At 44.6% G+C, this 288,358-nt stretch overlaps 1 protein-coding gene and 1 pseudogene across 1 annotated transcript; one reads left to right on the forward strand and one right to left on the reverse strand.

Annotated features, from left to right (window-relative positions):
* Positions 1 to 23,303: 23,303 nt before the first annotated feature.
* Positions 23,304 to 204,872, reverse strand: CCBE1 (collagen and calcium binding EGF domains 1). The gene is made up of 11 exons (XM_087819137.1): positions 204,742 to 204,872; positions 204,242 to 204,322; positions 53,943 to 53,995; positions 49,472 to 49,606; positions 46,851 to 47,003; positions 38,664 to 38,767; positions 31,825 to 31,945; positions 28,799 to 28,938; positions 28,666 to 28,701; positions 27,750 to 27,785; positions 23,304 to 26,355 (listed from the first exon to the last, which is right to left on the reverse strand). The coding sequence occupies exons 1-11, from the start codon at positions 204,870 to 204,872 to the stop codon at positions 26,122 to 26,124; spliced, it is 1,224 nt and encodes a 407-aa protein (XP_087675263.1). The 3' UTR covers positions 23,304 to 26,121.
* On the forward strand, positions 181,998 to 187,033 carry LOC148092792 (microtubule-associated protein RP/EB family member 1 pseudogene; annotated as a pseudogene).
* Positions 204,873 to 288,358: the final 83,486 nt, after the last annotated feature.

Consider the following 288,358-nt stretch of genomic DNA (forward strand, 5'->3'; position numbering starts at 1 on the left):
GCCCAACTTTATTTAATAAGAGAATTAGGCTGGAGCCTCTTTGTGGCTTTTATATTGTACCAGTTGGCCACTGGATCACAACAGGGTCAGCTTTACTGACCAGAAAACCCTGCAGAGCACTGGGGAGGCCCTGGTAGCCTCCTTGGCTCCACTCACCCGTGACACTCAGCACACTCAGACGCCTGTGGCCCAAAGTCAATGTTTGCGACATTCACAGCCCATTTATAATGGCCTGAGTTATGCATGGTTTAATTCTCAAACATCCACTCTGCGTATGGACACACACGTGCCCCAGGGCCACACGCAGTCACATCCCTTTCCTCCTAAAAGGGTCGGAATTCCCAGTCCCCTGCTTCCCCAGAATACTTCGCTTTCTTAGCAGCCCCCGACCCTGCTCTGCACCGGGAAACTCTACAGGCCCGCCCCAGCTCTTTGACACCCGCCAGACAGAAGCGAGTGGAAGGAGCCCCAGTCCCAATCTTCCCCGGCCTGCTCCCCGCCCTTGGAACTGTAGCGGCCTGTGGTTTGGGGAAAGGGGGTGTTCAGGGGAGACACGGCAGCAGCCTGTGCTGCCAGCACCCAGAGCCTGGCTGAACTTGGGGGCTGGACACAACCATTCGGCAGCCAGGGCTCACCCCTTGGAAACGAAGGCTCTGCCTCCAGCCTGCACCCCTGACGATGGTGACGATGGTGACGATGGTGACAATGGTGACGTGCTCCAGAGAAGAAGGGATATTCAGAGCTTGTTCAGCTGCATGGGGAACAGGTGAGGGGAAGTGACCTCAGGCCTCACGTTACTTTTGGAGGAGATATAAAGCTTGAAACCAAAGAAAGGCACACTGAATATACAATTAATCTCTCACAAATTTCTCCCCAAGCCCAGAATCGAAATGTTGGCTATTTGACATTCTACTAATCAGGCCTTTTTATTAACCCTGGATTCTTAACCCTATTGGATGAAGACTATTGGTATTAAGGAAAAGGAGCTGTAACACCCTCCCTGTTAAATTGTACTCAGAATAAAGTATTCTGTCAAATCAAATTCTTTGATTTTTCCCTTTTCTGTTTATGGTGTGTATGATATTTATCTAATGATCAGAATATTTATCTAAGTAGACTGCCTCGCACTTGGTCATGCCAGATAACTTGTCCTTGATTTATATTAAATGATTATTGAAATGCTAATGTAATATCTTACCCCAAACCACAGGCCAATCAGTGGAGAGGGTCTGAGGGTTCCCAGAGAGCATACCCATGGATCTCTCATTCAGAAGATTCTTGCTCCCTCCTGGCCACCACATGTTTATCTTGGGCTGTTAGAAGCCTGGACAAGAGGGTGGGGGAGAGCCAGTAAAATTCATGATCATACCTTGAGAAAGAGGTTGGAGGAGTAGACTAATGGGCGGGGCTATGCCTGCAGCAGTCATGGCTTAGCAAGACTGTTATAATTGTAAGAGGCAGAGCCCCATCATCGAAGAAAGTAAAAAAGGTAGGGTGAGCTATTACAAGGACAAAAGGTGTCTCAGAGAAGGAGGAGCAGCTGGGCCTTGCAAGGAAGGGAAATCATGAAAGGCAAAGCCATCAGGAAGGAAGGCAGAGGGCCCTGGTCCACCCCACTCTTCCTGGGCAGCAGGGTTTATAGCTCCGCCTCTTATGTGACCTGTGGGTATCAGTGCGATTTCAGAACACTCACATCATGCTAACTACATTTCTTTAAGAATGGGGAAGTACCATGCTTTATCAATTCCAAGACTCCTTAGATTATTAGACTTAAATCTCACTAAAAAGGAAAGACCACCTCCCACTGAACACTGATACCATCTTAACAACAGTCCTTTGCAATGCACAAATGGAGGTCACTGGCCTCTGATTGCTTTGACATTTCTTTCATCAACTCGGAGGAATTTGGCCCTTTCTTCTGCCTTCCATCGCATTTCTTGGAGCCTGGTAAGCAATCTTTTAGCATGTTTCTTAGTAGACAAAAGCTGATGGAGTTTCACTTGTTTGTGGGTATCTACGTTTCTTAAATCTTCTAAGGTGATTTGCAAGAAAATATAGAATTGTGATTATACTGCTGTTGAAGAATATTTGCTTTACGAATGGCAAATACATGCCCAGCCGTTTTAGTTCTGTGCCTTTTTGTGGACACAATAATTTTTTGTTTCAGTGTTGAATCAGAGTGGAATTTTTCTGAAGCCATCTTGAAGGGCATGTGAATCAAGAATGCATGTAACTCAGTGGAAGTGAGGATGTGAGCCACTACGGGTAAGCCAGCAGGTGATGACAAGACTGTCACCTGGTTGACAACAATTATGAAATGTCTTTGATTTGTAAGATGCATATGATTTTGTAGATGTTAAGTGGGAAACAATGTGCATGTCATTGAAGAGGTGATTAAATATGATGGATGTTGGGAATAGAGGTCTACAAAAGGGACAAAGACCAAGGTTCTTCCAGAAGATAACTTCTCAGTCCTGCGACGAGAATGCTAGCTAGGACGGAGTGCACACTCCTGGTGTCCAGTGTAACCCAGGAGCTTTAAGGACCTGTCTCCTGTGAGCCTTATGATAAGACCTCAAAGTAGCCATTAGGACCTTTATTTAGATTTGAGGAACTGGAGCAGCAGGGAGGCAAAGGGCCTGCCCTGATCACACCACCCATCCATTGATGGCAGGGACAGGTTGTGGAGCTTAGATCTCTGTGGCTCCAGAGTGTGTGCTCTCCCCATGCCACCTGGGGGTGGAGAGTTGGACACAGTGAAGAGTTTGCAGGCAATTCTGCATGAATGAATGAGCCACAAGAAATAGCTTGGGGTTGAAGGTGTGTCTTTGATAAATCAAATTTTATTTTATCATTTAAAAAAATATATTGATTTCAGAGACAGGAAGGGAGAGGGAGAGAGAGAGAGAGAAACATCAGTGATGAGAGAGTCATTGATCGGCTGCCTCCTGCACGCCCCCTGCTGGGGATCAAGCCTGCAACCTGGGCATGTGCCCTGACCGAAATCCAACCGAAATCTCCTTGATCTTAGGCCAACGCTCGACCTCTGAGCCACATCAGCCAGGCAATAAATCAAATTTTAAAATCAATGCTTCCTTCAGCAGAGAGTAACAAAATATTCCCTAGAACATTTTGGTTAGAGAGTATATGGGACAGTAGAGAAACCGTTATGCTGATCTCTACGTTTTGAGTTCTTGAAATTTATGCATATATATATCTTTGCAAAATATAGATGTGAAATCAAAGAAGGCCATCTATGATTTTGGCAAGGCTCTAAAACCATTATTAACAAATATTTATGGAACAAAAGGACCTAACCATGACCCTAAATTGACCTTCATGTACTCTCTCCATCCCGGGAACATCTTGTTTTTCTCTGCTATTATCTTACAAGTTAAAAAAAAAAGTAGATAAACACAGTAGTACTCTGTTTAACACATATAGAAGCCTCCCATGGTCAGGAGTAGTAGGTTGGTTAACTAAGAAAGCCCATCAAATCACAGACTTCTAAAAAAAGTGAACATTTTCATTTAGCTTAAAACCTAGACATGTATACTCACGCTAATCTTGTGACGTAGGCCTATTGTCTTTTCTTTGTGTAGGATTCATTGATTAGAGCCCTTTATCATTTGTTTTGCACAAATCACATCCTTAACATATTGGCAATAATGTCCAGTTTGGTTCCTTTAAACTGCAGACACTGCAACACAATTATGGTGTAGAAGTCTCCTAAATACTAATACATTTCCCCTAAACTTTAATAGCGATCTTACCCATGTCTGACAAACAATGTCTTAATGACCACGTATTTGTTTTTACCAAGTGTCTTCAAAGTGTTCAATTTTGTTTTGTTTTTTTGCATATTCATGTGTTCATAGATTTAGTCAATATTTAATTAGCTACATAATTATGCCAATAACTACTTGGGCTTACACTTGTATCATAGCCTGACCACACTCAGCCAGTCCTGGCTCCTTCCCCAGTTTCTCTAACAGGCCTTTCCTCCAACAGCACCCATGTACACTGAATTCCATCTTTGCATCTGAGTCTTAGGAGACCTCCAACTGACACAGCATACACTATTTATTGTAGAAAATAATTAGTGTGGCAGAAAAACATAACAACTGAAACAAAAACTCGGTTAAGCTTTCGGGAGATTTTCTGATATCAAAATCTACTCTAAACAATCTCTGATGTCTCCATAGGCATCTTTAGTGGTAAGAACTGCTCAGAAAGATGAGCCTGAATTTCAGTATTCTTAAACTTAAAAAGCTCCGTGCTCTGGTATGGACTATTCCTTAAGCCAGGAAACAGAGCTTGTGTGTTTACTAAATGCATGTCTACTGATACAGAAATATCATAACCCCATCATGAGACGCTGGAAGAGAGGAAAGAAAAAGGAATCTTGCCTACTAACTAAACTATCGTTGTTTTGGTGAAGGGTAAATTCATGAGTTTTAGAAAGTTTTACAAGGATTGAAGCAAACAGGATTGTGAATTAACTGTCAAGTAACTAGAACATCCAGTTAACTAGACTCCAAACCAGGAGCCTCTCGATACCCCAGGTTCCCAAATAATTACAGAGGCTGCTGCAGACCTGAGCCAGCCCTGTTCCACGGGAATCTGCTACGGGCCCAGCTTCTAGGCCTTTCCCGGGTGGCCTGGCAGGTTGGAGTGGGGTGGAAGGTGGTTCAGGGGATAAACCAGGTGTCCCCTTTTCACCTTCAGTTCCCAGGCAACTGGTGGGCTGTGGTGGTGCTCCATCTGAGGTCTGAGATTACAGCTGCATCCTCACACAGGAATGGAGGGCACTGGCACCAGGTGTGCAAAAGTCTTGGATTTTGCAGTTGAGAGAGGTGCCAGGTTACCTGGAATATCCGGTGCTTTCTAGGAGTTCTGGAAGCAGCTAAAGGCGCTCCCCATGCTTTGGGGCACTCCTTGGCCTTCCACAGCAATGGCTCTCAACAGTGGCAATACTGCCTCCTAGGGGTTGTTTAGGAAATTATAAAGTGTGTGTGTGTGTGTGTGTGTGTGTGTGTGTGTGTGTATGTAGGAGGTGAAGGAGGAATTGTTGTCTTAGGTAATGAAAAACTAACTCTGTTTTACACAGAAACACAACTTATCTTTTATGCCTTTAATCTACAGTAACTCTGTGCAAATTAAGGAAAGATTATACTTACATTTGGTGGGAACTTTACTGAGAGTCCTTCACCGATACATGCAGCTCACGGTAGCTGAGAGTCATCACCACTCATTCTGTGTTTGTGGCTGTCATATCTGTGAGTCTGTGAGCAGGTACAAACATTGGACCACTTCCTTATGTCTTCTACTCATAACCGCGTCTCAGCACCTACATATTGAAACACATGTTAATTTATTATAATGACTTTGTTTTTATCAGTTCTTCTTAAAAATTTACTTTACTTTTGTGAGAGAGAGAGAGAGATTTACTGATTTATTGTTCCACTTGATAAATCGATTTACTGCTCCACTTATTTATGGTCGATACTTGTATGTGCCCTGTCCAGGGATTGAACCCACAACCTTGGTGCATCAGGACAATGCTCTAACCAACTGTGCTACCCGGCCAGGGCCTTATCTGTTCTTTATGTTACTGTTAGGACAATACAGTGAGAAAAATATTACCTGTGTAGATAAGTTGGGTCTGTGCATTTCATTTTAGGATACTATAGGGGAAACCTATACCATATTTGGGGCATTGGGTCTGATAGGGTTGAGAAGAGCTATTCCAATTGAACTCCAGCCGCCAGCAATGCTACTGTGCAGGAATAATCCAGAAATCCTTGTGCTCTGGGATGCGACTGCTAGGGGCTCTGCCCTGGCTCGCTGTAGTGCCTGCTCATGTGCTGGACATTCTGCAGCTGTAACACAGGTGCCCCGACCTCAACCCCCCACTCCTTATGTGGGTCTAGTGTTTACCCAGCTTCTCAGAGCCGGGCAGACCAGGAGATGTGTTTCGGATCCTGAAAAGTTAGGTGCCACATTCAAGCTCATAAACTTCTGAGAACTGGCATAGGAAAGATGGCCCTATGAGGAGCTGCCTCTGAATATTCTATTCTAATCTGTACCTGACCTAGAACGTCAACTTCCCTTCACCCAAGCAGACCAAAAAACGGGTAACCAACATATTCTTGATTCTAAAAGCTAAAACAATCTTCAGGAAGCCCAGGTAATTAGCAGTCTTTCTAACAGACAGAACATTAACTGATAAGAAGTTGGCGCCCAAAGAAGTGCCCCTGAAGCTTGCCCAGGAGCCTGCAGAAGAGCAGTAGAGATTTGGCTTAACTGCCGCAGGCATGAAACACGACTGACTTTGCATCTGTGGGAGCCTCCACGTGGCTCAGTGTTTACGGGAAACCTCAGGCACTATTTCAACACTGCTGTTGACGCCTCCTAGGGACAGTTGCCTCATCTGATGAGCATTCAAGAAAGAGTGTAAACGAACAAACAAAACAGAAACAGACCCATAGATAGAGAGATTAGGCTGATGGTTGCCAGAGGGGAGGGCAGTGGGGGGACTGGGTAGAAAAGGTGAAGGGATTGAGAAGTCCAGATTGGTAGTTACAGAACAGTCATGGGGTATAAAGTATAGCACAGGGAATATAGTCAATAACATTGTAATAACTATGTACAGTGCCAGGTGGGTACTGGAAATATCAGGGAACAAAGTGGTTAGACAATCTATCATGCTGTACACTTGAACACAAATAATATTGAGCGTAAACTGTAATTTAAAAAAATAGAAAAAAATAAATGTATTAAAATTTATGAGTGAATCTGACATCCCCACCCCCACCCCCAAAAAAAAGAGGGAATGTAGGTTTGTCCCCAATGAGAGCACTTCAGGCCAGCTGCGTGTGGTGACGTGGCTCAGGCCAGCTGGCTGAGGCTCACCGTGCAATTCAGTTGCTCCATCTGCTGGGTCAGCTCGGAAACGCAGAAGCTGCTTGAGAAAGGAAGACAGGAAGGGAGGGAAAGAGACTGACATAACTGTTCTAGTTCCATATTGAGTCATTTGTTACATTTATGATACAGAGAAACCCATATGCATAAGGAAAATATTATGTCCATTTCACAGATGGGGAAAGGGAGACTCAGAGAGACTGGATTACTTTGCTCAGGTCCACACACCTGTTACATGGCGTGCTGGACTTTTCAAGACCTTCCACTCACTATAGTACAATTGGGCACTTGGTAAAATAATCTCACTTTTAATGTCTTATTTGGTGCAGCAAGCCTTTGAAGCAGGTGTTTTCCTGATTTTTAGAAGGTGGAGCCTGAAACTTAGAGACATTAGGTAACTTATCCAGGTCCCCAAGTCACTGAACAGCACAGTTCCGCCTGATTCCAAAGCTTGGCCCTCATCCAAGGAGAGTAGAAGGTGAGCAGACAGACAGAATAACATCGCGCCTGTGAATAAGGACCCGCCGGGTATTAATTCTGGACTTCCCGCCATGCTCACCATTTCCAACGAGCAGGCCTACTTTGCTTTGCACAGCACACAGGCGAGAGATCTGTGCGAAGAGAATCTTGGTTAACTGACTGCTTTGGAAGAAAGCCCAGGACTGAAACAGATTCCACTGCAAACGGTTCTGTTGCAGAGAGTAACAATACTGTAATTTAGCTTTTTGTGAAAAACGGGTTTTCAGCCCTAGCTAGTTTGGCTCAGTGGTTAGAGCGTTGGCCCACGGACTGAAGGGTCCCAGGTTCGATCCCGGCCCAGGGTATGTACCTCAGTTGCAGGCTTGGCCCCAGTCAGAGTGAGAGCGGGAGGCAACCAATCGATGTGTCTCTCTCACTTCGATGTTTCTCTCTCTCTCCCCCCACTTCCGTTCTCTCTGAAAAAGCAATGGAAAAAATATCCTCGGGCGGTGATTAAAAAAAAAAAAGGGTTTTCATACTTTGCATTTCCTTTCATTAAAAAGATACATTTCACATGAATTCATGTGTATGTTTTCCTTATACAAGTGAAAAAACTAGATAGTCACTCGCCTCACTTTTCCAACATCCCCTCCACACTATGCAAGTACACTCCCCGGAAGAAAGTGGTATGTATCTGAGACCTTTCTCCGTGTATTTGCTTTCCTAAATGGAACGTGTGTAATTGTATCATGTGTTCCTTTACATAAACAACGCGATGTCTTCACGTTGCTTTCCCCCCTCTGCCCCGACTGCATGTGAGTCAGAGCCTCTCCGTGTCAGAGCACAGAGGTCAGCCTCCTTAGTCTTCCAAAGTATTCTGTAGAATGGATCCATCCCCGTTTACACAGCTGCTTCCCTACGAACGGGAGCTCAGTTTGTGTCCAGGCCATTTTTCCTGTTATAAACGTGGCTGCGCTGAGAATCGCTGGGCACACCTCTCGGTGCCCACGTGCAGGGCTCTTGAGGATGAGCGCTGGGCTATGCAGCGGCCAGGGATTAGCACCGGCATGTGCCTTAAGAATACTGACAGAACGAGACTGTCTTCCTAAAATGCGTATACTTGCCAGCAATATCTGCCTTTCCCATTAACTTTGCCAGCTCTTGTTATTATCACTTTAAAACTTTGGCATTATTTTGGGTGAAGTTATCTCAATTTTTATAAACAACTTGCATTTCTCTCATTCTTAGTGAGTATGAGCATCCCATGTTTATCACTCAATCCTGTCCTGAATTGCCCATTATAGCTTTCTTTCCATAAAATTGTCTTATTGTTATAAATCTTTTTCATTTAAATAAAAGTATTACATTTGAATATAGTCAAATTAAACTTTTTCCTTTATGACTCTAATTTTTTATGGGTTGATTAAAAAGACTTCTCATATAGTAAGCTGTTATCTATAGGTTCCTATATAACATTTTCTTTTAATACTTTTGAGTTACGTTTATATTTAATCTAATTGAACTTAACTTGTGTTAGTGGTGTGACGTTAAGGACCAAACAGTTTTTCCAAATGGAAAGCCTTTATTCTTTTTTTTTTTTTTTTTAATATATTTTTATTGATTTCAGAGAGAGGAAGGGAAAGGGAGAGAGACAGAAACATCAATGATGAGAGTCATTGATCGGCTGCCTCCTGCACGCCCCCGACTGGGGATCGAGCCCGCAACCCGGGCATGTGCCCTGACTGGGGATCGAACCCCAATCACCTGGATCCTAGGTCAACGGTCAACCGCTGAGCCACGCCCAGCCGGGCAGAAAGCCTTCATTCTAACAACATTTATTAATGATCTATCCAAAGATTTAAAGTGCAAATTTCATTAGGGACTAAATTTTAATACATACATTAAGTCTATTTCTGATACCTACTGTATCCTTAATTTTTCTGTTCACCTATTGGTATATAAATACTATGCCCTTTTAATCATGGTGGTATATATTTTAATATTTGATTGGGAAAATCTCGTTTTGTTTTCAAAATTGGCATGACCAATTTTTGTGCATACTTTCCTTTACAAATTTTAGGATGAGCTTGTTAGAAGAAAATCATGTCGAAATGTTGTCTGAAGTTGTATTGAACTTATATAGTAATATTGGGAAAATAGAAAAACCTTACAATACTGAATCTTCCTATCCAAGAACATGGCATTTATCACCATTTGCCCCGTTTGTTTGAAAATGTTAGGAAAGTTTGTAATTTCTACATGAAGGCCACATACCTTTCTTGTTAGGTTTATTCCTGTATCCTTTATAGTGTTTGCTGCTATGGTGGACAGGATCTTTTCAAAACGATCTTCCTATTGCTCATGGCTGGCACATGGCACATGATGGTAGTTTGGGCTAGTCTTTCCCATGTTTGTGGGTTTTTTTATTTCCTGGAGTTCTTCAATTTTACTATTTATAGGTGGGTTTTCCACTTAATTGCATTTTGTTTGGCTTCCTGAGTCTGAGAAATGCTGTTTTTTCTTTTTCAACAATTTAGAAAAATTTCTCAGCCCCATATGTCTCTTCCTTCGTATTGTCCATATGTTTGTCTTTGTCTGCATTCCGCACAACTTCACATCCCTCTTCCAGGCCATCAATCCTGCTATCACCTACCTGTGGTTTAAACCATCCATTTTATTTTTCAAATAATGATTACACTATTTATTTATAGAAGTTTTTTTGTTGGTTTCTTTTCCAGGTCCCCCTGCTCAAATTTAATGTCCCATGTTCCTCCTCCTATTGTCAATGCCTTTCTTCTTGAATAATGTTAAACGTATTTATTTTATATTTTGCATCTAAAGTTTCCATATCTGTGTTCTTTCCAGTTCCCATTGTTTCCATCAACCCTCACTCGTTTCCTTGTGTTTAATGACTTTTGACTAGGGGTTCATGTTTCTTGGAAAGTTATCTGTGGGAATTTTCTTTGAGGTCTGGAGGGATTTGTGATTGTTCCTGCCAGGTGCCTGGGAACATTATCAACCTGGGATCATTTCAAACAAAATTTTCATCTCCGGGTATTTCCCTTCCCAGTAGTTTGAAGCCTGGCTTGTGATGGGCACACCTTGTGGTTCCTCTGTGGGTGCTTCCTCGCCCCCTTCCCCTTGAGCTCCTTGTACTGCGTGTCCCAGGCTTTGGGTGGGGTGCGAACATCCAATCCCATCGCCCCCTCCCCTCCTCCCTGTTAGTTTCCTAGGGCTGCCATGACAATGAAGACAGACTGAGTGGCTTAAACAGCAGAAAGTTGTTCCTTTCAGTTCTGGAGGCTGGAAGTCCAAAACCAAGGTATCACAGGGCTGGCTCCTTCCAGGGCTGCGAAGGGGATCTGTTCCATGCTGCTCCTAGCTTCTGGTGGCTTGCTGGCCAGCTCTGGCATTCCTTGGCCTGTAGAAGCATCACCCTGATCTCTGCCTTCATCTTACATAGCATTTTCCCTTTCGTGCTTGTGTGTCCAAATTTCTCCTTTTTATAAGGACACCAGTCATATTGGAGCAGGGCCCACCCTAATGATCTTAACACGTAACTAATTATATCTGCAACAACCCTATTTTCAAACAAGGTTACATTCTGGTGTACTAGGGGCTAGGACTGCAGCATATTTTAGGAGGGATGCACAATTAAACCTGTAACTCCCGGTTTTGTCCTAGACTTTGTTTCCAGTCCACATGTACATGGTCCATTAAAATGGAATTTCAAGGTGACCAGGGACCAGCAGATACCCAAGGGTAAATGCCAACTCAAATTCCTACTTGTCGGGTTGCATTTGTCCCTTTTGACCTCCAAATAATTTCTTTAGTTTTCCATCATGTCAACCAGGCATTTATAAAAAAATGTTTACAAAATTGTACCCATCACAAAAAGAGTGGTTTTCCTGAATATCTACTCTAAAATATTCCTGAAAATGGGAGCTCCTTGTGATGTAAGATGAATGCAAAAGTCCTATGTGACTTTGTGGAAAGAAATAAGAATTTCAAAAGATTTGTTCAATGTGACCAACATTTTTGAACTAATCTCCCAAATATTCATCTTAAAATAGCACAAGATAGGAAAGAAATAAAAAACTAAACAAAACATAATCCGGGCAGGGATTCTATGTTTAGAAAAAGAAAATATTTAGAAATCCTAAGCATCCTGCCCGAACTGGTGAGATGCTAATATAAATTTGCAACTATTCAAATTAGTTTTCTTTGCTCTGATACGTTAAAAATTTTTGAAGCAATCCTCAAATAACTCTCTATCCTATCAGCACACTGCAGGACTCCAGACTGAAGACATCTGTCCACACATCAGATCTGACTATAATAGTACACTTTGCCCAAGAAGTTTGATGCTCACGAAGTCCTGATGTACTTGCTAGTTTCCTGAGTGGTGTACACTGCAGACAGGGTTTGTGTTTGTGTCTGCCAACATAGTTTCACAATAACTCTGTTCTTTAAAAAAATTGATTTGTTTCCCACTCACCTCTTTCACAATATCGTAGTCAATTCTTAGCTTCTTCTCCCAGATTCCTCCTTCCCCTCCCCACCCCGTTGCCTCCATCACCAAGACTGCCTTTGTCCCTTGGGTCCTGCCCCCACAGAGCCTCCTGGAAAAAACCATTTCCTCCCACTCTCAGTGCTTTAAAAAAGTGCTTTAAAAATTGACCTCTCTCATCTTCAGTTCTGCTTTTGAGTAGAGTACCTTGACATCTGTTAATTATTTCCACTGGTCAATGAGAAAACCAAAACTGAAAGGAGCCACCTACATGTTATTTCTAATTATAGTGGAAGGCAGGGGTTCTGGAAGGGTGGCGCGTAGAACTTGGAAACACGAATGTTCTGGCCCTACCCCAGATCCACTGGATGGCAAGCTCTGGGCGTGGGGTCCAGCTATTTGTTTTTAAGAAGCTCCTGGGGTGATTATGATGCTCACTCAAGTCTGAGAACCACAGGGCTAATGTCTCTCTTTCCCACGTTCCTTCTCTTGCTAGGTGTGTGCAGCCCCTCGAGGTGCTGACGAACACTGGAGGCTCTTCTTACAAATGCTGTGTCTGGGGAAAGCGAATTCCCAAAGAACAGCAGGCAGACATGTAAGGTGTAGCACTCAACTGCCCCAGCCCCGGCTAAGATTAGTCTTCAGATGGGAAGGAAAGCAAGTCTGAGAGCAAGCAGCCACTCAAAGCCACTCAGTGCCACAGCCAAAGAAAATAAGATAGCTCTGGTCCCCATCTTTTCAGAATCTATCTCACCAACCCTGGGGCAAAAGGCAAGGGGCTGAATGACTGTCCCCTCACCACTGAAACATGCCAGGAAATGCTGTCCATCCCAGACCTGAGGCAGAGTTTTGGAGGGTCTCCCAACTGGATCTGAGGATTTGCTAACTTTCACTTGCCAAGAATTTGTCTACTGAGGGTTTTAGCAGATCAGATTAAGTTTGACTGCACATTACAGAAAACAAAAAAACACCAGTGATTAAAGAGATGGAAGTTCATTTTCCTCTCACGTACAAGGCCAGAGGTAGGTGGTCAAGGATTAGTGGAATGGCTCCATGATATCAGAGATCCTGGCTCCATTTTCTTTTGCTTTATCATTTTAAAGGCCCAATTCGTGTATGGAATAGCTGCTTAAGTTCTCAGCATTATATTTAAATTCCAGCCAGCAGGAAGGAGGAAAAGAGCATGTCTCTTCCCCTAAGGACAAGTCTGGAAGTCAAACATAAAATTTTGCTTACTGGTACCTATTCGTATGACATCTCTAGTTGCAAGGAGTCTGGGAAACGTAGTCTTTATTTAGAATGGACACAAGCCCAGCTACAGACCTGGGGTTTCATACTAAGGAAGGTTAAGGGCAATGAGCAGTCTCTGCAGAGGTCCAGTGGTAAGGGCTGCTGGTCACACCTACATACTTTCTGGCTCTCAGGTCCACCCAGAGTCTCTTGTGTGAGTATTTTTGGGCCAGTTCTGCTGATATACTTACCTCTCTGTTCTTCTCACTTCTAATTAGATTCACCAACTGCAAAAGCTCACGTAGGTCTGTTGGGTAGTGAGGAAGTTCAAAATTGCTAATTAATTCTTCATATTATTCCATGCAACTCACTTTGGAGACTTCTGAGGCTGCAAGAACTATTTTGTGATTCTCCGGAAAAAAATACATTGCCATAGATTGTTCTGTCAGAACATGAAAGCAAAATGGTCTTTGACGGGTCATAGATATGATCATGAATTCGGCATAGATTCCACCCACCGTCAAGTATGTTCTAGGGAGTTGAGACAGTTCAGCTCAAAAGCTTACACCTTTGTCCCTTAAGTCCAAAAGCAACTCTTAATGTTGAGGCCTTGTGAACTTCCACGTAGCTTAGCATCACTGCTCTGTCCCTGAGCCTGTCCATTCTTAACACCTTGCTAACTGGTCACAAATATACATGTTTCTGTGTCCAAACATTGCTGACCCGTCATGAAATAACTCGTGTCTGCACTTACATTAATTTAAGTAATTTTAAACACCTTGCTGATCGGTCATGATGGAAAAGTAGCCGGCTGCATGGGTGAGTTCTGACTCGAAATAGCTGGTCAACAAGGTGTTTAAAATCCCTCTGGTGCCTGGCCGGGCGTGGCTCAGCGGTTGAGTGTCGACCTAGGATCCAGGCGATCGGGGTTCGATTCCCAGTCAGGGCACATGCCCGGGTTGTGGGCTCAATCAATGACTCTCTCATCACTGATGTTTCTATCTCTCTCCCTCTCCTTTCCTCTCTCTGAAATCAATAAAGATATATTTAAAATAAAATAAAATGCCTCTGGAGTATATTCTAACCACTACTCAAAGCTTTTATTCTGGATCATTATGTCTCACAAATATTACATCTCACAAATTTCTCAAACTTCTGATGGCAGTTAGCCATCAGAAGTTATTAGAGGTCCTAGTGAAACCAGACAACAATGGGTCCAGGCTGCCTGTCACCACTTGAGCCAATTAAGCAGAGACAGAGTTGAATCCTATATGATTGTTTATTCCAATATTGCCAGCAATATGGGAGAGCAGTAAGGGTCATCCATGAAAATCTCCTCTGCTGAGCCCCCTATAAGCCAGCTGCATCTATTGGGTAGAAGAACAAAGATCACATGGGAAAGTAGGAATTACAGGCATGGGGAAGAAGGCAAGGTGGGCTGGGGGGTCACAAAGGGCAGGTGCCTCCAGGATTCCATTGTTTCAGGAACAAGGTTGTTAACCTTTCCATGATGACTGGCAGTTCTTGGAAAAGAATGGACCGCATTCCAAGGGTAATTCCCATGTCCACAACTGCCAGCCAGGTAAGAGAGTACTTTTTCTAATTCAAACAGAACAATCACAGTTAACAGAATATGATTAATATTTCTTATAAGGATAGCTAACCATCATGGTCAAAGAGCATAATCAACATATCTGCCCCTAACACTAGGGACCTCTTTTCTATAAGTTCTACGGCCATATGGATGCATTCATAATGATCACACAGACCCATGAGAATGAGCTCAGGAAGGAGTCATGACTATACAGCCTAAGTTATTCTGTAGAAACCAACAACTCCAACAGAAACCCAACTGTTTTAGGCAGCAAGGGGAATGATTGGCTCACATGGCTGAAGAACGCTGGGGTTGGTCTCACTTTGGGTCTATTCCAGGTGTTCATCACATTGTTCGGGTTCTTATTTTCTATCTCTTGGCTCTGCTTTCCTCTATGTTGACTTCATTCTTAAGCAGTCTTTCTGTGTGTGGCAGAAAAGATGATTTGCTGCCATAAATGGTCACTCTTTGGGGTCCTCAATAGTAGTTAGAAGTATGACAGGGTGTTCAGATGAAAGTCTGAGAACTGCTGTGATACACACTTACTAATGAATCAATGGAGCCAAGATTTCTTTCACTAATAAGCAAAATTCTCATCCATTTATTCATTTAATTATAACTATTTATCTGTGTGTTCTAGGCACTCCTTGGCAGCAGGGATACCATGCAGATAGGCCTGGGTTAAATATGTGTCCCACTCTGTGGCAGAAGAGGGGTCAGCCATACTCCAACCATATCAAATGGGTTCTCCAAAGGGAAGCAGATTCTGTTACCAGAAAGAGAGAGAATTTCTGGGTAATCAACAACAGAGATACCTTCTCACCACTGCAGATGCTGTGTTTGTTTATAGAAAACCAGAGTTTCTAATTCAATTAGAATTAGAATTTACTGAATTGACCAAAGGCTTACACACACACACACACACACACACACACACACACAAATTGAAAATCTTTGGAACCTTTTCCCATGAGATCCAGAGTCTAACTCTACCATATTCCCTCTGTCCAAGGTCAACGGGAGTGGAGAGAAGATGGTACTACTCTGTGGAGACTATAGTGTGGAAAAAGGCCCAAAGCAAACTCCATGTAAAGATTTTTTACTTGTTGGGACTTGAGAATTTCTTTTCACTAGGAACTGAACCTAATTTTAGTGCTTTTGCCTGTGGCCATGGGGATGGTCAGGAAGTGACCATGACAAATCCCCAAGTAAATAGATTAGCCCACTGGAAATGTTTAGAGAACAAACCCTGCCCAGAATGGCAGTGAAGGGTGTACAACTCAGCTTCTTCCACAAATACTGGGTCCATTATGTAAGGAAGGAAAACACAAAGGGATGGGATTTCATTTCATCCAAAGTGGTGGTTCTGATTTCTCTGGGACAGAGCCAGCTCTGTGAAATGGGGACTGCTCTAGAGAGGGCCAGGTCCCTGCAGCCTAGGCGGATACTAAACTGTGAGCTCTACCTTAGGATAAATAATGCTTCCATTTCTTAACCAGCAAGTGATTTTCTAAAGCTACTAAGTTTTCATGCAATTTCAAAAGGTCTTTAATTAGAGACATTTTAATTTTCAAACATATATAATAGTAAAGGGAATATTATAATGAACACCCACATACCTACCAACCAACTTTCATGATTATCAACACATGGGCAATTGGATTTTATCTATATCCCCACCATTCTCTCTACTCCATGGGGTTACTTTAAAGATATCATGTAACAGACATAACATTTTCAATAATTATTTTTGAAAGAGTTTTAAAATCATAATATTCATATATGTTTTAATGGTGTCATAGATTGACCTCCATAAACTCCCAAACCAGAATTAAATAAATCTGGCCAAAGAAATAAATCTGCTTTTATCTTCCCATCTCTCCATGTGCCTTCCCCCAAAGTGAGTCACCTCAATCAAGAATAATTATGGAGATATTTGGACATCCCCTATGTCAACAGTATCATCCCAATTATGGGCCAGAGTTCCAAGAATTGTGGATCTTTGCAGGCAAATCTGCCCAAGCATGTGTCTCTCTTTCCCATTTTGAAACCAAATGACCTCAACATTTGGTTTACTATCCATGTCCTTCATTTTTCACTGCCCCTGGCACTGGAAGGAACTCTTTGCCTAGATCTGGATTTCCTCCCATGTATCCCCCTAGGCAACATGAGTTGCGCCAGAATGGTTACAGCAGAGATGTCTCTCTTCCTCTGAAAACAATGCAGAGTTCTGCTGGATGGTGCTCATAGCAAAAGGATGCTGTATCTCACAGAGACGAAGGAACATGTCTAAAGTTTCAGATCCACCGCTCGTTGGGCCCTTTGTGTTAGACTGTGATTGGACCCTTGCAGACTTCAAAGGTAAAACCAGATGACCTCCATGCATAAATGAAAATAGCTGGGCAGGCTTTGCAGCTTGCTAAACCCACCTCTCATACATTAGTATGGGAAGAGGAAGCAGGAGCAGATGCCTCATCTCACAGGCCAGTGTGCAGAGGTGGCTCCTTTTCCTTAAAGGGGAAGAGTCAGAACAGGTGGTTATCTAGGACGAAGAATCCAGTTTTGAGTGTTAAAATAAAGATTCTTGAGGAAATTCTGTACAGAGACAAATTAAAAAGGTGTTGCGGCTTCAGTATGTACTGACACAGCTCTGTGACTCCATTCACAAGACCATCACCCCCCACACACAGGGACTGGGGCTGCTCTTCACATCTACTCTCTATCACCAGTGCTCAGCACAGTGTATGTCACATTAGGGCAGTCAGTACATACTCAAATAACTGAATAGAAGTAATTGGGTGCCATTAGTGGCTGTGTTGTTAGCAATCGGTTGCTTCCTGAAAACATTTTGTGACCTCTTATTGTGCACCAAGTATTGTCCTAGGTCCCCCAGAAGCTACGAAGGTGGTTAACATTCCTGTCCTCAAGAAGTTTTTGAGCGAGGGTAGGAGACAGACTGGCACAACTGCCTACCAACACAGCACCCAGATTCCATTTGGGAGAAAGCAAGGACCCCGTCTTTGAAGCCAGCAAGGAGTGGGAGATGGAGAAGCCCCTGGCACAGCTCCTACCTGGACACAGAGTAACCCAAATTGTTTCAAGGAAGGCTGAATCCTTCCTTCATGTTCCCCTAGTATGACATGGGGGTCATCCAGCTAGTAATGGAAGTGATCCAGAAACCCCCAAATTTAAAAAAATGGTCAGTGGAGAGAGCATTCATTGAATTGGAAGATAAAGTGCATTTGAGATAACAAAGTTCATGGGTTTTCTTGGCTTCTTTGGTAACTCACCCTCCTTCCTGGGAACTAGCAATGCCTGGGTGTAGCTCTCAGGTTAGATCTGTTCCTTTCTCCTCACTTTATCTCACTAATTCTCTCAAAATTGCTTCCTGCTGGGTCTTAGCATGGAGTCAGGTGACTGGCTTCTCCACGCGCCTGCTGTTTAATGGATAAACCAGTATTCATAATCAAAAGCTGTAGCCGAGCGAATGGTCCCTAAGCAGGGAGGTTAGTGGTGAGAACTGCAGGCTGGTATTTTTGGTTGTCAGTGGCAGATTCCCCATTTTCTCAGAGGGTGGCCTTTCACTTCTCTGAGGTCCCTTCTGTGCAGATGGGATGGGACCCCCCCCAATAGACCTGAGTGATTTGGGGGGCAACTCTCCCCTGAGAACAGTCGCCAGATTCCTTGGTCTCACTGGGGACTTTGGAATAAGAAAAAGGTAAAAAGGAAACTGATTTGCCCAAGGAAGTCATGCCTGTGAGCTGCCCACGTACCTCTCTGCACAATGGGTTTAGGGGGACAGTGTGGCCGCAGCCCTCTAGTCCCATCTGACCACGGACAGGCCACCAAGTGGAACTTCAAGTCTGGTAGTTAGGGAACCGGCCAGAGGAAGACCAAGTGCAACATAGCGGGTGCTGATGACTCAACAAAGACTCGCTAAGAGAAAGTACCCCTCTACGGCCTGGTGGGAACCTTGGCAGAAGGATGCGTGTGTGGCTGGGGAAGTCTGTCCCCCGCCCCTTGTATGGAACACCCAACCCAAATCATATGAACCCAGAGGCTTTCACTCCACCTCGTGTGAATATTTATACATCCAGCGTGCCAAACTGGCGAGTGGCACTGGACCTCAGCTGCCAGCAGTGCCAAAGAATAAGCCTGGAAACAAAACTGCTTGGCTGCTGTCCCGGGAAGCCTGTTTTGAAGGGATGTCTTTTTGAAATGTTTTCCAGCTAGTATTTCCTTTCTAAATGATCTGAACCTAAATCAGTCTGTGGTACCTCTCTTTTCCAGACTTTTTCAGAAGGCCAGTGACTGGCTTACGGCTCTCTGCAGTCATCTCTATGTTCCCCTGGTTTTGGCTGAGACTTTAACTAAATCGTAAATCAGTCACCCTGTGGGTCCAGGGGGAAAGTATTGCACATCACATGGTCTTTCAGTTACAGGGCAGGATGGCAGCCCAGCGAGATGCTGTGTATTATCTGCGGGATGCTGGGGTGACGAGGCTGCCAGCAGTCCCCGAGCTGACTCAGGGCAGATCCAGCACATGACTGGGTTTCTGCGAGGGAGACGGGCACGGCGCAGAGGGCCAAGGACACCCATGGACCACAGTGAGGAAAACCAAGAACAACAGAGCCTGACCTTGGAAACTCTTCCGTCCTCATATACCATCAAAACGACTTATAAAGCAAAACATGACTTCATAGATAGGACTTTCCTTCTGGATTAGTCATTTCCCCACAGCTCCCAGGCCCGGTGTGGCCGCCAATGATGTTAGAGGCGGAAGAGTATACAGAGCCACAGAAAATGGACCGGAGAAGTGAGAATTCAAAACATAAGTTGTCACCTGGCCAGAAATGGGTGATAATTGAGTCCCTCAATCGCCTGGGGATGCTGGGGAAGACACCACGCTCTGCGGGAGCAGGAGGCGAATCAAGTTCAACTGAGTCGATGAGTTGTGTGGGCTTCACTTCTGCCCTCCCATCTCTGGAAGCAGCCTCTACAGTCACGTGAACCAAGTCCTTAAAATAAACCTCTCTGTATAAATAAATACGCATCTGTATCTATCTGTCCACCCACATACACTATATACATACATATATATGCTTACAGTTGTGAGTACACGAAACAGTTTACTCTTGTATTATTCGTTAATTATTGTATTATTTTCCATATGGACAACGGTAAACCTACTTTGCCCCACCCTGTAGGTAGACGCCCATCCTACCGGTTCAGGTTCTCTGGAGAAACGCGACTAGCACATACACTTGTCTTCCTGGGCCGGAATGTGTATTCCAGGCCAGCAGGGGCTTTGTGCTGACACTACTTTACACCCTTGGCCCTCAATACGTTTTTATTGAATGAAGTGGGCAAGTAAAAATTTCAGATTGGAAAAAGTCTATGAAAGGAAATAAGCAGGATTATAAGAGCCAACGGATAGAGAGAAAATTTCCTTCTTGAACTGGGTTGCAGTGTCCCCACTCTCCCCAATTCAAGGCTACCTGGAACCTGAGGTGTGACCTCATTTGGAAATAGGACCTCTGCAGATAGACTGGGTTAAATTGAGATGAGGTCATACTGGGTTAGGGTGAGGCCTCATCCGGTATTTTTTTTTTTAAATATGTTTTGATGGATTTCAGAGTAAGGAAAGGAGAGGGGGAGGGAGAGAGAGGGAGAGATAGAAACGTCAATGATGAGAGAGAGTCATTGATCGGCTGCCTCCCGCACCGCCTCCCCACCAGGGATCGAGCCCACAGCCTGGGCATGTGCCCTGACTGGAAACAGAACCGTTTCCTCTTGGATCCTAGGTCGATGCTCAACCACTGAGCCAAGTTGGCCAGGCCAGTAGGAAAACAGAGGCATGGAACCCGCAGCAAGAACACCAGTGAAGACATAGAGACAAAGTGACACGAAGGAGGAGCAACATGTGACACAAGAGGCAAGTAACACCGGGACAGCTGGCAACCACCAGGAACTGGAGAGGGGCGCAGGGTGGCTTCCCCCTCGGCGCCTCCAGGAGGTACAGACACTGCCGCTCCCTCTTGGACTTGGAGCATGCAGGACTGAAAGAAAATACGTTTCTGTTGTGGTGCTTTGTAAGGCAGCCCGGGGAAACAAACACCCCCTCTTCCTCAGGTCTCTGCCAGTCCCCAGAAGCTTGCGATTCAAATGCAGTTGCCCCCACGTAACCCTTAAGGATCCCTTGTGCCCCCCTCTCCCCTCCCCCAGGGCTGAATGCAGGTTTCCACTTGGCCACCCTGGGACCTGATATCTGGACTGGAGCTGGGGGTGAAAATCTCCAAGGGCAGATTTTCTGCAGGAGCTGGGGGTGTTTCTAAAGCACAGCAGCTTTTTCAAACTGTGGTTTCCCAAGTGGGAAGAAATTGGGCTCTGATTCTGTTGGGGACCCACCGCAGAGCAGGAGGTTACCAGGCAACAGCATAAATGGGGTGTCCAGACGCAGGGAGGTGGTCGCACCCAGCTTTGGGCTCATTAAGCTGCCTTTTCAATGAACTGGAAACATTACATATGAGGGGGTCTCCCAGATTTCCACCGACTGCTCTTTCACCCCGAGGACTCAAGGAAGCTCTTGTCTGCGAGGGCCGAGGTCCCCGTGTGTCTATGGTGTGACGCTGTTGGGTGCCTCCTGTGGGGCTGGGGAGCAAAGGGCGGGTCCTACTGGCAGGAGCTGCTATTGGCTCTTGCAGCACTTACAGCTCTTCATAGCACTTACCAGTTTGTAATTGCATGTTTATGTGATTAATTTATTTTGTCTGGAAGGATCCTTGTCTATTTTGCCAAAAATCCCCAGGAGGATGGGGATTATGGCTTTTCGCTCCCCACTGTGTCTGTGGTGCACAGCGCAGCGCGCAGCTTTCAACGAGCATTTAATACGCTAAAGGAAAGGGAGATATATAAAGAGGTGAACTTCAGGAAGCTAAAGGCACCTGCTAGAGCAAAAAATCCCCTACAGGTCACCTCCCTTTTTATTATAAAACTGCCTCCTGTATGGCCCAGCTGATGAAAAGTCCCTTCCCCTTATCCTCATATAGGGGACTTCAGCTACCAACTCATGGCGCTTCCTCCCCAAAACTATTTATTTTAGCCATTTTTTTAGGTAATCAGTTTCCCCCACCTCCAAAGGAAACCTTATGAGGAATCCTAATCTAAAACCAACTAAAAATTGAGTTGCCGGGGTACAGTGGGTGTAGGGAGAGGTGGAACCCTCACAGGCCCTCCACATACGAGCGCCTTAGACACCTCCAATGACCCCCTGAAGGTTCCTGCTTTGAAGACCCCACCCTGAGGGTCCCAGAGGATCCCCAAGGGTCTCCCCCGCCCCCAGCTCAGGTATGTGGGCCTCTGAGACTCAGAATTCAGTGGAACCCAGGCCTTCAGACCCAGGCTCAGACTCAAATGTTGGGATGCACCGACACCCCAGGAGGTGGCCTACCCAGACGCAGGTTCCGGCTCTGAAGAGGACTCTCTCTCTCCCCCCACCCCCTTGTATTCATCTTGTAAAAAAGACAACGCATTGCACAGGACTGGGTATCAGGACAAAACAGTACCACCACATAAGAAAAATAACTTTGTTATTAAGCATATACAATCTTATCAGAAGCACTTCATAGTATCACATCCATAACTATTTGAACACTAGCTCAACTGTTATATGGACCTGCTATAAATAATGAATAGCCACTGAAGGATATGACTAGTCACTGGGCAGTGGAGTCATGACACGTGTGACACCCCCAGGGCAGTCGCTTTGGGGATATAATAAAGAACACCGAGGTCCCTGGGGGGTGTGGAAAAGGTTTTCCTATGGTTTCCCTAAAGCACTAGTATTTGTTGAAGGAGCACATGGAGTCCAAGATTTTTAACAATTATGAAACGGCCTTTTTCTTCTCTCAAATGGAAAATCGTTTTTTGATTTGTTGTGAAACATACATGCTGACAGTGCCAGGAAAAAATCCATCTATTTCCCTGAATTCATCATTAATAATTTGGATGGCTCTATTCTACTAGTTGTTTGGCCCGGATTCCTGCAAATACATGTCTTTTTCAGGAACGTTATCTGACAGATGTTAAGTTTGCACAAGGAGGCTGCTCTCTCTCTCTGAGACAGGCTGGAGTGGGGGAAGAGGGGGAGGGGAGGGACAGTGACACCCAAAGTAGGATGGGGGATTTGCTGTCACCTCAAGAGATGTCTGGCACAGAGATCATCTTCCCCTGCATGTCTGGAAACAGGGCTCACAGGCCAAAGTAGTTATAAACCCTGGAAAGGGAGCATAACCAGAACCAGGGTGCCCTTCGCCGAGTGTGTGGTGGGGTGATACTCCTCCCCCGTGCAGTGTGCATTAATTATTTACCTGTTTAACTGTGGACACACCTGTCTGAGCTTATACTGCAGAAATGACTTCAGTTGGTCAGTTCATTTTGTGGCAGGTGTTGGAATTGACAAAGAGAGAAGACAGCATTACCTCTGTGACTCCACATCCTTTGGCACAGTATAGCTAAGAATTTCCTCTTCTGGAACTTGTAAGGCAGGGGGACATTCCCAAACTAAAATGCATGCCTTCCCTGCACTACTTTCAATAGCAGGTTTTTATTCCCATTGCTTTCTGGAAACAGAAGCAATCGATTAAGTCCTATTCACAAGTGTAGTTATCAGGGTGCAAACAACTGAACATTTTTGCTAGAGCGTTGAAGAGGTACACAAAGGCCTTTCCCCCCTTGAACCATGAAGTGGCTTAGCAAAACTGTAGCAAGTTTTACCCCCCAAATGGCTTTTCCATTTGGTTTCGAGCAGATGGCCTGTTTACACAGCAAAGCTTTGGTTTTCTATCCATAACTGAAAGATACATTAGAAGTAACAGTGCCTTATTGTGTCTTATCTTTGAAAAACACAATCTGGGCATCCGGAATACATATTGAGTCCTGTGGTCCTAGTCCAACTTTTGAAGATTTTAGGATGAAACATTATTTTATAAATTGATTCAATCCAGCAGACTGAGATGATAAAGCAAAGGTTATTGTGTGTTTTGCTGGAGAATGTTATCTAGAATAGTTTCATGAATCCCAGATATTACTACATCAGTTCATTCTTTAATACATTTATCATGGCTTCTGCATTTCCAACATGCAGTTTGCTTGCATTTTATAAGCACTTAACAATAAAGATTACAGTTCTAAACACAGTTCACTGTTAAGAAAAAGGTAATGAAATTCCCTTATTAAAAAAAAAAAATCAAAGACAGACCTAATCATTTCTCATAGAGCCTGTGCATAATCTTCTTTAGCATTCATCCATCCACACCCTTTAAATACTGTGCTCCACAAGCAGGCGAATGTTCAATATATTCCCGATGGGAAGCAGCAGCTGCTCAGTTCGTTGCTTCGTGACCCCGTGCCTTGGGAGGCTGCACAGGGACGGGAAGGTGCTAGGAGAGGAGCGCTGGGAACGTGCTTGCTTTCAGCTGTAACATTTTGATGAGCAGTCCCTGGGATTTTGCACAAGGAAGGAGGGACGTGTTTGTGAAAAACTCGGCAACTGGCTGACTGGAGTCCCTGCGTTGCTCATGTGATGGGAAGGAAGGCTGTTGTCACTTGAGATTCGCAGACAGAAGCCCTTCCGATCATTCTGAAGAAAGATGGAAAAGTGGCAAGCAAACACCAACAGCGGTTCTCTTGAAACAAGTTTCCCAGGAGGAGTGTTAGATAGGAAGAGAAAACGAAGCACGAATCTCCCAGAAATTCAGGGGGAACCCACAGGATGGGAAGTAGAAACCCCAACATGAGCAAACATGAGTTGCGGCAGGATAACTGGTGAGGTTCAATGTCACGGTGAAGGGCTCCTGAACAGGTGGATGAAAAGCCATCTCCGTGAATCAAATGAGAATGTGAACTTCAAGGAACCTGCAAGCTGCCCATCAAAGCCAAGAGGTTCCCCAACGATACTACCAAGGAGGAGACGCTCCTGCCAGAGAGAGCCTTTTCCAGAATCTGCTTCCCTCTAGGACCCAGAGATGGATAAGCAAACAGGGACTGAACGAGAGGTTTGGGAAAATACCCCTTTCCCAACCTCACATTTGCTGGGAATGGGAAATCAACAAGAAGGCCTGCAAGAACTGGAACTTGAACTAAATTATGGACAATTAAGGAAAAATGGGACTAGTGGGAAGGAAATTCTTGCCAAACAAGGAAAACTATTGTTTTATTTCCCCTCCACATCTAAGAGAACTTTCAATAGCGTATAATTCTCTTTGTTGACAAGCTTGGCTGGCCCCAGACGAGGACTTCTAATTCCCAAGGGGAGCAAATTGACTTGCCTCTGATGATTAGTGGGGTCCCTGCATGAGATTCCCCTTCCCGTGGCTGACAACCCGAGCCAGCCACCTCCTTCTAACCCTGAGCCCCACTGGGCATGGATCCAACCTGAATCATAGCCTCATGGCAGCTCTGGCCGCCCCCTCAGAGCCTGGGAATTTCTGTACCTCTCTCTAAGGGTCTGCCACCCTTGTTCAACAAATATTCTGATTTACTGAGCAGGCCCACTCATTCGATCAAACAGCCTTAAAATGTCCTGGCAAGCCAGGAGCCCATTTTCCTAGTGTGAATCAGGACCTTTATTCACTTCTCTTTTTGGAAAAGAGGAGTTAGTCCCACACCTACAGTAACTTCCTTTCCTGAAGGTGCTATAGACAAGCATGGCATGAACACTGGATAGTCCTATTTGAATTTAGAACGTGGCCACCTACATGACGGTAAATATTATGACTAATTTTCTCCATCTTCCCTAATCTCCCCTCTTCCTTAACTCTCTCCGATCTGTAATTACAACTGGGAAATGAGGTTGGGCAAGAGGCTGGAATACTGAAAATCTGTTAGATCAACAAGGACAAAGAATTATCCACCAAAGTAAATATACACTGTTGTCTCCTCCTTTTCATTGAAGAGCCTTATTTTGACACTGAGGTGTCATAGTCTCTTTTGGACACATGTCTAATTTTTTAAATAAGTAGCCTTACATTTCTTCAAGCTCACCTTGCCACCTTTCTCTTTTATTCTGTCAAATTTATGGTACTACGAGTACTTAAATCAGAAACCAGAAGTTCCTAAAAAATAAATAAAAGTGCAGTTCCAATGTCAATTGCTCTCAGAGGGTCCTGTAAATCAATCGTCTGTCTCCTTCGTATCTCTAGCATGTCTAGCAGGGGCCTCACAAAATAGTATTTGGAAGAAAAGAAGTAGGTAGAAGGCAGGAAAAGAATAAAGAAAACAGAAATGTGTCTTGTCTAGGTCTCCAGTGGTGGGTTTCGATTTCTTGTCCTCTCTTTAGATGACTTAACTGCAGGTATGAGAATTCTTCTTTTCTCTTCCTTCAGCATGAAGACATTGGTGCGTGCTAAGGATAAAAGTCCCTGGGGGTCTCCAAGTCTCCTGTCTCGGTTCCCTTCGGGTAGTCGTCTCCAGAGCCCAAGTCCATGGCTTCTGGGTAGCTGGGAAATTCCTGAGGCAAAGGGAGGCCTTCTGCTGAAGTGTGAGGCTGGTGCCGGAACACCTTTTCCTGCAGCTCAGCGATGTCATTGCGGATGTCAGCCAGGATCAGCAGCAGGAAATCAAAAGAACCAGGCGGTCCCTGTGCAAGAGAGGAATCAGAGCCAGAACCACACACTCAGCCCCTCGCAGAGTGAGGATGTCCATGGCTCCCTAATTTGCTATTTCCTGCATGCTGACAACTACTTAGTCAATGATTTCCATGTCCCAAATGGAGAAAACATAGGGACTATTATCACAGCCTGAGGGATTCTTCAGATTGCCTTCTGATTCCCTCACCTTCTGTATGACATATTCACCTCTCTTTCCTCCCAATTCTAGGTTTTATCAAATCTGGCAGAATGTAAGGAGAGTAGCCTTCCCTGGTGACTTTCCAAAGAAATCTCGATGATACCATGGAGGCGGAGAATAGGGGTTAAGAAGATGGGGCTCTGTTGGGTTTGAATCTCAGCTCTTCCATTTATCAGCTTGTCTTGGGAAAGTTACTTAATTTCTTTGGGTTTCCATCTCCCTGTCCAGAAAAAGGGGATAATGGTCTCCATTTCATTGGGTTTCATAGGTTTCCAAGTGCGTATATAAATGAGTTAATACATGTAAAGGGCTGAGAGCATAGTAAATGCTCAAAAATGTTATCTTTTATAACAAAATTATTGGAGTGTTTATAAGGATGCTTGACTGTAACTGCAACCTAAACAAAGTTGAGAGAACCTCTCCTGCTGTGCTAGAAACAGCAGCTCACACCTGCAAATACTTAGTGATGCATCGCATTTTGACATCATTGGACGCTCACTGAAGCATAACAGGTCAGATTCCACTTGGCATTGCACAGGTGAGGGAATGGATGCCCAGGGATGCTAAGTGACATGACCATGATCAGAGAGCTACTCAGTGGAAAAGCTCTAATGCTAAAGCTCTTTGCCTTTCTTCAAAAAATGAAACTGGCCTCTTCAAAAGCAACAGAGTTGCTTAAATTTTCTGTGCTTTTGGATACTACTGATTTCCATTTTTAATCTCCCAGACACCATGCATATATCCAGCTAATTTCTTCTCAGTGGTCCCAACTGCCCTGCATGCCTCTGCTTTCTAGAGGGGATGGTCATCTGACCTGGTAGGGCTGTAGCGGTGCCTAAATTGTTAAGTATTCAGCGTTACGACTTAGCCCCATAGATTTCTTTCCTAGTTTCTTCAGATGTTTTATGAACATACCTGAAAATAGACTCATGGCATACTGAAGTTTTGAATCTTAAGACATTCCAAATAAAGATTAAGCAATAGAAAACAAACTTTCAAAACAAATTCCAAGCAGTTGCTGAAGGCCTCTGTGATTTTCCTCCTAAATACCTCGTTCTGTTCGGGTAGCCTGAGTGACAGCTGGAAGAAGCTGGCTTTTGCTAATAAAACCAACTCACAGGCTTCTCACGGCTGCATCCTGGAGAACATTCCCACTGGGGAAGCGAGGCAGATGGTGCTACTTACCGGAGACCCTCTGGGTCCAGGTGCTCCTCTCTCCCCCTAAAAGCAGAAAGGTCTGGGTTAGCTTCCTGGACCACGTGGATGCCACCATTACAATCTTTATTTAGAAATGCACTGTGAGCATCTCCCTGCCCCAAACAATAAATATTTTCCATCAGAAACAAATGTAAGCTGAAGCTGGGCTCATGGGACCACTTATTAGAACAGAACTGCTTGGGGCAAGTGTCTCTCACTCAGCTTTCCCCAGAGGTCATATATTTTCAAACCAGATCTGACAAGAGGAATGCTCGTATTTCCAGGCAGTGTGTGGAATAATTTAGGAGCTTCTAAAGTAACTCCTGCTGACTTTATGAGGCAAGTAGCAGGCAGCTCTCAAAGTGAAACCACCCCCACTTGCACAGAATGGAACCCCTCCTGCTCTTGGCTTAAACACATCACACACAGAATGGCCCTGCAGAGGAACCCGGGCTGAAGAGAAAAACATGTGCTACTCTGACAACACAGGGGATGCGTGGGTGGGAAGAGATTAACCAAAGAACTCACATGCATATATGCATAACCCATGGACACAGACAATAGTGTGGTGAAGGCCTGGGGGAGGGGTAGGTGCGGGTGCTGGGCAGAAGGGGTCAATGGGGAAAAAGCGGGACATCTATAATACTTTCAACATAAAGATAAAATTAAAAAAATAAAAGATCCATAGGAGGAATCTGTCCTAGACTGGTTTTGGTGGTTGTTTTGTTATTATGGTTGTTTCATATTTTAAGGAAATTGCTTTTTAGATTTTCATCCCAGCTTTGGGGGGAAGAAGTATATCTGTGTCTCAGTTTTACCATGCAAAATGGGAACAGTCAGCAGTGTGTGAGTTTCACTGAACTTGAGAAACCTTAGGCTTTTAAGGGCCACTTATTAGACTTACCTTAGAGCCATCTCTTCCTGGTGCGCCTGGCGGGCCCTACAAGACAGAGAGATCTAGTTTAACAGAAGGACAAAGCTGGGAACAAGAACACGGTTTCCTCAACAACAGTAAGTGGATCTCAGAAAATACTGACCACAGGGCCCCTCCGGCCTTGCTTAATGTGGGACAAATCAGGAGATGGTCCCATGGGTCCCATTGAGCCCCGTGGGCCGGGCTGCCCGGGAGGGCCCGGCATACCGGGGAAGCCTGGGCTGCCCTTTGGTCCTGGTGAGCCTGTAATCAAAGAACAGCTCGTTAGCTCCACATCCTGCAAGGAAGACCAGGGCGCTGGCTTGCAAGTCTGCCAGTCCTCGTAGCCATTTCTCTGTGCACTCTGCCCTTTGTCTTCTGACACCTCCACTGGCATGTCGGTCCCACTGGCATTTTAAATTAACCCAGTCTAAATTGACTTCCCTCTCTTCCTCTCTTTTCATGAACCACGAGTCACCTCAAGCCAGAATCTGGAGAATCTTCCTATAGATTTCCCTGTTTCCACAACCCCCTTATCCCATCGGTGGCCAGTTCCTCTACATTTTACCTCTTTCACATTTCTTACAACTGTCAGTTCCTCTGTGTCCCGTCAGTCATAGCAGGGTGGCGGTTACCACACCTGGAGAGTGGTCAGGGGTACAGGGGTCAGCATCGGGGAGACCTAGGTCTGGATCTTGAATAAGCTGTGTGACCTCTTTCACCCTTAGATTCTCATCTGTAAAGCTGGCTAATGAAAACCTACCTTACAGAGTGGCCATGACTATTAAATGAGATTTAATAGACATTCACACATCACTCAGCACAGTACCTCACACATAAAAGCACTACAAAAACAGGCTTTTCTTGAATAATTAAGTCAAAGTTAAAGGCAGTCGATCCATTCAGACCTGTTTCACAGCCCTACTCTCAATGATGGTCCCAGAGGTATCCTGAAAGGACTTACCCAGGAAGAGGGACAGATCCCTCCTATAACTAAATACTTTACCTCTGATAGCACAAGGCCAGGCCAGAGACAATATCTTACCTTCACTTACATAATCAATGAACTTCAGAGATCACTATATGTCAAATGCCTTTAGAAGGTGTGCAGATGGCCAGAGAGCAGCAGCCACCCCCTCGCCCCCAAAGCCAAAGGATCCAAACTTGATGTAATTTCCTGTGTTGGTACCCCAATCAATCATAGGCCTGGGGACTGGACCTTTAGTTAAGGGTAAGAGAAACCTTATTATTTCTCTAGCTGCTCTAACACTTCTCAGTGAAGGACATCACAAACGGATGCTGCAAGCGAGGAGTGGGAAAGAAACAGGATGAGAGGGGGAAGCAAGGGCAAGGCCATTGCTAAAGCTAGTCCTCAATCACCTTCTGCTCCCTCAAGGACACTGGGCAGCTCAAACCATGTTAGAGACCAGATGGCAGACTGGAAAGGAAAGCCAGCAAGTCATTTATTAAAGACAGCCGATGGCTCCCCTCTTCCTAGTTTGTCCTTGTTGGAGTGATAGGTGGGCTGGCCTGGAGGTGAGCTCTCTGCAGGGAAGCAGAGTAAGTGCATCCTGTTGGAGAAGCGTGGAGAGCACTGTGCCAGGAATCAATTCATAGGAAGAGGTCCAGGTCTACCCAGAGCAGTGAGAAGCTTCCTTTCTGAGGCATCTGAGGGAGAAAACCCCACCATGACCCAGAGGACTTCAGGCCAAGGGAACAATCAAGAGGATAAACCAAAGTCCTGGAACCGGTCCTTGTCCTCTGATAGACTGAGACCCAGGCCACCTGTGTTTGACGGAAACCAGATTAAATCGAGAAGAAAACCAATAAATAGCTTGGGAAGAATTTTGAGTCCCTGTTTTTGCCGACCTTCCAACCTAACACCTGCTTGGGCAGATCCTACCAGTCTTTCATGTCCAGCTCCAACCCCAAGTGCCCAGACCTGGCTACAGTGATCTCTCCCCTCTGTAAGCCCCCAGCAGGAAGCTCCGTGCACTGACACAGGCGTGTGCACACACAGTTTCACCCCATTTGCTTTCACACTGTGGGCCTTGTCCTCCCAGTGAGAATGTCAGGACGTCATTCACAACACCTAGCACACTGCTGAGCAATGACAAGCAGGGATAAAACGCTTCATGTTTTAGAATCATTTGCTAACATTCATACCATTTCCTTTTCTGGTGTGAAAAAAATCTATTGATCTATCTATGGAGGGAATCACAATAAATTATAAAATATAACGTCTTGTAACTATTTTTTAAAGTTCTCATTGCATTTATCCTGATGAAATGATAGGACATTTGGGATTTTCTGCAAAGCAATAAGGGTGAATCTCCAAAACAGTGGCAAATGAGAAAAGCCAGACAAAGGAATGCACACTATGAAATTCATTGCTATTAGTTTCTAGAGCAGAGCAAAGTGTCACAACAGATAGCAAGTCAGTGGTTGCCTAGAGCTGGGGATGGGGGAGTAGACTGCAAATGGGCACAAGGGAGTGTTTTTGGATGATAGAAGTGTTCTATATCTTGATATAGATATAGATGATATAGATATAGAGATATATAGATACAGGGTGGTGGTTAGTGAGTGCTTGATATAGCATAAATGCATGTATCAAAAGTTGTCATTTAAATTGACAATTTTATTGTATAAAATTGTATCTCAATAGGGTTGACTTGTAAAGGAAAAATATGTATGTAAATAAAAATCAATGCAAATGTGTTCACAAACAACAGGGAAAGGAGGAAATGTGAGTGGGAAATAGTGAAAACCAGGCTAGCCCGGGTGTTGTTAGAGCTGGGTGATGAGCCCGCAGGAATTCACTACACCATTCTATTTTTGTATATATTAATGTTAAAAAATAGTTTTCATTTTGTTTCTCTGTAGCTTAAAGTGATCTCCAAGAATGTTATCCAAGCCCAGGACAATGACCTTTTTCTCCCAAATTACTGTTGGTTATGAGGGTTTCTCAGGCATGAGGACCCAATTTCCCAAGGCCCTCATGTCGCGTAGGTGTGGGTGCTCCCTGGATTCCTGCTTCTGCTCTCGTCCATGGAAGCCGGAGAATGCTGTCCAGCCCCCACTACACGTGAGCTCTTGGAAGGCCTTGGCTGGGGACCACCACCCTTCCATGCCCTTGCTCACACTCACCAGGAGGGCCCTGGCCCCCAGGCAGGCCAGGAGGTCCTGGAAGGTAGGCGTTTGAGGCCAGCACCTTGTCACCAGTGTTGTACTTGCCCAGGTCGGCGGCACTGTTGGGGAGCAGGGCGATCTGCAGAAAAAAGAGGCACCTCGGTCAGGAAGTGATGGCTCCACTGCCAGGGAGATTCTTTGTGTAGCATTGTTTGTAGAGGCTGCAAAGCCTTTTCATGATGATTTCCCTTTATCCGAGCCAGTTACAGCTCAGAGGGGTGATAGAGATCCTCCTTCTAAACCCAGAGCTCTTCTATTAAAAAAGACTTGAATGAGCTCACCCAGTTAGTTGGCAGACAAACCTGGATAGGCTCCGGGTTGCCTAGACACCACCATTAGACTCATGATTACATAGTTAATACAATCTACCTGTGTCAGGCTTTCAATCTGTTAATTACTTTATGTCTCAAACATTTATTGAGGGAGGACCTACTATGTGCCAGGTCCTGTGCTCGGTTCTAAGGTGAAAATAGTGACCAAGACACTGTCCCTGTTCTTAAAGACCTCTCAGCCTTGGGAGCCAGGACCAAGCATGTGGCTGACAGTTTACCTGCATGCTCAGGTGCTTGGGAACTAGTGGGAAGAAGTGACTATGATGGTTTTAAACTATGTCCACAGCCCTGGCTGGTTTGGCTCAATGGCTAGAATATCGGTCGGTAGACTGAAGGGTCCCCCAGTTTGATTCCGGCCAGGGGCATGTACCTCAATTATAGGTTCAATCCCCAGCCCTGGTTGGGGAATGTGCGGGAGGCAACCAATCGATGTCTCTCTTCTCTCTCTCTCTCTTGACCTTCCACTCCCTCTGAAAAGCAATGGGGGAAAAATATCCTCAGGTGAAGATTAAAAATAAAAAAAAATAAAGTATGTCCACAAATTTGACACTCCTACCTTCAAACAAATGGAGGCTCATTTCCCACCCTCTGAGTGTGGGCTGGTCTTAGAGACTTGCTTCTAAATGAATAGAAAATCACAATGTGTATCTTCCGAGACGAGGTCATAAAAGGCACCATGGCTTCCTCTTTGCTCTCTCTCAGGTTTTAGGGGCTTGTTCTAGAAGAAGCCAGAGGGATCCCACCAATGAATGGCCTTTGCGTTCCTGAGGTCAAGTAGGCTGTGAATGTGTGAGACCTTAGGGAAGAACAGAATGCTACACCTCCGTTTCAATGACAGCCACCTTTACGGCTGTGAGGATTAAATGAGGAAATGTGCTCTGGATGCCCAGCACCGACCTGGAACTTACTGAGTGCTTGATAAATGGTATTCTAGTCTCTTCCTTCCAAGGAACTAATTTAGGTACAAAATCCAGTAGAAAAGAACACATTTCTGAAGGTCAGAGCAAACCCTAGAGGACTTACTCTGGAACCTGGAGTCCATAGAAACCAGGTATCCCAGCAGTTTTCTGAAAAAACTGCATTGTCCCCATGTCCTCCTGGGGCTCTACCCAGAGGTCAACTCAAGCTAGGAGAAGGCATCTGGCAATCTCATCCTTGCCATTGGAGTGCCCCTAGGCCCTACACCTATCTTTGGATCTGAGCTTTTAAAGGAGGCACCTATGACCTGTGCATGACCAGAGGTGGCCAACGGACACTGTGACAAAGCTGTGTCCTGTGGAGTTCGATGCTAGCATGGAGCACTAAACTAACAATTGTGCAACATTCTTCCTTTGAGACGTATGTCAACCTGGAATTACAACTTCTGGGAGCAAGAAACAGAGTTGAGTGTTGATGTGAATGACCATGGGTTGTTTTCATTTATTTCCACTTTCATGGAAAAGTCAGCATTTCTCACCTGTGGTTTCCTTCCTCAGGGATTTCCTGCTGTCCCAAGAGACTGGAGACCCCAGGGAAGCTCCAATGCAGCAGAGTGAAGCACACTCTACCAACGATGCCACAAAACAGAGTCTGGGATTTCAGGGCCAGCACATGACTTTAACAAGGAACTCCCTACCAGGGATTATTAGGGCACCTGGCTTGATAGTAACAGCAGGAAAATGAAGATGATCATGAGCTCTCAAAGCCCCAACTCTAGGCCTGCGGGGACTAAAGGGTGAACTACAAAAAATATGTCTGCTGAACTGCAGCGAAGACACCAGGCTTGGATGGTGACAGGTAGGCCTGGGGAGGTTCTGCTGTCCAAGATGACCTTACCTGGCTTTGGAAGGTCCTTGGTCTCCTGCACTAGTGTCTATTTCTGGGCATGGGGGTTTCGCACACCTGCTACGAAACGAGATTCGATGGAGACCCCTGGCTAAGATAGCCATCTCCTGCTGGGTGGCCGCTGGGTTTGGGGCTGGCTTGATCCAGCTTTAGAAACTAATGATTCTTCTTAGTCATAGAGACAGATATTCTTGCCAGTGGAAGAAATCCAATATTAATGAAAACAAACATCGTGATACTATGTGGTTTGCGCTTTGGCCAATAACTTTGACCAGACCCGTCTGAGAGAACAAATTCTTCCGTCTCCTCTTCGAGGTGCCTGCCCTGGTTCTGTATCCAATTAGCCCCTTAGCAGAAGCACCTGGGATTCTTCTCAAAGGTGAAATCATGGGACACCACAGAGGGTTTCAGCAGGACCCCTGCAGGTGGGCATGAGATCCATAGAACCACGGGGCCAGGGGGTTGTTCCTGCCCCTCCCGTTCAGTCTGTTCACAGGCCCACAAGGCCCGAGTCAGGCTCCTTGGGGTCAAGGTCCTATTCCCGCTTCAGCTGCCCTCAGTGACTTAAGCCTGGGATGTTCCCCAACCTGGAACTTCAAAGCAGCATCAACACTGTCTTCTAAAGGGTCCCTCAGTATCCTTCACATTTGTGCGCACACACTCCTAGGAAGCTGGGGGCCCTTTAGCTAGAATTAAAACCCTTGGGTAAGGACAGTCTTGAGGGTTCCTGAGCTAGGAGGTTCCTGACCACCCACTGCCTTCCTTCATGCTTTGAGAAGATCTAGTGTTTCCCTGGGACATGCAAGGTAATCAGTTTCCTGGAGACCACTACTCAGAATCCAGTAGAGGTGACCATCAGAATCAAAATCTTGTGCAACCTGAAAGTCAGCTTTGCACAATTTCAGGTTGGGATTCATGTTTCAAAGTCACCACCAGGATCCAGCTGTGTTCCAGGAGTTTATTTACAATGGTGCTGATGTCTGATGTCACTGTGTAAGAGCAAGTGACTGCTCCAACCTGCAGATGTGAGCCTGAGGTCCTGGGTGAACTGGGAGTGTGCCAGTGAAGGACAGAAATTTACAAGCAGAACAGAGGGTCGACACTGGCAGCTGAAGGCTGGTCCAACAGAAAAACTGCACAGTGGGCCCCATCGTGGGCTCTGGCATTAGGCAGGCTTCTGGTTACATCTCAGCTTGGCCACTTTCAATCTGTGGGATCTTGGGTAAGCTACATAACCTGGATTTCCTCCCTTATAAAATGAGGGTGGTAATATCCACCTAAAAAGGCTGCCGGGAAGGTGAAAGTGATGTTTTCTATACTGCGCCTGGCCCAGTGCTCAGCCTTGTAACCATCAGCAGTCAGTACTATGGATGCAGTGGAAATGCTCTGCCCAGGGGACTGCTCTTGGCTATTTCTAAGTAGCTGTGTGGCTCTGGGTAAGTCCCTTTACCCTCCCAGGTTCTCAGCTTCATGTCTACAAAATGAGAGGTTTGGACCCGACTTAAATCCTGCCTTTGGATTTAACATTTTTAAGTAAGTCTGGAGGACTAAATCTGCCTGTGGACGGACTTTAGAGATGCTCCCGGTGCCCTTTCCAGCTCTCTCTGCTCTGCATGCTCCCCTGTAAAGGCCATCGAGCGACCCAGTGAATGTGGGCTCGTGTCCCAGCTGACACCTGCTGGGTAATTTGGCTCCGGCTCCTTCAGCTCCTCTCTGCATCAGCTGGACTGGAAAGCAAAGGCGTGGCACTTGGAGGCAGTTGGCCAGAATCCCTGGCCTGACTTGCTGTCCAAGCACAAGAGAAAGAGCTTGTGGAATGCAAGTGTTTGGGAAGGTCATAGGAATGAATGCAGAAGAGTCTACCTTTTCCTTGGGTTCCATTCAATGGAATTATGAATATCATCATCTCATATAAGCCTTGGTAATAAAGCATCTGCCTCACAGACCTGTTGGTATAGATCAGTGAGATGCTGCCTGTGAAGCGCTTTATAAGGGCATATAATTAATGTTATTTAATTGTAAACATTTACAGGGATCTTTCTAGGTGGAGGTAGAGGCACTGGGGCCTGGGTACCATTTTAAAAAGCTTTTTATTGGAAAATAAAAGCATAAAATCCGGAAATCCCATAAAACAAATCTTTATCTAGCAGATTATTCTAAGGCAAGCACCCTTTTAATGAACACCTAAGTAAAGACAACTTTGCCAGTTGCCAGAGGCCTCTGCATGTGTCTTGACCCGATTGGTCTCCTTCTCCCCAAAGCAGCCACTATCCTGATTTTTATCACTTCCCATGTTTTAAAAAATGAATTTGTCACCCAATTGTGCATGCCTGGACACTATGGTTTAGCCTTGGCCATTTAAAAAATATGCCTTTTAAGTTCCTGTTAATCTGCAGGTAGGTCTACTTCTTTCTTTTCCTTACAATTTACCCATTGAAGAGTCCAGGCCATTTACTCCATAGAGTTTCCTGCAGCTGGGGTCTGGCTGACTCTACCCTCGTGGTGCAGCTCAACACATTAGCATATCAATTTATACTGTGGGGTTGGCCACTGTCCAGGACACCAGTACCCACTTCTTGGCCAGTATTAATTTGGGCAGATGTCCTATGTTCTTTTTTTGAACAAAACAGGTGGCATCAGCAGTAGAGAGATGAAGTTAAAAGCTGACAATCCCAGCACTAGCACAGGAGCAAGAGTGGGGAGCAGGGTGTAGGTCCTCAGGGGCAGTGACTGTACCTCTCTGAGAACATCAGCATCTCTCTAGCAGGGTTATGGTGAGAATTCAATGAGATCCTGGCTATAAAATGACTTTATAAACTGCAGAACACAACCATTCTAATAGGCACCTTTAGAAATGAGTTGCTCCTCAAAATGCTCCTCAAACGTCAGCATGAGCTCAGACTTGCCACATGCATTTGTAGAATTCGGTATAAGGTGGGCCACCTCCAGCCCAACCCACCTGCACCAGGGTTACTTCAGTCCTAAGAAGTGCCTGTAATTGGATTTGTATGGAGCTCTACACAGGGTCTTTTGGGATGACAGGTATTACGATACAATTTTCGACTTCTTTTAATGTTTCTTCTCTCATGGAATGTGAAGCATTGCAAGGAGGTTAAGAGAAAACCAGGTGTTAACTTAGCAATGGAATTTCTGAACAACTTATGAGACTTAGCAGCACTGATCCTAAAGCTCCTCCAGGCTGGAAACAGCTTCCCTGTAGCTCTTGAACTATTAACTACTCAGGAGAGGAAGCCCCTGGTTTTAGGTCTTGAGACACTGATCAACTTCCTCCCCCAAGCCCTAATCGTCTGAACTATGAAACGCAAACCTACTTCTTCTATGAAACTTTGTTTTTAATTCATTCAATAAATACTGACATCAATCCATGCTCAACCTGAGGGTGTCCGTGTGGGATGCATGTCTGTCTCTGTGTTTGTATGATACACTTACGAGGCTTTCTGCTTGGCCTCTCTATTGGATCACAAACTATTTAGAATCATGATTATGTATTATATGTGCCTCTGCTAAGTCAGTAGATTTTCACCAAAACTGTATGAAAAGTCTGCATGTTTGTCTTATGCTTACTCCTTTGCCCTTTCGGATAACCAGATGCCAAAGTCAAACAGATTATACACACCCCATTGATGTACTAAGAGCCGAATGGAAGCGATTAAATAAACAAACCAGTATGTTCATGTTTTCTCAGCATAGGAACAATTTCTGAGTGCTGACAAACGGGTGAACTGACTGACCGTAGGTACAAAAAGTACCATTGATCTGGGGGAGGACAGTTGTTGAAGAAATCAGGTCTCCAGATCCATCACGGGGCATTACCCACAGCATACCACCGTCACCAGAAACCTGATATTCTGCCAGCACGCGTGGGGGACTTGTAGAGAGTCAGCCCTCGATCTGGTGACATGGGTACCCAAATGCTGTTTTCTGAGGTGCATGGGGCCCAACAAAGCACAGGCTATAATTTATTTTTATCCTTACCTGGGGATATGTTTATTGATTTGAGAGAGAGGGAGGGAAGGGGGAGAGAAAGAAAGATCGAAGTGAGACAGAAACATCGATCGGCTGCCTCTCATACAAGCCCCAGCTGGGGATTGAACCCACAACCTGGGTATGTGCCCCAGCTGGGAATCGGACCCACAACCTTTTCATGTATGGGATGGTGCTCCAACCAACTGAGCCACCTGGCCAGCCCTATAACTTTTAAATATGAAAAATAAAGCCGCTACAGAAATCCATCACCAGCTTATGGAAGTTTATAGAGAGGATGTTCTCTATCAACAAAATAGACAAAACATCAGATAAAAAATGGAATCGCCTACGTGAGCCCCAGGGCCATGCATCTGGATGGTCGTTTTACAGAAAGTCACAACAGTCATACTCATCCTCACAGCTCCGCCGCGCCCCCAATCTCCCCAATCTAGGGGTGTATTTTAATAGCCACCTACCCCACCCTGCCTTCAGCGGTCTGTTGCCCCCTAGACGGCAGCTCTGAGGGTGGCGGGCAAAGCATTCCAGCCTGAGCTTAGCGGGCACCAACCTCGGTAAACGCTCAGCGAGGTCTGGGATTTTGTTTCTAAACCTTCCTCCTGTTTCATGGTCGTTTCCAAGGCGCCGGGCACATACCTTTTGCTTCAGCTGCAGCACCGTCTGCTTCATCTGGTGGAACTCCTTGCACGAAGCGCAGCACGTCCCGGCTCTCACGGCGGTCTCGGCCTTCCCGTCCTGCCCTGAGGGGACACGGCTGTGAGGCGCCTGGCCAGGCGGCCGGCGGCAGTCAGTGTGCCAGGGCTTTGTGGCACCCTTGGCACTCCCCAGGTCAGGGAGAGGGAGAGGGACAGAGACAGGAGCCTCTCTCTGTTTGGGGCTCAGCTGTGCCCTTGCAGGCATCCCAGCCTCATTCTCATGTGGGAAAATGTGACCCCTGGCCCTTCTATCAGGACTTCCCGGGAGGCAGGCTGTAGCAACGTGACATGATTTATAGCCCCATCCAAGGCCAATGCTCACACACTGTAAATTATCCCCAAGCTCAGGCAGTGCGCTCACAAAGCTGGTTATCACCTATGATCATCCAGTCGATCAAAGGCATCATGGCCAGGCCAAGCGGGGTCACGCATCAGGGCCAGGCTCTGACCTCCTTGGAGATGTGAAGCTGGTGGAAAACGTGCCAAACACTGGACTTGCCCACCTGGGGGCGAGTGAAACAGGTCCCTGGAAGGCACTCTGGCTGCCCACCGGGAAGGGTCCCACTGCCATCCCGTACACCACTGGGAACTCCAAGGCTTTCTGTAAAATCATATTTTGCTAAAGAAAGAGTGGGGGAGTCAAATGGTGGCATGGCCAAGAATTCACACAGCTCTCATCCTACTGGCACTGAAATGGCTACAGGCACCTGTGTCCTGGGGACTAGCCACCGGAGGTCACCTTGCCACTGATGAGTAGGTGAAGGCGACAGCAGTGGTGGTGGGGTAAGAGTGGGGAGACAGGGTGTGTGAGCATCTTGTTGGGGTGGCTGGGACATTGTGACACCAGGTAAGTGGAAACCCTCCCAGCCTAGGAAGCCTTTGGTGTTGGGCCAGGTGTGCCGCTTGTGTGAGAGATGACACTGCTATCTGGAATGTAGCTTGGGGACAGTAGAGTAACGTCTCCCCCAAGTCGTTTCCCATGCCTCTTGGCCCACAGGCTTTTCTTCCTACTATTCTCTTTCCGGGAAAACCTTCGCTGCCTCCACCGGTAGAATTCTGCCAACTAGCAAGACCCAGCTCAAGTGTTCAATGAAGCTCAAGTGCTCTCTGTCTACAGATACTGTAAGCCTCTGACATCAGGTGGCCTTTAGTTTACCACGTGTCCCACTCAAATGGCAGATGTTCCAGGCTTCCCTGCAGAGGGGTTACTGGTGCCAGAGTGTGAGCCACCTAAGAACCTGAGGGTCACTTCTTGGATATTCAAAAATGTCTGTAAAATAGGGTATTAGATATTGAATTGTCCCCATCGCCAAAATTCGTATGTTGAAACCCTAACCCCCAGGATATCACAACAAGGGTTAAAAGCCCATCTTTTCATTTCTACTTTTATATGCTCAGTTGAACTTTGCAAGTGTTGGTATAATTAAGGCAATCTGATATTTTCATAAGAATAAACCTCTTTACCAGGTTCTAGACCATTTCATTTATATCACGGGTGTTAGAACTAATGTACCGTTAGTTCAATCCTCTTTACAGATAAGGAAAGGAACTTGCTTTAGGTCTCTTGGAGCGCTGTGTGCAGAGGCTAGGCACTGTGGGGCGCAGTGAGCCTGCTACTGGGAGTACTGCTCAGAACCTGAGAGCTGTCTGCCTGGCCAGCTCCAGGCAGTGGTTCCCATGTGTGATCACCAGACCAGCACCAGCACCAGCACAACTGCATGAAATCCTGGGAGTGGGCCTAGTGCAGGGTTCTAGCAAAGCCGTCCAAGTGAGTGGGAAGCACATTCACAGCCCCAGGGTACAGCTCTGCCAAGCAACCTTGACCTGAAGATGCCCAGCCTGTTTTCTGTCCCTTTGTGAAATGATCAGAACAGAGATCAGGATGAACATTGCCCCAGACTTCTGAAGCTTCCCCAGAAAGAGCAGCACAGTAGCAAGGAGTGTAGGCTCTGGTGGAGCCCATGATCAGGACTGAATCCTGATGCTGCCACTTCGTACCTTTTCCGCTGGAAGTCACAGCTTCTGTGAGCATCCGTTCTTTGAAATGTAAAAATGACAATGGCACTTATCACCTGGGATTGCTGTGAGGCATCAATGACCCCTGTAAACTTCCAGAACAGTGCCTGGTATATGACAAATGCTCCATAAATGTTAATATTATGGGTTTTGGTGGTATATTGTAAAAAATTAAGTTGCCTACAAAATTACAGAAGTCTTTCCTTTGGAAAGAGCTCTCAGAGGGTTTGAAGATAAATAACTGTATGTGTAGGCTGGAGCATGCAATCTATTCTGAAGTAGGGCTCATCTATCCTGCAATTTGTCTACAATACTGTCAAATGTGGAGCTAATATAACCCTGTGAATGCTGCACTATTAACTCATTTAGAAATCTGGGTGACATCCTTGACTTTGTTTTCAATCCTCTCAATGTAGCCATCCAGTATCTCTGACAGTGACCATGACCATGTCAAGTGAGTTATCACTTACAATATTGCTCCAACCTGTTCTGGTTTTAAAGGTGCAATATTATCAACTAGCCACACGGGGGCAGATAGCTCCATTTTTACTGCTGTTGAGCAGGATATACACACATTCTTAGCATTAGAAATAGAATTCCTTGCATGCCATATTAGTAATGTTTAATAAACTTAGAAAAACTAAAGAATGTTCCCAACATATTTCACACGAGCAGTGTCACAAATGAACACGGCATGTTTGTTTTGAAAAGTTGATGGTGCACATTTGTGCCCCAGCAGCAGTTCTCAATCCTGGTGGCACATTGCATCCACTTGGGGGGGCTTTTAAAAATCCCGCCAACTATGTTGCCCCCCACCCATCTGAGAGTCACTGCAGGGGGACAGTATCTGCATTTTTTAAAAGCCCCCCAGGTTGAGAACAACTGATCTACAGATTAGTGGAGCTTGAAAGTTATATGAAACACCTGGCCGTCCCTGCACTTTGAACTATACTAAGCGACACTGGGGGTCATGGTCACTTTATCAGAAAGTCAACAAAAGTTGATAAATAGAGACCTGGTAAGCTAATTACTATGGAGCCAACATGTCCTTAATTCGTCTCCGCATCGGGGCTACACAGACTCCCTGGAGTGACTAAACTGGCTCCAGCTATATATTTTCAAAGAATCAAAGGGACTGAGCCAGCCACTCTTGCCTATCAGCCAGCCGAGCCACCAGGCCTGTGCGTGCACATGATCTCGCAATGATTAGAGACAGTTCCTAGGCCGGCGCCCTCTGCCCTCCGCCCACTCTCTGGATAGAAAGCTGAGGTCGCGCTCAATTTTAAATTCCTCTGACTGTAATGTTACAGACATTGGACAATGCAAAGTTAAAAAAAAAACACACACCAAGAAAAACAGAGGAAGAAAAGGTTTCAGATCATGTGCTTACACTTAATCACCATTACCTCCTCATGCAAAAAAAATGGACCATGATGAAATATTCAGCTTATTAATTAGTTTAAAACAGATGAAACCACTTACTGCCTCTGATGTTCCAGATACAAAGCTCGTCTGGCCCCTAACTTTTCTTAGTGCTGAGCTGAGTAGCTGGACAGTGATTATTCACCCACAGGAAGTTCTCGGTTTCGCTGGTGAGGCTGGGCGTGTCTCGGAGGCTTGGCACTTGCTTAGGTGAAGGAGAAAGAAGCCACCGCACGGGGACTCAGGGCTGGCAGGGCTTTTATTACTTTTACTGAGGCTACATCACAGCAAATTGCAAAAAATATTTGCAAGGGCAGAAGAGTCTTCAGAGCTCCCCTTGTTCAATCCTCTTGTCTACAGATGAGGAAACTAAGGCCTGGAGACCCTCCCAATGACAGCTGGTTAATACTAAAGCAGCTCTAGCTACCGGCTCTCCTTTTTCTTTCTCTCTCTTTTTTTTTTTTTAATATCTCTGTTGATTTTAGAGAGAGGAAGGAAGAGGGAGAGAGAGAGATAGAAACATAAATGATGACAGAGTCATTGATCGGCTGCCTTCTGCACACCCCTGACTGGGGATCAAGCCTGCAACCTGGGCATGTGCCCTGACCGGGAATTGAACACCGATCGCCTGGATCCTAGGCCAACGCTCAACTGCTGAGCCACGCCCGGCCGGGCTCTCCTAGCTTCTAAGCCAAGGAACTTTCCAGGGCGTCACCACTGTCAAAGAAATGCATCTAGGGCACTTGCCTTTTGCTGCCAAAACCATGAAAGCCAGCCCCTGGCCTTCTGAGTGGCCCATCACTTGAGTTATGACTTTAACATTCAGGGCAAGCAATGTGCCTGTCCTTTCTCATAATTTTGTGTGTGAATTACTCCTCTCGGTCTGTGACTCCCTGATTTCCTTGGTTACGGGTGTTGGAATGTTTTTCTTAGTAAAATACTAAAACTGAATGCTAAGTCCTCTGTGCGTATGTGGTGAATTCAATAGAGACCAATTACTGGACATGAAATACTGATTCTTTTATAATGCTGCTGCTGGTGGTGGGGGAGTGTGATACCACAGTGGTGTTGTTTCAGGTTTTTAAGAAGTTATTTGAGGCTGTTATATTTAGAAGAGGAGAGAGAGAATTGGCAGCGAGTGGGTTCGTTACTATAAAGTGCAGCGGTAGAGCCACCAGACGGTTCTTTCTGATTAAACAGGACAGCTCCTTTTCAGTTCCTGCAAACAGGAACATCCTGTCTCTCGGAATGGCAGAATGGAGCAGTGTCATCCTGTTTTGTTCATCAGATGCTCTGCTGTTTGCAGCAAATGGCTTCCTTCTGGACTTACTGGCTGTGTTTGAAAACACCCTTCCCTGAAAGCCAACCAGATGACTCTACTAAGTTCAGGCCCAGAACTCAGAGTTTTGATGCTAATAAGTTAGAATTTTCCAAATTCTAATTTTCAGGACACCATCATCTGAGAGATGTTTACAGGTGTTTCTTAAGAAAATAATTTTGGGAAATTCAAGTTTAATCAAAATTAACATTTTTAAAAGAAAATAACAATCTCAGAGTTTTTCTTGGATTTTTTTTTTTTTTAGAGAGAGAGAGGAAGGGAGAGGGGGAGAAACATCAATGTGAGAGCGAAACATCAACTGGCTGCCTCCTGCACGCCCCCTACTGGGAATTGAGCCTGCAACCTGGGCATGTGCCCTGACTGGGAATTAAACCCACAACCTTTCAGTGCAGGAATGACACCCAACCAACCGAGACACACCGGCTGGGGCTCTCAGAGCTTTTAATGCACTCCCATCCTGAATCCTTAAGGAGTGGGTGCAGTAATGCATCCTTCCCCAAACATCTGAACACAGAAGCTTCTGAAGGAAGAAAGGCTTAGCAACACCCACAGGACCCCAAAGTTCTGTAGAATGCAATACGGGGAAATGCTGTAGTAAATGGTTGCGATAACATATGCCTTTAAATAAAAGTAATACTAGAGGAGTTACCAAAAAGTTGCAAATATATATCCCTTATGACTGTTTAGGTTTTTGACTGAATTCTCAGCTACAGAAGTCAAACTGGTCATCTCTTATTAAATTCTTGATCTCTTGCACTGAAACTTTTCGTGTGTTTGAGAAATTTTTACGAAGTATAATTCCCTTCTTCTCAGGGAAGAAAACACGAGTATGGTCTCAGGACTGACTGACAGCACCGCAGGCTGCTAATTTCAAAGATGCCCTGAGACCTTCCTGTGTTCCCGCCCTGTGGCTGGGCCCCTCTCTGGGTCCACACAGCCAAAACACCAGGCCGGCGATGAGTGCCACCAAGGCTGCCCTGTCACACTGCTCAGAGCCATCCCTAGGGAACCACACAGGAGCGCAATGCGTGGGACAGAAGAGGGGTGTGGTTGCAGAACCTAAGAGTTACTGCAAGAGGTGGAGGCCACCCGAGACCAAAGAAGCAGTAAACTCAGCATATAAAATCTTACACTAGTCCCTGCAAACGACCTCTGCTCCTCCAGTCGCTGCTAGTTAGGACCAGGGCTCTGGGCAGATCACTTTGTCCCACCAGGTGGGAACTGCTCATGGGTGGGACTAGGTATTATTATTTGGAGATCCCTGCTATCAAAGCTACCCTGACACTCAGCGGTAAGCATCTGTCGCAGTTTCTGATGGTTGTACTCTAGGTCAGGTTGCTCAATACTCCCCTTCTGCCCATGTGAATGGGATTTCGCCTGAATAGAAATGTGAGGCAAAGAGACAATGGAGCTGTCAGGCTGAGCAGCCCTCAGCCTTAGGCTTCCGGGCTTAGAGCACAGCTGGGAATCTAATTCCAGAATGAAAAATGAGAAGGCTGCTCTCTTGGTGCTAATCCTTCAGTCGGCCCACACATCAATGTGTCTATCAGTGGCTAAAAGGCTGATTTTGCAATGAGACTCCCCCTTTCGGTATAGGACATAATCTAAGAGGTGAGTTGTACATCCTGCCCCTCCTCCACCTTGAAACAAAAATGAAGTAATTTTAATTTTGAATTGGGGAAAAAAAAAAAAAGCCGCCTGCCCGGCTGGTGTGGGTCAGTGGTTGAACATGAACCCAGGAACCAAAAGGTCATGGTTTGATTCCTGGTCAGGGCACATGCCTGGGTTTTAGGCTCGATCCCCAGTAGGGATCATGCAGGAGGCAACCGATTGATGATGTTTCTCTCATCAATCTAGCTCTCTATCTCTTTCTATCTCTCCATCCCTCTCCCTTCCTCTCTCCCTTAAAAAAAAAATCCAAAAAAAAATCAATAAAAACATTAAAAAAAAAAAAAAAGCCAAGAAGCCACCTGCACACATTTTTTCTCAATCGACCCCTGCCTTTAGCACCTCCGGGCACATGGGCCCCATGTGCTTCAGGCTTTAAATCGTTTTCACAGGGCCCTCTGATTCATTCACATTATCCCAAACTGCCCACTTCTGAGCTGGCTCCAAATAGATATTTTGCCTCTACTTCTAATATATGGTGACTTCCTCATGACTCAACCTTGTTGTTCCTCATAATTTTGCTTTGTAGCTTTTCCTGTAGGAGGCAGCTGCTTCCCAGCTGTTTGCTGTTCTGGGCTGATGGCAACTGCCTTCCGCCCCTTTTCAACCTCAGACTACACCTCCCAAATCACTAACTTCCTCCTGAGTGCCAGACAGTTCTGGCCTTTCATCTCCTGGCATTTCTTGGTACCTGGGATTCGCCCCCTCCCCACCCACAGATGGTCCCGGTAGCCTTCCTACTGACAGCGACCCTGCCACTTCCCTTCCCAAGGGCGACAGAAGATCTGAGCCCTGAGCTCTGGAAGATGACAGCTTCCTGGCCTTGTAGGTACTGGGTACAGGAGCACAAGGGCTCCTTCCTTCCTTTTCTTCCCTTTCCCTTTTCCTTCCCTTTCCTTTCCCTTCCCCCTTCCTTCCTTTCCCTCCCTTCCTTGCTTCCTTCCCCTCTCCCCTCCCTCCTTTCCCTTCCCCTCCAAACTTAAATAAAGAAGTAACCCAATATTTGAACGGATCAGACATCTCAGTTCAATCAGCTCCTCAAACACTGCCAAGGCAGGCCAGCTTTTAAACATTTTCCAGTTCATTGTGACTGTATTTGCAAAATACAATCAAAACCATTTACCAGAAAAACAAGGCACACAATACCAGTAGAAACCTTTGAATTTAAACAAAATTTCTTTGTCAAATTGGCATAAAAATTTCTAAACATTCTCAACTTCTGTTTCCGTTCAGTCCTGAACCAAATCACAAATAGATCATCAGCAGGCGCGGGGCCTGGACTACATATTCTGAGCAGCACTGATGCAGACCGTTTCCTTACATGGAAATGTTTCATATTTATATTCAGCCCATTCTCTTTGAGAGAACACAGTGTTTCTGGCCTCGTCTTGGCTCATCCTGGTTTGGTCTAAGCATAGATTACATCCTGATTTACCCATGAGCACAGCCCCTCTGCTTGGTGGACAGTTTCCTCACATACACCAGCTCACAGCCCTGCTACTCACGGGCATCGCTCTCACCAGGTCTCTAGAAGAGCTTGGCCTTATGTCCTACCCTCCTCTTACCCAGGGCCCACCCACCATTCATATAAATGCCCCTTCCTAGTGCCTATCTAACGGTCCATCCATCCGCCCACCCACCCACCCGCCCAATTAGGGGGGGAGTTTTACTTGCTTTGCTCACCAGTATCGTTGGGGTATTTGTCTCCCTTGGTGCATGTCCTCCCATCGTCCTCCTGGATGTAGCCCTCCCGGCATTCACAGCGGTAGCTGCCCAAGGTGTTGATACAGATGTGTGCACACAGGGTCTCGTTGCTGGTGGCACACTCGTCGATATCTGGGTTTGAACCAAACGCAGATGACACTCAGTTCCCAAGAATTCACTTCCAACACAAGTGACATGAGACCCGGCCCTTCTGTTTATGTCTGCAAAGCACACTTTTCCAGACCTCTATCAGAGGAGCCTGGACTAAAGCAGGAAGCTAGAACCCTGAGTGACAGGAGCACTCCAGGCAGTGTCACCATGGTTACCACAGATCACTGATGGGGTTCTTGGTCGCGGCTCTGCCACTACCGAGTCAGGTGGCTAGTGCAGGCATTGCTGGCTTCCACCGTTCTCACCTGTCACACATGACAGGAGCCTTCCCTAAACACTTTGTAGGGCTCCTTAGAAGAGAAAATGAGTTTACCCGATGGTGAAATGCTTTGAAAAGTGAGCACTGCAGAAAGGATTTTCTGCAAGGGCCCAGTGTGCCGGGGGTTTTATGTTCCCTTTATGTTTGGCTAATCGTTCCAAATAGCATGTGGTGACCCAAGGTCACTTAGGAAGGGCTCCTTCCCAGTTAAAAGATGTGATGGTACCTGGGAACAGTCACTTCTGATAAAAGAGTCATAATGGGTCTAATGGAGAGAGTTTACCCCAGGAAATTCTGGCCTCATCAATGACCCAAGCGGACTCCTCATGAGCTGTGGAAATGAGCCGGGAGACCATCAAACAAGAACCAGTAAGAGTCGACGTGAACCGGGCCCATCACAGACTTGCTCCCCTACTGAGTAGGGTAGAAACAAAACTGTTTACCACCAGCAGGAAGAGAGGGAGCCCAAGTCTGTTCCCTGCTCGCTGGCTGAAGACCCGGGTGGCAATGAGTGGGAACCAGGACACACAGCCCCAGACTGCGCACACGTGGCGGCTGAGAGGGCCCAGCCTAGCTTCTGGATTCTCACAATTACTCCCCCGACAGGCTGCCCAGGACCTGCCTCTGGCAGGCCGTGTGTGCGCCAAGGGGAGTGTGGTCATTTGGAGGTTCCCCTGGCCGTACAGCTGTACACCACGATGCCACACAGCTGGATCCTCCCCTGCAACTCCTCAGGCTGACCACCGCTCTCCACATGCCCCTATCCCACACCCAAGCGTGACGCTGCCTCTATGCCCAGAGGAGGGAGGACAAGGTTGAAAGGACATACAGAAATGGCTGGAACTCGTAGCAGAAAGCTGGTTTTGCTGATCCCCAAGTGGAAAGAACAGGGTACCACACCACAAATGCAAGCCCTTGTGCCTGGGACCTCAGGGATACCGAGTGGCCTCCCATGCTCTCTGTAGGAGAGGCCATGGGTCCCCACTCCATTCACTTGGTGGCCTCAATCCCATTCCTTGTCAGCATGGACCCCTTCCCTGATGCCCCTGGGGAGGAGCCAGGACACCTAATATCTAGAACTTCTTTGGAACGGTTCTCTCTAGAGCCCCTGCTCATCGCAGCTCCTCTATTTCCCACTTGGGTCCATGTACCAGTCTCCTGGGTTCATCCACAAGCTGATGCTCAAACTTGACTTGAGTCACTAGAGGCATTTGCATAAATGCAGATTTCCAGACCCACCCTCAGAGTCTGGAGGGGAGGCCAGATGTCTTTTTTGGGGTTGTTAATCTTCATGGGAGCATTTTCCCCCCATTGATTTTTAGAGAGAGTGGGAGGGAGGGAAGAGAGGGGGGGAGAGGGGGGGGAGAGAGAAACATTTATGTGAGAGACACACATAGATTGGCTGCCTCCCATATGCACCCTGACCAGGGCCAGGGATTGAACCTGCAACCCAGATACATGCCTTTGAACAGGAATGGACCCTTCTGTGGGTGGGCTGACGTTCTAACCACTGAACCACACTGGCCAGGGCTTGCTTGCTCTCTTTTTTTCAATAAGAGAACCCCAGATATTTCTGAAACAGGTTAGCCATGACTGACCACACTTTGAAACACGTGGCTCTAGGGGACAATAAACCTGCCTCAGGAAAGCAAGGCTGGGAGAGGGAACATGCCCGTGGCGATGGACAGCACTGGCTTTGCTCAGCTGCAGCCCAGGTGGCTGGCTTCAGCTCCCCGAGTCACTTCCACCCTGCCCGCCACAGGGACACGCCTTTCCCAGCCTCTTCTCCCCCTCCTCTTCTGAGAATGCTTTCTCTCTTTTCGCTTTTTACATTTCTTCCCACTTAACTTTCTGTTTTATATCCTTCTAGTTTACATTTGCTAATGTTCCCCTTCTGCTCTTATAGCTCATTGCTCATGAGGACCTGACTGGTACCAACTCCCTGAAGAATTCCTTGGCCATCGCTGGTCTCAGTCATTGGGGTGAAGGGCAGCAATCCCCTAGGATTACGCCAACACATGGCATCCGACAAGTGTCAGACGGAAGGGCAGGGGTCAAAGATTGAAGCGGCTCCCGGAGCTGGTCCTACTGATGCAGAGCGTCCAACCCAGCACAGGCCCGCCCGGGGGAGGCGCGGTGTCGGGCTGACAACCCGTGCCCGGCCACACACCCAGGCAGTAGGGCTTCTCCCGCCTCCGGTGTCTGTCGCGGTCGTAGCGGTATCCCGGGTAACAAGTACACAGCACGCGGCCGAAGTTATCCGTGCACTGCTGTTCGCAGGGGGCCTCGGCGCACACGTCATAATCTGAAAGAGGAAAGTGTGAGCTCACATCAGCCACTGTCACTGCCGAGGCAGGGGGGGGTCACCTGGCTCTGGTCTAGACCAGGCTTTCTGGGCTGCGCTCTGCTCCAGGGCAGCGGTGTAACCGGCTATGCCTGGAGGGGCATTACTTTCTCAGGCCATGGGGTGCCTCTGAGAAACGAGGTGCCCAGCTTCGCAGTGGTTAGAAGCAAACATCACTGGTGATTTCCCTCCCGGGTCACCTCATCCTTTGGTCTCTGTCACTCATCCCAAGAGCAAAGGTGCTCTAGTTGACCAGGCTCTGCTCTGTAGCATCGCCTGGGCCTGCTTTGTAGACAGGGAGTTCCTTCCGGCTGAACACTCAAGGCCGGCCAGCCCTGGTGATGGGCCTTGTCCTCACAATGTGGGAACAGAGCTGGAAGTCAGGCCAGCTCTGAGTGTGACGGAGGCTTTGGAATGGAGATGTGTGTGAGCTAGTGTGTGTGTGTGTGTGTGTGTGTGTGTTGTAGGTGTAGGGTTGATTCTGCATGCTGAGAAGGGGCTGCGTAAGGTCGAATGGCTAGAGATCTCATACCAGCCCTAAGCCCGTGCAAACTGGAATGGGTGGTCTATTATTCGTAAAGACTTAGAGCCTCTCTTCCTCTTACCCTTACGAACTGAGAGTTAACATGTCTCTGAAGGGACTTGGCTCTAAGTCAGGTGCTTAGGCTGAACATTTACTTGCAGACTAGACTAGATCCAGCCTCTCATCAATCACTGCACTGTCTCCCCAGGTGCTGACAGATGAGCTGTCTTTGGACGAGGCATGAGCCTGGCTTCTCTCTGCCGCCTATTATGGTGATGGTTGTTAGGGTTAGGGCCAGGGTTGGGGTCAGGGTCAGGGTCAGGGTCGGGGTCAGGGAAGGGGGCAGCTGTGGGTAGGGTCAGTGTGACAAGGTTCATGCCATCCTCATGATGACCTGGAAAGCCACCCTGGATAAGTACTTCTCCCTGCCATGGAGATTCCAGGCTCTGCCTGTGTGTGTCCCTGGTCAAACATGCTTTCCTCAACTAAGCATCAACTCTAGGCATCAACGTTCTGGGCTCTGCATGTCTCATGCTCAGGGCTCCCACATGGTATCGAGTGCCTCCTCCATGCCAGGCCCTGTTCTAGGATGATGCCACATTAAGGTGCAGGTTCAGGAGCCAACCCTCCCAACTCTGCCACTCTCTCTGTGATCTTGGGTTCTTTAAGCCTCAGTTTCCTTACCTAGAAAATAGGGTAAGAACAATACCGACTTCATGGTGCTTTTATGAGATAATACAGGAGGATGCAACAAGCACAGTACCTGACACACAGTGAAAGTCTTATCTGCTCTTCTGCTTAAAAGAAATTTTTTTTTAATCTTCATCTGAGGATATTTTTTCATTGCTTTTCAGAGAGAGTGGAAGGGGGAGAGAGAAACATTGATATAAGGGAGGCACATCAACTGGTTGCCTCCCATACACGCCCTGACTGGGGCTGGGGATCGAGCCTGCAATCAAGGTACACGCCCTTGGCCAAAATCGAACCCAGTACTCTTCAGTCCAAGGGCCGATGCTCTCACCACTGAGCCAAACTGGCTAGGGCTTGCTCTTCTGCTTTTTAAATTCCTGGTTCTTGCGCTTGTTTGGGTATCTGGCCGGGGCTGTGTCCTCTGCAGTAACAGCGGTATTCTCTTCCTATAGTTTATGCTCAATAATTGTTGAACTAGAACAAATCACATTGCCCTGTCACCTGGCCAGTTAAGATAACACATGGGGGTGGAGGTGGCAAAATATATCTGGTTGGCCAGATAATATTTTTGGCTTTGCAGGCCTTTGTTGCAACTACTCAACTCTGCAGCTGTAGGGCAAAAGCAGATATAGACAACACTCAAGTCAATGGGTACGACTGTGTCCCAATAAAACTTTATTTACAAAAACAGGCAGTAGGCTAAATGTGGCCCACAAGCATAGGTTGCTGAATCTTGACTTAGAGCAACAAATATGAGGCAATAACACTCTTTTAATTACAGCTTCTATTTAGCTTTTTTTTTTTTTTTTTTAAATAAATAAATTCTAGTCTCTTTTTACTATTTTACTATCTATGATGTTTTAATTTTATATGTCAACTTGGCTAGGCCAATATTGGTTAATCATTCTTTTAGATGTTTTAGTAGAGATTTTTTTTAGATGAGATTAACATTTAAATAAGTAAACTTTGAGTAAAGCAGATTGCCTTGCACAATGATGATGGGCCTCATCCAATCAGTTAAAGGCCTAATAGAGAAAAGATGGACCTCCCCTATTAAAGAGGGAAGTCTGTCAGCATGTGGTCTCTAGATTCAAACTCTCTCTCTCTCCTGGGTCTCCAATTCTGCTGGCATACTCTGCAGATTTCTTGTCAACCAACCCCTTAAAAATTAATCTATCAAGAATCCTAACAAATACACCATCTTTTCTGAGCTCCTACATTTATACTTTGCATTTTGGGGTAACAGAAACCTTTACGACTAAAGATATCTTTAGTAAAAGACAAACCAACAAATACTGACTTATTCTCACAGATTAAAACAAATTAACCTTTGAACTGTTCTATAGAAAGCAACAGGGCAGAGAGTTAGTTATGACAGCGCAGCTTTCAGCCCCTGAGGCCACTTTTCCTGGAAATACTCAGTTCCAGGTTACATTAATCTAGGTGCTATGGTCCCACTTCCAGGTGAGGGAGACTAGTTTTAGGCCTAGATGTTTAAAAGCACAATACCTAATATTTAAAGGAACTCTAAGTATGTATTATCCAGGTATGTGTTTTTAATTAGTTTGGGCAAGGTCTTTAACTGGGATCTTAAAATGATTGGCCTAAAATTAATTTTCTTTCAGTAGCTGCCACATTGAAATAGAAAAGACACAGCTGGTAACTGAGAAAAGCTGGCTTATAAAAGAATGCAATTATTTTAACTTTTGTGGGTTTTTTTCCCCCACCAAGCTCTAACCAATAGAATTGGCTGGCAGTGAGAAAGTCAGTCTTGCAGAGACCCAAGGCCGCGTAAACCATCATAGGTGGCGAGGCTTCCTAACCAGCCTTCATCACCCAGCTTTCTCAGAGGTCACGGCTATCAATTAGTGAACTCTGCCATCCTTTCACCGAAGACAGCAATGAACATGAGGGATTCATTTATTTCTAACAGATTAAAAAATTGCTCTCCATGAGATAACACAACATGAATTAGCTTGGCTGGGCTCAGACACCTGGCTTCTTGGGCAACAGTGAAGAAAACCATTTCACTTCACTCACTCCCCCGTCCCCAGCCCTGGCAGGCTAACCTCACGCTCTTCAAATGGTTCTTCGTCTTTCCTGCGTCAGTGCTGGAACCCTTTGCAGCCTCCCTCCTCCTCCTCGTCTAGGTCCTGGGCAGCCTTCCTTGATAGCCTAGCTCGAGTCTCCCTGCTTCTAGCAACCACCTCTGACCACCCTGGTCCTCTGTGCTACATGCCCCTGCTGCACGCCTGCTGCACTGCTGGCCTCTATCGCACATATTTCAGTTATTATTAGTAACAACAGCAACAGTAATTACATTTACCAAGACTTGGGAAGAGCCAGCCTCCGTTCCAAGTACTTTACATGTGGTGATATTCTTAAAACAACCATATGAGTCAAGTACTAATACTGTCCTGCAAAAACTAAGGTTTAGAAAGTAACTTGCCCAAGGTCATAGCTAGTAACATGTGTGCTATGGAATGTTGTGGGTCCTTCTGAAATCCGTATGGTGAAATCTTCTTCCCATGTGACGGTATCAGGTGGGGCTTTGGGAGGCCATTAGGTCATGAGGGTGCAGCCTTCATGAATGGCATTAATGACCTTATCAATGACCCCAGACAGCTCCCTTGCCCTTTCTGCCACATGAGGACATAGCAAGAAGGTGGCTGTGTATGAAGCATGAAGCTCCCACAGATACTGACTCTCCCAGCACCTGGATCTCAGACTTCCCAGACTTTCAAACTGTGAGACATAAATGTTTGCTATTTAAGCCACCTGTCTGTGGTATTTTTGTTACGGCCGTCGGAATGGACTAAGGTAACATGGAACCAGGAGGAAAACCCAGGTTTCTCTGCTTCTTCACTGTCCAGACACTGTCTGCTCAGCTGGAGGGTGGGGGCCTTGAGGAATGGGCCTCTGTCTCTTCAGGGCTGAGCTGCACACAGGGCTTGCTGATGGTCCTGTGAAGGGGCTTCAAGTTTAACAGTAACACACATACATTCCAGGTACATCTGAACTTTATAGACATCGGATGATTAGTCATGAGTGAGGTGAGAAGACATGATCTTTTATATTACATACCTTCTGGAATGCATTGTCCAAGAACAAACTTGTACCCTTTGCAGCACTTTTTCCTAAGAGACAAACAAACAAAAATGCATTTTAGATGGGATATTTTAGATAAAAATAGAATTCTTTTCAATTATTGAGTTTGAATGAAATAACTTGTGCCCAGGAAAAACTGAGGCATAAAGAAAGTCAGGGTGAGTTATTTTAAAGGAAATTTGAGATAAAAAGGAAAAATATCATCAATAACACATGACCACATCTAATAGCAAAATGTCCTTCTTACCATATAACATAGGAAATTAATCCTTTTAATCCTATGAAGTAAATTAACTCAGAGGTTTCAAGAAACTTGTATTAGATAATTACAGGTTTGCAGGATATAAGTCTGAAAAGAGCCTCTGAGGCAGACCTGGCCCCTCATCCTATACACCAAAGATTCACATGACTTTCTAATTATAATAACAATTAGCTAAGTATAATCATCACTGGGTAATTCCAGCATAATGATTGCTAATTATAAGACTGGGACTGGAACCCAAGCATTCTAACTCCCACTGGAGTGCTTTTTTTATGCCTGTACCATGTAAAGTACTGAAAGGGAACTAAATTAGCTAAGGTTGAAAACCAGCAATCAGGCAATTACTAACATAAACATCCAAGTCTTACACCTCTGCCTGAGGTAGAGAAATAGTGCTGTAAGTTCCAAATGAAAATCTGCACTGGGAAGACTCCAGCTCTAGTAGGAGATGTGTGCTCCTAACAGACCAGCCTCTGCAGATGACAACTATACACTCTGGACAAAACCGAGTCAATCAACTCCATGAGAGTTCTGGAGAGTAGATCAAGGCAGGCAGACTTAGGAGGAGAGGTGAAATTTTGAACAAGGGGCCAACACAGGGTAATTATTATTTATTATTATTTTAATATCTTTTTATTGATTTCAGAGAGAGGAATGGAGAGGGAGAGAGAGATAGAAACATCAATAATGAGAGAGAGTCATTGATCAGTTGCCTCCTGTACTCCCCCTACTGGGGATCAAGCCCACAACCCAGGCCTGGGTCCTGACCGGGAATCAAACCGTGATCTCCTGGTTCATAGGCTGACGCTCAACCACTGAGCCATGCTGGCTGGGCACAGGGTAATTATTATTATTATCATTAGAGATAATCAAAGGTGGGAAGTGCCTACCTTTGTGAAATGGTCAGAACCTTCAACTGGGTTAGACAAGGCCTCCCACTGAAGAATAGTTTGATACACTCAGATGTCTTTTTTCCAACACATTGTAGTAAAAAATAATTTAACAGCATCATTTTCTACTTTTGCAAATTAATATACTCTAGCTATACTATTGGTCAAATCAATTCTTGTGGATTGGTCTGCTAGGTGGATTACCACCTGCGAGGGGAAAGAGAAACTCCAGCAATCTTTTCATAAATCGCTTAAAACATATAAAAATTTTATTCAATCCATCACTTATAAGCTTTACATAAAATTTATGAAAAATGTATACAACTTGTAAACATCACCTCTGGCCAGAGACGTTCTGAGGCCCGATCAGGTGCAGCTACCCCGCCTCCTTCCTCCCGCAACACATCTCAGGTGAAGCCCCAGCTGCGATGGGTAATCTTCCTTCAAAAGCGTAAGGCTGGGCTTCCACAGAAAACACAGCGGCGTCTGGGGCGCTCCCGAAGCCGACTTGAGTGAAATAGCTAAGGGCCCCCTGCCCTGCAAAGGACACATTTGCCTACCTGTACTTGTCCAATCAATATAGATTATTTTGAATCTTTCTTCAGCATATTTTACGTATTTATATATTTCTTCATATATAAATAAAATGTAATGGTATGAAAAGTGTGTGATAATGTCCAGAGTTCTCCCATTAGATATAATTTCCCACCATCTCCAGCTAAATTATAATTTTAAGTGACAAAAGAAGCCCATGGGGTATAAATTTATGATAATTACTACTTCTAACAGAGGTAGAGGATCTACCTTTATATTTCATGAAACTTAAACTCTGCCTAGTTTTCCGTGGTTTAAGAAAGACCAAGCTCCTAACAGCCAAGAAGAAAACTGGCTTAATTGAGCATTCGTTACAATTTTACGGTTATTGCTTACCGTATTACACGAGGCTGTCCGACGGAAAACTATACGAGGAAAGGCAGTGCACTGCATGGTCTGAAACTCGAGTGATTCATGAGAAAGTTGGGTGGAGGGGAGAAACATGTGTTTTTGATACTCACGTCTCAAGGATAACATCACATTTCAACATATGGTTCTATTTGGCTGTTTCTACATAAATGGTGCATCCAAGGTGTCGCCTCGGAGATGTTCGATGGCATTTTCAAGTTCATGCAAATGGATGCAATCCTTACAATCTCTCTTCCCACATCTAAGACATTAAACTTGGGTGTTCTGACCTTTTTGAGCATTTCAAAGGCTTGGGATTGTCCACACAGTGGAGTCCAAAGTAACCTGTCCTTTGCCTTTTTCTGAAATTAAATGAGAATGCAGTGATTTGATATATTTTCAAAAGGCCATGGGGCTCCGGCAGACACAAATCTGAGCTTCAGGATGGACACGATTCATTGAAATACCTGCTCAGCTAACAGTGACCTTCCCCTCAGCTGCTCTTTAACTGCATAACTAATACCATGTCTCTGCTCGAGAGGAGGTTTGAGACGCCTCCGCACCCTCCTGTCTCCCCTAGAATTCCTTTCTGGGATACAGCATTATTTTGCATGTTAAACACTCATCATAAATCACCATTTAAAATAAACAATGAAATATTCCGAAGCATTAAAACAAACACTAGCTACCTATTATACTGGTTCAAAGGCCCCTTAGAACATGATTTGTGTTTAATGAAGCTGAGACTGCCCATGTGACATCTCCTCCTGGTTGCGCAAGCGCTCGTTAGCCTAACTACAAGCACGGCTGTGTGGTTTTTATCTTTAAGCAAAACAAACTAAGCTGGGGAAAGCTCTTGTGGATTGGAGGGGCGAGGGGGGGGGCATCCTTCTTAATATGCTTCACGTGGCGCAGCTTGGTTTTCCAAACGCAAATGCTTTTCTCATTTCTTGGCACAAGGAAGTGGTGATTAGATGGTTGTTACATAGAAAGGGCGACATCTGGTAATCAAGAAAGTCTGTGGAGGTTCCCCCTGGGGGCCTCGGAGTAGTAACACACATAAAAAAAATCATAAATAAAAACAGTGCAGCCCGAAATATAGACCATCAACCAATGTGTGTGTGAGCTTTTGGAAGGAAAAACAAAATCAAGGCAATGGAGATAACAGAGATACCGGCATCCGACTGTCTGCTGTAAGTTATCGGATTCTAGAAAAGAATTTGTAAAAAATAACTGCCTGCAGGATTAGAGGACTCGAAGGGACTTGGAAAGGTCAAGCGAGTTAGTAGGCAAGAAATATTTCACCACTTGCTCCAAGGCAACAGCAAATTTTCCTAAGATTTACTTGAGATTTCCTTTCCAGAACTGCCTAGACATGCACCAGATATATCAGATTTTTTTGGAAAAAGGAGAGAACTGCGCTTTTGAGAGTTCTTGGTGCCAAGCTACGTGCAGTAGGTGAAGCAATGGCTTTAGGGTCAAGCAAATCTGGCTTCAGTCTGGCTCTGCCATTAGAAGAGCTCAGGATGTGGCCCTGGGCTTATTTCCGAAACTTGCTGAGCTTCAGATTCCTCATGGATAAAACATGAATAATGATATTTGCTTTACAGAATTATCACACTGATTTCAGATAATAAAGGTGGTTAGCACAGGGCCTGTTTTCGGGTTAGAATAGTGTTCTAGCTGTAGCTTTCTTTTTTTATCCTTGCCCAAGGATATGTTTATTGATTTGAGAGAGAGAGAGAGAGAAACATTGATTGGTTGCCTCCTGTACTCACCCTGACCGGGGATCCTAAGTAAGTGCCCTGATGGGGAATCGAACCTGAAACCGTTTGGTGCACAGGATGACTCTCAACCAACTGAGCCACAGTGGCCAGGGCTTTTCTTTTCTTTAAAAGGAGCTTTATCACTTATTTATGTTTGCTTTCTTTTTTATTGAATTTTTTAGGGTACAGGTTTCAAGTGTACAACTCAATAAATAATCATCTGCATACTGCAGTGTGTGCCCACTGCCCCAAGCAATAAATGAGTGATTTAAAAAGCTGTGGTCCATTTACAAATAGAATACTAGCTGCAGCTTTATGAACACAGCAAGGAAACAACAAAAGCCACTCTACCCAGAGGCTTTCATCTTAAGACTCTTCTCTTTCTTCCACTTCTTATTCAATGGCAGATCTCATCTCTTCTGCTGGAGGGGAGGGAGAGAAACCTCTGATTTCAAGATGATGAAAAAGCCATATTTTTGTCTTCTGCCACAGGTTAACCCCAAATAACGAGAACATGAGATGAAAACGCAAGTTCATACCCCGTGGATTCAGGAGGACTCTAACTCTGAACATGGCCAGTGGATGAAAGGGGGGGAAGTGATTTTGCAGAGTGGAATAACTTCAAGCCTAAGTCCATGGAGCAAGGCTTCAGAACTGGACACACCAGGCATAGAAGACAGTGGAGGCCAGGAGAGAGCAAGATGAGCTGAAAGTTGGGTGAGAAGCTGGACTTCCAGCCCTCCCTAACCCCAGCAGTTAGCCTAATGATACTCTTTTCCCACTCCTGCGAGAGGCAGAAGGTATATATTTATGAAAACTGTACCCGAGAAGCTCAAGACCGGGACTCTAAGCCAGGGAGCTGAGTGGAACCTTGTCACACACAGTTCCAGATGTTTTTAAAGAACGCCTTCAATGTAATAGCTCAGTCCAAAACAATGAAGCCCTCCTGGTGCTGGCCTCTAAAGGCAAACATGATGGCTTCCTTCCATCATCAACTAGTCAGTCCCAAAAGAAGACAGATGAGACTAAAAATCTGTAGAGCCCAATTAGCCTAATTTGTGTTCACCATTCCAACCACGCTGTGGCATGCCTGAGAAGAGGGTCCACGAGAAACTTTTGCCAGGTAGGTCACAGAACATGAATCCCTTGGGACTATTAGCAAAGGCCCGAGGATCTAAAAGTGGTCTTGAATTTCTTTGTAAAGTTCCTTAGAGTGAGGAGTCTTTTCTCTCTTCCTTTTAATCTTCTTGCTTTCCAAAACTTTTAGAGCTTTGCATGACTTTCTGTGAATTACTAGGATTCCTTTTACACTAGAAGCCCTGAGAACAGAACCCAATAAAACGACCCACCTGCCATCTAGGCATGCTTGGTTCCAGCCTTTAAACCAGAAAGTGCAAAAACCCTACCCCCCAGCAAATGGAATATGTTTACTACAGTAATCAGTAAAATAAAAACCAAACAAACCTACCCATGTATCCATCTATGTGTAAGCTTGTTACTGCCAAATCAATGACAATATTAAGAAAATTGTAAGGAATCTATTAGGTATAACTTGTTTTAATATGTGCAATCACTGAGGAAGATCAAATGATGGAAATAGTATGGTGGTTCCTAAAAGAATTAAGCAGAGTTACCACATGATGCAGCAATTCCCCTTCTGGGTATATGTCCAAAAGAATAGAAAGTAGGCTTAAACAGATATTGGTTCACAGCAGCGTCTTTCACAAAAGCTAAAAGGTGGAGACAACCCAAATGTCCATCATCCAGATGACTGGATGAACTAAATGTGCTATATACATACAACGGAATATTATGCAGATTTAAAAAGGAATGAAATCCTGACACAGGCTATGGTATAGATAAACCTTAAAACCATTATGCTAAATGAAAAGACACAAAAGGACAAATATTGGATTATTCCACTTACATGAGGTACCTAGAATAGTCAAATTGACAGACAGAAAGAATGGCGTTGCCAGAGGCCGGGAGAGGGGGAATGGGAGATTTTTGTTCAGAGGGTACCGGGTGTTCATTTGGGAAGATGGAAAAGTTCTGGAGATGGTAATTGCATGGCAAGGTGAAAGAACTTAATGTCACTGAACTAAATACCTAAAAATGGTTAAAATGGTCAATTTTATGTTGTGTATATTTTACTACACAAACTCTGTTGAAGTCGTTCCTCTAGCTACTAATGCTTTGGTCATGGTATCACTTGGGCTTTAGCCGTGTGAATGACAGGAGGGGAAAAGTGTGTGAGGTTATTCTCAGGTGGAGCTAAGGTAACAACCAGAAGGTATTTGCCCCTGCAAGGTTGTGAGGGATCATAATCTATTCATTCAACAAACATTCATATTGCATCTACCCCAAAGCCAGAACAGCTGGTGGTTGGGGCCCTGGGCCTTGGAGATGTACCTCCTGGGTTTGAATCCAGGCTCTGCTGCTTTCAGCTATGGGACCTTCGATAAGCGACTTCAAGTTCCTCTAGCTTCATTTCCTCATCTGTAAAATGGGAGAGAAACAGCACCCACCGCACCCGCTCAGTGTGAGGGTTCAGTGAGTTAGGGCCATAGACCTTAGTGCTTCGGTGCTGGCATACATTCACTCCATCAGAAAATACAGAAAGAAATGTGCTGGTTTTCCTGCTGAGGCCCCACTGTGGCCCCACCTCCAAGGACCCTGCAGTGTTGCAGAGGAGGGAGCGGCGGGCCTGCCACAGGCTCCTTCCCTGGGCTGGGCTAAGCGGGAAGCAGCCAGCACTCAGCAGCACGAGGGCCGTATCTGTTTCCACGCTAACACCTGCTTGGAGATGATTTTATTGGGTCATCTTGCAGGAGAAGCGAAGCCCTAAAGCATTTCCCACCCCCCTCCGATCAGCGCGGTCTCTGTTCTCGGTGATGAAACGCAGATGTCTGGATAGCTGCCTGTTCACCCAGAGCTGGCCCAGGGGCACACGGGCAGGTCAGACAACAGCCCGGGCTGCGGGCTGCGGGCCGCGTGCGTCCCCGCCAGCGCCTCCCTGCCCCCCTGGCGCAGCGCTCCTCAGACCCCCAGGGCCGAGGGCCTCCGCAGAGGCCGCCGGAGTCCAGAGGGGACAGGAACCCGGGACCGATGAACCGCCTCCTCCCAGCTAGGCCACTGCCGACGCTCAGCCCTCCCCTCCACATTTTCCCTCCTCCTCTGAGCCCCCGAAATGAGTTTTCCACCTGGTCAACCCCAATTCTCTTGCTTGCTGGCTGCCTTTTCCCAATTTTAGATGAACAGTTGACCACTTCTGAAACATAAGAAAGAAATGATAACAGATTGGAAAAAGTCGTTTGGTATTAATCTTTGTAAAAAATATAAAATTGTATCTACGTATATATGTTTATATATGTATAGGTAGTGAGATATTTTTACATTAAAAAACAAAGATTAGGTTGGGTAGAGTCAGCAGGATGAGGTGTTCCTCATGTTCTTTTTTGTGTCTCTTCTGGTTTTTTGGAATGAGCAGGTATGGATTGCAATAAGAGAAAATAGAGGAAATAATAAAATAAAGGGATCTCCAGGGATTTGGGGGTGTTTGGTACACTGCTAATGCCAGGCGTGGCAACCGTTCCAGAAGCTCTGGTTTTGAACACTGCTTATGGAGTAATGCTCACGAGCACGTGTTGGAGCATCACTGCCTACAGGGTTCCTTGGCCAACCCAGAAACCACGCAGTGACATCTTGGACCAGCCTGACCAACCAGGTGTCAACCAAACTGCTTTTGACCAAGTCACCTGGAACCAATATATGGTATTTGTTAAGAAATGGCCCTCAGGGATTTAGTGTACCATTGGGAGGGATGTTCGTTCTTATTTTTTTCACCTCAAATAACTGGTTAAATAGAGGTTTCTTGGAGAGAGGATTTTAATGGAACAATTTTCCCTATCTGTGAGACCCATTTAAACCAACAAATCTCTGCTCACCTTTCTTCCCACAGTTGCTAATTTTCAGAAGCACTGATGGCTGTCAACTGCATCTTACTCTGTGAGTCGCTGTCTGTGGACAGTGCAGTGACACTGTGGGACCCAAGGCCCTCATCATCGACTTATTTTTATTCTAACCTTAACTTGCTAAGCATTCTAGACTCACCTGAATGGTTATTAATAATATGCTGCAATGGTCTTCATCAAGAAAATCATATCTTTAAGCATTGAATTAATCACGATAAACCGAGCAACAAAAGTCATCTACGGTGGTTACCAAGGCATTTCTGGAAGTTTTCTGACTGTTCCTCCACCTTCTCCTCCCACTCGGGGCTTTCTCCACAGCTCAGCCACTGTTACCTTACTCCCCTCCCTTCTTCAAAGGGTGGATCGAGCCTCAGGATTTCAACTCTCACTTCTCTGCTCGTGACTCTATCTAAGTTGCCTTCATTTTGCTTGCCTGTATTTTCTAAGTTTTTCTATAATTATCAGACATTATCTTTGTAAACAGAAAATGCTCTATTTTAAAACTAGCAGAAAACATTAATTTCTCACTGCCAAAGTGGAACAGAATAGCCTCCTGATGGAGTCAGAGTTTAAAGGCAAATAATCCACAATGCTGTTTTATAAATACTGTCCTCTAATGTTTTCCATAGTAGAAGCCCCACATTACCCACAACAGCTGCCTTTTCAAAAGGTCACTTCTGTGGCAGAGATAGCCAGCGGTCTTCCTAAATCTATCTTCTCTTTTTTTGTTCAGTAAAAAAAGAAAAAAGAAAACCCAAATTATATCTGAGTACATGACTACCCAGAATAAAGGAAACCTTTCCCAGCCTGTTGTCCCACCAGGCATGGCCTTGTGAGTAAAGCCTGGCCAATGGGATGTGAGTGACCGTGACGTGTGTGACTTCTAGGCGCCATCCCTAAGTGGAAGGGGCACACGCCCTCCACCTTTCACCTTCCCGCGAGTGGGAATGGGACCGAGTGGGAGTGGTGAGCCACCCTGGACAATGAAATCAATACCTCAGCAACGAGTGGATGAACATACAAGGAGCTGGGGCCACCATGCTGCCCATCGCCGCATGAGCTAAGGACTCCTGACAGTTTTGTGTAAGAGAAACGAACTCCCATCTTGTTTAAGTTATTATTTTTGGTTTCAGCTGCAGGAGCCTAATACACCCCCAAAGCTAAAATAACGGATGGGAATGAATCCATGGAGAAAGGCTACTGAAATGCAAGGTTCATAAGCCAAAAGGGGCCCGGAGAAGATGTGGCCTCTCATTGTGCTCCAGTAACAACTGTGAGAGGGGCCCTTTGAGCCTTATGAAATACTGACCCTTGAAACGTAAACGTCTGGAAGCTTCTTTGTAAGTTATCCAAAGTGGAAGAGCTCTCTGCTTTGACAGGGAGTTCTCTCCACACAGTGGGCAGACTTTCATTGGTGCGCAGCCCCCTTGCCTACACTTCACCGTGTCAATGTGGCATTTCCAGAGAGATCGAAGTTCAGGAACATGTAAATACAATTTGCTGATTCAGGTTTTTGCCCACAGGTCAGTCACTTGGGAATTAAAGGAGGCAGTCTTAAACTAGAGAGTTTTACTTGTAACGACAGAGGGGACCCAATCTGAGATTTTCTTTCTTAGGTTAATTAGTCACGATGTGACACAGCCCATTCCTGATATGCATAAAACCCTTATGGAAAACAAAATACAACTGACATTATTTCAGGTCTATGTCCCCAGAGGGAGAAATTCATACAACACCAAAAGTGGGATTTCTACCTGCAAATAATTTACAGATGAGAGCAGGAATCTTCTATTTGTATTAGGCAGTATCAAGTAAAAACTTAACTCAGATTAGTTAAGAACTGGAAGCATTAAGTCTGACTTAATTCGACACACACTTAATTGGGAGCTTACTTATACAGGAAGCCAAGCATTTTCCATAGATTAATTCTCATAACCACCCTTTTTTACATATGGGAAAACTGAAGCACAGAACACTTAAGTAACTTGTTCAAATTAGTAGCTGAGTTGGACAAATTAGTCCCAGGCTGCAGGACTCCGGAGGCCACCTCCTACCCTGAACTGGATATTATAGGAGAAACGGAAATGATTAAGGTTTGCATTTAGTCCTTGAAGGCAACGTGGGAGAAATATATATACACAGCTACAAATAACACAAGAGAGCATTAAAAGCCTCCTAACACAAGCATAATGTGTTCTTTCAAAACACAGGGAAGAGTATTAACTCAGTATCAGTGCCTGCGAAGACTGTGGCCCGTTGGAGCAGGTCCTGCCCCAGAAAAATGTATCAGGCTCCGTAAAGGGGGCCCTACCCTCACTACCTACCAGTCTCGCCTCTCCAGCTGGGCCCCAAATCCAGCTTCTGTCTTGCTATCTCAACTTCCCTCTGGGGAAAACTGCCCTGTCCTCGGTTCAGGGTGTCCTCAGACAACCTTTAGGAGGTGCCTCCCAAGCCCGATCCTTGTTTAACCTGCAGGTCCGAGGCCCAGAGGAGAGGCAGAAAAGACAAGACTGCAGACAGAGCGATGAAAAAGGCGAATGTAATATTTCAGGTGTGACATTAAGCGGGTCTAAAACAGGGCAGTGGGAATGGAAAGAGGACAGATATTAAGGAGATTATGGAGGCAGAATCTATAGGATTTCCTAACACACTGGAGGTAGAGAATAGGAAAAAACTAGTGCAAGGCTAGAGATTTATCCTGGTGTCGCTGCCTGGAGGGCGAGATCACCATTAACGAATGCAGGTAAAACCGGGAAAGAGCTAAATACAAAAGATTTTGATTGTACAAATTCTGGGATGACTAGAAAGTATTAATTACATTGGTTTGGATCTATCATTTAGCATGTTTGAGGCCTTAGGCAGCTCAAGGGTGAGCCAAGGTGAGCCAGGGGTGGAGGTGTGCTAGAGACAGTCCTCAGAGGGACAGGTGAAGTTGAGCATAATACCCAGGGAGGGCGTGGGCCAAGGACATGTCTTGGGGAGATGTCCTCCTGGAACAACTGGGCTGAGTCAGAAAGCCAGAGAGAAATAGAGGGGACTAGTCAGAGAAGTGACAGCAAAGAAGCCAACAAACTGTTGTACTCTGGGCCTATGCTTCCTGCTCCAGGAAAAAGGGCCTTGAACGAGGCTGATCCTTAAGGCCTCCCCCAATTAAAAACCCCCCGACTCTTGGGGGGATGAAAATGTTCTATATCTTCATTGTGGTGGCCGTTACTCAAGTGTATATAGGCACTTGGTCAAATCTAACTGAACTATATAATTAAAATTGGTGCATTTTATCGGATGTAAATTATACTTCGTTGAAGTGGATCAAAAAAATTCTCTAGTTCCAATTAATTATTCACTTAGTGCAAAACTATTAATGATAACATGAAATATTGCACTTGACTTTTTTTAATCAGAGAAAAAGAAATATAGGTCAAAGAAGACACAACCTCAATGCCCAGAGGGGGCTAAAAGACATGAATTAGAAGGAGCTATTTGAAGAAATTAGTCCCTGATCATTCCAGACACTGGTGTGAGTGAGCAGATGTCTTGAGAATGTTTCACAAACACATGGGAAGTTAATGAGAACCTCAGGTGGGCTCTCGGACACGGCATGTGCACAAGGTGCCTTAGGACAGCCACAGGGAAGCAATGTAGCAGCCCTGGCTCTCCTCGGCCCTGCAGCTCGTGGGTGGTAATGACCTCTGGATAAATCTGCTCAAGTGATGGTTCTCAGGAGTTTATCACATGTCAGTCAATAAACAGCCAAATTCAACAAGGATTTCTAAGGTGCATGAATGTTGGCTCCTGATCCAAGGCATCCTCATTTTTAAAAGAACTTAAGCTCCTTCATATCTGGAGCTCCATTTTTATTAGAAGGGAGAGGCTGTCTACATCTCTATATTGAGTCTACTTATGGGGTTTATGTCATTTATCATGATTTTTTTCCCTTTTGCAAAATTTAAGAGAATGCCTTAGAGTAATAAGCCTGATTCCTGACAACAAGGTATAGTTTTGGGCTCTGTGATAAAGGTAGCTCTACAGAAAATCTTATGGGTCACAGGAGCACACACAGATTGTACATGCCACCATGTCTCTGCTAACTCACCGTGAACTCTTTAGGGCAGGAATCAGGTCTTAGTTATCCTAGCACCAGGTCAGTGTCTGAAAGGTCACAGATACTCAACACATTTTAGCTGAATTGGGATTTGCCAGAGCTCTCTTTGGGAAGAATCCATTTTGTAAGAACTTCTAAGACGCTATTTACAAGTATAAGGGTTACGGCTTTATTATCTCTTTCTGTTGTTTTATCTTTTCTGGCCTCCTGTGGGCTCTCATCCTTCCTTCCCTTTTCCTTTTCTGTGTTACAAGGTGGAGGAGAAATTAGGGACTGGCAAGAGTAATGACCAGACTGTAAGGAGTGTGTAACCCAGCAATGTTTCTTGCATGAAATAATGACAAATCGATTGCCTTTACCACCTTCCGCCTCTAGGAACTGAAAATATTCAGCTCTATTTGGAATAAATAATATGCCCTCCGCTGTTTGTGATGGTGGCTGGGAGACTCAGGGAGACTTGGGTGGTCTAGGCAAGTTGTCCAAGACTGCTCAGTGGTGTAGCTGGAACCAGAATCCAGGGGCTGCTTGGCAACTCGGTCACCATACCAGGCTAAGAAGTAGTTCCAGGACATTAATCGTGGATCCTTGCTGAGTGGCAACACAGGCCTCTGCATTTAGAAGGACTGACTGAAACAAAACTGTTAATAAATATAAAAATGTGGAGTTTTCTGGCACACAGGATGGGCAACTGTTTCAATGTCAGGCAGACCTGAGTTTAAAACCTGCCTCTACCACCTACTCGTATGGTGAATGGATGTAAATTATATATAAACTTACATTTCAGTTTCTTCTTCCGAAAAATGCAATATCAACATTTACTTTGTTAGGGTGATTTTGAACATTAAATGAGCAATTGGTATAGTGCCTCTCGTATAGCAAATGCCCAATAAAAAGACTTTACTAATGATCACAGTAGCAACAGCAGCAGTAGTTACTGTTATTCTCTTCTCCTGCCCTCCTTCAATGTAGGGGTTAATGTATATATATGTATTTTATTAAATTTATTGGGGGTAACATTGATTAATAGCATACATGAATTTCAGGTGTACAACTTTATAATACAACATCTGTATCCTCTACTGTGTGCTTACCACCCAAAGTCTGTTTTCCTTCCCTTGGCATATATTTGACCCCCTTTTTCCTCTTCAAAAGTATATAGTAAATGAGTTTATAAGAATTATGATGAAATGCTGGAATGCCTGAAGATTAAACAGTACATTAACTTACATCGAATCAACAAATAACTGAATGATGACCCTGAGCAAATGACTGATAAATGCCTTGGGAAATACAAAGAATCATAAGATAAAAAGAGTTTATAAAATCACTGAGGACACAGAACATAAGTATTCAACCACAATGCAACCTTTGAAAATAATAAAATACTCAACGATGTCAAAAGGCACTCGGTCCTTCAAAAATTACTGAAGGATAAACAGGCCCAGAGGGCATGGTCTAGGAATTCTTTACAAAGTGGGACTTGCATCTCACAGAGTGGATAAGATTATCCAGACAGAGAAGAGCATGAAGAGGTGTTGGTTATCTTGTTGTTAGAGATAAAGCACTCTTTGATTTTTGTTACATGGTGACAGACATCAGTGCCTTATTAGCTAGAACTTCTAATACCCAGGCATCCCCTGAACCGGAGATATCCTAAGGAAAACTGCTCAGCCGCAGTTGCTCCTGATTGGGTAGCCTGGATGGTCCTACTTTGTATGATGTCCATCTAGGTTGAGAAGACTGGAAGGGCACCTGAAGCCAGGGTTGCCAATCTAGCCACCTCTCCCAGGACAAAACTGTGAGCTGCACCAATTACACACTCTTGTCCAGGGGTCCACACTAACAAATGCCCAATGAGTAGGTAGCTAGTTGTGCCAGAACAGTTGAGGCTCCAGCAGTTGAGAAACCTCTGGAGACACCATATGAGCTGAAACCTTCATTTGGGGGAGGAAACTAGGCATTGGCCAGACCCCTGACACAAGCAGGGACTCTGTGAGGAAGATGAGGGAGGAGGTACTCCCAGGGCCACCCTGTTTCCTGACAGCTCCTCCATTCTAAGCCCAGGCATCTTAAGCACAACTCCCTTTACTCTTGAGATACAAGTGGCATTTCTGTTCTTTGCAACTGAGATCATGTTCTTTTCTAGTTATCCTGGTAACATATAAAAGCTACAATAATAGTATAAGAGGCTTTTGATTTGGGGAGCTCATCACAGGTAGGGCTTCCACGATTGCTGTGTTTTATCAAAAGCACAAATTTCTGTCTCATGAACAGAAGTCACTCATGGATGGTTAAACATAAATGTTTTTATTAACCTATAGACACAGCCCTTACTATGCTGAGAATTGGATCCTGTCAATAACAGTTGAATGCCCAGGTATTCTTGGCATTGGTGAATTATTTACTGATAACCTTGAAAAAGAGTTAGAGCTTGAGCTTAAACAAGAAATTAATTGTATCAGGCAGAGCAAAACAAGCTGAAGAGTGAGAACACTAGCTATAAGGGAAATGCAAATCAAACCCACCATGAGATGCCACCTCACAACCTGTTAGAACTGCTATTTTTAATAAGACAAGAAATAAGTGTTGGAGAGTTTGTGAACCAAAAAAGAACCTTCATTCACTACTGGTGGGACTGTAAATTGGGGCAGTCACTATGGAAAACAGTATGGAGGGGCTCCCCTCAAAATTAAGATTAGAGCTTCCAGCCCGGCCGGGCATGGCTCAGCGGTTGAGCATTGACCTGGGATCCAGGCAATCGGGGTTCGATTCCCGGTCAGGGCACATGCCCAGGTTGTGGGTTGCAGCCGATCAATGACTCTCTCATCATTGATGTTTCTATCCCTCTCTCTCCTTCTGCTTTCCTCTCTCTGAAATCAACAAAGATATATTAAAAAAAAAAAAAAAAAAAGACTAGAGCTTTCATATGGCCCAGCAATCTCTCCTCTGGGTATCTAACCCCAAAATTTGAAAACATTAATTTGTAAAGATATATGTAGCCCTATGTTCACTGAAGCATTTTTCTCAGTAGCCAAGACATGGAAACAACCTAAAGCGTCCTTCAATGGATGACCGGATAAAGAAGAAGTGGTATGTTTACACAGTGGAATACTACTCAGCCATAAAAAAGCATGAAACACTGCCATTTGCGACAACATGGATGGATCTTAAGAGTATCATGCTAAGTAGAGTAAGTCAGACAGAAAAGGACATGAACCATATAATTTCACTCATATGTGCAATATAAAACAAAGCAACAAACACACTCATAAGGGGCTGGGAAGGATGAAGAGGGTGAAATGAAGGAAATCAAGTATATGGTGATGTAAAGAGACTAGAGTTCAGATAGTGAGCGCACAATGCAATATAGAGATGTATTACAGAACTGTACAGTTGAAACTTATATAATGTTATTAACCGATGTCACCCCAGTAAATTCAATAAAAAAGAAAAGAAAATGTGTTTTATAACCTGAGCTTGCTTTAAATAACACGGGAGTTCTGGTGTCTCTGGCAACGTGAACGCATAATTAATTCACTGGCAGTGCCTGGGTGCTCTCTGTCTTCTGTATGGCTTTCCTTGGGGTCTGGTTCTTTACCCCCAGCCAAAAGAAATCCCCCTGTGGGTTCCATTAGAGAGAAGTGATCAGATTGATAAATAGATGCATTGTTTCATGCACTTAGATTACTCCTTGCTGTTAGATTATTAACTGACTCCCCTCTTCCAGATCTTTGAAATGCTTTCTCATCTGTTCTCCTCATGTAAACTAAGGCCAAGTGGCTCTCAGAAGCTGAAGAGAGCAGTTTTTCTTCTCCATCCCAAGTATGGCATTTAAGATAGAGAGCAAATAGTGTCATGGGATTAAGTGTGATACGTAACCTTGGAACCCTGCCATAGTGGCTTCAGTATCCTTTCCTCAGACATCCCAAAGCACTGCTAGAAGTTCTAGTGACAGAGGATTCCTTTCATTTATTTCTAGGGGACAGTCAAGCAAGGGTCCACCAGGAGAACTGGGCACCTTAAGAAGAGACCACTATTTAGAGCATCACTATACAAAGGATGGCGTTGGACTCAGAGGAGTGACTCTGATGGAATTCCAGGCACTATAATGAAGGACAGAACCCAGATACTGTGGTGGGAGTGATGCTTCTGTGGTGAGACGGAGTGGAGGTTGCTCTCTGAAGTCTAATAAAGGGCACTTGCAGCCGGCTTTTCATGTGGAACTTCTCCAGGGGCTGAAGTGTGTTTGTGTGGGGGGCTAGAAAGGGGGATGGTGGTGGGGTACGGGTGTAGACGAGACAGGCCCTTCCCAAGGAACCACAGTCACTCTAGGGGACTCCCTCTGGTCCAGTATCTTCCCAAGGACTGGAGCTCTGGGGGCCTTGGACAGCTGTGAATAAATCTATTGAGGGGTATATGTTATGAAATTAGGGTCCACTTCTAGATGGCCAAGGTCTACAAGGTAGGGTTTAGCCCCAGCCAGGGCTTCCCTGAGTCAAGAAATAACTCCCAGAGTAGAACAGGACAATCCTAACAACCACCCAGACCATCCTTGGCTCCAGGCCACCCCAACAGCAGCAGCTTGAGCACGGTCCTGCTCCACAGTTGTGCTGACGGGCTATATGCTGACCAGCTGGACCTCAAGCACAACACTTTCCCAGAGATTCGGGGAGACCCCTGTAGTGCTGTTTTCTCACCTGTGATTCACTCTGGGAGACAACCAACAATAGCAACACCTTCCCCCACCCTTTCTCCATTTCTGACAGAGAAGGCAGCTCTGACAGCAGCGGGGACCTTCAGAAGGTCCAGCACGTCCCGGCTCTGTGACTTCCCTTTGGCTTGGCTTTTTTTCTGCTGACAGAGACCGTAACTCTGGTCGGCCATGGTGTCCTGAGCATCCTTCTAGGAGAAGCCTCCCAGCAGGTGCTGGCTTCATCCAGCAAACTGCCAACGATGCCCTTCGATGTCCATCCCACCTTCCTCATGAGGCGGCTCGCCTAGCCCCACCGACTGGTAAACCTGGAAGCAGGCCTCACGCTGGAAGGCAGTGGTGGTGGAAACCGCAGAGCAGTGGGAGCAGTTATTGCTCTCTCTGTGCCCAGCCTGGTGCATCCTGCCCTCCAGCACAAGTGACACGCCAAGGAGAAATCACATACCCAGGACCTGCTACCCTTTCCCCAGAGACTGTTCCTGTGCTTCTTCCCATGGGGTCTCACAGTGAGTCACAAGGCAAGAAACTGCCCCTTCCACAGTTTCAGTGAATCATCCCAAGGAACAAGACAGTCTGTGACTATCCCCATTTTACAGGCGAGGAAACTGAGGGCCAGACAGTGTCTGGCTCTGAACACTTGCTGATTAAGAAGATCTGAATGCAAAAATAAAAATTAAAAAAATGCAGATGTGGAAGTCCTCACTCCACCACCAGCAGAGCCCACTTCTGAGGCCAGGAGTGCCAGGGCCACTCAGCTGTATCATCAGTCTGATTGCACCGTGTGCCGGGCTGCTTTCTCCTCCCTGGGGACAGCATCTGTCCTTCCATCCCCTGGCTCCAGGTGGGGAGCTCTGGACACATGGTTACTAGATTAGGACACAAAGGTGGGTAAAGCCAGCTCCTCCTTCCTAAGACACAGGTGAGGGTTATGGGCAGTTAGCATTCTGAGTGAGTGCCAGGTTGACGTGAGAGGGTTTCTGAATTGCTAAAAAACCCTTCGGAATTACTAGAAAACCCACTGAGGTGTGGAGCAAACCCCTCAAGTCTCGACTTTTTGAATAAAGTGTGAATAGCCCCTGCCTGACCCCAAACACATCTAACCTACTCTTCAGAGGTTCAGCCCAACTTCCTCCTCTTAGAAGCCTTCTCAGAATTCCCACCCCCCAGGGAGGGATTTCCATCTTCTCTGAACGTCCACATTCTCACTATCTGTGCCCATCTCAGGATATCTAGAAAAAACCAAACCAAAAGAAACAGTGGTTCTTAATCCTGGCTGCATGCTAGACATCTACTGGAGAACTGTTTAATAATAAAAGATGAAACATATTTATGTCCAGGCCCAGCCTTGAAGCAATTAAATCAGTACCTCTGGGGCTAGAACCAGAGAATCAGTATTTTGAGACATCAGCCAGGACTGAGAACCTAGAATGCCCTAGAATTTCACTATGTCCTTTCCCCACCCCACTGGGTGCTCCTCAGGGCAAGACCCCAGCCTGGTGTTGCACTGCCCTTAGCATCGGCCTTGCCCATAGTTAGCGCTCATCGAAAGTTTGCTGAGTAGCTGTATCCTCGCTTGAAAATCTAAACACTCCCCCAGTGGGAGAGGGAGCTCACTTTGCTTTGTTTGTAAGGTAAAAGTTGTATGTGTGTCATCCTCTGGTTTGGGCAACCCGAGAACACGGATTCCAAAGAAAATAAATTTCCCCATGTTAACATCCCGAGGGAGGAACAGGCTGTGTTGTTGGTTATCTGCTGCTTTCAATTAAAGAGCCTGCAGCCAGATTCCTTTGTGCGCCCCAGCCTTGTAAATGGCACACTCTCAATTATTTATCTAAACAAAGGTGAGCCAGAGGGCAGCCCCGACACTCGCCTGGGGAACCTGAGCCCAGCTCCGAGCCCTTGCAATTCTCAAGCTTACACGACTTGGCTTTGCGGATCCACTTTACTTAAAAAAAAAAAAAAAAAAAGGGAAAAACAAAGCACACTAGATACCAGGCCATAAATTCCATTTCAGAAATGAAAGCCAGGCTGGAGCGGAGCTGCGAGGCCACTGCTCTGCGTGGCTGTGGCTGGGGGTGGTTCTGTTGCTAGGCTGCTGAACGCAAACAGCCCTGACTCCCTGGCAGGGACCTAGTCCGCTGAATGCCTTCCAGTTTTGAGCTCTCTCTCCCATCAAAGGACACTTAACATTCTATATCACCGGTGCTTAATAAATCCCCTTAAAACTGAACAGGGGCCAAGCAAAGGTGACCTGCAAATGCAAGTGGAGGAAAGACCATCTCTCACGTGTGAAGACAGGCTCCTGGCTCACTGTCAGCAAGACAAGTGTTGTGAACTGTTGTTCTTGGGGTGGCTTTGTGCCTGTTCCCTTGAAGGACCGGCCTGTGATGTGCGTATGACACAGCCTACAGTATTGTGGGTGCAGTTGGTGGCCGAGGGGTGAGCAATGAGAACTACCCCAATGGAAATCAAATGTTCCCCCTCCACCTGCTGTGAAAGGGTGATTTGGAGACAATAACCCAGCTGGAGGTCAGGGTGCCTGGGTGTAAGAGTACCAGGAGCAGCAGCAACAACAGCTAGTGTTTAATGAGCGCATATTATGCGCCCTGTCACCTGAGCACCCTGTACTATAGTACCATGGAAAGATATCCTTACTTTACAGATCAGGAGACTGGTCCAGAGAGATTAAACAACTTGCCCAGGTCACTCAGCTGCTCAGTGACAGGGCTGGAACCTGTTCCCAAACCTTCTGACTCTAGGCTTCCTAGTCACTCTACTACACAACCTCACCAGTGTTTCTAGAATCCACCTCTCTTCTCCTTCCTTGTCGCCTATCTTAGTGCAGATTTTAGAATCTCTCACCCTTACCATTTTTATCGCCTCTTCATCTTCCTGCTTCCAATCTTCCCCTCATCCCATCAAGTGCAAATATTTTAAAGTATATCTACTTCATTATCCTAATATATCTCTTGGCTCCCACTGCCTGTAAGTCAAGTCTAACCCTCAGCAAAGCACAAGCGACCCCATTCCACCCTCTCAGTCTTTTCTCTGTCATTCCCCACCGTGATCCAGACAGGTCAAATGCCCAGCTCAGGAGATCCCTTCAGTAAAACATTCTATTTCCTCCTGCAGTCTCATTTGTTCATCTTTATCTTTCAAGATGTGAGCTCCTAGGAGGCAGGAGGCTGCCTTGTTCCCCTTTGTCATTTCTCTGGGATCTGGCAGAAGGAACGTGCTCATAGGTTACATAGCTGACTCGCTGACCAAATGAACAGAATCTCAAAGGTGGATAAGATTAGCAAAGATCACTGAATTTTTCACAACTGCCTATCTATGCATGGGGTCACATTCTGAACAATCTTAACAATTCCTACGCTATAGTTTTACAGATTTTACTTATTTCTGGAATAACCATAAGAAATTAGATTTAAAAATTCTAGCTAAAAACATGGTTCCTTGACCTTTTACTTTAGATTTATTCCACTCAAAAAACTATTTTCCTCAGTAAAGGTCAGAGTAGTAGCTGGGCCTGGAATGTCTACCTTTTTCTTTCTTAGCCCAAGTGCAATTTTCTTGATGATTTGATGAGTCTGGTTGACCTACTGTTCTCACTTGTTTAAATCAAGATCTGGTGCCTGGATTAAGTTGACCAGCATATTGAAGTGGGTGTGCCTTAGATGGACGTCTTGTGCCTTGGGGCTAGGCAGACTCCATGGCAACTACTCTCAAACGAAGCTAACCTGTGGGAGACTTTGATGTCTTCCTGCCTTCCCCACATGAACTAGAACTTAGCCAACCACTGCCCACACTTCAAGGTTCACTCGATTTCTTCTTCCTATTTGACTTGGTCCCTGGTTCTTGGAGCCAAGCAGAAAGTGACTTCCTTCCCTTGACCTTCACAGCACTCCCTCTCTGTGCGACTCAGACCTTGTCAAGGTCACATGCAGCACATCAGAGGGGAAAGGACAGTGCCATGAGAACACTGTCCCTCCTGTAACATGAATGCATCACAGGGCACTGGGTGGTCGATTTACCTCTCCGGGCCTTTGTCTATTCATTGCAAAATAGCTGGGTTACATGGCCTCTCAGCTTTCTTTCAATTCTAAGATTTGATGAAAAATGCCAGATATCTTGATACTATTTGAAAACACTCTAGTGGGGTAGATGATGAAGTGTAAAAGTATAGAACTTCTGGGTCTCATTCAAATGACTGAGTTGAAAAGATTTGGATGTTATGTTCCTCTTCATTTTCCAAAGGACCCCATGATGGCATCTCAAACTGAGCATGCAACCAAGAGATGGCCCAGCAGGGGAAGAGTTACCATCACTGGGCCTGATGACGTGGGTTGTGTGAGCTATGCTGTGAAATGTGCATCATGAAAAAGTTGGGTTATCACAACTATTCACAAACTAAGAATAACACACAGAGGAAAAACTACTTAAGCATTCCTTTTAGTCATGATTGACCAGTGGAATTCAAGACATAATTCTTTAGATTAGCCAAATGTACGTCCCCCAGAATATGAAAAATAGACGCTTAAATATGATTCCTCTGAGGATGAGCTTTAAACTGTAAGCAATTTGGCAAGCAAAAGGAAGACTTGGAGAACCAGCGTTTTTCTTACTAAATTACACAATTTCATATCTTTTAAAATAACTCATAAAGACATGTTAAAATGAGAACAAAACAACAGAGTCATTTGACAGGAAAAGAGAAATAGAGCAGGAATTTAAGCGAAAGAGAGCTTCTATAGTTAAGTACTATGCTTAGAGCTAATTTTCCTGGCAGCTAATCCCATAAAAGGAGCTATGATGAGTTAATTTTAAAATAGGTTTGTACAAGAGGTAAGACATTTACCAAAAGGATGTTCATCAGACAGATCTTCAATAAGGTCAAGTGCAGGAACTCAGAGCTGACCACAGAAGAGCTGTTACCTCCTATAACAGGTTGAATGGTGTTCCCATCCCCCCCATTCATGTCCACCCCAGGAACCTCAGAACATGACTTTATTTGGAAATAGGGTCTTACAGATGTAAGGTAAGGATCAAGATGAGATTATACTGGATTACGATGGGTCCTCAATCCAATGACAGTACCCTTGTAAGAGACAGTAGAGGACACAGAGAGACAGACACACAGAGAAGGCAACCATTTAAAGATGGAAGCAAACCTCACTGCAGTGAGGTGTTTACAAACCAAGGAACATCAAGGATCGTTGGCAACGACTAGAAGCTAAGAGAGAAGCATGGGATAGTATCTTCCTAAGAACCCCCAGAAGGAACAGGCCCTGATGACACTTTGATTTCAGACTTCTAACCTCCTAAACTATAAGAGAATACATGTCTGTTGAAGCCACCAAGTTTGTGGTGATTTGTTGTGGAGCCCTGGGACACTGATACACCACCCCATTTCTTCAAGGGATGAAAGGAGGGAGAGGAACAGCCCAGTGGGAGAAAACGTGTTGAGCAGCCCACTTTAAGCAGAGTAGTGACTTTCAGTCAAGGGACAGAGCCAGTCTGGGGCAACCTGGCATGAAGGGAGTCAGAGGAGTATCTATCTGGACCTCCATTCCTTGCCTTCAATCTCCACCTGGGGTTCCCCACTGGCTACACCCAGCAGGGAAACCAGAGGACATGAGGGCCATGCTGATGTGGTCCTCACAGGCCAGCCCCCTGCAAAGAGCTGGAGCTCCAAGAGCAGAAGTATCTGGAAGAGCAAACAAAGGCTACCACATGAGACTAAATCTCACAGTTCTCACTTCTGGAATGATAAAGCTGAAAAGTATCTTTCCTAAATCTTTCCTTCCCCCAAAGTGACTATTACCCTCCCCAGAAATAAAAGATGTTAAAGACCTAGTTGGTCTCTCTTCTCCACCTCCCCCCCTTTTTAGCTGAGGTTTCTCTAACCCAGGCTCTCTCCGGCCCCTCTGCACGTTCCTTGTCTCCACACTCAGCCTTTACCGTGTCTTTGGCCGTCACCGAGGATTCCCTCATCTGCACGGTCAGCTCAACCTCACACTCCAGCTCCAGTCCCAGTTTCTAATGACCCAGGAAATCCTCACCAAGACGTTTCATCATAAACACTCCAAAGTCAGAATGCTTGAAAATCAACCGTACCATCTTCTTTCCAAAACCAACATCCCCTTTGAAATTCCTCGTCGCATTTCTCACAACCACCTGGGATTTAACCCTCCAGTTTATTCCCTTTGCCCAAACATCAAGGCCTGTCCGTTCTAACAATGACATTGTGCTTCTGCTCATGCCTTTCCACTTCTACAACTGCCGCCACTGAGTCTAAGCCACATCCATCTACGCCTGGATGACAGCAAACAAGCTCTAAGCTGGTTTTCACAACTCTGGGTTCCCTGGTCTCCCGGTTTTGCCATGGCCAAGGCAATGCTGCCTTCCTCATGCCATGTCCATGTTCAAATTCTTCAGTGACCTCTCTGTCTCATGTCCTCCCCTGTCAAGTCCACAATCCTCGCCCTGGCTCCTGAGGCTCTTCATATTTCAACTCCAACCTGCTTCTTCCAACCTATTTCTCATCATCTGCCAAGGAGAACCTTGCTTGGCCAGGGGGTCTCCTTTGCTGTCCTACCCTCATTCTGTGCTTATACCTGTCCCATTATCACATATACTTTACTTTGTATACCAGAGTCTGCCCCAAACCCAACTGAACTGAAAGCTTTTATTAAAAATCTTACCTTACAACATCTGTAGTCAACCTTTCCTTTGTAATTAGTGTTAAATATAGGGTGTCCCCCCAAGATGTTTACGCACACTGAGTAATTATAAAGGCAGTGTTTATTAAAATACATTTCATTTTCAAAATTGAGCTATCAGCTGTTAAAGTGTGTATACATTTTTGGGGGACACCTTGTATATACCTAATCATAACCCCTTACATCTTTCCTGATGTCCTTACTTTCCAGGTTAACCTACAAGCATGTGTTATGGTAGGTGTGTTTCTCTGGGCTAAGAAAGACATTATAGCATTGTGACTAAGGGCCTGGGCTTTGGAGTCTGACAGACCCGAGTTAGAATTCTAGTCCATCCATATACCACCTGGGTTACCCTGAACAACGTATTTCTTCCTGTCCGTGACTGTTTTCTCATTTGTTAAATGGCAATTTGAAATTTGCTTCATAGTGTTATTATGAAGGTAAAAACTGATCATTTATGTAAGACACTTAGCACAGTGCAGGCATAAAGTTAGGCCCTTAATACAAACAGTAACTTATACTCAAGTCCAATAAGTGAACATAGTTTTTAACTACATGGAGCTCAGATATGGACAGTTGATTGCTGGTCACATCATATGGTCCCCATTCCCACCCTCCTGTCTTCTTAAAGCCAACCCTTTTGCTTAGTCATGCTGGAGTTGAGAACAAGCAGAGATTAGTTTTTAGGTCATGGTCTTTCCAAACAACGAAACCTGGAGTCAGTGTCTCTGTGGATCTCAAACTGTCTTGTGTCCTCAGTAAACACACTCTGAGAAACTGGCCACAGTAGATAGTGGCTATCATGCTATGTCCATATTTATCAACATTGCTAGCTGCCTCTAGGGCACTGCTCAACAAACAATCAAAAAAAAAAACTAATGGAAAGGTTATCTATGTGAACATGAATGAAAAATTATAAGCGTGTACTGCAGTAGCTGCAGTCCAAGAATTTTAATGATATTATCTATAAGTTATTTGCTATCACTTAATACATAAAGAAAAATTCTGGCAATTCTATCTTTATTCTTACTATTGTGCATTTACAGATACATGATAAATACTAAGAACACTGTAACATTTTAATTTTAAGTGTAATTCATACAAGGGGACAAAAAAAGGAAAAACGAAGAATTTGGTTCTTAAACAGAATCCCTCAGAGGCACACGCTGAAACTATGAGATTTTGGACACATTGGGGATCTAGCACATTTCCTAAGTTTGCAGAAGCACACCACACAAAAGAGGAACTTTAGTGCCCAGTGGAAACCAGCCAGGTTCATACCGGAGGGGATTGGGAAACAATTATTTCGTGTGAGCTGTCTAATGACCTTCCTGAAAGCCAGATGGTTCCTTTGCTCTGCAAGCATTTGTAGATAGGACTGATTTATTGAATGTCATTATTAATGAGCTGGGTGAGAAAGGGAATAATTGTTTAAGTGACCCAGCCTGCTTTCAAAGCGATGGAATGGCAATATTCTGGGGGGCAGGCTGGGAAAGGGAGTGGCTGTGCAAATCATGTTATACAAGGATGCTGAGCTGCCACAGGCGGGAAGCCAGCGGAAAAAGCCATGAACCCGAATACCAGGCCACAGTGATCCTGAGAGTTCACACTGTGAAACGTGAGCCACTGTCACCATGGAGTCAAAGGCTTCCCATCGGGGCAGTTGGGCCTAGGAAACACCCTCCTCTTTCGCCATGAAAGAGAGATACCTGGGGATTGATGCCTCCCATTTTTGCAGAGTTGCAACATCTATTCTTCTGTGTGACCACCCATTCTTGCTGTTGGGTGAACGGTGGAGAATGCCGAGACCACTGGTCATATTTTGTTGTGTGAGTTTTGAGGGAGAGCATATGGTGATATCTTTATTAGGCTTCAAGTATATTTTCTCCATCTCTGCTCCAACCTTCCCTGGCTTCAGTCCCAAACCCTTACTGACCACTGGTCTCTGCCTTCTTTCCTTATTATGGATTGACATTAGTTTCCTAGTAAATACGATGATCTTTTAAAAATGTCAGTTACTCTTCTGCTTAAACTCCCTCCCCTCCCTCCCTTCATCAGTGGACACAAGTCTCAACCCCCCCCCCCCCCCCCCAGGAAGCTGACTGAGCCAATCAAGCCTGCTCAGGAGTTTCAACTGAGACAAGAGATTGAAGGAGGTGGCATAGAACTTAGCCCTGGTTACCCTGCAGATCGGCAAAGGCAACACTTGGAAAGAAATGAGGGAGAGAGGCTGGGCAACGTTTATGTGAAAAAACCTGATCTCAACCTGAGCTACGAGCCCTGAACTAGAGATAAGGAAACCGGGGCTCAGAGCGGGAATTCAGACCCACGTCTGAATGGCCCCAAGCCCCTGCTCCTTCTGTCATCCGCAATGTCTCCTGATAAGCAAGGAGAGGGCAGACCCCCTCCTGTTTGGGGGCAGCCTACACCCCGTGCTGGGGCCACCAAGGCTGCTGTGGGCACAAGGGGCTTGAATGACCTTGCTGACCATGGGACAGCTGCAACTTAGAGTTCGGGGACACCAGTAACCATCACAAATACAGCAGTATGACCACCACCCCCTGGCATGGGGCCATCGCTTTATCATTTTCCAAGAACTTTCCCACACCACACCACCTGTCCCACATAAGCTCTTCAAGGGAGGGGCCCCTCCTGCATCTTCTGCAGCATCTAGCAGACTGCTGCTAGGCAGTGCAGCACACAGTGGCACTTAATAAATGCTGTTTACCATGCCTGGACTCTTGGGAGGTCCCCTCACTTGGCTCCTTAGTCGGCACGTGGCCCTCCCAGTGAGTGAGCTTGAGAGCTGGTCTCGCTCTTTGATCTGTCACTTTGTTTTCCCCAAGCTCAGCCTTCGGTGCAGCCAAGACTAGTGACCCAGCCTGCTAGTCTGCCCTGGAAAGGCGCGGGTGACATTGTCAGCTGGCTCAGGGCCCTGTGCGTGGAAGGCTAACTTCTGGCCGGGCTTTGTTTGCTATGGAATACAGACTTCCCTTGGGGAATTCAGGCATGTTTTCTTCTTTTTTTTCTTTTCTTCATATAAATAAATAAACAAATAAAGCCCAAAGCCTGCAACCCTAATCTAAGTGGCATCTGCTGGCTTTAAAGAACACATACTCTTTATCCCCGGGCACCCTCACCACGGCACAGAGTGCTTTTTGGTTTTAATCATTAAAACATAAGGGAGCTTGGCCGGGCGTAGCTCAGCGGTTGAGCGTCGACCTGGGATCCAGGCGATCAGGGTTCGACTCCCGGTCAGGGCACATGCCCGGGTTGCGGCCTCGATCAATGACTCTCTCATCATTGATGTCTCTCTCTCTCTCCCTCTCCTTTCCTCTCTCTGAAATCAATAAAGATATATTAAAAAAATAATAAAATAAGGGAAAAGCCATCCATTTTAGTAGATACATCTAAAGTCATTTTGGCCACAGCCCCTTAGCTTTCTCCGTGGTTGCTGATAAATCTACACTGTCACCGCAGGTCCCGACTCTCAACTGTACTTATGGATGACGCCTGGAAGAACGGTAACTGGGGAGGGGGAAGGTTCGAATTTGCATGGTTTCACTTTCATGTTTGCAAAGCCGAGAAGCAGGAATTCTTGATATTTATTTGACTTTTAAAATGTATGCATGTCACAGCTTTCTCCAAAGATGATATAAAGTCGTGTAAAGTGATATGTGAAACTCAAGAGAACAAGGGTAAAAAGCAGGGGTGCAAAGAAAAGATGAGTGGGGAGGGAAAGCAGGCCTGGAATGAAGTCCGAGGGAGAAAATGTGCGACCATCACGCCCTACCCACTCCCGGCCACAGGGGACCACTCACTTCTACTGGCTTAAAGCTGGCACTGGAGTCATGCAAACAACAGCTCTATCTTAACCTTTAAAAGACGGCATTTAAAAGACAGCATCATACAAACTCCATATATTTTCCAGGATCAACTGTACAAATAATGGTTTCTTTCCTTTTGCCTGTGAAAAAGAATGTATATGCTTAGGTTTCTGAGTATTTAAAGACCAGTTGTCTGGGGGTCAATATAATAGATCTTAGTAATTCAAACAGCAACTACTTAAGTGCCTACTCCATGCCCGGGATGGCACTAAACAAGGTCTCACAAACATGAGGGGCATTTCTAAGGGCCTGGAGCTGCAATTTGCCCATAAATGGTCTCATTTCCAAACCTGGGCTGTTAAGGTTGTCCTGTGCCATGTCCTCTTAGGTCTTCTCAGAGCTACTGTTCTGTGCCTCCGAGACTAGCAACTCCCAGTGTTCTGATTCTATCTCTGAGCAGTTCTTTGGGAATGTCAACACGGACCCTCCTGAAAGCCCATCTTGGACACAATTTCAGGTTAGGAGGCCAAGATAATCTTTCAGTTGGAGGAAAATTAATTAAATAGTAAGAAAAATGATCCTTTGGGAAAACAAATGTTAGCTTCAGATTCATGCTGGTTCTGCGTTGCTCTTTCAGTCCTTGTAAAGTCATCTTTGGAATGGGGTGGAAGAAATGAGAGGTTGGGGTATCGAGTTGACCGAGTTCAAGTCCTGCCTCTGCCACTTTCCAGCTGTGTCTCAGACAAGCTAATCTCCCTGAGCCTCGGTTCCCTCATCTGCAGAATGGGCACAGTAGGATCTACTTTATAGGTTTGCAGAGGCTGAGGGGAATAATGCAAGTACGGCTTAAATATGGTGCCTGCCTTTTCTTGGTGCTCCAGAAACGTGTGTGTGCCATCTTCTAGTTAACTTTGCAGAGCACAACTGCCCTTAGTCACAGAAGCCATGCTACCAGGGAAAGGCAGCAAGGTCAAAGGTTCTCCTCTTCAGAAAGACATCTATTTATTCTCGCTCTTTGGCTAGAAATGCAAACATCTTCAACTCTTCATCAAGGCCGAGGGACCAGGAGCCAGGGGAACTGAGAAGGGCCAGCAAACCCGTCAAGTGGCTGATAGTAGCTGCTAGTCGTTGTTGCTGCCATGGTACCTCAAGGGATGGATGTGAGTCATTCACATTCCACTGACAGGGGGGCAAAGGGTCTGGCTGGAAAGGCAAGTGGGGGAGTCATCAACCTTTATCTTTGTTTACCCTCCTGTTATGACTCATTTTCAGGGTCTGTTTTTCTTCTTAGGAGATGATTCGGCTCATTACCATAGACCTTCCTGGCTTGCTAACCAAAATTTCTATTTAATTGGTTTCCATGTTGCGACCTAGTTGCTGAGACTCCAGATGCTCGGAGGCCAGCCCTCAGTCTTCTCGGGCAGGGTTACAGTGAAATGCGATATGCTTGTGTGGTAACTTGCAAGGGGGCTGCCAGGATATCACAACAAACACTGAGAATGCTCTGGAAAGTGACTACAGTGGCTGTCCACACACTACGATGTGCCAGGATGGAGTCTTTGTCCGAATGCAACCTTTTCAGTTGGCCTTCTGTAAAAGGCACTGTATGGTCATCTTTCCTATCATATCTTATGTTCAGGTCTTGAAATAAACTAGGTATTGATTAAACTTCCTAGTGCCAGCCAGAGCATCTGAATACCACTTTTCCCCCTGGTACATTAGCTCATACCATAAATTTAAACCACACAAGATAGAAGTGTCTAAATCAAGAATGCACACTTTCTCATGGCAGGTGGGACAGGTCATTGGAGATGAGGTCTGGTACCACCTACAGAGGTCATTCAATCTCAATGCTTCTATTTTCTTTCAAGCATAGGACGGTGAGAGAATGGGGCGTGAAACTGAATTGTATCACTGCAAACTAATTCGATGGTTCACTAAGAAACAAGCTGTTCTTTTACACTGTTGTCCAACTGTAAGGAACCTGGGCATCCGGCATTCTTAGAATATTCAATTTAGCTGCCTTGGGGACAAAGTTCCCTTTTGTTGGGGTAGGAGGAATGTTCACCTGTTTTTAGGTGTGTTCACAAAGGTAAGCTTCAGTGATGGCTATTTCGGCTCTACTTCTGCTGAGCCCTTAAGCAGCAGGTTCAAGCCATAGCCACTGAAAGTCACATGTCTAGAGTTTGGAAGCAGTAACAGACATTTTCTCGACCACACAACACACACAGTCATGGAGGTGGGAATATTTCACAGATTTAAAAGGAGATGTGTCACAGGATCTGCACGTCCTAGATGCTGGGTGGCACCTCCCACGACACTGTCCGTGGTTCTGAACCCAGCAGGACGCTTCTCTAGGAAGGTGAGGAGGGAACTTACACCCTTGTTGCTAGGCCTGCAATCAGCATCATGAGAAAGGAGGAAATGATGTTCTCTGGGTTTGGACACAAAATGGTAGGATCAAGAGAACCCTGGAACTCCCCGGTGGGACTCAGCATTTTTCTGATACACTCATGGTAGCTCTATGAAACACCACTTAAAAAAATTAAAGTATAATTGACATACAATATTATATTCATTTCAGGTCTACAACATTGTGATTTGACATCTGTATACCTTATAAAGGGATCACCATGACAAATCTAGTAACCTTCCGTCACTGTACAAAGTTATTATGATATAACTTTCATAATATTATTTCAAAGTTATTATAATATAACACTGTTGTTGTCCAATTGTAAGTCCAATTTTACCTGAAGCAGAGCTGGAACAGCCGTCACTGAAGCCTGCCCTTGTGAACACCGGCTATATCCCCCATGCAGCCCATCACATTCCTGTACACACCCAGAGCTGCCTTTCAAATGCTCACCTTCTCTAAACGCCGGTGATGAAGGCATGTCTTACGCTGTAGAGTCCCCAGCAAAGGCACGCTGCCCAATGCAGTATGGACTCAGAGCGAATGTTCCAGTATCTGGCTGGTTACTATATTTTTCTGATTTCTGTACCAGTTAAGTTCCTTTAGTTGAAATAAAATTGAACCCAAAAGTGGAGTAAGCAGCAAGGAAGTTATTGGCTCAGACAGCAGGAAAGATTAGGTCGAAGGGATGGCTCAATCCAGGGTACAAGTACCACCAGGTGCCATCTCTGAGCACTGCTGCTAGGGGTCGACTCCCTGCAGCTTTAGGCCCACATCCTCACACCAGGTCCAAAGGGCTTACACAACGTGCTGAACATATCCTGGCATTTGCTCTCTTCCACCGGCCCAAACGTGCCCACCGCTGCACCAGCCATCATGAAGCGGAGGCTAACGCTTTGACTGGTTTATGCCTCAGCCACAGGCTCTGACCCTGGGGCCAGCATGGGAGGTCTGTTCAACACGATGTACTCAGGGTGGGAAACAAAATGACAATAATATTACTAGGAAGAGAGAATGGGTGCTATACAGTCAAAACCACAGTAACTAAAATTGATCATATGTTTTAGAGAAAACTTTTTTTTCATTAAATGTACTATCTCTGTTTTTTACTAAATTAAGTTGACAAGCATTTGAATCAATCCAGGAATATGCCCTTCCCTGTTTTAAGACTATATTTGAACTTACAGCTTATATATAATGTCTGTAAGTGAGGATGGGTATATTTGTACAGATGTGCACCTGCATGCATGTGATGCAAAGCTTTACATTTTTAAAAGTTTGACTTTTGTTTTTAAAATGTTTAAGAACTTTGTAATTTTTATTACCATTTTATAATTGTAAAATATGCTCATGTATCCAAATGTATAAATTTTAGAAATTACAGAAAGATACACAGAATAACCACCCATAAGCCTACAGAAAGTCAATCTTTTTACTTTTTTCTATGCATTTGACTTTTTTAATAGTGGAGATCATACTGATATACTATTGTATATGCTGCTTCTTTCACTCCCTTTCACAGCATAAACATTTCATCCCAAAATCCTTAATATAATTTCTAACGGCTGCAAAATTATGCTATTTTAGACCAATTTTACTACTATGTTCTATGTGCTACATTTAACAGAGCTTTTTTATAACCTTTGGCTGCAATCTTTAAGATTTCCTTAAATTTAATTACTTGGATATTTTGAAGGCTCTCTCATAGCAGAAAAAAATGGATTAGAAGAACAGCTTATTCTACACATTTCAATGGAAAAGTAATACCTGAATCTATCAACTTTTACCTAAATTAATAGTTTTCATTAAATATCCAGGAGAAATGGCTTTGATGGGAAAGCTTTTACTTCTCTCAAAGGCAACATGTCCCACATTATGTAGGACTCATGCCATTGGCAAAATTAAGGTGCTGAATATAAACTCTGGCCCATTAACAAGATGAGTTTGGGGTTAAGTAGAACTCAACACAGACTGTGTTTACCTGCTTCATGATGATTCAATGCAGTTTCTAAGTAAGCACATATGTTCGAATTTTGTCCAAGTAACTTCTTGCAATGGGGAGTTTTCAGATAAATGGCAAAATATCCATCCAGGGAGGAGCAATTTTGCATACACACAAAGTAGTTAACGAAACCCACAGAAAGAAAGCAGGTTGAATCTAAGATTTATAGTAATATTTGAATTCATGTTTCCTGATAGAGTAGTATCCACCAGAACCACGCATAGCCAATGTCCATGATGATTGAGTTCGGCTGACTTTGGCTGATTGCCAACACGAGCATCACGCTTTCCCTCATCTCCTGCTCAGAAAAACATTCACTCAAAGCCTTAAGGTCTGGACAATCATAGACACAGACAATAGTGTGGTGGTTACCAGAGGGAAAGGGGAGTAGGGAAGGTAGGGGAGGGGAAAGGGGAGCAAATGGTGACGGAAGGAGACTTGATCTGGGGCGGTGAACACACAATACAATATATAGATGATGTGCTATAGAGCTGTACACCTGAAACCTACAGAATTTTATTAACCAATGCCACCCCAACAAATTCAATAAAAAAGATAGATACAGAAATGTAAGTCTAAATGTGTACATAAGCTTGGTCATATATTTCAAATTGTTAACATAGACTCTGAATGAAGCCCTCTAGGAAATCTCTATAATATTTTTGCCACTTTCCTGTAAGTCTAAAATTATTTAAAAAAAAAAAAAAGTGAAAGGCTAGAAAAGGCCATCTGACATGTTAAAATGTTTAAATAAACAAAAAAAACCTTGCTATGAAAAAAAAAAAAAAAGATCCAGATATACTAAACACAAATATAAGTTAATCCAATTTGGCACAATGCCTCTTAACTGTAACAGTGTACACACTGGTCATTTTGTTGAAAAACTGATCTTTTTAAAAGTAATAGATTTTTGTTGGTTTTTATCAGTCATGAAAGAATTGTAAAGCTATTTTTCTGGAACGATATTTTCTGAATGCTGAACTTGTCCCGTTACTCAATCCATCTGCCTTCATCCCTCAGCCAGAAGTGCAGACTTTACAGTCCAAAGTGGAATCTTCAGTCCTCCCTGCCAGCAATATCTAATCCCATGCGTTGCTCTCACATTTAAATATTGCCCCATTAAAGCTGAGATGACTATTTTAAGTGCACAAGAATTTTTACTAAGTTGAAAATTAAGAGCCAAATGCTAAAGAGCATTACACACATAAAAATCCCCCAGCTCTGACTTTGATATGCATCAGAACTGTGATTTTGGATTTATTACGTGATTTCAACACCATTGTTTTTCAATACAGATTTCTCTGCTTCTCGGTTGTGGTGACAATGAAGAGATGTATTTATGAGTTATGTGGACCACAGAGGAGTCTGGATGGAATGCATCCTTCCCTGGAAAATAAGTCTCTTTTTTGCGGGAACATTTCTCAAAATATGAGGGATCAACAGGAAATTTCTAGAGGATTTTGGAAACAGCCAATAGTCTTTATAATCAGTAGTGGATGCAAGGGTTCTTGTGCAGAGTCTGACCCAGTTTTCCACCCACATCTCTGGGTACAGCTGCCAGTCAAGGATTCCTTCTGTGTTGACGTCATTCTAGGTGAAAAATATTGATGATTTAAAAAAGGAACCAGATAGCAACCTTGGCCTCTCCTTATAAGCCAAGTCAAGCAGTCATGCTGCTTGATCTGGTTTTATTTTATTCTTGTTTTTTTGTTGCTTTTTTAAAAATTTTCACCTGAAGATATTTTCATTGCTTTTCAGAGAGCATGGAAAGGAGGGAGGGGGAGAGAGGGAGAGAGGGAGAGAGGGAGAGAGAGAGAGAGAGAGAGAGAGAGAGAAAGAGAGAAACATTGACGTGACAGAGACACATCAATTGATTGCCTCCCGCACTCACTCTGTCTGGGACCAGGGATGAAGACTGCGACCGAGGTTCGTGCCCTTGGCCAGAACTGAACCTGGGACCCTTCAGTCCACAGGCCGACACTCTAACTCCTGAGCCAGACTGGCTAGGGCTTGTTTGTTTGTTTTTAATGTGGAGACAGTGCCATATGAAATCTCTAGGCTTTGCAGGATAAAACATTTGTGAGAAGTTCTACTTTTAAAAGAGGACATTCATCAGACTTAAAGAACATTTAAGTGAGAAAAAATTTAAAATAACGCTTAGTTTTTTCTAAATACTAAAGTACTATATGGTGATCCTATAAATTTGAAAAGAGTAAAGCATGAATAAATGACAGATGCTCCATAACCCTACTTCCCAAGCACAAATCATATTTGTTTTATTGTATAGGGCATACTCATATATTAAACAAAATCAGGACTGTGTTCTTTATACTATTTTATTTCTGGCTTTCATTGGAAAAATCGTGTATTTTCTGCCATTAAACATTTTGTGAACACATGACATTTTCTGGCTACATTATGTTCTTTCAGGTGGATAAACCATGTTTAACCTTTCTCTGGTTATTGTATATTTGTATAGTAGGAGGTTCTGTGCTAAGACATATAATCCTTTAATAGGCACCTTTTACATGAACCCTGGTTAGTTTCTAATTACATATTTCTAAATAGGACTTAAAGGCTGTTGATTGTCAAATGGCTCTCCAGAAAGTTCTATGACTGAAAAGGTCTGTCAGCATGATAAAAAAGTGTCTACCTCCCACCCCCACCAGCACTGAGCACTGAGTTTTAAAAATGATTTACCGGTAGAAGAGGCATGTATTGAGATTCATTCTGGTGCAGGAACAGTGGTGGGGATCAGAGGAGCTGAGACAGTCCCAGCTCAGAGGCCCTGCTGGGCAGCACCCGGCGTGGGCAGGGGCTTCAGCAGAAGCAGTGTGTGTACCAACAAACAGCACAGTCCTCTGTCAGACATTCTGGATTCAAAACCCAGGTCTGTTACTCATGGGTTGGTGGTCTCAGAAAAGCGACTTAACCTTTCTGGGTCTCAATTTCTTCAACTGTATAATGGGAACTGGACGAATATCTCAAGGGCTGTGAAGTTTAAGCTGGATAATGCATATAAGGCGCTTTTGTTGCTAACTTACAAAGTGCCTTCAGGCTTTCCCAACTACAAAGCCATGGGAAGCCTGGGTCCTGAGATGCCTCAGTGAAGGAAGCCTTGCTAAGGGCTGAGCAAACCGTCTGCTTTTCAGGCAAATAGCTAAGGGAGCACAGGATACGGTGTCCAACGGCTCAGATCCTTGAATCACACCGGCTCTGTAGCTCTTGTTGGCCTACAGAGCGTGCGGACACCCTGCATCGTGTCCTCTGCAGAGCCTGCCCTGTTTGCTCATGTTCACTAAGTGCCCTTTGCAGGGCTGCGGCTTCCTGCCAGTGACTCTTCTTATCTAGCTTAGCTGTTTAGAAAAGGAAGTCTGTTTGGGAGATGGCTGAGGCCAGCTTTAGCATCTGCTTGATGAGTTAGTGATAAGGGCAAGGAAAGGTAATACCAGACTGCTCCAGCCCCTGGACAGAGAGACTGCCTTTCAGGTCTCAAATAGCAACAAGGTCCTTAGTTTCAGCCAACATCTAGGCTGTTTTCAGAGTCAAGGAGCCAAAAGTCAATTTTTCTCCTTTGCATTTAGTTGGGTAAGCACTAAATTGGCTGGTGCTATTAAACCTTCCTTAAAAACATCTTTACCACCAAAACAAACCCAAACAAAAAACTCCAAACCCCAAAATGACAGTGTAGCCGAGTCCTGGTTAACCAATTTCACAGGTTTAATAAGTTCATCATTGGGTTTCAGGTATCTCAGGGTCCTGCTTTGTTTGCAGCTACTAAATCAGGGCTGAGCTTTGCAAGTCAGTGAGGGGTTCCTCTACTTTGACCCTCCCAAAGAGGAAAAATAAACAAGGCTTCAATCCCTGGCCAGTGAGGCTCAGTTGGTTGGCGTCATCCTGTTTAATTCCCTGTCAGGACACATGCCAGGGTTTTGGGCTCACTCCCCGTGGGGTGCATGTAGGAGGCAATCGATCAATGTTTTTATCTTACATTAATGTTTCTCTCTCTCCCTCTCCATTCCTCTCTCTCTCAAGTCAATAAAAATATATAAAAAAGAAAACTTTAAAAAACAAACAACATAAAAAAACACCAAGGTTTTATGGTACAAGGTTCTAAGGACTATGCTGTCAAATGGGGACATATGGTCAATGTAGCTTAGTACCGACAGATGGAACTTTCCCAAAAGAGCTGAAGATTAGAAATAAGAGTAATCATAGACCAGCTCTTTCAGCCCATACATGCATTCTCTTTGAATTGCTTCTTACTTCTTGTGTACATCAGATTTGATAAATCAAGGTCTGGGGGGGTCCAGCCCCTTCCTCCCATCCTAAAAGGCCAAGTGAAGGCAGGAATTGCCTAGAGCATGGTGTGGTGAGTGGAAAACCCTGCTCATAGGCCTGCGCCCTCAAAGAAAATTCAATAGACACTCTGAAGAGACTTCCTCCTATGATAATCAGACCCTCTCCTAAGTTATTTGCAGTCTGCAGGTTAGATCTAATTTTATTAGTTTGTAATTATTGGAAATTAGGCTTAAATGTCCTCTTTGAAACATAAATGCATAAGTGATTTTTATTGATGTACCTTGAAAGGATTGGTGACACACTGTGCATTTGCCACCTGGCTCGGCCACTTCCTATGAGAAGCTCAACTTCACCCAGCTGGTCAAAGAAAGAGAGGCCTTTGCTCTTTTCTCCTGAGCAGGCTGACTGAATGGGTATGAACTTTGGTCCATACTGTGGCTATAATACCTGCTGAGCACAGGTTACGGTGTCCGATGTCTCAGATCCTTGAGTCACATTGGCTCTGCAGCTTGTTTGCCTACAGAGTGTGCGGACACCCTGCGTCGTGTCCTCTGCAGAGCCTGCCCTGTTTGCTCATGTCCACTAAGTGCCCTTTGCAGGGCTGCGGCTCCCTGCCAGTGACTCTCCTTATCTAGCTAAGCTGTTTAGAAAAGGAAGTCTGTTTGGGAGATGACTGAGGCCAGCTTTCGCATCTGCTTGATGAGTTAGCGATAAGGGCAAGGAGAGCTAAAACCAGGCTGCAGACCCCCAGCCCAGCTAGGCTGACCCGGCCCTCCTCCAGGATGACTGTGCCTGCGTGCTCCAATACCCTCGCAGCCCCCCCCCCTCGGTGGTGTGGGGTTTGTGCCACGATCTAGGCAAGGGGCCCGCCCCTTCCTCCCACATCAGGATGACTCAGAAACTTACTGTTATTAATTTCTATCTGCTAAGTCTAGCTTCTCTCTCCAAGGACCCACTGGTTAGAAGGAAAATAACCACCTTGCTCTTTTCTCTTTAGAACTGGAAAATTTGTCTCTAACCAACTGAAACAAGGGAGGCTAGGACCTCTTTGGACTTCAGAGGGAATGTGCTCCCTCTTGCCTTCCTGTTCCCTTCCTCCTCCCTCCATTGTTGATGGTCAGATAAAGGAAACCAAGCCCAGGGGAAGGGCCTCATGGGGAAGGGAGCAGAGAGCAGATCACTCAGACCTGCCTCTTTCCTGGGCCTTTACTTAAAAGGGCTCTGATGGTTCTAAAATGTGTCCACAAATTCCATATTCCTCTTTCCAAAAGGTGGAGTGTACATCCCTTCCCCCTGAGTGTGCACTGGACATCACGACTTGTTCCCTACAAACAGAATATAGTGGCAGTGACAGAGGGGACTCGGTTGTGAGTTGCACTGCAACATGAAGCCAAGGGAAAAGGTCAGGGCCCTGTGTGCCATGCTAAAGAGCCAGGCTAATCCTGTAGGTTGCGAAGAATCCCCGGTATCTTTAGGGAAGGGAATGCCATGACCACGGGCAAGTTCTAGCATGGTGACTCCAACAGGGAAAGGGGGTAGAATCTGATGTGGACAAGACTGAAGTCAGCAGGACCCGAAGGATGGGAGGCCATCAGAGAAGTCCAGGAGAAAGAAGACAAGTTATACGTATCAGGGGATGGATTCAAGAAATAATTGCTTAGGAATTTAAGTCAGAGGCATGCTCATGGATTGGATGTGGGAGATGAGAGAATACAGGCCAACGCCTGTTTCTAATGCAGGTGAGGGTGGGTAGTGCTAACACTGGAAACAAATAATGAGAGGCAAGTGGGTGGGGGCAAGATACTGAATCTGAAGTTCTAGAATGTCTAGTAGATGAGTTCGGCCATCAATGAGCCTGAAGTGGAGGGAAAATTTGGGAGTCATTGGCCATAGAGGAGAAATGAACACTGGAATCTTAAGGGACGTGCTACCAGGGAGCAGAGGGAGGAGAGCAGGGAGCTGAGGACGGAACCCTGGGCACACCAGTGAGTACACGGTGGAGAGATGGTCACAGCAAGATGAGAACCACAGAGAGCATGTTCAAGACGAACAGTAAAGAGTTTCAAGGAGAAACAGCACCTCAATAAGAGAAGAGTTGAGAAACGAACACTGCATACAAGAGGATCTTTTGTTGACCTCAAGAAGAACAATTTCAGAAGAGCAGTGAGGGCAAAGGTCTTACTACTGTGGGCTACTGTAGGGGGAAAGATGAAAATGAAGTAATGGGGCGAGTTATACACAGACTCTTCTTCCACCAAATTTGGATGCTAAGTGGGGAAAGAGGGACTGACAAGGGCCAGCAGAACACTGAAGTATTTTTTATGTGAGAAGCAGCCAGAAAATAACTAAGTGAAAGGTAACCAACAGAGCAAGGTCTTTGAGGAAGCAGGAGGGGAAGGGGTCAAGGTCAGGGTTGGCCTTGATTGGAGGCTGGACATCCCACCCTCTGGTGCTAATTTTCAATTTCTCTCATCTCTGCTTATTAGTTGACATTCATCAATGTGATACAGCTTCTGGAATTCTCTGGAAAACCTGGCTTACGCTATGGTTGATGGCACAAAACAGAGGAACCAAGAATGATAACAGAGTGACAAGCATGCACGCACATACACACACACCAATTTCCATAAAGCACCATTTTCCTTTGTTCTAAAATAGTTTTTTTAAATGCCTTATTAATCAATATACTAGGCATTATGATTGTTGCTATTGTAGATACAGCTTTCCAAATTTTGACATTGTCTTATTCTAGTGCTGGATCTAATTATTTCTTGAATTATCCATAATATTTTTCTTAAACACAGTATTTAACGGGATGCTTTACTACAATGAGCAAACTCTTCCATTCTGACATGCCAGATATCCAAGTGATGGCCATGAACTGATGAGTTTAAAACTGTTCAAGTAAAATACCAAAAACCCAGTTGGAACGTCCTCTAATTAAGGGCTGTCTTTGTTAAATACACGGGAGAACGTAGTGTTCTTCCAACATAATAAGGGATCCCAGGCTGAGCCGAATGATCTGATATCCTTCAAATCAACTTGCTGGCCATGCAATTACGGAACAAAACAGAACTCCCAGCTCTACAAACGCAATGACCCAGACGCTGGAAGTATGGCCTCATCAGTGCCCCTGCAGAGTGAAAGCCGAGAAGACACACTCAAGATAGAAATAAAAACCACTTTTACTTTCAACCTCATGTGATCTTTTTCCTTCTCTCCAAACTCCCGTGGGCTATTAAACCAGACTTATTAGAATAAAAGAAAAACAAGGTAGGTATGTGTGTGTGCGAGAGAGAGAGAAACAAAAAATTTTTGTTCCCAGGAACAAAAAATTTATTAATACCTACCATGTGTCTAAGGGACCCTATAAGAAGGTGACATCTTCAAATGGCAACTCATTTGGGGACCAAGACACACCAGCATGATAATAAGAAGCGATTCAAGTTGGCATCCAGCTGGTCCAAGTGAGTAGCAGAGACCTGGAAGGCGCAGGCTTGCTGAGAATGTGATCTAACTGGGGGCAGTAGCCATGGAAGGAAGATTCTCAGAAGACATGGGAGGACAGCAGGGCCTTGAATCACGAGTGATTGTCAGCCATGGCTATGACATTTCAGAAAAGGAAAGTAGGTGAGCAAAGAGATAAGTCCAAGACTGCACAAAGTTTCTCCAGGGTTTGGCAAGAGCAGAAGGTGCAGAGGAGGGTGATAGGGATACGTCTGGAGAGAAGGGTGGGCCCCATGGTGCAAGAGCCTTGAGTACAACAGAAATTTTGACATGAGGGGTGGGCTGTGTGTGTGTGTGTGTTAGTAGTGATAGTAGTAGTTAATAAGCATGCTCATTTTCTTCCTCATTTAAAATCCCATTTTGTCCTAAACAGGGTTCCAGAAATACATAATAGTAAGTTAACTAAAGGGAGATAGGAACTAAAAGATAACCTTAAGGACAATGTAATATAATAGAAAGAACACTGGGGTTCGAGTTAGGCTCTCTGGATCCCAGCCCCAACCCTATCACTGCCTACCCTTCTGACCTGAGACAGCTCCCCTTGCCCACCTGCCCACTGATTTCTTCATAAAGGCGGCATGGAGCAGAGGGACCACTGAGTCTGACATCTAGGGTTTTATGTAATAGAATTTTCCTCGTAGGGTGGTTGGGAGCATAAAATGACAAAGCAGAGAAAACACTTGTCACAATGCCGGGCATGTAACCACTCAAAAAAAAAAAAAAAATTCAGTTGCCTTTGATGTGGTGGCATTATTATTTTAGCATACGGTTGCTGAATGCTGGCCACATACGATTATATGTGACTCAACACAGAATTCAATAGGCAACCTGTCCATTTTGGGACCTGAGTAATAAACTGTAATGGTTGGGAGCCTACCTACAAAGATCTCATAATGCTGCATATTTCACCTTGAAACTAGTGTCTGTTGATTCCAGGATAGTCTGTCTTAGGCTTTCCAAGGTATTGCTGTTATCCTTAACACCTGGGAAAAGTCCATACGCTGACAACTGGAAGGTGCTGAGAGGTGCCTGGCACATGGCAGCAGGCATTTCTGGAGTGTTAACTGTTATTCCTGTCTGGTCACTGCTTGGAAATGGGTGGTCCTCCAGTTCATCATGGGTGCCCACCTACAGCAAAGACAAGGCACGAAGATGTGTGATGAGTCCTGGTGTCCCGACTAATTGAAAAGCAAAAAACAAACAAAAATCTCAGGGTATTAAAAAGACACTGAAAAAAGAGGCAAGAGCCAGAGAGACATTGTCCATCTGAAGACGTCCATAGTCCCTCACTCAGCTTCTGGGAACCTGACCCTTCTTAAAATATCGTAAGAACATAAAACACGTTGGCTGGGGCAAACCTATAGGTCATCCGTTCACTCAACTGATGATTCATCACCCAACTAACGTGCTCAGAATGAGTGGCTTCTGGACTCTAAGGATGGGGGAAGGGAAGAGCTCAAGAGGGAAAGACACAGACCAGTCAGTCCTGAGCAGGCCAGCTCGGTATGGCCTCTGAAAGGAACCCAGTGGAAGTGGCATCACTTCTCACTTTGCCCCCCAATCCGAGCATATGCCACACCAGTTGAGTCTGCTTTAGGTTTTCAAAACCTATTTCCATGCCATTTTCATCAACTGGGCAGTAAACAAATACACTCATGACCGTCTACATCTCTTCATTCAATGTTCTTATGTTTTAGTCTTTTTATGTGGACAATGTCCAGAAGGCAGGACTTGTGTCAGGAAACATGGTTGGCAGCACATTAAATCCATTCAATGATGAGGCCAGGCAAAGGGGACCTGGGCCGATAGCCTGCTTATCCCCCAAAGCCGCTGGCTGGGGGTGTCAGCACCATGCTTTGAAGACCAGGTTTGGGCAGGAAGAGCTAGGAAAATGAACATTTCAATAACTTGCTTTCATTTTCTCACATGTTGACTCAAAATCTTGCGACGGTTTATGGTACTCACTCCATAGGCTGAAGAAGCATTCTCACCCAAGTTATGACTGACTAGCTCAGATTAAATAGAACAGAGCCAGGAGAAGGAGGGAGGGGAGTGCGCATATCTGTCTGATTTTCAAAGTTCATGCTCTTTCCACCATATTAAGCTACTTCAGAACTCAGAATATAGGCATTTCAGACCAGACTTTCCTCCTGAGAGAACAACAATTTTATAAAACAAAAAAAATTATTCTGGGGGCTACCTTGGCCTTGTCCATTTCCCCAAATCCCCTCAATGCTGAGTCTGCCTGGGAATTGTAACCTCTGTCAGGCAGGTCACCAGCGCCCATAGGCTTCAGAACACTTCACCAAGGGAGGGGTGAGGAACCAGAGCCAAAAGATCAACATAAAAGGGAAGTGTTGCGTTTGATTGCTTCCTTTTCATAATATTTTGAAACCTTGATCCTAGTCTTTTTTCTCCCCAAGCTATTCTTGGTTTCCATTTCATTATGTTTAACATATGTTCAAATAAAATCTTGAAAGACAAGAAAACAAAAAGCAGATTATAACTAGAAATTACATTTTATTCTCAGCACAGTAAGTCCAAAAGAAACTGTCTGTTAGAATTGTTAGGTTAAAATGAAATGCTAGTGCCCAGCGGGCTGGCTCAGTGGTTGAGCGTCGACCTATGAACCAGGAGGTCACGGTTCAATTCCCAGTCAGGGCACATGCCTGGGTGTGGGGCTTGATCCCCAGTAGGGGGCGTGCAGGAGGCAGCTGATTAATGACTCTCTCTCATCATTGATGTTTCTTTCTCCCTCTCCCTTCCTCTCTCTAAAATAAATAAAAACATATTTTTTAAAAAAATGAAATGCTAGTGATATCAGAAGTACATGCATATGGATTTCCTATTATTTCAGATTGTGAATCTATACTTGTCTTTTGAAATAAAGAAAATAAAAATTGAAACTTGAAACCAAGGCAAACTTTCCTGTTAGAAAACTTAAATACTCCCATATAAGACCAGTTACTTATAAAATGAGAGATTATAAAGAGAATAACACTTTATTTCCTTATATTCTTTTTAACCCACATCTCCCCCATTTTATTCACAAATGTATATATATAATGTACTAACTATAAGGACTTTGCATAACTCTTCCAAAGAAATGCAAGCAGCTCTGGCCAGTTATCTCAGCTGGTTAGAGCGTCATCCCAATACGCCAAGGTTGCAGGTTCAAGCCCTGGTCAGGGCACATACAAGAATCAAACAATGAATGCATAAATAAGTAGAACTATAAATCTTATCTTTTCCTTCCCCTTCCCTTCCTCTTCCTTTCCTCCTACCCTCCCTCCCTTCCTTCCTCTCTCTTGCTCTTCCTCTCACTCTAAAAATAAAAAAATGTAATATGGAAAAAAAAAATTTAATTTTGTTTTAACTTTATATTTAAAGCATTTTGTTATGAAACATAAAATACATATAGAATGCAAGTTATATATTCAGTGTAGCAAATGTTTATCAAAAAAGACCTGTGTAAATATCACCTAGGTTCAAGCACAGACCTTCACTGGCATTCTAAAATTCTTCTCCATACCAGGTGTCTGCTCACAATTATTTTTTATTTATTTATTTATTTTTTAAATATATCTTTATTGATTTCAGAGAGAGGAAAGGAGAGGGAGAGAGAGAGATAGAAACATCAATGATGAGAGAGTAATTGATCGAGCTCACAACCCAGGCATGTGCCCTGACCGGGAATCGAACCCTGATCGCCTGGATCCTAGGTCAATGCTCAACCGCTGAGCCACGCCTGGCCGGGCTCACAATTATTTTTTAAAACAAAGTTATTAGATCACCTGGTTTTAATGTCCAAGTTATACAGGTCATATATATATATGAATTGCATATGCATGTGTGTGTCTGGATACACCCATAAGGCAAAATACATTTATCCATTTACCTAAATAAGTCATAACTGCACTTCATAGTGGCAGTCACTCAACGTTTCTACTGTCACATGCACTGGGCATCCATGAACCTGAGCTGACCTATCTGATTGGTGGATCCCAAATAACAGAAAACCTTTGATTTGGAGAATCATTACGACTTTGTTCCTCCTTTTAAAAATTGTCATTCAACCTTCATAACCTGGGACATGGATGGGGATTACTAAATGTGGGCTAGTGATAAATCTGTGTAACTATGGTAATCTTAAAAGCAGTTTGCCCACCATACATTCCTAAACGGCTATCACCTCAACATTTGTATCATGTCCTAAAACCTGTTAGAATTTTAAAAATTCAAAGTAAGATCCATCTGTTATTAAATCCCTAATCTGTGAATCCCTCAGGCTTCAGTTGGTTTTACTCAGTCTTACCTTTAATTAAATATTTTAAAACACATACTTACTTTAAAATAAGTGAGATAAGCCAAAAAGCACACACACACAAAATAGACATCACCCACACACCTATCAGCTAGACTTCTGCACTGTAACATTACATATCAACTCTACATCTGGATTTGACCAGAAAGCTCCTTCTTGGTCCAACACGTACCCTACTTTGGGGTAAATTGCTCTAAAGAAGGATTCTCAAAGTGTGGTCCCAGCATCAGCATCATCTGGATATTTGTTAGAAATGTAAATTTTTTGCTTTACCCTAGAACTACCGAATCAGAAACTCTGGGGGTAAACCCAGATCATCTGCTTAATAAGCCCTTCAGATAATTCTGATGTCCACAGACAGCTGAAGACCACAGCTTTACACAATGGGGCTCTACCTAGATTGTTTGGTCCCATAAACATCCCTGCACTCTCTTAGGCATGCCTCTTAGCAGAACTTTTGGCCTGGAATTGAGAACCACACAACTTGGAGTTCACAATCGGTACATTTTCTCAAAAGTCATCAATTGACCATGAACATAAAAGTCAAGTACTCGCTGGTGAGTGGAAAGGAGAAAAGAAATCATAAGCAATGCCACTAACTTTTCAATGAAAAGAAATCCCATTTTAATCTATTTTTTCACTCAAACTGAAAAAATTCTAATTTTTAGAGAGGTGAATAAAATGTTACACCACAGTTGCTCCAAATGCTCTCTTAAGTCTATGCAATAGAAAGATGTATGAAAACCACTACAATTTCTTTAATCTTAGGGCATACAATTCAGAATGCTGCAGTTTAGCTTTCAGTAATAATGAAATCGAGAGCATAATTGAATCTTGATAAAGAGAAGGTACTAGTAAATACTGAGGCTGTCAAAGTTGGTGACTGCAGACTGTGTTGAGATGATGGTACTCAATTAGCATTAGCTCTCTTTTGTAAAAAGTAAGTTTTTCTTCAGTAGTCATTATAAAAACTCATTATTATTACACACATCAGACTGGCAGATACTCAAAAGCTTGATATAACCAAGTGTTGATAAGCACATAGAGCAACAGGAACTCTCAGACACTGTAAGTGGAAATTAGCATAACCATTGGAGAGCAGCATGCAATGCCTAACAAAGTTGAAAATGTGCCTATTGCCTCAGCAGCTTGATCAACTCCTAACGACACTGAAGACTGGAACACTGAGAAATTCATGTACATGAAAGCAAAGGCACATGTACAAGGGCGTTCACTGCAGCATTTTTAATAGTTAAAAATTTGGAAATAACTCAAACATCTATCAACAAGAGAATGAATTATAAATTGCAGTTTGCTCATACAGAAAAACATCACATGTTTTGATAATATTAAATACAAAAAGCAAGCTGTGGAAGGATAGGTACATTCATGATACCATTTATGTCAAAGTCTAAATACTTGAAAATAATAGTATCTATTGCCAAGGAATACATACATATATCAACATAAGGACATATCTGAGAAATAATACAATCCAGATTTGGTATACAGTGTACTCCTTCAAGGGGGAGAAAAACACACAGAGACTTTCAATTGTTTGTAATATTTTATTTTTTCAGGTGACTACGAAGTGTTTTTATAGTATGTAAAAAGTCTGAAATATCTTATTTAAAAATAGTTTTTGAATCGAGAGAGAGAGGAGTATCTCCATTACTAGCAGCAAGACTTTGGTCAAATTAACCTCTAAGAACCTTGGGTTTTCTCATCTGGTATCGGAGGGACATGTCATTTGTGAGGTGCTCTGCATTTTGTAGAGTCTGACACACAGCACTCGAGAAATTTTTGTGTCCCTTCCCTGGGCTCACTGTCTTTCTTCTCCTTCTCTCTCCTGCAACATGACCACCATCATCACTAGCTCTTCTTCTATCTTGTGAATGAGGCTCATTCAGATTCTGTAGCACATGCAAGAGACTGATCTATATTTAGATATAATCAAGACAATGCAAGAGGAAATCTGTACGTACAAAAGAAGAGGTAGTTATCTTGGGCTGGGGAAACATCAACTTTCCCAGAAAAATGGAGGTGAGAATAATGAAGTGCCAGGAGAACCACACCTTGCTAATGGTGATGGTGAAGACAAATGAGAAGGATGGATACAAACTAATGAAGCAAAACTGTATTAACTGGGCATCTCTCCTCATTCTTGGCACAAAATCAAGAAAACAGAAGAGTATGTTGTGCTTTTCTTGTTTTTGCTATTTTACAAAATGGAAAAAGCAAAGTAAGTCTTAGTGACAGCTCCTGGGTACATTTGGGAGACCTCTGACCTCATCAGCTAAGACTTAAAAACTATCTTTTGGGCTGGGGTTTTACAACAGTTAATCTCATTCATTTTATATTAGCTCTGATCCATTTTCAAGCTGCCATTTTATAGTCTTGTCCCTAAATTTCAAACTCAGATTTTGGAGTGCTCTATATGATATTTATAGACTCTGTAGCACAGTGCCAGCCAAACCAAGGTGACAAATTCTTGGAACTCAGCTGCCAAGTTTCTTACTTTAGCAAGCAAATAAAGTACAGAGCATTCAATGTCTCTACTCAGAAAGAACTTGGCTAACCCTTCTGCTCTCAACACATTTTTCATCTCATCCAACAAACTTATAGTTAAACTACATAATATATCTTAATGGAATCCGATCGACAACTCCACCACTTCCTAGCCATGTGCCATTGGGCAAGTCACTTAACCTCTTCTATGTCACTTTCTCCATCTGGAAAATGGAGATAATAATAGTTATTACTTCACAGGGGTATTATGGGGACTTTAAGGTATTTTAAAATAATAGCTTATTTAAGAGTGCCTGGAACATATAAATGCAATATGTATTTTTAAAATAATATGGTTATAAATAAGCTACATTGGCAAGACAAGTTGATATTTTACAAAACATCTTGGTTTTCATTAAACATGTCCAATAGATAATATGTCTAAAGATGTATAGTCTTGCATACCAAGGATGTCAAGAATGATGAGCACATTTAAGTAGGTTATAGAATAGCTAAATGCTGTGAAATGGATGAGTTCATTCTCAAAACCTCCATAGTAAACCAGATACTTCCCAACCCTCAAAGTACGTTAAAAATATATTCATCTTCAGTTGCCAAAATATACATGCACATTTGATTTCTCAATTTCCATTCCTAAGTGTCTCTGATAAAGCCATTATTCCTCAGCACTCCGTTCCATTAAACATAATCATAAACAGGTTTGTAACTGTTATTGAGATGCTTTTTTTTTGTTTGTCAATCCTCACCCAAGGATATTTTTTCTATTGATTTCTTTTAGAGAGAGTGGAATGGAGGGGGAGAGACAGAAAGAGAGAAACATCGATGTGAGAGACACATATCGATTGGTTGCCTCCCACAAGTGCCCCAATCAGGCCGGGGATCGAGCCTGCAACCAAGGTATATGCCCTTGACCAAAATCGAACCCATGACCCTTCAGTCCACAGGCTGGTACTCTAACCACTGAGCCAAACTGGCCAGGGTGAGATACTTTCAAAAGGAAAAAAAAAAAACGCTAAAAACCAAGTACGTCAGCAGACATCTCTCAAACCTGCCACTCCTGCCTTCTCTCTGTAGAACATACGCCTTTTCTTGGCCAGCTTCTTAAGTAACATACATTTCCAAAAGGGGAAATTTAAGGGCACCGAAATACTTGTACTCAGTTATGGGAACTACTAGCCAAAGGGTACTAACATGACAACCCCCCAAAAATCAATGCCTAACATAAGAGGGGAGAAGAGAAAACAGCCAAAAGTGAGCCATATGTTGTGGAAACATTAGTGACACTTACAGGCAATTTCTTAATTCAAAGACTGGATTGGCCTGACAGAAAGGACAGTAGAAGTCTACAGTGGGCAGACTTCTACAGTGACCCCCTTGGTTCCCACTCCTGGTATTCACATCCTTTTGCAATCCCTTCCAGTTGAGGGTAGGCTGAGTGTAGCGACTTATTTTTAACCAATAGATGTAGCAAAAGTGACAAGATTTCACTTCTTTGATTAGGTTATAAAAGACCATGACGTCTATCTTGCAGGTTGACTCTTTCTAGTGTTTCCTTGGCTTGCGTGCTGTAAGCACATTGAAGAGCCCACTTCGCAAGAGTGGCCTCTGGCCAACAGCCAGTGAAGACTGAGGCCCTTCATCCAACATTCCGTGAGAAACGGAATCCTGCTGATCACCACGTAATCTTGGAAGCAAACCCTTTCCCAGTTGAACCTTGAATAAACATGGTCCAGCTGACACCTTACTACAGCCCGTGAGAGATGCAGAAGAAGAGAGCCCAAGAAAGCAGTGCCTGAGTTACTCACAACAGAAACCAAGATAATAAAGATGGATCATTTTGAGCTGCTAAATTTTGGTTCTTTTGTTACAGAGCAATAGATAACTGATAGAAAGTCTATCAAATAATGAAGAAAATCAGACAAGATACAAAGCTATTTGCAATCACACCATGCTGACTCTCCAGGGCTGTACGAATCTGAGCACATCTTTTGGTTCCTCAAAACCTCTCAACTTCCACTGATCAGTTCAAAAGCTAAAATAAAGTCTTGTTCTCCCAAAGTTTGTATTGCCAGATATGCTTTAAAACCCAGGTAATAGTCCAATAGCCATGATTTTCAACTTTTTAAAAATCATGTTATACCAGGTGAAGATTTCTGTTAAATTTTAGTTCTGTCTCCTGTTGTTTCTGACATACACAATTATTTTATAACAGCAAACAGGCCTTTTCAAATTCTACATCCCCTCGCCCCATGGGGGATCCTAACTGGTCAATTCTCCCTGAGGGACATGCCTCACTCCCTACCTCCCGCATCCACTTTAACACACTTGGTTGACTTTAAAGATCAGTGTATAATCTCAGGCCCATAAAATTTTGAGTTTTGAGATAAACCTCTCATTTCCTATGATGAAGAGAAGAGTGGAAATGAGGAGGCATTTATAAATAGCTAGGGTATGTGTAATCCCCCACTGCATCTCCAAGAAATTGGTAGACTTACTACGAGCACTCCTTAACATTTCCTCCTTAAAGGCAGCTGAACATTAGGATTGTATTTTTTTTGTTTATTTGTTTTGGGTTTGTGTGTTCTTCATATTAGCACTAACCCAAAGGAGCCAACAGCTCAATTTCTTACCCGTTATCTGAGAAAATTATATACAGGACCCAGAAGGCAGTGCAATTTAGGTCTTACAAATACATTGGAGTAATTCAGGGTCAAACATGTTCCAGTGAAGTTGAGCACAAAGTCTTTCCAGGTTTTAGTTGGACTGTGGCCAACCTTGGTGTTAAGTGGGTGGTAATGGGAGGAGGGGGAAGGGAGGCTCTGTTGTCAGTCTATGTTTTTGCCGGGGGAGGGTCTTTTTCGACTTCTTACAGTTTAAAGCAGTAGTGGTGTAGGTTAAAGTGCCAATTCAATCCTTTTCCCCATGGATTTTCTTAACATAGCACTTTCACAAATGAAGCCGATCTTTCTATGTTACAAGGTCCTATTTCTAAATGAATTCAAGGTCTAAAACAGGTGTCAGCAAAGGATGTCCTCTGCCAGTTTTTTAGAAAGTTTTATTGGAACAAAGACACACCCTTCATTCACATATTGTCTCTGGCTACTTTCATGCTACAAGGATACAGACCGAAGCAGTTGTGACAGAGACCATTGGCCCATAACATCTAAAGTATTTAAATAGCTGGTCCTTTACACAAAACGTTTGCTGACTCCTATTCTAAAAAATCATGATAGAAACTCTAAGGAATAGATAGTCTGCCCAGCCAGTGCTTTACAGTAAAGTAGACAGAACTGTTAGAAAAATGCCAAGTGAAAGACTAGCTATCTCTTCCCTCCAGGCAGGGCTGAATTTGAATCTTGACTTCATCCCTTCTGACATGAGAACCGTGGGCAGGGTTCAGTGAAGTTCTCTGAAACTGTTGTTTCTCATTACACAATGAGATTAATATCCAACCCATTTCTCAGGGCTGCTTAATGGTTTAATTTATTTGCAATAACTTTGTAAGGCACTTGTCTTTTTTTCATTGTTTACCGGTATGATGTCTTCTTTTCAAGTTGAGGAATTACATACAATTGTCTTGAGGGCATTTATTTACTTCAATTCTGTTCAGTATTCTTTAAAAGTCACAAAAGAAAGTCACAATAAATGCACTGACGATAGGAAACCCAAAAGAAAGACAAACAGGAGAAGGTGAAGTTCATAACCGCATGTCAGGAAGATTTACAACAATCACAGGCAAAATTGTAGATCAAGTTGTTTACATGGAGCTTTGTAATAATGAGACAGGGATGTAGGGATAATTTGGAATGAAAATGGATTTATTAAGAACAAGTACTTTCAAATATTCTCATTACTTTCTTGGAGATGGTCACCAGCCTAGTGGGAGTGAATACAATATGTTGTCAGCATATCTGGATTTCAACAAGGCATTTAAACAGTCTCTTATGATCCCTTGAGGAGAAGCTGGGAAAATGTGGTATTGCAGAGGGAAGGGCCCATTAAATCAACTGTCCCAACAAGGACCAACGGACTGGTATTCATCCTTGGCCTGGAATTGTTCTACATTCTTATTAATGACTTGGACAAGATAAGTGACAGAATTGGGGCTTAATCGCATATTCTGATGACAAGTCCCACATTCTCTTTATTATGCAAGAGCTGAGGCAGGACCCAAAAGGATCAACAGGCTGTAAAGAACAAGCCAAATCTAACAAGGTAACAAGGATACTGGATTCTACCAACCAATTTCTGAAGGTTAGGATGGGAAAGAAGGGGCTCAATAGCAGTCAATGTGCAAACAGGTTTAAGCTCTTTGCTAACCTTACATTAAATGTGGGTTGCTCTACAGCACACCTGCTCTAGGAGATGAGTCAAAATTATTCAGCCAAAAGAAGGAAATCCTGCCACTGGTTACAACGTGGATTGACCTTTAGGGCATTATGCTAAGTGGGGTAAGTCAGACCTAGAAAGACAAATACTGCATAATCTCTCTTGTATGTGGAATCTAAAAAAAACCAAACTTATAGCAACAGATCATACTGGTGGCTGCCAGAGGCAGGGGGAGAGGGTGGGGGAACTGGGTGAAGGGAGTCAAAGGCATAAACTCCCAGTTATAAGATGAGTAAGTTCTGGGGATGCAATGTACAGCAAGGTGACTATAGTTAACAGCACTGTGTATGTAGTACATTTGAAAGTTGGTAAGAGAATAAATCTTAAAAGTTTTCACTATAAGGTAAAAGGTCATTTGTAACTGTGAGAGGGTAACAGATACTAATTTATCTTATTGGTGATCATCTTTTCTCAATATATACATGTGTCAAATCATTACATTATATACCTTAAACTTATACAATGTTAGCTCTCAATTATATCTCAAAACAACTGGGGGGAAAAAGGCAAGGTTACTTCTGCAGACATGGTGCACCCAGAAAGGAGATAACAGTCCTGCTGAACACCTTGTTCAGGCTTGCTCAAGGTCAGGAGTCAGTCGGAGGTGTCACATGTCTGGGTCACTGATAACTGGAGCTGCCCAACATCTATCAGCAGAAGGGGCTGTGAAATTGGGCCATGGGAGGAAATGCTGAAAGAAAAGAGCTTGGAGAGGGAGACATAGGATGATACACTCACTGTGTTTCAATAGGTGATGGGTTGTGATGTGACAGAGAAGACATTAGAGTTCTCCAGGGTCTCAACAGGCAAGGTCAGAATTAGTCAGGATGCCAGGAGACAGATTTCAGATTAATTTTTAAAAAGCCTTTTCTACAATTAGAACTAGCTGTCCCTAAAACATCTATCATCTTCTCGGTGCAATTTGGGTCCCCTGCTGCTGAATAGTGTGTCATATGTGCTCCTATTGAAACCCTTGAAGAATATTAGGACAGTGTGATATCTGACAACCTTTCCAAACATGAGATTCTAGAGTTTCTATGAATGAGTTATCCATATAACACAACACATTATTAGTTCTCATACAAAGGCAGGACTCTGAGTCTCAGTGCAAACCTAAAGCACCACAGAGATGAGAAGTTACATGAACTGAAGACAATAGATTTTTAAAATTATGTATTATAGGCATTTTAAAAAGCCACCATAAGGGATCAGGGAAAATGATACTACCACTTTAACAGGACTGATGAGAAAGTCATTCTTAATGTTCCTGTGCTCTGTGCTCATCTGAAAAGTGAAACAGACTAAAAGAGGCAAGTCCTGTTTGAAAGAATTTATGAGATAGAGCTGGGAAAGTAGTCACAATGCTGAAAAGTGTTGGCCCAGACAGCCCAAGGCAGGCAGGACTGAAGAGTGCTCTGAAATGGTGTTGAAGCCTTGCCGACCACAGGGCCCTTCCTCCTGAGGGTAGTCATTCTGGTTCTCTCTCCTCCTGGGCCCCAGGTCCCAGTGCAGCAGTGCCCCATGCTACTGACCCTTCCCGAAGGCTCTGCCCTGCCAACGTCCCTCTTCTCTTGGCCACCGCCGGTTCCTCATCCTGGCAACCCTTTTGAACTCTACTACAGAGGAAGACTGATTCCTTCAAAATCCCGCCAAACCCAGACCACCCAGAAGTCATCTCTTCTCTCTTTTTGAAAAGCTATTTTAAGTTTTTTAAGGAACAAGCCAGCAAGCATCATTAGACTTCTCCTCAGAATGTTGGCTTCCTTCTCAGGAAGTCCTGGATTTTTCTGGTTCAGCCCTAAATGTTTCATACTTCACCGGACATTAAAAATTACCTGGGGGGTAGTTTAAAATGGGGGTCCAGGGCCCTGTCCTTGACTTGGGGCAGGGTGTGTGGCTAGGGTCCTGTATAAGTTACTCTTCTCCCCAGGGCCTGTGGGTCACTCCTGGGGAAACCCTGCTCTTTAGGGAAACCCCCACCTTCATTAACACTACTTAGGGAAAGGGTTCTAAATGGAAGATGCAATATTAAAGCATTTGCATTTTTCTTTCTTTCCATTCAGAAAAAGACTTATTTTGTATTTTGTTTTATGGCTATTATTTTAGTTTGTAAAAAGGAAGTGGTTCCACCACGTACAACTGATTTTCAGATAAGTTAGGCAACTTATCTTGGTCATCCTCATGCTTTCCTAAGACTATGACAAGGATTGTGTCTATAAAACCAGCATGTGAGAATACATATATGTACACACACATATATATACAACCCCCCATATGGGAGCCTCCATTTTCTCCCCATCACAAGAGCAGTGCATACTCATTATAAAAGATCCCAAATAATCAGAAGTACATTTAAAAAACCCAAAAAGTAAAAAAAAAAAAAAAAAAAAGAAAGAAAAAAAATGCACTCCCACCCCAATTCCACTTCTCATTCTAGACCCTCTTCATGTCAGTGTGTACAGACCCCAAATTTCTGTTTTCATGAAATTGGTGACACACATTGCATACCTTAAATAACCAGTAGCTTAATTACGGATGGCCAGTGTGGACTGAGGCAAAGACTCAGAAACATCTTTGTCCACAGAGGACTCTAGAAGTGAGGGGACACCTTTCGTTTAAATGTCTCCCGTAAGAGCATACCCTCAGAAGGCCTATTCCCCTGATACTCCAAGGCATTCCCTAACAAATGTATGGTGTTTTTCCTCATTTAGAGCCCTGTCCTCCTACCAACACCTCCCTGGGAAATGTTTATGTCAAAAAGGTCAGGTGTCCCAGCCGGGCATGTCCCAGTGGTTGAGCATCGACCTAGGATCCAGGCGATCGGGGTTTGATTCCCGGTCAGGGCACATGCCCGGGTTGCGAGCTCGATCAATGACTCTCTCATCATTGATGTTTCTGTCTGTCTCTCTCCCTCTCCTTTCCTCTCTCTGAAATCAATAACGATATATTAAAAAAAAAAAAAAAAAAAAAAGTTCAAGTGGGTCCACAGGAGAGTGACAGCCACATACTGAGTTCCTCTAAGGTGGCCTCATCTTATGAAACAAGACCATGCAGTTGGTTAGTGGTCCATCTGGGCTAAGACTTTAAGCCTCTTTACTCTCCCATGTTCTTTCCTTGAGAGAAAGAGTGTCCTTGTTATGAAACCAAGTGGGAACATTTGCACTGATATGAACAAATAAAATTATATGGATTCTTTCAGATTGCTCTGGTTTCCATTATCCAAACACAGTGAATTATATCTGTCTTAGTTCAGACTGCTATAACAAATTACCATAGGCTGGGTGGCTTAAACAACAGAAATTTATATATCAACAGTTTTGGAGGCTGGGAAGTCCAAGATCAAGGTGCCAGCAGATCTGGTGTGTCCTCACGTGGTGCAGAGCAGAGACAGTATATAAGCAAGTTTTCCTGTCTCTTCTTATGACAGGAAAGGGCACTGATCCCTTTCATGAGGGCTCTATCCTCATGATCTAATCACCTCCCAAAGGCCCCACCTCCTAATGCCATCACACTGGGCGCTAGGACTTCAACAGATGGGTTTGGGGGAGGACCCAAACATTCAGTCCATAACAGGCTAGGTAATCATTTAGATTCCTTTGAGATCTTGCAAAGAACAATTACATGAGAAGGAAAGCTCTCCTTTAAAATCCCAGAAAGGCCAAATTAGCTGCTGCCACAACAAATGAAATCATAGATCAACAAACTGTTTGCAGAAAGCCCTTAAAACTAAGAGCCTAAACCAAAATAAATATACTTTGCCCGGTGAGGTTCTTCATTTCACTTGGAAATATAGAGCAGACTCTGTTTTGTGTGTGCTCTTAAAATATAAAATAATCCACACTTCAAAATCGCAACATCTGATTCACATATGGCAGCATTCTAGAAATGTAACGTTGGTGAAAATAATCCATCACGGTGAATGTAAATTTCGACTCAACTATTCTTATTCTGCCAAAAGAATTCCAGCAAAATAAATCAAACAAACTAAAGTTTGAAGGAGCAAGCAATACTAGTGAGCACCCCCATGAAGGGATACAAGAGAGGCCCCAAAGCAAATTTAATTAAGAGCATGTAATATCTGATCTCATTGATTGAGGCTGATTTTTAAAATAAACCATCTGGTGCACCTGGGCCCAAGAAGGTAACCTCTGTCAATCAGCTGCTTAAACCCTTGGGGACAACAGGCACTGAACCCCACTTGCCCTGTTGCCTTCTGTTACCAATTGAGAGAATTGCCACAAGGGAGATGTCAAAACTCAGGCTATTAGCTGAACAAGCAAGGCCAGAAGTCAGCAGCGTGGCAGGGATACAGTGTCTAGTCGGGCAGTCAGCATGCCCCTAGCAAAACGTATGGGCACTCCCTAATGACCCACAGCTGCTCTCCACATTGGGCGATAAGAACACTGAACTTGACTCCCACCGTGAGCATGGGGTGAAGACACCACCAGCGCGACACAAAGAGCTCCTTCATTTTGCAGAGTCTGCTCCTTTTCATCTCCCTCCCCCACATTATACAGATGCACATGCCGTGAATCAGAAAGATTATATTCCCAAGGATACATCTGTGCCAGATGGCTGCCTGCCTGCCGCCTGGCTTCCTCGGGAGTCCACTGGGATGATGGCACTGTCGGAAGGTGTGCGTCCACCAATCCTTGGAAAGCAACTCTCAATCTGACCCGGTAGGCTGTATCTACACCCAGCTTTAGCTTGTCTACACAATAGCTACCTGGAAGCTATGTATTCACTCAAACCCTGTATACCCCAGGCCAGCAGCATAGCCACAGTGGCCTCCTGATTGGCCGGCTTCCTCTAACTCAGTGATGGCAAACAATGACCCATGGGCCAAATCAGGCTTCTGCCTAATTTTGTAAATAAAATTTTATTTGGACACATCTATACTGATTGGTTTGCAATATTGCACATGGCTGGTTAAGAGCTTCAAAGGCAGAATTGAGTAGTTGTGACAAAAACCATTTGGCCCTTTACAAAGGAAGTTTCCTGACCCCTAATTGGTGGCCCTGCTCTTCAGAAGGGCCCTCACCTGTAAGACTACACGGGTTTTAGAACACCAAGTTCTACAGCCGCTGACTCCCTGGTAAATCTTTTCCTTTGAGTGGATTGAACTAGAAAAGGCCTGTACTTCAGATGAGTTGTGCCTGCCTGAGCCCTGTGATGTTAGAAAGTTAGCAGGTTCAGGAACCCTGTGAGATGGGGAATCCTGTTCCCAAAGAGCAGGTGACACATTCTCTGAAGGTGTTTTGGAAAAGACCTCCTAATGGAGACAGAAAAATAGACTCAAACAAAACACGATGATACTTAACTAGTCTTTATCATCTGTTATAAGAAACTAGTCCTTTAATAAACATTTCTCGTGACTCAGAACTTTTTCACTGAAGTGGAATAGTTTTGATGTGGACAAGCAAAGAAGAACTTGAAATCATGAAGACCTAGTTCAAATCACAACTCTACCACCATTGCCTCTACAACTCTTTGGCAACTTACTTAACTTTCCTGATCCTCAATTTCTTCATCTGTAATGTGGGTGCATGTATCAGTTATCTATGGCTGTGTAACAAATCACCCAAAAACTCAGTGGCTTAAAACCATCACCCCTTATTAGAACATCATTCTCCATTTGAGCTGGGTAATTCTTGCTTTGACTCACTCATGTGGCTGTAAGATTTGGCAGCTGGCTGGGCCTGGAGAGTATAAGATAGCCTCATTCATATGGCTGGTGCCTTGGCACTGGAAGTCATCTGGGCCCCTCTCTGTTTCGGGGGAACTGTCATCCAGTAAAAAAGATTGGACTTCCTATCTATGGGGGCAGGAGCATTCCGGGAGGCGGAAGTCAGATGCCCCCTGTGGCCAAGTCAGTGGAACTCGCACATCATTTCTTCTGTCATGTGCTATTGGCCAGAGGAAGCCACCAGGGGTGGAGAAATGGACTCCACCTCTTGATGGCAAGAGCTGCAAAATTCTGTGACTATGTTTTCCCCAGGGCATTCATGCCTTTCTGTTTATTGTGATTACTGAATGAGGTAACACATGTAGAATGTTTCATGGGAGGGTCAAGTTCATGAACTATCCGGAGCATATAAAAAAAACTTCTCTATTCTTCACCCAGTTTTTGGCAATACTACATGGATATCTTAACAAAGACATTCCTCCCATTAGCATGCATCCTGATTCTGGCAGCACACGGAACTAATCTGGCCATTCCCTGTGCTTCAACAATCCTAAATATTCATTTACTCACTTAATCTGAAAGTGTTACATCAACATTGGCAATAGTTTCAATGTTGTTTTCCTATCAGGAAACCTGGTTTGGAAAGATTACTAAGGGAAGTCCTCTAAATCAAAAAGGAAAATACCTGATCAAATTCATTTTGTATCACAATAAATATGATAAGCAGCAGCCTACGGAAAGTGTGTCAGAATATATTTGCTTGCCTCTTTAGTGAAAGGACCCATATAATCAGTAATTTTGAAAAAAATCATTGTCTATGTCCTTGAAATGAATGTTTAGACTTGCTTACAGGTGGAGTTTTCCCCTTTGAGCTGACACTGGCCTTCCTCTGATCATCTAGTTGTCCCACGTGCCCAGACATTCAAAGATAAAATAGTAACACCTGGAGAAGATGGAATACTGGTTTCTGCTAACTACACAGCTGCACTTGTACAGCCTTTTACAGATTTCTGTGTGTCAGGAGTTATCCCTACTTGCCAAAGCTGGTTGCAGCCTATGTATGGTCAGAGGGTTGAGCTTCTTAATCCTGGGATCAATAAGAGAAGACGGCAAAGCCCTGGTCAAATTAATGAGACAATTTTAAATGGCCTCCGTTGTACTCACCTGAAGCAAACCAGTTTAAGTGGGGGAGAGTCTCTGCTTGTTAATCATGGTCATTACTTTGATGGGGTAAAGGTGTGTTATAGCTAAACTGAGCAATCCAACCTCATCCATGCACCAGCACCCATGACATCACAGACCTCAGATGCACTGGGGACCCTCTTATTTGACAGATGAGGAATCTGAGGTCTGGAGAGATCATAACACACCCAACCACTGCCCAAGCCAGGCATTATAACCCAGATGCAGTGACAGCCCCCGCCTTGGAAAGCAACGGATGGGCTGTAGGCCCTGAATGGGTATGGAGATATTCATAGTGCTTTTTCAGCAGCGTCATAAACTCAAGCCATTGAAACCCTTCCTGTTCTAGGGGTGAAGGAAAAGGGAGAAAGTTTGGGGCAAAATCCAGACCGACCACAGGTACCATTCCTATTTGAGAAAAGCACACTTTCTAGGTGGGAAGATATTGCCCTCCTGTCAGTGTTCTGCTTCTGGGCCCAAAACTCTGAAAAGTGGAACTGAAGTGCCACCACTCTGTTTTCAGTGACCTTGATCAGCACAGGCTCCCAGCTGTTCCTTCAACACGGCAGCCCCTGTCTCCACTATGGTGACATGAAGGCCTGAGGAAGAAAGTTCTGGAAGTGTAAATAAAATACATCTGAGGTACTGTCAAGGATGGTCAATGATGGTGGAGCTTCGACTCCCTTCATGGCTTCGGATAAGGCATTGCTGTGGACAACTGGCATCTAGAAGAAAATTTTGGTTACAAAATTCTAATCAGCATTCAATGAAAAGAATACATGTCTTTCCAAATCAAAAGACTGACCTGGAGTAAAGGATCTAGGAAGGGAAGCTGGCTCGTCATTGTCTTGACATTTTGCCTTTTATGTTTGATTTTAAAAACCTGAATGCAGTTTATCACATTCCATCATAACAGTGTGTGTGGGCCCTGTTACTTACGGTCTTTCTTCATGATCATTTAGCCTAAATCAGATTATCCAGCACAGCATTTCTCGTGGGCCAGAGGTCTTTGAGCAACCAAAATAGCTCTACTGTATTCACAGCATGTATGTCATTCCCACTTTCCTCTGGGTTACCAGTCCCAAGAGAGAAGACGACCAGGAAACTTCGACAAGAGATGAGCTCTCATGTAAAATGACAGGCCCAAATGGCCACCTCTTAAGGACTCAAAAGGTAGACCTGCCAGATATGCATGGGCTACAAGTTTCTTCTCTCCCTGTGACATCAGAGATCTTGCATGAGAAGGTGATAAGAAAGAGCTCCACATTCGGGCAGGTGAGCAGCCTTCTCCATACTAGATAGGATACTCCCCTGAAGGCAGATGATGGGGAGAGGTTCCTAGGGGTACGGGGTACAGGCTGTGGTCCAGTTGCTACCTGAAAAGGTACTCAGAAAGAAATGGGGCCATAGGTCTCCAGATGAATGCCCCACTGTTTGGAGAGAATCAAGAAGCTTGGAGGTATAGGGGGAAGGAGGGGGGGGGGTGCGAGCTCAGAGCATCAGGTTCTAGCCCTCTGCCCATGACCAGCACAAGCCTTAATCAAGCCAGGCACTGGTTCAAAGTCATCTGTGTGATGAGACAGTTGGAGCAACGTGATTCCTTTGATTCTTCTGGCTGACATTCATTTTATGCTTCCCCAGCCAACTTAATAGCACGTGTGTTCTTCCGATTTCAACCTATAAGTGAGAAATATGACCCATTTGGCTCTAACCATGAGAACTTCAGTGACACGTGATTTCAGAATCTGAAACTTTTATTCTTGAAATGTCACATTAAAAAAAATCCTTCAACGAGAGGAGCCGTTGATCACCCAACACTCAAAGGTAAAAGACTAGAAGTTTAAAAGAGCACGTGGATCCTTGGCTCCTTGTCGTGGGAGGGGATGGGGGAGCTAGGCTTGATGGCAAGTTTGAATAGGTGTGTACCACTCCATCAGAGCTGTGCTTGTACCCATGACCTACACCCTCAGCTCTTGCTGTCTCTCTCGTTATGTTTGCCAGCAGGTCATGTTCAGCTTCTTCTCCAGAAGTCCTGGTCAGCATTATTATTCAAGAGTCTGGCTCCTGTACCAGCTCCAGGGGTTTGCATTTCCGTGACTGAAGCAGGTCATGCAGTTGCCTTAGAAATAGTCACAAAGCTCACTGATGGGGGATATCTTCAGTTCCATTCAGAACGTGCAAAAATAGAAAACAAACGCTGCCATGTCATGTACAAGCGCCAACAACCTGGAGACATTCTTTATGTTATACGAAGGGAATCAGCGCTCCAGTCACACTGGGACATCCTGAAGATGGACCAACTACATCTGTTATTTCTTGGCAACAGGAGCTGGGGGAGGTCACAGAAAGCACTGGAGGGAAGATTTACAGCCTGCAGCCTTGATAACCAAGTGTGTTTTTGGCAGCATCTCGGGGTATTCAGACTCTCACTGTTTTGGGGGTCCACTCAGAAGCATGGCATCCGGGTCTCAGTCATACAAGCTCCCAGGTGAGCCACACCTGCCCCAGGACCTCTGTCACCCTTCCCCTGACACGCCACCTCCTGCCTGGTTCCTGGCTTGAATGACATCTCAGCTGACCAACCTGCTATTGCTCTGGTATGGGCTGCTTTGGGAAATGCGTGGAATGCAGACAAGGCGTCTTGTCCTCAGCACGCCCCTGAGATCCCAGCAGAGCCAAAGCCCAGCTGTGGACAAGTCCCTGGGATGTTCGGGGTCCAGCTGTGTTCTGTCTTCCAGGAGCAATTCCAGTGGTGGCCGATCGGGTGCAGAGCATGAGACCTTGGATCAGGTCAGGAAAAAGTGACCTGCAGTAACCTTTGCCTCCCCAGCATTCTTCCCTGGAGATGATTAATGGCAGCTCTGGGAGTGACCTTAATCAGGGGCGCTGTAATTACTTATTGAATGTGACCAGCTGCAGAAGACAAAGGTTTACGCAACCTTAAAGGTAGCTGGAGGCAGAGCCCCTGTGGCAGGGAACAGGTGGAAGGCAGAGTGATGACCTTGTGTGTCGGAATTTAATTAAAAGGCTCCTTTCTGCTCAGAGAACCTGCCATTTTCAGAAGGGTCTAATCAGTTCCGAAATTAATAATTATTTGGAGAATCAATACATCATCAGTTTATAACTTCTCCAGCCCACACTGAGATTTTTTTGTTTAGCTGATGTGGTATTTTCCAAAGAAGGAGGTAGTCCCTATCAGTGCATTTTATGGATAGCTTCTGCTTTAAACAAAGCAACATTGTTTGCATTGTTTATGGGAACACTTACACGTTTTCTGAGTCTGCTGCACTTACGCCGTGTCAGCTCAGTGCAGCAGGGACTGCGTTTCTCAGCATTCCGGGCCCTGAATATTCAGCCTGTACATGAACGCTGGTCACCAGGGGAAACTTGTGTGCCATGTGCAAGGGGAAGTGCAGCCGTAGCCATGCTCTGTGTGCTCTCAAGGTCAGGCAGGGCACCAGGTGCTGTGCAGCTCCTGGGGCAGCCGCTGGGCCCCCACTTTCTCCACTAGCATCTGGCTGTCCTTCACCCTCTCTGCACCCCGGGCCAGCGTGTGCAGCTTCTCCTGCAGGTACCCACGTCATGAAATCTGCAGGCCTAGAGGCAGCAGCAGACAGACCCGGGCTCTAGCTCGTCCTTGCTCTTGCCCACTTTGTGTCCATTCATCTTTGCGATGCCTGCCCCGAAGATTTCAGGTACAAACCTGATACAGAAGCACCAGCTTTATAGACTTTTTAACCATCACCCACAATTGGGTTCGGTGAAAGCCCTAGGATCTTATTTTATCGTTGTGTTTCTGCTCCTCTAGTTCCCTAATGGATACACATACCTTTATTAAGCTGCACATGGGTATAATTGAAGTTTTTTGTGTGTGACTATGTCATTATCATGACTGCTGATATCACGACTGTCATCATCATGTCACGGATGAGACAGTTAAATGTTGGGAAGAAAAACCCTCAAAACTCTCCCACGGAGGAACAGAAGGCTGCTCTATACCTGGTGACTCGGATGCATCTTGGGTTTCCTTTCTAAGTGATTTACAATGCACCTTTCTTTCTTCAAACTCTTCTTCCTTTTTAAACTATGTTCAATAGTGTGTTTATGTATGTATGTATACAGTTATTTATTATTGTGGTAAGAACATACCAGGAGACCCACCCTCTTAAATTCTATAGCACAGTATTGTCAACTACAGGCATGAAGGTGTATGGCAGACCTCTAGGACTACTCATCTTCCATACCCGAGACTTTAGGCCTGTTGAACAACTGCTCCCCACTCCCCCTTAACACCATTCCCAGTTTGCTAGCTGATGGAAACATGATCACTGGATTTATGAAATCATTAGACTTAATTTCACAGACATTCAGGTCCACTTTGCAACAAAGTGGGCAGACAGTTAAACTTGGTTCAACAGTCTACTTTGATTATTTAGTTTTGTAGTTAGTTGAGGTTGCAAGAGAATAAGACTCCTCGCCCAGTGTCATTCACTGCATAAAAGCTGAAAATCAAAGAACCCGGGACGAGGTTATTATGAGATCTTCCAGATTCACTGGGAATTCTTAGCTCTATGAAACATGGAAGGTCTGTGCGCCCACAGGTTGACTGGCTTGGCACGAGCACCTGACCCACAGGAAACCCATCCATTGGTAAACTGGGAACCAATCTGAGTCCACCCTTCTAGAATACTAAGACATTTAGAGATGTAAACCTGGTATCACTGGGGAGGAGTGTAGTCATTTTCCACCACAGGCAAAATGATGTGTTTTCAGACAGATAAGAGAATCGACCAGAGGTAGAGAGAAGCAGGAACAGAAGACCATGTGGCCCTGGCCAGTGTGCCTCAGGGGTCAGAGTGTGGGCCCCATGCCCCATGCCGGTTCGGTTCCCAGTCAAGGGCACGTGCCTGGGTTGCAGGTTGATCCCCAGCCCCAGTTGGGGTGCGTGGGGGAGGCAAGCAATCGATGTGTCTTTCTCACATCGATGTTTCTTTCTCTCTTTTCACCCCCTCCCTTCCACTCTCTAAAAATCAATACAAAAAAATATCATTGGGTGAAAATTAACAAAAATAACAACAAAAGCCTGTGGCTCGAGAAACCGAGACATGGAGACAGCATGGGCTGGAGGAGTTCCAATTCCTGTGTGATTCAGTGTCCTTCCTGCATATCACTTCCAGGAGAGTCCCCTGACCTTTCAACAACAAAATGCTTTCCACCTGAGTTCTGGAAGGGGATGTTTCTTATAACCAACGAGCACTGACCAGAGCCTGTGACCACCTCCAGTTGACTGAGTGTCAAAATGTCCAGAGGTGGGAGGAGGGGAGTAGAAAAGAGGGGGTGGATTGGGATCGAGTCAGGTGTGCACATGTAGGAGTTCCCAGGAAGTCTTTTGTTCAGAACAGGGTCCCAGCTAATGGCAAGGCCTGTGAAGGGGGCAAGATCCAGCCCCAAGGACAGGGCCTGAGAAGGGCTGTCAAGGGTGGTGTCAGGGCCACCCCAGGGACACAGGCCATCACCCAGGCAGGGCCAACCCTGAGGGGTGACGGGCAGGCTGAGCTCGGTATCTAGAATTCACTCCTCCACCTCATTTCATACTGGGCTGAGCAGAAAGACTGAGAGCAGGGACCCCTGAGGGCCTATTATGTGCCTCACCCAGCCTGAGTCAGGGGGTAGCTGAGGCTGTAGGCAGGGCCAGCTACATTTCTGCCAGGCCCAGTGCAAGATGAAAACGTGGGGCCCTTATTAAGAAACTATGAGGACTTCTCAAGATGGTGACAGCAGAGCATGAAACTGAGCTCAGGGCCCTTCTGAGCATGGGGCCCCCTGCAGATGCAGAGGCCATGTGGCCGTGAAGCCAGCCTATAAGTGAAAGACAAACCTAGACCTTGCAGCGAAGCGGCGAGGTGGGCTGTCAACACTAGATAATCTGTTTTACAGCACAGATAAAGAGCCTGTTAAATTCTCAGACACGCTGTTGGGTTTTCAAACTTTTTCCTCCACGAAGAAAATCAAATGAATCATCCAACCTCATGCATAAAATAGTCTAAGGCTGCTGCTTCGGGACTCTTGCCACAATCACTCATTACACAGCCAACGACCCCTGGGCCACGACCCCTGACCTCTGTGCTCCGGAAGGGACAGCTTTCAGACCCTTGGGGTGGGCTCTGCTGTGCTCTGAGTCAGAGCCCGTCTGCGAGAGGACTCTGGTAGACTATCTGGGACACACGCTGCAACAGCAATCACAGCAACCAGGTGCCACAGAAGCAGCAAAGTCAGTCAGCAAGCAGTCCATCCACAGAAGCTCCTTTTTCCCACCCACGTGGGAGCACATAACGCCTCTTCCCAGCCCACTCATAACACATCCATTTTCCATGATAAATAAGGCCCCTGAGTCAATCACTTGCCTCTTGTGACCATTTCGAGAGGCAATTTCTAGGGGAAGGAGGAGATACTTTACATTGAACATGTTTGCTTAAGGCTCATCTGCATAATTTACTAGTAAATCTGATTAAACTTGTTTTTAGAAGTGCTGCAAAATTTAAGCAATAACATAAAAAAGAACCTAAAAGATAAAAGTGCTATGTTATTAAGCACCTGTAACTTAATTTAATTTTTTAAAAAACCCTCAACTGAGGATATATCTTCCATTGCTTTTCAGAGAGTGGAAGGGAGAGAGAGAGGGAAACATCAACTGGTTGCCTCCTGCAGCAGGGATCAAGCCTGTAGCCAAGGTATGTGCCCTTGACCAGAATTGAACCCAGAACTCTCCAGTCCATGGGCCAACACCCTCACCACTGAGCCAAACCAGCCAGGGCAGCACTTATAACTTTAAAGAGCCAGTTAAATCCTCACTACATGCCCCTTGGGCATGCATTTAAAAAAGCTCCAAACCAGAGCAAATAGGCAAAGTGTGTGACTATCCTGAGGAGAAAGAACCACTCTGCTGAACGCTGCCAGAGATATTTGCTGATGCTGCTTATCTTATCTGGACATATTAACAAACCTCTAGATTCCCTTAGTAAGAAATACCATCACTGACACTGTGGCTGACTAACATTTGGTTCTTAAGAGCTATCACTCCCCCTCCTCTGCATTTTTTTTCCCTCAAGAAAAAAACGCTGCTGCTTCCTGGAATGTCTAGCTACCAACAACTCTCTAAAGCCCAGAAGACATTAAGAACAGAGATGAAAGTAGGGGTGAAAGGCACAATTAAGATTAAAAAACCCACTTAGTTTAAGACCTGCTTGCTAGGGTGGCCATGTGTCCACCACAAATCACTGGGCACATTTTTTCTTCTCTATCTGTAAAACGAAGAGGCAGAGGAACAGGTCATTTCCAAGGTCTCTCCTTGTTTCGGCTTTACTGAAAAAGGCACGTTACCTCGTTCACCATCTTCTGTCATTAACCTTTCTTGCTTACGTGCATCTCTGAGGCTTCCAACCCTTCGATTAGCTAACAGGGAAACAAAGGAAGAAGAGCTGGGGGAGCAAATAGACACATTTATTTGCTCCACCCTGGAGCGCCCTCAGCTGCCACCCAAGTGGGTCTGGTGACAATGTAGCGATTCTCATGATTACCCCCTCTGCTGGCACCTGATGGCCCTTCTATGTGTCAATTTCCAGGCCTCCCTGTCCTATGCTCTGCCTAGAATTGTCTGCAGCTGTATCCAAGAGTTGCCAACAATGTGATTTTGCTTAACAAACACAAAACACTGTTCTGCTTCTGACAGGGATCAAAGTCACTGTCAATAACGTGCCGATTTAAAGCAGAACCAACTCCAGGCTTTATCAGTAGACTCATATTTCATGCCCCAGAGCATCGATCCAAGACGTCCCTTTCCTAAAGCTATTTTTAATAAAATGTTCTATTTTGAAAAAATTTTTAAACTTGTTTTGAACTTTTCTGTTTATTTACAGGCTTTTGAAAAGTTGCTGCTGTGGTTTAACATTATTTTTCTAACTTTTGAAAGCTGAATTTGCATGGAAAGAACCACAGAGAGGGAAATCCCTCTGGGACAAAAGTGAATATCCCTGCAGGGGTCCTTCAGCCCTTTCCAAGCCAGAACCCTCCTGAATTAGTCTGCTCAGGCTGCCATACAAAAGGACCACGGGTTGGTGGCTTAAATGACTGAACTTAATTTTCTCATAGTTTTGAAGACTAGACATCCAAGATCAAGGTGCCAGCAGGGATGGAGTCTGGTGAGCCCTCTCTCGGCTGTACACAGCCGCCTTCTGTGTCCTCGCATGGCCGTTCCTGGTGAGCACGCATGCAGACAGCAAGCTCTCGTCTCTTCTTCTAGGGACACTAACCTTATTGGATCAGGGCTCTACCGTTATGAGCTCATTGAACCTTAATCACCCCTATAAAGACCCTTTCTCCAAAATTAGTCATATTGGAGATTGGGGCCTCAACATGAATTTGGTGGTGGCAGGGGCACAAACATTTAGCTCATAACACCTCCCAATTCTGACATCTCAAATTACCTGGGAGAAGCAAGAAGCCAAGATTTTCCGCAGAACAGTGTTTAGTTCTGCTCTGTTGTCACAGTGCTGTCTTCTCACAGCTCTTCAGCTGGTTTATAAGAAGAGAGCTCATTCACCCGAGTGGCTGCCCCCACAGTCCGGCTCTCCCTCCAGCAACCCAGGTCAGAAAGCTGTAGAACGCACTGGAACGGGAAGGGCGGGCCTGGCCACTACCCCACTGGGAAGGTTTTAAACACCTCCCTGCACCAGCCTGTCGGAAGTTCAAGACTCTTTGCTGTCTCTGTATTGCTTCACTTCATGACTTTACTAGCATTTTACTCTGAAATGGTACAACCGACAACATTAACATCAAAAGCAGTTGTTCTCTGAGCACCTACTATATTTCAAGTGCCAAGAGACTTCCCAGTAGTTGATTTACTTTTGCATATATCCACTGAGTCCTCTAATTTTTGCAAAACCCCTGAAAGGTAGATTTAATTACCATTTTACAGACAAAAACAAAAAAAAGAATATCAGAGAGAGAAAGTAAATTAACTGAAATCACACAGTCAGTAAACTGAAGAGTGAAAATGAGGCACAAAGCCTAAATCAATTCGTGTTTACAGAATGTTGTGAACACATTATTTTTATAGTAACTCGGCTCCCTTTTCATACGCAGACATGGCCACCAGGAAGGTGTCAGATTCTAAACCCTCCCCTCCTCTTAAAAAGGACAGGCGAAGTCATCTTCAACTTCCCTATAAAGTCTGTTGCCGTTCATTTACTCTTTCATTCAACAAGTGATTTTACGCCTGCCACGAGCCCTGATGAGGTGACTAGATTCTCAAAGGGTCAAGAGTAATGACTTCTGTTGGGAGCTTAGTAAGCTGGGGGAGGAAGTTCCCCAGATGCCCTGAGAAAGGAATTAAGTAGGAATCTATAAACTGAGACCATCTCTGCAGCCCAGCGTGACTAAGCCTGTGACTCCTAAGGGAGAGGGACAAGAGGGTCTGCTGGGGGGCATGCACCCACACAAAGGAGGGACAAAATGCTGAGTGAGGCCAAGCGGACCACCCTCGGAAACAGAGACTATATGCTTGGAAGGGAAATGGCCCTGAAAGCCAGGCTCTGGGCCAGAAATGGAAATGGTCCACAGGGGGTTTTGATCAGGCGAGTGCAAGGCGTTTGAGGAAGGTGCCCAGGCCCCAGGTCTGCTGGCTGCAACATCTCTGGCTTCTGCAGGGCCTTGCAGACATTCTCTTGGATTTGACTTAAGCGTCAAACAGCTGTGAGCAAGAATAGTAGCTGGGGCAGGGTCCCTGGGATCACAGCCAGGGGAGAAAAGTCCTATGCGGTGTGGCCAGGGCAGTGACCTCCCAGAAAATGAAAGGGGAGTGCCCTCAGGGATGTGCTGGGGGACCAGGACCTCCTAGGGGCCCTTGCAGCTCATGAAAGATGTATTAAAAGTGCTGTGTGTTGGGGACAAGGGGGAACTTCCAGGAAGGACAAAGGGCAGGACTGCTGCTGGGCAAAGAAATCAGAGCAAGAGAGCTGGATGCCCCTGGGCTGCCCACCAACCAGGGTAAAAACCAAGGCATCTGAGCCCTGTCTTTCATATCCCCTCCCCCCGCCAGCAGTGCCCTGGGCCCAGATCCCACCAAGCTGGCCCTTCAGCTGAGGGGCTATGCTACTCCAATTTCATGGCCCATCACGGGAGTAAGCGGACTGCTGAGCTGGAATATGTGAGCTTGACTTAGAAATTCTCCCTACCACTCTGATTGTAACAGTCAACCCCAGACATGAAACCTGCTTATTTTCTTCTTGGTCCACAGTGGAACAAGCCAGGATTAACTTAGTTCCTTTCAGAGGTCAGCTTGCTGAGGGTGTCAGGAGAGGCTGAAGCATTCGGCACGTGAGGAGTTGCTGCTTCGCATTTTCACATGACTTTCCTTATGTGTTTCATTTTGTTTTCTTTTAAAAAGATTGTAAGGTCTTTGGTGACAGCGATTTTTAAAAAATATCTATCCATATAGTAGTCCCACTTACATACTCAAATAAATGAATTAATAGATGAAATGGAGAATCAGTAGAACTATCTGGGTCTTGTAAAAAGGCTGATTTAACCTCATATATTTTCTCTCTGGTATACATAGAAGACCTGGGATTCTGTTGTAATGCAAATCCTCGGGCCCCACCCCAGACTTGCATAATCAGATAGTCTGAGCCAGTGTTAAATGTCGTCTAGACACTGCACAGAGCCCACACTTTAGACTCCCGGAGAGTCTAGTCCAGAGTTTAGTCACTGGAGAAGCCCAGCGACATCAACATCCTTTTCACAATGGTCTAAAGTTGACACCCAAAAGGGTCTCTGCCATGGCTGTTTTGGCAGAGGTGGTATCTGGGGAAGAAAACAAAAATGAAAAGAACACATTACTTGGCATCACCTTGGCATTTTCATAGTTACTGAGCATGAAAAGAAATAAACCACGAAGCCCCTAACAGTGAGTGGATGTGTGTGTTTTTTAAAAATGTCTTGCGGCATCAAATCGATGCCCTGATCAGCTTGCTGTTGAGTTTAATCCAGCCAAAGCAGTGTTATTGTAGCTGCCACAGATTTCACGTGTTTTTCTTCTTGCCCAGTGAAGCTGGAACCAATTGCCCTGTTATAGGGAGACTAAATAAAAGAGGGCCCGGATTTCCTGCTATTATAGGAGATGCTAGAATAATATCATATGGGTGTTTGGGGTGGTTTTTATTTTTTTGTAACATAATTAAACCCATGTGAAATGGCACTGCACAGACTTTGCCATGAATTGTTTTGACAATGTGTCCAAGTGAAATGCTTCAAGGAAGAAAAATGACTATATAAGATTTTTCCCCTTAACATCTTCTATCATGAATTTATATCACATTGATTATTTGAAAGAAAAAAAAAAAATCTGTATTTTTGTGAAATGTCAAAATATGTAAGTCAGTCAAGATAATTTCAGTTGCCTGGGCAAGCTTGGATGGATTAACTTCATTTACTTTCAAACTTGAGCCAGTAGAGATAAACAGGAGACCCCGAGTTCCTGGGACAGCCCTCAGCCGGCAGGAAGCTGAAGCTGGATCCTAGGGCAGTTTTCAAGAGAATAAACTATGATCTCTTGGGACATTTGAGCTTCATTCGGGATGCAATGTCTTGAAAACAGTGAAAACCATATACACGGGTGGACAAAAGTAGGTTTACAGTTGTGAGTGCACGAAAGAAATTATTCTTGTATTATTGATTAGTTTGTATTTTTCCATATGAACAACTATAAATGTACTTTTGCCCACCCCTGTACATGTGTGTCCCTGAGATGGGTGATTTTGTCTGTCTCCTTGGCTAGACTATGGTGACTGGCTGTTTAGTCAAACTAGTCTAGATGTTGCTGTAAAGTTATTTTTTAGATGTGATGAACATTTAAATCAGTAGACTTCTAGCCTCGAGAACTGTGAAACAATAGATGTCTCTTCTCTTAGCCTCCCAGGTGGTGTTGCTTGTTACGGAGGCCCTAGGAACTGACCCACACTCCCACCTGCAGTGCCCCCAAAACTCGTGTGCAACACGCAAAGGGGCAGACTGCAGGAGACGCAGGTCACAAGTGCACACCTTCCCTAGTTACTCTTAAAGCCAGCAGCCGGCATCTTACCAAATACATTTGGGACAACCGACCTATAGAAATAAAGTTTCTTTAGATAAAAATGACATTTTAATGAAAGTGACATTTTTATGAAAGTGACCTCAGAGATTGGGAATATTCAACAAACTGTCATCAGAATTTTGATACTAGGAATATCTGATACACAACATGTGTATACTAGACTAACAGACTAGCACAAGAGAGTTGAGGTAGACAGAAGACAGCCCAACCTGAAAGCGGGGAGAATGGAGTGATGACGAGATGACCCTTGTAGACTCTTGTTAATAGGTTTTACTTAAGTTAACTGCAGATTTCTCATTTCATTTATGTGCCTTCACTTTTTCTTAACCGACGTTTGGTTAGTCATTTGCAAAGTCCTGAGTTAAAAGGGTTGGAGAGAATCATCTGGAAGACTGGGCCCAACCCACTTTGGCAGCTGGAATCTTAATGCCCTAGGTGGGCAGTATTTGGTGAGAGCCCATCCCACCTCACACAGCTGGTCCCTTCTCCCTACGCCCCCCTTTGCTTTCTCTGTATATATTAAGGCATAAATGACATAGGGAAAATTTCACTTTTAAGTGTATAGTATCTGCAAATTTGGTAAATGTACACGTTCAATAACTACCCTCACAAGATACAGAACAGTTCCGCCACCCCAAGTCCTCCTCCCACGCACCTTTAGTGAACCCCTTCCACTCCAGCCCCAGGCAACCATTCATCTGTTTTCTGTTCCTGTAACTTTTCCTCAGTGAGAATGTCACATAAATGGAATCACACCAGAGGTCCCAGCCTTTTAGTGTTTGGCTTTTTTCACTTAGCATAGTGCAGTTGAGATCCATTCATGCGCTTGGGTGTATCACAGTCCCTTCCATTTAGCGCTGAGCAGTATTCTATGGTATAGACACATACCATGGTGTAGACGTATTCCATGGTATTGCTGCATCACAGCTTTATGCGTTCCCCACATGCGAGACATCTTTCTTGCTCCCAGATTGGGGAGATGACAAAAGCCACTATAAACATTTGCATACCAGTGTTTGTGTGGACACAGGCTTTCATTTCACCCCGGTAAAGAATCAGGAGTGGAACTGCTGGGTCAAATGATGAATGTATGTTTAATTTGATAAGAAAACTAAGTGTTTTCCAAAATGCTGGGCTGTAGATGGTTGGTTTTAAAGGAGCTTTTTTTTTTGCTTTTTTTTTTTTTAAACTACATGCACTCTACATTACCCTTGACACTCAGGGAAAAGACTAATGTCAGTCGGTAAATAATGTTTTTGACAAATGTCAATGCTAAATGGGGAACATTTTCAAAAACCGTGATATTTATGACCAAGGCAAAAAACAAATGGAGCAAAGCTGTAAGTAGACAGAGGCTTAAGTGAAGACGAAAAGCTACCTCTTTCTGCCTCTATTTCACTTCTGATTAAATGTGGGACTAAATCACTCTTGCTGTCTCCCCTGCAGAGATGAGCTGGGCAGGAAGCCAGGACGTGGTTCTTACCCTGTAGGCCCCTCTCTATACACTCTCCCACCCGCCGCTCTCACCACGGCGCCCCATCGTGGCTTCTGTTTTGCTGTCAAACGGTGACTGCTCACTTCAAAAGCACTGAGGAGGGGAAACGCAGCCATTTGTGAGGGGTTCTTGCGTGTCTCACCCGCACTGCGTGTCTCTTCCCCCGAGAGGTTTGCTCTCTTTGGAAGTGAGGATTCCAGCCAGTCTGCAGAGTGGTTTTGCCCCACCTGAAAGAGGTCTTTTTTCTGACTGCTCCCCTAATCCCTGTTTTCTCCCCAAACTTGACTCCAGTCGTGGATGTACCTCTATGTGCAGGACCAAGAGAAATCCTGGGAGTCAGTCCACAGGCCAGCTGGCTCAAACACAAAAGAAATAAATCTGATAGCCTTGTTCTTTCTCTGAAGGGTCCTTGTGCGAACCTGCGTCTGTGGGAAGCAGGAGTGTCTGAGGGGATTTAGCGATCCTGGATCTGGAAGTAGCCGGGGCGGGGGGGTGACTTTGAGAGAGAGAAAATGTGAGCATTAAGGGCACGCGCAGGCCACTGCGCATTCAGGGAGAGAAGGGTTTACAGGGTCACCAGGCAGGGCAGTTGTATCTGGGAAGCTGCTTTAAGCATCCGGGCGATGGCTCCAGCTCAAGTTGGTTTTCTCCTCAACAAAAGTGAAGTCTGGCAGTGTAGTGAGTTCAAATATTAACTCAACAAAGGAAAACCCCCTGGAAAGACATGAGGGACCAGCTTAAGCTGCCCTTGATTGATGGCACTTCTGTTATTCCCCAAGTTCTAAAGCTAAAGCATCAGAAATCTACCCCAAATGCCTTCGATCACATGTGATGAAAATAGGCTCAGATTGGTTTGCCACATGGAAAGAAGTGTTTGTAAGATTTGTGGATTTTAAAGAAGCAATTATAGAGGTATGATGAATATATGTGGGCACAGGCTTACATAACCCAAGTCTGTGCCCACATACATGCCATGTATCTTCTTGGGAAAACACACAATAAAGACAGCAACTGGAATATTCCTATGTCAACTTAATTTTGAACAGATGTAAAGAGAAAAAAAATTGAGTATGTGAATTAATTTGACAAAAGTGAACTGGTCACCCAGAGAGCCAATCTACAGAGCTGTAAGGCATTAACTAGAAGATATCTCCTTTTATTATTAAGAACGTGAAGAAAATCACAGTACAAACAGCTTAAAGACAGATTAATTTCAGCCTCATTGACACAAGTCAAATATCTGAATCTTAGACTCTCAGAGACAAAATATTATATTTCTTATTCAACTTCTCTCAAGACACAAGAATCCCCTTGACAAAAGGTTCACAGGCCATTCATACATACATATATATATATATATATATATATATATATGTATGTATATATTTTACAACTTTTGAATCTTTGACAAATGCTATATCTGCATATCAGGCCAGTGCACTTATTAGCTTCCTTTTTTGTCAAAATAAGCTAGAAAAGCAAAAATAAGCAACAGTTCACAGTTCCACAAACGCACGAACAGGACACATTTCCCAAGAACAGCTTTCTCAGGCTTGGCTGCATGCTGGAAGCCAGGGGCCTTTGACAGATTCCTGGGTTCCCCTCTCAGAGATGCTCATTTAAATGCTCTGATGTGTCGTCTGGGCAACGAGCATTTAAACTGCTCCTCAATATGCAGCAGAGGCTGAAAACTACCAACCGAGGACAACGCTAATGGAATCACCCTTCATAACACATTTGTCAACATTCATAGCAATGCAATGCCACCTCTGGAAATACCTCATCTGGGGACCCTCATCACTCGCCACACTGTGTGCTGCGCCCACCTGCCTGAGCATGCCAACAGAAGGAAATGTGTGGGTTGGAGACATCTGAGAGTCCTGGCAGTGAGATCTGCCTGGGGACTGTCCCTGAACTGTGGCATTTGATTCCCTGTCCAGGAATTTCTAATTATTTTACCAGCACATGCAGACCTGACTCCTCCCTGCTGCAAAGGGACATGCCTGCGTGTGCTGAGCCACCAGCATCTGCCTTCACTGAACAACTGGTGATGCTGAGCTCATGGAGAGAGAAAGATGCCGCCAGGATGTGAAGAGAGGACCATAAGAACAAAGAAAAATCTACCTGAAGCTCCTCTGTTTTCCATAATCCAGGGAGAGCAACTCACATCTGATTTGAATAGAATTTATTTTCTATGGAAAAACAAAATGAAGGTAAGCCCTACTGAAAGTCTAAGAGGGTGAAGGCCAGTTGTCAATCTATTATAGAAAGTCTCAGGGTTAGAAAGCCCCGGGAATAATTGAGTTCCACATTCTCATCTGTGACATTGGGTCATGAAGCCCTGAAACACAGCATCCTGTCCAAGGTATTGGCTGGTGGCTGGGTCAGGAAAGAGTGGGGGCCCTGTGACTCAGTTTGTGCTTTTTCCACTGGACCATTTACTTGCTTCCAACTTCTGGTCCTTGCTGGGATGCTGTGCCATCTGGGGCCCGAGAACCCTGATGTATCCATGGCACGCTGGCCAGACTCGGGCCTGGCCGTGATTCTACCCACCCCTGCGTGCTTTCCATTCGGAGCTGCCTTGGAGCAGATAAGAGGCACCAGAGCTCTGTGCCATTTCCTTTGGTTAGTTTTATTTATTTCCTTTAATTTGAGCAACAGCTGCCAACACATCTGAAACCGAGGTGACAACTTTTCATACCTCACTTAACACTGAGAGGGGGCCAAGGAGAATGCTAACTGGTGGAGAGAGATAAACTTACCCGACGGGCTTTCTATTGCTTGTGGAAAACATTCAAGGCTCTCCTGCTTGTGTCTCCTTAACTTTTTTGAAAAGTCTCAAAGTAACAGACATTGGATACAAGGAGGAAGAGTTATGCCCAAGGGTAATTAACAGACCCCAGCTTGCAGGTGCCCAGTTCACTGGGCAACAAAGCACACGCTTGTCTTCCTATGTTTAGAAATATCCAGGGTCGCTACCTAAGGAAAGGAGGGGTCGAATGGGGCCTTCTGGCCCCTCCAAATACACTAGGGCACTCTCAGCCTCAGAAATTGTGACATTTGGATACTTCTTTGTAGGGGGGTATGGTGGGAGGCAGGGTTTGTCCTGCACATTGCAGGACATTTAGTAGCATCCCTGGCCTCTACCTGTTAGATGCTAGTGGCACCCACCCTCCGTTGTGACAACCAGTGTCTGCAGATGTCACTCATAGTCCCCAGCACCCGGCTGAGAACCATTGTACCAGTGTCTTATCCAACTCCATCTGCAATTCATTTAATGTGGATTTTCTGTCCTTGTCTCATCACTAATAATAATAACCGTCCTTGTCACATGGGCCAAGCATGAGGATTAAATGAGACAGTGAGGAAAATCAGCGGTGACTATGTGACCCCTTCCCCTCACAAAACCTCTGTGCCCACTTAACTGAGCTGCCTCTGTTCCTCATGCTACGACTCTCTTCCCTTCCTTCTGAAAGCTCTTTCCTTGTCTGCAACAAGCCAAATCCTATCCACTCTCTAAGACCCAAGTCAAAAGCAGCTTCTCCCATGGGGCCTTCGTCACCGTCTGCCCTTCCTTTCACTTTCTTATACTTTTGGTTGAATTCACATTCTTGTGGGGAACAGAAAGACTGCATGGTGACCCCATGCAATGTGGGCTGCGCTGACCTTTCATGATAGGATCTTAGGGTGTTAGACCTCAGAGCTTCTGTTGTCCAAGCCTGAGGCTTTACCAGGCTTATTGCGATCACCAGACTGTGGTGCTAATGCCAAGTACCTGATAAGGAGAAGAGGAATTTAACTGTGCCTTGTGCAAACAGACTTTGAGTTTGCTTGGAGGCTTGCAGCAGACTGAGGCAAGGGACACTCTTGGCTTAAGAAGTGAGGCTCTTCACTCAGCACCCCGTGTGCTGTGGAGCAGCGAGGGAGGAAGGGGACAGCTGCTGCATCACGGAGCCAAAAAATCAGTCACCACCAGCCGAGGGGTGGCCAACAGCATTGCAGCAGACACCCCCAGACCCGTGCCCTGGATCAGGACCGCCTTCAGGCTCACTTTCTATCCTGCTCATCGGAGAAAGTGAATTCTCTTCCAAACAGGTAAAAATGGGTACTAAACTTGCTAGCTATAAGGTGGCTATGTACTTCTGTGAGGGAAAAAGCCAACTTTAAGGGGCATACTGACCATTTTTAGGCTAAATTTTAATCCTGCATCGGGTTCCTCACTTGAGCTCCTCACACGGATGAGTTCTCTCAATTAAGTATCTTTATTAAATTGAAATTTCTACTTTCACCTTTAATTGTATGTCCATGGAAAAAACATAAAACACACAAACTTTTCTAAACTTATTAAAGATATAAAATTAAAGATTCTCGCAGATGAAAGGGAACTTCAACTCTCTAGCTGTCCGTTTTAATGTCCGTCATTTCTGAACTTTCTTCCGCATGCCTAACCAAAAGCTGTCTGCTCTGAGGGTAGAGGGCAGAACTGTCCCCAGGTGGGAAGCATGAAAAGACAAGAATGGGCCCCAACCTTTGGTTTTAGTTTTTCACTATCCATCCAACAGCCAGTGCCCTTTTTCTGAAGAGCTCTGTAATCTACTACAATCCCTTGGGATGTATTGCTAGGGACCGGCCCCCCTGCCCATAAATAACAGCTAACTGCCTTGTGCTCTCGCTGCCCGTTGGTCTTGGACGGCTGAGTCAAAGCAGAGACCTTCCCACAGCGAGGGGCAATCCTTTGGTTCCAGGTGTGATGGGCCTCATGCTCCCTCGGAACCTTCCTGCAGACTCAGGGCCTCCTCTGTATGAAGCCTGAGAGATCCCACTCAAGAGACAACTGTGATTCCATCACTCTCCTGCTTAGACCAGCGAGTTCGCGGACTCCTCCCACTGCAAGGCAGCGATCAAAGCTCGGCACCCGTGTGCTGCCATTGCTCAGAGCCGCAAGCACTGGGCACACTCCCCTCCTGGCAGTCTGGGCCTGAGCCACACTCCCTTTCTTCCAGCTGCCCCAGCACGCCACATTCCTCCCAGCCACGTGGCCTTCCAGTGTGCTCCTGGAACATGCTGGCTCACCCTTCATATCTCGTATGTGCCACCTCCTCCAGGAAACCTTCTCTGATGCCCACTCCTCTCCCAAGGTCTCTCTTCTAAACACTCTCATCCCCATGAAATCTCCCAAAACCCACTTCCTACAAGGGAATTTTGCATTTATTAGGTGATTATTTGATGATGACTTGCCCCTAGCCTATACACTTCTGAAAATAAGGAGTCACAAGGGTCATGTTGAGAACAAGGATTATGTTGGGTTTTGCTACTACTAGATCCCCAACACCAAGGTCGGGGCCTGGCGCATCAGAGAAGCCCAGAAAGCAACTGGTGGTTGAGTGATCTCTGAATCAAATCCACTAAAATGTGCAGAGAACCACTCTGACATGCCTCCAATGAGAGGTGCAAGAGTGGGGAAATGTCTTATTTTGTTAAATGGCAACAAAATTCTTCAGCCATTATAAACCCACACAGAGGTAAAGCTACAAATAGACACAGCAAATGCCTGGCACCTCCGTTCATTCCTCACCCAACACCACATTCCTCACCGTGTGTCATGCATGTACCTTTTGTTAAGTGTGTGCAAACAGCTTACACTACACATGCAGGCTTCGATTTTCTTTAAAAATTGAGGCAAGAGGAGCTGCTTAGCAAAGGAAGCATATATTAAATAGCCTGTTGTTGACAGCACCAAGAAAGAGTGTTACAACCCACATCACAAAAGAATATTGATATAAAATTCCAAAGACAATAGCAAACAATCTAATGTCTCATTAAAAAATAATGCACCACGGTCAACTATATTTAGGAAATCCTGACTGGGATATAGTCCAGGACTGCACGTTAGATCCAACAGTAGGAAATACATCAACCAACATAGCACATAAGCAGATCTAGGAAGAAGAACCATAATTTCCATAGTGGTAAAAAAAAAAAAAAAAAAAAAAAGTCTGACAAAGTTCAACATCCATTCTTGATTTAAACATAGACACTCACAGGTTCATGCTCAAGAAAACAAGAATTGATAGACATACAGCTTAGTTGTAAAACCATTCTGTGGTCAGGAACAAAGCGCAGCTGCTATCTCTACTACTATTTGACACTGACTTCATTCTAATTTAACCAACTCAGCTGGACCAGAGAAAATCAGAGACATCAACATTAAAAAAGAACAAGCTAACTCTTTGTGCAGATGGCATAATAGAAACACTAAGAGAAACAATGAAAAAATATCTCCATAGTAAAAAATATTTAGTAAGGTAGCATATAATATAGCGACTCAAAAGGTAAGCTTGATGAGAAATTTGCAAAGTTTACAAGAGTATTTTAAAACACCCTTGGAAGACAAGAAAGCACACTAGAATAAATAGGACATCCTTTGTCTTTGGATTGGATGACTAAACATCACACAGATGTTCGTTCTCCTTAATTCATCAATTCCAAATAATTACTAACTCCAATGAAAATATCAACACATTTTTCTTTTCTTTTATGGAGCTAGACAGATGATACTAAACTTCATATGGAAAGACAAACATGCAAGAATAGTTAAGAAAACACTAAACAAGAAAAGCTTGGGCAGGGGATGAGAGGGACTAGCCCTACCAGACAGTAAACATATGACAAAGTTTTAAAGATTTAAAAGAGTTTGAATTAAAAATAGGCAAATTCTATGGTTCAGGAATGCACATGTGGGTGATAGAATCATTATGAAGAAATGCAAGACAGTACTGGAAGAGTAATTTTTGGAGGGATGGAAGGTTTGTATTTTAGGATGTGGTACATGTAGAGACTTCTGGGGGGCTGACGAAGTTATATTTCCTGGCCTGAGTGGCGGCTACCATGATATCTGCCTTATATTAAGGTGCAGAATTGTTCTGAGCAGTATTCTATATCTGTACAGTATTTCATTTTACAATAAAAACCTCTTTGAGAAAAGACTACGTGCCCGGCCATTTCTCAGTTGTCTATGGGATGCTTATCTGCAGGCATCCTGAAATCTTTAGCATTTTTCTAACACTCGATACAACTGTGAAACACACACCTTCCATTCAATGTAGCGTGATCAGAGAACACATTCTAATTTTCAGATTATCTTAAGAAAAACATGAATAGGTTTTAAGTATTGCCAACAATAACTTCTGTAATGCATTCCAGTACCAACTATAAATTCTAACTTGTGTTTGCTCTATCAACTGTTTTAAATTATCCACATTGTCACACTCCCTCAACAGCACAGACAATGAAAATAATGATTATGTAACCTCATTTTCTTACGAAAAGTCCAAAAATAAAAATAAAAAGGTAAAAGCAGCCCAGTGTGCTTACATAAGACAAGGCCTGAAATTTTGGGAACTCGCTGGACACATTTATAATCTTTATAATCCCAGCTGCAGGCAGTTTTGGCTGGAGTATTCCCCAGATTCTTGATTTGCGCTGACATTTGAACATTAAAAACATTTTGTGGGGGGAGGGAAAAAAGCAAACTCAAGGCTGTTCACATCATTCAACTTCTATCAGTTAGTTGTACAAACTGTAACTGATTAAGTCTGGTACATGGGCTGTCAGCTCAATTGGCCACTGAGGGTGGCAGCCTTTGGTCTAGAAAAAAAAAGCCATGTGACTTCGTGGGTACCTGCAGGGGCACCATTTCACAATGGAATGGGGGTCCCATTCCAGGGGCAACATCCCATTCATTCTTACCTTGCACATTTGAGAACCATGGTCCCTTGTCAACCCAGGCAGAACTACAGGGGCTCCCTATAGTCTCAACATCCCAGGACATCTAGGTGAAGGCAGGGGAAACATTTGCTTCTGCAGAGACCAGCAAACTGAGGCAATCATAAAAAGACTCTCTGCAGAGTTCCTACTACCTGGGGGCCACAAACAAAGGCCAGTTTGACCCCTATCCTCCCCCTTAAGGATAAAACAGCCATTTAAAAATTACCCCAATGTCTCCCTTATGTCTTTCTTCCATTTGTGCAAGCAAAGATAAGATGGGTTCTGGACAAGTTGTGTGTCAAAATGTTAAGAAGTGTCCCACTTCTGGGTATTTATTTACCCAGAAGAATTGAAGCCAGTATCTTGAAGAGATATTAGCTCTGCTATGTTCATTGCAGCTCTAAGCAAATATCCAAGGTGTGGAAACAAAGCTCAGTGCCCACAACAGAAGGATATAGAAAATGAATATCCATACAATGAAACATTCAGCCCTGAAGACCAGCATGCTGTAACACGTGACAACCTTGAGGACACTATGTGGAGTTCAAAATAATTCAGTGTTTTGCGGTGAGAAGGGTGGGGAGGGAAAGCTTGGACACAAGGTCCAATGTCAGGGACCATGGGTCCGACTCCAGGCTGCTGAGAACAGATCATGGTGACAGAAGTCTACTTTTTAAAAATAATTTTGCCAAACAACTGTTAGTTTTCCTTAACACTAAAAATAACATGTACCTGGAAATGTTTACATGAACTGACCCTTTTTGAAGTATTTCAGTTTCAATATCTGGATCCTCTTCAAGTTTTAGATTAAAGAAAACAGTATTTCAGACACAGGCCAGATCCACGTCTACTGGAAACCATTCTCGGCTATGATATAAGGTGGAAGAATGCCCCAATAAGTAGCAAACAATTCAGTTTTACTACAGACACTAAACTCCTGTGCCCAGTGTCCCCTTCCCAAGCCCAGGCTCTCACAGTCGGCAGTGAGGAGCACCTACATCCAGTTCTGTTTTATACTACGGAGATAGCAAGGGTTCCAAGAAGCCTTTTGTCTGTTTCTATCGGGTAGCAGTGGCTTGGGTGTGAGCCCACCATTGACAGAGCATTGAACTGAGAAGGCAGTGCAGCTCATTTAGTTAAAACAGGACTCACCTGGAAACAAAGCCAAGAACCCATCTAAGGAGGCCAACCAGTATCATGCAGGCAAAGCCTGTTCCATGGCCAAATGACACACACCCAGGTTTACAACCTTATAAACATAGGCTAGGAGTTACCAAGACAGCCCTAGAGGAGCATGTGCATGGCTCAATGCAAACAGGTCAACACAGCGCAATCTAAAATAGAAGTTCTGAAGATCTGTTGGTGAAACCCTCTTCCAGAAGGAACTGGGTACATTGTATTCCACTATTTAAGGCATTCACGTTTATTCAGTATTTTGAGCTGCCAGGAGCTAGGAATAAAGCAGCAGTACAGCCAGTGGCCCTGGGCTCTGGAGTCAGACTGGTGGGTGTAAGTCTCGAATCTACTGCTCACTAGCTGTGTACACTTAGGCAAGTTGCACAATCCCTCCCTGCCTCCACGTCTTCATCTGTCAGCTCAGGATAACCAACGTATCTGTCTCATGAAGTTGTTGTGAGGGTTAAATGAGATAACCCATATTAATATGGCGGGGCACACAATAGGTGTTCAATTAGTATTAGCATTTAATGCAGTGTGGAGTCAGAAAAGGAACAGATGGGGCAGAAAGAGGCTTAATTACTGGCGCATTCACTGAGTGAAACATGTGTGCACACTATTTAACCCTCACAGCCAACCCATGGGGTCTTATTACCATCCCCTTCCATGCAAGAGGATTTAGCCTCAGAGACACTAAACACAGTTGTCCCCGGTCAGACAACTAGCCAATAGAGGAGCAGGGAAATGAGCCCAAATCTGACTTCAAAGTCTATGATATTTCCACTCCCACTGTTTTCCGTTAGGAAATGTCCAGAAGGGCACAGGATACAAGCTTAGTGGAGACTTTAAGAGCCTCTCTAGTCCATCCCCATTTCTGCATGAATCTCATTTAAGCATGGCTCTCATCTTTCTTTTTTTTTTTTTAAATATATCTTTATTGATTTCAGAGAGAGGAAAGGAGAGGGACAGAGAGAGATAGAAACACCAATGATGAGAGAGTCATTGATCGAGCCCGCAACCCGGGCATGTGCCCTGACCGGGAATCGAACCTCGATCGCCTGGATCCTACCTAGGTCGATGCACAACCGCTGAGCCACGCCCGGCTGGGCTCTCATCCTTTTGAAGAAAAGCATCTACTCTTTTCTTCAAGATCATTAAAGGAATAATATTTTGGAACATCTCTTGAGGAACACGACTTGGAGCCTCACAGCCTGAGTTTCCAAGGAATGGAGAGAAGTAAATGAAGAAAATGGAGAGGAGAAAGGCAGGAGGGAATCGGAGCTTAGGGACCCCGGTGGGCCTGCACGGTGCTGCCCACCCAGGTCCATGTCTTCTTCTTCCAGTAACGGCACCGTATCAACAGGGGATCGGCGAAGGCAGGCAGAAACCACGCTAACTAGTTTATGCAGCTGGAGGTCACCAGGTATTAAATGACTTATAAAGCCTGGAGGGGCAGGCTCCGGGTTGAGCTGCCAATAAGAGTCTCCTACCTTGCGGAATCACACTGCCTCTGCCCTGATGTAGAAAGTCACCACCACTGTAGGAAGCCGCCATATGGTAAACTTGCTAAATGCTGAGCCACACTGCCATGGACGTGGCACCATGCTGCGGGCTCCTAGTTCCATGATCTCATTCAGAACTAATTTAAAAAATGACATGTGACAAGAAGTCATTGAGAACATATGCAGTATGGGATCCAGGAGGCATCTGAAACTAATATAATTATCATACCCGGGTAGAACAGAAGCAGCCCTGTTATATAAAGACTAAAATTAAAATAATTATTCTGTTGTGGTTCATTTCCTTAACTATCATCACTACAGTGTAGTAAATAGTTAGATAAACATGGTTTGTTCCTGTCTCATAGTATCCCGGGGCATTACTGAAGCGTATCCCTGTGGTATGCCTTGTGGCTCAAAGCCCAAAGTTTGGAGTCTGATCTGGGTTTCAATGTCAGCTGCACCTCCTTATGACTGTGAGAGCTGAGCAGGTCACTGTGCCCTACCTTTTCCATCTGCACCACTGGGACATCAGCTCCCGTTTAAAGAATTAATGCCGGTCTGGGTTCCACGGATGGAGTCCAGAGACACGAGAGACTTCCAAATGGAAGGACGCATTTCTAGAAAATGGAAACTGTAGGTAGTGGCAATGAAATCAAATTCTTATCGGAGTCCATGTCATTTCAGTTTATGAAATTAAAATATCACATGACTTTTAACCTGCTGTTAAAAAAAAAAAGACCCCGGGTCATTCCAATTCTATCTGCCATTTGAGAGCAAAAATATCTTTTGTTTACTAAAGATTAAAAATTCACCCTAATGCCACAGAGCGATGGTGTTTCCCAATGAAACAGGTCATTCCAGAGTGAGCGCCCTCATTGCCCGTGGGTTTGCTTGTTTGTCAGAAGGGATGTCAGGCATTTTGTTTCTTTATATGAGCAATGTGGATCCTACTGAAGGATATATAAGGAGATGAAGGAAAGGGTTACATTAGACCCTGATCAGCAGAGCCCCCCTATATTCGCTTTCCAGCCATACCCCTCTAGCCCCCCAGGCTGGTTACCACCAACTCTTCCACACAGGCTCTCCCCTCTGAGCAGCCAGCTCCCTTTCCTTAGGTAGATCAGTTTGGTCCTCTGCTGATTTCCCCAGTTACCATCCCCACCACTCACCCCTCACGCCCAGGCCTTGGAATTGATATTCCTTCAAAGATTTCAAGCGTGGTGAGGAGTGAGAGGCAGGAGAGTGTACAGACTAACGTTCCTTTAGGATACTTCATTAAACCCATTTCCCATGCTTGCAGGAGAGAAAAGGGGGCCCATGTTCTGCTTTGAACATGGCTGTTTTATTAGCTGTCTCGGCTTTCTTCTAATTGCATTCATTACCTAACAGTGAAACTTGGATTGAGGAAGTCTGCGGAGCCCAGAACATTATGAAATTGGGGGAGGGGGGCATTCTGCTTTTGTTAAGCTAGGCATTTTAATTAAATAAAATCTTTGAAATTTTAGAAGAAACTGCCTCTCCCCACATGCACACATCCTTTATCACCCTCTCTGTCCTGTTCATTTTCCCAAGAGGTCTTTCCTTTTCCACTTGGCCCATATTTAAACAATTAGCAAATTCGACACCTGATCAGCTTGCTTATATAGGAAAGTTAAGAAACATCCACTAATCTGAAACATTTTTAACATCGACAAAATACAGGACTGGAATAAATAGTAGGCGAAATGGGGTGGACCACAATTCTTGCGGGTGCTCCATAGTAGGCGAAATGGGGTGGATCACAATTCTTGCGGGTGCTCCTTATTTACAGAGACCATTTGTTATTACTAATGTGAATTCTACTCGCTTTTCTTTACAAATGCCACAGGTTGGGTTCCATAAAGCTAGTGAAAATCTAAGAAAAGTACAAGCTCTTGGTACCAGGATCATTCTTTAGGGTGTTGGGAGGCAAAGAGATGCTGGAGGAGCAAAATGAGCCGATTTTTTCCACGACTTCCTTTCATGGGACAGAAACAAGGCACTGTATAAAGAGAAAAATCCTCTGAGTTCTGAGTGGGCAGAAATCTCAAGAAGCAGTGATCACAATATGCTGGAATAACCATGAAAGGCTACATGGGAACCTTGAAGCATGGGGAGGACTTGGAAAAGCAAGAGAAGAAATGGGAAGGGAGTCCCACAGAGAGAAGCCAGGCCTGAGCAAGTGGGCCAGCCCAGAGAACTACAGATTGGACAAAGCAGCCCCAGGAACTGTGGGACACAGATGGTCTTGCCCAACAGCAGTAGGCCCCTAGGACCATGGAGAGGAGGGACACATAATGGTCCTAGTTTCCGATTCCAAACCAGAACAGGTGGTCTATCAAAACAAGAGACTGCAGCCAGATGGTGAAGAGCTTGGGTTCAAAGTCAGACTTGAGATCAGAACCGGGCTTCACATTTACAGACTCTGTGCCTTTGGACAACTTGCTAAATCTCTCTATGTCCTATTGTCTTGAACCATAATAGGAAGTAATAATACCTACCTCACAGGCTTATTGTGGGGACTTGAAGGAGCTAACACTTGAATTGTGCTCATGTGCTCCCAGGAACACAGAACACTGCATTTGTTAGCTACAGTGGTGCCTCAGTTTTCAAACGTCTCCATTGACGATCATTTCGGTTTACAAACATCGTAAACCCGGAGGTAAATGCTTCAGTTTTTGAACACACCTCGGAATGGAACATGCCCCACGGCTTCCGCTGAGGGCAAGATCCTGAGGCCTAGCCGTCAGCTGTGGATCCCTCAGTTTTTGAACGTTTCAGAACTCGAATGGTCTTCCAGAATGGATTCCATTCGAAAACAGAGGGACCACTGTATTGCACATAGAAGCTAATCGGACAAAATATTTCACTTTAAACTATCCTTGAAAGAATCTAGGGTACGTGTGCACCAAGCCAAATGCTCACCACTTGCTCAGAGGATCCTGGAATGACCATGGGAAGAAAAGCCGCAGGACTCCTGCAGCCTAGAATATCAGTGCATAGAATTCAGTTCTTGGGCTTGAATGTCTTCTGAAGAGTTGAAGGACTAGGAGAAGCTCAGTGTTGCAAGGATTCATCCATTGTCAACAGGGCCCTTCGCTTCCCTGGCTGAAAGGTTTCTGTGCATACAGCTATTATTTGTAAATGACCTGTCTCCTCTACTCCTGTGAAGAGGCATCAGGCCTTTACAGACAGCGATGGCCCATCTCTCCATAAAACATCTGATTTAAATACAGTCTTTGGCTTTCTGCAGGGAGCGTGTCTCCCTGCTTCAAAAGCTTTCGCATCCTGGGCCATGTCCAAGTTTTTGCTCAGCTTTAAGTAATTACAGAATTATCTACCAAGCAATTAAGTGTTTCTATCTTGTTCTAGTCAACTGGAACTCAAAGTGAAATTAGTGTCCTTTTCTGACTACAAAGCACTTGTTATTTTTTCCTCCCACTCTAGAGAGCTCTCCCTTATTCTTTATAAAGAAACACCAATTTTATTTTAAGAGAAAGACAACCTCTTATCCTTGTTAAAACACTGGAGACTGAGCCAATAAATCGCCACACAAGGAAGAGATGAAAAGCAGCTCAGACATAAAGGGATCTGAGGTAGCACCCGGAGCCCGAGGTGACACGGAAATTTCTACTCTGTCTTCCCCAGGCTGAAAGGTGCTCAAGCTCTCTATGCCTCAGTTTCCACATCCAAACCAGGGTGACTTTGCAGGGGGATTCTAAGATGAAGGTAAAGCCTGATGCTCAATACATGTGACAACTGATATTGTTACTGATCCATTTTGCAAAATGGACACTGGGAAGAGGTCTCTCCCGTTTCTCTCTGGTACTTGATTCCATCTCGGGCAGGCCAGAGGAAAGGTCCAGTGGAGAAAGAAGGCAGAAGAAACTGAAACACCCAAGTTGGCCCCTTTTCATCGTCACTCCACGAAGAGGCTCAGAGCTACCGGGCCACATGAGGCCCAAAGGATTTCTGGACAGAGCCAAGGTACCAGCCAGGCCGGGGTATGTGGCCCCGCTTCACACAGCTGGCGGTGGCGGGAGGACACCAACACAGAGGTACTTGTCCAGTAAAAAGCAAAAGAGGCACCCTCAAACTGACCCTCTGCACGATCCATTCTACTGGGAGCTTATAAAACAAAATCACCATGCCCTTGACATAAACTGGCGCTTATTCTAACTACCTGGCTACAATCGCCTGTATATAAAAGTTAATCACTCTTCATCTTTTATAGCAGAAACATGTGAATTCAACAAGCATACTTAGTAACAAAGAAACAATTTCCACTGCATATAATTGTTTCCATAGGTATTTGCCCCAATAGCCAACTCGAACTATTATTCATAATGGTAATTTTGACATACCCTAGACCAGGACTCGATTCTTAAAAACTGAACTGTGTACTGCCTATTTTTGTCAGCTTAGCATTAAGATATAGTCCAAGTTTTTCAAAATGTATCCATTACTCTTTGTCAGCTATTGTGAAAATGCGTGATAAGGGCAGAGTGGTGACAAGACCCTCGTTTTATCCAGTGACCAGCTCGGATCCTGACAGTCCCAGACCTGCCTCGCATGGAGGTGTGGGTCAGTCTCCGTGCTCACCACCAGCTGCACTGCGTTCATCTGCCTTGGGATGAAAGCAATGCCCTAGTTCAAGCAGCCAAGGGAAATGCAGGGATGAAAGCAATGCCCTCGTTCAAGCAGCCAAGGGAAATGCAGGGATGAAAGCAATGCCCTTGTTCAAGCAGCCAAGGGAAATGCAGGGATGAAAGCAATGCCCTCGTGCAAGCAGCCAGGGGAAATGCAATCTGGCCTGATGTGATTGCCCAGGCCAGGAAAAGCATCCCCTCTGGGAGCCTGGCCTGTAGTGCAGGAGCCGGTGGACCTGCCCCAGCAGGTGCAGCCCTTGTGACACAGTGAATAGAAACAGAGAAAGAGGAGGAGTCTGGCAGCAGCTTGAGCTTGGGTCTTCTTGATGAGATACCTTCTCGAACAGGGTAAAGGCAAAAACTGAACTTAAGATCAATAAAGCCTGATCATTTCCCTCCATTTGCCGAATCCAGGCACCAAACCAGGAACCGAGTTGCCTTAATGAAGAGGACATGTTCTATCCTTAAAGAGAACAGGTGGGCAGGAGGTTAGAAAGGGGTGTGAACTGGGCTCTAGCACAGCCTAAGGGGAGCTCCTCACTGCCAGGGAAAGACGGGAGGGCTTCATGGAGGAAGCATCGATGGAACTGAGCCTTCAGGGACAAAAGGTGGTCCAGGTGGGTGCTGAGTGGGTGGCCAAGAGAGGCAACTCCAGACAGAGGAAACCATGTCCGGCGGTTTTTTCAGCATCCCAATCACCCAGGGGATATTTCCTGATTGTCTCGCATGTGCCAAGACTTTGCTGAAAAACCAGGGACCTAAAGATGACGCTGAGCCTCTCGACCTCCAAACAGCCGCTCCTCACCCTCGTCCTTTCAGGGCCCCCCCTCTGCCTCTCACTTACCCCAGTGACACATTCCCAGGTGGAAGATGAAGCACCTTGTGTTGCCAGGACACCTCCAACAAAGTTCAAGTATACTTGAGTTGTCATCAGAGAGAAGTCAGAGGAAGACTCAACTGTCCAGAGCCAACTGGACAAGCAGCCTTGGGGTAACCTGCCTTCCTCCTGGTAGTTTCTGTGGGAAAAGGTGAAGCTGGAAGCAGCCTGCTCTGCTTGAAAACTGCCTAGGCCAGGCCCCAGGAAACCGGGGCTGGAAGTGGGCCAAGGATATGAATAAAAATGCTCGAGCTTCCCAGCCATAGCTTCCTGCCTGAACCGTGTTACACTTAACACACACACACCCCGACTACCACCACCAAGAAGCTGATCTCAGCTCCTGCTGTGCTTTGGGATAAACTCCAATTTACCCCAAACTTCAAGTACAGCTTTCTTAGTAATGCAAGCTGAGGTCTTAACTGCTCACTACCTGTTTCAGAAAAATGCCTTGTGGAGCTCTCAAAAGGCAAGGATCACACTCGCGTGCTCTATGACAAAACTTAAACTGTTTTTTTGTTACTTAGAATGAAATTCCTCAGAAACGATGGATGGACGTGGTGATCCTTGCAGGAAAAGCAGAAAGGCATCTGTGGCAAGGAAAATGTCCGTTCAGCAAACCACAAACTGTATGCAATGCAATGCTGACTTCCTACGTGGCTTTTGTTTTTGTTTATAAATCAGACTTTGTTTTAATTATCTACATACTTAACAAGCCTGTTTTGACATCCTGTCACAAACTGTCTTCAAATGAAGCAGTAAACATGGCTTTAGTCTTTAAGATAGTGTCCCTTTGTGGCTCCTGCAGTCTTAGACCAGCTGAGCATCCGTAAATCAAGCGTCTCCATGGGGCCACAAGGTGACCTAAACAACCCTTGGAGGGTGTCGGGAAACACACCAAGACTAATCTCTGCAGATCATATTTTATCTTGGACATTCTGTCACTCTGGCTCTTTAACCATGAAAAGAGAACCCAGTTAAGTCTTTTTATCCGAGAATTCTGACTTTGAGCATGATAGCTCTGAACTAAAATGGGTTTACTTTACCTTTATAAACATGAATACTAGTCCTCTCACTTCCCATTTTAGCAGCTGCTCAAAGAAGCCTTTTTTGATGAAAGCCCACACCCTAAACGAAAACTCGTGAGCCCCCTCACTTCATCGGTCAGACTGATAAAAGGGCAAGACTGGCACTTACTCTTGAAAACAAAGGTTAATCCCCCAATCCTCTCCAGTACACGTGGAAATGTAGTGTTTTGCAATTGCGGATTCGGTCCTCTAATTGTGCGTGTTTTGGGCTGGCATTTACATAACCAGCTGCCAATCGGCGTTGTGGATGATAGTTCACGAGCTTGTCGTGAAGATCCTCTTCTTAGTGCCCAAGTTGGATCACCTGTGAACCAACTAAAGGATGGATTATTTACATGAATGTCACTGGAGATCTGACCACCTTTTACAATATTATTGAGAATGCAGAATCGTGCCAAATTTCAAATCACTGACATACATGAACTATGGGACACAAGTTCTTTATAGGACGGGAGCCGCCTGTAAAGATAAAACTGTGGGGCCCACTTGCTACAGTCCCATAGACCACTGTAAGCAAAAAGGAAGGTGACCTAGTTGGATTTCAATATGCGGTCTCCTTTTGTTTCTTTCACTGTTCTCCTTCCCTGACCATCAGCTGCCCTGGGTGGCCTCCCATCCATCCCACAGCAGAATACTGGGGCTTGGGAGCGAATGGAGCAGAGGTTAAACACAGGTTCTGGAGTCTACCCGAGTTCAAGTTCTAACCACCTGCTCTGTGACACTAGCAATCCTATTAATCTCCTCAAATTCACATTCTTCATTTACCAAATAAAAAATGGGGGTAATAAAAGTGTATATGTGATTGGGCTTATATTAAAAATTAAAAAGAAAGTTCTGTAACAAACTCCTCAGTACAGTGTGTGACCCACAAGTGCTCAATAAGTATTGGTTATTGTCATTTATAGAACTTCTTTCCCAGGGTTGTTTTTTTTTTTTTTTTTACTCCTTAGAGGTGAACACTACAGTGAACTCTCATGTGTTCCAGAACCCAAAGCCCTACTTTCTACTTGTGCTAAATACAGGCTATTCAAGAAACTTGGGCCAAGGTGTTGATGAGAGACAACATAATTTCCTTTATCCTTACCAAACAGAATCTTTGCATTCCTAAGGAGAGAACCTTCCTTGGTCTTTTCTGCCTACTTATAAGATGTGTCTCCAGGGAGAGCCTAGGACAAAGGCCGGTCACGACAGCAAAGCAGCCGGCCGCAAGGGCGAGTTCTGGCTCGAAATAGTCAGCAAGGGAGTCACTGGGGTAAATCCCAAATGTCACATAAAATCTCAGTCCTTTGGCAGAATAGCTGGCTCGTCACACTCCCTAATGGTTCCTCTGGCCAGCAACGTGGTGGCAGCTTAAAACCTCCAGCAGTCTCCGGGGCAGAGCAGGCAACAGCAATTCCAGGGCTGTAAGGGGGCAGGCGCTAGCCCAGCTGCCGGCTCCCCTGGGGCCAGCTTGGAGGCCAGGAGCCTCTCTAGCTGGAGGTGGAGCCATTCCCTTCTTCCCGAGAAGGTAGAAGCTTCTGGACAGCTGGCTTTACCAAAGGCAATGGATGTTTATGGAGCTTTGTTACTTCCCAGGCACTGGGCTAAGGGGCTGCTGAAACTGAGGACTGGGCGGCCTAAATTAATTAGCCAGGTTCACACAGCCAGTAAAGAAATGATGGAGCCAGACGGGAAGGAGGGCATTCTGAAGCCTAAGCCCCGTGCTGTGCCATGAAGTGGGTTCATTAAAACGCACCTCATGTGATTTCCTTGTACCCAAAAGTCATCAGGGCATAGAACTCGCAAGGCGGTGGGTCAAACCCTGTATTCATCTGCTTTCTCCTTCATTCATTCCTCTTTTGAAAGCTCTCTCTTAGGCGGCTGGCTGCAGTTTAGGGTGAGGAACCAAGAGAGAATTCCTGCTCTGGTTGGGGAGACCAGCCTCACACACACTGAAAGAATTAGACTGTGACCAGAGGGCATATAATTAAGTGCTAAATTGCATGGTATGGATTTTAAACCCTAAAGGAATTCAGAGAAGAAAGACCTCAAGGACGTTCCCTGAGGTGGGGGAAGGGGTGAGAAAGGGCAAAGGCCTGCACTTCTGGGGGATTACTGGAGAGAGAGAGTGTATGTGTGTCCACACCCATGGCAGTGTGGGTTTTGTACTCTTGAGAGTGGTTTCTCCATGCAAAAACGATCATTCAAAATCTCACTTATATGTGGAATCTAATGAACAAAATAAACTGACCAACAAGATAGATCCCCAGACATGGAAGCATGCAACAGACTGAGGATCTCAGAGGGAAGGGGCAGGGTGGGAAGAGATTAACCAAAGAACTATATGCATATATGCATAACCCATGGACGCAGACAATAAATAGTGTGGTGAAGGCCTGGGACGGGGACAGGAGTGGGTTGGAGGGGGCTAATGGGGAAAAAGGGGGCATCTGTAATACTTTTAACAATAAAGATAAATTTTTTAAAAAGGGAAATCTAAAAAAAAGTTTCTTTTGAATTTTTATTAATTTTAATATTACTTTTCAATGTATTCAAGTTAAATCCAAATCCCCCCTTAAGAAATTAAAGTTCACCTTGCAAATCTTCTTCTAGACAAGCACATTTTAACAATTACCTTTAATGTGGAAATGATCCTCTCCAAAGGTTTTAAGCTGCATTCTGCAATGTTCAGTGCCCCCATTCTCTTTAGAGTACTGCAATTGTCTAACAACCTAACATTTACAATTTTAATTTGAAATGTCACTGTAATTAGTTCTCATGTCTATTGTGTTTCCATACTTGTAAACATAAGCCCAAGCCTCTTATTCAATTAACTATGTTAAAGCTAAGCACAAGGATGATATTTTTCTCTCATGGGAAACATTTGTATAAGTTTTAATTATCACTAGTATTTGAAATAGCACATGTACACAGATTGGTCTTAAAAAAATAAGTGGTTTGATTTACTTGATCACGTTTTACATAGTTTTTTTCACGTAAATTTAAAACACACTCAATCTACTAAGTAAACGATCATGCCTTCCCAAATAATTTCTGAGTTGCCTTCCTAAGCTAATTCTAGGCAACAGTTTTCAACTGGCTGGGTTGATATGTTTACCAGAATCTGGAGCAGCAAGCAGCTGGGCCGATTTTTCAACACCTCACGCTACGGTTGTCACGTCAATGTGATCCAGAAGGAGTGGCCTCACAGCTCTCATCCCAAGCACTTCCAAACAGGTTACTGACTTTTCAACCCTGATGAGTCTGAACACTGGGTCTCTGGCTAACTTCCTTCAGTCCTAGGGTGCAGCTTTCATTTCTCTGGCTCTTAACCCTTCTCTCTTAAGGTTTTGTTTGGCCTCTGTGGCCACAGTTCCAAAGTTGAGTTGATGGCAGTTCTCCCGACTTCCATTGAGTTGATACAAAATGGGGTGACATTATCCCACCTACATATATCTCAGGGTTGATATCAGAACAAATGTTACCATGTGACAAAGAAACATGTGTCCCAGTGACAACTCATTATGCTCCCCGCCCCCATCTCCACCCCAAACCGTAGCATATTCCAGTTCTTGGTAATGGCACATCCAGCTGTCCAAGCTAGAAACCCAAGTCTTCTGCCTCGACTCGCTTAGCATATCCAACCACCAATGACGGGCAACCAGGCAAAGTTTCCTTTGCATCCTTCCCTCCTCTCCATTCGCCCCGTCTATGATGGAGACCAGAACCTCAATTAGACTACCCACAGCTCAGCATCCTAACCAGTCGCCCCTGTGCATGTCCTCCACTCTACCCAAGTGACCTTTGGAACACACCTTTTAAACCACTAAGGTTTAAAACCTGAGATGGTTTCCTATTACCTACAAGGGCATCTCTTCGGATATATATAGCTAGTCAAAGCTTTATTTCCAGTTTCTTTCCCAGGCAGAATCCCTTGCTCTAGAGTTTGTTCCCTAATACCGTGCTCATTCATTGCTCTGCACCTTCATCCAGCCAATTCCTCCTGAAGAGAATGGCCTTCTGTCTGTCCACTCATCAGATGCCAGTCCTCATTCCCAGGTCATTTCCAATGTCATTTGCATTGGTCAAGTCTTTCCTGATTAGCTGTCAGAAAAAGAAATGGACCACCTCTTACATGTGTGTCCATTGCATTTATTATACACCTTGACCATATTAAACTATACTATTAAGTTTATCTCCTAAATAGGTTGTGAGCATAGGACCAGGAGCTGGGTTTGTTTGTTTTTTTTATAAACACCATACTTTGTATTTATTTAATCTGCTGCTTTCTTCCATAAATATATGAGGTTATTCTTGGCACTAAGGTGATAAGGGTCCTCCCTCGACTCACACAGACACTACCTAGAAGACAAAGGCCCACGCGGGAACTTTATTTTGTTCACTGACATTGCTAAAACAGTGCATAGACTAAGCACTCAACGTTGGCAGAAAAGGAAGAAAGGGGACAGGAAAGATGAAAGCATATGAGCAAGCTCCTTTAGAAGAAAGGGGACACTTCCCAAGGGGACTATTAGTAGTATGAAAAGCTTACTTAAAAAAAAAAAAAAAAAAGCCCGCTACCATGGTCATGTCAGGACCAGAAGGGAATTCTAAAGCCACAGAAGCCAGAGCAACCAAGCCCTGCTGTGTTTCCGTAACAGGCACAGATCACATGAACGGGTGGCCTGGCCTCCTTCTGGCTGGCACACACCCAGGGCCTCCCGACCCGAGGACCTGCTTGAGGGCCAATGGAGATGAGCTGTCGAAGACCTTCCAGAGCTGGAAAACGTGGGCAGCCTTGTCCAACAGGTGAGGGCTGCTGTGGGTTCTGCGCAGGGGAGCACGGGCATTGGGTGGAGGAAAAATGACTAAGACATGACAAATTTGGGGAAACTTGTTTTAAATGCAAAGTTGGGCCCTGGCCAGTGTTGTTCAGTTGGTTGAGTGTCGTCCCATGCACAGAGAAGTCGCCGGTTAGATTCCCAGTCAGGGCACGTGCCCAGGTTGCAGGCTTGATGCCCAGTAGGGGGCATGCAGGAGGCAGCAGATCAATGATTCTCTCCCTCTCTCCCTCTCTCCCTTCCTCTCTAAAATCAAAAACATACTTTTTAAAAAATGACAAAGTAACATCACTTTATTTAAAAAATGCAAAGTTGGCTAAATGGGTGGAAAATCCACAAAGGTGAGCCAAAAGAGGCCCTAAAAATGACTAAGTGACTTATGAGGGACCCCAAATGTGGTTAATACAAACTCTGAGGTAAGCAATTTCTGGTTATATGTGGCGTTATCTAAAATATTTGGAAAGTTGGGTCCGTTTCAAGTCTAGATATCCAGAGCATGACAGGGAAGAGCTGCTCTTTCCCTTCTTTGGGATTATGGCTCCCCAGGGAGGAAACAGGTCCCTGGGCGAGAGGGAGGTAGTGCCATCTCGGCTGGAGTTTGTCTCTTACGAAACTCGCTCAGAGGCTCGGCGCCAAGCCCGTTCCTTCAGCCCGGGCTCTTCCAAGGGCCGGTTGCAGTCATCTCGCTCCCGCCCGCCAAAGCTTGGTGCATGGGAGAGTGTCCATTAAGGCTGGAGGGCTTCCAGGATTTAAAAAGTTGCATTACATTTCCCAGAAACGGATTCTTAATGTAATAACCAAAGAATTTCACACAGCGTGATAAATGGACAGCCAGATTCCACTTGAAAGTCCACTCGGGTGGAAGCCTTTGTTTCTCATGCCTACGCGGCCACTGACTGACTGCGCCCTGTTGGCTGCATGCACCGCCCCCGGCTTCCGCTTCCACATGTGCTGAGTGAGAATACAGCCCGGCCGGCCGACTCCTCAGGGTGGATGTGAAGCTGTTGGTGGTCACCCTTGGCTGCAAAAACCTAGCGGTCCAGGTTTCACCCCCGACCAATGATGTGGAACCTGAGCCTTAAGAATTATCCCAGGCGATTCTAATGAGCAGCCAAAGTCGGGAACCACGGCGCTACAGAAATTTACAATATGACCATGACCACGATGCTCAAGGTGATCACCCGATGTGGCTTCATGGGATAGAGAGGCTGAAAGAGTTATTCTGGAATCTCCTTAGGAATGGGAACTGTGTGTTCCTTTTGCATTTCCCATTGTTCTCTATAAACTTTAGGCATTCAGTCACGCTTCCAGTGTCACAGGTAATTTTGAAATCCTTACAGATCTTAGTCTGAGATTCTTTGTTTAGCAAAACTGCCTTTGAAGGCAGCACCTGCAGGACCACAAGCCAGACTGCCAAAAGCATCACCTAAAACATGCTCTTCAGCCCAAAGGTCAGCTGCTGAGATAAAAAACAGGAAACATGAGAACGGTGGTTTTATTTTAAAATGATGGAGAGAAATGCAATTTTCCATCAGGGACGTGACTGCCTGTCTTTGTCTGGTCAAGAGCAGGTCACAGGGCAGGAGGTGAGATAAAAGGAGGCAAACTCTCCTCAGGATACTTTTTCAGAGACTTTTCCTGATGGGTTGAAAGAAATGCCGGTCTTGCCCTGGCTGGCCTTTGACTCAGACCAGTACCTTTTCCTGGAGAATTTTATCATCAGGTTTTTTCATTTTGAGGCTCATAAGGCAGCCGTGTTAGCAGAAACATTTTTCGAGACAACGCTTCTCTGACTTGATGATTACTAGGGTCAGATCTGAGCCAGGCTGACCTTGGGGGTCTCCACATCTGAAAATGCTCCTGTTTGCTCCATCACCCTGCCCACTGGAAAGGGCAAGGCACAGCACCTGAGCTAATCCAGCCAGCGTGCAACGTTCCCACTATGCAGGATTAATGAGACACCTGATAAACTAATGGATCATACCATTCGCCTCAAAGTAAGATTTGTATAAGTGGATCTAGGAGCCATTTACCTTTCAGAGTTGAGTAATTAAAAATCTAAGCAATTTCAGAAAGATAACCAACTTGAACTCGCTGAACTTAATTATATATCAAAGTTAAATGTCCCCCATAACTAGGGATTCATTTTTTTATGTGAGTTTTCTGGTGGTTTGTGTGCAATTAAAAGATATAAAATTTGGAGCTGCCAACCCCTATTCCCAGAAGTGTGATTTTCAGAATTCCACTCCCAAGATGTCCTACATAGAAAAGTGCTCTTTTGGAAATAAACCTTGGGGGCTATTAAATGGGGGCTCTCTACTTGGGACGAAAGTGCTCAGAATTTATGATGGTGCGCCTGTGAAGTACCCCGATTTTTTCTTAAAGTAATAGCTTTTCAAATACTTGATTGGAGAATGAGAGCCTTTACATAGCTGTCTCTTACTGTATGCAAAAGTGCAGAGATGGATGATCAATCAGGACAAGGTGAATCGGCCCTATGTTCCGTTTGGACCCGGGACTAGACCAATCAGTCCTCTTTCCAGATGTCTATACTGCCGGACAACCTGCATGGGGGCCACTGAAGCCACAGGGTTTGACATCAGAACCAGTCAGTGAAGCTGCTCAGAGACGGATGACATTGCTGGGCCCTTGCATGTGAAAGAAAAAAATGATCCTAAATGACCACTGCTACAATTTTAATCATCTGCACGCCTCACATTACATAGTTTGTAATCAAATCCCAAACCAACCCTTAAAGAAACGGGATTATTTCCATTTTACATGTAAGCAAAAAGGCTCAGACAGGTGAGAAACCCACTCATCACACTGCTAGTGAGTGGACTCAGATCTCTCTGACCCAAAGCCTAGCCAACCTTCCGTCACTTGCACGCCTCAAACCCTAGACAAAAGGGAGGATCTATGTTTTGGAGGGGGACAGGGAATTGGGAACAGCCACTGTCCCATTTTTTGCCTTAACATTAGAAATATCAGCTTAATGGCACATGGGGAACCTGCCGCACACGTGGTAAGCGGTAGGCAACTCATAGACATCACCCTTGGTGACAGGGTCCAGCCAGGAACTTAACTCTCATATTCCATCTAAACAAGACTCTGGCATTAAGAGACACTCCTATAATTCTTGTGCAAAGAAACCTGCCTGCACGTGGCCTGCTGGACTCCCATCCCTGGCACTGACTAAGGCAAAGCCTGCCATCTCTCAGCATCTCTCCACCTCGCCTGGATTTGTCCCTTCTTCCCAGGTCCAGAGTTCACCTGGTACTTCCTCTTCTGTGGCAATATCCAAGGATGCTTCCTGCCTCTTTTCAAAGTATCCAAGAGGACCTTCACTTACTGGCCGACACAAGGCCACTCATCTGAAGTCCTGAAGGGATGGAAAAATGTGCACAGCCCTTCAGCCCGATCTGCCCAAAAGAACAGCCTGCCCTTCAAAGTGGAAATGCAGTTTAACACGGTGTAGAGTGGCCTGCTCACTTCCCAGAGCTCTTGGTAAAAGACATTCCAAGCAGCTGCATATTTATTTCAACAATACTGCCATTTCTCAGAACTTTGCAGAAACTCATCTACTGAAATTATTTTCAGAGTCTGCAACATATTCTTGTAAATATTCTCATGAGTAGCAGCTCTTTCAGACTTGGTTAGATTTTTGGTACGAGGCAAATGTTATCCAGGGCCAAATCTGATGAAAACATGACAAACTGAACACCATTTGGGATTCAAAAGGAAGCACCAACCATAGGATGAGGCCAGCAGACCACGCTGATCGCTGCTTCTGTGGCCAGTGAGTGCCTGTGCTAGGGCCTTTAAAAAGACCAGCCTCTCCACTCTTGGGTCCACTGGGAACACTATCACTGTCTCCCATTTTGCAAAAGGAATCTGAGGCATGGTGCGTGGTCAAGGAGTGTGTCCAAGACACAGGATTATGAGACGGCAGAGCAAATGTTCAGACCCCGCTCTCGTCTATCTCACCAGCCATGCTCTGTGCACTGGCCACCCTGCTTCTTACTGAGCAAAGTCTGCATAAGGAGAGGGTATCTTCCTGGGTCAACACGCTGAAGGACCACACCCACGGGACATGTACGTCCCTGTAGCAGTGGTGGGTCTTAAACTCTCCTGAATCTCATCCTGCCAGTGCTAGGAGCCCACAGACCTAGAGCAGCACTTTGGGGGCTACACCTTTGCCTTTAAACAGATCCCTAGGGGGATCTGTTTACTAACGAGTGTTTGCCATTCCCTCCACTCTGAAAGATAAACACATCCACCAGCAGCCACAGAGAGGGGACAGGCACGCCACTGAAAACACAGCTGGTTTGTTTATAAGGACACACATGAATTCAAAGGAATGCCTGATTTTGCAATCAAAGAAACACAAACTGAAAATAGAAGAGAGTAAGTCACGAGCAACAACTCACTTTGGGAGAGATGGGCCAAGGCTGTCAAGATAAATTGTGTGGTTCTTATTAAACATGTTCCCCAGTGCGTACAGACCCAGACCACAAGGCCACTGGGAATAAGTCGTTCCAAATGATGGCGGGTGAGGACTGAACTTGGTAGCAGAATCACCTTTCGGCACAAAGAAGAGGGTGGTCTGGCCAGGCTGAGGTTACTAGAAATGCAATTTAAGACAATGTGGAGTCGCCTGCCAGGGTCTCCAAGCTTCTGGTTAAGAAGTGCTTTGTAACGCTAGCTGCCCTTACTCCTCACTGTAAGGTTGGAAGAGATCAGGATATGTCCTTCTCATTGGCCGGACCGTGGCATTTCAGCCTCAGATTCTCTTTGCCCTGTCATCTAACCATTCCAAGGCTATGACAAAATATTTGGGACTCGGTTACAAATACAAGAGCATCCTAAAGTTGAAATGAGGGGACATGCAGGGGTGGGGGTAGGAAGCAGTAGAGAAGAGAGGTAGGCATTGCTTCTGAAACAGGCAATAGATTTGAATGGTCTTCTAAATTTTTAAAAATATATCTGATTGTTGGAACTACCAACATCTAATGAATACAACTTTCTAATCTCGTTATACCCGGGGGAGTAAGAGAACAAAATACAGAATTAGGCTTCCTAATGCTTAAGCACCAGACACAATCGAATTCTCAAATACTGTGATGGGGTAGTGACCACAAAAGAGGATGACCGGGACCGATGGGTCCTCAGCTTCCCATGGCTGTAAGCACCCAGCCACAGCTGTTTCAGGTCGGAGAGGCTTTCCTACACAGCAAGCCTCGGACGAGTTCAGAGACGCGCTTCTGCTACCAGCGCCTGACGTGATGTTGGCCAGATCGCTCTGCCTCTCTGGGCTTCATCAGTGTTCACCACATCTCACTGATTCCTGTAACTTCAGACGTCTGGTCTTCAGAATGTGAGAGAATAAGTTTCTATTGCTTTATGCCACCCAGTTTATGGTACTTTATTATGGCAACCCTCTGAAATTGGTAGGGGTATGCTAGAAACCATACCCAAAAGTGGATTAAACGTGCCAGATTTGGACATCCATCCTTTTGGGATAATATTTTCAATTAGTAAATATTACACAAGGATCGACTACATGAAAGCTACTATTTTTCCATTGAAAAGAGAAGAAATAAGACAGAACAAAATGTTTTTTCTTTTATTGGCTTCTCTCAGAATAAAATGGCATTTTTCCTAATTGGTTTTTTTTTCTTCTAGTCTGAATTCTCCTACCCCCATGTGACAGGAGGTGATGGAAAAGTCTGTCTTCGGGCTCTCCAAACTTAAATACACACAGGACCGGAGAAGACAGCTCTCTCTCTCATCATGCCAACAGCCTAATCTGTGCTCCAGGCCAACACTGTTGTCATGGACAATTCTGGATGGTGCTGTGAGACATCTTGTATTTCTGTCACCACCACAGGGGTCCACAGTTTTGTAGAAGATGTAGCAGTCAGAAGACAGGCTGGAGAACGTCCTGAAACTTAGTGATAAAGCCATGTGCCCACTCTGCTCTGAGAACTAATCTAACCCAAGTCAACCGGCAATCTGATAGGAAGGGCTCTTTCACTAAAGCCTGGTCTACCAGCCCTGCATGTCCAAGTGCTAACTCATAGTTCTGTTTGCATGTCCAACAGCCCTCCTCCCAAATGCAACATGGCCCAACCAAGCTAAACTGCTCACCTTCCCAAACCTGCTTTCTCAGCTGCCCCATCCTCCTGGCTACAGACTAAGAACTCCAGAGCCATCCTTGACCTTTCTCTCTACTCCAAACCCCAATCCATCAGCAAATTCTGTTGGCTCTACCTTCAAGATGCTCTAAAAATCCCACTACTTCTCGCCTCTTCCACAGTTACCTCCAAGGGCCCCACCACCACCATCTCTCATCCATATTATTGCAACAGCCTTCTATGGATCCCTTATGTACACCCTGTACCTTACAATTTTTTTTAATTTATTTTTTTTAATCCTGACCCAAGGATATTTTTTCCATTGCTTTTCAGAGAGAGTGGAAGGGGGAGAGAGAGAAAAACACAGATGTGAGACACATTGATTGGTTACCTTCCACACAAGTCCCAACCAGGGCCAGAGATCAAGCCTGCAACTGAGGTACATGCCCTTGACCAGAAATGAACCTGGGAACCTTCGGTCCACAGGCCAACACTTTAACCACTGAGCCAAACCAGCTAGGGCCCCTATGGTCTATTCTTAAGCAGCAGCCAGAGCCATCTCTCTGAGATGTCAGATCCTGTCCCTTTCTCTGCTCAAAACTCTCCAACAGCTCCCATGCCTATCACATTAAGAGGTCCCTACAATGGCCCACATGGCCCCCGACTTCGTCTACTCCCACCTGTCAGGACACTCAGAGACTCAGGCTCCCTTGCTACCAATTTAAGGCCTTTGCACTGAGAGTTCCTTCTTCCCCGAATAATTTTCCCCCGGATATCATGTAACCGGCTCTCTAATCTGTTTTGAGTCTTCGCTCAAACACCGTCTTCTCGATGAGCTGACCTCTCTGGCCACACCATCGATCACCACAACCTTGTCACCCACTCCTGACCCTGCTCTGGTTATTTTACATTTCAGTTACAGCTTTCTAACACACGGTGTGTTTTATGTGCTCATTGTCCACCTGGCTCTCCCTCTCCCCCCGTTTAGAAGGTAAATTCCACAACCACAGGAATGTTTGTCCGTTTTGCTCGCATACGCTTTCCCAGGGTCCAGAGCACTTGCCACCTGGCCCTGAGCGTGAGCTCCGCGATTTTGGTTGGGTGGAGGGCCGGGTGAGAGGGAGTGCTGCACCCCCTTTCCAGCAAGGAGTCCCTTTGCTTTTCTCAGTGAGAAGTCAGGAACAGAAGACAGTGCAGTCTCCGGGTCCCAGGGAGCCCCAGCTGGGAGACTTCCTGAGGGGGAAACTGTGGGTTCTCAAGCACACATGTGCACGTGTGCTGGCTGGTTCTCAACAGCTTTGGGGGAGCTGGGGGCGAGGCCTGCAGGGGGAGGGGGAGGGAGAGGGAAGACCAGGAGGGCCCCTGGGGCAGGTGGAAGGGGTCCTCCGGAGAAAGGAGGGGCTGTATGTCTGCAGAGGGAAAGAGGAAAAAAAGGAATCAAAATTCCAGAACGGAACCTACTTTCTATTTTGCAATACCACTAATGGACCTCACTGCACTTGCCCGCCCAGATCCATCTGCACGAAGTAACGGGAGTTCTGCGGGCCCCCGGGGACCTGTAAGCCACGGCCATGTGCCGCAAAGCGGGGACAGCAAGCGGACTCCAGCCTCTGCCTCTTGCTCTCGGGCCGCACAGGCTCCCGACATAAAAGGAGGCAGCCCGCCAACGAGCTGCTGGCAGGAGGAGGACATTTATTTATCTGAATTTATTATTTGAAAGCCTTTTGGGGGAAAAATCATTTAATCTTTCTTCATAAACAGCTCTTTTTATAGCACATGTGTGTTGAGATCACAGTCAAAGTAATGTGCAGTGTGTCTGGTCTTCACTCGCTCGTTAAGGGTGAAGAGACAGTTTGCTCCACTCGGGTTATGACTGATCCAAAGTCAGTGGCTTCCAACCACCACCATTTTATTAAACCTGACACTTCGGTGGGTCAGGAACTCAGACAGGGTTCAGCTGGGCAGTTCTTCGTGTTCCATTTTGGTATCAGAGGTTCCATGGTACCACTCAGCTGGCGATGGGCTGGAGGGTCTGACCAGCTTCTCTCTCATGTCTGGTACTTTAGCAGGGACGACAGAAGGCTGGGCTCCCTAGGGACTGTCAATCAGAGCACCTACATGTGGCCTCTCCAGCACGGTGGTCTCATGCTGAACCTATGTGGTACGTCTACGCTCCGAGATCAAGTGTCCCAGCGAACAAGGCTGCGGGTCTTTTATGACCACTCTTGGAAAGTCTCATAGTGTCACTTCTGCCATATTCTGTTGACAGATGCAATCACAAACCCACCCAGACTCAAGGGGAGGGAACACAGACTGCACTTCTCAATGGAAGGCGTTTTAAAGTACTGGAGGCTAAGTTAAAACCACCTCAGTTGTTTCTGAATTCACCCATACAACCTATCTTTAATTTTCTACCCTTCCCCCAGGTACCCAGTGGCCTTGTGCTCACTGGCCTCCCTTCCCACCTATTCCTCAACCATTCAGCCAGTAATTGTTAAGCATATATTAGGTATCTAGCAACGTGCAGACACTGGCAGGTATCAAAGCAAATGGCGCGCTGCCTGTGATGAGCTAACATACAATGGCCAACGTCATGGACATCTGATCTTTTTGCCTGTCTGGCATCCAGTTCTCCTCCTGGGGACCTGTAAGCCACGGCCACGTGCAGCAAAGCCGGGACAGCAAGCGGGCTCCAGCCTCGGCCTCTTGCTCTCGCACTGCACAGGCTCCCCGACATCAAAGGAGGCAGCCCACCAACGAGCTGCTGGCAGGAGGAAGACATTTGGAAATCGGACTTCCATTTTCCCTTGGGAAACGATCCCCTTCCCTTTCAGTCCATGTGATCGGAGTGGGCACATGACCGAGACCTGGCCAAACAGAATTCAACTTCGTCCCCCACCCCCTTCCCTCCCTACAGTAATTGGTTCAAGGGCTGATACACGACTCAATAGTAAATCCCAGGACTTTAGGACTTTTGCATGATTTGGAGAAGGCATAAAGTAAGCTGCAGGGGGATGGGGTGGGGAGAGTACGGGATTGGTGGCACCAAGTGAAAAAGAAGTGCCATTAAGTAAAGCCAAGAGCAGGGCCAAGAGGTAGATTGAAGGAGAGGCTGAAACCCGATGATATTCCAACGTGCCTACAGCCGGCCTACCCCTAGGTTTCCCAGTTACATAAGTCAATTCACTCCCCCTTTGTTAGCTTTAAGCAAGCCTGAGCTAGGTTTCCTTCCATCGTAACTGAGCGTCCTGACTTACGTCCAGGAAAGAATGAGAGGGCAGCACAGTATTATAAGGAGGCATTTATGGTCACCGGGATAAGGACCTCTGATCAGGAGAACCCAGGTCAGCTCCTCCGTGTCACACAATGCAGGCTTCAGTCTACCGTGTAAGGACAGCGTGGTTCTAGTCAATTGCTGTAACTCACTCCAAAGTGCCTACTTCTCATTAATTAAAGGAGAAACATGGGGGGGGGGGGGGGAGCATGGTACTAAATAGCCTATCGTTGCCATTTTTTCCCACTAGGTGGCAGCCCTGCATCAAGGGAGGCAGAATCTGGGGTTTGGCACGTAAGCCCACTCTAATTAAGACCCCTAATATTAAGCATTGGTGCTTTGGATGGGAATCTTAGAGTGGGGAGATAATAGGAAATATGAGACAGCAAAGGTCTGGGGTAGCCACCATTTTTCTAGAACCTACTCTGTATTCAGCATTGGACTGCCATAGTTCGTCCAATGGATTCAAACAAAATATGACACGGACGTCCACAAGAACTTAATCACGACATGAAGCCAAGACCAGCCTGCAATACAAGAGACCAATAACTAGCACTGACTTTTGTGCCACAGGCTAAAAGGACACTAGGAATCTCCGTAAGATCCTGAGTTAGAAGAGCCATTCCAAGCTATTCATTTCACTGATGAGGAAACAAGGGCCCACGAAGGTGGCACAAGGACGTCAGGATCTCAAAAGAGATCACTGAGGGCTGGGGAGTCAGGGAAGGGCCCATCATAGATGTAGGTTCTGGGCTGTGATATTTGAAAATAATTTTACAACGTGGAAAGGAATGGAGTGAACCAAGGCGAGGATCACAAGGGAAACATCAAGCATTCCTTCTTATGGCTATACAATTTCTTTCACTGGCTTTGAGTATTCTGTGCTTAAATAACTTCATAACTAAGAGGGGATGACCCAAACAGCTTTCTTCTTTCCTAAGGACACCTCTCGATAGGTCATACTCCAGGAGATTCCAGGAAGAATATTGTAAAATCCAGTTTACGACAGAAATAACCTGCGGTGATGGATGAAAACAGCAGCAAAGCACTCTACAAGTATTTATAGATATAAATATACAAGGGTAACAATTTTCTTCTATTAAGAAAGACGGAGACTTCTTACTCCCTGTTGTTTAGCTTATGACCAATTAGTTGAAAATCACTGCAGTGTAACTCCCCAGCCCCTGTTCTCACATTTCCTCTCTGGCTCCAATTTTCCCTCTAGGATCGCTGCTCTGAGAATCACTGCAGATCAGTTTTCTGAAGATACATTAATTTTCTCTAGTCCAAATGCAGGCGTATTCTCCTGTTTCATTATTTATTGCCTTTATCATGAGTTTTTCCTTTTACTATGGAGCTCCTGTCCCCACAGAGGGTGGAACACTTCTCTCCTTTAGCATCATCTGTACATTGCATTAAACTAGGTTTCCAGGCTCTCAATCCCTGAAGGTGTTATTAAAGGACCTTCAGCCAGCAATAGCCCTTGAGGCAAAACATTGAGAGCATTGTCTAAACTATTCAGAGGTTAAGTAGCCAGGAGAACGAAGGGCCATCCAACCTATCCAAAGACAGGCTGCTCCTTCCTGTATTACACACACTCTGACATAATTTAGATTTTTTTTAAAAATCATTTTATGCATATAATTTTATGGTGAAATATTAGATTTCTTTTATGATATCAACATTCTACTTGACATGGGGCCCAAACATAAATAAATTGTTTAAATGCACTAACACCAAAACAAAGGGTCAGATCTTGACTTAACATAGGAAAAGCTTACTCAAGCTGTGGATGAATGTCCATGACCTCAAGGGAAACATGGCCAATATGGGAAGTAAAACAGGACTGGCAGATGTGCTTGCAAAATTGTAGGAATTGCAGTAAATCTATAAAAAAAGAAATGAAGGACTTCTTAATAATTTGGGTCTCAATAACCTGAACATACCAGGGAATTGAACCCAACTGGGAAGCAAAATCTAGAACAAACTTGATATGCTAAACCTCAGACTGAAGTCAAAGACAATCATTTTGCAAAATGGCAACAGGACCCTCAAAGGGCTACACTCCCAGTGAAAGGATAGGCCAGGAAAACCTGCTGACCAGCAGGGAAGCTCAACAAGGAAACTTGTCTGGGCCTCTGCTCAGAAAGAAAAAATCCCCCCTGTGAATCTGTAACCATAGATGATCTGTGTTCACACTGCTTCAGGGTTTGCATTTATCCTAACTGCACGATCTGAGATCTCCCCAAGCTGCAAAATTAACTGAACACAGTTCCAATTCAAAAGCGCTTCAGGGTACCTGGCAGAGGCAAACCGGTAAGCCAGGTCTTTCGGGATTCCCACAGATTACGAAGTCTAAATATGCATTCACAATAAAAAATTACAAAACACTGAGGAAATAAAACTCCTTGAGCTAGAGTCAGCAAAACACAAAAACCACTAACATTAAAAATTAGAAAACCCTAGGAGATCAATCTAAATTTTCAAATAATAATATAAAACAACCAAATGTAAAATGTAATTGATTTTGAAGAAATAATAGGTGGAACTAAAACATGAGCAAGAAACAAATGACTTAAAGGACCAAGCAGATTTGAAAAAGAAACCAGATTTTCTAAAAATGCAAAATATATCACCACTTGATATTAAAGACTCAGAAATAAGTTAAATAGGTTAGACACAGCTGATGATTGAATTATAGTTATCTGTGGAAACAGCTCAGTACACGGCACAGAAATTGAACAGAGGGATTAAGAGATTATGAGAATGAGAAGGTTTAACACCTCTAATTAGAAACTCAAAAGAAATAGAAAAACAGACAGCATTTGAAGCCGTAACAGTTGACCACTCTGCAGAATTGATGAAAGACAAAATCCTCCCATTCTGAAACCACAACAAATTCTAATCAGTGAGAAAAAGGAAGGGAGGAAGGGAGGGCAATGCAAAACATAGAAAGCAAAGACAGTTTGCAGACAGCAAAAATGGATGACTTCAAAGCAATGACAGTTTGACTGATATCAGACTTCAGCAGCTATAGCTGGAAGCCAGATGACAACTAAATAATAACTTCAAAGTGTTGTTAGAAAATAACTATCAATCTAGAATTGCGTCAACAGCTAAACTGGCTTTCAAGAAATAAAGAAAAATGTAATTTTGGGGAAACAATAAAGGAGAAAGTTAAGTCACCAATAGAACTGCCAAAGAATGGGTCGCACCAGAAAGGACAATTACCATCTTGAAAGGGAGGTCTGAGATGCAATAAGGAAAAATAAACAAAGACAGAATAAATGTGGTGAAATTAAAAAAGAAATCCGCCACTATCAAAACCAGTAACAAAAGGTGTGATCTGGAGGGTTAGAAGATATATCCAAAATACTGATCAAAACTTACCAAAGGTATGATCAAAAATTTAAGTATTTTATTCAAGAGGAAAAAACAGGTATTCACCAATGATAGACAATGATAGACTTGAAGGTCAGTGTGCATATTAAAAATTTAAGAGTAACCCACCAAATGACTAGAAATGGAATGTTTAACTTCCAAAAAAAGATAGAAAATATTTATTTTTATTTTTTTTAAATATATCTTTATTGATTTCAGAGAGAGGAAGGGAGAGGGAGAGGGAGAGATAGAAACATCAATGATGAGTCATTGATCGAGCCCGCAACCCAGGCATGTGCCCTGACCAGGAATCGAACCCTGATCGCCTGGATCCTAGGTCGACGTTCAACCGCCGAGTCACGCCAAGCCGGGCTAGAAAATATTTTTAGATGAAAAATCTAAATGGAAGACAGGAAAATAAAAAGGCAGCAGTGTCATAAAAAAGGAAAAAAGCACAAAATTATATGGTAGAAAGAATTTCTTTAAATCCTCACCTGAAGATATGTTTATAAAGATTTTTAGAGACAGAGGAAGGGGGGGGGAGAGAGAGAGGGGAACATCAATGTGAGCGAGAAATATCAAACATCGATCAGTTTGCTACAGTGAAAATTAGCTGGCATAGGACAAAATGATTCTTTAAAACAGTGTTGCAGGAATAAAGCAAGTCACAGGGGACGTACTGAAGATAAAACAATTTAGGAAAAGGTTATTCTTTTAAAAGTTAGTGAGTTCATAATATTCCTAAGGTCCATCCGTGTTGTCGCAAATGGCCGAGTAGTATTCCATAGTATATATGTACATCTTTTTTGTTCAATCTTCTGTCAAAGGGCACTTTGGTTGTTACTTATGCTAAGCGAAATAAGTCATTCAGAAAAAGCTAAGGACCATATGGTTTCACTCATATGTGGGATATAAAACTGAAGCTCACAGACACAGGCTCAGTATGGTTGCCAGAGGGAAGGGGGCTGGGGGAGTCGTAAAGGGTAAAGGGAGCCAATGGTATGGTCACAGAAGAATATCTGACTTTGGGTGGTGGGCTCACAATGTAATATACAGATCATGTGTTATAGAAATCTACACTTGAAACTTATATAATCTTATTACCCTGTGTCAACCCAATAAATTAATTAAAAATTTGTGAGTTCATGAGTGGATAGTTGGGTGGGTGGCACCAGGCCAGACTGTGATCATTTACTATCAATGGCGTTTTTCTTTCTGCCTCCTCCCAGATGTTTTTATTTGCTATTAAACTTCTATATATTTCTCAAAAACAAACAAACAAAAAATCAGTTACACTGGAGCCAGGGACCAGCCATGGTTTCTGCCTTCAATGTCTTAATTTAAAGCACAGTTAGACAGACTATTTTGTTTTAAATGAGTTATTTGTTTTCAGAATCATTATCAAAGTCCTATCTGAAGCTCCTTTTTCTTAAACTGCACTCAAAACCTGTGTGTTCACACATATATAAACATATCTGTGTGCATGTTATGTACCCAATTATTTCACCTATCTAGTATCACTTAATCCTGTTTATCTTTTATCAGACCTTAACTTAAATATGTGGTTCTCTCTAATTTCTAACTGACCCCTGAGGTAAAGAAAACAAACCACCATAGAGGCCACTTGAGCAAATTTTCCATTGGTTTCAAAGCAATTTAACCAGAGCTTGAAATGAAATGCATCTTGAGTCACAGCAGCTGGTTAGGAAACTGAGAACATTCCCAAGAGTGAAATGCTCAACATCCCAATGGCGCAAGTCCTAATGCTTAAGGGGTAGGGTGTTCCTTTTTTAAGGAACTTCGGGAAACACTTCTTTAACCCAGCTAGACAAGTTCCTAAATGGCGCGAGTCTTATCAGAACCCTTAAAGTGTTAAAATGTACCATGAATGCCCAAATCAGGGACCCAAGTGGTGCTTCCCAGACATATCTCAGCAGAGATCCTTCCTCTCTCTGCCTCTGAAACATCCACAGGACTGTGTTCTGAGGGACACAGTTTGACACACGCTGACCTGGATCACCTCTGTGGGGTCTCTGAGGGTTAATTGCATGTATAAATTCTGCTCTTGTTATGCTCTCTGGCTATAGAAAGCACCCCCCAAGACCCAACCTAGCAAGCCATTCCAACCGTCCTCAAGAAAAGAGCTGCATGCTCCGAAATTACCATTTTTCCCAGTCACATTATTTCTTTAGAGCAACCATCCTCGGGAGAGCAATGTGATTTTCTACTTGAATACCCATGTGGTTAATCCTTTTCAAAGACCATTTGCGATTTCAAAGTTTGTTAAATGAAAAAAATCTCTCACTGATCAATGTGTGGGGACATGTCTCCCTAATACCTCTTATCCCTCCTTCCATATTATTACTAACTCCCAGCTTGGGGTGGGGTGGGGTGGGGTGGGGTGGGGTGGGGCAGAGTGGGCAGAGACTCTTCACATGCCCCAAACACACATGGGAATATCCTTGCCAATTCCTAAATAAGTGAATTAAGACCAAAACAAGAGACTTTCCTGCTTCCCACAAGGTGTCAGTGAAAAAATAGGTATTTTGAATTCTTGCTCTCATGTCTCTGCTTTTACTAAATATGATGAAAAATTATGTATGTCATAACAAGATTCTACACTTGCTCCCAGTGAGCGTCATTTGTTGCTTTAGACGTCCCAGGAATGCCACAAGTCCACATGTGGCTTCTGAGAACCAGAATTTCACATCTGGATATTTAAAGCACGCAGTAAGATAGGTTATGAAAAATGTCATGACGTTGGACACGTCCCTTCTGCTTCTCAGTGAGAGAAAACAGAAGAGCCAGGTCTAAAAACTACCCATTTCCTTTCAGAATTATTCCCATCGAAGCATATCCATTGCATTTCTTCCCAATCCAAAGTCATTCCCTCCCACATCCCATCCGATTGAGGCCCCCACTCTTGGCCATCTGGACAGAGCAATCTAGGTTAAGATATCCAAATGGAACACTTTCTGTCTCAGACTGTCCACCAGCCAGGACAAAATAATCTGTGGCAAAGACTCTCCCCCTTATTCCAAGGAAGCAACAGACACCCTATGCAAGATATACTAAGTGGTTCTGGAACCGATTCATCTAGGCTTTGCTCACCTCCTACCTTAAGGGGATCACAAGATAGCAGGCTGAGAGAGAGGTATAGAGAATTTCTTTGCAGGAAGCTAATGGAGTCCACCCAAACCAGTCAGAGGGGTTCCAGGGAACAACTTAAATGGAATGTGTGTCCACTGGAGTTTGGAGGCCACAGTGACTAGTGCAGAACTCACAATGTAAAATCCCAAAAGGCTACCGAGACGGATGATCACCCTCAGAATGTGTCAAGGCCGAGATTGTGTGAGTTTCCTGCAGGACTAGGGAAGGGAGCAGGACTGGGCTGGCCTGAGAGGGACCCACCCAAGAGGGACCCCCCCTCAGGAGGAAGAGATGATCCCAGCCCAGAAGGGAATGTGCATGGTCACCTGGAGAAGCCAGTGCTCAGGGGACACTGGTGCTGTGTAGGGCTAGAGCTCAGAGTATCTGAAGCAAAACTTTTCAACTTGAGAAACAGCTTGGGTTTTAGGGCGCTGCAAACCCTGTGAAGTTAACACAGAATTTCACGTGTATGTGACCAGTTGTTTCGACTCTCTTAAATGGGTCTATGACCTAATATGGTTAAGAACAGATGCCCTAAAGACATAAATATCCCTCATAAAATCTCTCAGCAGGTTTTTGATTGAACTTGTGCAGCCATGATTTCAAAACTGGGCTTCCTGTTGGGGGCCTGGTGTGCAGGACATCTCAGCTGCGGATGACGTGCTGATCCACATGCTTTCACCATCAGCTGAGTGTGAATGGGGCCACCAATGACATGTGAAGGGGGACGAACCTAAAACAACCGGGTCCCTGCAGCATTTCCTCCCAGAAAATCATGTGAAGCTCATGTTCACCTCTAATCAAACACTACAAACCACCAGCCTAGCAAAACAGCGCAACAAGCTCTGGTCACTCTGTGTTTCAAAGGATGGGAGCATAAGTTCTAGAAGAAATTGCTGTGTTGACTTTACCTAATAATAGAAATAGTGACTCAAGCAAAAATTTGATGCTGATGCTAGATTCTTAAAAAAACAAAACCCAAAAACCTTGGTAGCAGTTTCCCAGACTCTCTTTTTCTTTAATCCCTATTTACATTTGGTTTCATTTCCGCCTGAAAATATCCACCAAATTCAGCCTTAAAATGTTCACAATAAAATAGAATGTGTTAAAAGTCATCCCCAACTATAATTATTTCATATTACTTTAATATCTGTATAATTAACAACATGGGAAATATTCACCATATATGAAAAACACAAGATTAACAGTATGTGCATAACACAATAACAAGAAATAAACACGTGCATGTATCTGCAGAAAAAAACTTGAAAAATATGCCCTAAAACGTTACGGAGGCTATCTTTGTCTGATGCAATCAATAGTGGTTGGATTATTTTTCATACCTTTATAGTTTTCTGCATTTTCCGAGTTTTCAACAATGACCATTTTGCTTTTGTAATCAGAATCTGGAATGAGAGTATTTACTCTGCCAGGCTTGTTCCTACCTATTGGATTAGCAGAAAACTCTGTTCATTTCCTCTCTTTAAAAAGTTGTGGCAACTTTGCATAATTGAGTCCAGAGTCAGAAGTGAATGAATGCATTGTATTACAGACCTGCCCTCCACCTGTGACCAGTAACCTCCAATGTATTCAAATAAGTGATTTTGAACAGGTACTTGTGGAAGATAGGACAGAACTGTCACGATTTTCAATTATTTTGGCACACATTTCAACTGTTTTCATGGAATAAATTAAAGTTTGGTTCTGCATAAGAAAACAAGGCTTTCAACCTTAAAGAGTTTTAAGTGAATCAGAAGAAATTAAAAAATGCTCTCATAGTGTGTGTGTGAATATGCGAGAGAGAGAGAGGGAGGGAGAGAGAGAATGAGAGTTAGGGAATATACTAGGTTATTCCCAAAAGCTGAAAAATATCTTGGATTTTGCATACACTGTCATCTCCAGACTATCTGAGAGCTACAGTAACAGCAAATACGAGCAAATCCTTACATCAGAACTAAACTACATGACAAAGAGGAACAGACAGAGCCAGGCAGATGTAGGCAAAGGGGAAGAATATATGAACTACGAAGAGCCCAGGCTGACCTGTCAGGTCTCCCCACATCTGTAAGGAACAATGGGCCTGACCGACAGATGTGAGGTAGTGGGCGACACTCCTGTCCCCCAGTGATGGAGAGAGAAGAACTGAACCACACAGAACTGGCTGTCTTGAAGACCCAGGGATATAAATGCTTGGACAACCAGGTGGCTGGCCTCACGGAACCCATGTGAGAGACTCTTCAAGCGCAGATGTTTCTATAGTCCCTTGGCTGATGGGTTTATAAAGCCAGGTACCAACAGCTGGAACTGGGCAACTTTTGGTGTCTACAAAGCAACTCAGCTAGTGATAGGCCACCTCCACCACAGCCCAGAACTTGGCCGTGAACAGAGCCTAACCAGTCAGGCTCCAACTGCTTTCCTTTCCTTTGTCATCTCCCTTTACTTCTCCAGCCAAGGTTAGGCCCTCCCAGAGACGCCCAGGCAGAGCTGTGAGCATCTTGTACTCACTGCTGTCATTTGCTGATCCTGCTTAAACCTCTAGGTCTGATCTCTCTTGACACATACTTCAAATGAACTGGAGGACTTTCCACGCGGAGGTGGGGTTGGGGGACGTGGGGAGTGCCTGACAAGGGGACAATTCAATGGTCCATCAGGGCTGTTCTTCTAAGAGTGGACAGGAAGATTGCATGAAGTATGGTACACAATTACTGTTTAGTTGGCAGAAGCTAGAAGTTCAGGAAACTCTGATCTCTCCCTGTGTCTTCTGGAGAAGATCTCCACCAGATCTGTGAGCTGCCCACTTTGAGCCTGGTGGGCAGGCCTCTGGGCCCAGCTCCTTCAGTGCCTAGATGAGCCCAGAAAATACACTCCACATGGCTGGCAGCTGACACACTGAAATGCAAGTCAAAATGAACCCCAGCGCTCTAGCTTAAATTCACCAAAATGAAAAGGCGTAAGTTAAGGCTTTGTGCAAAATAACGGCTTCTGTCCACATAGCACTTTATTAACACACAACGGACATTTCCCAGCGTGGGAAACTGAGCCTCCGAGAGGGTGACTAGAGGGCCCCACCGCCCTTGTAACTGCTGGGCAGCGAGTCCGAATTCAGTTCACATCTTGCAGACACCAAAGTGCACTCTTTCAACCACCTCAGCTACTGTTGAATTTTAATGGAATACACACCCTCCATTCCTTTCTTACAACAGAAAAGGGGGGGGGGGAAGGGCAGGGGGACAAAAGGTTCATAAATCTAAACGTTCATGGGGCATGTGGTGCATGGTGGGGCAGGGGCTACCCCAGTCCAGGTGCAGGAGCTCCCGGAGCCAAGGCTGCCAAGGGAGCTCAGAGCTCTGTGGTCCCTGGTGGCAGGAAATGACCATGAAAGACTGGCCTCCAGGCGCATATGGGAAAGGTGCTCAGGGCCACAGGCTGGCTTTATCGACTTGTTCGGTACCAGTTTGGAGGGGGTGTGAGCCATGGTTCCCCAGCTAGGGAACCACCCCCCTGCAGCCCTCTCTTCCCAGCATCAGCGCTTTTAAGGGGTGATTTAAAATATGGCAGAATCCATGGTACTCCTCAGAGAAAGGCTTCTGCCACTGAACGAAAATAATTCCCACAGAATTATCTAAGAGAACCTGTCTTTAGAAAAACAAGACAAATGCACAGCCGCAGAGGCTAGTTGCCAGTCCACCTCTGCCTGGGCACCACGTTGAGTGGGGTGGGATGGGAAGGGACCAAGCCCAGTGCATCCACAGAGCAGGGGCTAAGCTCTCCACTCGATCAAAACACAGGCTCCAAACCTCCAGAGAGCCCCCATTTCTCCCCAGGTTCCTCCTGTGGACCACATTTAACCTCCTGTTCACCTCAGCTTGTATCATTCCATGGGAGACCTCCTAATGTGAGCGATTCAGAAAATGACATGTTAAAAGGTGCCTAATCTCTTCCATGTAAGCGGGATAATCGGTTCAGGGAAGGCTTCAGCACAAGTGAACCCTAGGTGCAATTTCCTCTGAAGTTATTATCCCAGCTGGAATGTGAGCATTCAAGCATTTCTGATGCCCTGGGAAAGCTCCCCAGACATTCTAGAACAACACATTGCCCTCTAATCCGTTCTCTGCTTGGACGCTACAGCTACTCCTATGGGCTGCTAAGCATCTGTGTTTATTATGAGTTCCTTCACTCTTACTTCCCTGCAGGTCCCACCTGAAAACATATTCCTACCTACCCCCACCAAACCACACCTGGGAAAGTGACTCCAAAGTCAGAAACAGGGTTAGCCATCTACGGTCAGGAAGCAGCAGGAACAGATGAGTTATAAGGAGACAAATGCTCTCTTCCTTTGCATGGGAACAGCCACAGGAACTCGAGGAAGAAAAAGACTAGTGTGGCCTGAGAAAGACTAGTACTTAAAGGTCAAGATGAATTTTCTGAGAGTTTATTAAGAATTGAGACAGTATGGCTAGACCCAGAGGGTATTACGCTAAGTGAAATAAGTCAGATGGAGAAAGACAAATACCGTGTGGTTTCACTTAAATGTGGAATCTAAAAGTGAAACAATGAACAAACAAAACAAACCAGAAACAGACCCATAGATACAGGAAACAAATTGGTGGTTACCAGAGGAAAGGGGGTGGGGGAGCAGGAGAAATAGGTGAAGGGGATTAATAGGTACAAACTTGTAGCTTAAAATAAATAAGCCATGGGGATGCAATGTACAGCACAGGGGACAGAGTCAATAAAATTATAATAACTTGGTATGGCTATAGATGGTAACTAGACTTATCACGTGGATTTCATAATGTATATAAATATCGAATCACTATGCTATACACCTGAAACTATTAGGATACTGCATGTCAATTATACATCAGTTTAAAAAAACTCACAATGGATTGTTTCCAGACAATGGCCAGCTAATGAAAGCTAATGAATCTGGATATCCAGTGATATTTCTTAACCTCTCCCCAAATAACTTTTCATTAAATGTATTGGGGTGGCATTGGTTAATAAAACCATACAGGCTTTAAGTGTATAACTATATCATCTGTATACTACATCATGTACTCACCACCCAAAGTCAAGCCTCTTTCCATCACCATTTATCCCTGGCTATGCCCTCTTCCAACTCCCCGCCCTCTTTTCCCCCAGCAATTACTATTGCCTGTAGTTTTTTTTTCCCTGATTAATCTCCTCACATTTTTCACCCAGCCCCACAACCCTCTGACAGCTGTCTGTTTTCTGTATGCACGAGTTTGTTTCTATTTTGTTAATTAGATTCCACATATAAGTGAGATCATATGGTATTTGTCTTTCTCTGATTGGCTTATTTCACTTAGCAAAATACTCTCCAGGTCCATCCATGCTGTCACAAAAAAGTAAGATTTCCTTCTTTTTTATGGCTCAGTAGTATTCCATTGTGTAAATGTACCACAGCTTTTTAATCCATTCACCCACTGATTGGGCACTTGAGCTGTTCCTAAATCTTGGCTATTGTAAATAATGCTGCAATGAACATAGGGGTGCATATATTCTTTCCAGTTACTGTTTTGGGTTTCTTTGGATTTTCCCAGAAGTGGGATCACTGGGTCATGAGGCAATTTCACTTTTAATTTTTGAAGAAATTCCACACTGCTTTCCACAGTGGCTGCACCAGACTGCATTCCCACCAACAGTGTATGAGGGTTCCCTTTTCTCCACACCCTCACCAGCATTTGTTATTGATGGTAACCATTCTGACAGGTATGAGGTGATAATGCATTGTGGTTTTAACTTGCATTTCTCTGATTATTAGTGATGTTGAGCATCTTTTCATGTCTATTGACCATCTGTATGTCTTCCTTGGAGAAGTGTCTTTTCAGGTCAATTGCCCATTTTTTAAAATTAGTTTTCTTGGTGTAGAGTTTTATAAGTTCTTTATAAATTTTGGATATTAATCTCTTATCAGATGTATCATTGGTGAATATGTTCTCCCATTCAGCAGGCTGTCTTTTCATTTTGTTGATGGTTTTCTTTGCTGTGCAAAAGCTGTTTAGTTTGATGTAGGCCCATTTGTTTATTTTTTCTTTTGTTTCTCTTGCCCAAGGAGCTATATCAGAAAAATATATTGCAACAAGAAATGTCCAAGGTTTTACTACTGCCTGTTTTCTTCTAGAATTTTTATGGTTTTGCAATGCACACTTAAGTCTTTGATCCATTTTGAGTTTATTCTTGTGTATGCTGTAAGTTGGTGGTCTAGTTTCATTTTTTTTGCATGTACCTGTCCAATTTTCCCAACACCGTCTATTGAATAGACTGTCTTTACCCCATCAAAATGGTAACTTCTTACCCTATTCTTTCTGCCAAAGGCATAAACAGAAGCAGTCAAGCCCAGGCTCCAGAAAGAAAAGGCCCCAGGATCTCACCAACTACAGTGTAACTGGGAGAACATGTTTGAGCTACTTAGGTAATTCTCCTTTGGAAACAAAGCTAACCTAGGGAGAAGAGTTGCAGGTACTAGGGTTTGCTGCAGGTGTTCCAAAACAAGTGTACATGCTACCTTGTTAAGAAAATCAAACATTTCTGAGTAGAAACCTACCACCACCTTCTCACACAGCAGGCTTTGTCAAGAGTGTGTGCTAAGTACTGGTTCTTTCCTTTAGACTGAGTTCAGGTTCTTTTCCTAAGTGATTCTTAGGATTAAACTGAGATTTCTCTGCACAGTTTATTTCTGAGAATCAAAGAAAGTATTAGCTATGGCTCAGCATACCCTAGCAAGGATCTTTTCTGAGACAGAGTGATTGACAGACTGGGTTAGTCTTCTGCAGCTCTCAGTATAGCATTTTTCTAGGCAAGAGCCTCAGGGAAAGGGAGGGTGAGTAGAAAGGACACAATTTACAGAGCATGGTTGGTGACATCACCACGTGTCTTTAGACCCAAGACCAAGACTCAGGACCCCATCTTGTAGTTCATGTAAATTTCAGCTCTGGGGAAACAAAGGGAAATATGCTATCATTTTATATAATATGCTTTTCCCTTTTTTTTTTTTTTTTGAATTGAATTTACTGGGGGTGACACTGGCTAACAAAATTATATGGGTTTCAGGTGCACAATTCTACAACACATCATCTGTATACTGTATTATGTGTTCACCACCCCAAGTCAAGTCTCTGTCCACCACCATTTGTCCCCCCCATACCCTCCTCCACCTCCCCCCAGCAATCACTACAACTGTTGTCCATGTCCATGAGTTTTGTTTTTTTCTTTTTGGCTCAATTCCTCCACCCCATCCCCAACCCCCTTCTCCCGGGGGGGGGGGGGTGTCTCAGCCCTGGAATCAAAAAATCAAGGTAAACTCAGCCCTCTTCCATCACTGATCGGTTTGAACAAGTTACAAGGACTTCAGCTCAATCTCTTTTGACAGCTGTTGCCAATCAGCAGCGATGGGTCTGTCATGTGGGCAGCAATGTTTAGGTAAGAGGAAGACGAGCTGCAGGCACTAGGGTTTGCTGCAGGTGTTCCAAAAAGAGTGTACAGACTGCCTCGCTAAGAAAATCAGGCACTTCTGAGTGGAAACCTACCTCCACCTTTTTACCACAGGCTTGGCCAAGAGTGTGTGCCTGAGCCCGAAGGCTAATGGGACAGTTAGGCTCTTTCTACATCCTTGACTTCTATGATCAGCAAAGTTGATCTACAAAACTATTTTGTGACAGTGGGGCAAAGAGGAAAAAGACAGAGAGCCTGCCACTACTGGCCCACTTTGACTGGGAACCCGGTGAAAAGGACATCTCTCCAGTGCGGAGGGGAGCCCCAGTTCCAGCGCAGACGCCAGCCCCAGGGTAGGGGTACTTTTAAATAAATCTCTGAACAGGAAGCAGCGCCAGGTCGTTCTAACCATTTTACTTCTCAGCCCCCCTTCTCACCATGTTCCCAAAAATAATCACGTAAGTTTGGGGCATGAGCCTGGAAAAACATTCCTGTTGACATAGTACCCTTTCCTTCAGCTCTCAGGGAATGACACTGTTCTTGTCCCCAACCCCACAGAGCTGGCCAACATCCCTCCTGTCCCCAATCTAGCCTCCCACAGACACCCAGCACAGCTGAGGGTCACTCCCTCCAGGAAGGAGACATCAAAACTCTTCACACCCAATAAAGGATAAATTTAATCTGGTCATTCTTTTTTTTAAGTCCACCTGCTTAATAAAACCAACATATCTGAGGGCTTATCACTATGTCAATAGAAAACCATTAACAAATCACAGAGCTTAAAGGCTTCTATTTGGACTAGTTATACTCTGCTAAACACAGTACTATGTGCTTTTCACTCATTCTGCCAATTTTTCTCTGCGAACAATCCTATGAGATTAGTACCATTGTTCTACTTTATAGATAAGGAATCTAAAGCTCAGAGAAGTTGAGAAATTGCCCAAGGTCAGCCAGTAAGCCCCCAAACCCATTTTCAAAGCCAACACTGCGCTAAACAAATTGAGAGATTCCATGCTGACTGTGAAGAGAAATAATTCAGAACTAGGCACAGTAACTGCCTGTCACTGGACTAATCTATCATTTTGTTCAAAATCAAATATAAGTGTAAATATTAGTTACTATCTAATTTAATACTGACCCCTCTCACGAGAATAGAAAATTATATCAAAAGTGATTATTTAATGAACGCCATGTAAATGACAAAATTTAAATGCTTATAATACACACATCATAAGCAAAAATGTCAGCTCTCTAAGCAACATTAATACATAGAACTGCTGATTCTAGAAGTTACATATGTAGCCAGAAGGCTTTCGGCATTGCTAAAATAGCACATTAAACAGAAAGGCAGCTTATTTGATGGTTTAAAAGTAGGCTGTAAAAAATTGTTAGCATTGTCATTACTGACAAGAAGATTAAAAAACAGATTTTATTCTGCTTGATGGCTGAGTCCTGGTGGAATAAACAGTGAAGAAGAAAAACACAGCACATATCCAGCATTAACAGGAGTTTTGTTTTTTCTTCTGAGCATAAATCATCTCTCTCTGGCCCACCTGGATAGAGCCACATACGGTAGAAATAAAGAAAATGTTTACATTTTACACAGCACATTTTGTTCCGTCAGGTGTGTGTGTGGAAGCAACATGGCATTTGTGGGAAGAGAGCTGGAACCCGGGCCAGGAGGCCTGAGGGGGACCCTGACGGCCACTACCTAGATGTGTGACCGCGGGTAGTCCTTCAGCCTCCTAGGGACATTGTCATCTAAACAAAGAGGGAGCTTGACCATGACGGACTGGTCTCTTCTGGTTCTAAACTTCAGTTTCCCACTTTTAGATGCTGGTTTGTGACTGTAACGCTGACAGGCTCCATCCAACGTGGAAACCCAAGGACAAAGGCTGCGACGACAGGTTAGCAGGAGAGCCGGTTCGCAAGCACAGCTTCCAGACTGGTCACCCAGTGGGAGCAACATGAGGGGACTCAAGGAGATGAGGCTGAACCACTGGGCATAGAGGAGAGTGTCATCAGGTGACAGAAGACAAGTGTGAGGGACTTGCTGAAAAATAAATGAAATATAACGTCTCCTGGCAACTCCTCAGTGCAGGGTCAGGTGGCAAATCCTTTAGACTGTCTGGACTATACAGTCTGTCTCAACTACTCAATTCTGCCACTGTAGCAGGAAAGCAGCCATTGACACCATGTAAAGAAATAGGTGTGGTTTTGTTCTAATAAAACTTTATTTACAACAGCAGGCAGCAGACAGATTCAGCACATGGGGTGCTGGCCAACCCCTAAGGACAGAAGATGACTCTTGAGCCAAAACATCCCACAAAAGGCTAGTAGGGCTGCAGAGAGCCCACGAGTTGCAACCGTTGGCCAAAGCCTGTCTCCACAGGAAGTCACTAAGGACGGCCACTCAGCCCTCAGACACTAAAGCCTCCTGTGAACATGCCAAAAACAAACACACCATCACTCAGAAAGCAAAGAACACCGCGTTCACTTTTGCATGAAGCCTGATAGCAGGTCTGGTTTTCACAAACCTGTAAACAATCTGGTCTGGAGATTTATTCCAAATGTTGCCTCTACTTTAAAAGTGGTTCCCAGGAACACAGAACATAAAGGGGTGGTGGGAGGAAAAAGTGGGGAAGGTGAGGTGCCCTAAGTATAATTTCCACTTTGGTGTCTCTTTAAAAGACTGACCACCATTCATTCCCAAGCAAGTGAACTTGCACGCTGTAATTTTACAATTAGATTTTCAATGAGCAGGTCCATTTCCAGCGAATCCGAGAGAAGGGTGTTCATTTCAGTAGGATGGGGAAAGGGTTTCAGAGGCCATAACAGTTGACTGCAATTCTCATACTTCATAAGAAAAAAACAGCTGATTATATTTTGTACTATTTTTAAACAGTAGAGGAGAATTTTTAAAACCTTACAAAGCGATGGTGACTGTGGCTCATTTCACTGTGCATTAGATGGAGAATTCTAAGTTACATTAAATCTTAGGAGGATGACTAAGTAACAACTAAATTATTTTCCTGGATATTTGGCCATTACTTGTTTGCAATATATGGAAAGAGGTTAATTTACCCTTCAGAGAGCCACTGCTTTAAGTTGGTCTTAAAGGGAGAATTTAAGGACGCCACTCTGAGGACATGAATTCCAGGTCGTTAGTTTTAGTTTGCGATGGTCAGGAACGACATCTGGGCCTAATTATTTGCAAGTACATCTAGTTGGCAATTGCTTGGCTAACCAATACATTTTAAGAGGTCGGCATTTTTAATGGTGGAGCTGTAAACACAAGGTTTATTATTTTGTCTAAAGAACAAAGTTCCTTATGTACCAAATGCTAATTTCACAAACTTCCTTTACTATAGAAACTACGGTAGGTTCAGTAAAACTTCATTCTAACATGACCATGACTTTGGGTGAGAGCCCAGAGAAGACCAAAAGCATCTATCTCAGGTGGTTAGCACCCAAAGGCTACCATTATAATCTGTCACTAGCTAAACCCACAGATTGCAAAAGGCAGAGAAGAGCCATTACAACTGGGAAGATGAATTTAGGCCCTCAAACTGTTTACTGATCTTTCCCTGGGGACCATGGAAGAGACAAGTCAGGGCCCCCAAATATCTCTATCCCTGTCTTTCCCAGGCTAAAATTCTACCTTGAGACTTCCATTCCTTGGTCCCATTATCTCTAGCAGTATTGCACAAAAATGAAATTACTTTCAAAAGCACCCATCACACACATATGCAGCAATACAAAGTGGTTGCAGATTTGCCCAGCTGCCCAGCAAAGCATCCGGGAAACAGGACCCGAGACAGATTTGGATGCAAGTGGAGGGGAAGGTGTTAAGGCTTCGTGGCACACCTGGGACAGAGAGGTAGTTCTTTAGTGAGGGGTGCTGAACAGCCAGGGAACACCAAGAAGGCTGCGGAAAGGAAGGAGAGGATGGAGACCCCAAAGATAAACGTCATCCCCTCCATCTGCATCCCACCCTGATGGGGTAGGCACGGCACAGCAGTGCGCACATGCAAGGTGCATCCAACTCTCAGGATCCTGGGGTGCTTTTAACAAAGGGGCTGCTTTCATTAATTCCTTGGGTTATTTGAGTATTAAGGTTGTTGACACCAATATTTAGACTTAACAACATAATCTGCTTTTTAAAAGAAACAGTCTCATGAAATAAGAAATAACACATTAAAGGCCCAATACAACTTGGTTGTAAGGAGGCCGCATTATAGCTTTGGAGGCAGTAGGTCAGAGAGGCTGAGAGTGTGGGCCGTGAAGGGAGATGGCCCAATTTTTAAATTACTCTGACACATAGAAGCTGCGTGACTTTGGGCAGAGAACCTAACTTCCATGTCAGTTTACTCACCTGCGAAACAGGGACAGCAATATTACTTTCCTCATAGGCTCCTATGAAGACTGAGTTAAGATGCATAGAACACACTGGCACATGGTACTCAATGAACATTTCCTGACACCACCTACCCTTCATTTTAAGTAATCATGTTCCACGAAATTAGATGTGATGCTCAGAGCTGTTCAACCAGAAAGACTCAGCCAATTGATATTTCCATCAGCCCCATATCAGTCTATACCCCACAAGGAATAATCTTTAAAAAATGGAAAAGAAAAGCAACCCAAGCTCGCTCATGCCACACATTTCTGTGCGTGGCTTCCACACATATTACAGAGGTCAGGGGTCACTGCAGGTTCTCTGACCTTGGAGAAAGGTTCCATGTCAACACTGAGGATTGTTACTGGAGAGATTACATAAGGAAATGAGGCCTCCCACACTGATGTAGAAGTGCATTCCATAAATGCTCTTAATATGTTCAATCAAAAGAACTTACATTATTTTTGGTTTTGCAGGAGCCAGTTTTGAATGAGAAGCCAGTACACACACTGTGAAATCCTACAACACAGGTTTCTTAACATGGCTGTGAAATAACCAGTTCTCAAAAGTGCTGCTTGATGCCTTCTCCCAGGCACCATGAAGTAGGGAGGTGGGCAGGCAGGAACCTACTCCCAGCATTTCTAAGAGTTTACAAGAAGTGATTGGGCTGCACTTTTAGCAATTTTTATTCATTGCATGCCAAAACCGAAAGGGGGGAAATGACATGAAACAAGATTCATTAAGTCTACTAGCTGTAGCCAGAGAGCACCGAGCCATGGCTCTGCCTGACCGCAGGCAGTATCAGGATTTCTGGAGAGCCTGGGTCCCAGGAAACGTTGCTGGGCCTGGCCACGGTATCCACTGACATGTGGCTGTGTGTCATACGGATACAGAGGAAATAGGTCCGTTCTGAGTGGGCTGAAGCAGAAACCTTTCCCACCGTCAGCAACGAGCTGCGTGATCAAACACATGGCCGAAAGTTTCCCGGACCAGAGCTTGCTCATCTGTAAAATGAGAAGGTTGTGCAGACAAAACAGAGCTCAGAGGTCGCCCCAAGTTCTCAGTGTCTGACACCGTCCTTTTATCCCTAGCACCTCCCTGCAGAGCATTTTCTCCTTCCCTTTAGTTGTGTTTTAAGTCGAGTGCTAGAAAATGCCAGAGTTTACTGAGTCCGCGATAATTCTCCAGATGGCCACTGCAGGACTTGGGACCTCTGGGTACAGTTGTGTAGCTTTGCCCCACCCACAGGCTCCCTGCCGAAACCCAACCTGCACTCCCCTGTGTATCAGCCTAAAGGAAGGGACACCTTTTCCCAGTTCAAACCAGAGCATCTCACATCCTAGCTGCAGCCCTACCTGGAAACGTGAACCTTTCACACACACAAAAGGATCACACTACTCAGTAAGCAAATGGTGGTGGTAGGGGGGATGAAATGCCCAAATCTTCATATTTGACTCATGTCTTGTTTACTAAAGAAGGTAGGAGTTCCTTTAATATTTCATTTTCAGTGACCCACTGTGTTTCGATTCCTAAACACCAACTTCGGCTGCTCTTTTCAGAACATTCCTGTTGCCATATTCTGGGTATGCCTGCGCAGAGGGCAGAGCCTTTCTGAGCCTAAGATAAAGCATTTGGTGAATAAACTATCTGAACCACGTGCACACGGTTCCGCTTTGACAGATCTGTAGGCGTTCTCACTGCTTCCTTCACAGGGGCGTTTATATATAGTGATGTCCACCTAAGTTAAAGACACTACCTCTGTAATAAATGAAAACTCAACCCAATTAGCTTTTCAAAGATGATATGAAATAATCCAAAAACTCCTCCTGAAATGCTGAATTAGATCTGTGGGAGGATTCAGCTGGAACTAGTCGCTCATTGGAATAACTTTGTCATTCCGTGGCCAACCACAGATCTACAAACGCTCCCCCTACCCCAGATATCCCAATACCTGACAAACCTCAAGACTAAGGAAATGTATAAATACATCTTTGTAAATTATTTCTACCCATGATGACTTGATGAGCATGAATTTTCTGATGTGTATTTTTCCTCCTTGACCAAAGCTATTTTCCCTGGAGATGATCCAACAACATACTGCTAACATACTCCCATTGTGGAATTCATCTGGAAAATTTTGCAACTTAAAAAAACATCACAGCCATCTAATGGGTGTCTCTGCGGACCTGCAGACTGGAGACCAGAAGCACACAGTAAATATTTTTAGTCTAGCTCGGGAGGAGTTTGGTGGATCTGTGCAACTGAGCTTATTTGTTTATAATAATTTACTGAAGTTAGGACACTTTGTTCATGTCCATTTGGTTTAGGGGGTTGAGGATCTGGAGGGTCAAATGGACACAACTGCTGAGTCAGGGGAGGGGCTCAAATATTTGTTGAACAAATGAAAACTTCAAGTCTTGTGGTCACTAGCTATCTATGCCTTGAGGCAAGACACTGAAATTCTCAGAGCTTTAATGTCCACAATTAAAAGGAGCTAGTCCAGTCGATTCTCATTACCCATGGTAGTTATGTCCTGTAAGTTCACCACAATATCAACTTAACCAATAACTCCTGGGGAAATGCAGGGGTAGGCTTCTGAGAGCCTCTGGTCACAACTATTTTGCAAACTCATCAATACGTAACCTAATTTTTTAAAATGTGTTTCTGTTTAAAGCCAACTTATTTACTGAATATCTGTTGATTCATTAACACTGAAGTCATAACCATCTGAGCTATAACTCACGCCTGAACAAAGTTTATCTAATGCATGTATTTTCTCTATGGGCACATCACGGCCACCCTGTGCTTAGGACACTAGACAGCACTTCAGCACTAGGCTTGGGGGCCATTTTCAACTGTGAAATCAACAAAAATGCAAAAAAGTTGGCGCTAAAAAAAAGGACACGAGTTTACAGTATGAAGACTGAAAGAAGGCAAAGCCTCACCTGGGTCAGCCTCAGCTGGAACGTGCACTGTGGGAGACAGAGTTGTCTGCTCTGCATGTGTCTGGTCAGTCCCACAAGGATTGATGGGAGTTACAAATAAATGTTAACGAGTAGGTAAATTTGCAAATGCACATGCTACAAATAATAAGGGCCGACTGCACTTTACTCATTCCCTAAATATTGACTGAGAGCCTCCTCAATGGCAGCCACTGCGGTAGAAAGGTGACCAGAACGGGCAGGTTCCTTCCTCACTGTGCTAATAGTCCAGTGGGGGGAGAGTTAAACTAACAATCACCCAAACATGTAATTACAAAATGTGGTAACTGCGTGATGGGGAAGGTAAGGGCAGGTATCAACAGGGACCATAATCTACCAGCAGGCTCAGGAGGAAGATGACATTTAAGCTCAGTATCAGAGGCTGGAGTTAGCCAGGCAGAGGGGAAGGAGCTAGCAGACAGCATACATGCAAGAGCCCAAAGGCAAGTTTGGGGGTAATTAAGTCAGGTCACATACACCTAGGAGATATTTCGGGTGTGGTTCCAGACCACTGCAATAAAGTGAGTATCTCAATAAAGTAAGCCGTCATCTTGTTGCTGACAAAGGGGCTTGCTTTCAATTTGTAAAAAACCTGAAACATCTCTGAAGTGCAATAAAACGAGGTATGCCTGCATACAGCAGAATGAAACCGAGAATGGCTCCAAGTTCAAGGTGCGTTATCTGGCGTTCTCTTCTCAGTGCTTGTACAACCATCTGAAAACCCAGCTGGCCCGGCCTGTGTCCCCGTCGAACAGGATGCTGTGACCTCTAGACAGCTCACTCATGAGGACACAGGCAAACACCTCTGTTCACGAGCCAATAATTGTATCTTATTAGCTCCAGAGGATGTACCTTGTCTCAGCATTTTAAGACCAATTTTATTGGTGATGGTACAGAAAATGTTGACCTCTGCTCCGTTGATTAGCATTAAAGGCTTCCCAGTAGTTAATAGCAACTAAAATGCCAGGCTAGATGGCTGGTGATCATGGGAGAGGAAGGAATCTGCAGGAAGTTTTCGATTTCATTCTCAAGAAGTGCTGGACAATCACTTAAGCTTTCAGGTGTAAAGGGAAAGCAATGTAAAGGGAAAAGGGTTTGGAAAGTAGGGGCATAGCACACCATTTTCAGCACCAATTTATCTGGCTATGCTCATGTTTTATAGATCCAATGCCAAACACCTCAATCTCATGGAAATACTTTGTGTAGACAAAAGGGAAGCATGTGGTTTTTCTCCTGAAGGCAAAATAGAAGCTAACCTCTGGGTTTCAAGGAGCATTTATACTTGAGAGCATAGATGTTTATAGGTCTGAGTTCCTTTATATGCTCCAGGCCAAGCTCTCTCAGTTAAGTGCTTCCCACTGTAAAGCATATTGCTCACCAGGAGACAGGGCAAAGGGGTCTAGGGAACATCTGTTTGCTTTGTGGCTATTACTGTCAGCTGAGGAACGTGGCCTAAACTGAGCAGGAACACTGGGGGGCTGCACTAATCCATCAAGTTCACCAACATGTGAAGGATACAGCATGTGCAAAACATCGCAGTGAACACGCTGGGGGTGATGCCAAATGAACAGGGAGCGAATGAAGCAGACTATCCTCAGGGAAGATTGTAGCTTTGAGAGCAAAAGCCTCAGTATTTTAATGGCCCGGTATGAAATTTCCCTGTATTTCTGTAAAAGCCAGAAGCAAATGGCATCCTGTGTAAGGATACAGCTAAGTGACGTGAACCAGCAACTGTGACCGCTCAATAAAAGTGTGCAGGGCCTGTGGAAACTGCCACCTCATACACACGAAGCTTGCTATTAAGCATAAAAGTTCCTACGGTGGCAGAGGTTCACATGCGCAAAGTCTTAGGCAGGAGGAAGGCCCACGATGCCCTTATGAGCTTGGCCCCAGACATCACGATGGGCCAGAATGACCAGCCTGGGTGTCACTTTGGCTTCCCCCAAGTCTTTCCACAAACTTCTAGGTGAACGTGGGAGTCAGTGTGGCACAGGACCTGAGCTGTCACATCACCAACCTTACGGAGTCGTATAAAATGCACCCTCGGTGCGTAGAGCATAAAACAGGCACGCAACAAATGGCAGCCATGACCATTGTCACTGCGGACATTGTATGAGCTTGAACTTCTAGTTGGCTGCTACAAAGTCCAATAACAGTGACTGAAGTGAGATATGCACATCATGGGGGGGGAGGGGAGAAGAAAATGCCTAAACACAGGCTAAAGTGATGGACGGTTTCTTGCCTCTCCATCCCCAACATGTGCTTCTATTTTAGCTACCACACCATGTCTGTGGTATAGAAAGCAGGAAAGTAGAAAGTGAGAGGAAGGGCTGCTTTTTTTTTTTTAAAAAAAAGGCAGGAGTCAGAAGTATTATGTTTTTTATTGTAATTAGTCCAGATGGTCCCTGATTTACAATGGTTCAACTTAATTTTTCAACTTTATAATGGTACAAAAGTATACATGATAAATGACATGAGATATTTCACATTTTTTTTTTTTATAGAACAGGCTTTGTGTTAGATGGTTTTGCCCAACTGTAGGCTAAGGTAAGTGTTCTGGACATGTTTAAGGTGGGCTAGGCTAAGCCACGATGTTCAGTAGGTTAGGAGTATTCAATATATTTTGACTTAGGACATTTTCAACTTATGTAGGTTAAATAGACAGAACCCCATTATACAGATGCTCAACTTAATTTTCATCCTACAATAAGTAGATCCTTTCATAGGAATTATTTCTGTCTTAGTCTGTTCAGGCTGCTATAACAGAATACCACACACTGGGTGGCTTAAACAAGACACACATTTCTCACGGTTCTGGAGACTGGGAAGCCCAAGATCAGGGTACTGACAGATTCAGTGTCTGGTGACAGCCCACTTCCTGGTTGACAGGTGACTGTCTTCTTGGTGTCCTCACATGGCAGAAAGGCTGAGAGAGCTCTCTGGACTCTTAAGGGCATGAATTGCATTTAGGGGGGCTTCATCCTCAGGACCTAATAACCTCCCAAAGGCACCACTTCCAAATACCATCACATTGAGGATTAGGTTTCAGTATATGAATTTTAAGGGGAAACATTCAGTCCATTGCAGTTTTTTTTTAATGTTTTTATGGATTTTAGAGGGAAAGAGAAAATCAATGAGAAATATCAGCATCGATCAGCTACCTATTGCATGCCCCCTGCTGGGGATCAAGCCCACAACCCAGGCATGTGCCCTGATCAGGAATTGAACTGGTGACCTCTTGGTTTGAGTTAAAAAAGATCCTAAGGGAGATGTTCTCCGTCTCCATAATTAAGACTTGCCTCAGAATCACGCATGTGCGCGCACAGTAACGGGATGGCTCATACCTTCTACAACTCCTATACTCTGCCCACGTCCTACCCAACTCCAACTACGTGACCATCTCCAAAGTGCCACTACTTCAAGGTAGATCCACCTGTCTCCTCCTTAGCAAAACATTCAGCTAAATGCCAGGCACCCCATGATCCCACATCAATCTAAAAAAAATCTAAACCCAAGCCTGGCACTCTAAAGCTATGCCACACACGGCGGCTGGCTGTGAAGAATGCTCACATAACTATTCCTCCGTCTGGGAGAGGCAGGCAGCCGCTGAAGGGTCCTAAGCACCAGGAAAGCGGCTCAGGCACCCAGCAGCAAGAGGTGACTGGCGGGAGGGCAGGCTTCGAGGGAAGGGACAGAATGTAGGTTTCGTTAAGAGCCTTTCCGAAGACCAGCGGCTATGGGAGGAGTGGAGTAGGGGAAGATAAGGCCCAGGGGCGATCACTCTCAGCCCTGGGCTAAGTGAGGGGTGAGGTGATACAAGCCTGGGCATGAGAGGGGAGGGGAGGAAAGGGCACCGGCCAAGGCTGTTATGGGCTGGATGAGATGGGGAAAGGAGGAGAGCTAAGAAACCATCAATACTCGCTGAGACAGCAGGTTTAAGGGGCCCTCTTGGCAGCAATGACAAGGCTGGCAGGGGGCAGGTTTGGAGTAACAGATTAAGAGCTCTAGCAAGAGAAGAGTGAAGCTTGGACACTCAAAAGGACAGGTGCAAACAGTAACAAGGCACTTAGCTGTGGGCATGGGGACTGTCTTTACTCAGAATAGACAACATGGAACGAGAAGATAGAACCGGAGCCGGGCCCGCCAGTGGACATGGTTTTATGAGTTTAAAAAAGCTGAAGATGACAGTGAACGTATATTCAAGATCAGTGACCAGTGAAACCTAAGCCGGCATGACACGCTGGCCTCGATCAACGAGTCCCTGCAGCCGAATCTGAAAGGTTGAACTGTGCTCAGGGGCTGCCTACTGTGGGTTTATGGACTTGCTGTTCCCTGGCTTCACTGCCTTGAAGTGAAATTCCAAGCGAAGCTAGAACAGGAAAACATCTAGAACTTCCAAAATACAAGCAGGTTGTAGAAGGATGGGTGTTAAAAATTCCTGTGGACAGATTAGTAAAAGGAAAGTTTCAGGACAATTTTGCATTCATTCGGGGGTTCAAGAAGTTTGAGGCAAACTATGATGCAAGACTGACCCTGTAGCTGCCAGACAAGGTCAAGAAACCGCAGTGGCCCCCCCCTTGCTTGCTCTGCACACACCGAAGAAACGTCAGCTCCCGAGGCCCACTGCGACACACAGAACTACTGCAACCCCTGAGGCGGGCGTGGGTGTGGTGCGGGGAATCCTGGCGGAGCAGCCCAACCGACGTAGCAGGTGAGTATTGAACCTTACCGCCGAAGACTTGGAGAAAGATCTCTACTTTGGGACACCTGACGAAGGGGCCCACTGGAGGAACAGGGAGAGTAACAGCCTGGACTAGCAGAGCAACATCCGAGTTCTTCACTGCAAATCACATGCTCAGCTATACAATACTCCTTTATTCTTAGAGAACTCACTGGTTTCTTTGCAGAAGTTTCACTCTTTCCAGTAAGTTTGAGTTAGGAGCTTTTACCTTGTAGCAGAGCAGTATTAAAACCTGGTTGGTTCACTTAGGGAACAAAGAGCCTGACCATGGGCTCTCCATATGGATGCTGGTAATACTGATTGCTGGGGAAGGTGTTTTTATGTGATACATTGAGGTGGAGACCTCAGTAGAGCAGTGTAAAGACCAATTTGAATCTCAAGCTAATGTGAAATATTGGCAGAGAACATTTTAATAAATAAATGCCTTAAGAGTAAATAATAAATGCATTACTGCTGGCATCATTGGACTACAAATTGCTGTTTTGTACAGAAATTAAGAGGCGGGGAAAGATGCAACAAAGCCCTGTGTGGCTCAGCTGGTTGGGCATTGTTCCATGCTTTGAAAGGCTGCTGGTTGAATTCCTGGTCAAGGGTACATGCCTGGGTTGTGGGCTTGATCCCCGGGAGGGGGTATGCTGGAGGCAGCTGATCCATGCTTAGCTCTCACATCGATGTTTCTCTTGCTCTCTTCCTGTCTCTCTCAAAAACAGATAAAAAGATGCAGCAAAGAAGCGGTTGGAATGGCTGTGCAGAGAATCACAGTAGCCACACGACATTAGAAGTCAAGAGAGAAAAAGTCAAGTGAAGGTTTGTGGTTCAGAGGGTGGTGTTTAGAGCCTACAGTGAAGCTTATCTGCTCATTCCTCTGTACAGGCCACCTCGAATCTGGCTCGCCCTGTACCTTGCTTTGATCAATAATATACAGAAAAAGTGATCTGTGCTAGTTTGTCTTCAGTAATTTAGGGCTTCAAAGCTTCTATACCTCTGCTTCCATCTCAGTGTTCCTGGAGCACTTATACCACCATGAAGGAAGCCCCATCTAGACTGCCAAATGGTGAGGGAGCAGGTAGAGAAAGGTCACTTGGAGGACAACAGAGACACTCCAGCTGGCAGTCGGCACGAAGGCCCCACACTTGAGTGAGGTCATCTTGGTTCCTCTAGCTCTAGCTAAGTCTCCCGGGCCAGCACCACATGGAGCACAGCCAGACCATCCCCATGAGGCCTGCCCAAATTGCAAACCCACAGAACCATGAGCAAGAAAATCATTGTTTTAGGCCACTAAGATTTGGGGGGCTTATTATGCTGCAGTAGATGGTTGGTAAGAGAACAAAATTCTAGGAAGTGAATAAAGAATAAGCTATAAAAATTCGAAACACTGTTCCACTACAGTTCCTCCCCTTATGAGCTATGTGACTTGGAGAAAGTCACTGGCCAAGCCAAAACCTTAATGTATCTCATCTGTAAAATGAGGAATAAAAGTTTGTTACTCCTAAGATTGCCAAGAACATTCAAGCAAATCATCTATATTGCTCAATATAGCAACTGGGACACCGTAAGTGTTTAATGCATTACTTACAATGATTATCATGAAAAGATCAAGAATATTTCTGATCATAATTACTATGTTATTAAGTGTATATTTGGCACTTCTAGAAAAATTTAACAATTTCTTTTGTTTTATACACTACTTACATTTCTAAGGAATCTTGTAGAACAATTATGTTATAAAAATAACTACTCCCATAGGGAAAAGGTGGAGTTTAGGGCTGTCGAACCTAAACATCCCCGAGCAAATCTAGTATTTAATCACATCCAGGTTGTGCTCAAAAGGCTTTTTATCTCTACCAAGACTATCACTTGCACCCTCTTGTACACACTGTGCTTTATGAAAAGCCGTAGGTGATAAAGTGGAAACACGAGGGCTAATAAAAACCCAAAGATAAATTGCAGCTTGGACTATAAGAATGCTGAAGGGAAGAACCCAACGCCAGTCAGCCAGCTGCTCAAACCAAGTATCACCGGCAACTTTTGTTGCCCGAGTGTTCTAGCTCCCAGTGAGGGGAGGCCTCACCACCAGCAGTGGCAGCTCGTGATGGAAACGGTCCTCTCTAATTAGCTTGCTGCGTTATATCCGACCTGTGGTCTTAAAGCTGATCCTGCAGGAAGTGTTCCGTGTTGGACGCTACCCAGGGTGCTAAATAAAGTATCTTAGTGCAGCTTCTCAGCTAGAATAATGACTGCTTTCTTTAATGACCAATTTTATTTTGAGCTCCTTATAGGGAAAACCAAGCAGTAATTAAGATCTACTGTAACTTCACCTGCGGGTGTCTACCCCCCCCCCCCCCAGGATTATGGAACTCTCAGGAAGGCTTCTAATACAGTTTTGCTGAGTAGTCTCACTGTATGTGGACACCTCCCACATCAAGAGACTTATATTCCTCTTCCTACAAAGCCAAGGGGGAAAGAAAAAAAAAAAATCACTTCCTTGGGCTCTCATCTGTTTTCTTTCTCTTTACAATCCCAGTGGCTGTGAACATACAGCAGCACTACTGAGTTAAAGGAACGCCCAGCATTCAGGAGTTGGCCCATCCAGAGTAAAGAGACTTATCGAATACTGTCTGGGAGATGAGCACGAGAAGCTAGATGCTGCTGCTGCTAGAGGGAGTGTGGAGCAGACCCAGGGATGGAGCAGAAGGACAGGACAGAGAAGTCTGTAAGGAAAGGAGCGGGACCTCAAAGATGTCCCATTAGCAGGAGCAGATAAGCAATAATGCAATAAAAGCCAGCTCCAAAAAAGTTACAAACACCAAAATGTGTTCCCTTCCTGCCCCCACCCACGTAGGTAATCTGAAGCAGGCAGTGGCGAAAACCAAAGCAGCAGCAACCGTCATAAGGCATGTAGAGCCGGGACAGCATCATGTTGGGCCCCATCAATGGGCCTTAACCACAATGCACTTGGCAGGTCGGCAGGCCTCTATATTTGAAGGTCATTGCCATGGGAAACTTACCACCCCCATCCTAGGGATGACCGACCACCCCCATCCTAGGGATGACCGTTATCACATTATGTATTGCTCTATTTTACCGTGACCCTTGGGTGAAATTTCTCTTTGGTCTGAAGAACAGCTGTTGTCCTAATCTTGGCTATTTTACCATATGGGCCCTAGTAACATCTTTTCTCCCTGGCTGCTAGAAAGCTCAGAGCCTAATGACTCCCCCGTTGCAAGTCTGTGCGCCTTAATGGCATACATTTTTACTCTCAATCCTGACTCCCTCTAAGACTCCAGGTTTGTTTTGGTTTTTTTGTCTTTTTAATTTATGCTATCTTCTCATATTTCATATATTATAAACTGCCTTATATCTGCAATAGATCCAAGTATAAATTTAATTCCACAAGTAATAAACCTGGCTCTGTTTCAGAGGATGATCTTACTATACAGTAACCATGTGGATTCATTCACCCTTCCACAAACATTTATGCTGCACAGAAAATGGACCAGGCACCATGCTACAGGGGATACAAAAATAAGACAGGCCTGACCCCTGCCCTTACATCTAGTCAGGAAAAGACAAAATATGCTACAAATTGTTTGAGTACTGTAGCAAAATAGAACAGGGACCTAAAATGGACAACTATAGACTTGAGTGAGAACTTCCGAGACCCAGATGAGGCTCTAGGCACCAGGGCCTACGGGGACTACCAGGAGTAGTTCAGGACATTCCTGGTTAAGGAGTCAGCCCTGACTTATACCTCAAGCTCGACCTGTTCCCGAAGAACCAGCACGTGTGGCCCTGAGACCAGCAATATGCAGGATGCTGATGCACCTTCCTTGAGAAGCCTACCCAAAGCCAAGCTGGTGGACCTGGACTTCCTGAGAGTGTCAGACCATCCTGTGCTGGGCCCACCTCCATGTGTCCTCAGTCCTAGGGACACACCATCATGGACATGCTGCAGGACAGCCAGAAGGACCTGGACCTAGCAGTATAGGTGAACTGGAGAATCTGCAGCTGAGGAGCCAGTGTAAGGAGTTACACCAGAAAAACCTGGAGATATGGGAGGTCAGACAGGGATGAGCATTTCATGTACCACACAATGGAGGAGGTTCATGAACAGCAGGGCCTTGGCAAAGAGGAGATCCAAGACATTCTGAAACAAAAAGATCAGCTGACCGTGGATCTGAGCTCCGTGGAAAAGTCATTCTCTGACCTCTTCAAGCTGCTGCAGAAACAGAAGCAGGTGATCAAAGGCGACCACATGAAGAATTCCTGAAGTGCGCTGAGCACTACATCATCAGAATCGAGGAGGAAGGCCAGAGGTACCAAGCGCTGAAGGCCCAGGCAGAGGAGAAACTCTGGCTGGTCAAGGAGGACATTGCCCAGGTCCAGAGCAAGGCCAGGTGGCGGCGCTGGCCCTTCCAGGCAAGCCTAAGGAAGAAGCAGATGCGTGTCCACTCGCTGGAGAAGGCTGTGGAGTAGAAGACGAAAGAAAATGATGAACTGATCAGGATCTGTGACGAGCTCATTTCCAAGACGGAGAAGATATGGCAATTTAAAAATGGGCGAAGGACCTGAATAGACACTTCTCCAAAGAGGGCATACAGATGGCCAAGAGACATATGAAAAGATGCTCATAATCAGAAAGATGCAAGTTAAAACTGAAATGAGATAGCCATCAGAACGGCTATCAACAAAAACACACAAGTGCTGGCGAGGGTGTGGAGGAAAGGGAACCCTCAGGCACTGCTGGAGGGAAGGCAGACTGGGGCAGCCACTGTGAAAGCCAGTATGGAGGGTCCTCATATGAAAAATGAAACTGCCTTGTGACCCTGCAATTCCACTTCCGGGAATATATCCAAAGAAACCAGAAACACTAATTTGAAAGAAAATATGCATCCTTATGTTCGCTGCAGCATTATTTACAATAGCCAAGATTTGGAAGCAGCCCAAGCGTCCATCAGTAGATGAGTGGACAGAAAAGCTGTGGTACATTTACACAGTGGAATATTACTTGGCTCTAAAAAGAAGGGGGGGAGGCTCTTACCTTTTGAGACAGCACAGATGGACTTGGAGTCCATTATGTTAAGTGAAATAAGCCAGTCAGAGAAAGACAAGTACCATATGATTTCACTTATATGTGGAATCTAATGAACAAAGTAAATGAAATAGAAGCCAACTCAGATACAGAAAACAGACTAAACTGTCAGAGGGGAGGGCAGTTGGGGGGACTGAGTGAAAAAGGTGAAGGGATTAAGCAAAAAAAAACCCTAAAAACACAAACAACCCTCAGACAGACAACAGTATGGTGATTACCAGAGGAAAAGAGGGAGGGGGGGAAAACAGTGAAGGAAGGAGACTTCACTTGGGGTGGTAAACACATAATACAATATATAGATGTATTACAGAACTGTACATATGAAATCTATGTAATTTTTTTATTTTTATATTTAGAGCCAGAGGAAGGGAGAGGGATAGAGAAATGGAAACATCGATATGAGAGAAACGATTGGCTGCCTCCTGCATGCCCCCCTACTGGGGATCGAGCTTGCAACTCGGGCATGTGCCCTGAGTGGGAATCGAACCGGTGACCTCTTGGTTCATGGGTCAACACTCAACCACTGAGCAACACCAGCTTGCTGAAATCTATGTAGTTTTATTAACCCATGTCACCCAATAAATTCAATTAAAAACAAAAGGACCCTAAATATAAGTATAAAAATAAAGTTACCTCCCCTTTTGAAATTACATTTTAGTCTAAGAACACACCCCCATCTATAGTATGGTATTATCTTGGGGGTCAAATGTATAGAACTGCCTTTGAGGTGAAATATTCTTATTAGGGTTAAGGTTTCATAATCTTATGGTGAAAGTCAATCCAGTAGTTGCCCCTGGGCCACTACCTCCCCCAGATTCCTGCTCTGCTACAGACAGAGCTAGTGTACAGTACAGAGTTTCTACTCCAGACACTTTCTCAGAATTAAGCACACGTGTTAAAATGCAAGATCAGCCCAGCCAGTGTGGCTCAGTTGGCTGAGTGTTGTCCTATGCACCAGGAGGTTGCCAGTTTGATTCCCAGTCAGGGCACACGCCTGGATTGCAGGCTCGATGCCCACTAGGAGGGGTGCAGGAGGCAGCAGATCGATGTTTCTCAATATTTTTCTCTCCCCCTCCTTTCTTCTCTGAAATCAATAAGAACATATTTTTTAAAAATATAAGATCAGCATGGCCTGTGTGGCTCAGCAACTGAGCATCAACCTATAATCCAAAAGATCGGAATTTGTTTCCTGGTCAGAGAACATGCCTGGGTTGCAGGCTCGATCCCCAGTAGGGGGCATGCAGGAAGCAGCTGATCAATGACTCATTGTTTCTCTCTGGGAAATACTTTAAAATCAATTAAAAAAATTAAAATAAAAAATGTAAGATTACTCATTAGTGGTGAAAGAAGGAGCACTTGTCATGATAGAATTCAATAAAAATAACTTCACAAAACCAACCCACATTTGGGGAAAAACATTGTTTTGTGTTTTTTGGTGTAAAAATGACATTTTGGTAATGTATGAGGACTGTATGAGGACTCCACATTTCTTAGAAATGAGTACTGAAGTATGTAGTGGTCAAATGCCATCATGCCTGGGATCTGCTTTAGAATACATCACCAAACGAAAAAGGGACAGATAAAGCAAATGGTGCACAATCTTGCTGATGAGCAGATGGGAACCGACTTTCTCCTTACTAGAGCGTATTTAAGAGTTTCATAATTCAGATTCACGTTCTGAGGGAAAATTGGCCAGCTTTTCTTTATCTTCATAGAAGGGTCAATTTGTACCTTTTTAATGGGTGATTTAGGATGCAAGTAAAATCCAATGAAAAACAAAGGCTGCAGTAAAGATTCACTATTCATCAAATTATAACCCCAACCTCATTTAAAACTCGTTCAAAGGAAACAAGTTGAAATGCAGACAAGGCAGGTGAATGTGCAGACAAAGTGAAAGAATCTGGCTTCAACCAATGAGGAGCCTGCTGACAAGGCAAGACTCGCCTGGGACATCCTTCTGCTAAACGAAGGCTGCCTGACCACGGGAAAGGATGGGGAAATCTGATAATTATCTGGATAATGCAAGAGAAGCCTCATCCTTCTATGTGGGTAACTGGCTGGGGGAAAAAGAAAAGAAAAGGCTATTGTCTCAATTACGGAGCTGACTGCCCTGTTCCACCGTCTCCCTAAACAGCCAGGACAGTGAGATGGGACCAGGGCAGTGGGACTGCAGCACATGAACTCTTTCCAAGGACCCTTGGAGAAGTCAATTCAAAAGGACACATATGCTCAAACATAAGTTTGTAATAATTTTCTTTGCAAATACAAGTATTAAGCCTGTTAGGATAAAAGATGTGAAAGAAATTTTATGAGCCTTTTCAGCTGATGTCCCCTTTTCTTCCCACTCTGTTTTCATGAGTCTCCCCAAATGAAATGATTCCCCTTTCTAGAAAGAGGGAAGTCACCATGGGAGTGCAGGTCCTCCTAAGTGAGGAAGCTGGTGGTATCTCACTGTCATTGCCGTTCCCTGGGAAGCACATCTTGAAAGAAAGCAAAGCAAGCCGGTGAGGGTGGGGTGTCCCTCACCCTTTGCAGAATGAAATGACGGCTCCTGTGCTCACCCAGCATGTGCTCGCAGCACAGAGGAGCTGGCTTTCAGAAGTATGTATCTGGAGAGTAAAAGGCATTCTTTTTCCTCTTTAAATAACTGGGGTAAGAAAAACTACCAAAGGCACTGAAGAGGTGCAGCTGACAGCTCACGAAAGGCTGTCCTGTTTTTAGGGCAGATTATAGGTAAGTTTCCAAATGCCCCACAACATCTTCACAATCAAGATGGTCTTCCTTATGTCAAACAAGAGCCCTGGCTATAAACTAAACCCGCTTTCATTTGCTGTGTTCACATTTCCAGACCGAGAAGGAACTCCACAGTGCCCCTCCCAAGAGAGTCACAGGGTCATGGGGACCCACAGCCACACATTCTAGGATGGCAGTGTCAGGGATAGATCCTAAAGGCCAGATATCAAAGGTTCCAGACCAATGTGCTATCTGGTGGCACTAGATTTTCTTTTACCGATTCATTTAGTTAAAACTTGAATATATTTGAAATCTGCACCTGCAGTTTAAAATCTGAACCCTAAAAATCAGGGAGGGCCCCCTTAGCATCTGCCAATTACCTTATAAAGTGCTCTCCGGGGAAGAGATGAATTATGATGCACCTATACAGTGAAATACCATGCTATAAAATACTGTGCTGCAAAAGTGAATTAGTGCTTTGTGTAATGAGTAAGTGTTCCTTACCCATTGTTATGTGAAAAAGCAACTGCAGAACAATCCCATATCTATAAGTAGTATCTACAAGTATGTGTGTTTGTACAGATATGGAAAGGTGAGGAAAAATGCATCCAGTCCCTCGGCAGTCAATCCGGAGGGCTGAGGTTAGGAAGGACCCGCTGTTCTAAGTCATACACTGCCAGGTATAAGACGTGCAAAGAGCAAGTATTGCTTTCATCACAAAAGGTAAAGTTTTAAAAAGGGAGGACGTCTTTTTTTGTGCCCCTTTCCTTGCAGAACTGGAAAGCATGACCTTCCTTTATCAATTCTTTAAAAAATAAAAGTGTTTTCCCCTCGTCAATTATGGCAGTTTCCAGCAGGAGCCAAGCCCCTCAATTGTAAAGTACTAAGAAGAGTGGAAGACACCCTCATCTGTCCGGGACATAGGGAGTTAAACATGATCCCAGCAGCACCCTGGGCTTCACAAAACAAAAGCTGCATCACATCAAAGGTACACACACAAGCACATACCAATGTCAAGACAATGCAACAGAGCCAAGCTGTGGATGAGTGAACAGATAAATACACGTCCTGAGATGATATAAATCATATTTTCAAGAATGGATGTGAAAATTATGTCTTAAACAGCCAAGGAAGGACTCACTGAAGAGGCTGGACTTGGAGATGAGGCTTGAACAGAGCTGGATAGGTAAGGGGGGTGGTCTACACTGGCGCTTCCCAAAGTGGGCATCCCCTCCCCACCCCACCCACCCAGCCCTGGCTGCCCAGAAAGGGCTCCAGGTGTGTGAAGGCCCCAACCTCCTCCTGCCCTAAGACGGCATGGTTACCACCTGGGCCAGGCACCTCCAGTTTGAGCACCCTGTCATTGACCTGCATGTGCCCTCCACAGATAATCATTCTTGGGTTTGCCTCGATCTAAAATGCGGTTCCCAAACACAAGGGGTCTCTGGGAAAGGACTTGAGAGTGGGGGCAGCAGAGGTGTGGAATAAGTTGTTGGGATCCTTTCATGCTTTCACTTAAGATTTTAAATATCCAGCCCTAGCTGGGTAGCTCACTTAGAGCATCATGCTGATCTGCCAAAGTTGCGGGTTCGATCCCCCTGCATGGTCGACCTCTGGTCAGGGCATGCATAGGGATTAACCAATGAATGCATAAGAAAGTGGAACAAATCAATATTTCTCCCCCTCTCATTTGCTTGCCCTCCTTCCCTCCCTCCCTTCTCCGTCTTCTCTCTAAAGTCAATACTTAAAAATAGATTTTAAATACCCATTCCTATTACTTCCGCTCAAATAAGGTGCCACACTCATTATGCTATCAAACTCTGAAAGCATTCAAAACAGATCACTTATGAACCGCTTCACATCTTGCCAACCTCCAATTCAGAGAAATCCCTCAGTAAGAACCTCAGGGGCACATCCATCCCCGAAATGCAATGACAGTTCCTTTATTTCTGGATTTATAGTAATTTCTATTTCTATTTAATCAGCATAATTGCTGTTATTACACTCAAAAGATGCAGTTCTGTATATGTAACTATGCAATACATTAGACATGTTCGGGACTGCTTGGTTTCAAGCCATATGGTAAGTAGAGCACTGGAATGATAACTACACAGTGAAACCGCAGAGCGCACCGTCTCATGCTGCTTCAAGTTAATGCAAACCTATAAAAAGCCTTAGGTTTGCTGGGGGTTGAGAAGTTCTTCCAGTTAGCACAGGGGAAGCCTCGGGAGACTTCCAGGCCAGCACATAGGTTCTCTCACACTACGTGGGAAAAAGTGTGTTTGTGTTTGCTGCTTGCAAGGAAAGAAAAACACAGCTTGACACTGAAAAGCTTTCATTTATAATATGCTGAGCCATGTTTATATCTTGGGAGAAGCCATGCAGTGCAGCAACAAAGCAAAATATTTTTTAAAAATGCACTTAAGGTCACTTAGTAGCTAAAGACACCAAGCTGAGAGCCAGCAATAGGAAATGAAAAGTGATGGAATTCGCACCACGAGACTTAGAGCTGATCCGCTTCGGAAACTCAGAACTCTCTCTACCCTTTGTGATCCACCTCGGCCCACTTCATTGCTCCCCTGACTGCCCTCCAACCACCCCTCACAGAGTAGAAAGGAGATGCCAGGAGAAGACTAGGACCTAGCAGACAAGGGATGGGAGCCCCAGGCTTCCAAGGGCCCACCAATACAGGCTTTAGCTGTACACGTTCCTGTCAACGGGCATGGACCTGGATCAACTGTTAAACATAAGTAGGACACAGGCTTAGGGGGCACAGAAGGCCAGGCCGCTAACCCCTTTTTGCTCCAAGGTTTTCCTCCTTGGCTGCATATTGGCATCGTGCAAGGAGCTTTAAAAACCCCTGGTGCCTGGCACCCACCCCTCCAGAGCTTCTGGTGTCTGGTGCGGTTGACCTGAACACTGGGATTTTTTTATTTATTTATTTTTTTAAGTTCATTAGGTGGTTCCAATGTGCAGTCCAGGCTGTGACTCGCTGCCTTCAGTTTTACAAACAGGAAGCAAAGATGAGCCAAGAGAGTGAGCGAGCCCGGGAATGATGCAGTGATCATCAGGGAAGCGCTGCTCGGAATTTAAAGTACCTTCAGCAATACCACTGGAGAAGGGAAAGGATTAGCTCGTGTCTAAAGTGGCATAAACCATAATGTTTGTGCTGTTGACCTCCATGGAACCTCTCTCCCCAGGGTGGTTCCTGGGGAGACACTCAGGAACCTTGTTAAAATGCAGATTCTAATTCAGTGGATCTGCAGTAGAGCCCGAGCATCTGCAATTTCAATGTGAAATCTCACTGTAAGGGGCTAGAACAGGTTATATTCACCATTGGGAACCACCCTGGGGAGAGAGGTTCCATGGAGGTCAACAGCACAAACATTATGGTTTATGCCACTTTAGACACGAGCTAATCCTTTCCCTTCTCCAGTGGTATTGCTGAAGGTACTTTAATTTCACTGGATGGCTCAGGAGTACCATAGTGGATTAAAGTGTGGATGAAAAATGTCCCCTTAATTACATAGTCAGAGAGAGAGGGTTAGTTTAGGGGGATATATTACAGGCTGAATTATCCTAAAATTCACATGTTGAAGTCCTAACTCCAGTGCTTTAGAATGGGACTGTACTTAGAGATAGAGGCTTTCAATTGATCATCAGAATGTGCCCTAATCCAATGAATCCCAATGAGGTGATGTCCTTATAAGAAGTGTAAGTTAGGACACAGACAAGGCCAGAGGAAAGACCATGCAAGGACACAGGGAGAAGGGAGCCATCTCTAAGCCAAGGAGAGAGGCCTTTCAAGGAGTCGATCCTGTCTGCACCTTGATCTCAACTTCTAGCCTCCAGAATTGAGGAAATACATTTCTGTTGTTTAACCACCCCAAGTCTATGGTAGTTTATTTAGGAACCCTGAGCAAACTAATACAGGGGGAGGGAGGATCTTGTGTCTACTTCTGATAACTTGTCCAACTTAGGTTTCCACCAGTCATTACCAGGGGATTGCCATCCCTATTTCTAGCTGCCCTCCCTCCCTCTTCTAAGTGCCTCTTGTAAACCTGTGGTTGGCAAGGTAACCGCAATTATCAGGTCTTTCAGAAGAGCCCAGTGGTTAAGAGCGTAGGCTCTGGAGTCAGACTGTCCGGCTTAGGGCCCCCGCTTGGCCACAGACCTGCTCAGAGACCCTGAGTGAGAACGTGTGAGGAGCTAGAATGGTTTCTGCAGAGCCAGCCCGCACACATAGGGCGACCAGGGGACTCATCCACAAGGAAAGTACATGACATTTCTCATCTGTTTTTGGCTACTAAAAGTCTTCTGTGATATCTATTTCCTTTGTGACTTCTGCTTTGCTGTTCAACACTCCCTCCCTCTGTCCCTTTTTTTTAAGATTTTTAAAATTTATTTTTAGAGAGGGAGAAGGAGAGAGAAAGTGAAATATCCATTGGCTGCCTCCTGCACACGCCCTACCCGGGATCGAGACCACAACCTGGGCATGTGCCCTGACCAGGAATCAAACCGGCAACCTTTTGGTGCCCAAGACGACAGCCCAACCAACGGAGCCATACTGACCGGGGTTGTCTCCTTCCTTTTTCAGCTGTATTCCAGATAGAAATGTTGCCTAAGTGACCTCCACCTAACTCCACTAAGCATGGGGTTTGTGCATACGATTTATCTTTCCTTATGTCCACACAATTAGGCCAGAGCATGCCAGAGTGATCTCTAGAAAACTAACATATGTACGTTAATATTGAAATATAAAATCCTTCAAGCTCTACTCAAAAGATCCCATTGATGCTCCATCCCAGGTTCTTCCAACCTCTCGGAGCCTGCCAGAACTAGGCTCCGGTGCACTATTGTGGAATGCTCTTTCCTCCTATGAACAGTCTGTGTGGTCCTGGGGGGTTCCTAGGAAGGCAACCTCGACTCTGCCATACAATTTTTCACCACGAAAACTGTGAGCCATTTCTCTATAGGAAAAATTCAGAATGAAACACGAACACATTGTCAAGGGCGATGCTAATGAAAACAAAGACAGGGGTCAGTTGGAGGCAAAGCACTGGCATATATCCATCCTGACCTCCAAAGAAACAGTGCTGACCACATGCATGCAAGACGTTAGAAAATGTGTCTGTCAATCTACATAAGCTTAGTTTGCCTTTAAGCTCCGTTTAACTAATTCAGTAAAAATGGCTGTGAACAAGGTCAAAAGCTCCCACGTGACAAACTTTTTTGCCCAACTTCATATCCATAGGATGCTCTCTTCATCAGATTTTCAGACCCCTATTTTTCCTCTTTGTCACACCCCACAACATCTTAACATCCCTCGTATGTCAACTGGTGTATTCCAAGAATTTTCTTCTCCTCCAAAATACCATTAGCAGACTTGGCTCTCTTCCCTCCAAATATTTCTATTAAGTAGTTCTTTCCTTCACCTTTTCCCCATCTCAGGGGCAGGAAGCATCACTATTTAGGGCTCTCCATCTTTCATGGAGCAAGAGTTGGCATTGTGTGATACACACAATACAATATACAGGTGATGCATTGTAGAGCTGTACACTTGAAACCTACATAGTTTTATTAGCCAATGTCACCCCAATAAATTCAATAATCTTTTAAAAACATCTAGAAAACAAAAAGTTGGCATTGTGAAAAGGCGGTTTGGAGTTTAAGTTCAAAAGTTTAAGTACTGATACACAGGGTGGGACAGAAGCAGATTTACAGTTGTTCATATGGAAAATAGTTAATATATACTGTTTCATGTACTCACAACTGTACACTTACTTTGCCCACCCTGTACTGTACATAGAGCAACTGTAGTAAGGTATGACACTTTTTAGCCATATAAGGAAAAACAATGTTGCCACTCTTAGGATACTCTTCATTGAAAATGACTTCTTCTAGATGTTCCTCAAAATATATGTTTCTGAATATGAGTTTTCCCCTGCAGAAATTCACAACTAACATGAAGTTTATGGAGGGGTGGCTTCGAGCCATACAAGCATGTGATGATCAATATGCAAGTTCAGGAATTAAATATGGAATTAGGGAAGGTGGGAGGGCAAGGCTTATCCTGGGAATGCAGAACAGCAGTGAGTTAATACTTAACTGGCTGCAGTCAAGTCCAGCTCCTTAACGTCCTGACAAGTTATGTCCATTTAGTGTGTCACTTAGGGATGATGGTTCGAAAGAGTTCCATCTCAACAGTAACTATAATAAGTGATTCCTAGAGATCAGCAAACCAAGGCACGGCCAAAGATGCTCACCCAGGCCAGGAGATCCACTAATAGAGTGAGGCAATACATAGGCAAAGGACCCAAAGATGAAGCTGATTAGACGCCCCCCAAAGTCGCCTCTTGAGGACTCAGACCTGTGGACGAGATCACATATTGGCAGAGAAATCCACTCCTGGCCTTTGTATTCAGATGTCTCTTTAGAGGTTGGCAAAGGGCCAGGTGGTAAATATCTGAGGCTCTGGGGGCCAAATAAGGTCTCAGTTGCATAGACTTTTCTTTTACAACCTTTTAAAAATGTAAAAAGCATTCATAGATCATGGGTTGTATAAAAACATGCCATGGGGCCTCCTTTGCCAATTCCTGTTCTCTCCACCAAACTCCCAGGGCCAGATCTGAGTGCAGAGGGCCCTCGTGGCTTCCGACCAGTTCAGGCTGACATCTACCCCTGCCATCCCCAGAGGACTAAAGATGGGGGGGGGGCTTCACTCTGGCAGGGTTAAACAGAAGACACCCCACAGGAGTAGCCAAGAGAGAAAGGCTAAGAATGAAGGCTGAGAACGGATGGGGTTCAAGTTTTTGAGATCATCAAGGGCATAGGAAGTCTAGTTCATGTTCTACCACCATAAACAAGGAAGCAATATATAGGCCCAGCCAAGCTCTCTCAGATCTGCTACTGACTTGCATGGATCACACCTTGAAGCTGGAAAGAAGCTAAAGCACTCCTCTGCTCAGAGGCAAACACCCTACAGGTGTTTCAGATGGAAACAAATCATCCAGAAGGCCCCAATGCATTTATGACAATAGATCTACAATGGATCGTTAGGAGAAATCAGGCAACATTGGAGGTGCAAGCACTCTGCTAGAAGTTACTCTAGGAAAATACAAGGTGAACTGGCTGAGGTACCAAGTGGGCCAATTCTGATGTCACTGTCCACCTGTCAGGGCACATGGCCAGAGAATTCACCACCTCCTAGTAATGCTTTCACATTCCAATAATGCTTAGAAGGAATCTGTGGCACATGGTAATTTCTTGCTAGCACCTCTGCAGAAAGAAATCTTTGGTTCCCACATCCCTGGGTTCTTGTGTCCCTGTTTAGACCTGTGGGATTTCTCTTGCTGAAATACAGCTGGGCCACAGGAAATTTCAAGCTCCTAGCCCCCCAAATGTGACATTAATCAGATGTGTGCCAAAAACAACTTTCTTAAAAATGTCCCAAAGGTCATCTCTGGCTCAGAGTTCTTCTACTGAAAGATAAGTGGAATTAAAGTCCATGAATTCCATAACAGAGTTGTGTGTTTTTTTATCTACTCTATTCACAGATGTACTCCAAGTGTGTAGAAACTGCTTGGCACACACAGCAAGCTCACAGGTATTTGTTGAGTAAATGAAAGAAAATTGTTGGCGAAACTTTAAAACTGGTAAATGGCTTCACGGAAAAGGAAGAACCTAGTTTGGCAAAAGAGGAGCTACAGATGTTACAGCTGTTTATTGCTTTTATTTGGAGGATGGAAAAGTAAACTGAAACCCAGCGGAGACCTTTGTTCCGGGTGTTCTGCCATGCCCTGCGCAGGCAGCCCCCCAACACACAAAAGTGAGTGTCCTGCTGAGCAGCGGGGTAGGTGGTTTCGGAAGCTGAAGGCACTGACTCAGAAACTACTGATTGAAATGCAAGCTTTTGCCTAACGAGAGAGGGTATTCTAGAACAAAGAAAAAGCGCATTTGCTTTTTCTGGGTGCACCCAGGCCAGCTTCACTCAGAAAAGATGAAGTGAAGTTAATGTAGGAAGTCAGGCATCAACTACTTCAGGGACAATGAGAGTAAGCAACTGAACCCAGGCTCAAAGGACACACCAGTGAAAGCACAGCCTTTTGTGGCGAGTTCAATTGTGAGCCGTTTCCTAACACTGTGTTGTGTCTCCAAGAATGAGTGAAAAGTGATCAGAGGCTGCCTTGGCCAATGCCAGCTACCTTCCCTCCTCTAACACCTGTTCTTCAGCTTAAAAAAAATAGGTTGTGGGAGGAAGCAGGATCCCCTTGAAAACTATCATCCTCCCCATCAGAGCCAGTGTCTACAGGGCAATCGTCACAATGCAGGAATGCCACCTCCTCTTCAGGTGTTATTTAACATAGCAAGCTCGTGGAGCTAGCCAGAGCTGCCAGAATCAGCCCTGTACCAAACCAGCAGTTCATGTTAAGCAGGCCAGATGGGAAACAATGCAGACCATGGCCGTGTCTCAGAGGTGCCGGTGATCGGATTCAAGTCAAATCTCATTATTTCCTTGTAACATTCATCTATTCATTCTCTGGATTATTTGACAATATGTATGCAGAACTGCCCGGGCATGAGGGGGAGAGATGACTCAGGCCCTCAGCAGGCCGACTGTCCAACAGGAGACAGGGCCAGCACAGGGAAACAGGCTGCCTTCAACAGGCCTGTGACTTGGGTAGTTCTGCACAAAGCCACCTCCACCTATCCCCTGCTCTGTTCTTCACAACATTCATTACTACTTCCTCCTCAACGTCAGGGTACCGACAGTTAAATACAAATGCTTTCTGAGAGGGGAACCACGCGCCCTAAAATGAGCCAACCATTATTCACAGAGCCGCCCTCGGGGGCCTGTCGTAAGGTATGTGGGGCATAGGACAGAGGCAGCAGAGAAGAGACCAGAACTGGGCTGAGGACCTAAGGATCTGATTTCTTGCCTCTGCCAATAAGACTTCATGACCCTAGGCAAGGGATCAACGTCTAAGATCCTCTAAAATGGGGTAACTCTGCCTCTGCCTGGCCTTATGGTCATATGAGTAGGGTGCCTTGAGTAGTCAGGTGGAAAGCAGGAAGCAAAGATACGTTCTTTGTCATTTTCCTGGTCTGGGCCACCCTGCATTTGGAAAGGCACCTAGGGACAACTGATGTGTGACCTGTACATAAACACCGTTTCTGAATTTGCACTTTCAAAAATGTCTACTGCAAAGCCCAAAACTCAAATGAAACTCAGATGTCCATGGAGCATCTACTATGTGCACACACCACGCCAGATGTAGGGAGGTGCAGCAGGGATCACAAGAGGTAACAGTCTGAGTATTTCTTACATATATTAACTCGTCTCCGCTTCAAGGCAACCCTATAGCTTTAATACTAATGTGATCCTCACTTTACAAAAGAGAAAACGAAAGCAGAGAGATTAAGAAACTGTTCAAGGTCACAACACTAGCAGAGCTGGAACGCAAACCCAGATGAGTTTCGATCACTGTGTTTGACGTTACCAAAGCTCTCTGTAGGAACGCGGTGACCTACCAGATAGGACATCCTCCAGCCTTTCCCCCAGCACAGCCTTAGCTACAGTCCGATGCTCTCAATCTGGCAATGCTGCTCTAATTACGTGACCTTCTTAACCTCCAAATTCCAAGTAAACACATTTGTAGAAATCTCACATTAACTTCCAAGATTTAATACAACAATGTTGCCAAATCCTATTATCTCAAAGAAAAGTGGGAGGTTTTGCACCCCTGTGTGATTACTTCCTATGGGGACATGACCCTGAGCAAAAGCAGTGCCTAGTAAGATACCGCTGCCTGGATAAATATAGCCGACGGCCTCCACTTGGAGGTCCATGAACCCCCAAAGCTGAAAATCGTACCTAATGCAACTTAAACACTGAACACGCTATGTTAAAGAGCCATGTTAAAACACAATGTTGTCTTCTTACCTATAAACTCGTTCCTAGATGCTTGAATCTCTCCATCATTGGTAGTATAGTATGAACTCCATGACTTTGAACTCAAACGTGTACTATGTGTGCTGGTTACAGTTTCAAAGGCGTATCTGAAAATTGGGTCTATAAACAGACCCAGGGACTGCAACTTATTCTTTTCTCATTTTCTAGGACTGTTTTAAGCTCATGATAGATGTTCAGTAAATCAAAAAAGTTAACTAGTATGTTTTTAGACACAGCCTCACTCAATAAAAGTTGGATTTAACATTTCCTACACATAACATTATGTATTCCCTATTTTTATTTTTAAAAAGCCTTTAACGTCTCATTTTATTGATATGAGACCAATAAAGTTGAAAGAAAGTAAACTCAAACCTTTTGTTCAAACTGCATGGTTGGGTCAGAGAAAAAGAGTCAGCTTAGGGGAAAAACTTTAATAGCCACAAGAGGAGGAATGCCATGATAGCTTCATATGCTTGGTTTGCCTAAAATGAACTCAGCTAGGTCATACACCAACCCCGAAATCTTAGCTGGAAGAGAATATGCCCTATGTCAGACGATAATGCCAATATAAACTTTTGTTCAGCTGTCATGGGCATTCATTCAACAAGTCGACTTCATTAAGTTTTGGGTATTGGCACAATGCACATTGGGGTAGAGAGTCTGTAGAGACAGGGATCCGGTGATTAAGTTAAAAATCCCATAAGGAAGGAAAGCTCTACATGTATGAACCAATTCTGTGTATAATGATATTACAGAGTCAATTATTTAAGACAGATCTTAAGGGCAATGGTAATTCAGAACCACTACGGTCATGGTGGATGCTTGGAGTTCTCTATGGAACTGTCTTTTGAATTTCCAGTCACCTGAGTTTATAATCTTCCTTACTTAGGTCCCAAGTTCTGGAAAGTTCAGCCTCATCTGTAGATACCTCTAGGATGAGGAAAGGGCCCAGGCTTAAGTCAGACAAACCTGGATTTTAATCTTGGCTCTCACATGTGTTAACTCTGACTCTGGGCAAGTTTACTTAATCCCTTTGAGTTTGGGTTCCCTCCTCTGTAAAACTGAGAACACAAATGTTACAGTGTGGCTCTGAAAATTAGAGATAAGTGTAAAGCACATAGAGCAGTGCTGAATACATAATCCTCAAATTGTCGTTATTTACCATATTACAAAAGCCTAAAGTGGAAAGATGCTTAGATGAAGCCATGTGGGGATGTGCAGGGGAAGGAAAGCACAGAACAAAGGTTATTCTCAGCCCATCTTTTCATCTCCATATCCTTTCATGTAGGATATCAGATTTATTGCATCTACCATACTCATTTTAGTACTAAACCCATCTTCCATATCAATGATTTAAGTCATTATCAACAAGTTCAAGAAGTTCTTTCTCTTGTGCTAAAGCTGTTCACCAAAAGACATGTGGTAAACAGTGGGACTCTACATAATCAGGTCACATTCCCAGAGTAGTAGCTTTGCTGCTGTACTTACAGCTTAATTAAGGGCCATCTAAGAGCTGAAGAGCCAGTTTCCTGGAAGGCTGATTCTCAGTCTGGCTCAAGGTGGATGTGCTCCATCTGCAGAGGCCTCCATGTTCCTCTGAGGATCTATCTAGATGGGTTTGCACCATGACCCAGGTTGAGGACCCTGGTTTCTACAGCAGAAGCTCCCCCAGCTTTAAAGCACATCATTAACCTGAAGATTCTGGTTCTAGAGGTCCAGGACTCTAACAAGCTTCCAGGTGATGCCCACATGGCTGGTTTCCAGACCAGTCTAACTAGCAAGATCTCTACAGAGCCAGGACAACCAGAATTCAAGCGAAGGCACACAGTATTCCTCCATTCGCAGGATTCAAAACAAAGTGGGGGGCAGCAACTGCCAACCAACTTTGTCTTTATGAAACTACTGACTTTTGTTGGGGTGTACTGATTGGATGCCATGCGACAGCCGTCTGGAGTACTGGAAATGCTGTATTGTTCCCGAGTGGAGGTTGCATGGGTGTTTACGTATGTAACCACAGAATTTAGATTTGTGTACTTAATGTTATTTATAACTTAATATTTTAAAAACCTGAAGTAGAAAATGGAGAATGCAAAGGAAAAAGTTAAATTATGGAAGTAGTATAAAACCTATGGAGTACACACAGGACTCTCGACTCCCATAAAGGGAGTAACTTAAATCCAAATAACTTAATATTCACAGGGACCATTTTCTCCAGCTGGAAACATCCTTTCCTGTTCCTCTTAGTGAAAACACATCAAGACACTGCTAGTGTCTCTTGTGAGTCTAGGTGTGAAAGAAACCCTGCTGTTTTAAAAATCTGGGGGGGGAAATGACAGTAACAGCCTAACAAATGAAATGAGCTTTAGGACACTAATCAGGCACCCATGGTTTCTGAAAATTGGACATGCATCCTGTAACTGTCACTGATTTACGTGCAGTCTGACCTTCAGGGACTGAGCAAGTGAGCAAACCATCTCAGGGACACTTTCCACATTAAGTTAGAGGCTTCATACTTGTGACAGGAAAACAATGTGTCTGAACAAATACTGTGGCTGTGTGGATGGAACACAGGACTGGAACCAGGCAAACAATTCTGGTGCCAGCCCCACCAGGTCATTTCACCAGCTGGGTGACCTTGCTTACCCAGTTAACCTCTTCTAGTCTTTACCTGACAACTGAACACACTTCCCCCTTTCCCAACCCTCACGTATTGTTCAGTGTTCACCACCCATGTCCGGGAGAAGGCAGCCCTTCCCAAGGAGCTACTGTCAATTCACCTAAAAGGTCGTCATTTCACCGCCAAGAACAGATTTTAAAGCATGGTACATGATATAGCTGACTGTGCCTTTGTACCACTTAACTGACCAGCCTTGAAACCACTTACACCTGAGCTTGTGGAGACATGAAATAAGGTTTCTTACAGCTGAGAACATTATGGTCGATTCCTTCACTGACATTATAAATAGTAAATCTTTCTTTTGGTTCACTTCTGGGAGTCCTAGCGTCACCTAGTACTACTCAGTATTTATCTCAGCACCCCAAACAGTGTATGCCTCTCAAAGACAGAGACGGAGTCCGGTGTGAGTGGGGGATTCCAGTATCTTCCACAGCACCTTTAAAAAGCAGGCAACTAGTAAACGCTTATGGGGGCATGCCTCTTCCATCCAGGGAGAGCGTGGGAACAAGCCAAGAATACAACAGTGAAAAACATCAACCCTCACTTCCAAAAAGCTGCAAGCAGGGAACAGTGCCTCCCCCTTCTTTTGTTGAAAAAGAACCACCTGGGGAGGTTTTTCCAAACTACAGATTCCCTAACTCTATCCAGGCTTAGTTTTAACAAGCACCCAGGTGAGCTGCGGGCCATGTTTCAGGAAAGAGACTGTTCCCCTTCTTGTGGCTCAACAATCTCGACGTGTTTTGTTTTCACTCAACACAACCGTATCAACAGTCCCCAGTCCTCTCCCCACTCCTTTGCCCACAGAGGCCCCGGCAGTATTACACTCTGTCCTGGTAGAAGGTCACAAGGCAGCTGAGGGCCAAGTATTTACTTGACGTTGTGTTTACAAAACAAAATACAAAAGCAGTCATTCGTCTTTGCCTCACTGCTTACAACCACAATCCAATCCACTTTCCTTATGAGTTTTCAGCGTCTTCCCCTCCAGCCACCACGCAAGTATTCCAGAAACCAGTCAACAGCCTCTGCATCGCAGGGCACAGCCTCTAGGTGCACACTTCTCGCGCGCCCGTTGTCGCTGTAGCCCGGAACACACACAAAGGTCTGCACCACAGAGAACTCACCCAGCCTCTCCCAGCACCCCCGCGGCCCCGGGTCCCCCGGCGCACCTCCAACCCCCTCCTTCCCAGCAGCCAGGGCGCACTGCGGGGACTCGGTGGAGCCCGGGCTTACCTGAAACACGTGGTGAGCTCGCCCGAAGCCTTCAGGCACGGGTATTTGGTCGTGGCGATTTTGTTTTCTGAGCAGACTTCTCTACGAGAGAGTCAGAGAGGCAAAGTCGTTGATTCCGCGGGGGAGCGCACGCCAGGGCGCGCTGGGGGCCCCGCGTCCCGGTGCGCCCAGCAGGCGCAGGTCCCCGAGCCCGGGCGCCCGGCGGACTCCGGGGGCGGGGGCGGGCCAGGCGAGGGTCCCACCGGGCGAACCCAACCCCGGGGGGCAGGGGCTGAAGAGGCGGACCGCAGGAGCGCGCGGCAGGAGTATCACGGACGGGGGGAGCCCGGGCCGAGGGCGCGGAGGCTTCAACCGGGGGCAGAGTTTAGCGTCGCGCGGGGCAGTGAAGCGCACAGCCCGTGACGGACGGAGCGAGCGTGTGCGGGTCGCAGCGGAGGCGGGAGACGCCGCCTGCACCCCGAGCGCCGGGCGTGCACCAAGCAGGGGCTGGCGGCGCTTACCTGTCGCTGTTCTCGGGCTCCTCGCGGTAGCTCCACGTGTGTCCCAGCGCCAGGAGCAGCAGCAGCGGACCCAGGCTCTTGCCCAGCTGCCCCGTCGCCGCTCCTCCCCGGCTCGGAGGCGGCGGCACCATCGGGGACGCTCCCGGCTTCTTCCCGGCGCCGGCGCCCGCTCCCCGCCCTGCGCCCGGCTGCTCCGCGGCCCCGCCGCCGCCCCTCTCCCCGGCAGGAGGCGCCAGAGGGCGGGGGCGTTTGCGCCACCTGCGCACGGCACAGGGGCTCCGGGCTTTGTGGGGCTGGGGGACCAGGCTAGGAGTTGGGGTGCGGAGGGCAAGCCCCGTAGGCTGCAAGGTCAGTGGGGCGCCCAGCGAGGGTCGCGGGTCCAGGTCGTGGCTCGGGATGGCCACGCCGACCTACCCGACGCTGGGCTCGGCTTTGCGCTGCGCCCTCCCTCTCGCCTCTGTCCTGGGCCGGGAGCGGAGGGCAGGGTGCGCGAAGCCGGCGGCTGCTCGCGTTTTGCACCAGGGTCGCCCGACCGAGAGGAGGAGCTGCTTCTCCCCCAGGGAGGAGGGAAGGGGGGGCAGAGGGGTTAACACGCTTCCTTCCTGTCATCAGTTGATTTCTGACGGCCGGGGCCGGGACGTTTGCTGTCCCGCCCGGAGCGCCTGCCCCGGGCTTTCCCGCCGCGCCGTTTCCTCCTGGCGGCGGGAGGTGTGGAAAGACTACAGGGGCTCCCCCAGGGTGCCCCCCAAGCCTGCCACAGCCCGACCTCCGCCTGTCCTCATTGGAATCCCAGGAGAAAGCCCCCGGCCCGCTTCACTTGTTAGCAGGGCCCCCCAGCGCCTCTCCGGGGGGTTTCAACCTGCCCTCGGCTGCTTTAATGCTGCTTGAAGGCCACGCACACCCGTGAGCGCTGGAAGCTCCTGGAAGGCCAGCGAGAGGCTGAAGCGCTTCCCGCACCCCCACTTACACAGCGGTATTTATGGGTAGCCTGAAAAACCAGGCTGGGGGCGCCAACCAGCTCGTTTGGTGGGGACTCAGCTGTAATTCGTGTAGGTCTGCCTCTTACCACTTTATTGCACATTGGGAATGCCTGGGCCTGATAAAGAGAAACCGGTGATATGAACGTGTCCCGCAGAGCCAAGCAAGTGGTCTGGCCCAGAGGCAGTTGCAAGAGCACGAGTTGTGCCGTCTAACTCCACCCCCGGGGGTGAGGTGGACGGTAGCTGTTCACATGCTAGGAGTGGGGGTGCTGCCTGGCTAGGTGGGCAGGTGTTTTGATTCAAAGTATTCTGATCAACTGAGAATTACCATGCCTGTCCCATGCACCTTCACATTTTTAATAGCAATGACATCCTCGGTCCTTTGCAGAATGCTTCTTTATTTTCCAAATGTTTGGGGTTGTGTGTTTTTTCACACCTATGATTTTATTTGATACAATAGTCCTTGAAGCTAGGAGCCTGACTTCTTGGTGTTTTTTCCTGCAAATCTTACCTAGACATGGACGACCATAAAACACGCAAATATTAAAAATATGGCGCTACACAAAATAAGTGAATTTTCACTTGGTAATTTAAAAGACACTTCAGAAGCTTGCAAACCCTGAGTGACAGTTATGGAGTCAGAAAAAAGAAAACACTTTATGTTCAAACCCAGGTTGTAGGCTTCCTAGGTGGGTGAACGTGGGGCAAGTTATTTTTAACCTTTCTTAAGCCCAGTTTTCTCATCTGTAAAATGGGGAGAACTCCCTCATAAATGTTTGTATTAAATGAGGTAATGCATATAAAGCATTTCTCACAGTGCCAGGCATATATTGAGTGCTCACTAGACATGAGCTATTGTTATGTTTAACATAAATGGTTACGCAGAATTTTCAGTTTTAACTTTTAAGTTTCCCCTTTCTGTATATATGAGTTTATTTCACAACAGTTGTTTGGGTTCCTAAAGAGATAGCTACCTCTCTGACCACATGAAAAATAAATCCATCCTAGAGTTTATAAAGACTGTCACTTAAAAGAAAAGAAAAAAAAAGACTATCACTTCAGATTGACCCACAAAAGTGTTTAATTTTCGTCTCCCAGAGAAGAGGCCATCCTGTAGCAGGTCCTGTTTTTATTTTCTTACCAATTACTCGGTTTTGGTATCTTGCTATCTTTTTTCTCATCTTGACTCCTTTCGTTTTCCTACGGCTGCCTCGTGCATGGTAATTCTACAAATAACAGAGAAAGGTGCAGGCGATTAGTTACCAGCTTCATTAAATAGTTAATAAGCCACATATGGGGACATGCAGCCTCCCGGAGAAAGTCATCTAGGCTGCAAATGATAAAAGCCAAACTCTGTCCGTTATGCGCAGCTGTGTGGCAGAAGCTTGGGGACAGAGCCAACTTTGCTGCCTCCTTTTTAGCCCCTACACTGAGCCTAGATAAGAATGAGGTGTCAGAGAAGGTTCTGGGGCCAAACAGCCCGGGTTTGCCAGGGGAGGCAATCCCCAGGGTGGGTGGTCAGAGCACTCATGAAAGAGGTGGGCTGGAGCAGAGACCTCTTGAAAACCTTTGCCTGGAGGCCTGGAACTTAAACTAATTGGCAGCTACTGACAGTGTGACATTCAGCGTCAGTCTTGAGGGGCTGGCTGGAGAGCAAAGCCAAGCAGAAGTGGCTGTGGCTGGCCACGGATGCATACCAGTCCCCTGAGGAGGTAGCCGCTCCGGGAAAAGACAAGATGTGCATCTGCTCAGGCTGCAGCCTGCGTGGCATGTGGCAAGATGAGGCTGAGTGTAACAGGCACCTCCAGGGTCTTCAGTTTGCTCTCCTGATACCCAAACTCTGTCCAGCATCACAGACAAGCTCCCCCGTCCCCAGCTTGTGCCCCCCCATCTGCCTCATTTCCTACCAAACAGAAAGTTCATCCACTCGGTCTGGACTAGCAGAGCCCAACACTCCACACCGAGGGGTGCAGGGGAGAAATATTGGCTGTTTTGTTATGAAGGGTGCCATCAGGAGAACAGGAAGCTAATGCTCAAAGCCCGAACTCCCCGATGGCATGTAGGTTACAGATTATATATATAGGGCAAAGTCACAAGACACGGGGGGTTAGGGGTTCAGGTCTTGCTGGGAGCTGATTGGTCGGAGGTGAGGCAAGGGTCGTGAATCGTTTCTTCAGGTCTTGAGCACAGCTCGGAGGGCCTTTCCAGCATCCCTCTGTCTGTTTTCATGGACAAGTAGCCAGGGGGTCAGGCCACCCTAGGGCTCAGGAGCTGAAAAATAACTTATGTCAAGATGTTATCATTAGCCTGCCAGGGGTCTGAGAGTGTGAGCATTAGTGAGCTCTGGGCTACTGTCGTCTGCTGCCTCAGGGGCTGCTGATTATCAGGGGGAAAGGCTAGGTCTCCTAGGGATGGAGACAGAGAGACAGAGAGATGGATGATTTCTAGAGCTAGGATTTAAAATGAAATTTAATGAAAGTCATAAGGACCCTTGATTTCACTCTCACTTATGAAACACTGGATGAGCGGACCCTCCTGCCTCTTCCATCAGAGTGTTACAAAGATTAATGACGTGGACCTAAATGCTCCTCAGGGAGGCTCTGTATGATTATTTCTTTTCAGCATACCAGTCTCTGCGATATTTTCCACAGAGACCTGTCAGCTTCCCTGAAACAAACCAGGGAGTGGATATTTATACAATTTACCGTGTCCTGGGCTGCAGGGCTGTGTTCAGGGCTTTAGGGCAGGGACTGTGCTATGTGCTAGAGACGGCCTGGTGGCCCAGGTATTGTTAAGGACCGCTGAGTGTTGCCTGGGGGCAGTGGGTTGGGGTGGGAGATGGGACGATTGGCTGCAGAATACAGAGGCCAGCATATAAAACTAAAGGGAAAGGAGAAAAGAAAAGCTAGGCCACAGGGCAGTGTCTTTCTAAATAAAACCAATGGCCTCTTCCACCCATTTTTTATTTTTATTTTAAGCTTTAACTTATTTTTTAATTGAGTCAGAATTGACAATAACGTATTAGTTTCAGGTGTAGAACCTAACGATTTGATTTTGTACACACTGAGACACGATCACCGCACTCAGTCCAGTTAACATCCATCATCACACAGTTACAATTTTTTTCTTGTGATGAGAACTTTTAAGATCTACTCTGTTAGCAGTTTTCAAATATACAATATAGTTACTAACGATAGTCACCATCTGCACTTTACATTCCCATGACCTATTTATTTTATAATTGGACGTTTATACCTTTGTATTATCTTCACCCATTTTGCCCGCTCATTTTTAAGAGACTCCAGAATCTTATTTGGAGACAATCGACATAGTATTAGAAAAGAGATATCAATAAAAAAGATAAATTGCTCTAAAGAAGAAAGACCACACCACCAATTAGGGGCACACATCATTCCGCTATTATGTTTAACATTTTCCTAATTAAAAGGATTTCTGGTGGCTGACAAAAATACATACTATTTTACAGTATGTCTATTTCTTTATATATTATATATAGCAGAGAGCAAGATTGAATAAAGCAATTGAGGCAAAAGGGGAAAATCAGGATTGAGTAATAAAATGAAGCTACAGGATTGTATAAGCGGAAAGTCCTGTGCTGTTTAAAGCCGATCACAAGTCAGTTCTCAGATTCTCAGAGGTCCATTCAGGATAATTACCTGATCAGTAACAAGATTCTAGATGGCCATAAAGGAAATTCCTCAAAAACAATTACAGACTTTTCCTGTAGGTCCCCCTGAAATGTTTACAACAGCCATCTCATGTCAGGTAAAGGTCTTTCACAGAAACAAGACTCAACAAGCATGGGTTGAGTTCCTACTGAATTGTGAGTGATACACACACAGCACAACGTCCACACGATAAACACCTCGCCCTGAGTCCTTTCCTTCGGTTTCAGTTTTGATTGACAGACGGCCAGGTAGGCGTAGAGAATTAGGGTCACCCCTTGAAGAGTGTTAAAGTGTGCCAGTCTCCAAGCCACCGCTTGAGGTGAGGACAATGAAAGATGTTAATGTGATAAAGGGTTGTAAAGCCCTGCTTTTGGGGTGTGTACACTATCTTTGCACTTAGTCTGCCTTAGTTTTAACTTGCAGTATATTGATACTATGGGTCTCTGGACTTTTCCCCAAGACAAGAAGAAACATCTGATTCCTATGTTTATGACCAAATTGCACCATTTTTGCTGAACTTAGAAATAAAAGCATTTTTAAAAGATTAGTTAGCCTTATGTTGTATACAGGCTGCTGAAAGATGTCCAAACCATACAAAAAAAGAAAACCTTGTTATTTGGTTGAATGTCTCAAAAAAAAAAATCAAGAAAAATTATTCATGTGATTCGAGTGCCATATTATTTTTTTAAATGTCTTTATTGATTTTAGGGAGAGGGGAAGAGAGAGGGAAAGAGAGAGGAACATCGATGTGAGAGAGAAACATTGATTGGCTGTCTCCTGCATGCACCCCGAAGGGGGAGAGCCCACAACCTGGGCACGTGCCCTGATGGGGAATCTAACCGGCAACCTTTTAGTACACGGACTACACTCAACCAACTGAGCCACACCAGCCAGGGCGGGTGTCTTATTCTTGAAAGTTCTAACACTGAGTCCCTGTCTGGAGTTTTTCCCAAAGCAGGAGCTCCTTGAGACGATAGGCGTTGACAGTCTCCTTGACCAGTGAGAATTATAGGACCAAACGTGGGGTTTTTAGAAGTGGGTTCTAGTAGTGGGTTCTACCACCACTCAATTCTGTAGCTCTTTCTGGGACAAATGGAGACTACAGGACGTGGCTGGGATGGCCCCATGTCTTTTGGTCCCCACAGCCTGAACAAGGGACGATAAGGGCCCAGCACGAGAAGTAGGGCTGCTGGCCCACACTACAAAGTCTCTGATAGAGAAATGGGCTTTGGAATCTCCCAGGATTTATCTGCTGGCTCCTTTGAGTGTATCCACTCCGGTACCACAACTTCTCTGCTTTACTTGTGTGGAGCCAGCTCTGTTTATATGCCTTAACCCCATGAGGGTAAGAGTTCTTATTTAATACTTATTGAGAACTGGGAGATACTCAGCCCTGTCTTATGGTATCAGGTCAATGTGATGGGTAACAAGAATGCTGACTTTGAAAGTTTTCTGAGCTGAGCCAAGACATCTTCTGTGGTGAACAGCTACATTACCCATGCTGGCAGGGCATGGATACTCAGTACACTTAAAAATACCTTTTTACTCTGGATATGAGGTTGACTTTACCTCTCTCCTTTAAAAGATGGGCTTAGAGCCCGGCCGGGTGTGGCTCAACAGTTGAGCATCGACCTAGGATCCAGGCAATCAGAGTTTGATTCCCAGTCAGGTCACATGCCCAGGTCGCGGGCTTGATCCCCAGTCGGGACATGCAGGAGGCAGCCCATCAATGACTCATCATTGATGTTTCTATCTCTCTCTCTCCCCCCTCTCCCTTCCTCTCTTTGAAATCAATAAAGATATATTTAAAAAAAAGGAGGGCTTAGAGAAATAGCTTTGGGAAGTGGGAAGAAATTAGACTTAACAGTCAGGTTTGAAATCCTGTTCCTCCACTTAACACCTGATGACCCTGACCAAATTGCACAACAGTCCTGAGACTCACTTTGTCCTTCAAAAATATGGAAGCAACAATCTCCAAGTCACGATTGTTGAGAAGAGTAAATGAGATATATATCGGGCATGAAGTCACATCAGAGATAAGAAATGATAGCTTCTATCAATTTAATTGCTTTTCTTCAATAATTTGGATGCAGTTACGCTGGACCATCCACCTTGGCTCATCTCATTTGCTTTGCATAAGGGGTACTTGGTGAAGTGGGTGGCCAGAGCGGGATGCCCTGTCGCAGAGCAGGCTAAACTACGCAGCGGAGTCGATACTGGTGTCGTTGCCCCGGTGCTTCCACTGGCCATTAGGGAGCAACTGAGACTCGGCGTAAGTGAAATCAGCAACAGTTGCTAGAAACTGGGATGTATATACTTCCCTGTAGAGAACAGCTGTGCTTCTGGGTACTGGGCCTGTCTGACTTTTTTATATTTTTAAATCAACTCACGGTTTAAATGTATTCGAGGAGCTGGCTAGTGAAAACCCAGCTGTGGTCAGTTCTAGAGTAGAGCAAATACTCTCTTTAAAGCTACCTATTGGTGGGATTGTGTTATTTTCTGGGGAGCTTTTCTAATTGGGTCAGGCCTGGAAAATCTGCACCAGGGTGAAGGGCCTCTGCCTGAAAGCCCACAATCTCCCAGGAGGGCAGTTATGTTTAAAGAAAATGTTTCCATCCATCTTGTATAGCAAAATCTTAGAGTTCAAGTTAAATATTGTTAGGTTCTAATAGAATGTGGGATGCATTTCTTAACTGAAAGGGCACCTGTTCATGATGTAATTCCAAAAAGCCCCATTCTTGCAAACTTTTAATGGGTAATAATTTTCCAGGAATTTGGCACAAAGAATACTTATTGAACACTTGGTACCTGCAGACACTTTTAAAAACACAAAGTATTGTCTCATTTAATTCTTATTACTGTCCTCTGTCACTATTATTATCTACATTTTACAGATGAGGAAATGGAGGTAGAGACTTCAATGAACTTGCCTCAGGTACAGAGTTGTGCGTAACTGAGCAGGGTTTGATTTGGGGCATTTTGGGCCCCAGGGCCCATGCACTCAACACTACACTAAGCATCTGGGCAGTTTTCTCCTAAGATACAGATTACATCTCAGAAGTTTGTCCAGGGATATAATGAGAACCAGGGAAGGCTCGAGGCCACCACCATAAGCAGTAACCCCGAGAATCTATTATGGTTCATGCTCAGGCACAATCCTGCTGCTGCTGCTCTATGCCAACCAGTTGGCCCGTAAGTCCTCACCTTTATGTGTCAGCTGACCCCTCTCTTTGCAACAAAGCTGAGCTGTGTCCATCAGACCTGTCCTCATAGAGTCAGACAGTCTGCTGATTTATGGGGGAATGTGGTGTCAGGTTTCAAAACTCTTGGGGCTCTGGCACTTTTGCAAACCATGCTTCCAGTTCTACTCCTGGAATACAGGTCTTTCTCAGACCTAGAACTCTCATAGAATCCAGAGGTTAGGAAAGCTTGGGAGGGGGGTGACATTTCTATTGTCATTACCAATAAATACCTAGGCAGATTGTTCTGAAAACTTCAGTCCGGCATAGTCCCATGTAATGTCCTACCATCTGGAAACCAATTCTTCTCAAAGATCCAGAAAGAATAGAGGAAGGTAAGCAGTTGCAACCCAGGTTTGCTCAAGAAAGTTGGAAGGGTTTGGGATCTCTCTCTCCCCCCACTCTGACTGACACGCCCCCCTCCAGCCCCGACCCCAGCTCTCAGAGGCCATGGGCTAGTCTGCAGGGGATGTTTACAATCAGCATGGGTTTGCATACTTCAGTTCTAATCTTTACCAACAATGCAGAAGCTCCAAGGAATGCCAGATAAAATAAGCTGCCTTGGTTTAGGTTCCCTTTTTGTTTGGAGCCTATCTGGGCAATTGTTTACCTTCTTTCTGCTTGATCAGTGATGTTTAGACCCGAGTGTATCTTTTTCATGTTGTTTATTTGGTTTGATTGCTGATGAGCATCCTGACAACTCATCAGAAAGGGAGTTAAGGCCTTCTGAGTGTTCTCTGTTCCAGCGTTTATCTGTGGTGTAATTATAATGAGCCTGGAAGTCATGTGTATGCAGTTTGACATGTCTTTGGCTCTTGAACCTTCAGCTCCTGATAGAAGATTAATGGGCCCTGACCCTTCGTGTCAGGAACCCATCGTTAAACCCCACGAGTGACCTGCTTTGAAGTCAATTTAATTCCCTCTCAGCTGCGTCCTTCCTTCTTGGCCGGCCATCCCACTTTCCTTTGGGGTCTTTTCCTCTCCTGTTTCTGCTCTTTGCTTGCCTTGTCCTTCGCGCCTCTCTGTCATCAATCATTTTGCTGTTAGTTCCTCCTTTGCTCAGATCCTGCGCTTTCACCCACCAGCTTTCACTTTCTATCCCTGGCTTGATTGTCCTGTCTTCACTCTTTCTTTCTGCTGCCCTGCTCTTCCCTAAAGTCAGTCCTGCCCCGAGTACCCAAGTTTCCAGGATTCTCCTCCACTCGTGTGTCCTCAAAATCGCTGGTTCTCAACTTGCTCGCAGCACCAGGTGCTCAGCTCAGTCCAGCAACCTCGGTACTTGAGTTCTGGCTCAGAGCAGAATTCAGAGCCAATACTCCGATTATAAGAGAAAGTTTAATTAGAAAGTTACAGAGGTAGAAAAAGGGAGTTATAGAAGAAGTGAGTGCAGGAGACAAGTTGCAGCTTAGGAGAGAAGCGCAAAGAACAGAGAAAATGCACCTTGAGGGAAGAAGAGGGAGGCAGATTCGTACTCGTGGTGGCGGGGGATAGTGCATCCTGGGGAAAGAAGGGGCTGGGGAAAGGCTCAGGAGTGCTCCATAGAGAGAGCCACACCGGGTCCCTATACCAAGAGCTTTTATCTGTAAACCTTGGGGGGAATCCCAATAGAACATTCATCAGCTTTCCAGGTGTACCCCCCTTGTGGTCTCCACTGATTGGTCAGTGCCAAGGCAGGGAGTCATTAGTCAATGCTGCTGGTCCTGATGTCAGCCATGGCGTCACTCGGTCTGGTTTTGCCGCTTCTCTGGGCCTGAGCTGAAACACAGCTGAAGCCTAGATGTCACCCTAGGGGTTAATGCTTAAGGGAGTGGCCATGCAAAGGCTGTTGTCGTTTTACCCATTGCTAGGCACCTGGGGCTCTCCACCCTGGTGACCCTCTGCAGCTGGCCTATCGTTCCTGCTCAGCTCATGCCTAATTGCCTACTACAGATTGGGGGACAATTTGTCACCCCACAGAGATTTGGCAATGATCCGAGACATTTTAGACAGCTGGGGAGCTGGGTGCTGGTGCCATTTAGTGGGCTGAGGCCAGGATGCTGTTCAACCTCCTATAATGCATGGGGCCGCCCCCTCCACACCGTCTCCCAAAAAAGAATGTCAGGGTCATGATGTCAATCGTGCCTGAGGCTGAGAAATCCTGCCCTAAACTGACCTCTATCCATCTCTCAACTCTATTTCTATCTCCTGTTCCCAAATCCCAGTTGCTTAATCCCTTCCCTCCCCAGGCCACCCCACTAGTTAATTTCTCACCTCTCGTTATAGCTTCTTCCTGGCCATACCATCCTCTCCTTGGCTGAGTGTCCTTTGTGCCTTTAAACTTGGGCAGATTTCACCTCCTAGACTCTCCCTCCTCCTGCCTTTTGTTCTCACCTTAGTTGAGCAGTTACCTTATCTCTCAGCTGGAGGAGCTGTGAAAATATTTTTCTTAGAATTCTGTTTATTGTCCAAGTTTTCACAAATCCAGTGCAGCCCTTAAGCTTCTAGTTTCAAAGCCTCGTGAGCATGTCACATGTGCCCGAAGGTGCAGCCACGCTGCCATCTGCCCTGAGCATCCTTGCTCCTTCCAGCCACACCTCCTCCTGCTCGCCTGCCGCTGGCCACACACGCTGTCCTGTCATGTCTTCATGATGTTGATGGCTGTGTGTTGCTTGCATTGGCCTGGTGTGGCGGTGCCGGCCTCACTTGCTATAAGAGAGGGGAGAAATACATTCCCCTAACTTCATTCATCCATTCAAAAAAAATCAAATGAATGTTGCTGTATGACAGGCAGTACTGGGTAAGTTAATAAATAAGAGAAGAGCTGTCTCCAGGAGGTCCAGCCCTAATGGGGAGACAAGTAAGACGACCACCCACACCCAGACTCGGTGCTGCGTGCTATCACAGAGCTCTGCATTCGAGAGGCAAGGGGCTACAGGAGCAGAGAGGGAAAGTATATTATATTAGTTCCCTGTGGCTGTTATAAGAAGTTACCACAACTTAGTGGCTTAGACAACACACATTTATCATCTTGTAGTTCTGGAAGTCAGAAGTCTGAAATAGTCTCACTGGGCTAAAATCAAGGTGTCAGCAGGACTTTGTTCCTTTTGCAGGATCTGGAAGCAGGTTTTGGTTGCACACAGAAAGAAAAGAACCGAAGAGTTTATTTGTTCTCTTTAAAGACTCCAGTGTAGGTCCTGGCCAGGTAGCTCAGTTGGTTAGAACATCTTCCCGACACACCAAGGTTGTGGGTTCCAGCCCCTGTCAGGACACATGCAAAAATCAAGCAATGAATGTATAAATAAGTGGAACAGCAAGTCAATGTTTCTCTCTCTTTCTTCCTCTCTCTCAAAATCAATAATATAAAATTAAAATAAAACAAGGACTCCATTGTAGAGGTTGTTGACTAAATGTTTGCAGGCAATAAATGCTGAATGAATGAGTGAATGAAGGAACAGTGGGAAGCATTTCTTTCACGGACAGGGTATAGCAAAGCAAGGACCTAGGAATTGGAGGCTGTCAATCATCAGTTTCAATCATCAGTGTCCTTTCAGCCGGGTCCTGGCATCTAAGGTCCCTCTTCTACAGATGAATGGACAGTGATGTGCTACCCAGTTGGACACAATGTAGCTTAGTGGAATCATCACAAGAACCCCAGCATGCCACCTCCCTTCTCCTCCCTTAATACCAGCACGAAAGCCCAGCATTCAGGAAGAGGCCTCTGTAATTGGAGATTCCTGTGTTTGACCCCGAAGCACAAAGCACCATGACTCTTTCAGGAGCCCCCTCTGCTGCTGTGACAGCTCTGTGGCTGTGTATTTGTTTATTTCTCACTCCTTGCAAAAACACTATCAACGTTCAATCAAGTCTCAAAGAGAGGGGTCAGAAGGCAAGTGGTTTAACTACCTACACTTAACAGCTCCTTCCTACGAAAAATATTGTCTTTCTCTTAAAGCCAAACTTGTTCTCCAAACCAGGAGCAATTCATAAATCAAAGTGGCTGAGTTGTGTCGCTACCAAAAGAAGCCCCCCCCACACACTGTCTCCAGCACAAAGGCCTCATCCCTGGAAATCAAGACATTTATGAAAAGTGTGGAAGTTGCCCCAGTTCAGGGATAGGATGCCTTCCCAACATTATGGAATTTATAGCCAACGGTAACTATTTTGAGGCTGGCTTTATTTTTCTTCTGGCCAGATTTCCCTGAAATATAAGGTCAAGGTTAAGAAAACTTAGAGCAGCAGTTCAGGGGATTGAAGGAAAACAGTAAGATTTAGCCTAAGCCTTCGAAACGCTGTCATTCCTGGAGAGGGGGCCTTGGTACCGAAAAGTCCCTGTAAAGGAAGAGATTTTTCCCCTGAGATCAAACTAAGACCAAAACCCATTTGAAACTCCTTTCCCTAAGCATTACCACCTTGTGTTTTCCCACGAGAAAGGCCTTTCCCTGTGGCGGTGAGGGTGTCCCTGAAAGGCCCATAATCTTGTTTGTGATACCACTATCTGTTGCCAGGCTGGGGTGCTGGTGCCAGATGGGGGATTATATGCACATTCTTCACAGCTCTGTGCAATTAATGTGGTTGGAGTGAGAACACAGCCTCCTGGTGTGCCTATCACTGTTGAGTTTGTGCCCTGTCATGGCCCAAAGTCCTGGCTATCCTTTATCGATCATTCACATATGCTAAGAATTTAGTGATGTGATGTCATTCAGTCCTTATAACAAGGCTGCCAGGTAAGTGTTATGATCTCCATTTTATAGATGAGGAAAACTGAGGCATGGAAAGTCAGTCCTTCATCTAAGGTCACCTGGCTAGTTAGCAGTGGGTCCTGTCTGGTCTGGCAGAGCACATGCTTAGCCACGTTACCATCAGGCTCTGGCTCTAGACAAAAGGGCTATTTTGCATGAGGAGTCACTGTCTTGGCTACCCCTCCATCCCACCCCACCCCTGTATAGAAACCTCATTTGGGTCTGTCACTATTGTTTCCTGACAAATCTGATCTTCCCTGAGCCCTTGGAGACCATCAGCAGCCTGAGTCACCAGGCAGCCTGGGGTTTGCCTGCAAACAAGGTCTGGGGGTGCCTTAAGGAAAGAGAAAGTGAGTCCAGAGTTCATTCCACACAGTGTCCCGCAGCACATTATTGACATTCACAATTAATTGGCCCAGTTGGGTGATTCATGGCACCAAGGTTCTTAGAACAGTTCTGGTGTGAGCCAGACAGCTGTGCTGAGCTCCGTGGCCAAAGGCTGTGTGCGTAATTCCAGGCAGCCACCTGCAAATTCATGAAGAGTCAAGGGGACCTTGATGAGCAAGTAAAAAATGGATGTTTGCAGTCATCTGCAAACATCGCCACAACCAAAAGAGCAACTTCAGCCCATGTGGGGGCTACGTTATTTACAGGAAACAGCCAGGGTCACCAAGGATTTGGTTAGAGACCAAAGCCCAAGTTTAGGATTCAAGACAAAGACCCTTATACATCTTTGAATATTTTCCATAGGCCTCGTGCATAACATATTCCTAACAATTGATAAATTGTTGAGTAAAGAAGAAAAAGGAATTATTTAGTACATGGTTGCCTTCTTCACAGAGGATGTAAGTCTCCTATTTGTTAAATGATTCACTAAGGTCGAAGGAAGGGATCAGGTTGTCTTCATTTCACAGGTCAGTTATGGAACCATTTGCAAAGTTTTATCACCATCATCATCATCATTGTCATCTTACTGAGAAAGATCAGCTGCTCTGGGCATGAATCTGAGAGCTGATAGCCAGTGTCCAGATCAGCCCATCTCACCCTGACCACATCCATCTCTCCCTCAGCTGGGCTGGAAGCTATAGGATTGTTTGGCTGCCTTGCCTGCCCTCTGTTATTTGATTTTCTGGTTCTTTTCTATCAACTCAGCTGAGGATTTTCAGCTACAGCTGGCTTTCCTGAGGTATGTGGGCGCCCTAAGATGAAGGGCTTAAGAGAACCTCAGAGATAGAAATGGGCCGTAAGCTAGATGGAAACAGACACTCACCCCAAGAGGGGCTGAGAGCTGGCTCCCTCGGTGGGCAGGGGGTGCAGCAGAGGCACCTGGATATGAGGTCCTGGGCTCTGCCTGCAGCCAGTGTTAAGGATGAGACCTGGAAGTAGGACTCCATTCCCCTCTGCATGAATCTGGGTCAGCCCTCACAGCTCAGTCGACCATTCTTCATGGAATTAACAGATAGTGTAGGTTTCTGGAACTCTAGATGCCAGTTTTCCCTGAACTTCTTCACTGCATAGCCATCTCACCAGACCTGAGGGAAGCAAAGGAAATAGAATTACGATTTCATCAGAAGCTTTTTCTATTGGCAGAGCTCTGCTAGGCAGCCCAGTGGGAGAGGTTGGAAGTTATGGTTAATGAGATGTTGGGATTGTTGGAAGAGGCCTGGTCCCTGGTGGGAGGTGACTGCAATCATGCTGAGGTCTGCCAGAGGCAATGACCAGCAGACAGCACCCGGATGGGGTGGGGAAAGGGGACATCTGTGTGCTTTGCACTCAATACGCCCCCTTGCGGGCAGCACCACGTCTTTGGGAAGCTATGGCCTCGGTTTTAAGGATGAAAGTAACATAAACATTTTATGAGTACCAGAAAGGAACAGCGCTTTCCCCTCTTCTCCATGGCCAACAAACCATTGGGACCATCGCTTGCATTCTTCATCAAGGTACGTTATCCAAAGTTTTCTAACACCTCATGTAATCCATTCATGAGAGTCAGGTGTTGGGTTATTTTATTTGGGTTTACTTTGCCTGTTGGGGAAGTGTTTCTGTACGTAAAGGGCACATTTTAGAAACAAATCAGAGAGAAGCTCGGTGGTCCCTACCGCAGCTCACTGTTACAGAGTTAAAACACAACACTCTAACTTCAAAACGCATGCTTTGGCGCAAGTTGCAGCTGGCCAAGCCTGTTCCTACTCACTCATCTTCCTGCAGGCTCCCCACATGTTTTCCTGGAACATGCTCACGGCGAGGGTGGGGCGGGGTGTTATTTATAATCTCCCATAATCCTCATTCTCATACTGAACACATCCAGGGGCTGCTTCCCCCAGGAAGAATAACAGCTCATGTGAGTTGGGAGGCATGCAAGGGAGGCACTCGGCTCTCCTGACACCTCCAGTCTGCTTCCAATTTAGAAGGGGCTTGGCCTTCTGGGGAGGGCTGAGAAGTGACAGCCCCTCACACAGGCTGGTCTGAGCCCATGCTACAGTGCACACCCAACCTGCAGCGGGGACACCAGGAGCAATCTCTGACAATGGCAGTGGCAAGGATGCTGGTTCTGGTCAGATGAGATGCTGCTTGTTGCATCTTTGAGCCTTAACTTTTCAGCTCACATAACTAAGCTCACCCTTGAATCCACAATAAATTCTGGAATGAGTGTTGGCTGGAAACACAGCCACAGGATGTCTTCAGAAGAGGCATGAGAGACGTGATGCTTTTTAGAGGAGGGGGAATAAACCAGACTTAGAAAGAGGACAGGTTTTGGAATTGTCCCCATGGGTTCAAATCCATGCTGTACCCTACTAGCTGGGGGCCAGAGTCAAGTCACTTAACCTTTTTAGTCCTCAGTTTCCTTATCTTTAGAATGGAGACGATAAATCCCATTACGTAAGGTTGGATAATACACAGGACAGAGTATTGGGCGTATAAAGTGTGCTCAGTAAACATACTGCATACATGCTTCTGTGAGCGCATACTTAGTGACTATAGAACTCAGAAAGAAGAATCCTAATTTTATCCAACACCAGGGTCATGAGAAAGTCAGTTAATTGGCTCTTTGTCCCAGATTTCCCTCTTGTAAACTGATGTGCCTATCCCAAGGACAGGGGCAATGAATTAAATAACATTGAGGTCTTGCTTTAAATTCTACTGAGAGGCATATTATTAACACAGAGTGTCATTCTGCTATCCTTCATCAATTTTAATGTAAAGAAAAATCATCTTAACCTTTGTAAGCATCTTTGTTGAGCTTGTTCTAGGGATATTTTATAAATTATTCTACCAGCAAGCTTATTTTACATACTACAGATTCTTCATACCACCACAGGTATTCTCTAAGCATCGTTGGTTAAATAAAGCATGCACAATTTGGCTACAGGCAATGTCTGTGTATAACTAATTTATTACATGACAATCAATTTAACAATGAGCCTTGGGGTTTAAATGAGTGCTTTCTGAAAGATCCTAGTGGCCAGTAATTACTTCTTATCAAGAGTGATGAGGAGAGCGATGAGGAAAGCCACACTGCAGTGCTCTCTTTGGTGACTCAGGACATTGCCAGTTAGCCTGTAGCTGGAGTCCAGTGGGGCAGACTTTTCTAATCAAGGCTCATTCTGGGAAACATCTTCTCCTTTGGCTCATGTGCAACTGAGATGGACTCAATTAGCCCAATCTCGAATCAGACGAAGAGCCAGGAAAATGTGTCCTTCCCAGCCAGATTGTCCTATATCACACGGTACTGTTACTCTGGATCATATCACTCATGTTGAAATTCAGAGAAATCTGGGAAGTTCCCAGAAAACAGTAGTTAACTTAGGAGGTTCCCTTACTAATTTTGTGACCATGATATGTAGAGATGCTACACTCTCAGAAAGTTCACAGGATACTCTTAAAGTTTGGAATTTAAACAGAGTATGGGCTGGTAAGTGACTAAAGGGGAACTTTCCATCATTCTATTAATTAAAGCCATCCCACAACTACAGACACATGTTTTTATTATTTATTCACTCTTTCTAGCTAAGCAATAGAAACAAATACTCATATGGGGGAATTTCAGTTACTCAGGGCTTTAACTTTCTATTTCCTGGCATAATGGATTGAGTTGTGTCCTTCAAAAAGATATGTTGAAGTCCTAACCCCAGGAACTCAGAATGTGGCCTTATTTGGAGATAGGGTTTTTGCAGATGTAACTGGCTAAGATGAAGTCATACTGGAGTACAATGGGCCCCTAATGCAATATGCCTGATGCCCTTATAAAGAAGAGAAAAGTCACCTGGCCGGTGCGCTCAATTGGTTGAGCATCTTCCCATGTACCAGGAGGTCACCAGTTCAATTCCCAGTCAGGGCACATGCCCAGGTTTCAGGCTCCATCCCTAGCAGGAGGCATGAAGGAGGCAGCCAATGACTCTCTCATCATTGATGTTTCTATCTCTCTTCCTTTCCCTTCCTCTCTCTGAAATCAATAATATATGTGTGTATGTGTGTGTGTGTGTGTGTGACAGAAGAAAAGTCATCCAAGGAGAGATGGCCATGTGACATGTCACAGAGACAGAAAATGTAGTGATGCATCCACAAGCCAAGACAAACCAAAGGATGCCAAGAACTGCTGGAACATGGCCCTGCTGACACCTTGAAATTGAACTTCTGTTCCTCAGAGCTATGAGATAATACATTTCTGTTGTTTTAAGCCACCTAGATTGTGGTGCTTTGTTAAGGTAACACTAGGAAACTAGTACACTTGGTTTGTAGATTTCTTTTAATTCTATCTGATGTTGATTTGTAGTACATAAAGGGTTAGGTTAAATATTCAAAAGTTAATCCTTAAACCATTTACATCCGCTAAACTTCAAGCCTTATCAATAAATAAGCATTGCCACACCCTAAGTGGTCCAGCAGAGGGGTACACATGGCTCCCTCGAATGCTACATGCAGCACTAAAAGTCTTCATAGTGAAAAGCAATTGACATTGTAAACTATCAAAATTCTAAAGCCTTAATATGTTTCTTCATCTAGTTAAATGATCACCAAATAGAATTTTTATCAAACTGTCAGTCCTTAGAAGAAAATCACTAGAAAGTATCATTAGGAAAGCATATGTTACTATTAGTTCCAAGATAATAAATGAGCCAGGTATGGACTTTTAAGGAATTATTGTGACAATTGCCAGCACTGGTGACATTTAGGTCCCATCCTGATTAGCCTTGCTAGAAATAGTTGAGTTGTTTTAATCACTATGTCTACTAGTGAATGTTGTATAAAACCAGAATTTGACCACTATCTGGGATATACTTCCTTTGTCTCTAGCTGTTTTTTAAAGGTGTGATTTATAAACAGTGAAGAAAGCAAGTGTCTTAAGAGGATTGACAGATAAAAATAAAATTGGTTTAAATAAGTGATTGGATAGAGGACCTCTAGGGGCTGGAATACTGGAATACTTGACTGTTGTTAATATTTTTTTGCAAAGCACATTTAATGACATGAGGGATGCTTAATATATATTTTGGTGAGAAAAATCGGGGGTGAGAAATTCATATGTTGTTTGACATCAATTAAATAAAACAAGATCTACGCACAGAAAGACAACAGAGACAACTGTTGTGTGGTGGGATTTCAAATGATTTTTTTTATACTTTATACTATATATTTTTATATTTTACATCTATACAATATTTTCCAAATTCTCAACATAGAAAAATATTGCTTCTGTATTTCAAAAGCAATTTAATGTTAAAAGTAAATATACCAAAACATTAATAGTTGTTTTTGGTGTGTTATAATATTGTTAGTAATATTTTTCTTTATTCTAGTTTTCTGTGCTTTCCATAATTTTCAAAATAAGTTTTTAAAAATTTATCTTTATTGTTGAAAGTTTTACAGATGTCCATCCCCCTTTTTTCCCTCATTGACCCCCTCCTCCCCACCCCCAGCCCCTCCCCAGGCCTTCAGATCTTTAGTTAATCCCTTCCTGCCCCACCCTTCCCTCTGAGAATCCTAAATTTTACATGCTTCCATATCTCTGGCTCTATTTTGTTTGTCAGTTTATTTTGTTCATTAGCTTCAACATATAAGTGAGATCATGTGATATTTATCTTTCTCTGACTGGCTTATTTTGCTTAGCATAATAAGGGTAAGAGATCCTTCTTTACAGTTGCATAGTATTCCATTGTCTAAATGTACTACAGCTTTTTTATTCACTCAGACAATGAGGTACCACCTCACCCTGGTACACTGCTGGTGGGAGTGTAGACTGGTACAGCCACTATGAAAAACAGTATGGAGTTTCCTCAAAAAATTGAAAATGGAAGTGCCATTTGACCCACTGATCCCACTTCTAGGAATATATCCTAAGAAGTCTGAAACACCAATCAGAAAGAATATATGCATCCCTATTTTCATAGCAGTGTTATTTACAATAGCTAAGATCTGGAAACAGCCAAAATAAGTTTTTAATTAACTTCACTATGGAAGAAAATTAAAGTTTTAAAAAATTATATAATTTTATGGATTATCTAGACATACTGGGGGTCTTTGAGGTGCTTTAAAATGACCCATGAAATTTTGAGACGATGTCATGAGGAACCACCATCCCATCATGACTGCTGTGGATTGCATAATGGTTTCCAAATCTTCTCCCATTTCCAGATCTTGGTCATGTGACTTTGCAGTTCTTCCCACTGATGGCAGAGCACATCCATCCCTCCACCCCATTGATACCAGGCTAGGCGAATGGAATGTGGGCAGAAATGACAATGTGACAGTTTTGAGCCCAGGCCTTAAATAATCACAATCCTGCTCCCTGACTTGCACGTCTGCCATCAGCATAGCATGCGAGATTCTCCCAGGAGTAGCTGCTTCTTCTTCAGCCTGGGTAAATTCAAGTCCAACCTACAGTGAAGAGCTGAGCTCAGCAAGACCCACAGCCTTAAGCAGAACTGCCCAGCTGAGCCCCCTAGATCAGCCGTTCAATCACCCTATAGACCCACGAGCCTGAAAGGAAATGTTTATTGATGAAAGCTTTTAAGTTTGGGGTCATTTGTTATGCAGCAAAGACTAACTGTTAAAATCTTACTGACAAGGACACAATATTGAGCTAGATGAATGGACCTGTATGAGGATTGACAAAATATGACAAAGTATGATATCAAACCCACTACTGTGAAAGATCCTTACAGTGTAGCTAAAAATATAAATGGCCCTGAAACTTGATGAAGCAGGTTTTTGTGAGTATGTGAGTTCCAGTGCATGTATGTAGCAAAATTATTGAATGCTATGACTGTTCCCATATACCACTTGTTGATATTTGTCTTCTCTAGCTCTCAGTTAAACCCATTAATTACGCATTTTTCACTTTGGTGTATTCTGATTTCCATTGAAGAATGGTTTTTTTGAGTTATAATCTTCAAGGTTTATTTAGTAATACTCTAAGAATTCTAAGACTATTAACCATGGCATTAACCTTTGGTCTGCAGACCAAACCTTTTTAAAACAAGGTTTCTCAATCTTGGCACTATTGGTATTTTAAGCCAGATAATCCTTTGTTGTACAGGGTTGTCCTGTGCATTGTAAGATATTTAGCAGCATCCCTGGTCTCTACCCACTAAATGACCATAGCACATACCTCTGCCCCTGGGCCCCGTTATGACAAAAATAAAATGCCTCCAGACATCATTTTCTTTATATATATATATATATATTTCAGAGATAGGAAGGGAGAGGGAGAGAGGAAGATAGAAATATCAATGATGAGAGTCATTGATTGGCTGCCTCCTGCATGCCTCCTGCTGGGGATCGAGCTCGAAACTCGGGCATGTTCCCTGACCAGGAATCAAATGACGATCTCCTGGATCATAGGTTGATGCTCAACCGATGAGCCATGCTGGCTGGGCACCTGCAGACATTTTCAAATGTCGTTGGGGGTGGCAAAATCACCCTTGAGAACCAGTGTTTTAGAGAAAATTGGGATTCAGTTTGGTTAAGTCAAATTTATAGTGGTAGACATCCCTGACCATTTTTTTAAAAAGCCTAGGTCTATACTAATTTAAACTGCAATAAAAATAGAGCAAGATCCTAAATATAATCCAAGTATGTAGAACTTCTGAGTCTTGTGGTCATCATATGGATATTGTTATTGGTGAGTGGGGGGGAAACTGAAGTGTATTAATGGCTTGACAGGTTTTCTGAACCTATCTGCACCTACTCTGAAGTCCAACTAAAACGTCCCCATTACACACACTAATGGGCAGCTTGATGGGACAGACAATACCCTGGACACTGTATTTTACAGTATAGCCCCATGACCAGCTGAACACCTCACAAATATTAGGGAGTAGCAAAATTCTGTCAAATGAGGCACTTCAAATACCACCTTACTCAAAGATTCCATTTCTATCAAACAAAGGATGAAGCAAAATTAATTTCCTGACAGTTTATACACTTGGGCAGGAAGGTGGGCAAGCATGTCATGACCATGGGGTTAAAGTAAACATTGACACGGAGCTTTGTCTTCACATCCTGTCCTCTTCAGGGTGCTCAGAGGAGTTGGAACTACACAGGAGTAAGATCTTCAAGCTCTCCATGCGATTTGGCTGTGGGCTCATTCTTTAAAAGTACCTGATTCTCAGTTTCCTTATCTGTGGAATGACAAGGCTGGACAACATAGAGTCTGCAGCCCCTTTCCTTTGAGCTCAAACATCCTTTAAGCTATAGAAGAGCTCACGGGTCAGTGCAATAGTCCACACAATAGAGGAACTGAGCAGTATTGGGGAGTTTCTTATAACAAGATTTGACTTACGCTTTAAGCACTTTGCCCAAGAAGATTTTTACAAAAGGTGGCAAAACATGCTCAAACCCAATAGACTGAATCCTCCCATTTTTGCTTGAAGCCTATCAAGAGATCCAGATTAAAGCCATAAAGGAGAAGAAAAGATTCATTGACTTGTCACTGCAAACTCAACAAATTTAAGAAAATTATGCCAAAAAAAGACAAGTCCCTTTAAGATTGAGTGGAGGAGGGCTGAATATGTATTAATGTCCCTAAGTTGCTAAATAAAATGAGAAAGAAATCTCAGGGAATTATAATGGGTGATCAGGATGATTTTGAAAACCACCGACCCACCCATTGAATTTATTGGATATGAAAATTTGTAATCAGGCTAAAGAGAGAATGTTATTAAAACAAAGTACAGCCTGGTGAGCGTGGCTCAGTGGTTGAGAGTCGACCTATGAATGGGGAGGTCACGGTTCAGTCCCCAGTCAGGGCACATGCTCTGGCCTCCAGCTCGATCCCCAGTAGTGGGCATGCAGGAGGCAGCTGATCAATGACTCTCATCATTGATGTTTTTATCTCTCTTTCCCTCTCCCTTCCTCTCTCTGAAATCAATAAAAGCATTTAAAAACAAAACAAACAAACATAGTACAGAAAAATGGTAGAAAAACTACATTTCTACTCAGAGGCATTCCTTATTTAGGTTCTAATATATGTTGAGAGGAGAAGGGTCTCTAGAAGGGTAAAGAGAGGGAAAAATGCCTTCCTCTGTGATTTTCACCAGCTAAGAGCAAGAGAACTTCCAGGGAGACTTTAAAACATAGTTCTGTCCTGGCTGGGTAGCCCAGTTGGTTAGAGCATCGTCCCGATGTGCTCAGTTTTCGGATTCAATCTCCAGCCAGAACACATACAAGAATTACCAATGAATGCATAAATAAGTGGAACACCAAATCGATGTTTCTTTCTCTCTTTCTCCCTCCCTCTCTCTCTCCCCCTCTCTCTCTAAATACAATAAATAAAAATTTAAAAAAATTGGAGTGGGTAGTGGTGATGGTTGTACAACATTATAAAAAACAATCCCCCCCCCCCAAAAAACAACAACTTGGTTCTGTTGAGAGAAGGGAATGCAAAGAACCCTTCAATCAAATGAGGAAAGGGCCTGAGCTACAGCCTCAACATGCTCACATCCTGGGTATCAATGACTGATTCTTTGTCACCATCCTGTAATGACAGACCACACCGCCAAGGTGCCCACCAATGGGTCCCCCACCACATGCCCTGACTCTCCTCTTCAGGGTGGGAGTCTCCAGGCCCCTTCCTCCGAGGACGTGATGCTAGGTTTGTTTGCTTTAAAGTGAAGATGTAACCATGGAATTTCAATTCCTAATTTATTCATTTTTAAGAGTTTCTTCCAATTCTCCCACCAGGGAATTAGAATTTGTATCCAATTCAAGTTGCTAAAGATATTTTTTTTTAAATGCTAATAGGCTGATCATGGGGAAATGACCTGGGGGAGGCACTGGAAATGTTTCCTAATGCACACTCCACAGTTCTACATTCTTGTCTCTCGTGGGCATACCAGAAATATTTTATTTAGTTTAAGTGAATGGAAAGATCCAGCACTTGGAAAGAATCACTACTAGCCTTGTTTGTTCCAATAAACAACCAAATTTCTTGTTGCTCAGTAAAAAAAAAAATCAAAACTGACATTGTAAAAAACCAGAAAACATAACATCTTGGATTGTGTTTAGGGATGATAGATATTTCCAGACTCTTTTGATGACCCTGAGGGAGAAGCTTATTTTGGTTTCCACAATGTCAGTGAAAAATACTTCTCTGGAAAACCTGCTACAAACTGGCCAAATGTTTTTCTGATTCCAATTCCAATTTGTATCTATTGAAAGCTTTTGGGCCCATGGAGCAGCATTAGATGGAAGTAAGCTTACATCATTATAAGTTGAAAGGCTCCTTCTGCATAATTCTATAGTAACAATGAGGTCGGGGGAAATAGCAAGAATTTGAACTTCAATCATGATTTTAGTTCTCTTAAATTGGGTCTGGGGCATATTTTAAAGATTCACTTGACTTAAAGAGACTTAGCTATGTTTGTCCAGGTGAAATAAAGAAAAGAAGTGAGCTCAGCAATTGTCTGAACAATGCAAGCCAGGGGAACTTACTCTTAGAAGAGGATTCTCTGTGGAAGATACTGGACCAGGCCCATTGGATGAGATGAATGTAGACACATCGGTAACAATGAGAGTTTGTTGTAGACAGAATTCCAAAATGGACTTGCAAGATTTCCTGCCCTAGTTGCTGGAACTGTGGCTATGGTGAGATACCACACTTGTGCTTATGTTATGTTTTATGTTATGTCATGTCATGTCATGTGATGTCATGAGGGCAAAAGAGATTTTGCAGGTGTAATTAAAATTATTGATCAGTTGACTTTGAGCTAATCAAGGGAGAGATTATCTAGATGTTCTCGAACTAATCATGTGAGTCTTTTAAAAGCAGAATGTTTTCTCTGGCTAATGGCAGGGGAGAAAGTCAGAGTTTGGAAACTCCAGAAGGATTAGACACACTGCTGCTGGCTTGAAGATGGAAGGGATCTGTGAGCAAAGACAGAACAGCCTATAGAAGCTGACAGAGACCCCAGTCAACAGTCAGCTCAGAAAATGGACCTAGTTCTTCAAGTGCAAGGAACCAAATGCCAATAGCCAGGATGAGCTTGGAAACAGACTCTTCCTCAGAGCTCCCAGATTGTAACCCGGTCTAGTCAACATCTTGATTTTGGCCTTGTTGGGACCTAGCAGAGACCCCAGTTGAGCCCACCCAGACTTTTGACCTACAAAACTGTGAGAATAAATGGATGTTGTCTTTAGCTGCTAAATTCATGGTGATTTGTTACGCAGCAATAGAAAACTAGTACAGAACTCTGTATTAGCTTCAGTACAAGATCTAAAATTCCATCATGTGCTACTGTATAGATCACATAGAATAGAACAAGGAGGGGTCTTTGTTATTTAACATTTTTTATCATGGAAAATTTCAAACCATACGTTTATTATTTTTCCGTGTGTGTGTGTGTGTGTGTGTGTGTGGTGTGAGGAGGTGGGGGAAGAGATGAATGGAGTATTTTAAAGCAAATCAGAAAATAGTTTCCTAAATTGTGGAGAGGGGAAGATCTGTGTTAGGATCCCCTGGGAACTGACTTGAGTTCCACTATCAGACCTATTGAGTCAAACTCTGTGGCATGTGGGGCCCAAGAGTCAGCATCATTTCCAAGTCTCCAGGATCAACCTTGAGGGTGTTCGGCTAAACAAAATAAGTCAGCCAGAGAAAGACAATTACTATGTAATCTCACTCATAGGTTGAAGCTAAAGCCAAACTCATAGAAACAGAGTAGAGTGGTGGTTGCCAAGGGCTAGAGGGTGGGGGGGGGGGGAATGGGGAGATGTTGGTCAAAGAGGACAAACTCAGTTATACATTCTGAGGAGCTAAGGTACAGCATTGTGACAACAGTTCATAATACTGTATTGTATACTTAAACATTGCAAAAAAAGTAAATCTTAAATGTTCTTACCACATACACACAAAAATGGTAACCGTGGAAGGTGATGGAGGCGTTAACAAGCCTTACTATGGTAATCACTTCACAATATACATGTGAATCAAACCATCACACTGGATACCTTAAACTTGCACAATGTTATATGTCAGCTGTATCTCAATAAAGCTGGAAATTTTTTATTTTAAAAAGAAGTCCCCAGTATTTGCTAACAAACCTAACAGGACTTGAAACTGTCCCCCTCCAGCAGACCTGTCTTCCCCCCAAGCAGTCTCATTCCTCAGTATCGAGGTGGATAATGACCCACATGCTGGTCACCCCTCCCCCTGTCCCATCCAGAGTCCTGCACAGAGAGAGGGACAGATTGAAGTGCACAGAACCAGTCGGTGCCAGAGACAGCGTGGGCGAGCCATTGAGCCTGGGCTCACATGTCCCAGTGCCTGGCTTTGCATCCCAGCTCTGCACCTGAGCAAGCCGGGTGATCTTAGACAAGTTACTAAAACTCTCTGTACCTTAATTTTTCCATACCTACTTTATAGACTTGCCACAGGATTAAATGAATGAGTACAACTAAAGTTCTTTCGAGTGCCTGACACATCGGGAGCCCTCAGTGAGTGGAGGGTAATATTATTAACACTGTTCTCTTGGCCTACTGGCCAAAGCCATTTATTCCCTTCAGTCAAACTCTAAATAAAACATTCTAGGTACAAGCCCAGAGTCAGATTTAAAATTTCAATTAACTTATGTTACAATAAACTAGCCTACTGAATTGAATATCAAATTGACTTTTGGGGGGAGCTATTGTAATGAATCATAATTGCATGGGGTATCATTTATCAGTAAAACAAAAAATACTATTCTTAACATTGTGCTCTAGTTCTCTCTGTTGTGTGCCTGAATGAATTAGCAAGGGTTTTATATAATGGGCAGAGATGCTTGTTGTTTTTCTATTGAGAAACCTGATCACTCATTGAACTTTCTCGAACACAACTGGATTTATTTAACATGATAATGTTACCACACGTAATTTCTTTGGATAATCCTCTTTCTAATTTTAATGCCATCGATGAGATATCAGGTTCTTTGTGGTTTGTTTGCTTGCTTTTCCCATGACTCAAGAAGGAAACACTCCCGAGGAGGAAATTCTGTCTAAATAAAGTTGCCAGTGGGTTGAAAGAAACTTGGTACCCTTGGCGACGACATTATCACCAATGTGCTCACATGGGTTTCTTTGCCCTTTCATGTCCTCTGTTAATTCACTCATTCTTTTATTCAAAATCATGTATTGATAGTTAGGAAACAATGACAGAAAGACAGACAGCCACTACCCTCATGGAGACTGGAAAAATAAAAGAGCTAATGTTTCTCTCGAGTTTACAAGTCCAGGCACTCTGTTAGGTACTTAACTTGGGTTGTCTGTGCATCCTCACAGCCTGATGAGGAGGCTGAGACTCTGAGGCTCAGAAACTTGCTCAGGGTCACATAGCTACAAGGAAATAGAGCCGGGATTCAAATCTGAGTTCGAACCCATGTTCCTAACTGCAGTCCTCACCGACTCTTTTTTCTAGGTACTCTTCAATACCAAACCTGCTATTCTTGTTAGGGGGCTCACTCTTGTGTTCCACACACAAAAGTTCCCTGTCTTTGCCCTTGCCAGGCAGCTAGATCCCAAAAGCAACCCAGCCTTACATGTACTAACCTGAACCTTTCTCTGGGTGCATTCCTGGCTCCCTAACCCAAGTCTCTTCTTCAGCCTCTCATACTACATCACACCCCCCGCCACACCCCCTTAAGCATCAACTAATTTTGTATGTTCATCTGATGTCCCAAACTAGACTATAAATTCTAAATTAAATTATAAAGTTCTGAAAATACCTCTGTTTTCTTTTCTCTCATCTTAGCCACAGAATTTAGAAAGAGGGTTAGGTGTTCAATATATTACATTTGCCTTTCCATTGCTGAATTGGTTCTATGGTCCTAGAAACATAAATAGATTCATAGGGAAAAAAAGTGGGTGACCTATTTAAGAATCAGTAAATAGTATTCTTGGAGTCTCCTCTCCTTCAATTAATCACTGCCATTGTTAGGACACTGCCTACATGACTGGTTTTGCAGGTGGCTGCACAGTCCTGGTTTATATAACATAGACTGGGCTTATAGCTCTACCTTAAGCTTTTGGGCCAAGGCCAAAGCTAGAGGTCACTAGAGCACCCGCTTAGCCTGAAATTAAAGAACAGAAACTCAAGAGTCTGTCCTTACTTGTCTCCTGCTCTGAAAACTACCAGACCTTTGCATTACCCCTTTATAACTCAACACTTACAGCCTTGAGATGTCATTCTTAGTAGCTGTGTGTTCTGCAAACTCCTGAGCTAACAACCATGGCCGAGCCCAGCAACTGTTGACGGGGCCTGGGTTCACCGAGGGGATTATTGCCGGGACCCATAGTGTGGAAGCTGCTAGGGTGTCACAAATGTTGATAACCACTGGCTCTTCAGGACAGCCAGGAAGTCTTGCTCACTTTTGGATGTTTGGTCTGAACTCTTGGTTTCCATAGTCCCCCTTTCCCATCGCTTCCCTTTTGGAGCATCAAATGCTGTGTCTGTAGTCATGACATCATAGAATTGCCTCACCAGCTCCTGGGAGCAGAAACATCTTAGACAGAGAAAATTCTATGGGATCTCACTCATTCTCCATCCCTCTCTATATTGCTCACCATGTCTTCTCCTTGGCCTGAAGAGCTTGCCTTTCTTTTCCTTCTTGGGAAGAGGAATGGCCATGGGCTAGAGAAGACCTGCTTCCCTGGGGGAAAGCTGGACTGTTGGCCTGAAAACAAAGCAGTTCTCCCAGAGTCTCCCTCCTTACACGAGCTCTGGGAGCTATGTTCCACAGGGAGACCAAATGGGAACTTCAAGCTTGTCATTTGCTTACATTTCACTTCCATCTCACCCTGCCAATGCTATCCCATGTCACGTGTAGACTGCTTTAGGGGTGATGTAAAATTAATATGCCCATACCTCACTTGGTCCTTCATTCTCACACAAGTTAATGATAAAGTATGTCTTGATGCCATTGGAAAGGGATTCACAATAAATTTTATTTTCTCATCTGTCTCTCCAGCCTTCAGACATTGTGTTAGATTCCATAGTATTTATGACCCCTCTTAGGGAGGAGGAGTCCAAGTGATTACACAGCAAGGGAATTAGAATTTCCTCTTCATGGGTTACTTTATTTCAAATGAATATTCCCTAATTCCTCACTCTGGGTTTTCATGCACTTGCATTCCTTGCACAGTCTTGAACCACTTTCTGACCACAAATCTCCTCATTTGGAAAATACCAACGAAGCCTGATTTAACCCTGGGCCTTATTTATCAACTCTTTTCACTCATCTCTGGTTCAGTACTGAGGCTTTTCCTTGGCTTTCTGCAGTTGGTCATTATTTCCTGAGCAGAACAGATTTGTGATGTCTCCGGGGTCCCTTCCCTTCCTGCTCTCTCTCTCTTGAAAGTTGCTGCCTCTAAGGAGCTCTCGGGAATCATAGTTAACAATTTGGCCTAATACTCAAGTGGTCAGACAGGACATTAAGTTACCCTCTTAATCATCATCAGAATAAAAATCTGTTGAAGATATAACAGAGACCCCACCAACTCTGTTGGCCTTGCCAAAAAAGATTACTCTTCAAATAAGTGTGGTTATCCAGCAGACCATCAAGGAGGGGTAGTCTAAAATTTTAAATTAAAAAAATGGACTCAATATAAATGAGATATGTTCCTTCAAGAAGGCCCCCAGTTGAGTAATTCTGAATGTACTCACCATTCTAGGGCAAATGTGAACTATTTGCAGGACGAGATTGGTGACACATAATTACTTAATGGTGAATAAATCTGTTTTTAAAAATGCTCTTAGTTCTAAAGTGTGTGTTAATATTTTGTGCCATAAGTATAAAATGCATGACATTTACTTGAAAATGAACATGTGCAAGGCTGCATAACTCAAGAGTTAGGATAATCTAAGAACTGTCATACACCGAGCTCTGTAGGCTGCCTTCTTGGTCTCCATTTCGCTGGCACTGAGCAGGGAACTCTGAGGGTTCCTCAGACACAGGTAGTCTGCAGATTTCTTCCTCACCATGCAGATAACCTTCACACTCACCCTCTGTAGGACGTACATGTGGGTCCCCTAACTGCTCCCCATAGGCCGAGAGGGCAGAGCCACAATTCTTTTCTCTCCGTAGGACGGCTCTGATACTGGTCCTTGTTTTGGGTGAATGTTCATCATTCTATCCTTTCCCTTATCCCATCTTAACCTCCTATGTTTTCCTCCAACAAAGTCCTAAAATGCAGATGGGTGAAGGGTCTAGGAAAATTTGGGGCAATTTCATTCTTGTGGTTAAAAGCTTAGTTCTGCTTCTCTTACTCAACTTTCACTGCATGCCAGCTCTGTACATGAACATGAGCTTTCAAAGGCTCTTTTGAGGCTCAAGTTGTCGTCATTGTATTTGACATCACCTGACATCCATAAAGCTAAGTCTTTTCAACTTTTTTTTCTCATACATTAGTTCAATTTTAAATAAAATAACCAGGACATATCTAGAGAATTAGAATTTTCAGATTGAAAACAACCTTAATGTTTTCCAATTATGCCTCCCATTAGCCCACATGCACTTATAACTTAGGTGGCCAGCGATCCTCTATTTAGATCACTCTAGTGATAGAAAATTCACCACCACACAATCAAAGTGTTAGGGGCAGATATGTTGATCATGCTCTGTTGACTGTGATTGTTAGCTTTAGTTATAAGAAATATGATTCATGTTCTGTTAACTGTGATTGTCCTGTTCTAATTAGAAAAAGCACTTTCTTACCTGGCTAGGAGTTGTACTCCCTGGGACATGGGAATTACCCTTGGAATGTGGTCCATTCTCCCTTTCCAAGAACTGCCAATCATCATGGAAAGATAAATAACCTTGTTCCCAAAACAATGGAATCCTGGAGGCACCTGCCCTTTGTGACCCCAGCCCACCTTGCCTTCTTCCCTAGGCCTGTTATGCCTACTTTCCCATGTGATCTTTGTCCTTCTACTCAATATAAGCATCTGGCTTATGGGGCGGGGGGGGGGGTGGGGGTGGGGAGCAGAGCAGATTTCCATGGATGACCCTTACTATTCTACCATATTGCAGGCAATATTAGAATAAATGCTCATATACAATCCAACCCTGTCTCTGCTTAATTGGCTCAAGCTGTGACAGACAGCCCGGACCCCTTGTTGTCTGGTTTCAGAAGCACACCGTCTTAAAAATACCTCTGACTATTGAAAAAAAAATCTTTGTTGATATGAATCTTGTCACTTATACCCCTTGGCCCAAGTTATAGAACTTAATATCTTTTTCACATAATTGCTCTTAGAATAGTTAAAGGCTATATTGCCCTCAGAAGTGTTTTTGGAATTCAGGTTAAATGCATGTGGATTTTCATCCCCCTCATTGTCCTGGCCACTCTTCTCAGTACAGTTCAGTTTGTCCAGGAATTTCACAGATGGGAAAACTGACATTACTTGGTGAATGACTTATCCAAGGTCATAAACTAGACCTTAAACTTGGATCTCTATTTTCCTTAGCAGAGAAAAGGGATCCCCTGGGATTTAATTCTTGTCTGTATTTCTTCATATAACATGCAAATCTGGCCAGAGATGGACCCCATTTAACACTGAGGTAGAACAACCTGGCATGTTACTGGTTTCCATGTCAATGAAATGATGAAAAGGGGCTGAGCCAAAAAGACTTTCTAGAAATGCCAGTTGGTTAATCAACCTAAGACAATAGTCTTAAAGTTGGCTGCTTGGGTTTGAATATCCCTTCTACCCACCTCCCCCTACTTCCTCCGTCCTCTTCTCCTCCTCCTCTGCCTCCTTCCCTTCCCCCTTTATCTTTGTGGACACCAGGCATGTTGTATTTGTTAGTCATCTGTTCTGTGAAGCAGCCTGTCTATGACTCAGCAGGATGGTCCCATCAAATGGGTGCTATTGCCATAAGACACCAATTGGAGACTAGAATTTTAAAAATGCTCCTATTTATTTGAATCTTCAGCTGTAGCCCACTAAAATTTTTCATTTTTAGCTACAAGAGATATACCAATAAAATATTCTTTCTGGGGTATCTGAATACACAAAGTTCAGAGAAAAGAATTCTAAACTTTAGAACTCCAGATGATCTCAAAGGTCAGAAATGGCTCAAAGCAAAATAAATATTAATTCATTTAAAGGAATAAATGCACTCTACCTGGAACTTTTAAGAGATCCAGAAAATCAAGCAATCTTTGTGTCCCAACTACAGAAAGAATTAAGTCAGCTTAATAGACCCACTCTGTGATGGCTGGATATCAGATGGACTTGTGGCTCAGAGTCTAGGAGATGCAACCCAAGAGAGGGTTTTACTTGACTTAGGAGAAAACTGCTATCCCAGGTGGTGGCCAAGAAGGCTGTGCATATTTCCAAAGGAAATGAAATCAGGATCTCAAAGAGATATCATTACTCCATGAAAATTGCAGCATTATTCACAATAGCCAAGGCCTGGAAACAACCTAAGTGTCCATCAATAGGTGAATGGATCAAGAAAATGTGATATATATCAGTTACTAACAGTGACAGGAACTTGCATTCCCTGCTCTATCCAAAGGAGAAGTATAGAATTCCTACCATTAAAGTAGTGTTTGGGGCTTAACTATTCTACAGAAGGTAGATCACCCTTTGCTGTTCAACTAACCTATTACACCTACTCTCATCTTACACACATAGCTTCTTCAGGCTATAATAGGATGCCAATTCAATCCAGTAATGAATTAATTTTTTTCTCTAATTTTTATCAGGAGTCAGCAAGCTTTATCTGTAAAGAGCCAAATCATAAACACTTTAAGCCTTGGGAATCATATAATCTTTGTTGCAACTACTCAACTTTGCCAGTATAATACAAAACAGCCGTAGACAATTAATAAATGAATGAGCATGACTGCCTGAGTTCTAATAAAACTTTACTGATGGACACTAAAGTTTGAATTTCATATCATTTTCATGGGTCATGAAATGTTATTCTACTTTTGATTTTCCCCCCAATGCTTTAAAAATGCAAACACTGTTCTTAGCTCAGAGGCCATACAAAAACAGGGCCAGAGTTGGTCCACAGGTCATATTTTATCAACCCCTGGTCTAAATAATTCTGATGGAATAGTTGGCTAATCTATAGGCTATTTTCACTGAATGGATTTATTATTAATTTTAAAGATATTTTAGGGTCCCAATAGGAAGTTGATGCAAATCATTTTAAGTTTACATAATTTTGGTAGTTTATGTTACAGGTCATTGTGATGGTTAATTTTATGTGTCAACTTGGCTACCCTGATATTTGGTCAAATACTGTCTAGATATTGCTGTGAATGTATTTTTTTAGATGAGATGAACATTTCAATCAGTAGACTTTGAGTAAAGCAGATTGCCTTCCATAATGGGGGTGGGCCTTATCCAATCAGTTGAAGGCTTCAGCCAAAAAAGAGTGATCTTCACCCTCCTCCCGGAGGAAGAGAGAATTCTGCTTACAGTCTGTCTTTAGGCTTAAGCTGCAACATCAACTCTTCTCTAGGTCTCCAGCCTACTAGCCTTGCCTGCAGATTTTGGATTTGCCAGCCTCCATAACTACATGAGGCGATTCCTTAAAATCAAACAAAATCTCCCTCTCACTTTCTCTCTCTCTCAGTTGAGATATATAAATCTTCTTGTTTCTATTTCCCTGGAGAACTTTTACTAATACTCTTATTAATCTACCTTTCGTGGTCTTTAAGGACTATTTTTGGATAACAGCATGATTATTCTCTTAATACGTATTTTTTACATCAATAATTAGTGCTATTGCTCCCTGTGTCCTTTTATTGAGGTCTAGGACAATTTCTTTTATCTTAGATCTTTTCACAAGTTTAAATCAATAATGCAGCTTTATTATACGCCTAAGAAAATTCATCATTTCTTTGCATCTATATGAGCAATGCATATGCTCTTGCTTTATCTCATTACTAACCACTGACAGGCAACACTGCCAACTCTCTGTTGGCAGTATGCTCCAGTTGTCTACTATATTTTGAAATCAACACATCCTTTAATATAGCAGATTTAAATATGTTACAGCTGAAGCCTGGCCATTTAAGCCCGTTGATGTTCAACAAATTAAATAATATGCCTGTGTTGCTTCTTTTGTTCTTAGTCTAATTTTTATTTTATTAAAGTGTGCTCTGTTGGCACTTAGCCTCCTTGCCTATAATCTGGCCCCTGAAAGAGAAATTCTACAGAAAAATTAGTTTGGAAAGCACTACATGTTATATTCCACTTATGAAATCTTGTAACACACACAGCATATTAAATGTTTGAAAAGTCCTATAGTAAAGAAATGTGTTTAAATTAATTTAATCCAATGCATCCTGAATGTATTTGACCACAGAAAAAAATTTTCTGCAACATCTATTGGAACACGTTTTGGAAAACACTAGTCTCATGTTATAACTTACTGTCCTCGTTAGGGGTTATAAAAAAGCTAGAAAGAAGATTGCCTTAGGCAAAGAACAAAGAAAAGTACCTATTATTTTATAAAACCTACTTAAACAATCAAGGTACTAATGATCCCTGATAAAGAGAGCAGTTAGTTAAATAAACTATCCTTTATTATATAACTAGTTGTTTGTATTTAAATATAGTGTCCCATCTTTAAACCATTACCAGGGCTGGCTAAGAGGACAGTCACTTCCTTTGTAAAGCTAAGTAGTATTATATTTGATTCCAAGTCTATAAAAAGGGAATGCATTATTTCTCCCTTTAGCCTGTTTTAGAAATGTCTGATAATAATAAGTGTAATTGGACAAACTGAATGAAAGGGAGTCATCCGTATCTTCCAAGAGAGCAGGAAATAAAGTCAATTGCTTAGTTTGGGCCTTCAATTGCTTCTCTCTTTTTCCCCAGCTTTATCGTAATATAATTGGCATATAGCATCGTGTAAGTTTAAAGTGTATAATGTGATTTGATACACATATCCATTGCAAAATGATTACCACAATAAGGTTAATTAACACATCCATCAACTCACATAATTACCATTTTTTGTGGTGGTGGTAGTGAAAATATTTAAGATCTATTCTCTCAACAACTTCAAGTATACAATACAGCATTGATAACTATGATCACTATGCTGTACATTAGATCACCAGGACTGACTCATCTTATAACTGGAAGTTTGTTCCCGTTGACCACCTCCTCATGTCCCTAATCTGTGCAGAAAGCAGCTGGTAAAGCAAAAAAATTATAAAACTATATAAATAGGAACATTCATACAGTGCTGTACATGGAAATCAAGAATATATTAAAAGACCACAAATAGGCAAATTCATCAAGACAGAAAATAGAGTAGTGGTTATTATAAGATGTAACCATTGGGAGAAACTAGATGAAGGGAACTTGGGATCACTTTGTACTCTCTTTGCAACTTTCTGTGAGCCTATAATTATTTCAAAAAAACATTAAAACTAAGAGAAATCATATGATCTTTTCAGATGCTCATAATGTTCTCATCAATTCTAAGGAACTTTCTTAAAATTGATTTTTTAAATATCACTAAAAAGATCTATCTAGATAACAAAGAGGCTTAAGCTCATACATTGAGGGTATTTTTAATAAAATCAGGATTATACAAGGATGCTCAATATCATTGTTACTTAACATCTCTCTGGGAGTTTTGGTCACTGCATTGTCTGTGCTTAGAACTGAAAATACGGAGACAGCGTGAGAGGCTATTTCCTACTGCACCATCATCTGCTTAGGTCCTGGATGTCCTTTAGCTTCTCAGCCTGTTTCCTTTTGTATAACACGAGAGGAGTGATTGGACTAAACCATTACCTTTAATCTTGTGTTTCTGTTTCTTAGCATTGGACACTTTCCTTCCAAAAATTTCTTTCTATGGAATACCAAAATATTAAAGAGGTAAAGCTGGAGTTGCTTTGATGGAAACAGGAGTGGGGCACCCAAGTCCTGGCCTATCCTGATCCTTCCCTTCATCTCTGCCCAGCCCCAGCTTCCTCTGCATGAAACAAACTCCTAAGGCACTCGAGGAATCAGGCAGAGGCCACACTCGTGTCCCAGCAGAGCTAAAATTCTAGGACTCTTAGACACATGTCCAGTGAGCTGATTTCTGGAATTTGGAATAGAACTCAATGCGAAAAGAAGCCAAAGAACTAAGTCTAGTCTCTAGTAGAGTACTTGATCCTAGACCTGGTACAGGTGACTCCCAGTGAGGGCTCTCTCCTCTCCCAGCTTCAATTCCTTATCTGTTCATTCAACGAAGATCATGTGACTCTAGTCTTGTTACTGGCTCACTTTTGTCAGTGGGTGCTGACATCTGAATGGACCTCCTTCAGCATTTGGGAGCACAGGTAGGGCTAACTCGTATGGTAGGTCTCAACCTGGGCTGCGTGTAGACTCCCCAGGAGGGGCTTTGAAGGTGGGCATGTGCCCGGCCCCCACTCTGTCACATTTAGGCAGAACTCTACCCGTGACACCTGGGGAATCACCGGTTTTAGACGGTCCCCAGTAGAACCACAGGATATGCTTTGGGCAATTTCATTTAAAATCAGACAGTCTGGAAGAAACAAGATGGCGGCGTAGGTAACAGCTGCACCCGCCGCCAACCGCACCCACATCAAAATTACAACTAATTCAGAACCACCGTCACTCAGAGCCTCCTGAGATCCGGCTGAACAGAAGCCCCACAACCAGGGAGCTGAAGAAGCACCCAGACCGGTAGGAGGGATGCAGACGCGGGTGGATCGGGGCTGATTCGAAGACTCGCCGCCGGCCTACACCCGGTGCCGCGGTTTAAACCCGGGAGGGAATCTCGGCGGTGGGGGTTTCCCGGAGGAGGGAGGGGTCCCAGCCCCCAGCAGGCCCCCAGCCCAGGGATCCAGGGCTGGGAAGAGATGTCCCCACAACTCCGGGCTGGGAAACCAGCGGGGACTGTCCCTGAGGGTGGCGGAGGCTGCGGGAGCCCCAGCAGCTCCTCTCAAAGGGCCCGGCACGGACTCAGTTGGACGCTCCCTCTGAGCCCAGCCCGGGCAGCAGCTTGAAAGGACCCGGGACACTCGGGGGGAACTAACCTGCCTGAAGTCCGGGTGAGAGGTGGAGGGCGGCTTCCTCCAGGCAGAAGGGCTGGCAGAGGCCATGGCTCCTTTGGCGAGTCCTCCCCGCACACAGCCAGCAGGCAGGCGCCATATTTGAGTCGCCAGCTCCTGACTCCCACCTTTGGCCCCGCCCCGTGATTCCCGGAGGCCCCGCCCCTCCCCACCTGCAGCTCATCCAGGCCATTTCCAGGGGCTTTTCTATGCAAGTGGCCTCACGAGCCCCATGCTTAGGACTTTCCTTAAATCTCTCAAACAAGCAGCAGCGGGCCCCATACGACTTAATAAGTGGCCCCAGGCCTGGCACTAGCAGCAGCTGCACTGGCTCATAGCTTGGCCTCTCCTGGGCACCTCCAAGCCCAGCACAAGTAGCAGCAAACTATGGTTTGCTGTGTAGCTCATGCTGGCTGGCCCTGGGCAAGGCACTGGCACAGACTGACTTTGCACCTCCCAGGAGGCCCCAGAGACAGTGCACCTGGTGGTCAGACTCGACCACGCTGGATTACAACCCCACCACATCCACGACTGACACACTCAAGGGGCGTACTTGGTGAACACCAAAGCTCCACTGAAGTAAATGCTGCTCCATAGGGGTGTCTCCAGCACAGCAGCTCTCTGGCTGTAGTTGCAGCTGGTCCTCACAGCTGATTGGCCTGGGGGTCAATTCCTCCCAGTGATGCCAACAGGAACGAAGGCTCAGCTACAACAGGACAGTGCACACAGCCCACACAGGGGAGCACCTAGAAGGCCCAGCTCAGGTGACTGGGGAGGCTGAGCCACTGGACCCTACAGGACACCTACTAAACAAAGCCACTCTACAAAATCCAGGGGACATAGCAGCTCTACCTAATACATAGAAACAAACACCTGGAAGCAGCCAAAATGCAGAGGCAAAGAAACATGTCACAAAGGAAAGAACAGAAGAAATCTCTAGAAGAGGACCTAATAAAATAGATCCAAGCAAGCTAACAGATACAGATTCAGAATTTTCTTTATAAGGATGTTTAAGCAGACTCTTAGGGAAATAACTGAGAAAATCGATAACATAATAAAGCACCAATTTGAAATGAAGGCTACAGGAACTGAAATGAAGAATATTTTACATGGAATCAACAGTAGAGTAGAGCATGCTGAGAATCAAATCAGCAATTTGGAACATGAGGAAACAAAAAACACCCAACCAGAAGAGCAAAAAGAAAAAAGAATCCAGAAATAAGAAAATAGTATAAGGAGCCTCTGGGACAACTTATAGAGGCCCAACATTCATATTATTGGGGTGCCAGAAGGGGAAGAAAGAAGCCAAGAAATTGAAAACCTATTTGAAAAAATCATTACAGAAAACTCCCCCTACCTGGTGAAAGAAATAGACTTACAAGTCCAGGAAGCACAGAGGGTCCCAAACAAGAGGAACCCAAAGAGGCCCACAGCAAGACACATCATCATTAAAATGCCAAAGGTTAAAGACAAAGAGAGAATCTTAAAAGCAGCAAGAGAAAAGCAATTAGTTACATACAAGGGAGCACCCATACGACTGTCAGCTGATTTCTCAACAGAAACTTTGCAGGCCAGAAGGGAGTGGCAAGAAATATTCAAAGTGATGAAAAACATGGAACTACAACCAAGATTGCTCTACCCAGCAAAGCTATCATTTAGAACTGAAGGTCAGATAAACAGCTTCACAGATAAGAAAAAGCTAAAGGAGTTCATCACCACCAGACCAGCACTACAGGAAAAGTTGAAGAGTCTTCTTTAAGAAGAAGCTAATGAACAAAAGAATCTGATGAACTAAATAGATCCAGAGACATGGACGCATGCAACAGACGGTCGCATCTCAGAGGGAAGAGGGAAGGGGGGTGGAGGGTGGGAAGAGATTAACCAAAGAAGTTATATGCATATATGCATAACCCATGGACACAGTCAATAATGGGGTGAAGGCCTGGGAGGGGGTGGGAACAAAGTGGAGGGGGTCAATTGAGGGGAAAACGGGACACCTGTAATACTCTCAACAATAAAGATAAATAGAATAAAATAAAATAAAATAAAATAATAAAATAAAATATAAAACCAGACAGTCTGCAAGACCCCATGGTGATCTCTTCATTGTCTTGGTGACTAACCGCTAATACTTGCCGTTAAAGGTTTTCAGATCAAACCTTGGTGTCTCCATCTTGCTTCATCACACAGAACCCGGGGCTCTTAACCAAATACCCTCCCACACACCAGTGCAGATTCGAAGGGCTGTCTTGAGAAATCTCCTGACCCTGCCAGAGAAACTCTTATCAGCAGAGAGTTGAGTTTCTCTAATTCCTTCCACAGGGGACGTGCCATGACAATGATTCCCAACTCCTGGGACAGTCAGAGGCAAATCCTCTCATGTTAAGTGATTAACTAGTTTCCCCTCAAAGGATGTTACATACACCGTGCTTGAATGTAGAAGTGTGTGTGTGTGTGACTTTGCCTAGTAACTGAGGCACTGCCTTGCTAAGTTGTCAGAGTGTTTGGCTTCCCGTCAGCATTTCTTGGATCATGATGGTGGATGACCCATTTCTGCGGCAGGAAGGCTGGTTCTAGCCTGTCTGTGGGTGTTTAAGGAGGAAGGCAGTTTTTCGTGATGTGCTATAAATCACTTAAACCTTTTAAAGTAATCCATGGTTTTTGGAACAACCCTCCATCTATCTTAGCTTTTCTATACCTATTATCTCTGTTCCAGTTTCATGTAGGCTGAAGTTCAGAAAGCAGCACTGGAGATCAGAGTAAGTTGCGTAACTCCCTAAAAAAAGAAGAGAATTGAGCACAGAGGATATTTAGGGCAATGAAACTACTCTGTATGATACTGCAGTGGTGAATACATGTCATTATATTCTTGTCAAAACCCAGAGAATGTACAACACCAAGAGTGAGCCCTAATGTAAACCATGGACTTTGGGTGATAATGATGTATCAGTGTAGTTCGTCAATTGTAACATTGATAGTGGGGCATTGGTAGGGGCATTGATAGTTGGGGAGGCTATGGGTGTGGGAGGACAGGGGAGTATAAGGGAATTCTCTTTACTTTATGCTCAATTTTAATTGCCCCACCCCCTCAAAAATAAATAAAGTCTATTTTAAAAATTTATAAAAGGAGAATTTGAACCTTTAATTTTTTTTAATCCCAGAAATTGGAGGAGTAGATAGCAAAACCAAACCAAACCCTAGGAAATAATCTAGTTTCCTTGACAAAATGCTCTGTTCTATGGGACGCTTACTGATATTCTGTCCCCCATCCTTTGCTCTCCTCAATGTCTCCTCCCTACTGATAACTTGCATAAATCTTGATCTAATCCAGAATTATCTCCTAAGCTCCAGAGGTCTCCAAGAAATCTCTATTTGCTTGTCCCTTAGGAACTTCAACATCAACTTGTCCCAAATGGAAATCATTAACTCCCCACCCTAACTACCCCTACTGTATTCCAACCTTTATGTAAAAGAGGCGTGACCTTCTATAGATGAGAACTCCAGTTGTCCTTGTAAATTTTCATGTTAAAATAACAACAGTGCTCACGTCTGGTTCAATTTAGTGAACGAAATACTTGTGGGTAGTTGTGTTCCCACCAAAACCCCAGCAGAATTGCATTACAATAAAAGGATTTAAAAAGAGGCATAAACCCATGAGGGTAAGGAGACTGTGAAGAGAGGACAGTTGCAGGATCGTGGAAGGTGGGCAAGCACATGGATAAACTGTCAAACCAAAGAAAATCAGAAGCTAAGTTGGCAGAGGGCAAAAGCCAGTAGCAGCAAGCAGATCAACATGGGTGAACCTCGGAAGACGCCAGGAAGAGAAGCCTCCAGGCACCTCTTAAAGGAGCAATCAAACAAGTAAAATTGCAGACATGTGAGGTCTCACAAGCACGGCCTTCTGCCTCATGTTTACTTTCTCAGAAAGCACCTGGAGGATGTGTTCCACCAAATAAAAGAGTAAGCCAAGAACCAAGATGACACAGGCTTTAACGCAAAAGGCAGGCCCAGGGTTGGCTGGGTTGTTGATAAACGACCGACCCTCCCAGGGCAACAGCTATTTATGTTCCTGACTTGTTCGTTCTTTTAGTTCTTTGCACGTAGGTTTAGAAAAGTAAATAATTTGTGCAAGGTCACACAGCTAATCTAGTGAGTTTAGAGCTAGGAATCAAACCCAGGTATGTCTGCTGCAAAGTCATAATAAAGCATTTCTGTAATTATGAAATTGTGAGCACAAGAATGCCTAATGCGAATAGTAACTGTTCCAAGACATAAGCATACAATGAGACTTAGATAATCACCCAAAGCCTTTACCCAGCATCTGGCACAATGGAAACCTAAATACTACTCTCTTACTTCTAGTTAAAAATATCATCTATTATTATCATTATTGCCTCTGACAAGTGTTCCATGAAGGATTAGCCTTTTAGGGGGACATGGAAAGAAGGATTTTGATGGCTGGAGAAGCAGGGGACATTCCAAGTTGGAGAGATAACATTCAGGAAGGAAGAGGAGAGAGTGAGGGTGCACACACGTCAGGCATTTGTCACAGGACCCATCACAAACTAGCTGTAGCTCAGCACTTGCCAAGGTTTGCTTAAAGCATCTGGGATTTGAAGGAAATATGTTATTTCTCCGTTTCTCTGGATTCTGTAAGCCCGATCCCTGAAGTAAAGTAGATCATCAGAAAGCTACAAACCTGAACTTTATTATCTTCACTCCCACAGATCAAATTTCATAGAATTAAGATTCATGTTACGTCCTTGGACTTTAGAGAAGAGGAATAGAGCATTAATCTGAAGAATATTTTCTTATCTTTCGCGAAATTGTACACACTGCATACCGTGCTATCCATCCTTAAAGAATCTGCAAAAGACTTTCCCTGGACAAATTTGTATACTTGCTGTTATCAAGCAATGACAACTTAATAACCCAATGCCAGGACTGATTAATGCTCAAAAGCAGTAATTTAATTCACACCAAATACTTTGGGGCAGCTTTCTTTTCCTATACATTTATAAAAATAAGTGTGTTTATTTTATTGTCTTCTTACATATGTCTAAAAGTATTGTGTACTATCTTGGAAGAGGTGAGTTTTAAACAAACAAACAAAAATTGAATATATTGTTGGATCATGGTATAATCCAAGTGTCGGGAAGTTAAGAAAAACATGTTACCTGACAATGTGAGTGAGGGATATTCACGTGTAACCGAATCTCTGGCGTCCGTATAAGAAGGGAATATATTCTGCATGCAGAAAGGAAAGCGAAGTGGATCTTTAGCAGCAAAAACGGTAGATTATTTGTTTCACTAAAATTTCAACAAATATATGAGAACCAAGTAACAGGAAGTCCTCAGTAAAAGCAAGGTTACTTGGTAAGGGCCACTGCAAATCACACGGCCTGCTAAACATCACGGTGACCAGACGCTGCACTCCTTTCATGCTAGGAGAGAGAAGGCTGAGAAACGCTGGTGGCTCTTTCCAGCCGGCGCCGAGCCATGGGCATCTCTCGGGACAATCGGCACAAGCGCCGCAAGACCGGGGCCAAGAGAAAGCCCCACCGCCAGAAGCGAAACTATGAGCCGGGGCGCCTGCTGCCGACGCTAAGGTGGGACCCCGCCGCACACACGCGGCTCGAGCGCGGGAGGCAGCAACGAGGACCGAGCCTTGAGGCTGGAGGTGGGCAGCTTCTGGGGCTCAGAGTGTTGGACACGCTGAAAGAGGATTATTGATGTTGTCTACAATGCGTCCAACAACCAACTGGGCCGCACCAAGACCCCAGGGAAGAGCTGCGCCGTGGTACGCGTCCCGCTATGCGCTGCCCCTGGGCCGCAAGAAGGGGCCGAGCTGACTCCCGAGGAGGGAGAGATTGTAAACAAAAAAGATCAAAGAAAATTCAGAAGAAATATGATGGAAGGAAAAAGAATGCCCAAATCAGCAGTCCTCTCGAGGAGCAGTTCCAGCAGGCAAGCTTCTTGCGTGCATCGCCTCAAGACCAGGCCCGTGTGGCCGAGCGAGGGCTATGTGCTCCAGGGCAGGGAGCTGGAGTTCTAGCTGAGGGAAATCAAGGCCCGAAAGGCAAATAAGTCCTCTCTCCTCCTATCGTAGCTCATGTGATAAAGGTGTTTAATCTAGAAAAAAGAAAAAGAAAAAGAAGTACTGATGAACAGCCCCAGTGACTACTAGAGCTGCCCTTGAGAAGACCCGGATACTGGTGAACAGCCCCAGTGACTACCAGAGTTTGCCCTTGAGAAGGCCCTGGATATTCTGGTGAACAGCCCCAGTGACTGCCAGAGTTTGCCCTTGAGAAGGCCCCGGATACTGGTGATCAGCCCCAGTGACTACTAGAGCTGCCCTTGAGAAGACCCGGATACTGGTGAACAGCCCCAGTGACTGCCAGAGTTTGCCCTTTCTGCTACTGAAGTTTCAGTTCACTCTCCTTTCTGCGTGCAAAATACACTCATCTCTTCCTCCAGGGAAGCGTGCCAGCAAGTGCCCTCCTGGCATGGGCTTGCGTTCCAGATGCAGGATTTGGGGAGATGCGCAGCCATTTTCATATCAGGTGTGGATAAGGCACCGACTGATTCAGGGACCCTCGAGTGAGAAAGTCAGCTTGTCTGCCGTCCACACCAGCACCCTTCAGCAGTGGAACAGGGACAAGATAACTACGGGAAGCACCCCCATTCGGAAACGGGAAGGAGAAGAGGCACTTGGCAGACACTAGTCCATAGCAATTCTAATTTATTTGGAGGGCTCCTACCTGGGGATAGGGAACTTGACTATGTTCTGGTCCTGCTCCCTGGGTAAGGCTGTCACCCACGCATCCTCCTGAAGCCTGGCTCCAGTTCTGAAAGTGTCTCCCATTCTCATCACCCCGTGGCCACACTTGAAGTGGGCAGTGACACTATGTCCTGTCTGGAATGAGCAGCTTTCTCCACCCACTTCCTGCTCTTAGATGACTGGAGTCGCAAGGCCATGCGAGGTCTTCAATAAGCACCTCTCTTTTGTCCAGACTGATGAATACCTCTTTTGTTAGTACAACTCTGTGAAAAACATAGCCCCTTGCGTATTTTCTTCTAGTCAGCCCCATGTGCCAATAGCCACAGTTCCTTTGGAGACATATTCCTCATATTTACTACACTGCTTTGCTTCCTTGCTCTCATATCTCTATCAATTTAATTTCAATTTTCTGGGGCTATCAGGCTTTGGTGGGTGCCACACACAGTTTTTTCTCTTTTCCTGACCCATTTGGTAGAAGCGTAAGGATTTTTTGGATACCACACCATTAATGGAAATTTTACTCAGAGAAGTCTTCATTCATTCACAGATTTTAATAATAAGTGTGGCTACCACGCCCTTAATTTTCCCCTTGATGCTAAGTTGAGTTTTAATTGGTCTCGGCCACTTACAATTTTCATCATTTTATTATTTGCTATTTAGAATCCAATCTTCTTTCAGTCTTTTAAGTCCCTGAATTCTCTCTCCCTTTTTTTTTTTATACATTCCTGCTTGAACATGAGCCACTTCCTTTCTGAGCTCACCACTTTCTTGTAACATCTTGCCAAAAACAGTCATCAGCAACCAACACACGCTACTAACAATAATCTTTTCTTCCTACTCTTTCCCCCTGGAGGCACAAGCTCACGGGGGCAAAATCTACAACCCAAATTGCTGCAGACGCAGTGTCCTTGCCACCCACTACCTGGCCCTTAAATCAGTATCATTTGTCTTAGGTCTTTGCTATAGCTGCAGCCCTCTTCTGTGTACCAGCTTTCATGTTATTCAGCATGTGCAAGGTCAGGCTGCAGGAAAAAAACACCTCTGATATTTCAGTGGCCTGGAATAACAGTATGATTTTTGTCTCCTGCTACACGTCCACTTGAGGTCAGTGGGGGGCACTTCTTTATATTGTGCTCACTCCTGGACCTCCGCTGGTGGAACCTCTACCAACTGGAACACTACCAGTTGCTGTGGGAGATGAAAGGGAACACTAAACATTGGGCTTCTACCCCAAAGAGGCACATTTCATCTCTGCTCGTATTTCAGTGGCTGAAGCAACTCAGAGGGCCAACCCTAACTTCAAATGGGCAGAGAAGTGAAATTTTTCCATGTCCCCAGATGGAGAAGAAGGAGAAATATTGGCAAATAACACTAGTGATTCCCTCCACGCCCATTTAGTAAAAATATAAGTGTACAAACATACCCTCCCCCCGGCCCACACGTTGTTGATGTTGGACTTACGGTCTCTAGGGGCCTGTTCCTACGGTAAATTAAGGAGCCCAAAATTTAATTCCCGGAGCTCCCAGGTTCAAGTGGGTATCATTGACACAGTCGACATTTCACAGAGAAAATAGCTAAAATGGAGAGGAACATTCATGAATAGATCCTGGAATGGGTCAACTGAAAGTGTGAATATTTTACTTGCCAAATGTCACAAGAATGTATTTCCGCCCTGGCTGGGTGGCTCAGTGGGTTGGAGCATCGTCGCATACACCAAAAGGTTGTGGGTTCAATTCCTGGGTTTCGGGTTCGATTCTTGGTCGGGGTGTGTATGAGGCAACCATCCGTTTCCTCTCACATCTCTCTCTCTCTTTTTCTCTCTCTCTCTCCCCCTCCCTCCCTTCTCCTCTCTCTAAGATCAATTAAAAACACATTCTTGGGTGAGAATTTTCAAAAACAAATGTATTTCCTTCTGCATGTGCGCCTTCTCTTTTCCTAACCAAGTAGGCTCTTTTCTAAGCTCCAAAACAAAAGATGAGCTTCCATGATCTCAGCTGCCTAAGACTCTAAGGCGGATAGTATGGAATGCAATATGGTCCAAGTCTAATTTTTCCATTGTTTGTCTGGTTACTCAATAAATGTTTAATTGATTGAGTAATCCCATGGCCCAGACAAATATTGTGGCCACAGAAGGGAATAACAATAAGCCAGATGACAGAAACAAGTTTCCATTCCAACCCATTTGGCCACAGGCACACACACTCGGTCATAAAGCTGGAAGTACTTCCCCAAGGTTGATCTGGAACCAACAGCCAGGCGCTATTTATAAACGTTGGGGAGATTTTCTAGAGAAAATGTTTAAACATGCTTTTGGAAAGCGAATGTTTGTTCAGTCTGTTGTCCCAGCTCTTTGGTTCATTCACTTCCCTTTTCCTTTGATTTCCCTCAAAGTCTCAAAAGACAAAGTTCATTTTTTTTTCATATGGTGAGCAGCAAACCATTTGCTCATGACTGAGAGACCTTGCAAACATAGAAAACGGTGTCCTGCTTAGCCCTAAGCCTGGTGCTCCGCAGAACAAAGCCTTTGCCAATAACGTCTGCCTCACGTCGGTGCCTAAACCAAAGGCTTCCTAGTCACAGCGGAGCCTGCAGGACTCAGGATTGTGCGGGAGGAGGCACGTTCCCAGGACACTCAGCATCTTCCAGTCAGTTCCGCGGTGAGACCTCTGCTAAGTCAGGGCCCCAGTGGCAGGGCAGGGCCTCTCCCTGCCAGATGGAAGTGGTTTTAGCTGTGTGAGTCATTAAATTAATATTTAGAAAAGAATTGGTGGGAGGTCCCGAGGTCCAAGCAGGCTCAGGTGGGTGATGGGCAAGTGCTCACCTGGTAAGCCAGGGGTCAAACCAGAAAAGAACAACTGGGAGGCAAGTGTGGGTGCGTGGGTGGCCTGGGGAGTACAGGTGGGGACTCCTTTGGGACATACAGATACCAAAAAGCAGAAGCAGCTTCCATGAGCCTTGCTCCAAACAAGCCAAACTGAATGGAAACCATATAGAGACCAGTGCATGGTGAGGGACCTTTAATGGGATTCCTTCCAGGGAGGCCAGTTCCAGCAACATGGGCTGTGGACAAGGCTAGTTACCAGCGCTCCTCCAGGGTCCTTGGGAAGCCTGGCTGAAACAGGTCTTTCTCTAGTTTTAATGGGGCACAAATATTTTAGAGCGCTCATGCCATTTGGTCCAAGATTCCCCTCAGTAGGACTTGGGAAAATGGTTTCTCAGGGCCTAATAGAGAGAGGGACCAATAGCTCCTAAGAGCCACATTTCCTGACAGATGGTACATGTGTCCCTGGAGCACCTGGAATGACTTTAGGTGATATAGAGGGAGCTGTCACTGGTGGGGCTTTGGTGGCTGGGGAAGGGCAGGAGGGAGGAAGGAAGGGACATCAGACAGAGCAAGGCCAGGTAAATGGGCACCATTGATTCATTGTCGGGAACCATGATTCACTGTCCGGCCCCACGACTTTGAGAAGACTCCTCCCCCGGAACCTACCATATCCATCCTTCTGACCCAAGATTTAAATCAGCCAATTGCCAAGCCAAGGGCTTTCTAGAACATAGTGATCCAGCAAAGAGGGGAACCCCAGGGCTACTGTGTGAGAGAACTCAGCCTTCCCTCCCTTACCCCTTACCTCACTGCCCAGATCCATGCAGGGAGTCAGGGATCCAGTTCTCAGGAAAGATTAAGGAGGGGAACTTGGCCCCTGATTCCTGCTCAGTTCTCAGGGAGGCACTGGAGCTCTGTGAGTCAGAGAGTGACTCTAATCCACAGAAAATGAGGAGTGTTCTAGAATCAAAAGATAGGGGAAGAGTGTATTCTTCAAAAAGTCAACACTATGAAAGACAAAGCAATGTTCTAGGTTGAAGGAAGCTTAAGAGACATGACAAGTAAATCCAATGGCTGACTCTAGACTGGATCCTATACTTGGGGCAAGGGGCACAAGGATGCTATACAGGAAGGTATTAGGTCAACTGACAAAAAATGTATGGAATGAATCACTGTCCTGTGTCTATGTAAGAGAGTATTCCTGCTGTTAGGAAACACATAGAAAGAGCATGAAAAATAAAAGCAATGGGGTAAAAAGTTAACCATGGGTGAATCTTGGTTAAGTGTACTGTTTTAGTTATCGCTGGTTGGAGGGTGACCACATAATTTATCATTCAAACCAGGACAGTTGGAGAGTGAAAAGGAATGCATTTAATAATTATGCCAGGACCACAGGTCAAAAACAGGATGGTCCTGGGCAAGCCAGACCCCGTGGCATTGGTGACCTTAACTAGGACTGTTTTGGTGGCCTGTTGGGCTCAAAAGTCTGTTCAATGGGGGTTGGGAGAGAAAGGAAGGAGAGAAAGGAGAACTGCACATGAACAACCGTTTCAAGAGGGTTCTTATTTAAAATCAAAAAGGAGAGGAGTCAGCAGGAACATGAGGCTGAATTGGGGCTACACCTACCACGCCCTGGAGAGATGAGGCGAAGTATCTCTTAAAAAGTCTTCCTGCTTGGTGGGCATGGCTCAGTGGTCGAGCATCAGCCTATAAACTAGGAGGTCGCTGGTTCAATTCCCAGTCAGGGCACATGCTCAGGTTGCCGGCTCGATCCCCAGCAGGGGGGGTGCACGAGGCAGCCGATCAATGACTCTCTCATCATTGCTGTTTCTCTCTCTCTCCCTTCTTCTCTCTGAAATTAAAACATATTTTTTAAAAAGTCTTCTCATCTCTGAATACCAACATGGATGGGTAACAAAAATACACTGCTGCTCAAAGGCACAAAGAAATTTAGTATAAAGTAAAAGTGTCATTTTTTTAATCACTGGGGGGAAGTACATTGTTGAATGGACACACTGAGACAATTCACACTGAAAAAAATAGTGAGAACACTATTTCACAAATTCCAGATTGATCATATATTTAAATTTAAAGATGAACTATAAAAGTATTATAAGAAGACATACAATAAATATTTTTATAATCTCAGAAAAGGAATGCCTTTCTAAGTATAACATAAAAACCTAAACCATAGGAAACTTTTACATGGCTAACACCATCATAAGCAAAGTCAAAAGACAAACGACGCATTAGAAAAAAAGTTTGCAACTCATATCTCAGATAGAGGACTAGTTAACCTAATATATAAAGAGCTCCCACAAATCAATTTTTAAGAGACCAGTAACTCCATAGAAAAATGGGCAAAGTATAAGGAAACAATTCACAGAGAAGAAATCAGATGAAAAGTTACTCAATCTCATCCGTAATAAGAAATGTGTAAAATAATAATATCATGAGTTATGTTTCCTTTTGTTTGTTTTACCTGTCAGATTAACAGGAACAAAGAGACTGATGACACAGTGTGGAAGTAAGGAGAAATGCACTCTTGTATGTGACTCATTGTTAACGTAAGTCATTCAAGCTGACAATAATGGTTAAGATATTCCTTTATCTTACATTTTAAAGCTTCCTTTTTATATTATTTTTCAATATCGAGACACTTAGTATATTTGCATTATAAAGTCAAGTAAGTAGGAAAATTTGCTAATTTCTTCCGCAGCCAAGCATATCTAAGAGTAAAGTCTTTAATTTTGAATCATTACCACCGCTTGGTGATAGCGTGCACTTATTTCCAGTTCATACCTTTTAGATAATAAGTTGATCTCTTGAAAAATGAATTTATAGCAGCTTAAGCTGTCTCACACACCAAAGTCTCTCTTATTTTTCTCAGATTAGGCCTGTCCTCTGCATTCCCTCCCAAACACATAATAGAATTCTAAATCTTCAGATGTCATTAATCCATTAATGGTCACGTCAAATGTCAACAGGAATCTCACTGAATTCTCCAGATCTCACCATGGAATCAATTCAGGAATCAGGGTGGAGTGTCTGTGGAGGTTTCGGTTGTTGCTCTGCCCTGGTTAAATCTTTGGGGCTAATGGAGAGCCTTCAGCTCAAAGACTGTCATCACTGGCCCACTAGATGTCACTCTCACCTAATTAATAGTGCTCTAGATGCAAATAGATTTGTAAGACTAGACACTGAAGGGACACCAGGTTGGTTCCAAAGAACAAAGTATTCATCAGCATTACAAACACAGACACTTTGAGGGTAAGAGACCGGGTTTCGGAATTTTGGGATGAGAAGGCTGCAAACGATGAAAGAATGCTATGGATTGGAATCTGAGATTGTTGCTCAGTCTGTAGCTAAATGTACCTGAATGAAGTGAGGGACAAGAGGAGAAGAACATACCAGGAAGTGAGCACAGCGAGTGCAAAGGGCCTGAGGCAGAAAGAGAGAGGTGGGAGCCAGTAGTGAGGAAGCAGAGCCTTGTAAGGCTTGGTAAAGTGTGTAAATTTCATTCTCAATGAGATAGGAAGCCCCATGATTTTTAACTTTCCGCAGAAGAGCCCTCAAAATCTATTTGCATGTAATTATGAGGAATCACCAGACATACCCAAATTGAGAAAGTTTCTGTAAGGGGCTGGTATTCTTAAAAAGTCAGTGTCATAAAGGACAAAAAGAGGTTTGGAAACTGTTCCTGAGTAAAGGAGACTGTAATCTTGGGCTTCAGCCTGAACAGAATATTCTAGAGGAAATTATCAGAACAGTGGACAATATTAGAATATGGATTATAGATTCGATAAAATTATGGTATTAATATCAAATTTCCTAAAGTTGATAACTTTCCTGTGGTTATTTAAGAGAATATCTTGTTTCTAGAGTGAACACAATAAAGCATTAAGGGGTAAAGAGGCAGGGCTTAGGGGTTCTGAACCCTGCTAGTGGGGAGCTGCAGTCTGCCCCCCTCAGAAGTGAGTGCATATGTAAGTATGCAGTAATCTGACTATTGAACCATATCCCAAAGGAGGTAAGGAGGCTGTGATCTAACCTCATGATCCTTACAACCCTTATTTTCATCCAACGTTGTTATACTTCCATTAATTTTTTCACTCCATCCCCAAAGCATTTTCTGTGGTTTCTATATCCCTAAAGAACCTTCAAAACAATACATATTATCCACTTGGGAAGACCTAAGACATCCACTTCTCGTTGGAGTAGATGACAGCCACTCTCTGATGATGTGATGAAAACTTTGCTGAGAGAGGTGACAGTCTCAAATTTCTCCAGAACTGACATTCTCAAGAGCACAGGCTTTCATCCAAAAAAATCCTCCCTAGCGTTTAATCCTTGTGCTTTAAAAGCCAACTCAAAAATAAAACCAAGAATTAAGTCCTCAGCAGCGGGCATAAATGGCATCCACATTTGGTCTGTTTCCTAAATACAAATGTTGGAAGACATGGGAAATAAGCCAAGTTGAAAGATGGTTTGGGCTGAAATGGCCACTTTTCGGCACCAAGCACTTTTGGGAGCACCTTACGGTCAAGACAGCATGCCAAGGACTATGAACAATGCACAGATCATTTAAACATGAAACCTGTCCCCGACTTTGTATCTTCATACTAGAGGACTTTGGAGAGATCTGAAGAAACTCAAGAGAGACACTGTGGTTCAGTTATTTTATTTAAAAGTTTAACGTTTCGGGAGGTATGGTTGCTGACGGACAGTGTCTCTGGGAAACGGCAACTCTGTGACGTGAAGCAGGCGGCAGTGGCCGTTGGCTTTCCATGTGACACAGCAACAACCAGGCACAACCCTTGCATCACAGAAACTATGTGGAAAAATGGAGCACGTTTGGAAAACGGTGAGGATGGTGTTAAAGCAGGGACAACAGGGATCTTCTTATTAAGAGAAATCCAGAGAAACTGAGGTTATGTAGCCCAGAGAGGACGACACTTAATGACCGTCTTCCCGTATATAAAACAACGCCTAGTGAGGAGAGTTATCGCCCAGCTGCGGCCCACCTTCACTGAGGCAGAAACAGAAGAAAACAAGTTCAAATTTTAAAAGAAGGCTTTTTAATTCAACATTTGGATTTATCGATCTTCGAAAATCAAACCCAGAAATGAGCTGCCAAGGCTCCTAGAGGGACCACCGCCCACTTTGGAGGCTCGGCTATTGGCTCCTCACCTGAGTAGACCACATCCCCCCCTTTGATGATGTGAATAAAATGGCAATGGAAACCCATTTCCCACAGCCCAGGTAGCTTTCCCACGGCCCTCCTATGGAGCCTGAGGTTCTCACACTAACCACTTCTTTCTCTCTCCCATTAAGACACTGAAGACCTCAATTAAAATGGAAATGTGACCTGCTGGGGAGGCACCCCGCTGCTATATCGGCCAGCAACACCTCTTCCCATTCAGTTATCAAGTCGGTGAGTCACCCCTGAGTAACTAAGGGACAAAACCGGTAAGTTGTGATGATAGAGAAGGAGCTGGGAAAACTCTGGGCCCTGGGAAAGTGAGGATAGAACAAGTGTGTGTGGACGGTAGAGAAGGAGCTGGGAAAACTTCAGAATTGTTCTGCGGAGGTCAAGCCCGGGTGGCTTGTCTCTGTTAGGGAGCTCAGGAATTCGAGGGACGAGCCCTGAGCCTCCTGCTGGCCTCTCACATCCTCTAGTTCACATTCTCCTTTCCCTCCCCACCCCACCCCCTTCCCTTACTCCCCCACCCCCACTCCCACCCACCCCAGGCCCTCCCTTCCTGCCTCTTGCAATTACTTCTCTAAGTATCTCCGGAACCACATTAGATAGCAGAGGCTTGGGCCTCCGGTCTCAACACGCCTTGAACGCACTTTAGTGCCATTTATTCCCCAAAGTGGGATACCTTTTCCTGTACTGCACAGAGTTAAATTGGCAGCTCACTCCCTGCTTGTTTGCTAGGACCCTCCATACTGGAGCAGAGAGCACCTTGCAGGAAAAGCCTTCATCCCTGAGACTAAGCACCAGCAGCAGCACTGACTTGTGACACCCCTCCAGGCCCCGTGCCTTAGAAACACAACCATGTGACTCTTACCAATAGGCACTTACACCCTTTAACTGTCAGGACTGCATGGAGTGACTGTTTATTCATTGATCACCCTGTCATCGTTTATTGACTTTTTATGTCTAGAGAGCTTACTGTCTCTTCTGTCAATCTGACGACAGGATTTGAGAGTCTTCCTCTTGTTTTCTGCAGTTAATTTGCGAGGCCACGTACTGACTGTGGCAGCCTCCTAGGTAGGCTTTTCACTTTAAAAAGTTCCCTGTAGGTGTAACTCGGCAAGCTCAACTCAGCCGTTGAATTTTGTACTTATTCCAAAATAAGGTTTAATGCAATAGCATTGTGCTGAAAATACTAAAATCACTTTACTATCAGAAACAATATTCTGAACGATATATAGCAAAATATAAAGAATTAGACACAAATACTTAGCATTTGAAATTTTTCCACTCTAATTCCTCATTATTACAATTAGTTCATTCCACCCATTTTTACTGAGTGCCTATTGTACAGGATTCTTCCAGGCACAGAGCACACAGTGTAAAAAAAATCATGGCCAAGGTCTAGCAATCCTTTCCACATGCTTCTCTCCTGAGATGAATACAACCAGACCCTGGATCCTATAACAGTTATTTTTAATATATATATACATACACACACACACATATAATTGATTTTTAGAGAGAGAGGAAGGGAGAGGGAGAGATAGAAGCTTCAATCAGCTGCCTCTTGCATGACCCCTTCTGGGGATTCAGCAGCAACCGAGGCTTGTGCTGGGGCCAGGCATTGAACCAGCAACCTTTTGGTGCACGGGAAGGTGGCCAACCGAGCCATACTGGACAGGGCCTAGAACATTTCTAATGAGCCAAAGCAGCCCTGCCCAGGCTCTCTCCTGTTGCTTTTTCTATCCTAGCCCCTTCCTTGTTTCACAGCTTTAATAAACATACTCCCAAAATCAAAACAAACAAACAAAACCCAGACCCTGCAGAGAAATGGCTTGTATTCTAAAGATCCGCTGGACACTTGCCATCTAATTCTTAGGAGCAGTGGTATGAGGGGCAGTTAGCTTCCAGTTCTCATTACAGATGGGATGTATACATCTACCCCAGTCCAGGACTGAGGGATCTGTCTCCCCGTCCTCTAACCATGATCAAAACATCAGTTTTAGCCCAGCTGGTGTGGTCCAGTGGTTGAGCGTCAACCCAGGAACCAGGAGGTCATGGTTTGATTCCCAGTCAGGGCCCATGCCCAGGTTTCAAGCTTGATCCCCAGCAGGGGGCGTGCAGGAGGCAGCCGATCAATGACTCTCATCATTGATGTTTCTCTCTCTCTCTCCCTCCCTCTCTCTGAAATCCATAAAAACATATCTTTTAAAAAAACACACATCAGTTTTAGAGAATACTGTGCAACTCAGGAGAAGAGGAACACATCTGTCCCCAGGATCTTCTGAACCAAGACAGAAAACCCAAAGCACAACAAATAGCTTTAGGGCCTCTGTTGGCATCAGAAAAGGCATCTCTCAGAGCAAACAGTCCTCATCTGTTCCCACTTGTGGATCAAAAGGCAGCTGAACCCAGGGAGGGGAGGAGTGTGAGATCATTCCCAAATGCTGTTTACTGATCTGGGGCTGAAAGTCACTAAGCCCCTCGTGCAAGTACCTGGCACTTGGTCCAGGCAACTTCAGCAAGCCAAGCTTTGAGGGTCTGGGCCACGCTGGCTGGTCGTGTGTACTTTGTGACTCACCCGGGTGATGGCCCGGCACAGCCTCAGGGCCGGGTCACCCTCCACTCAGTTTGGTGCTGCTCTCTTTCCTCAGGTGCACCTGTTCCTGGCATGGATGGAAGGATGGAGAAACTACCCCCTGAGTCTCCACTGGCATTTTCCTGGGTGTCCCAGGCAGTTTAATCCTATCTGCACCGCCCAGTGGGCCAGCCGGGAGCAGGAACCAGCCTGGACATTTCCTGACCCCCCTCTTCCTGCCTGTCCCCCCCCTTCCTGGTGGATTGGGCCCCTCCTTCTGGGCCCAGCCTTGCTCACATATGCCACTGCGTTCATTCGCTGAGGGCTGGCACTTTGTCTTTCTCGCCTTCGATGTTCCAGTCAAAGAGAGGCACGTGCTCAAACACGCTTGATAAATGAGTGAAGGTTATCTACCAGCTCGGCTGACCTCGGATAGAGGAACGAATCACTCGCTGCACCAGTTTCAACTCTGAATTGCTCCCCTGCCAAACTGCCAACATGTGCTGCCAATGTGTATGATTTCACATAGATTTACACTGTTTTCTCTCGACTACCAAAAACAAAGAACCGTAAAACACTGTTCTCTGATACAGAATATCTTCTCAAAAAAATTTTGGAATTATTGGCCCTGGCTGAGTGGCTCGGTTAGTTGGAGCATCCTCCCCTTCAGCAAAAGTTCGTGGGTTCGATCCTTAGTTGGGGTGCGTATGGGAGGCAACTTAGGAATGTTTTCCTCTCTCCCTTCCTCTCTCTCTAAAATAAATAATTATTATAATAAAAGCATATCCTCAGATAAAAATTTTTTTAAAATTGGAATTATTGTAGTGGGCTTAAAATGGAATTTGAAAAACAGAATTAAAGAAAATGTGGGAGGACTTAAATGAGATACTAATTGATTTCTCACAAACTTTAGAGCACCATTGTAAATAGTATTAAGTAAATAACAATTTTCTGAAATTCAGATTCCAAAGTCAATGTCAGTAGGCATTCTGTTCTTCACTTCCTTTACTTTCCCTGCTACACAGGGTGTGACTCACACTGAATCTCTGCATTACTCTCTGTTACACCTCAGTACCACAGTATTCAGCGGCAATTACATGTGTATTAATCACATAAACCACATAAGATTTTACATGACGTTAATGAATTATACACACTAACTTAGAATATTGTTTTCTCTGCCAGGGAGCATTCTTCTTGTGCTAAAGGAACAGTGCTGGATTTAGAAATTCACAATGAATAGCAGGAAAACTAGATCCGATATGTTTATTGTGTGTAACAACACATGTCAAGACTGGACTAAATTTTATAGTAAAATCTAGTCATGAAATAGCTCGTGTAACTATCATTTTGTAAATGTCTCTAACATGTAGCCATTTTCATTTTGGAAATATTGAATTCATGTAGAGATTCCTCCATGCTTTGGTGATCATCACCTACATGTTCATACTTGTCCTGAACAGAACCAAAGATAAAAGTGATATGATCATCTCAATAGATGCAGAAAAATCATTTGACAAAATACAACATCCTTGCCCTTCATAATAGAGACTCTCAACAAATTAGATATAGAAAGAATGAACTTTAACATAATAAAGGTCATATATGTAGCACATACGAGTATCTGATTCCCTACACCTTCTGCAGATCCTGGCTGTTATAATATTTTAATAATATTTTACTATAAGTATAATTTTATTATAGTACAATAATTAATATAATCATATATAGTTAGTTGTTTTATTATATTTTTAATATTCACCAATTTTATATAACAATATTATATAAAAATAGGAATTTTTGAATCCTAATTGTCATTGTTTTCCTTGAAGGTATGGTAGGTCTAACATGTCTATAAAATTATTGTATTGACCTTTTTCATTTATTCTTCTGTTTATTTCTCTACTGGTTTTTAAAAAATTAATTTGTAAAAGGTCAGGAACAAATAGTATCCCCATGTGGTTGTCGTAGTCACCGTTTCTGGTGCCTGTGGTGACCCTTTTTCTCTGATAATAGCCCCACAGCTACCCTCACCTGTGTGTGTTCCATGTGACCACAGGCCCCTGGCCACAGCCATCTGGATTAGGAGTTTACAGTTGGAAAAACTGGGCCAGTAACCTTTTCTGTTATGGGGACAAGTGACTGCAGTGAAAAGGCGGCTTCTGTATGTGGGTGGAAGTGAGGACCGGCAAGGTCAAGAGCAGTGAGCTGCATGGAGTGGGGAAAGACAGCCTGAGAGAGAAAAGAGCAAAGTAATGGTATAGATCGAGAAATGAGTGACAGGAGACTCTGGTGCCAGGACAGCTCTGAGAGAAGCTGCTTCATTCCTTCATTCCCAATGGCCTCTTGTACCCTGGTTCTCAGTTTGTCCTGTGGTCCAGCTATGCTCCTGTCTTTGGCTTCTGAGATACTCCTATCGCCTTATCTTCTGTCCTTTTGCTGTTATAATAAGCTGGCCTTGAGTGGATTATGTGCAACCTAAAGGAAACCTGAAGAGAATACTGTACACATTCTTTCCAAGTTGGTTTGCCTTTGTTTATGGTGCTTTTATCCTCAATAAATGCGTTTTTTAAAACTTGAATAAAGTCAAATTTAGCTCTCATTTCCTGTATAATTTTTGCTGTTTGTAACTAAGCTTTTGTTTTCTAAAAACCTTGAATCTGTCATATTTCTTCTGCTGTTGGTCCTGTGCTCTCGGCTTGTTCTGTCTTCATGAATTCCTGGGCACAAAAAAAAAAAAAAAAAAAAAAAAGAATTAGTAATTGATTTCCTTCTTAGAGTTTGTTCCATGAATATTGGTAGCCTGGGAGTGGAGCTTGTAGCTCATATATTTCTAATCTATCCATCTGCCTATATAAAGTCTCCCGGTCTCTCATGCCTGAAATGAATTCACTGTAATCAGCTTCCCCCCGCCCCCTGCCTTTACTATAGTCCTGGCATCTAGAGCAATAAAGCCTGCTTCTCTGGGGAGTAACCAAGCCAAGGACACTGTGTTCCATTTTTAGGACGAGACACAGATTTTCCAACAAGCGACAAATCCTTCATGCTAAAGGACTGAAAGCATGGTATTTATAAAACATTCCAGCTGCTTAAATGAGGGGCATTGACAAAAGTCACTGCAAACTCTTAGTTGGCTGTGGAGCATAGCATGCTCGTTTGATCGCCAATTGGATACATTTTTGCTCATTTGAAGCTCTTGTCTCATAGTTTTGAGGGAAGAGGAAAAGGTCCCAGCAGCCGTGTTGGCCATCTTTCAGTCTGCCGAGTATAAGGTGTGCACGTCCGTTTAAGGTAAGCCCATTCTTACAGACGTGGTTTCAACAGAGGTGTGCAAAATAGTGGGTTGTGTCAGGCCACTTTGCCTCTTAATCTACTGGCCTAACTCTCATGCTGCTATTTAAAAATTTTTAAATTAAATCTATTGGGGTGGCATTGGTTACTAAAATTATATAGGTTTCGGGTGTACAATTCTATAATACATCATCTGTGTATTGTATTGTGTGTTCACCACCCCAAGTCAAGTCTCCTTCCATCACCATTTATCCCTGCTTTAGCCACTTCTACCTCCCCCAACTGGCAATCACCATACTATTGTCTGTGTCTGAGTTTTGGGTGTTTTTTTTGCTTAATTCCTTCACTTTTTTTCACCCAGGCCCTCCCCTCCCTCCCCTCTGGCAGCTGGCAGCCTGTTCTCTGTATCTATGAGTCTATTTCTATTTTGTTTGTTTATTTTGTTCATTAGATTCCACATATAAGTGAGATCATGTGATATTTATCTTTCTCTGACTGGCTTATTTTACTTAGCATAATACTCTCCAGGTCCATCCATCCTGTGGCAAAATGTAAGGTTTCCTTCTTTTTCACGGCTGAGTAGTATTCCATCGCATAAATGTACCACAGCTTTTCTATCCACTCACTTACTGATGGGCACTTGGGCTGCTTCCAAACCTTGGCTATTGTAAATACCGCCAGTTGCAATGAACATAGGGGTGCAGATGGTGCCATCTTTCTGTGGATGCTTTTCCTTGGTCAGAATCTCATTTAGCATTGGTTCCATTCCTTTATGTACACTTCTCTCTTCCTCCTTCCTCTGGCTCCTTTAATTGTCCATAGTATAGAATGAAAGTGCTATTCATCTTTTTCTGTGTCACTTGTAATTACTAAATAGTGCTCCCTGTTGCCTTCTTAGAAATTGACATTCAGGTACCCAAGACGTTTTCAGTTTCCCGACTGCAAAGATAAATCAGACTGTTTAAACTGATGTGACCCAAACTGATAGTGGGCATGCTCGGGTTTTACTTTACCTCTTTGTTATTTTTTAAATCTCAAAGCCGTGGATTAGGAATGGATCCTGGACAAAGAATATAGATAGTTCCTGTTCGATTCCTCCTGCCTCCCATTAAAGACTGGAGCAGTGTTCCTTTTCCTTCCCCTTTCTCCAAGTCCACAGCCCCCCGACCTGCTGCCCAGCTCCCACCTTGCTTCCCACTCACCCAGCCCTTATTTTCCTTGTCTCAGGTGGCATCACAATGCCAACTGTGTAGTCCACTCCCTTTTATACCGCTGGCCTTTGCAGCCTCATTTCCACTCAATAGTGCTCAGTATGACCACCCTTATTTTCTCTCTTAGCTATGTGGCTCAGACTCCAACCAAGCACTGTTCACAGAGTCCTAAGTCTCGCAGAGCAGGAAGCCACTGGCAGAGTGTTGAAGCAAGCTGGTATGGTACTGTGACCCCTTCCCAAGCCTGCACTCACCCCAGCAAACCCCCAGGCAAGACTCGAAGTGCTCACAGCCAATACTGGGGCAGAGATTGTTGGTGATACTTTCCCGTGGTCATTGACACACTGTGGGATTTGCTGGCTGCAGAACAGCTGTGCCACCTGTGCTAGAAATACTTAATTTTCTTTTGTTAAAAGCATTTGTAAAAAAAAAATTGTTAAAAATTTTGAAAAATATCAAGAACTCTGTGACCAAGATAAGGGCAAGAAGACAAGAAATTTTAGACCAGAGGAGCTGCAGGAGAGAGAAGGTAGCCAGGTAGGGATGGAACCTGGCTGTAATTTTAATTCTTCAATAGTTATATGGCCCTTCTGTTGATATGCCTGTGTGTGTGTGTTTTCTTTTTCATTTTGAATTTTCTGTAAACCATTTCTTTAAAGAAAAAGTGTGTGTTGTTTCTGCAGGCTGAGGGTGTCCTCAAATATCTACAAATTCTAACAGCAATAAGGAACCAAAAAAAAAAAAAAAGGGAGACTATGGGAGCAACCAGTCAAAGGAAAGTCTCAAGTTCAATTACTGAGAGACCTGGGAGCTGACACGGAGGAGAGATGTCACCTAAGAAAGCTGAAAAACACGACCATACTGGCAGACATTGAAGATGGCTTAATTTTGCATTAAACTATATATTTCCTTTTGATTTCATAAAGTTTATAAATTGGTAGGACCATGTAGTAGCTAATAATTGACTAAAATTAGACAATTGGGAAGTATTTGTTGATTGAATGAAATCTTCAATAACTTAGAAATTTTGCCAAATTTAAAACTCACTTATTTGGTCCAGCTACCTTAGTTGGATTGGAACTATATATGGAAAATAAGTCAGATAGATGGATGGACTGTATCGTAGATGGTTCTGGAAGCCAAACTGAGTAATTTAGAATTACTGGGGTAGGCAATGGGGCCCATGGCTGTGTAAATGCACAGAACTGCCCTCATGAACTTGACTAGGCCATGTTAGAATGGGATCTATACAGTGCTAAGCTAAGCACAAAATGGGTACTTCAGCTATATTGGTAGAATGGGTGTTTAAAGTGGTGATAAAGGGAGGTTGGTCTGACTGTGATGTACACGAAGGATTGAGAGGGGAGACTGCAGACAGGCAGACATTGCAGGAATGTGATACGATGATCCCGCTGTGGGATAAGGGGGTGTCTTGCCAATAAGAATGGAAAGGTGGATTTAAGACGGAATGGGGGCCCGGCCGGGCATGGCTCAGCGGTTGAGTGTCGGCCTAGGATCCAGGTGATCAGGGTTCTATTCCCTGTCAGGGCACATGCCCGGGTTGCGGGCTCGATCCCCAATTGGGGTCATGCAGGAGGCAGCCGATCAATGACTCTCTCATCATTGATGTTTATCTCTCTCTCTCTCCCGCTCCTTTTCTCTCTCTGAAATCAATAAAGATATATTTAAAAAAAAAAAAAAGACTGAATGAGGGATTAATAGGATTCGGTGACTAACTCCACATGAGGCGAGAGAAAGAAAATGATATATACATGGTAAGCTCTAGGTGGGGAGGTAAGGTAGCGTGGAGTAGTGGTTAGGAGCTCTGTCTTTGGATGCAAACAAACCAAGGTTTGAATCCCACATGTGCTACTTACTAGCTGTATGCGTTGGGAAGGATGTTTAATCTGTCCAAGCCTAATTTCTTCTTCTATAAAATAGCAGAGATATGAGAAATAAATATATGCATGTCAAGTACTTACAGTGGTGCCTGGAAGAAAACGGAAGTTAGCTGTTGTCATTTCCCCTTTGATCTACTTACCTATCAAAGATTCTCCAGAAGGAAGGTGCGTTCCATTTTCCCGTAGCAGAATGACCATGGATTCTCCAAATGGTCCAAGCCAAAAGAATGGGACAGTGTGTTTCAGTGGTTACCATGGTCACAGCTGCTGGTCACGAAGCTTCTCATGCAGATAAATGAGGCTGACCGAGCTGAGTTATAATAATCACTGTTGACAAGGAGGAAACCAGGTTCGTGTCCTAGGATGATTTATTTGCCCTCAGTGGGAAACTAACAATGTCAAATTGCTTTCCTTTTGGAAACTGCAAATGGAAACCTTAAATTCATCTCATCATGTTCAGGGAAAAACAAAACAAGTTCAACAATAAAACAATTGTTTGTGGTTGAAGTCGATCAACTTTGTTATTGTTATCAAGGATCCTGGAAAAAGTATACTGCGTCATATTATACTTTCAAGAGTGTAAGTTGATGCCACATTAGCATTTCTTTGAAGTCCTTCATTCCTGACCCCTCTGATCAAAGTCCATGCTTTTGTTTGTGTCTTAACACCAAGGCACCTCAGATCTCTCTCCCTCTCTCCCTCTCTCCCTTTCCCTCCCTCCCTACCTCCCTCTCTCTCTCTCTCCCCCCACTCACACGTGCGCGCACACACACACACACACACACACACACACACACATACACACATGCTACTCTTGATGTGAAAATACAGCTCTGTCCTTTTCTGAAATGTTGCCTCCTGGTTTTGATTAACTGAAAAGGGTCAAGACAAAGTTTTGATAAATGGCAGGAGGCAGATTGTGCAGAAACCTGCTATTCTGGCCAAGGAATGGCCTCAATTTGAGAACATATGATAAGAAACAGGAAATGAAAGAAGAAAAGAAAAATCTCCCCCAATTGTAAAGTGTATTAACGGTCAATAACCTTCTGGAGATTGTTTCTCTTTAAGCATCCAGGAACAAACTCTTGGTGGCTTCTTGGCCAGTTGAGCATTACTTCTTATGAGACACAGAACCACGATCCACACAAATTTAGAACAATGTTAAATGAGTCACATTTTCCCAGTGAGTATTAGTTTCCTCCCTCCCTCCCTCCTTCCTTCCCTCCCTCCCTCCCTCCCTCCCTCCCTCCCTCCCTCCCTCCCTCCCTCCCTCCCTCCCTCCCTCCCTCCTTTCCTTCCTTCCTTCCTTCCTTCCTTCCTTCCTTCCTTCCTTCCTTCCTTCCTTCCTTCCTTCCTTCCTTCCTTCCTTCCTTCCTTCCACTATTCTCTGTAAATTAATAGAGACTATATCTCCACAGAAAATAATTTTTTCAATTACATTTTCTTTATTTGTTTAAGCATTATTCACTCAACAAACATTTACTTTATTTTTTTTAAGGTTTTTAAAAAATATATATCTTAATTGATTTCAGAGAGAGGAAGGGAGAGGGAGCGAGAGAGATAGAAACATCAATGATGAGAGAGTCATTGATCGGCTGCCTCCTGCATGCCCCTAACTGGGGATCGAGCCCACAACCCGGGCATGTGCCCTGATCAGGAATCGAATTGAGATCTCCTGGGTCATAGGCCGATGCTCAACCGCTGAGCCATGCCGGCCGGGGCAACAGATATTTACTTTAAAATGCCTATTTCAAATGGTTGAAACACATTTTTATGTTTCTCTCTTCCTGTTCTCCTTATGAAATGACTAAAAAATATTTAAGAAGAGGGCCGTAAAAGGGTGACTGTCCATTAGCAACCCTTGGAAAAATAGAAGAATGTCACAGTCCAGGAAGCAGAAATCGCTGGGAATGCCCATGGTGACTTTTCATCCAGGTGGCACTGGATGATTCTGGTTTATGCCTGTAGTCCTAGAGGAATTATTCATAGGTCTCTCATCAGTGAAAATAGGTAAAAATGCTTTTAATGAAAGACTGAAAAATCATGATTGGGAAGGGGTAGGGCAGGGGCATGCTGGCTTCCATTTTAGACAGTGCAGGATTTTGACTTGTGAAGCTGTGCTCGTGCATACATTTTAAAATATATTTAAATTAAATGAAAAGTTTGCTTTCCTGGATTATTTAAAGTATAATATTTTACAAAAGATTATTTTTCATCCAATTTATCAAGTGCATACTCCCCAAACATTTCTCTCTCTAAAATTGATCAAAACTGCTTAACAAGAAATGTGTGTGTGTGGGGGGGGTTAATTTCATTTATTTATTTGTACAACTCAAATATTTGTGGAGAGTTTACTGTTCTGGTCACTTAGCAGAAAACGGAACAAAACTGAAAAAGGCCCATCTTTTCAGAGCTTATATTCTCATGGGGGAAGTAGACAATAAACTATTGGCCTAAAACATACATGCCCTATGCAGTATTTTATAAGGCAGAACAGAGTAAAGGTGATCAGAGTGCAGGCGGGATGGAAGGGTGGCAATTTAAAATAGAGTGGTCGTAACAGGTCTCATTGAAGGTGACAACTAACAACCATGAGAATGAAGTGGGGACGTTAGCTTAGAGGAGATGACTGTTCTAACAGATGAAAGCAACAGTGCGAAGGCTGAAAGTGGGAGCATGCCACACACTCCAGAAACACCAAGGAGGCCAAGGGGATGAAAGGGGGTCAGCGGGAAATGCAGGTGGGAGTGGGAAAGGCACGAGTGGGGAAGGTGGTGGGTATTTGGGTCCAGGGTGCAGCAAACCCTGAGTATAGACGGGAGGCAGTCTGGGGGTCAGGGACACTGGGCAGGCGGCCTCGTGGAAGCACGGTGGCCCACGCCAGGTAGCAGACGTGGAATTCCTGAGAAGGGGCTAGATCCGGACCTATCGTAGAGGTAGAGCAGACATGGCTTACCTTTGGATCAGATGTGAAGGAAGAAGGAAGGGACTCATGGTGGACTCCAGAGCTTTTGTAATGGACAAGAAAGTGTGTCACCTGAGATGGGAAGGAGCGGGTGGAGCAGACTGGGAAGAAGACTGGGCGAAGCTTCGGATGCGTGAAGTTCACATAGTTGAGAGCGTGCGAGGTGCTCAGGAGGCCAAGTGAAGAAGCCAGTCGGGGAAGAGGGGGTGGCCAACTGTGTCAAACGGGGCTGACAGGGCAAGCAAGGTGGGGTCATTGGTGGCCTTACGAGAAGTTTCATTAGAGGAAACGGGGAGGAATAGTCCAATTAAGATGAATTAGAGAGGGAAAGCGAGGAGAAAATGTGGAGACACATATTGATCACTGTTTTGAGGAGCTTTGCCTCAGAGCGCGGGGTGGTTGGTGGTCAGGACAATGGTGTCAAGAAGAGAGTTATCTTTCGTTGGGAGAAATAACACAGTTGTTTGCTGATGGCGATGTGAGTATAGGATTAAAAGAATGTATTTGCCCCGCAGGGCGTGGCTCAGCATTGACCACGTTGAGCATTGATCGGTTGAGCATTGACCTAGGACCCGGGAGATCGCGGTTTGATTCCTGGTCAGGGCACGTGCCCGGGTTGTGGGCTCGGTCCCCAGCAGGGGCCGTGCAAGAGGCAGCTGATCAACGACGACTCTCTCATCATTGATGTTTCTCCCTCTCGGTCTCCCTCTCCCTTCCTCTCTCTAAAACCAATAAAGATTTTTTTTTTTTAAAAAAAAGAATATAGTTGATGATGGAGGAGAAAGAAAAGAGCCTTCCTGGAGCAATGTACACAGTGAGGGGGGGCTAGTGGGGGGCGTGTTTGGGGGGCAAGCACAGAGATCACCTGCCAATGGGAGGGAAAGCAGAGTATGTGGGGAAGATCCAGGCAGTGAGGACATGTAGTGCGGGGCAAACAAGGAGGCCTCTTCTGCTTCCTTCTGATTCAAGAAGTAGGAAGCAAGGTGGTTAGCTAAGAGTGAAGCTGGCTGGGGTGGCGTGAAGGCTGGAGAGAGAGTAGAAGATGTGATGCAGTCACGGGGGAGGGAGAGCGGGAACAGACTAGGGAACAGACTAGGGGAGATAGCACAACTGGAAGACAGCATATCAGGCCCGGGGAAGTTCATGGCCATTGTCCTCTCCCTCCATCAGTCACCACCTGGTACATTTTTTGTCTACTTTCAGCATCCACATGGAAGCCCTGGTACAATAAGAGGAAAAAACTGAATTCAGTTTGAAGCAGTATCCAAATATCTGTGATTTAATGAGAAACATAGTAGAATATGGACACCTTCACTACCACCCACTCCATGTCATTCTTCATAAAGGACTCAAGGGCACAACTCAGTGACACACTGTGAATTATTTTAGTCAAGAGCATGAACGGAGAGAGAGAGAAGAGCAAAAACTATTCTTTACAGAACAATACCAGCTAATAATCAGAAGGAATGATAAAATTAGAAAATCGCCATTTTGCAGTCCCTTGTATTGATTCAGGCAAAGATCAACAATGGACAGTAAGACCAATAAGAACCATATGTTCTCCAATAAGATTATTGGAGAACATATTATTCACACAGGCTCGACGTACCACTCACATATTGCTTCCCTTGGAGAGATTTGGTGGACCTCTCCTTAGGAAAGCGATCAAACTTGGCATCAGCCTTGTGGGCCTCCTGATGTGATGCAGAAAGTACACAAAATCACCAGTGTGGCATTCTTGGCAAAAGGGTCCAGCTAGAATCTAATCATAAGGAAACAATCAGATAGTTTCAGAATACGGGCTATTCTATGAGACCAATTGGCTTGGATCCTTCAGAAAAGTCAATGTCATAAAGGAAAGTAGGAGGTGAGAGGACTGTTCTCAATTAGCGAGAGACTCCGCTGCAATGGCTAGATTGCATCCTGGATCAGAAAATAGAATAGCTGTGAAAAGGCATTTTGCGGACAGTTGGGGAAATCTGAATATGGATCGTATATTAGATGATGTTATGGAACTAATATTACTTTTCCTAGGAGTGATATTTAAATAATATTTATGGAGGAGAAGGCCTTATTCTTGGGAGATGTAGGCTGAAATACTAGAGTGAAGTGTTATAGTATCAGCAACTTATTTTCAAATGTTTCTGCCAAAAAAGGAAAGTGGTGTGTGGGGGTGGGTGGGGGTGTCAGTGTAGGTGTGTGTGAAGGTGGTGAGTGAACCACGCAGCGAATGTGGGAACACGTTAACAACCGCGGCTCTGATGGACAGCACGCTATGTGCTCAGCTGCACCGTTGATTTGAAAGTGTGCCAGATACACGTCGGGTAAGGAAAAGAGCACGGACTGGGGCAAGTTGCCTAAAGTACCCCAAATGCGAGAAAGGCCAAAGGGACCAGAGACCAGAGCCATTTGAATTCCAAATGCTCTCTGCTTTTTGAAAGCGGTGATTGCTACACTGTTTTTCCATGCCTAAAAATTTCCTAAATTCCTGCATAACAAATAATTGTACAGGAGTTCCAAAAATTCCTGACTCTTTCCATATTCTGGGCAAAGTTTTTCTGGGTACCAAAAACCAAAACACACACACCCCAAACAAAATCTAATATCCCCTGCCCCGCTGAGAAAGGACAGGAGCCTTTGATGGTTGAGTGAGAGTGAGGACTCTCCTCCCAGAAGTAACCAGCACCCCGGCTCTCTGGTTCCCCCCCAGATAAACTCAGAACGTGGCTCACACCGGGAAGGATGGCCCGTTGAGCACGTGGCCGTCCTGGAAGCCACCAGAGGAAGACCATGGGCCTTCAGAAGGCCTCCCTTCAGAACGCAGGACTCACCAGCAGCCTGCGCCTGGTGTAAGGCCACGCAGCCGAAGAGGGTGTAGACAGCTTGGAGGACGACCCAAGCCCATAAAAATGCCTCCAGGATTAAAGTCCCCGTTTTCTGAGAAAGCTCCGAGAGAACTGCTGCTTTGCCAGAAGAGCAACTGCGCGGCGATTTAATGATGTTCTTCAGATGTACAGAGAAAATGGCAACCAGATGCGCCGCGGCCACGAGCGCAGGGAGGGGGAAATTGGTTTGCCTAACGAAGGAATTCCTCTCTGGGAGGGTGGGTAAAAGGGGCTGGGCCTCACCAGGAGACCTGGGCATCCTCTCAAGGTGATTCAGGGCCGTCACAGTACATTTAAGGGAACGTTTTCAAAGCCATTTGAAGGGTGACAATTTTAGTTGATCCCCAGTTTTCTACACTTCGTTCAACTTAACCAGTACATGCTTTATTGTTCTCTTTTCTTTATTTAAACCCACCTACCAGGCAAACGAGATGGCAGGACCTTCGGGAGGGGTATAAACGCTTCCTCATCATGAGGATCTCCGACCACAAGGGGCCCGACGGAGGTTTCTTCCAACGCAGTCAGCCAGCCAGGGTGAATCTGTCTTTGACGTGGGAGCTGGGGCTGGGTGGTTAAGGGAGCCTTGTTCCAGGGCCCAGGGACATCGGCCTGGCTGGCCCACTGACTAACTGCAGCCTGGGCGAGCCACCTCGGTCTTCTGGTCCTCGGTGTCTTCATCTGTTAAATGGACCTGGACTAGCCTAGCAGTCAGCAAACTTCAGGCCTCAGCCTGTTTTGGTAAATAAAGTTTTATTAGAACACAGCCAAACCATCATTTATATATTGCCTATGACCACTTCGCACTGTGATGGGGGAATTGTGACAGGGATTGTGTGGTCCACCAAGCCTCAGATACTTGTTATCTGACCCTTTACAGGCAGTGTTACTGACTCTTGGACTGGACAACTTCTTAGGTACTGTTTCCTAAGATAAGGATCACCTGGGCCCTGGCCTGTGTGGCTCAGTTGGTTGGGTATTGTCCCATGCACTGAAGGGTTGCCAGTTTGATTCCTGGTCAAGGCATGTACCCAGGTTTTGGGCTTGATCCCGGTAGGAGATGTGTGGGAGGCAGCTGATTGATGTTACACTCTCACATCGATGTATCTCTCTCTCTCCCTTTCCCTTCCTCTCTCTCTAAAAATCTTTTTCTTTTTTTTTTTTTAAAAGGAATCACCCGGGGCAGGGGTTGGGGTGGGGGGCTTATTAAAATATGGATTACCAGGCCTTGCCCCTGGGAATTCTGATTCGATAGACTTGGAGTTGGGTCCAGCCATCTCTGATTTTAAGTAGCACTCTGTCACCTTCAGGCACAATGAGGGCCCTTCAAGCTCTAAATTATATCAATACATCATTTTTTTTTTCACTATAGCTTTATCTTTCAAATTATGTTTACTTTGATAAGTACTCTAATTGGTCTGGGTAAGAGGATGAAGGTGGAAATGAGGACAATATTAAAATATGCTTTGAGACCCAGCCGTTGTGCTCAGCAGCTGAACATTGACCCATGAACCTGGAGGTCACGGTTCAATTTCCAGTCAGGGCACATGCCCGGGTTGTGGGCTCAATCCCCAGCAGGGGGCGTGCAGGAGGCAACCGATCAGTGTTTTTGACACTTCTAATCGATGTTTCTATCTCTCTCTCCCTCTCCCACTCCCTTTATCTCTCTTTAAAATCAATAAAAACATATTTAAAAAATACATATATATATGCTTGAGGAAAAGGGACAGTCTCTTTCGAGGAAACATCTTCCACACACAGTTCACCAAGTATTCGGTGTCCAGGTAGCTAATCAGGACTTGGCACCATCTCAGGTCTGAAGTTAGCTCCGTCCCTCTGCAATGACTGTGTTCTCTATAACCTGATCAGAAAGTTCTCTGCCTCTTTTTTGTAAGGGAGTACACGGTCCTAAAAGGGCAGGTTACGTGTGCGAAAGATGCTGTGGAGCCGTAGAAAGCTGGAGGCTGATTTCGTTAGAAGAATTTTAAATGGAACGATCCCGCAGTCAGAGTGACTGACTTTCCATGAACAGCTGGACAGAGCAGGGCCAAATGTGTTCATCTCATGAAAGCAGAAGATTAATATCATCCCAGGAGCTCAGCAGTGATTTATGATGCCAATTACTTTTGTTTGCTTTTGTGCTTTGGTTCATCTGTTTTTCTTTTGTTCACCCGTATCCGACTTTGTCATTTGTGCCAGGCTATCTCTATGACAGTCACAGCTTCCTAAAGAGCATTCGTAAGTTACCTCCCCCGCCCCCCCAAGCCCTCCCTGCAAGATTCTCTTTTCAGCAGAACTAGAAACTCAGAGGGCTGACCTTCCAATGTGCTTTTCTATCATGTGTGTCTGGGAGCCGAGCCTTTTCTGATGAGGAGGAAAAGATCCTTACATGCACGGACACGGGCATTTATTTGGGGTGTGAGGAAGCCGCCGAGGCCTTGAGAAAGCAAATCTAAAGAGTCCCGGCCTTGCCGTTCAGTGGCCCTTCATCAGCTGGGAGGGTGGCTCCCCCTGTTGAGCTCACAGCGCCATCTAGAGATTCCAGCGGGCAATGGAGTGTCTCTGAGCTGCTGCAAGAGCTGTCGCCTCAGGTAAGCAATATCCTGAAAGCCAGTCTTTAATTAAGCAATCCTCCCCATCTGAGGCCGACTTCGGGATCCTGACAGCACTGGGAGCCCCCCCAGCTGCTGAGGTTAGTGTTCTTCATCCTGACAGCACCGGAACCTGCCTCCCCCCAGTTAGTGGCTGTCTTTCCAAGGGTCTCAGAAAGCGAAGTGTCCCAAAGCATCACTTAAACAGTCATCTCAGCCCCTGCACAGGCAGGGAACTTTGAGGTGCCTGCTGGTCATTTTCGGGTAAACTACAAATAACAACAAACCAAAACCACAAAAATTGGTTTCTAATGGAGAATTACAAATCTTGTGGAACAAATTCTGTTGAAGATATTTGCTCTGAGTGTTCAGAGACCGACAGAACAAAGACCGGAAATGATAAAGTGAGAACAAAAATGGGTAATGTTACCTCCAAAAAAGCAATTTCCATTTTTCTAACGCATATATTTTAAGTGTGTGCTTATTTGGAAATAACACTCTGCAGAAAAAAATAAACACAAAACAGCCAGACCAGAAAGCAACAATTTAATTTTATAAATGGTAAAATAAAAATTAGTTTGAGTCGTGTGTGTGTGTGGGGGGGTGTCCTGTTTGTCCAAATTAACATTGGTACGTGTTTGTGCCTAAATAAATGAGAACAGTTCTATTAAAAACAGGCACTCCTTCTCAATTGACCACCACTTCTAACACATACACACACACTCTCTCTCCCTCTCTCCTTCTCTCTCTCTCTTGGAATTAGGAAAGGACTGAGAATTAATTGGATGTAGAAAGTGTAGGAAAACAGTGGTCCTGAGTTTTCTTTCTGCAATATGAAGAGCCTGGTTTTGGAGAGGAGGGTCCCTGGCCACACCTAGGTGCCCATCTCTCCTTCCACGGCCTTCCTGTGAAGAGTCCTTGTTGAAAGCACAGAGGCTGGAGCAGACAGATGCTCTGTGACCTTGAATTGGTTGCTTAGGTTCTGTCTCTCGTCCCTCATCTGCATATTGGAGATGCTAACAACAGTCCCCACCTCAGAGGGTTCAGAGACTAAATGATAAAGGTAAATGCTTAGAACAGCATCTGGCATGGAGTAAGTGAGCACTAGATAAAGTTGCAGCTATTACTACTATTATCCAAAAATCAGAGATTTTATTTCTTGTCGTGGTGGTCAATTTAATGCTTTCTCACCCCGGTGTTTCAATGTTGGCTCTTACATATATGAAGGGATCCCTCACCATCTCAGGCTAAGCTTTATCTTAACAACAATTCACTCCTCTGCTTCCCTCTGGACCCTCAGAGAGCTAGAGGACAGGGTGGGCGGGTAAAGTGGGCTCCTAGGGGAGTCCTCCCTGGAGACTAGGTGACTAACAAGAAACCTGAGGTTTCACCGGGCCCCTGTGAATCCCAAATGAGGCAGAGCTCGATATATCACGAAAAGGGTAGAAATGTGGGGACCTGTTAATATTTATTGTGTTAGTTTGCTCAGGCTGCCATAACAAGTAGCATAGACTGGGGCCTTAAACAACAGAAAGGTCTCTTCTCACCCTTCTGGAGGCTGGAAGTCCAAGACCAAGTGTGGGCAGGGCAGTTTCCTCCTGAGTCCTCCCTCCTTGGCTTGCAGATGGCCTCTTCCTAGCTGTGTCCTCACACAGTCTCTCCTCTGCACGTGTCTGTGTCCTGTTCTCTTCTAAGGACACCACTCATATTGGATTAGGGCCAAGCCAAATGACCTCATTTTACATTAATTATTTCTTTAAAGCCCTAATCTCCAAATACAGTCATAGGCTGAGGTACTGGGGCTCAGGACTTCAATATATGAAGGGAGGGGGTAGGGTGTCATAATTTAGCCCATAACATTTATTATAAATGTTTTAATGAAAGAAAGCCATTGTGTCCCGCCAGCGTGGCTAAGTGGTTGAGTGTCCCAGGAGGACACGGTTTGATTCCTGGTCAGGACACATGCCTGTGTTGTGGGCTCGATCCCCAGCAGGGGGCATGCAGGAGGCAGCCAATTGGTGATTCTCTCTCATCATTGATATTTCTCTCTCTCTCCCTTCCTCTCTCTGAAATCAATAAAAACAAATTTAAAAAAAGAATTTAGAAAAAATATGCCATTGTTTCCCTAGTTACAAAAAGAAATTCTCAGTCCTTTGCTCCAGATTCATCGTCTCAATCCATAAGAGAAAACATGGACAGCAAATTAAATATTCTAGGAAAGCAGATCTTTACCAGCTACTTTAGTTAAGAGTTTAGCCAAAGCAAGTTCATATGAGGAATCAAATATGATCTTTCACAATGATTTAAAAGTGAAATCCAGCCCGGCCGGGCGTGGCTCAGCGGTTGAACGTCGACCTAGGATCCAGGCGATCGGGGTTTGATCCCCAGTCAGGGCACATGCCCGGGTTGCGGGCTCGATCCCCAGTCAGGGGCATGCAGGAGGCAGCCGATCAATGACTCTCTCATCATTGATGTTTCTCTCTCTCCCTCTCCCTTTCTCTCTCTGAAATCAATAAAGATATATTTAAAAAATGAAAGTGAAATCCATTTTTTACTGTTATCCATGTATTTATTTTCCACGTAGAGGCTCATGCCCCCATTCAGATACTTCATTACTTTTTAAAAATTATATTGAGCACCTCCTGTAGGTACCGTATTTGCAATACAGAGACAAAAGACACGAACTCCATCAACTAAGCAAAGGTGATATAATGGGGGCTGGGAAAAGGGACAAACAATTACAATAACGACAGTGGCGAACGTGATATGACCTGTCCAGAGTGGAGGTGCCTCTAACGGAGCCTGAGCATTAGGGTCAAGGACGGCCCAGCATGACCCTCTGGATCAGATGGTGCCCAGCTGACCTGGAGGAAGAAGGTTTGACCAAAGGAAGATAGAAAGAGAAAGGAGGGAGACAGGCATGTGCCCAGGCACCTGGATGAAGGAGGGAGCGCAGACCCCCCAACCCCCCACTTCTCAATGAGCCGCACATGTGCCCCCAGGGGTAATTTCAGGAAGAAACATCGGCCATCTTCTGAACCAGAAATGTTACTAATTAATAAGCAATTTAAAACATACCTTTCACAGGACAAGGGGTCTTGGCTAGGTCAGAGCTGAGATTCATCAGCTGCCTCTCTTCCACTCCAAAAGGCTGGCTTTGGCTCCGTTCTTTGCGACCCTTTCTGAATGGCCACCGAGTGTTTGGGGAGCTACTAACAGGAGTTAGGATTTGAATGGGACCCAGGAACCCCATGGGGAAGAATCTGAACACTGTTCACAATCAGAGTTCGCTGTGAGCATATCTAAAGGTCTGAGACCCTGATGACAACCAGGCTATGAAGAAGGACCTTGGAGTCCCTGAGATTCTTTTTTTTTTGAAAAAAGAAAGGTACTTAGTGAGCAGCTCTGGCTGGGCTGGCCAAACTCAGCAGGTGTTTGAGACAGGGAGGGGCAGTGATTCCAGATAGCTGGGGGCCGTGCGGGCCCCTCCTCCAGGTCCCGCCCTACTGCAGGCTCATTTTATAGAACTGAAAGATGTGAAAGATATGCTGTCCTAGGGGCCTGTTCGATGACATAGGGAGACAAGGAAAAGACCTTCCCCCAAGGCGCAAAAAAGAATGGTCAACAGGGCAGAAAGGGGGCTGAGGCCAGCAGGGTGACCCCAACCCCAAGGTGGCAGGACACGGGGCTTACAGAGCTGCCAGACGCTGATGTAGTCAGGGGAGACACACTGCCTTACTGGCTCCTGGGCAAACACAAGGGAAAGGCTTGCTGTCTGGAACCCCCCAGGGGGGCTGTTGATTCAGTGACTTTAGGGACAAACTGTGAGAGGACCCTGGGCTTGTGAGAATGGAGCACTAGGGGACGCACGCAAAGCCCGCAGGGTTTCCTCAAAACAACAGAGGGCAATAAAGCTGTGGGAATGTTGGAACAATAGATGGGGGAGGAGCAGGGCTTTGTGGCTTGAGGTCTGATCATTTCTGCAAATAGGACCGGGGTTCTCAGTAACTGGTGACACCTGGGGCACAACAATATGTGACTGTGCTATATTTTGCAATAGAAATGCAAAATTGCACTCATTTTTGAAATGAAATATAAGATTTCAAAAATGTCTAGAGGTCTACGTTCCAGACTTGTATTCACCACAAGTGAAGTCGTGGTTTTCATACACATACTGTCTTTGACTTTGGTGTGGAAGCCACGACTTCACTCGTAATGCAGCGGATTTGTTGTAGGCGCCGGGCCGGCACCAGGTGTTAGATGGTGGGGTCCGACTGGGCCTGGGTTCAGCAACCTTGGTACTTGAGTTCTGGCTAGAAAAGAATTCAGAGCCAAGACCCAAACTATAAGAGAACATTTTTTTGGTTAATCACAGAAGTAGAAAAAGTAATCCCTAGAATAAATGGGGTTAGGAAACAAGTTACAAAGGAAGGGCCCTTGGAGCTTGGGAGTGAGGAAGCTAATGGTAACGGGCCTGGGTGAGGGGTGTGGGGAGTGGGGGGTGGGGAAGGGAGGGAAGGAAGGGAAAGGCATGGGCCTGCTTCCGGGAGCGCACACTGGGTCCTTCATCCTAAGATGCTTTTTTCGTTTTGTTTTAAACTTTTTTAAAAAATATGTTTTTATTGATTTCAGAGAGAGGAAGGGAGAGGGAGAGAGAGAAACATCAATGATGAGAGAGAGTCATTGATCTGCCTCCTGCAGGCCCCCCTATTGGGGATCGAGCCCACAACCCGGGCATGTGCCCTGCCCAGGAATCAAACTGTGACCTCCTGGTTCATGGGTCGACCCTCAACCACTGAGCCCGTTGGCTGGGCCATCCTAAAGGCTTTAAGGGTGGAGATTTTGGGGGAGGTCCCAGGGGAAGATCTCAATAGAATGTTTAGCAGTTTTCTAGGTGTGTCCTTTCAGGGTTGTGGTCCCCACTGGTTGACTGGCCCACACTAGGGCAAGGGGTCATTATCCAATGCAGCTGGAGCTAAAACACAACTGGGGCCTAGATGTTCTCTCTAGGGAGCAAAGGTCAGGGGGTCCAAACCACAAGACCAGCGATATGCTAGGGGAGCAAAAGCCACCCTGGGGACGAGGTTCCACCCTGTAACTGTCCATTGCTAGGCACCGAGGACTTTCCACCCTGATGATCTTCTGTATGTGGCCTATTGTCCTTGCTCTGCTCATGTGTGTCTAACTGCCTACCACAGATTAGAATGTAGAGCCAGACAGACCTGAGTTCAAGTCTCCACACCAACCTCTCCTGGAGCATGTGATCGAGGCCCTTATGATAATGGCGTCTTCTCGGGCTCTGGTGGAAATGCCCGTGAAAAAATGGTGTTGAGTTGTGGCAGACACTCTTGTATATTTGCCCAGGAGCCATCTCCTCCCCTTCCTTCTTATAACAGAGCCCCCTTCCCACACAGGTGCTGCAATTGGAAAGCTCCCTTCCAATCACACAAGGGAGAAACTGGGTTGTGGGGAGCATTGGGGATACTGCTTTTCTGCCACTGGCGCCTTGGGTGTGTGGAACTGTGGTGGCCCCCTTGAAATTCTGAGGTCCCCCTTATGCTGACAAAGGCAGAATGAAAAGATGAGAGAGCTTTGTCCTGGAAGATATCCCCTTGCCACTCTCGCCCTTGGGTTTCTTATGGGAGGGGGAGATAATGAACCCCAGTGTTCACAGCATCTTCAGTTAGGTGTTCCGAAGCTTGCTATCAAATCACTCTGATCTGAAAGCACTTTACAAAAGTCCCTGTAAGAACTTGACAATATTAATTCTTCCTTCATCTTGATTTTCACTCGGCTGAACCACTTCAAATTTAAATTAAAGACCCAGGTGGTCTAGACACACAGTGGCCCACCGCTTCCCCAGCTGTGCCCCTTAGCCTCTAGAGACAACGGAATTCCAAAAACCCAGGGAAAGTTTTGGCCAGTTATTTCCACACGCCTCAAAGCTTCACACATCCCCAAAAGAAAGATCAAACTAGCCTTTTCACAGAAGTAAGAGATAACTGTACTTAGTCTTTAAAAAACAAAATCAAAACCAAAAAGAAATCCCAGTAACTAGTAATTGTTGATGGTATTTTAAAATGAACATCTTTAAAGAAATGACCATTCCAGGAGAGTTTGCATCTCCACCCACATGTTCGTGGTGGAAATGTTACTCCAGGTGACAGTGTTTGTAACAATACATTCGAATACTTCCTCCCTCCGTTTTATCCAGCATGGAGAGTTCCTGGGGGGCTGGTGCTGACTAGAATCTGGGGAAGGGCACTGGGGCTGGTATTGCTTGCCACTCTCCCTCCCCCACCCCTGCACCCAGCCACCTTCCTCCCAAAAACATCTGACTACATCTTGAGAACCACCAGTCTTTCCCACGCCCCCCTACCTTGGTCAATAATGTTGTTTTGTTTCAGACTCTTGGTTAAACAAGATTTATTTTCTTTGCTCCCATTGTAACTCAATCTAATTCTCATTTAAATCAAAAGTAAATTTGCAAAGCAAAGAGAACAGTGGTGTCCTGCTAAAATCCTTTAGCCCAAGGAGACACTTGGGAAAAACATGGAGATTACAGAAGGGGAGAAACATCGAAAACAAGCTAGCTGCTCTGTACACATTTCACTTTTGCAAATACCATCTTCCCAGAGGAAAACCCAGGCTTTCCAACTGGGACACCTCAACTGGAATTATGCTTCACCTCCAAAATGCTGTATCTTGGGACTTCAAAGGGGCATGAAAGATTATTGATTCTGGTGGCACCCATATAACCATAGTCATTTGTCAGAATTTATAGAACTGTACACATAAAGAGAGTGAAGTTTATTAAATGTAAATTTTAAACCTGATTTAAAATTTAAAAAAAAAGATATAGTACTTGTGGTAATTTCACAGGCCCAAATCCAGCCAATCCGAGTAATATCACTTTACAATCTTTTATAAGTGTTGTAGAGGTGGGTTTTTTTATTTCATGTTCTGTTTGTTTGTACTTTTGGGTTTTTTTACCTCTTCAATTTTGTCCCAACTCTCTTCCAGGAAATACCATTTCAGATGCTACAAACTTGGGTTCACTATGGAATCGTGAAATGAATGTCTATTTTTTCTTTTAAAAATTGTATTGTGGGTCCAAAACAAAGGCATAAGAGCGATGTTAAAATAACACAATTACACAGATAACTGTCCGAAAACACAGTCTTTTCTTAGAACAATTTATTTTATCTTGCACACCTCTGAACAAATTCCTTAGAGTGGCCCAACTCTGAAGTAATAGGAAATGGCTTAGCTTTCCTGTTTTCAGCGATGGAATGTAGGGCGGATGGATTAGCCTGATTGTGCCGACCCCAGGTGCAGGCAGGGCTCCCTCCAGGACAGTGCTGAGAGACGACCAACGCTCTGCCACCCAGGCCTTCCAGTGGCCCTGACCTCAAGGGGATGAGAGTTCAGGTGGTGACATCTGGCACCTTTTTGCCACCTTGGAATCTCCTACGTGACAGTCAGCTCCATGGGGATGAAGACCTGTCTGTTCAGCTCCCTCCTGCAGCCCTAGTCCTTAGCACTGGGGAACTCAGAGGCATTCAGTGCCTCATGTTACAGATGAATGAACACACCAATGATTTGCTGTTCCACTTATTTATGGGTTTACTGCTCCATTCTTGTGTGGACCCTGACCGGGAAATGAACCGGCAACCTTGGCATACAAGGAAGACACTCTAAGCAACTGAGCGACTAGGCCAGGGCTTCACATTTAAACTATGAATATTCTCCTATATACATCTTTTGGCTTCTGTGTAAATAAATCCTTCATAAGCTACAATGATAGGACTCCCAGGTCCAATAATATCAACATACTACATTTTGAAACCTGTTACCAAAGGACCTTCCTGAAAGGTGAAACCACTTACCCTCCCAGCAATAGTGCTCACACGTTCATTTTTCATGTATTTCCTGGGTTCGGGCAATTCATATTTTCAATGTTGCCAATAAGTAAAAATAACTAACAAAACGCCTCATCACTTGTGAGGATCCCTTCTTGTTTTGTACTATTGAATAAATAATCTAATAATTTCCATGAGATGATTAGGAGATTGAATATCTTTTTTGCAACTCTAGCTTTATGCCCTGAAATGGGTGCAAATGTATTCCATAATACATTTCACTAATTTTCTCCACTTTTCCCACTGACACTATTTTGCCACTAGAGGGCAAAGACGCTGCAGGAACTTAATCTTAAACTGGGAAACTTCTGAGACTGACTCCTAGGAGGCATGGTTAATAATTAGGCAGGGACCATAGGTCTAATCCTGGCCATTAGCGTCCCCAGGTCATAAATAGCCCAGTAAGATTGTCTTGCTTTGAGATGTCTTTTAGGATAATAACTAGTGGTAACTATGTCTAGATTTATGATACCTGGGCTATGTTTAGAGTTGTTCTAATAACCACAAAAAAATTTCTCGAAATGGTATTTTAAATTTTCATTTCATTTAGATGAAATATATTGCATATAACATATGGTTCCTACATCAAGTGCAAATTAACATTTTAGATACTCCAGATATGTAACCTAAGAGAGAAACTCAATATGAGAGAAAAATCTACTATGATAAGAAAATATGGACTTTTTAACCAGTAGCCAGGGCCTAAATTCCTGCATTACTGACAAGGTGGAGGCCATGAACTGCCACTTCAGCAGAGCGGCATTAAGAGGCGTCCTTCTATCTCTTCTCTGCCTCTGGGGGAGCAGGGCGCCTCTGTTATCTACCCTGTGTTCACTCCTCCCAGCGGGCTCTGAGTAGGAATTGTCTTCTCTGGCTCTTTATTCCAAGGCCTTGGACCAACCATAAGCCCATCTCTAAATCCCCCAGTGCTCCTGCTCACACCCTCTTCCCTCCTCTCCCCACAAAACAAACTTCTCAGTGAGTTAGCCAACCTTGGTGGAGCCCAAGTCCCACCCTTCGCGTCTTGGTAAGTGGCACTCTGACTGCTCTGTCCACAAGTAGGCAGACATGAGGTTTACCCCAACCCACCAGAATCCTCCTAAAAATTTCCACATGGATGGAATGAATACAATACTAAGCATTTTATAAGCTTATTTGTAAGAACACATAGCAACCTCATTAGAATGGGCGTAAAACCGGGAAAGGAAAGTAAAGGTGGGGATTCCCTTGGTCAGTGGTGACGGAGCCAGCCGTGGGTGCCAGGCACTGTTCTAGAAGCTGGGCGGGAAGTGGGGATTTCCTCCAAGCCTTTGCCCTCGTGTTGCCTACATTCCAGTGGGGATTGGAGATGATAGAGAATTGACCGATTCAACGTCAGGGAGCAACAGGGCAAGGGAGAGAATCAGCCATAGAAGCAGAGAGATGGAGAGTGCTCCTTTGCGCAGGGCAGGGCCCAGGGGAGCAGGGATCTGAATGAGGAGAGGCAGGGGCTGTGTGAAGATATAAAGAAGCATATTCCAAGCAGAGGGAACAGCAAGGGCCAAGGCAAGTCCAAGACCAAGGCCCAAGTGGCTGGCAGGTGAGGAGGGAAATGATGAAGCGCTCACCAGGGGCAAGGCTCTGCAGGGCCTCGCTGGCCACATTTTGTGTTGGGAAGCCACTGGAGGGCTGAGAGTCAAGAAGTGGCATGATCTAATTTCTGTTATAAAAGCTCACCCGAGTGGCTGTTCCACATGAAAGAGAAACATAAACAGAAGTTGTTTGGCATAACTGATGCTGATGGTGACCTGTGAATGAGCAGCATGATGTCACTTCTGCCCGTGACATCCATGAAAGAACGAGTGAGGGAAGAAGGCAGGGAAAAAAGAAAGACAAAGAAAAAGCGAAGTTTATTCCGACGGCCTACTTCTCAGTGCCACGAGATCATTGTCCATTCTTCATGGCTCTTCCCAAACCCTTCAAAATCCTGCTCTTCCCGCGATGCTGAACAGTTTCCAGTAAATTCCCCAGTGTGCCTCAGTGGCCCCAGGGGCACATCCGAATCGTTAAGTGTTTGCAGCTCTGAGGTCCTCAGAGATCAGCCAGTGCCATCCTCTCACTGCAAGCAGCTGGTCTGACACGGGGTCTCTCCTGCCTCACTGTCCAGAGTGTCCATCTGTAGCAGAAATGGTGCAATTTGAATTCAGTGCCAAAGAGGCCTTGCCAAAGTAGCTGCTGTCTTTCCCCCTTTAAGTTGGAGCTTAAATGAATTGAAGAAAATATATAAATGTATCATGGACAAATAGGACATGGTAGGCTCAAGAGACTCCGGAATCAAGGGAGGAGGATTTCTCTGGTTTCTTTGCTAGTTTTTCTGTTATCTTCCATTGCCCTGGTGGTTTGGGGCCTGCCCCACACAGAGGCAAATTCCAGTTGGCCTTCCTTGCGTGACATGAGAGGGACTCAAACAGGCCTTCTAGGAGACTGAGGTGAGGGAAACTGGGGTCACTTCCATTTTTTGAGGTTTAGATATATTTAAAAATGAGATTTTTAAAATATTTGCATGCTGTAGGATTGAGCAAATGAGTATATATTTCAAAATTGCTGGGAACTAAAGAGTTTGCTGTGGGAAAAAGGAATCTGGAAATACGGAATAAAGAAAAATATGGAAAAATCCCATAGTGTTGAATTTGAATTGGAGGCATCACTAAAAACTCCTTATGTAGCTATAATGAGCTCTGTCCACTGAACAAGGCGTGGAGCAATAAAAACCCAGTAGTAATTAGCAAACTAGGCACCTTGACTTGTTCTCTAAATATAGCTTCCCTATTAAAAGGAATGAGGGATCCTTGAAGATGTGGTTGATTTTATGTGAGCCTGGAAATAGCTTCTCGAACCAAAAGCAATGAGGTAGGTGCTCAAAGACTGATGGAGATGTGGGAGAGGACACGGCTTGGAAGGGATCCCACTGACCAAAATCAAAAGCAATAATGACAGAAGTGGATACTAACATTGAAATTTTTTTTTTTAAAGTCACTGAACAATGAAGTAAGTAGATGGGAGCCAAGTTTCTCACTGTTGGAATGGGTAGGAGGCTAGAATAATCCACATACATGGTCATGGATTTGAGCTGGAGACCTCTGCATTAACTCACATTTAGCTTAATGTAGACACAGATGGTTACATTAGAAATGTCTGTAGATAGATGACTATGCACAGGTTGGTATGCACACACTCATGTCCTGGCTGGGGCAGTTGACAGGGTCTAGGAGTAATGACACCCAGGTAACAACAGTCCTTGCCTAGTACTCAGATCTTGGTTTCTGATCTCATTCCACAGCAAAAGGAAGCAGGGCTCCTTCGAGAAATGATTGACTTTCAGACTGAGGCAGAAAAGATACCAGATGAGCCAGAAAGTAAGAAAGTGCTCCAAGCAAAACAGCCCTAACCAAAACGCCACCATGATGGGGCTATGTCAAAGGACCCAGTAGACAACGGAAAGAGCTCCTCCCGATGGCCAAAGCTGGAGCAATTTGAGCAACAAAATAAAGTGGTATTGGATTATAACGGGAAATATAAAATGAATATCCGTGAGTCCATACTGATATAAATAAGTGGTTGAAAACTGTTAAAAGATGAACTGAGACACAGTAAAAATTTTAAGAGTTTATTTGAACTAAAATTGATTAGAATCAGACAATACCAAACCAGAAGTGGTTAAGAGTGCTCCACCCACAGGAGCTCTCTGAGCGGCTTTTATAGAGAAAAGGCAGCTTGGCTGGGCAGGGCTCAGCGGTTGAGCATCGACCTAGGATCCAGGCGATCGGGGTTCGATTCCCGGTCAGGGCACATGCCCGGGTTGAGGGCTCCATCCCCAGTCAGGGGTGTGCGGAGGCAGCCGATCAATGACTCTCTCATCATTGATGTTTCTATGTCTCTCCCTCTCTCTTCCTCTCTCTGAAATAAATAAAAATATATTTTTTAAAAAAAATAGAGAAAAGGCACGAGTAAAATAAGGAGATTATTGATGGGCTCTAGCTGAAAGCCTAGTTGGCTCTTGTCCTTAGGTCTCAACTTCATAAGCCTTTGGCATTTATAGGCTTAGATTTTGGTTCGCAGACTGCTCGGGCATTAGAGTCTAAAGGCCTCCTTATTTAGTTTAACAGTGCATAAATGGGGGAAAGAAACAGATCTGAGCAGAAGAATTCCAAATAATTTTTGTAAGTACCTTTCCCTCCAGGAGGTGAATCATTATTCCCATTTGTTGAAAATATGTACCTTTGATGTGATGATAATTTGTGATAATACCATTATCATTATTAGGAAAATGTTCTTATCTTTAGAACATAAATTCTGAAGTACTTTAGGGGTGAAGTGCCATGATTTCTGCAACTTAATTTATGAGTTAGCAAGAAAAGGGATACATATGTGTGCGTGGTGTGTGTGTTTCCACATATACTTACACATGGAAATAGGGACAGAAATAAAGAAAACTGGCAAAATGTTGACAACTGCTGGATTTGGTAAAGGATCCATTCATTGTATAGTCTTTCAGCTCTTCTGGAAAAATCTCAATTTTTTAAAATAAAAAGTTGGGAAAAACAAATTTAAAAACATGACGTATTTTGAATGTACACATTTAATAAATGAATGCTTTTAAAAGGAAAATACAATAGAATATAATCAAACAGTAATTACAGAGCCCATAAACAGTTGATCCGTGGTGCCCGAAAGGCTCTGTGATCAGCTAACAGGCACGGGTTTGAAGTTCACCTTTTATTACCGTTGTCCACGTAAGAAATGTCCTGTAGGTAATTTTTGTAAGAGCTTATTTGAGCCAAACTGATAACATATGCTGGGTAGCAAAATCTCAAATGCTCTGGAGAATAACAGGTTTGCTGCTGCTTTTATGCATTTGAAATGAAGGAGGAATCATAAGGGAGGTTACCGGGGTGCGGGGTGGGGGGGTGGGGATTGGATTACTGGATAGTTAAGATTCTTTGCTCTCCTGAGGGTGGTTACTGGTTAATCTAAATGCACAGAAACAATGGACAGGGCTTACTTTAGGCAAATATAAGTCTTTTAATAAAAACAAAATTATATGCCAAGGGTGTGACTACTCACCATGACCTGCCCAGTTAGGAATTTATGATCAGATCACCCTGTGAGGTTACTTTCCACAGAACCTCTTTTTCTATCCACACCGTAAGATTATTTGGTGGATGGTTCTTTGGAGAAAACATCAAGGATCCAAATCTGAAGCTCTTGAGGAGTGTGCAGCCTGAGCCCCATTCTCTGTCTCAGCCAAGGCCTGGATGCTGAGCCACTGTTTACATACAAAGCTCTCTCCCGCCCCACCCCCTACCCCACAGCTATTCTCCACTGGGGGCTGGGAAATTCCCTCCCCAGGCATTGAACTACTGCTGCTCAAATGCACAAGCATCCCTTTTATGGTTTCTCCTTAATCCTTTCCCTTCCGCACTGCTTAGTTTACAAAATTATCACTTTGAAAGACACAGCAGGAAAGAGTATGGGCTGGTAATGCATGTCCAGTGGACATAGGAAACAAAGCCAAGCCTAGCTGGTTCCTGGGGATGGAGCCTCAGAGACATGGAGGGATAGAGCAGCTAGGGTGCTCAGGCCCCCTTTAGGGGCACCTGGGATCCGAGGTGGAGTCATGACACCAGAGTAAGAAGGGGAACCCTAAGGCAAAATGAGAGGGGGCTCCCTGACTTCACCTACCTAACTATACTCCAGGTGCATTTTGGAAAGAAATGAAACGGGAAGGGGGCAGGGAGGCCCCAACTTAGTACTTGGAGAGGCAGAATTCCCTTCTTCCCTTTACCCTCTTCCCGACTGATCCTGACGCCGGCACTGGTTGGGTAGCTGCGCTATGCCAGGCCTCAAACCTCAGCTGGCTCCCCACCTGCCCACAGTCCCAGTCAATTCACAAGGAGACCAGGAAGGGTTAAAGGGCCAGGGGAGAAACCATTGAGGTCCAAGGCCAAAACGAAGTTGTCTTCAAGCTGGAGGTACACCTCAAACGCTGGGAGGAGGCTGGGAAGGGGTGAAGAAAGGGTTAAATTCTAGTTTAAACAGATTCATTGTGCAGCTGGTTGGGGCGTTACATATATCCGTTGTGCTAATACCTATATTTTTGGTTTACCTAAAACATTTCATAATAAGCTATGTTTTAAGTAGACCCCAGAGCAAACTGCTGATTTTAGTTCAACTCCCCAAGCATATTGCCATGGAGGAAGCCTGGCTTAGGGGTTCATTAGACGACCCAGAGTCTGAAATCTCTATATCAGCTGCTAACTCGTCCAGCAATTTTGTGCAAAACTCCGCCCTCTGTGCTTCAACATCCCCATCTTAATAGCGAGAAGCTACCTGTTCTGCTTTCCTCTCAGGAGGATCGGGCAGGAAAGTCCTGTAAAAAACACGAAGCAACACTAAACTCAAGCTATTGTAAGTGGTGTTTGGGGTCTGGACTCTTCGTGATGTTAAATTTATAATTGCTGGATTTGGGGTTTATTAGCATGAGTGCTTCTGTAGGTGTAAATGATGGAGAGAAAGGAAAACCTGGTTCCAGAACCATAAAGTGGGTCAACAGGCTTCCCACTCACCACAAAAATCTGTGTTTTTCTACTTATTTCTGTTCTCAACTCTCTGAATCTTTCTGCAAAATAGCAGCATCTGGGGCAATGAAATAGTTCTCATCGCACTGTTTTGTGTGTGGTGGGGAAAGCGGTCAAATTATTTTCTCCCTGCCTTAGCAGGTGTGCTCAGTGGTTAGAGCTTCGGCCCGCAGACTGGCAGGGCCGCGGGTTTGATTCCGGTCAAAGGCACGTACCTGGGCTGCAGGCCCAATTCCCGGCCCCCAACCGGGAATGTGTCTCTCATTTCGATGTTTCTCTCTCTCCCCCCCTCCTTTCCACTCTCTCTAAAAAAAAGAAATCAATGGAAAAAATATCCTCAGGTGAGAATTAACAACAACAAAAAATTATTTTCTCCCTAAGCCTGGAGGTTAAATGTAAAACATTTCCAAGTTCTCTTTATCTTTCCCTAAAGCGTTTTCACCTTCAGATGTGTGTGCGTTTCCGGAAACTAATATCATATTGTATGTGAACTATAATTGAAAAATAAATTTTAAAAAAAAAGTGTGCATGTTTGAATCATGACTGTAAATTCACGTGAATTTGTTTTATTTTAAACTGCATTGCGATTCCTAGCCAGATTAATTCACCTTAAAACAGCCACTTTGGAAAGCTATACTTCTGGCCTATGATCTTTGCTTTGCTTAAGACATGTATGGACCTCTTCTGGGGTTGCTTTCAGAACTGATTTAC

Source organism: Miniopterus natalensis, chromosome 7 (genome assembly GCF_054644295.1).
Source record: "Miniopterus natalensis isolate mMinNat1 chromosome 7, mMinNat1.hap1, whole genome shotgun sequence".
Taxonomy (NCBI): domain Eukaryota; kingdom Metazoa; phylum Chordata; class Mammalia; order Chiroptera; family Miniopteridae; genus Miniopterus; species Miniopterus natalensis.

Excerpts from the sequence above, each read along its gene's own strand:
- CCBE1 (XM_087819137.1), bottom strand. The coding sequence starts at position 204,872 with ATGGTGCCGCCGCCTCCGAGCCGGGGAGGAGCGGCGACGGGGCAGCTG. Across the intron at positions 47,004-49,471 it reads GGAGAAGCCCTACTGCCTGG|ATATCGACGAGTGTGCCACC; the intron begins GTGTGTGGCCGG and ends GTTCAAACCCAG. Across the intron at positions 26,356-27,749 it reads CTGGACCCAGAGGGTCTCCG|GGACCGCCTGGTTCTTTTGA; the intron begins GTAAGTAGCACC and ends TCTCTTGCACAG.